The 256,144-nt window shown below is 42.1% G+C and overlaps 2 protein-coding genes and 1 long non-coding RNA gene across 19 annotated transcripts; 2 read left to right on the top strand and 1 right to left on the bottom strand.

Annotated features, from left to right (window-relative positions):
- Positions 1 to 29,213: 29,213 nt before the first annotated feature.
- ARNT2 (aryl hydrocarbon receptor nuclear translocator 2) lies at positions 29,214 to 229,440 on the bottom strand. Of its 12 annotated transcripts, none has more exons than XR_010590953.1 (22): positions 170,364 to 170,528; positions 136,049 to 136,160; positions 129,997 to 130,044; positions 121,847 to 122,060; positions 117,687 to 117,900; positions 91,077 to 91,179; positions 86,982 to 87,047; positions 86,470 to 86,555; positions 75,576 to 75,652; positions 73,520 to 73,654; positions 72,390 to 72,464; positions 66,214 to 66,365; positions 55,747 to 55,819; positions 55,446 to 55,569; positions 47,980 to 48,079; positions 45,049 to 45,075; positions 44,422 to 44,560; positions 41,726 to 41,891; positions 36,509 to 36,645; positions 33,568 to 34,046; positions 32,157 to 32,403; positions 29,214 to 30,741 (listed from the first exon to the last, which is right to left on the bottom strand). XR_010590953.1 is itself a non-coding variant. In XM_065559322.1 (21 exons), exons 1-21 carry the CDS (start codon positions 229,423 to 229,425, stop codon positions 33,948 to 33,950), a joined length of 2,211 nt encoding a protein of 736 aa, XP_065415394.1. In that variant the 5' UTR covers positions 229,426 to 229,440; the 3' UTR covers positions 29,214 to 33,947. The 12 variants fall into 12 exon arrangements, 5 of the variants coding, with proteins under 5 accessions (XP_065415394.1, XP_065415397.1, XP_065415395.1 ...); XR_010590959.1 differs by lacking the exon at positions 170,364 to 170,528 and adding an exon at positions 169,882 to 170,329 and having other exon boundaries at positions 33,898 to 34,046; XR_010590955.1 differs by lacking the exon at positions 32,157 to 32,403 and having other exon boundaries at positions 33,898 to 34,046; positions 170,364 to 170,652.
- LOC135973906 (uncharacterized) lies at positions 170,031 to 171,198 on the top strand. Its single transcript, XR_010590965.1, has 2 exons — positions 170,031 to 170,167; positions 171,132 to 171,198. It is a non-coding gene; the product is annotated as an uncharacterized LOC135973906 (long non-coding RNA).
- Positions 201,999 to 240,586, top strand: CTXND1 (cortexin domain containing 1). 6 transcript variants are annotated; one of them, XR_010590962.1, is made up of 6 exons: positions 202,154 to 202,312; positions 224,488 to 224,662; positions 228,160 to 228,302; positions 230,046 to 230,133; positions 236,140 to 236,213; positions 237,066 to 240,586. XR_010590962.1 is itself a non-coding variant. In XM_065559326.1 (4 exons), exon 4 carries the CDS (start codon positions 237,120 to 237,122, stop codon positions 237,297 to 237,299), a length of 180 nt encoding a protein of 59 aa, XP_065415398.1. In that variant the 5' UTR covers positions 228,166 to 228,302; positions 230,046 to 230,133; positions 236,137 to 236,213; positions 237,066 to 237,119; the 3' UTR covers positions 237,300 to 237,446. The 6 variants fall into 6 exon arrangements, 1 of the variants encoding a protein (XP_065415398.1); XR_010590964.1 differs by lacking the exons at positions 202,154 to 202,312; positions 228,160 to 228,302 and adding an exon at positions 201,999 to 202,147; XR_010590961.1 differs by lacking the exons at positions 202,154 to 202,312; positions 228,160 to 228,302 and adding an exon at positions 201,999 to 202,147 and having other exon boundaries at positions 236,137 to 236,213.
- Positions 240,587 to 256,144: the final 15,558 nt, after the last annotated feature.

The raw sequence follows: 256,144 nt of genomic DNA, 5'->3' as shown, positions 1-256,144 counted from the left end.
CATGCATGGCACAGCACATCATTTACAAGTCTCCTGGGGCAGTAGCTTCCTTCTGATGTTCATCAGGCCATTTATTAGAACACAGTGAGATCTTCCTTTCTTTTTCCACCCACTGAGTTAATGATCATTATTACTGTGTGGCATGATTATTTGGGGCCAAATATCGTTGTGAGATAAACCCATAGAAACCCAGAGTAACTCCATTCACTCTATTGGAATTAAGCTAATGTACACTGTTGTACCCAAAAGTAAAATTTGTCACTATACATACACTGTGGGCTACAAGTAAAAGACCACACAGTGTACAAACTCCTCCTGAAGATACACTTGTAAATTGGAGAACAATGTGTCTTATGATCCAGGATGTGAATTTTTTCCCAACAAACAAGGTCCACTGGGTGAAATGCTGGCCCCATTGAGGTGAACGGGAGTTTTGCCACTGTAGGAGGAATGTACAGGGCCAGCGCTTCCACTAGGTGACCCTAGGCAGTCGCCTAGGGCGGCAGGATTTGCGGGGCAGCATTTTGCAGTCCTCGGCGACAATTCGGCGGCGGGGGTCCTTCTGCTTCACGTCTTTGGGGCGCTTCGGTGGCGGGTCCTTCACTTGCTCTGGGACCCGCCGCTGAAGCGCCCCGAAGCCGCGGAGCGGAAGGACCCCCGCTGCCGAATGCTTTGAGGAGGAGCGCTGCCGCCTAGGGCTGCAAAAACCTTGGCGCCGCTCCTGGGAACGTATGCAATGATTTTGAGTGATGGAATTGGGATTTTTCAAAGGTTTTCTTATTTATTTTTCTACTAACTTGGTTGGTTTTTGTATAATTCTAAAAAGGCAGAGCGCACTTTTAACATCATGTTGCACATTTTTACTGCACTGCACATTTCTTGGCTCTGTTTCTGACATGGCTCCTTGTTTCTTTTGTTACTTATGATTATACACTAAGGTCTAGTAAACTGGCATCATTGCAGGCTTCTAATTTTACAGCCAAAGATCATGGCTCAAATGTTTTATTCTCAGCTTTGCAGTTGTAGCTCAGAGATAAAGAGCTCCGAAGCCGATCTTTATTTACCAGAACCCTTCCCAAGATCAATGACATTCAATGACATTTAGGCATTGGGGCAGATAGCCAGTATTGCCCGCAGTACACCACACTGTAACGGCACGCAGCTTAGTAAATTAGCAACTGCTGCCAAACAGTTTCTTTGTGTAAACTAGGCAAAAGGTCAGTGCATTGGCAAGCACACAGGCATGTCTCACTGATACAAGTGACGTGTAGGAGCTGGAAAATGTATCAGTCTCCCTGTGTAACTACAGTGAAAATGCAATCAGCATTTAATGCTTTGGCAGGTATTACAACTTTCTCTGCAAGTTTGCATAGGCCACCCAATATGGGCACCTGTTTATATGATCAAAGAGGGAATCCAGAGGAAGTTTGCAAATCTCTCGATTTTAATATTTTTTTTAATGTGGATATTTCATTATAAAAACATTGAAGAAACCCAACCCTATTTTTCTCCCCAACGAAATGACTCAATACAGCAGAAACATATTTGTAAAATAAATAGATGACTAATTGTTTGTGAGGAGTAAAATAAATAAAACATATTTTTGGATTGACAGCTGGTTTGGCTGGATCTCCCAACCCAGGCTCTTCTTTGTCTTACGTTTCTTTTCTCTGAGCCTCATCCTCTCCTCTGAACTTCCTCTTTCACTCTGACTGCTGCATTTTTTTAAGGTTGTTTAATTCAGGAAAACTAATCAATTGGTACAAAAAGTTCTGAAAGGGCTGTGGGGGGCTGCCTAGAATTTGATCAGTTTCAGCCCATCTCAGGATACAAGAAACTCCCATTGAGCTTGCATCCTCTGGAGGGAGAATAGGTCTCCGGGGTTTATATGCTCGGATAAACATGAATAGTTGCTATCATCTTCTACTACCCTTGTGAACATTGGCAACTGCTTTATAATATCCTTTAGGGAAAAAACCCCTATGAAGCGTATTGAGTGTTAAGTATTGTCCTTTCGTCAGCCATTCTGCAAATTTGTTCCTACGCCAACTAAGGGAAAGATTTCGCCACCTCACTCAAGTGAGTAGTGAAATAAATGGGCCAAGCCATCAGGTTCCTCTGTAATTTATACTATACTTGACATCCAGTGTGTGATGACTTTTGTAATGACTGTTACCAACAATCGCTCACTCATGAGTGAGAAATGGCTTGAGATCCAAAAGGGGCATCCACACTTTTTGGATTTTACCTGCTCTTTGCAAAACTAGACAGCTCCAATGCTACTGCAGCTTAAGATCAGGGCACGGTGCTGTCAGATGGTAATGAGGTCTGAGCAAAGTCTGAACGTTCAACTTTTCATGGAATTTATTTAATTTCCTTTCTGAAGTGCTTTCTTTCCTTCATGGGCCATGCCATTTTATCCATTCCCCCCACCCCCTTTCTTATGCAGTCAACACCTAGTTTCCTGAGGCTGAGACTGCAGATAGTAATCATTTCAATGAAATAAAACTTCATGGGTGTATTATTTTCTCTTAGGAACCACCAGCTCTCCTTCACTGCATCTAGGAAGTATCCAGATTGTACATGCTGCTCATATGCCTACCTGAGTTACAGGTACAGGTTGTAACCAATAAAATAAACAGACATCACCCACTCTTTACCTTAGAGAGATCAATCGGATTTGCTTTGATTTAGGTGAGAGATGGCCCCAAATCAAAATCCCAGAGCAAAATAAGCCTGAACTTCGGGGACATCCAGATCTGAAGCCAAATGTTACAGCTGTCCCTCACTTCCATAAAGAGCTGAACTGATGTCCTGGCTCTGAATACCTTTGGAATTTTGGAGATGTAAAGCCAGACCCGGAGCTGGATCTAAACATGGTGGCTTAGGACCATTTCTACCTCAGCTGGGTTAATAAATTCACATTTCCCCAGGGGAAATCCATTTTCAAACCATCCTGAGGTATTTGCTTTGTCAATATACGTTGGCTGATGCATGTGACTAGCTGACAGATTTCTTCATCAAATAGTCACCGATCCAAAAAGAGGTGATGCCATTTTAGATTTGGAATTAGTTAGTAGTGAGGACCTCACAGAAGAACTGGTTGTAGAAGACAACTTTGGTTCAAGTGATCATGAGCTAATTCAGTTTAAACTAAATGGACGGATAAACAAAAATAAGTCTGCAACTAGGGTTCTTGATTTCAAAAGGGCCAATGTTAAAAAATGAAGGGAATTAGTTAGGAAAGTGGACTGGACTGAAGAACTCAAGGATCTGAATGTGGGGGAGGCTTGGAATTACTTTAAGTCAAAGTTACAGAAACTATCTGAAGCCTGCATCCCAAGCAAGGGGAAAAAATTTGTAGGGAAGGACTTCAGGCCAGATTGGATGAGCAAGCATCTCAAACAGGTGGTTAAGAGAAAGCAGAAAGTCTGCAAGGAATGGAAGATGGGAAGGATCAGCAAGGCAAAGTCCCTGTTGGATGTCAGAAAGTGTAGGGATAAAGTGAGAACTGCCAAAAGCCAAGCAGAGTTGGACCTTGCAAAGGGAATTAAAACCAATAGTAAAAGATTCTACAGCCATATAAATAAATAAATAAATAAATAAAAAGAAATAAAAAGAAAACAAGGAAAGAAGAAGTGGGACACTAAGCACCAAGGATGGGGTACAGATTAAAGATAATGTCGGCATGGCCCAGCACACAGTTTTCAATACTTTGCCTCAGTTTTTAATAAGGCTAATGAAGAGCTTAGAGGTACTGGCAGGGTGGTTAATGGGAACAAAAATACGGAGGTAGAATTAATGACCACATCTGAGGTGGAAGTTAAACTCAAACAGTTTAATGGGACTAAATGGGGGCCCCGGATAATCTCCAACCAAGAATATTAAAGGAACTGGCACATGAAATTGCAAGCCCAATGGCAAGGATTTTTAAGTGAGGGTGTAAACTCATGAGTTGTACCATATGACTGAAGAATTGCTACTATAGTACCTATTTTTAAGAAAGGGGGGGAAAAGTTGATCCAGGAAACTACAGGCCTGTTAGTTTGACGTCAATTCTATGCAAGGTCTTGAAAAAAAATTTTGAAAGAGAAAGAAGGACATACAGGTGAATGGCAATTGGGATAACATACATACAACATGGTTTTGCCAGACCAACCTGATCTCCTTCTTTGAGAAGATAACTGATTTTTTAGACAAAAGAAATGCAGTAGAGCTAATCTACTTGGATTTCAGTAAGGCATTTGATACAGTCTTACATGGGAAATTATTAAATTGGAGAAAATGGGGCTTAATATGATAATTGAAAGGCAGATAAGAAACCAGTTAAAGGAGAGACTACAATGGGTCAGACGGAAAGGTGAAATGTCAGGCTGGAGCGAAGTTACACGTGAAGTTCCTCAGGGATCGGTTTTGGGACCAATCTTATTTCACATTTTTATTACTGACCTTGACACAAAAAGTGGGAGTGTGCTAATCAAATTTGTGGATGACACAAAGTTGGGAGGTATTGCCAATGAGGAGGACCAGAATATCATACAAAATGAGCAGGACGACCTTGTAAACTGGCGTAATAGAAATGGGATGCAATTTAATAATGCGAAGTGCCAGGTCATGCATTTAGGGACTACCAACAAGAATTTTTGCTGTAAGCTGGAGACATATCATTTGGAAGTGACAGAGGAGGAGAAAGACCTGAGTGTATTGGTTGATCACAGGATGACTATGAGCTGCCAATGTGATATGGCTACGAAAAAGGCTAATGCAGTTCTTGGATGCATCAGGTGAGGTATTTCCAGTAGAGATAGGGAAGTGTTGTTACCATTATACAAGGCATTGGTGAGACCTCATCTGGAATACTGTGTGCAGTTCTGGACTGCCATGTTTAAGAAAGATGAATTCAAACTGGAACAGGTGCAGAGAAGGGCTATTAGGATGATCTCAGGAATGGAAAACCTATCTTATGAGAAAAAACTCAAAGAGGTTGGCTTGTTTAGTCTAAAAACCAATAGAAGGCTGAAGGGAGATATGATTACTCTATATAAACACATCAGAAGGATAAATGCCAGGGAGGGAGAGGAGTTATTTAAGTTAAGCACCAATGTGGACCCCAGAATAAATGGATATAAACTGGCCATCAACAAGTTTAGGCTTGAAATTAGATGAAGGTTTCTAACTATCAGAGGAGTGAAGTTCTGAAACATCCTTCCCAGGGGAGCAGTGGGAGCAAAAAAAAAAAAAAAAAAAAAAAAAACCAAACAAACCCTAACTAGCTTCAAGACTGAGCTTGATAAATTTATGAAGGGGATGCTGTGATTAGATTGCCTACAATGGCATGTAGCTGATCTGTGACTGCTAGCAGCAAATATCTCCAATGGCTGGTGGTGGGACACTAGATGGGGAGGGCTGTGAGTTACTGCAGAGAATTCTCTCTCAGGTGTCTGGCTGGTGGGTCTTGCCATATGCTCAGGGTCTAACTGATTGCCATGTTGGGGTCAGGAAGGAGTTTTCTCCCACGTCAGATTGACAGAGACCCTGGCGGTTTTTTGCCTTCCTGTGAAGCATGGGGCATGGGTCACTTGCAGATTTAAACTAGTGTAAATGGTGGATTCTCTGTAACTTGAAGTCTTTAAATCATGATTTGAGGACTTAAGTAATGCAGCCAGGAGTTAGGGGTCTATTACAGGAGTGGGTGGGTGAGGTTCTGTGGCCTGCAATGTGCAGGAGGTCAGACTAGATACTCGTGAAGGTCCCTTCTGGCCTTAAAGTCTATGAGTCTATGACTAATTATGCTGAGGTCTCCCACCACTTGGCCTGCTAGTGGGGACTTGGCCACTGACCAAGAAGAAGGATGTGAGCTACACCACTCTTTGAGCATCCTCTGATAGATAAGGCAGTCTTTGGGGGCATCCAACATCTCCACATGGGACTAATGTGCTGTAGTTCACCCTGTTGACTGTCATTGTAGGTGAAGAGCTAAACATAGCAGAGGTAAACAGTAGTTCTAGGATGAAGAGGTCAGCAGTATCCTACTTTCAGATGAATAACAGGTGATAATAAATAAGGTGGTTCAGATCATATTATCAGAAAATCTCACAAGAATAAATTTCCCCCACCCCCTCCAGCTTCATGATAGTAGAGGGTCAGAAATTCTACCAGAGTAGCCACTCTCACGGAACTGAACCATTTATATTCCAGTCCCAACAGACACCAAGACACAGAGTGGCAGGTGCATGACAAGGAGAAAGTAAAAGAAAGTGCAAAGCCACCTATTTAAATTTCCAAAAGAAAAAAAAATGGTTTGAATTTTGAATGAAGGTTCCAGGTTGGTTCTTATATTTGAACCAATTGGCCCATCTCTAATTGTCTGTCTGGAGAAGGGCAACAAGGTGGATATTTTAGCCTCCCCTAATTAGAACTGAAGTGCTTTTGTACAAATATGTAATAAAAAAGGCTTAAATCTAGTGGCTCCCTGGTGTCTATGCAGGAGCGCCGCCAGCTTTTCTGCCACCCTAGGCAGCGGAAGGTCCTGCCCCGAAATGCCGCCCCCACAGAGGCAGCGGAAGGTCCCGCTGCCGAAATACCGCCGCGGTTGCCGCCCCCCAAATTGTAGTGCCCTAGGCAACCACCTAGGTCGCCTAATGGGTTGCGCTGGCCCTGTGTCTATGCATGTGGTTGTCCCAGCCGTATCACCGATGACAAGGATTGGCTCCACAGGACTCTATTCAAGGACTCTATTCAAAGCTGGAGAAAGCCTTAGAATATTTGCTACTGGCTTAACTGTGGAGGCTTCTTTTGAAGTCACTTTGAGTGGGTTCTGGCTAGAATCTATCCTGTGGTCCAAAAAGTCCAGCCTTAGGACTGGGAATTCCACTAACTGGTTTAATATGCTCATAGTAAGTTGCCACTGGTCTACAAAAATAATGAGGGATAGGGATAGAGGATGATTTATAGCCATTCAGTTTCTGTTTTTAATTAAGTCAAATGAGCCTTTAACATCACATCAGGGACTTTGTATTTGTTCACTTGTCTCCAGAACATGCACAGCCCACAGGCTGTGATACCACATGAAGGCAACAGATGGTCAAACTTGTCCTTCTTGGAACTCCATTGACTTGGCCCACAGTATTTTCTTGAAAGCTATAGAAAGACAATATTACCTATTACTGCTGATTATTATTTGTATTACAGAGGTGCCCCGAGGCCGCTCTAACTTGTACATGTTAGAATCATTCCATTGGCCCAAGATTACTGGAACACACACAGCACCCGGTAATCACCTCTTCATTTCCTGACTCGTTTCACCCTAGAAAGGACCATATGCCTGGGGTCCAGAAGAGGGTTGCCTGGGCTGTTCGGGGGGATACCAAGCTGGCTGTTCAAGCCCGCCTCTTGTCCCCTTTCTGCCACTGGATCTGGGCCAAGAATCAGGCCCTCAGTAGCATTTGTTGCTCTACTACAGTAGCCAAGTTTTAGTTTGGGAATTTTTTTTTTTTACGTCATGCTTTGAAAAAAGCACTGAGATTTTTTTAGTTTTCCCATCCCATGTAGTCCTTCAGGAAGGCACGTTTTCAAAACAAACACACACTGGAGGCATTGGGCCAAAGCCTCCTCATAGGCCCGAGTTCAATAAGTCAACTTCAATGGGACTTTAGCATTTACTTGCAGTTAAACACACACTAAGTTATTTCAGAGTGGTAGCCGTGTTAGTCTGTATCAGCAAAAACAATGAGGAGTCCTTGTGGCACCTTAGAGACTAACACATTTATTTGGGCATAAGCTTTCATGGGCTAGAACCAACTTCATTGGGAGTTGCTTTACCAAGCATACCATTGGCATTGTATGTCAATAGTGAAATAAACTGTAAAGAAATAATAGTGGATGGATTAGACAACACAGAGTCCGTCTGGGCAATACTCACAATGGGTAATAGGACTTCTAGAGCCTCTCCGGGGATAGTGCTTGGAGTGTGCTATAGACCGCCGGGATCGACCCAGGATATGGATAAGGAATTATTTAATGTGCTTAGAGAAGTAATTACTAATAGAAACTGTGTAATTATGGGGGACTTTAACTTCCCGGAAATAGATTGGGGAACAAACGCTAGTAGCAATAATAGGGCTCAGATGTTCCTAGATGTGCTTGCTGATCAATTCCTCCATCAAGTGGTAGCTGAACCGACGAGGGGGGAGGCCATTTTAGATTTGATTCTGGTAAGTAGTGAGGACCTCGTTGAGGAAGTGGTAGTAGGGGACAATTTGGGCTCCAGTGATCATGAGCTAATTCGGTTTAAAATACAGGGAAGGAGTAACAGAATTAAGTCAAAGACTAGGGTTTATAATTTTAAAAAGGCCAATTTTAACAAATTAAGGGGACTGGTAAGGGAAGTGGATTGGGCAAACGTATTAATGGATTTAAAGGCAGAAGAAGCCTGGGATTACTTTAAGTTAAAAATGCATGAGCTGTCGGAGGCCTGTATTCCCAAAAAGGGAAAAAGATTACCAAGCAAGAGATTTAGACCGAGCTGGATGAGCGACCGACTCAAAGGGGCGATTAGGAAAAAACAGAAAGCGTACAAAGAGTGGAAGAGGGGAGGGATCAGTAAGGAAATGTACCAAAGTGAAGTCAGAGAATGTAGAGAGAGAGTGAGAAAGGCCAAAGGCCGTGTAGAATTGGACCTAGCGAGGGGAATTAAAAGCAATAGTAAGAGGTTTTACAGCCACATAAACAGGAAGAAAGCAAAGAAAGAAGAAGTGGGACCGCTGAAGACTATTGCCGGAGAGGAGATTAAAGACAATCTAGGCATGGCGCAATATCTCAATGAATATTTTGCGTCGGTGTTTAATGAGGCCAATGAAGGGATTAGGGATACTAGCACCATTACAGAGGGGCGTTCGGGATGGGGGATTACCGTATCCGAGGTAGAAACAAAACTTGAACGCCTTAATGGGGCTAAGTCGGGAGGACCGGACGATCTTCATCCGAGAATATTGAAGGAATTGGCGCGGGAAATAGCGGGCCCGTTAGCGATGATATTTAATGAATCTGTAAACTCGGGGGTGGTCCCGTTAGACTGGAGAATAGTTAATGTGGTTCCTATTTTCAAAAAAGGGAAAAAAAGTGATCCGGGTAATTACAGGCCTGTTAGTTTAACATCTGTAGTGTGCAAGGTGTTAGAGAAAATTTTGAAGGAGAAACTAGTTGAGGACCTGGAGGGTAGTGGCAATTGCGATAATTTACAACATGGTTTTACGAAGGGCAGATCGTGCCAAACGAATCTGATCTCCTTCTTTGAGAAAGTAACGGATTTATTAGATAAGGGAAATGCGGTGGACCTAATATACCTGGATTTCAGTAAAGCGTTTGATACTGTACCCCATGAGGAATTATTGGTTAAAGTGAAAAACATGGGGATCGATTTGAAAATCCAGAGATGGATAAGGAATTGGTTAATGGGGAGAATGCAGCGGGTCGTATTGAAGGGTGAATTGTCAGGTTGGAGGGAGGTTACCAGTGGAGTTCCCCAAGGTTCGGTTTTGGGACCCATTTTATTTAATCTATTTATAACTGACCTCGGAACCGATTGCAGGAGTAGGCTGGTAAAGTTTGCGGATGATACGAAGGTGGGAGGCGTTGTAAATTCGGAAGAGGATAGGGATATCCTGCAGGGAGACTTGAATGAGCTTGTGAATTGGAGTGTCAGAAATAGGATGAAATTTAATAGTGAAAAGTGTAAGGTGATGCATTTGGGGATGACCAATAACAATTTTAGTTACAAGATGGGGACGCATTGGTTAGAAGTAACGGAAGAGGAGAAGGACCTAGGGGTCCTTGTAGACCGCAGGATGACTATGAGTCGACAGTGTGACGTGGCGGTGAAAAAAGCCAATGCTGTCTTGGGATGCATTAGGCGAGGTATATCTAGTAGGGATAAGGAGGTCCTGCTTCCGTTGTACAAGGCACTGGTGAGACCTCATTTGGAGTACTGTGTGCAGTTCTGGTCTCCCATGTTTAAAAAAGATGAACTCAAACTGGAACGGGTGCAGAGAAGGGCCACTAGGATGATCAGAGGAATGGAAAACCTGTCGTATGAAAGGAGACTGGAGGAGCTTGGGTTGTTTAGTCTGACAAAGCGAAGGCTGAGGGGGGATATGATTGCTATCTTTAAATATATTAGAGGGATTAATACAAGGGAGGGAGATGAATTATTCCAGCTTAGTACTAACGTGGATACGAGAACGAATGGATATAAACTGGCCGTGGGGAAGTTCAGGCTTGAAATTAGACGAAGGTTTCTGACCGTTAGAGGGGTGAAATATTGGAACGGCCTTCCGAGGGAAACGGTGGGGGCGAGGGACTTGTCTGGCTTTAAGATTAAGTTAGATAAGTTTATGGAGGGAATGGTTTAATGGTAAAACATAGTTGTCAAGGAAAACCAAGCAATGGTAGGTAAATAGCATAATGGCTAAAAGGGGTCAGGATGGAGACTCTTGCCTATATGCTCGGGGTCTTACTGATCGCCATATTTGGGGTCGGGAAGGAATTTTCCTCCAGGGCAGATTGGCTGAGCCTCTGGAGGTTTTTCGCCTTCCTCCGCAGCATGGGGCAGGGATCTCTAGCAGGAGGGTCTTTGCCGATTGAGGTCACTAATAACAGGATTGGGGACTTCAGCAGCAGAGTCCAGGGAAGGGGCGGGGACGGTTTTATGGCCTGCAGCGTGCAGGGGGTCAGACCAGATGATCATAATGGTCCCTTCTGACCTTAAAGTCTATGAGTCTGAGTAAAGTGGGAGGTCTGTCTAATGAGATAAGTTCTTTATTAAACAGGGGCCGGTCAAGGGGTCCACACACCTCAGGTGCACCTCCTTGTGCCAGGTCTGGAAATTAGGTTTCGCCTTAGCTGGCATCACCTTCCATCAGTTGTTGGCACTGTGGTCCCTCTCCCTCGCTCTCTCTGTGACTAAGGGTGCTCCCTCTTTGTGACTCTGCCCTCCAGTCACATCACTATGTTGTCCCCCCAGACAAACTGTCCAAATGCTGCCTCAGACGGTCTTTTGTTCCACATCTCCAGGTCCTATTCCACTTTCCCAGTGGCTAGTAGGAGTACCCAGGCCCTCCCTCTATACTGAGGGGCCCAGGGACCTTGTAACCAGCAGCTAAGATCTGCCCAGTCCCACTCATAGCTGCTGTTTCCCTGGGCTTCTTCCTAGCCTGCCTTCTCAGGCTTTCTCCCCCATAACTTCTCTGAGTTGACCCTTCTTTCAGGGCTAGGAGCCCAGAGCTCAGTTTCCCCCTCAAATGCCTTCCTTACCACCATTCTACTCCCAGAGTGTGACTGACAACTCCCTCTCTATAGCTTCTTCCTGGCTCATAATCCTAGCCTAGCTCCTCCCACAGGTGGGCTTCATCTGCCATTAGACGCTATCAAGTCCTGGTTCCCTCTAGGTGGCCATCTAAGGTTAATTGGCCCTTTCTGGCCCACATTAACCTGCTCATGGCTTGTGTGGGGTGGACACCCCATCACAGAGTTTCACAAAGTTACTCGGCTAACATCAGAGGACCAGCTCCTCAGCCAGCATAAATCAGCATAGCTCCAGCTGAAGATCTGGCCCAATGCACTTCCTCTGGATTTATACCAGTATAACTGAGAGCAGAATATTGGCTCTTATTTTGATTATTCAGATATAGCAAATGGAAAAAAAAAGTCCATACACTATGTCTAGGGCGGTTATATGCATGAGTGTCACTCCACAGCTAAAACCATTAATAAATATCCATTTGTTACCAAGTCATTTTGGGAATCAAACACTTTGCAATTTCCTTAGCCACCATCTGTGACTTCTACCTACTTCCCTCTACACTTGTGCAGTTCCCTTTCCTGTATCTATACCCGAGGGGCCCTATCCTACTTGCCTGACTCAGCTGAACAATCAGAAAAAGGGGCATGAGGGAGGTAAACCATGAGTAAGTGATAGGATGTCCTAAACAGGAAACCCAGATACAAAGTAATTAGCCACATGATTTCCCTTAACTGCGCCTTGCTTTGTGAGAAAACAACCTGCTCTCAGGTCTGGCACTTTTTATTTTTATTTTCACTATATTATACCCTCACGTGTTTCCCTTGAGCATCAGGTATTGCTGCTTTATTTACACACCTGCCATTTTGGACACCATTTATTTTATTATGAGTCAGCACTGTTTGCACTCTTGTGTTGCTTGGACTTAGCTCCTTTTTCACCTGGTTCTTTCTCTCGCTCTGACTGCAGTCTGAAAAAAATCCCCAATGGGCATTGGGAATCCCATGTTGACAAATACCAATCTGTTGTAAATGACTTATTTTTACCTTCCAATCAACAGCGTAGAAACTGAACACAAATGGAAACCAAGCCACTCATAAGTAGAGGGGGACCTCAACATCATATTTAGATGAACTGTGCTACATTGATAAACAACATAAAAAATAACATGACTGCTAGAAAACTCCAAAAGCTGAAATGTGCATTGGCAATCTGCTCCTGTGGATAATGTACTCACCTGTCTTAGAAGAGCCAGAATACACATAGCACAATCACTGAAACTCAGTTACTTGTTAACTGCATTAATAATATATCCTGAATCCCATACATTTAGTGATTATAAATTCTACTTAGTTGCAAGGCAGTAATACCTACTGGTAGGAGCAAAAGATGGTGACCTTGGTTCTAATTTGCAGTATGGCCAAGGGCAAGGCATTCAAAGGTGAACTAAGAACATCAGAACAGCCAGACTGGGTCAGATCAATGATCCATCTAGCCCAGTATCCTGTCTCTGAAGTGGCTAGTGCCAGGTGCTTCAGAGGGAATGAACAGGGCAATTTTGAGTGAGCCATCCCCTATTGCGCAGTCCCAGCTTCTGGCAATCAGAGGTTTATTGGACACCTGGAGCGTTGGATTGCATTCCTGACTATCTTGGCTAATAGTCATTGACAGACATATTCTCCATAAGTTTAATCTCTTTGGGCCCAGCTATACTTTTGAGCTTCACAACATCCCCTGGCAATGAGTTCCACAGGCTTACTGTGCTGTGCGAAGAAGTACTTCCTTTTGTTTGTTTTAAACCTGCTGCCTGTTAATTTCATCAGTTGACTCCTAGTTCTAGTGTTATGGAAAGGGCTAAATAACATTTCCCTATTCACTTTTTCCACACCATTTATGATTTTATACACCTCTATCATATCCCCCCTTAGTTGTCTCTTTTCTAAGCTGAACAGTCCCTGTCTTTTTAATCTCTCTTTGTATAGAAGCCGTTCCATACTCCTAGTAATTTGCACTGCCCTTCCCTGCGCCTTTCCCACTTCTAATATACCGTTTTTGAGCTCAAGCAACCAGAACTGCACACGGTATTCAAGGTGTGAGCATACCATGAATGTATATAGGGGCATTATGATATTTTCTGTTTATTATGTATACCTTTCCTAATGGTTCCTAACATTCTGTTAGGGTGGGTTTTGTTTTGTTTTGTTTTGTTTTTTTGACTGCCACTGCATATTGAGCCAATGTTTTCAGGGAACTATCCACAATGATTCCAAGATCTCTTACTTGAGTGGTAACACTTAGTTTAGCTCAGTGGTTCCAGACAACTGTACCCCTTTCAGGAGGCTGATTTGTCATGCATACCCCCAAGTTTCACCTCACTTAAAAACTACTTGCTTACAAAATCAGACATAAAAATACAAAGGTGTCACAGCCACACTATTACTGAAAAATTGCTGCCTTTCTCATTTTTACCATATAATTATAAAATAAATCAATTGGATCAAATAAATCAATTCTGTTTGCCAGAAGTTGGGAATGGGCGACAGCTGGATCATTTGATGCTTACCTGTTCTGTTCATTCCCTCTGGGGCACCTAGTATTGGCCACTGTCAGTAGACAGGACACTGGGCTAGATGGACCTTTGGTCTGACCCAGTATGGCTGTTCTTATGTCCTTAAATATTGTACTTACATTTCAGGATATAGTATATAGACCAGTATAAACAAATCATTGTATGAAATTTTGGTTTGCACTGACCTCTCTAGTGCTTTTTATGTAGCCTGTTGTAAAACTAGGCAAATATCTAGATGAGCTGATGTACCCCCCAGAAGACCTCTGCATACTCCCAGGGGTACATGTACCCCTGGTTGAGAACCACTGGTTTAGATCCCATCATTTTGTATGTATAGTTGGGATTATTCTTTCCAACATACATTACTTTGCATTTATCAACAATGAATTTCATCTGCCACTTTGACACCCAGTCACCCAGTTTTGTGAGAGCCCTTTATAAATCTTTGCAGTCAGCCTTGGGCTTAACTATCTTGAGTAATTTGTGTTGTCTGCAAATTTTGCCACCTCACTGTTCTCCCCTTTTTGCAGTTCATTTATGAATATATGGCACAGCACAGGTCCCTCTTTTTATGTCTCTCCATTGTGAAAACTGACCATTTATTCCTACCTTTTGTTTCCTATCTTTTAACCAGTTACTGAGCCATGAGAGGACCTTCCCTCTTATTCCATGACTGCTTACTTTGCTTAAGAAAGCAAAAGCTTTTTGAAAGTCCAAGTATACTGTATTGATCGGATTACCCTTGTCTGCCTGTTTGTTGACTCCCTCAAAGAATTCTCTTAGATTGGTGAGGCATGATTTTCCTTTACAAAAGTCATGTCAACTCTTCTCCAACATATCGTGTTCATCTCTGTGTCTGATAATTTTGTTCTTTACTACAGTTTCAACCAATAATTAGTATATAGTTAGTAGTTAGACTTCTAGCATTTGTACATAAGCACTTGTACATTTTGTCAACATGCACTTGCTTGCCTTCATGTATTATATTTTAATTTGAATTTATAGCAAAAATAATGCTGCTCTTTTCTTTGTTGCTTTTTAACCACTTAACATTAAGAACACGCTTAAATCTCATTGAAAACTTAAGCACATTCTTAAGAGGTATTTTGCTGAATAGGGATGGATTTAAGCATGTGCTGAAGTGCTTTGCTGAATCAACATGTTTTTGCTGTAACATGTTGCTAGGGCTCACTGTGCCTCTAGCCGAGCCATCTTTCTGATGCGTTTAAATTCATTGAGTTGGATTACTCACTGGGCTAGAAGAGAGAACATATCCAAAATAAGGAAAGTGGAGCCAGGAAGAAGAATAAATCTTGAGAAGGCACCCACAGGACACTGAGGTAAACCATAAATAGCTGTAAGTTTCTTTTTCATTTCTTATTGAAAAACCAATGCTTTTGGTACTCTTCTAATAGCCACAACCCACCCCAGAAGTGGCTGCATCTTGCTGGAGGATGAAATGGTCTCTCCCTATATATGAATAGTTTGAAATTGAGAAACGAGCTTTAATGCTCATAAAAGGCACCAAATAAAACAAGAAAACACCAAATTAAGAATATCAATATACATTTCTCCCCCATTAAATTATAATATGTAATGTGTGTACATTATAGCATTGTACTCCTGGCACTGGCTGTACTTCCTCTTGTTATTTTTACTACTTCTAGAAAACAGCAGCAATTCATTATAAAAACCATGTTGCAATAGTATTAGGGTCTGATTTAAATCAAGAATAGGAATACAATTCAAAACTAAAGCTCTGGCCTGAGTTTACCTCCCTGTGCTATGGTATTACTGTACATATGGGTTGGATTACACGCTATTATTGTCGTACATATGGAATGGATCACATGGTGCACATAAGATGACATGTTGTTTACAATGCATAGGCAGAACAAGGTGACTTAAGGGTACATCTACACTGCAAACAAACAACAAAAACAACAACCCAAGGCTTGTGGCAGCAAGTCTCAGAGCCTGGGTCAGCTGACTCAGTGTTGCGTTACATTACTAAAAAAGATCAAAGTAGACCTTCCTATTCGGGCTGAAGCCGGAGCTGTGAGACCCTCCCTGTTGCCTTCACTGGGTCTCAGAACAGGACCCTTCCCTGGTTTTGGAGGATTTGCCATATGGTGGATGTTCCAGAGTTTTGTATTTCTACAGTGTAAGCAAAGCACAAAAATAGGATATCAGGGTGGCTCAAATTTGACCATTATGTTGACGTTTAAAAAGCTTCCTAAAAAAGGTACTGCTTTAATTTTCATGGCGAGCCATTTTAAATGAATGGGATTTCTTTATTTGACCACGCCTGAACCCCTGTAAAGAAGTGGAAACAGAGGACTCTTAGACACTATAAAATAGAAAGGAAAAAATGGATTAGCCTCGAATTTTTTCCCCCCTGAAATGGAACCAATGACCCCTGATCACCACTGAATGAGTCAGTGAGTACAATTCTATTGAAGTCAACTAAGTTGTGTTTTCTCAACACCAACAGTGAATACGCCACAAAGCTTTGAGAAGACGGAGACAGTTGGTTTTTTCGAAGGCACTGCATTTCTGTATACGAGACTCCAGCAGCTGCCTTCCTAACATCAGTTCATCCATCACTGGAAAGAATCCATGAATATAAAGCCAGCCCAGAAAGTTCAGTCTGGCAGGACTGATGTGGATCACTGATGAAGGGAATTTAACTTGGGCAGGTCACTGTTAGCCCGGAATACCAGAGAGGTCTTGATTTTTTTCCCCCTTTCTTTACATCTCTACTCTGTTTTTAATTTTTGCCTGGGGTTTATTTGCTAAATTATCATTTAGGGGGGAGGAGAAGGGATTTTTGGCTAAAAATAAAACAGCCTGTGACTCATGTGAAGCAACCTTCACAGTGTTAGCAGTTTGGCATTCTAGTTTGTCTCTCAACATGTTTACACAGCTAGTTAGCTCCTGCTAAAACATAGTTTCTCATGAGCCCACAGGTAAGTCAAGAATATGGAGACCTGGGAGAAGGTTTGGAATTTGGGGGGGAGCATGGGCTGTTATAGCAGGGATAAAGGAGAGACAAGACAGAACTGGGGTGGGGGGGGGATCAAATCAATATCTTAGATGCCTGTATACTAATGCAAGAAGTATGGGGAATAAGCAGGGAGAACTCGAAATGCTAGTAAATAAACACATCTATGACATAGTTGGCATCACAGAGACCTGGTGGGATAATACACATGACTGGAATATTGGTAGAGAAGCTTGCTCAGGAAGGACCGGCAGGGAAAAAAGGGAGGAGGTGTTGCCTTATATATTAAAAATGTATACACCTGGACTGAGATTGAGATGGAAATAGGAGACAGACTTGTAGAAAGTCTCTGGGTAAAAGGGGTAAAAAACAAGGGTGATGCCATGGTAGGTGTCTACTACAGACCACCTAACTAGGAAGAAGAGGTGGATGAGGCTTTTTTTAAGCAGCTAACAAAATCATCCAAAGCACAGGATTTGGGGGTGATGGGGGACTTCAACTAGACCAGGGATTGGCAACCTTTCAGAAGTGATGTGCCGAGTCTTCATTTATTCACTCTAATTTAAGGTTTTGCGTGCCAGTAATACATTTTAACATTTTTAGAAGGTCTCTTTCTATAAGTCTAGAATATTTAACTAAACTATTGTTGTATGTAAAGTAAATAAGGTTTTTAAAATGTTAAGAAGTTTCATTTAAAATTAAATTAAAATGCAGAGCCTCCCGGACCAGTGGCCAGGACCCGGGCAGTGTGAGTGCCACTGAAAATCAGCTTGCGTGCTGCCTTCGGTACACATGCCATAGGTTGCCTACCCCTGAACTAGACAAATTAGAGCACTGGGCCAAAAGAAATCTGATGAGGTTCAACAAAGACAAGTCAGAGTCCTGCACTTAGGACGGAAGAATCCCATGCACTGCTACAGACTAGGGACCGAGTGGGTAGACAGCAGTTCTACAGAATAGGACCTAGGGGTTACAGTGGACGAGAAGCTGGATATGAGTCAACAGTTTGTCATTGTTGCCAAGAAGGCTAATGGCATTTTGGGCTATATAAGTATGAGCATTGCCAGCAGATCGAGGGACGTGATCATTCCCCTCTATTCGGCATTGGTGAGGCCTCATTTGGAGTATTGTGTCCAGTTTTGGGCCCCACACTACAGGAAGGATGTGGAAAAATTGGAAAGAGTCCAGCGGGGGGCAACAAAAATGATTAGGGAGCTGGAGCACATGACTTATGAGGAGAGGCTGAGGGAACTGGGATTGTTTAGTCTGCAGAAGAGAAGAATGAGGGGGGATTTGGTAGCTGCTTTCAACTACCTGAAAGGGGGTTCCAAAGAGGATGGATCTAGACTGTTCTCAGTGGTACCAGATGACAGAACAAGAGTAACGGTCTCAAGTTGCAGTGCGGGAGGTTTAGGTTGGATATTAGGAAAAACTTTTTCACTAGGAGGGTGGTGAAGCACTGGAATGGGTTACCTAGGGAGGTGGCGGAATCTCCTCCTTTAATGGTTTTTAAGGTCAGGCTTGACAAAGCCCTGGCTGGGATGATTTTGTTGGGGATTGGTCCTGCTTTGAGCAGGGGGTTGGACTAGATGACCTCCTTAGGTCCCTTCCAACCCTGATATTCTGTGATACCCAGACGTCTGTTGGGAAAATAACACAGCAGGGCACAGATTATCCAATAAGTTCTTGGAATGTATTGGAGACAATTTTGTATTTCAGAAGGTGGAGTCAGCTACCAGGGGAGAGTTCTAGATTTGAATTTGACAAATAGGGAGGAACTGGTTGAGAATTTGAAAGTGGAAGGCAGCTTGGGTGAAAGTGATCATGATAGATTTTATTATTCTAAGGAATGGTAGGAGGGAAAACAGCAAAATAAAGGCAGATTTTAGCAAACTCAGGGAGTTGGTAGGTAAGAGCCCATGGGAAGCAAGCCTAAAGGGAAAAAGAATAGAAGACACTTGGCAGTTTTTGAAAGAGACATTATTAAGGGCACAAGAGCAAACTATCCCACTGTGTAAGAAAGATAGCAAGTATGGCAAGAGACCATTGGCTTAGCCAGGAGATCTACAATGATCTAAAAATAAAAAAAAGAGTCTTACAAAAAGAAACTAGTTGAAATTACAAAGGATCAATATAAACAAATAACACAAGTATGTAGGGACAAAATTAGAAAGACCAAGGCACAAAATGAGATCAAACTAGCTAGAGACATAAAGGGTAACAAGAAAACATTCTACAAATACACTAGAAGCAAGAGGAAGACCAAGGACAGGGTAGGCCCATTACTCAATGAGCGGGAAAAATAATAACAGAAAATGTGGAAATGGCAGAAGTGCTTAACGAATTATTTGTTTCGGTTTTCATCAAGAAGGTTGGTGGTGAATGCCAGTGAAAATGAGGTAGGATCAGAAAAGGCTAAAATAGGGAAAGCTAAAATTACTTGGACAAATTAGATGTCTTCAAGTCACCAGGGCCTCATGAAATGCATCCTAGAATACTCAAGGAGCTGAGTGAGGAGATATCTGAGCCATTAGCAATTATCTTTGAGAAGTCATGGAAGACAGGAGAGATTCCAGAAGACTGGAAAAGGGCAAATATAATGCCAATCTATAAAAAGGGAAATAAGGACAACCCAAAGAATTACAGACTAGTCAGCTTAATTTCTCTACCCAGAAAGATAATGGAGCAAATAATTAAGCAATCAATTTGCAAACATCTAGAAGATAATAAGGTGATAAGTAACGGTCAGCATGGATTTTTCAAAAACAAATCGTGTCAAACCAACCTGATAGCTTTCTTTGACTGGGTAACACGCCTTGTGGATGGGGGAAGCGGGGGGGGGGAGAGGGGGAAGCAGTAAACATGGTATATCTTGATTTTATTAAAGCTTTTAATACTGTCCTGCATGACCTTCTCATAAATAAACTAGGGAAATGCAACCTAAATGGAGCTACTATAAGGTGGGTGCAAAACTGGTTGGAAAACCATTCCCAGAGAGTAGTTATCAGTGGTTCACAGTGATGCTGGAAGGGCATAATGAGTGGAGTCCCACAGGGATCCATTCTGGGTCTGGTTCTGTTCAATATCTTCATCAATGACTTAAATAATGGCATAGAGAGTACACTTATAAAGTTTATAGATGATTCCAAGCTAGGAGGGTTTGCAAGTGCTTTGGAGGATAGGATTATAATTCAAAATGATTGGGACAAACTGGAGAAATGGTCTGAAGTAGGTAAGATGAAATTCAATAAGGACAAATGCAAAGCAGTCTACTTAGGAAGGAACAATCAGTTGCACACGTACAAAATGGGAAATGACTGCGTAGGAAGGAGTACTGTGGAAAGGGATCTGGGGGTCACAGTGGATCACAAGCTAAATATGAGTCAACAGTGTAACACTGTTGCAAAAAAAGCGAACATCATTCTGGGAGGTACTAGCAGGAGTGTTGTAAGCCAGACACGAGAAGTAATTCTTCTGCTCTACTCAGTGCTGATTAGGCCTCAGCCAGAGTATTGTGGCCAGTTCTGGGCAACACATTTCAGGCAGGATGTGGACAAATTGGAGAGAGTCCAGAGAAGAGCGACAAAAATGATTAAAGGTCTAGAAAACATGACCTATGAGGGAAGATTGAAAAAATTGGGTTTGTTTAGTTTGGAAAAGAGAAGACAGAGGGGACACGATAACAGTTTTTAAGTACGTAAAAGGTTGTTACAAGAAGGAGGAAGAAAAATTGTTTTTCTTAACCTCTGAGGACAGGACAAGAAGTAACAGGATTAAATTGAAGCAAGGGGGGTTGTGGTTGGACATTAGGAAAAAAGTTCCTAACTATCAGGGTGGTTAAACTGCCTACGAAGGTTGTGGAATCTCCATCATTGGAGATTTTTAAGAGCAGGTTAGACAAACACCTGTCAGGAATGGTCTAGACAATTAGTCCTGCCATGAGTGCAGTGGACTGGACTAGATGACCTCTCAAGGTCCCTTCCAGTTCTATAATTCTCTGAGGCATTTGGTCTAGTGGAATGAATATAGATCTAAGATCAGGAACTCCCAAGTTGTAATTCCAGTCAGCCACTGATTTGTTTTGTAGCCTTGGCCAAGTTACTTATCCGGCTGCATGTCAATTTCCCTATCAGTAAAATAGGGTTAATGATACTTACCTACTTAGTTCACAGGGATGTTGTGAAGATTAATGTCTGTAATGTGCTTTGAAGATGCAAAGTGCTGTATAAATAGGGAACTTTCTGGAGTGGATTTACTTAGTGGGGCCCATGTGTGGTTCAGAGGGTAAGAAATACATCCCTAAATCTGTACAGTGAAGGACAGTAGTGGCTCCATTTCATTCTTTTCCACACCCACCTTTCCTAGGCTGGACTCAGCTGAACAGGGACTTTGAAAGAATGTATATATGACCAATCACAGCCAACCAACCCAGCCCAAATTTAAATAATTGATTGGACATTTGCCATAACATGCTTGCATTCCTCTTTACAGCAAAAGAATGTAAAAATCACTCCAGTTTTGCAAAGTTCTTGTGAACTGTAGAGCCAGCCCATTTCAGTGACAAAGTTTAGCCTAGAAATGCACATGATACAAAGAGAGAGAAAAAGGAACAGGGAAAAAAGCACCAATGCACACTAAGGTGCTAGAAATTTTAATTCTCAAGCTAGTGAACTCATCAGGCAATGGGAGTGCAGAAGCCACAGAGTGACTACAGATGTCTAGATGTCTACCTTGGACTGTTCCAACTCCGAGTTTTACCAAGTGTGATTCTCTTTATTCATTCCCGAGCTGTGCTCCCTGCAGAATGATTGTCTCTAGCAAGTATGTCAGATGCCCGGTGCATTGCTTACTCGGTAACTCTGAGTTGTGGTTATATTAAGCCCCATCTCATTTATAATTATGGCCCAGATTCAGAAAAACATTTAAACACATGCCTAAATCCTACTGAGGTCAATGGGATCTAAGCTTTGCTGAACTTGGCCTCTATAATGACATTGGCTGAGGTTGTATGCTCCCATCCTGACAGTGTTATTCTGAGTCTTGTAACTTTGAATCAGGTGTTCAATTTTGCATAGCACAGCATGGAGATTATTCATTAGGCTTAATTTCTGAGCCAGAAAGACAGTATTATATAACTGTGTGGAAACCGATCCATATAGCTTCTGAGTACAGCTTATTAACTAATCCAACTGTAGGAGGCGCTTGCTGGCAGCTAAAGTGTTCTCTAACCCACTAATCACCTTCATTGTTTGCTTCTTCTCCCTTTCTTGTTAGGGCTGGTAACTGCTGTACTTGTGTTTTAGTGTGCTGGAAAAATGATTTTATTTGATGGATTATTGGACAATACCCAGGAAAAATACTTGATTCAAGCTACAGCTGGTTTGTTTGTTTCTTCTTCATACATGTTCTCTTCTCTGGAAGAGTAATAAAAAAGCATAGCCACTCAAAACAGATTGGGGTGGATCGGCCTTGCCTGTTAAATACAAATCTGGATTAGAAACCCCCCTACAACTCCAGGGGATTTTGTTTGGGGCCATTTTAAGGATTTGGGGCCTGATCATCTACCCCCTGTAAGGTCACTTTGCTTCAGAGGATTGCCCTGCTGTGAGCGAGCACTTGGATGATATAAAGCCAGCATGGCCAGCCTTATGTTACCCATGCCCCAACTTCAGACTACCAGAAAAGTCAAAGGCACCTGGGCATGGGAAAGGGACATGCCAGGGACTAGAGGGAGCAGAACTGGAATGAGATGTGCTCAGCTGTTCCTTGCCCATCGGAACAGTCCTTTGGGGTCCATTCCAATCAGTGTGGCTGCTCTCACTTGCTCCAGGAGATGGCTCGGCCTCCTCACCTGGCTCAGGATCTGAGACTGTGTAAAATGATATGCTTACACTGTATTATAAACCCGGATCTATGGGACCAAGGTTATGTTTCCAAGCCTGAGCTTGAGCATCCACACTGCACGGCTTACAATTGCTGGACCTGGTCTCACAGCCATGCTAACGCATCCATACTGAACTGTGCAGCTCTCCTGACTTAGCTTTGACCTGTGTCCACACTGCAAAAACAACAGAGCTTGGACCTGAGTCACAGCAATACTTTGGCTTTGACCCACCCTCCTAGCAGGTCCTAGGACCCAGGTCTTGAGTGCTTGCTGACCCAGATCAGACCAATTTGTGGGTGGACAGAAGGGGGGCTTGGCGCTTAAACCTGAGACAGATTAGGTTCAGCATGCAGAGTAGGCATACCCAGAGTGGTTTAGTTTTGCCTCCACCACTCCTCAGCTGTGCTGATCAACAGCTCGACACACGTGGGAGTTAAGACCACAGGCCGGCCGTGAAATTAATACCTGGCTTTCAAATCCTCACCCCCTGCCCCCATTGCCCAAATGATGTGAGTGTTGTGGGGTTTTGGTTCAGCCCCATCTCTAGGTGTATACAAGAGGAAATAAGCTGATTTTGTTAGCTATGAACAAAGATTTTCTGAAACCTCACAAGTGGAGCTTTTGGTTCCTGTTCACTTATTTCAAAACAACAAGAAAACCCTGAAAAGCCTTTTACCACATTGTTTCTAGAGACACATTTTCTTCTGGGCTGTGGCTCTGAATGGCAAGGAAGTTTTAGCCTGAAGGGAATCTTTAGCCCAGTCTTAGAAACCCAGGAAAACAGGAGTTTTTAACGGATTTGTAGCTAGCTAGCTCCAGCTTCTTGAATGGCTCTGTAACATACAGTCTGGGAAGATGGGCAAGTAGAAAAAAAATTCTACGCTAGAGAAAGACAAAATAAGAATCTGGAATCTGTTACTTCCAGCTCTATTAAAAATGATCTGCCTTATGATGGCTGAGTCTTGATTTAACCATTTAAATATCTGACATTAAACATTAATGTGGCTCACTGTAATCTCAGGGATGATGACAATGCAGTAGAAATCAGCAAAATGTATGGCTTTAAAGCAGCCTTGCAAAATCATCATGACAGTTTACCAGCATAGCCACAAAATCTGCTCAGCTGCCCTTTACCATCACAACCATGAAGAAAAAATGAATGAAATTTTACATGCCCGTCAAAAGAAATTGCTTGCCTGAGCTTAGCGGCTATGCAGAATGTTGCAAGTCTGCTGTAAAAGTGTCATGCCTATATAGATAGATGAGACAAGGTGGGCGAGATCTCTTTCACTAGACTGACTGGTGAAAGAGACATGCTTTGAACTTACACAGAGCTCTTCTGCACAGCTATGGCACTCTATAACGGATAGTATCTCCTGTACACTGAATTAGGTTGTTCTTCTAGGTTTATTCCTATACATTATACTTGCTTCTGTAAGTTTACTGCTGTATTTCATTAGCCAAAAGATATATCCAGGTCAGATTTGGTAGGTCAGCACAGAACCCCAGTCCCTCAGCAGGATCTGCAAATTTTGGTCAACTAACATAATCTGATGCATATTTAGAACGAAAATAATTTGAAGCAACAATATCCATTAACTCCCAAATTAGGTCACTGACTTCAGACCACGAAGTCCACGAAGAATATGTTAAGAAGCTGAACAAATTCTATCTCCGTACCGCTTTAATTTAAGCACCTTCATGTAATCAATAGAATTATAATTTAATGGCATTGCACCATTTTGATCTTTTTTTTTTTAGATTCTCAGTAAATAAAGTTTTTTGCAGGAATTTCATCATTTTAAATGCGCCCTTAAGGCCATTTTTTAGAAGTTGAAAAATGTAATAAACGAAAGTGAAACAAAATAAATCCTTTATGAGAAACTTTCTTTGCAGACCCTTAATCCTCTAGCATTGGGGCTGTCTGGAATAAGAGCCAGCCCTGTTTCACTTGAACATTTTGGGCCTGAAATCCTTCAGCAAAAGGGGAAACTTTTTTCTTTTTCAGGCTAGGTGTGAATATTCAGGGGCTGAGTTTGATGATCAAGTGGTATTTATTAGAGGAAGCCACCTGGGATAAGTCCCAGCTGATTGGAAAGGCCAAACATTATGGCACCAGTGCTTGGGCATCAGTGAGAGAGAAGCTATCATTAGTTGGACCTTGTAAAGCAGGGTTTCTCAAACAGGGGTCGCCGCTTGTGTAGGGAAAGCCCCTGGCGGGCCAGGCCGGTTTGTTTACCTGCCGCGTCCGCAGGTCCGGCCGATCGTGGCTCCCACTGGCTGCGGATCGCTGCTCTGGGCCAATGGGAGTTGCTGGAAGTGGCGGCCAGTAAGTCCCTTGGCCCGTGCCGCTTCCAGCAGCTCCCATTGGCCTGGAGCAGCGATCCGCGGCCAGTGGGAGCCATGATCGGCCGGACCTGCGGACGGGACAGGTTAACAAACCGGCCCAGCCTGCCAGGGGCTTTCCCTACACAAGCGGCGACCCGTTTGAGAAACCCTGTTGTAAGGCATTGGGGGCAGTGCAGAGCCACACTGCCCCTGGGAGAGTTCAGGGAGGGATTGTGGCTGGCCTGCTCTGCAAGCTGGTGCAGGAGACCTCTTCTTCTAGCCACCCCCTTTGCAGCAATGTGTGCTCCACAGCACATATGGAGAGGGTCAGGCCCTTGTGAACCTGTGGAACTCCTTGCCAGAGGATGTTGTGACGGCCAAAACTATAACGGGGTTAAAAAAAGAACTAGATACTGTACATTCATGGAGGATAGTCCATCAATGGCTATTAGCCAGGATGGGCAGGGATGGTGTCCCTAGCCTCTGTTTGCTAGAAGCTGGGAAGGAGCGACAGGGAATGGATCACTTGATGATTACCTGTTCTGTTCATTCTCCTGGGGCACCTTGCATTGGCCATTGTCGGCAGACAGGATACCGGGCTAGATGGACCTTTGGTCTGACCCAGTATGGCCGATCTTATGTCCATGAGTGCAGAGGCTGCAATTGTGATTGGCTCTCAAGCCAGGTGTGCAAAGTGTGGGAAGCTCCTTATTATCCTGCCCTCACACACAAAGACCAATCACAAAATGGCCCTAAGGGCCTTCCACATCTTCACTCACTGAATCTCTCTCCATGTAGCTGGGGAGGAAGGCAGACAGCGAAGGGATGGTGTGAGATACCTCTGAAGCATCCCTCATTTCAAGGAACATCACTTAATATAGTCCACAAGTTCCACACAAACTTGGTGTCCACTGGCTTCTATGGTTTGAGAACTATTTACACCAGAAATAAAGAACGACGACACTAAGGCTACGTATACACTACTAGCCAAGGGGGTAATGTCCTAGCTAGTAGTGTAGATGTAGCCTGAGATGAGACAGAGCGAGCAACCATTTGACACTAAGGAAGGAATCCCACAACATTTAAGGTCTGTTGCCCTTGTAAATTTTTTGTATCCCTCAATTTGGGTCTTTGCCACACACTGTCCCACATTTAGGCCTAGGTAAGTTGAAAGGTACGTGAAGTGAGAGAGTTTTGAAGGAGGAGAGGTGGTCTGACTTTGGCATAAATTCCACTAATTCCTTTTCTAAGTATGTTTGGAAGTATGATGAGCCAATTTCTGCCCTCAGATACATGCTCTGAAGGCAATGTGGGTTGTGCCTATGTCGGTGGGAGACTTTGTCCTGTAAGTTTATTTTGCAAGCCAGTGGTCTCAGCCATTTGCTTGACCACACAAACACAGCAGTAGCAGAGGCCTTAGAAAGGTTTGTTCCTTAGAGATAATGCATCTCACTGTCTAGCCAGCAATTCCAGATTTAAGTGGAAAATACTACATTATGATTTTATTTTGAAGTCCAAAAGCTATCTGCCTGCTAGGCCATGCACAGAACTAACTGTTTTGGACCACGAGCAAGGAGAAGAGGGCAGTAGCAAGCAGGGATGGGCAACCCTGATGGGGTTAAAAATGCTGTGAACCGCTCACAATTTTGGGGGGATAGTCGGGTGCACCAAACGAATTCAACTTCTCCAAACTTTTCTCCTGTTATTTAAACCCATCTGGTTTTTGAGGGTGTTGCAGTTATTTAAAAGCTACATTCTTAGCTGAAAATGGGAATCTGTGGTAAGCACTAGGATAGAAGCACCTTCTACCTGCAAAAGCTAACTTGGGACAAGGGGGTTTCCTATACAAGATATGTATGTTGGGACACAGTTCTAAACAGCAGCTTTATTTTTTTATTTGCACATGCAAACCATGGCTGCAGTGTGCACACAATCAGATACTTAGACCGCTACATTTTGCTGCAGCAATAATGGTTATTGCCGTCCTGCATTTGTGCATTTTGTGTGTGTTTGCCTTTGATTGACAATTAAAAAAACTGGCACATTTTGTATTGTACCAGTGTTTAGTGTCAGTCCACAATTACATAGTAATTTTTCCATAGAATTAATGAAAGGATGCCCTATCAACCTCTGGGTTTGATCCAAAATCCATTGATACAGTTCAAATGATTCAATTTTATTTGACCTAGGAGAGAATCAGAGGCTTGTAGAAAGATGCTGCCACATAATTCCTACCAGGAAAGTGCTCAGACTACTGGTGCATACAGGATGGAGGAATTCACCCTTTATTTGTCTCCGTTACACCCAATTCGGAGAAGAGAATGAGGAACCTGACGGACTAGTATTTCCTGAAACATGACACCAATATTGATGGAACTGTGAAAATCAGGCCACTTGTATTTAGGTGTCTAAATATGAGTTTGGGAGTCAGGTTTGGAAGTTTTGGTAGTACTGTATTCTGACCAACTAAACCAACAAGAATGTGATTATATTACCCCTTCAAACGAATATCATTTAAAACCAAATCAGTGCTACTGCGGTACTATTGGAAAATCGAACCACACCAGACTCCACTTGCTTACCCATTCATTCCAAGTACTCCATTCATCACGCCTATGCTCGAAAATGATTAACAGTGGAATGTTCAAAAGCACTTAAGGGGCTTTGGGTTCCAACTCCCGTTGGTGCCTAATTCTCTTAGATGCTTTCAAAAATTCCACCCTAAATCCATTACTAACACTTCCTGAGCAAACATTCTGAACATGCATAAATAAAAGCCCTGCTGACCGAGGAAGCCAAGAATACAAGCAAAGAACTTCCACTATCAGGGATATTGCTGCAAATACCTTTTGCAAGTTTCCTTTCCAGGCACTTCTATTTGTTAAGAATTATGTAAACCCATTAAGAAATGACAGTAGGTGATGTAACGCACTGAGCAAACATTTTTTGATGTGTGAATTTCGCACTCGTGAAAGGTCCCCTATTGATGCTTCTTCCCCAGAACAGGTATAACACAGGCAGTGGCAATGCAAGCTTCCCCTTCTTTATGCTGACCCACCAACATGCCCCAGCACTAGCATGGGATGACCGCCCAAATAGTGAGAGGGTAATTCAGTCTGTATACACTTCTTGTTTTCTCTGGTGAACCAAAGGGCCAGGCAATGACAGTTGTGGTTGAGATGTTTGGACACTGGCCCATTGGGGATTGTACTGAGATCACCAAACTCATTTCACAAAGCCCGCTGAACAGCCATCTGATGGTCACAACTTTTGCTCATTATAATGCTGACCTGGACTGCTAGAGCACTAGTGCCTCAGAGGGTATGTCCAGACTACCCGCCGGATCGGCGGGTAGCAATCGATCTATCGGGGATCGATATATCACGTCTCATCTAGACGCGATATATCGATCCCCGAACGCGCTCCCGTCGACTCCGGAACTCCACCAGGGCAAGCGGCGGTAGTGGAGTCAACGGGGGAGCCACAGCCGTCGATCCCGCACCATGAGGACTGGCGGTAAGTCGAAATAAGAAACGTCGACTTCAGCTACGCTATTCCCGTAGCTGAAGTTGCGTATCTTACATCGACCGCCCCCAGTGCAGACCAGCTCAGAGATAGATATAAGTTTCTGTAACCCCCATTATCAATCTCTTGAGCCCTCTCATCCTCTTAGACAAAAAATGAGCATCAAATTATTTTCGAAAGGTTCATGACTATATTAACCCACTGCTCAGCTCCCTCGTGCACAAACAAACTCTGAGTCTTGCTTAACCAACCTGTTCATAAAGAAAGAGAATAGACAATGGGAGACTGAAGTATGTATAAGACACAAAGGGCTCGATTCATTTCACACTGGTGCTGGGTCCCTTGCAACAGAAAGTCCTCTATGAAGGTTGCAGCAGCTTAAATAGAACTGGTTGAAAAATGTAGTTTTTGGCCAATATTTATGTAAGGAAGACATGCTTAAGTCTTCTCGATCTAGGATTATGAAATGTGGAAATGTGTTTCTATACTGAGCATTACAAAACCAAGATCTGATTTGTAAGCATGAATATCAAAGCTCCGGATGTATCATAACCTTCTGTTTGTGCCAGCAGTGTATCACAATTACTTATATAATGACATGAATTAATAACAGCTCATGACGTTTTTATTTTAATGAAATTTAAAAAGTCAGTTATTAGATATACATACACACAACTGATTCTGTAACTGTTAGTCATAAATATAGAACATTCAGAAGTACAAAATACACTTTATCCACAGCACAATTTCACAGCAATATAAAGAGTTTAAACAGATAAGTAACCAAGTGCCTAACTTGACAACAGAAGCCTTTTTTTGGCATTTATTATCTTTAAAAAAAGATCATGACTCTAAGCAAATTGGTCCATATCCACGCAGCTGTCAACCCATGAAAACGTGCTCAAGTTAGGAGTAGGAGAGTGCCCCCATAAATGTCATGGTACGCCCCCCCTTTTCCCCCTCCTTTTCCCCATTTTGGAATACATTCCCCTTCCTCTCCACAATTGGCAACAGTGAAAACTGGGGCTACCGCACAATCACCTATATCCCAATTTGAGCACTGCTATGAATATGAAAATATCTGACCTAAAAATTAACCCACTGGATACCTTGCAAACCAACCAACCAAAGAGCAACAGCAGTATGACACCGATAAGGCATTAATGATTAAGTGGCTGTATTACTCTCGAAAAAGAGTACGCCTATGTATAAAAATATATGTTATAGCAATTGGGTAAATCCAACACTATATAACACTGTGCCAAAAGTAATTAGGAGTTAAAAAAGGCAGTACTGCAAAAAGTATTTACAGTTTCAGACTGGGCTTCATGAAAAAGAAGGCAACAAAGCTCGTTATGGACACATCTGGTTAAAGTATAATTGTAGGCACTGTCAGTGGTGCCTTTAACAAGTTACGCAATACAATCATTCCTGTAAAATACTTAATGTCAGGAAACAGGCTTGATTATATGAACGAATAAGTAAATGCCTCAGCATACGAAAATGGTCCCAGTCTATAAGCTTACTCGCTGAAGTAACTTACTCAGCGTGTTACATTATCATTTGTAGCTTCTTGCACACTTGATTTAAAAAGCTTCAGTTCTGTATTTCCGAAACCCTGTGTTTGCAATAAAATCTGATCAGAAAACACAAGTCTGCAGGTAGAAAAAAATCTGCATGTCAAATCTGCAAACTCTGCAAGCTGGCAGCTGACCTACCACAGGCGTTATGCTAACTGCACAAATAAAAAAAGGACAGTTTTAAAATGCACTTAGCAACTTCAGTCATTATACATGTAAGTTGTTTTATTACCATCAAGACACACAACGAAGAATATAGCTTCACTTATGCTAAAACAGCCTTTGCTGCCGCAAGAATTAGAATGAGAAAGATATTTCAGCAGAGCCAGCCAGTGGCATGGAGGCAGCACGTACTGTAGAGGAGTCCTAGTGAATGCTGGACTTGCCTATTCACTTGGTCTCAGGAATAAGGTTGCCAGCCATAATGCTCCTTAAGAACTCCCTTCTTGCTGGCGTGAAAGTAACAGCACCCTCAGAAAAGATCACCCACATCTTCCCTTCCAACACAGGGAAAACAATGTCAAGATACTGTGTGTGGGATCAGCTGGAGGGGAGCTAGGGAGAATGGAGAAACAGGGAGAAAGCGTTGGCCCAGGATAGCAGAATACAAACAGGGGCATACTGTGGCCCAAAGTGAAGTGGGTGAAAGCCTTGCACTCTTCTAGACTGGCCTTTAATACTACAGTAATTCCCTTTCGTGGCCACAAGGATGGGGAGGAAGAAGACAAGAAACAGACCTAGCACTGATGCCTTGGGCACACTGGCTTCAAACTAGTAATACTGTATTTTAAAAAAATAGACATGCTTGAATATCTTTTAACAAAGAACTTCGAACTGTACTACCAAATACTGACTGATAAGCCTACTTCTACACATTGATAGTATAAAAAGACAGTGATATGTAGAGAAACTTTTCTGGGCTGGAAAAACCAGTTTTCATAAACACATTATTTTAGACTGAATTCAGGAACAACAAGTAAAGTATACATACACGCAGAGCAACCTGTCAGGTAGACTGCAACATAGGAGCCCCATTTTCCAATCCATTTTTCACTTGACAGAAATCCTCATTTTTAAATTTTAAAAAATACTGACTGGATCATGTCCAGAGCATTATATAAAGAGCTATAAATTGCTGGGCCACTCCCTTCTTCCCCCATTGTTAGATCTGTCACAGAATCAGGATCATCTACTTCTCCTTTTACTATCATTTCCTATTGCAGATGTCTCACCTCACCCACACAGCCATGTGTAGAATACAGGCATCTTTTATGGGCGGGGGGTGGGTGGGTGGGTCAGTGAATTCAACGGATATACTCACTACAGGGAGCAGAGCTTTTCTAGTCTAACTCACTGATCAGTTCTTTGTCCCTGCAGTGTGTGTGAGATGGGAGTGAAGGGCGGCAGGGACAGCTTCAAGAGAATCAATATCCAGGTTTTAAAATAAATATAGTTTAAGTGCATGGTTTCCTCAGTTAGCTGAGTATTCCTCTCATCCCCTGGGGCAGAAGAGGTGCCCATTTTTAAAACAGGATGACTCTGCTGAGACAAGTACACTCCAGAGACCGGGGCCTCTGCAGTTCTTTATCTAGCTTTGAACTAGATTCAGTTTTCATTAAAAAACACAAGCAAAAAAGACACATACACAAACCATCCCTCCAGTGGCACACAGGGCTGGGGACTGGTCCTGGAGAATGAAGTGAAGAGGCAAACGGCAGGCAAAACTCTCACTGAACATTGAAGACCACTTACCCCACTATGTGACATGCCAGAAAGCAGAGTAGGGTGAGAAAAGCCCCAGTCACATGATTATTGTTGGGAGCAGCGTCTCTGTGGCCCGCTAGCTTTGGTCTGACAGCCTGCGGAAGTCTCTCTGGATGAGACCCATGTGGCCAGAGCAGGCCATGAGTTAGGGAGATGGCTGCTCTCCATGGCATCATCCACCCAAGGAACCCCCGGTGATTACGCACCTAAGACAATGCTGACACAGTGTATGCCAATAGTCGTCCCCGCTGGAAGACACCTCTGAATTCAGAGGTAGCTTCAAGTAGCCAGGCAATGGCAGCATGTGGGCTGGTAATGTGTGGAGACACCAGGCCTCTGGGTGGGTGGCCCTTGCTTCTTTTAGGTGTCCAGAGATTTGCGTGGATCTCAGGGCATCCACAGGTTTAGGCGGCTGGACCCTCTTCCCCTTTTTCAAGGGGGCTGGGCTACAACCTACAAAGAATTTCAAAGAAGCTCAGCAAGTGGGAATTTTGAGTTTCTTGTCCAGGGGTGATGTTTTCCCCCCAAGCAGGGGCTATTTGGCCCTAAATCTTCATTTTACATCAGATCTCTGTAACTCAACTGATGTGAGAAAATAAATAAAGGAACGGAAATTCTAGAAGTTTCTGATGGCTATGCCGGGCAGCAAGACTCAGAGCCATGGAAAAGCCTGCACCCTTCTGGATGGCCTGAGTCTCCAAAATGCCCAGTGAACTGAAACCCTCAGACACTGGGTTGAACAGAAGTAGGTGGATGCTCAGCAGTTTAGCATGCAAGTGAAAATTCAAGTTAACTCCCCAGTGTTTTGGGCAGACAATGGCTTGACTGGTTGGTTCCTATTACAAATTAGTTTTAACCACATTGTTTGGCACATGAAACAAACTAGCTCACTGCTCTCAGTAAATGAGCCTAGATGCCTCTATTGTAACAGGGCACCTCTTTTAACTGTTCAAATGTAATGTTGCACAAGAGATAAAGGGGTTCACAGACAGGAAATGCTGCTGGTGCTGAAACAGTCTTCTTGATATGTTGTACAGTAATTTTATAAAAGGATTTTTGGGGGGATGCAATAATAGAAGGCAAAAAATAAAATAAAACCAGGTAGTGAGAAAATTATAGAAATATAGGTCTCACTTAATAAATTCAGTGAAAAAAAGAACAACGGCTTGCATAAGTAACTATATGGCATAAATCAGAATTACCAGAATTAACCAATTAGTGTTATTTCTAAGTAAAGTGATGCAGAATCCTGCAATATCTAAGTTCTGCAATACATTGTCACCCCTTTCGGTATACTCTGAAACGGACCCATTTTATATGTATATATATAAAAAAAAAACCCTACCAATACAGGAAATCACATCATACAGCACAAGATATACATACAGTACTAAAATGTACACATATTCAAGTTTAACTGGGTTAAGAGAGGGGAAAAAAGGTGCTGAATTTTCTGGTCAGAGAGAACTATATTATGCTGTATAATCTCACATTCAAACTGATCTAAAAATCTCAAGAATCAAAGAAATCAGAATACTGAGTCTGTTTTCAGAGATTTAAGATCAAAGCAAGGCATTGAATCTGAACAATAGACCCTGTAACTGGACGTTACCTTACCTTTTCTCTGTTAGTCTTTGTTACTTCATTATCTATTTTAAATTTACCATTCAAAGGGAGCATTAGGAATTGTTCACATTCAAATATTTCGGACTCAGAGATTTTTCACAATCAAGCAAAGTTTTTCATCTCTGAGGTAGATGACAAGAAAATACAAAATGGATCTGTCAATGACCACCACCAAGTGGCGTAACTTCTTCATCAGCACTCACACACCGGAAGGGAGAGAGAGCAAACTCCTATATCACTATCCAAAATATGAGAAACATGACTTCTTGTTAGTAGATTCTACGGTAATGCAATACAGGAAAAGCAGAGCCAAAACCACACCGAAATTGTTTTGTTGAACTTCATTTCACAGGGTTTGTCTGTGTTGTAAATTACTCAGAAAATGGTGGAAACATGCCCAAATCAGCAAAATCTTCAATGTTGTAATTGCCAGTTCCCTGTGTTGGATCGCCCGGCATAGGCAGCATGTCCTGTATAAGGAAAATCAAAGTGAAGTGTCACTTTATATGCTATCGAGAGACAAACATTTTTTGTTCATCTTTTTAGCTTAAGACCAGAAAAAGCCAAAGACTGGAAAAATGAAGTGAAATTCACCCCATGCAGACGGCTAGCCTGAGCCCTCTGCACTGTTTAAGTCTCACTTACGTCCTCTTTCAAGGGCTGAAGCAGGACTTAAGCAGTGTGTAGGCTTTGTGCTGGCCTCTGCACAGGTCTGACTATCCCCCATACTGCACATTCTTCACGATCTAAACATACACCATTTGTTACAGAGGGTCGTTTGTGATAATATGCTAAAATACTGGATCAGCAACTGAGAGACAATCATAGCACCTACTGCAAGGATGCCATTTGGAGTAGCAGTTGCTTCCTGCTGGCTGTTGACAGCAACAAGTTAGACATTTCAAACCAAAACAAAGAGTACACACAAAGGCATGTGCTGCTTTGCCTTTCCTGGTGATGCTTCCCCAGCATGATCCCTTGATGAAACCAAGACATGAAGGGGTTTAACGTGTGTTTGTGGGTTCTGTCTACATGTCTCAGTTATTCTTCAGTGTGGCATGAAGAAAAATCAACTAAAGGCCTTTATGCAGAGGATGGGAATGCATGCTGTGGAACAGAAAGACTCGCTAGCATTCTGAGACCCTTCTGAGAAGAGCAGAGCACCCTCATCCCTCACTGAAGTCAATGGAAGTTGCAGAAGCTCAACACTGCTAAGGAGATGTTCAGCCTTCCAAAGGCTCATCATCTTCCCGCCCTTCACACAACCTAGACAGCCAAGGAAGTGATGAGCAAGCAGTGGCCATTAAACATCATGTGATTTGTGTGTCTCTTAATGTGACTGAGCCCCATTTGGATCATGCACCTTTTCTGACATGCTATGCTGGGCGCATTGGAGGGAGTCTCGCCATCAGCGTTCTGTTGTTATGTAGCTGGTACCAGGACACATTTGTGGAGGATTCTGTAAGCAGGGGTTAAGTTTATTCTGACTGCACTTCCGCTGAAGAATGCTGGAGGTCTTTCCTCCAGGTCAATGAGCCTCCTTGTATTTCAGAAAAGGGGGTGGAAGTCGATAGCATTTCTCTGGTATAAGAGGAGTTCATGGTAACTGCTCCCAAATCTCCTGAGTCACATGTGGTCCCTGCAGGAGGCATAGGGAGTACTGAACCTCCTTTTCCCAGTCAGGGACAAAGCCTGGGAAAGAGGTGTCCCCTGTTGGGAAAACGATCATGCTGTCCTTTCAGCTCTCACAATAACAAGCTCTGGCAGAACTTGACTTTGCAGCAAGAGAGGGACCATAATAATACAACATCTAAATAGCAAACAAGAAACATGATAACAAATTGGCTCAAAGTATCTGCCCTCAAGAGAATGAACTACCCTCATCTAAGAGCACCGTAATGAGGATTTACCCCAGGAGAGGGCAAGCTTTAAATCTAACTGTGGACTCGTTGGATCTCTTAGAGTGAGATAGATGATGGGATGGACTGAAGCATATTTCCCAGCTGCCTTGGCCAGCCCTGTGTTCCTGGCCAATGCTGCATATTTCTAATGCTGCACTTGCCACTTGTGGGGCTCTTTCATCCCCCACTGCCACCCAGAGAAGGGAAAGCTGAAGCTGCCTTGTGCTGCTGAAATCTCCATCTCCTTTGGGGAACTTCTGCTGTTGAGGCCCTGTGCCAGAGATTACACTGGTGAAGGCCTTGCAATGAATCTGGCCCTTTTTGTTTACATAGGTCTTTCCCTTTTCCCTTGCATACAACTATCCACCCTCCTCTTTTGTTGGTTTTGTTCTTGATCGAATTTAAATGATAAACAGATTATAAGGGGATAAAGGACCATATCAGCTTATTTGCTTGTAAAGTACCATGCTCATCTACCATGAATAGTTATAACAGTAATTAATACTGCAAAATATAACTGTAAAATGTAACTGAAGATGGTTATTTGCCACTCACATGGTTTCTCAATAGTTGGAGCATTTAAAAAATCTTTAGTCAGTATCTTCTCTGAAGAAACAGCCTACTCTCCTCTGACTTCTCAAGCGGAATTAGACCGAAGTTTAAGTGGCTGGATTTATAGATCTGGACCAGGGTATGAGGAGGGACTTCTAGTCAGGACTGTTTACCTACTGGTTTCTCCCTAAAATGCATAGTCCTTGTGCTGAGGAAGCAGGAAGAAGGAGAAAACATTTCAAAGCCCAGAAGTTCCTGTGCTCTGGCAGAAAAAGTGCTTTGAGTTCTAGCAAAGACTATCCTAATCCCAGCGAACATCACTATAAACCCCAGGGTAGCACATCTCAAACTGAAGGTTGGTGCTTGTCATGCACACTGTTTCTACACTGGCTCAGTTTGGCTAAGGTTGTTGTTTGGGTAAGAAGACCTTCACTTTCTTGTGACAACTGTAGACACAATGAACCTTTGACTCTACTCACTTGGAAGACTTCAGTCTGACTGGGCTGCTGGTGAGAATGCTGGTCACTGCTTTGCTGATTATGATGCTGGCTTTGCCACTGGGACCAGACCTCCGAAGGCCTCCCTTGGAATTGTCCACTGCTTTGGCCACTCTCAGCTGAAAGATTCAGATTTACACAGACAGTTTCTTTAAAAGGCACATGAAGGTTTTTTAAGAACTTCGATGTTCAGAAGTAAATTTTATAGCACAGATACTCAGCAAGGACCAGTTCCGGTGGGAGTGAAGTCAAGGGGAGTTTTAACACTGATCTCAAGGGAGCAAGATAATGACCAAAGAGAGCAAGGTGAATTACCGTGGCTGCACCAACACAACCGGGACAACAGGCTTACTAATAGTAAAGCACAAAGTGAAATAATGAAGAGTGTAATGAAACCTAATCTGGCCATGCCAGGGTTTTCCCCAGTCCTGCCTCTCTCTTTAATAGTGCGAGGAAGTACCGGACATTTCCCTTAAAAACAGAATGACAAGATAGGCATTTTAATGTACTTCCTCTTTAATAAACTCTTGGATCAAGAGCTGGACCAGAAGGAACACTGTCATCTGATGGATTACATAATTCAAAGGCAGCATGTCAGCACCCCATTTACAAAAATCTGTTGTTTCATGGCCATTTAAATAGTAAGATAAAAAGGTGCCGTCTTATTTAAGTGTAAAAGTCATGTGTTTAGAATGCTGGTTGGTGAGCTACTTTGTCCTCCATTATTATAGGTGTAAATCGGCTATTTAATTCATGCGGCTCTAGTCTCAGAACTGCAGAACTGCTCTGTTCATTTGCCATACAAAACATAGCTCACCTCCGGTTCAGTGATTCTCAGTACTCCTGCTCCCCTCACTTAGGCCCTGAGCCACGGTGAGTCCAGATACCCTCCTCACACACACCAAACACCCCACCTCCCCTTAGTTTTTTTCCCCCTATAGGGAAGTACAAAAAATACATAAACTTTTTTTTTCAATGCGGAGAACAGAATCAATGAATAAAACAATTCTACCCCTACAACTATGTCTCATGTCTGGCTCTCTCCTTTCCCTTCCTTTCCTCTAGACTTTTCTTTTTCTCTCCTTCTGTTGCCCACTGTCCTCTTTACACTGATTCTCATTCCTGTGTATTTCTCTTCCTTTTATTTTATTATCCCTTCCTCTCCTCAGTGCTCTCTCACTTTTCCTACCCAATTCCTGGCTTCCTCCATTTTTTGCCTCAATATTCTCTTCTATTACCCCGACCCCCATCTCTCCGTTTTTCCTCCTTGGCTCATGTTGGTCCCGACTCTCCCTCCCCTATATTGACTACTTGGTTCTTTTCTCCGTGGTCCTCACATCTTTCCCTCCCCTCCTATTTCTTTTTCCAGACCCCACTCTCTTTAGGATGGACTGGCCTCTATTCCAGTACCGTCTGGGACATGGGCGTGGGTTCTGTAGAATTACTACTCCCCTGCTGACATTACTATTACAAATAATTCAGCTGACTCAGAAATCCTGCAGTCACACTATTGGTCACAACAAAGTTCATTTAAGTTACCCCTTAAAAGAAAGCTGCATCAGCTTTGCTCAGTACGATATGCCAAAATGTACTCAGTGAGGCAAATGAGCTTTTTGCTCAGCAAGACAGAGGTTTATAATAATAATATATGGAGATATACCTATCTCACAGAACTGGAAGGGACCCTGAAAGGTCATTGAGTCCAGCCCCCGGCCTTCACTAGTAGGACCAAGTACTGATTTTGCCCCAGATCTCTAAGTGGCCCCCTCAAGGATTGAACTCTCAACCCTGGGTTTAGCAGGCCAATGCTCAAACCACTGAGCTATCCCTCTTCCAGCAGAAGGCTCAGGCTGCTCCTTTCAGTAATAACTGTATTTATTAATAGAATTCAAACTGATGGAGATCAGGAAATATTTCCCACCAGATGAATGGTCATTACCAAGTAGTTTGGGTCTCCAGTGCAGGTCTTATAAACAAACGTACAAAGCCCAATGGAATAAACTCAACGGGAAGTTAGCCATTTTGGTGTACACATCCTGCTGCGTTGCTGCTGAGTCCAGGCCAGGCAGCATAATGTTAGTGCCTGAGGCCTAAAGCGTGAAAAGGGCTTGAAATGAAACTGGTCTAATTTCATTCACAATGTTGAGTGAAAAGCAAAAAGTGAATAAACTAGCATTAAGAGCAAAAAGAAAAATTAGTGTTTTAACATTCAGATCTGTGGTAAGGGGAAAATGGCTACTCCTGGTTCCTGGCATATCTGCAAGGGGTAGACAATGTTAAGTTCAGTGCAATATGAGCCATTATTTTTATTTTGTTCCTCGAACAGTCAGAACACGGTGCTGAGGAAACAGGGTGGAACTTTCTTTAAACTCACTGCATTAAGGGCTTGATCCAAAGCCCACGGAGGTCAGTGGAGAGACCCCTTCACTGACTTCAGTAGGTTTTGGATCAGCTCCTAATGTAAACAAGGGACTGACTAGGATCACCATGTGATTTTAAATCTTTTGCTTAGTGTGTATATAAAACTTTATGTGACCTTGGCCAAGGATAGCTGAGTGCTCTTTCTTCACCTTTTGTTCCTGGCAGCCTACCTCACACTTCTGCAGCTGATTCACTGACTGTCCTGAACTACCAGCATGTCATGCTGGATTTAGGAATGTTGCTGTTACATTTGCTGGCTGTAGAATTCCTTAACTTAAGCCTCAGCATCCAACCAAATTTTATATTCTCTCTCATTTCCACAGCTGACTACATACATTCTTGTAGGCAGATTACTATAGAGGCCATTGTTTTAGAAGGTGTGTGTGCGTGCCTAGGTAGAGGGGAATAGGGAAGTGTTCGTCTTTCATTTTTTTTGCTCTTATTTCACTTACTGGTTTTTTTTTCCTGTTCAAGCGCTCCCTCAGGAACAGTCTGTACTAAAGGCATAACCTGAACACTTACTGAAGACACTGTGAACAGCACAATTATCCTTAACCATTCTACTTAATGATCTATGCAGTAATGTAAGCAGCTGTGGAGTTTCACAGACTCCAAGTATGATCATGAGGAGGCTCAAGTGAGGGCTTCCAGCTACCAATAACTACGTCTATAACATCGGGACTGAACCCGTGAACCTTGTGAAGGAAAGAGCATAAATGAATGAACAATAACATTGCTGGATAGCTCCCCAAAATATCAAGAAGTTGATTTTGCTGTGCTGTCGAGCAGTTCTAAAACACTAACGTTTTTCATGCTGTAAAGGTGTACAGGCGCTGGCCCTTTCAAAGACACTGCTAATGCTACTCATGGTCCTGAAGCAGGATGTACAATGTGCACTTGGATTTTTTCAGATTTAATTTTTTACAAAGTATAAAACACATGCAAGGCCTGATTGCCAGCATGCATTACCATCTTAAAATTACAGACATAGAGCCTTCCAGGCATTCTATAACAGGTAGCATATCGTACAACAATGTAGTGAGATTTGAGAAAGGATTTGCATTAATATCTTTACTCATTCTTTTTTATTTGTTTTTAAGACACCAATTCTGTCTTCCATCTGTGTCATGCAACTCCACTGACTGTATGTAAACATAGCTTTGATAGATGACCAAATGTACAATAAAGTGCTTCTAATTCTCCACGTACAGGATCATTCCATTATAATCAAAAATAATCAAACTGCAACAGGTACAGAGAAGGGCTAGTCGGATGATCAGGGGATTGGAGTCTCTCTCATGATAGGAGACTAAAGGAGCTGGGCTTGTTTAGCCTAGCAAAACGAAGACTGAGAGGAGATACAATTGCTTTCTATAAATACACTGGAATAAGCACCAAGCAGGGACAAGAGCTATCTCAGCTAAACAACAATGTTGGCACAAGAATAAAGAGGTCTACACTGGCCATAAGTGAATTTCGGTAGAAATTAGCAGGTTACTAACCATCAGAGTAGTGAGATTCTGGAACCATCTCCCAATAGGTGGGTGGAGGCAAGAAACCTAACTGGTTTTAATATGGAGCTTGATCAGTTTATGAACGGGTTATATAATGCAGCTGCCTGTGAGGGTAGGGGGCTAGACTTGATGACCGAGGAGACTGCTTCCAGTTCTATGTTCTTAATTAGTAATTAAAACAACAACACGAAATTGTTGTTATTGAAATAGGGAAGGCTGCAATAAAGAAAGGATACAAGTCCTTACCACACATTCTACACTATTTCATATTCTTGGACTAAATTCTAATCTTCTTCAATCACAGATTTTTTTTTTTAAATGAATCAATGTCTGTCTGATGATGATATAATCCTGCCCAGGCAGAATTCGAGGTGCCCTTGCTATATCTTTTCTCTAATACACATTCCAAAGCTATGGTCAGATCTTAGCTCCTGAACTTATCCCATAGGGCCAAATCCTAATGTGTCTAACTGAATTCTTACCCATGTCTTACTCAGAGGGGAAAGAAATCTACTGATTTAATTTGAAAGCTTGAAGTCAGTGGAGTGTTGCCTGGGTAAATAGAAGTAATGAGGAAAGACATTAGGATTTGACCTTTTATTGATTACTATCTCCTGCGACAATAAAAACAAGAAATGGACTATTGCCATGTTCTACTTTATACAGTTGCTGAGAAAATTCACATTAAAATTAGTCCTAGTGAATGTGAAGTGCTCTGCTCAGAAACACACTGAAACACACCCAACTGTTTAAAAAGGGAATTGTTTAACCTCACAGTAGGAATAGCAAAGGTAATTGTCTGCGTGTGACTGAGAGTGAGGGTGACAGAGGTTATCTGCACAGAATAAGCAATGATTAAGTATCCTGGGACAGGAGCAGTGACACGGCAGTGACAGGACACAATTGCACACATTCAGGTGGGTTTAAAAAAAGTTCCTGTTCTGGATTGTGCCATTTTGGGACTGTTCTGAACTAGAGTAGAGTGGAGCTGAGCCACCCAAAAGGAAGTTTGGGAGGGATTGTACCTCAGGAAGGGAGTGCAGCGTGGAGGGAGGGGTCCTTGAACTCAATCCATTGCGCAAAGTAGTAAGAAACTTTGCTTCCTCTCTTTTGCCTTCCTGGCAATCCCTACACACCCACACAAGGGCAGAGACAATCTCAACCTTGGCACACATTCAGAATAGAGGAGCAGGTCCGAAGATTTAAAATACAGTTAGCATTTCACTTCCATGTTCACTTGTGAGATACAGAATCTGAAACCTACCAAACCCTGCACCTCTGTTTGCTAGGCTCGAGTAGGCATTTCCACTTGGGGAAGAAGTGGCTGGGCTAGAGAGAGGGCTGTACGATGATGGATCAGCTGGATAGGTATGACTGGTTCCAATTCCAAAGGGTGATGATTGCGTCTTGCCAGATTGTGATGGGATTTGCTGAGGTGGGGGCGAGAAAAAGAAGAAGTTATTTTCATTGCTGGCATTACAGCGGAGCAGCATGATAGACCCAAGTTTTAACAGTGTAAAATCAACTGCTAAATAAACACTGCAGATGAGATTAGGCATATTATCCCTGTCTCAGCCATATTCAATTTCCATCAACGTGGACGTACAGCTATTTAAGTTTAATGAAAGCAACAGATAACTGAACATATAAATAGCTCTCCTGATGATTAATATCCTCCATGCATTCAGAAAGGGAATCAAATCACCATTGTTCGTTACCTGCTGTAAACTGTTTTTTCCCCACCGCTATTAGGGCATAGAGACTAGGAGCAAAGATTAAAGATGTACAAAAAATGAATCTTTATTTGCCAGATGCCCTGTTTTTATACTACCCCAGTTATCTGAATGCCTGATAGGATATACCTCGGACCTTAGGATAATCAGGATTTTCGATAATTGGGAGAGCTGGCACAAGAGGCTTCAAAGGGAATGTTCTGGATCTCCACACAGGTTGAAACGCCCGCTGGGTTTTCTCACCTGATTTTAGAGTATGCAAACCAGCTTGCCCAATGGATACCGGAAGCACAATGAATATGTTCTAGCTTGCCTTAGGCAAGCAGTCAGCAATTGCACAAGAGACTTGGTGCGGGTGCCCAGCACTACTAGCGCAGGGGAAAAATAACCAAACTTTGCTTAAAAGGGGTGGTTCAGTTAAATCAACAACAATAACACTTTACACTTCTATAATGACGTCAAAGGATCTCAAAGTAGGTTACAAATAATTAAATAGTACAACACCCCTGTGAGATGGGTAAAATGAGACAAGAAGCGGGGAAGTGTCTCGCTCAAAGTAACCAAATACATTAGCAGATAGCGCCAGTAATAAAACCCACTTACCAACAACGCATTCCCTTTTCCCCTATCAACCAGCCCAACAGCTCTACAGAAGACTGGTATTTAACAAGTTCTGCTGTTTGAAATTAAAAGCAGTAACATCTCTAGATACATTTAATGATGTGCATCTTATAGGCAATCAATGCACTGAAGTGCAGCTATTCTCTTGGGCAAAAGAGGGGGGAAAATAGATCCCAACAGGCAAACAACATGATGAAAATACAAGTCTTCAGTTTAGTTCCTAGCTAAGAAGTAACTTAGTTTTGAAGGTTCCCACGATGACAATGACAGCAATCTCCTGGAAGATTTTATTGATTTTCTCCTGAGTTCCCTAAATTTGTACTCTGGTGATGCAGACTTGACCATCTCCCCTTAACCTAAACCATACTTGTCTTTGATGGTTTAGGTTAAGGGGAGATGTCACATTTTTGATCAGTAATCATTAATGCCCTTTCTATCCAGTGTACAAATGAAAATATGTCAAAATATTATTTCAATTTGATTTCTTTAGGATATGGAATAGATATGGCAGAGTAATTGATGTAAACTGAGAACTGGTCAGCCTGTGTGAGAAACTAGGAAACGAATATAAAAATAATTAAGCTGCTGGTAAAATGATTGAATGAATACCTTAAAGTGTCTTTATAGACTATATAAGAAAATTGAATGCAAACAATTATTAAAGTAGTATTAATAATAGTCTTATTTAAATAGTTTAAAACAAGAGCATTTAATGATTGGGTTGCTACTCAGTCCTTAACACATGGGCTTCTGTGTAGTACTGAGAATGACAAGTGATCTGAATACAGTATGTACTACAGGTTTTGTATGGCAGAGTTGGGCACATTAGTATGTCTGTATTTTAACTGGGAGCCTCCCAGCCTGGGTAAACAGACTCAAATAGTAGTGTGGACTGTGGTTTGGGTGGCAGGTTGGGCTCTCAAGCTCACCTGGCCCCTGGGTCTGAGCTCAGGTGGCTAGCCTGAGTCTTCGTCTGAGTTGCAACGTCCACACTACTATTTTTAGTGTGCTAGCCTGAGCAAAGATAGCGAGAGTCTGTCTACCTGGGCTGGGAGGCTTGCTCCCAGTTGCAATGTAGACATACCCATTTAGGCCTCTGTTCAGCAAAAACTTAATGCCCAAACTTAACTGTGCATAGCCCTGTTGATTTCACTTAAAACACAGATCTATACAGGAATGAGGATTAAAGCGGGATTTCTGTGGGGATCCTGTATGTATACATACATACAAAAATATTTGATCAAATAACCCTATTTTTCCTTCAGAATTATGCAAAGGAGCATCCAACCTTGACCTTTTCTATTTTTACCAGATGAAATCAGTTCCTCCGTTTCTGATTTATTACCCCCCCCCCTTTTTTTTAAACAACATAAAAGTATCAGGAGATAGCCGTGTTAGTCTGTATCCACAAAAACAACAAGGAGTCTGGCGGCACCTTAAAGACTAACAGATAGAAAGCCTGTTAGTCTTTAAGATGCCACCAGAGTCCTTGTTGTTTTTATAAAAGGTACATTTTACCAAATTTTAACCAGGGAGTTTGATTTGTTCTTTTTGTAAAATCTGCTTCACTAGAGTGCCTTTAAAAACCCCTTAATCAAACACACACCTGTCCTGGAAATGGTGGACGACTCCCCGTCCAGGCAACCTGACTCTGATTTAACTGACGAGAGATCTGTGTCAAATTTTGGCCTGTTGAAGAAGAGGACTGGATATCGTTCACACCAGGCACATGTACCACGGATGAGCTAAAGGGGAAAGAACAGAAAATGGCTTGTAGGTGATAATACCATTTATGCGTCAGAAATATTGTATGCCAGATACTGAAATTTTGTTAATCATCCCATTAAGGCGAGTTTTCCAGATTGTCTGCATAAGGACTAAATGAAAATGACATGACTTCAGTATTAAAACTATGAGGCATTTTGAAATTCTAAAATATCAGACTGATTATGCAGACCCAGTGCCCCAAATTCTTCTTAGTTAGATCCATGCAATCTCATCCAAGGGCTTGCATCAGTACAACCAAGGGGAGGATTTTAGAAAGATGTGTAATTAAATTATTTTCCATATTGGTTTGGCCCCCAATTCAGGAAAGTAGCTCTCCTCAGGACCACACTTAAGTATGTACTTAACTTTAAACATGTGCTTAAAGTCAGTGGTACTTAAGCACATGCTTAAATGCTGTCCTGAATCGAGGCTTCTGAAAGGATGCTGTTCATAAATATTCTTTAACCTGTTTCTTGTCAGTGTTGCATTCTTTCTGTAAAAAGAAGAAAATATGTGTTATGTAACAAAGATGTATGTTTGATTAGCTGCTTTTAATTCTTGTTTTCGCCCATTGGTGCTAAAAGATATCACAGTTACAAATCAAGGTGAAAGAATGAAACATAAACTAGTGTTTTGAGCCTTGGAACAAAAAAAGCAGAGAAATACTAATAGGAAAAAAATGATTCCTAACAGAATTTGTGTAAGTTACAATTAATTGTTTCTCAGATCTTGAAATATTTTAACCTTATAATGAAAATTATACTTTTTTTTGTTCAGTGTTCTTTGTACAGAAATCTTTGGACCTAGTGACTATACTATCTATAAAACACATATTAATACATAAACTTAAATATACATCCATGAATCCCAATATTTTATCTGAAAGAACATATTTCAGTATATATATCAGTTCTCATGTACGGTCTGCACTTCATAAGTGATTTGTTGTTGGGTTTTGCCCAGGGGCGGAAAGGGGGAGCATCTGTAGTAATTTTTTTTCCTTGCCTCTACTCTTTCTGTGTTAATTATTGAATAACTTACAAAAACAGATAGATGGCTGTTATGGATTCATGTATGTCTGTATGAAACTACAACCTCCATTTTGCTTATGTGAATGCCATTTTGATTGTAAAACTGTTTTTTACCTCCATCTTGGACTGGAATTCCAAGAAGTGTTCGCAGAGGTCTAACAATACAGCGAAATCAAGGGTTGTTTCCTATTCACATGCAAGCACCTTGAGACAATGAGTTAGCTGCAGCCAAAGGAATCAGTTCAACTAGGTGAGCTGGTAACCACAGTCCCTGATAAGGGACTTGAAGTCACGGAGGAAAGTTACCTGACAAACAGGACTGCAGTTACTTTAGAGGGGGAAAGGGGGACAGGAAACAGACCAGGACCAGAAGCAGTCAAGGCTGAGCAGGATGAGGTGAGGAGGAATTCTGGATTCTCTGAAAAGACACTGACCAAACTATAAAGGGCTCTTTGAGTGGTAGAGAAACTGAGGCAGGGATTTGCATGCTGGGTTTTTTTTTTGGGTGTAGATCTGAATATTTCTTGTGCTATCTCAATGTAAAGTGTGTGTGCTTAGAAATCCCTTTGCAGCATCTGTATGACTTGCTTTCACTGTCACATAGTCCCTGAAGAGGGAAATAGGAAGCCAGAGGGTTCACAGCTTCAGTGGATCTATAGACGCATGCAACTATTTGGGAGTCTGGTGCTAGTTTCTGGGCCTAAGCAATTGGACGATGGGGTCCCCACTGCCAAGAGGGGTGTCAGGCATGGGATCCGCACCTGGAGTATGAGTGTATGGCTCTGGGCCTCTAGAGGCAGTGTGCCACAACTCTGCCCAGCCTCAAAAGGCCAAGAGCATGGGGGACATAAAAAAATAAGAATGGCCATACTGGGTCCGATCAATGGTCCACCTAGTCCAGTCTTCCAACAGTGGCCAATGCCAGGTGCCCCAGAGGGAATGAACAGAAGGCTAGGGACAACCAGACCATGAGGTTGCATCCTTGACCATATTAGGTAATAGCCATTGATGAACCTATCATCCATGAACTTATCTAATTCTTTTTTTGAACCCCATTATTGTTTTGACCTTCACAACATCCCCTGGCTACGAGTTTCACAGATTGACTGTGTGTTGTGTGAGAAAGTACTTCCTTTTGTTTCAAACTTGCTGCCTATTAATGTTTGTGTTATTTACTCCTTCACATAATTGGTCCTTATTCACTTTCTCCACACCATTCATGATTTTATAGATCTCTATCATATCTTCCCTTACTCATCTCTATTCCAAGCTGAAAAGTCGCAGTCTTTGAAATCTCTCCTCACATGGAAGCGGTTTCATACCCTTAATCATTTTTGTTGCCCTTCTCTGTACCTTTTCCAATTCAAATATATCTTTTTTGAGATGGGGCAACAGACTGCTATAAAGGATCCAAAGTTGGATGTCCTGGTTGGGGAGCTCATCAAGGATCGTAACAATGGCATTTGTCTTTGTGCCACTAGTTGATGGGGCACATTACAAGCCAAAATGAAGCTACAGTTAAATTTCCAAGAGACCCAACAAAACAAAAATAACAAAACATGCCAAACGTCAAGATGGCTACTGACAATTTACATGCTGAAATATCATATAAGATCTAATTAAAGAACACTTGTGAGATCATTGCCAATTACAAGGTTAAAAACACATTGATTTCTATAAAATTATTGCATGTATTTAATTTCTAATTCATAGACCTCCTAACCAACAGGTTACTGCATTTGAATGGTTGTTCCTTCATTTTCAAAACATTGGCTAGACCAGAAGTAGTAACTGAGTTTTCCCTTAGGTTAAAACAGCTACATGCATGAATAGCTTGTAATTTCATTAAATAGAGTTCATTGCAATATAGTTGCTCAAGACAGTTTCTCTTCGGTCATTTTAAACAACAGGAGGACAGAGAGGAACAGATTAGCCTTCAAGCAGACAGACTTCATTAACAGCTAGGCCATTCAGTGAACAGTCATAAATCTTCTTTACTAAAACAGGACTACTACTACTAATAAAGTAAATCTAACCACAATGGCTACAGAAATCTCAAGGGTGTGCCAATTCCTAAACTTCAAGTAGTTTGTCAAACCTTTAGTATCAGCTAGTAGACTCAAAAATATTTCAGAAGCTAGTAAAACACCCAAATTATACATGTTTGAAAATGACCTACTATAGGTCTTGCCTACAGACTGATTATTCCCAATGAACTTTTGTGTGGGAGCCAAGCTGACTCAAAGTAAGAATGATTCATGTTGTACAGGACATGTGTTAGCGTTACCCGTATTCTGCCTCCACAGAATCAAAATGGAATTCCCTTTTGTGTACGTAAGTTATTGGTGCTGGCGTGGGTACTGTACCTGAAAGCCTTTCCTGAATGTCCTGGCTGGAATGGGCTCCCCTGAGAATAAAGCTGTTGGTTTCCTGCTGGGGACGCAGAGGCCATCATTTTTTTATCTGCTATAAAAAACAATCAAAGAAAATCTTAGGAGAGGACGTAATAAATTAACAATTTGTTCACCAGAAAATAACAAGTATACAAACTACATGGTGCGAGTAACATTCTCCTTTTTAATCCCTTCTGGGAAGGTCCTATGGAACACAGTATGAATGAAACCAATAAGGCTGTATGGAAATTAAACAAGGGTCAAAAGGTGATTTCTATAGAATTTTTAAATCAATCCATAGGATGTAATAGTGAACTCTCTCTGCTACAGAATGCAATAGGGTGGCTTAAAAATTCTACAGAAAAATAACCATTTTCTATTAATTCTATAGGTCTTTTCCAGAAGAGACTGAATTCATGTTAATGGAGGTTACACATTTGCCTTAAGAAGAGACTATATCAGGGATCAGCAACCTTTGGCACATGGCCCGTCAGGGAAATCTGCTGGCGGGCTGGGCCGGTTTGTTTACCTGCAGTGTCCGCAGGTTCGGCCGATCGCAGCTCCCACTGGCCGCGGTCCGCCGTCCCAGGTCAATGGGGGCTGCGGGAAGCGGTGTGGGCTGAGGGATGTGCTGGCCACCCTTCCCGCAGCCCCCATTGGCCTGGAACGGCAAACCACGGCCAGTGGGAACTGCGATCGGCCGAACCTGCGGACACAGCAGGTAAACAAACCGGCCTGGCCTGCCGGGGCTTTCCCTGATAGGTTGTGTGCCAAAGGCTGCTGATCCCTGGACTATATCCTTCTGGATGTACAGAACAGATATTTCTTTGGTCTGAGGTTACATCAGCATTGAAAAGTCTGGTCCTATGTTGCAGAGCTAACAAATCTGTATTATCAGTGACTGGAGGCTTATTTCTTGCATGGGAGAACTATTTTTATTATTATTTTTTTTTAAAAAACAGCCTTCTAAAGAAAAGACTTCCTCAATTTTTTATAGCAGGGTGCACAGTATTGGGACAATCTGCCGGGTATGAGACAACACTACTATTGTTGTTAATACAGTATTACTTATTTGTATTGCTGAAGCAGCTAAGACTAACCTGTGTCCGGCACTGTACAAACAGAACAAAAACCTGTACCTTCCCCAAAGAGCTTACAATCTACTCCCCTCAGCAGTAGCGGGAGTTATAGTCCTGGTTCTTCCAGGCATGGTGGAATTTTGCTCACAAATCAGGCTAATCTGCAGCCCCTAAAATACAGACTAATCCCACTGTACTCAGTAGGAATTTTGTCTCTGTGAGGTCTGCAGATCAGCTATGTAAGCAGTAATTTAAGGTAAAACTGAATGTCTCTGGGACACAGTGAAGCTTACTTTCTTTACTCTGACCACAAACTGGCTTGAGCAGGCCATGAACTAGGCCAGGGGTAGGCAACCTATGGCATGCGTGCCAAAGGTGGCACGTGAGCTGATTTTCAGTGGCACTCACACTACCTGGGTCCTGGCCACCGGTCCGGGGGGGCTCTGCATTTTAATTTAATTTTAAATGAAGCTTCTTAAACATTTTAAAAACCTATTTACTTTACATACAACAATAGTTTAGTTATATATTATAGACCAGGGCTCGGCAATGTTCGGCACGCGGCTCACCAGGGTAAGCACCCTGGCGGGCCGGGCCAGTTTTATTTATCTGCTGACACGGCAGGTTCGGCCGATCGCGGCCCCCACTGGCCGCAGTTCGCCGTCCCGGGCCAATGAGGGAGGCGAGAAGCCGCGGCCAGCACATCGCTCGCTCACGCCGCTTCTCGCCGCCCCCATTGGCCCGGCGAACCGCGGCCAGTGGGATCCGCGATTGGCCGAACCTGCCGCGTCAGCAGGTAAATAAAACTGGCCTGGCCCGCCAGGATGCTTACCCTGACGAGCCACGTGCCGAACGTTGCCGACCCCTGTTATAGACTTATAGAAAGAGACCTTCTAAAAACGTTAAAATGTATTACTGGCACACAAAACTGTAAATCAAGTGTGAATAAATGAAGACTCTGCACATCACTTCTGAAAGGTTGCTGACCCCTGAACTAAGCTGTGTCCCAATGGAATTAGCATACAAAGGCACTGTAAATGAGACGCATACAAAGATGCCATTGACTTTTATATTCTGTTCTTACACTGTAATAAACACATTTACTCTTGTGATCAGTCTCCTCATTTGCTAAAACAATGCAGGGCAAACATGGCCATTCGTATTTTTAATAGGAAGTTCTCTCTTGTGTAATCTGACAGTTGACACAGCAGGGATTGAACCAGGGATCTCCAGAACTAAAGGCATGAGCTGCTACAGCTTGAGCTAAAAAATATCCTCCCATTGCAGGGAGATGTAACAACTCATATCCTCTGCAGGTCAACACAGAGGCAGCCCTCTAACATACACTCACCAGTAGATTTCTTAATAGTACCATGACTGGGATAAAGCATGAATCAACTTTGAATTTACATTTTGCTAACTATCTCGGCTGGTACTTTGAGACGGAATGGCAGGTCTCTGCTCTGAGAATCCACTAAGAGATCTGAAAATCTCAGTAAACTATAGAACCTCCCTTCTGCAATGCTTGTTTATACAGCTACAACTGCCAACGCTTCTGGCAACCCTCCATTCCCCTTTAACAACGTAAAGGCCCTGCTCCACCTTTCCTCTTCCACGTCCTATCTTCCCTCATCACCTTCAAGTTAAAAAAACTGCTGATCTCTTCATGACTCTTCTGCTGCCACACACCTCCAACAGCTCTATAAACCAGGCACACCCCTGCTTTTCCTCTGACTTCACTTGATCCTCCCTTGATCATCCTCTCCGTATTTAGAAAGAGTGGGTCAGATGGATCCCTGGAGACACTACAGCAGCTCTGCGACATGACTCTAGAACTGGCTGACCTCAGCCAACTGGAGGATTCTCTATCTGAAGGGGAATTCCTCAGGTGTCACAGAATTGCACAAGAGAGAATGGCACAGGGGATGGCCACGGTAGCCCTATGCTCCTGCTATCACCAGCTGCCAAAACAGCTTCTGCGGGCCACTGGCAGATGATGCAGTTAAAAGTAGCTTCCAGGTGCTGAGATACTGAGGACTGGGAGAGGTTTAAAAAGAAATTGCTCCCTCCTGAGCTCTGCTGAGTTCTCTAGTCACACCTCAGAATCCAGCCCTCCACTTCTTGCCTTTTTCCCCTCTGCCTCTCAGCTCTTCCCTGATAGCACAGCAATAAACACATCCTTGCTGTCCACTGGTATTTTACCAGGTGCCCTGAAGTCTGCTAGGCTCAAAATCCCCTACCTTCTATCCCAGGGGTGGGCAAACTTTTTGGCCCGAGGGCCACATCTGGGTATGGAAATTATATGGCGGGCCATGAATGCTCACAAAATTGGGGATTGGGGTGTGGGAGGGGCTGCGGGCTCCGGCTGGAGGTGCAGGTTCTAGGGTGGGGCCAGAAATGAGGAGTTCAGGATGCGGGAGGGGGCTCCGGGCTGGGGCAGGAGTGTGGAGGGTGGTGAGGGCTCTGGCTGGGGGTACAGGCTCCAGGGTGAGGCTGGGAATAAGGGGTTGCAGGGGAGGGTGCTCTGGGCTGGGACCGAGGGGTTTGGAGGGCAGGAGGGTGATCAGGGCAAGGGCAGGGGCTTGAGGTGTGGGAGGGGGTCAGGGGTCCAGGCAGCACTTATCTCAAGCAGCTCCCAGAAGCAACAGCATGTCCCCCCTCCGGCTCCTATGCAGAGGCGCAGCCAGGCAGCTCGGAACGCTGCCCCGTCCGCAGGTGCCGCCCCTGCAGCTCCCATTGGCCATGGTTCCCGGCCAATTGGAGCTGCGGAGCCCCTTGGCTGACCCTATGCATAGCAGCCGGAGGGGGGACATGCCGCTGCTTCCGGGAGCTGCGCAGAGCCACAGCACACGCGGAGTGGGGTAAGCCCTGGACCCCACTCCCCGGCAGGAGCTCGAGGGCTGGATTAAAATGTCTGAAGGCCGGATGTGGCCCCCGGGCCGTAGTTTTCCCACCCCTGTTCTATCCGCATACCCTCACTAGTTACTCATTTACTTTTCCCCAACCAGAACCAACATCCTCCTCTTTGACTCCTGCAATACCCAGACTGCCAGAGGCGTAGCACACAGCGGCAGGGCATTGGGGGCACTGCCCCACTAATGTAGGGAAGCCAACACATCTTGTTTGTTTAATATAGTGTGTGTGTGAGTGTGTGTGTGAGAGAGAGAGAGAGAGAGAGAGAGAGAGAAAGACTAAATCCAAATCACAAACACAGCAAATCTACGGCAGCCTGCTATAGATTTGTTCTGTTCGTAATGTAGATTTAGCAGCAGGGCATTTTTCTCCTTTGCCTCTGTGGCACATGTGCAGCCTGTGTAGTCAAGGTCTGGCAGGAGGTGAGGCAGCAGCAGTTTCCTCTGGGGTTTGTGGTGCTGGATTTACCACCCAGGCAACAAGGCAACCACAGAGTGCTCTGAAGTGCTGGGCTCTACCTGCGCCATATAGACCCTGCCGGTAAACTAGGTACCTTTTAGAGCACACCAGAAAGGTTTACATGGGGCAGTTGAGCGCAACACATTAGGGCACTCTACACCTCACACTTCTGGCCAACCATGGACACAGACTCCAGGGGCACAATGGATGGGGGGGAGGGGAGGGAGGCCCCCCCTTGGCCATAATGGGAGCAAAGGGAGAGAGGTCTCACCTAGTCCCAGCCTCTCCAGGGGGGTGGGGGGAGGAAGAGATCCTGCCATGACCCCTTACTCCTCCCACTGGAGAGGCCAGGATTGGCTGGGACCTCTTCCTCCCTTCCACTCCCCTCCTAGCAGAAATGGGATTTCTCCCTACCCCACCCCCCACTGGTGGGGGCGGCTCCGTGGCAGGCCAGCACAGAGGGAGCTGGGATGCTGCAACTGGGACTGGGCAGTGGAGAAAGGGCCAAAGCAGCTGGGAGTCTGGAGTAGAGTAGCCTGGACAGTGGAGCTTCCCACAGGAAGCAGGAGGGAAGCACAGGTAGAGGGAGGCAGGGACAGATGGGCTCCGGTGACTCTTCTTCCCCCCCACCCTCCCGTCCTCTCCCTGCTTCGCTCCACTGAGTGGGTAAATTGTCCAACTTGCCCCAAAGCTCACCAGTGACCAGTGGTGGTACTGCATTAAACTGTTCTGTATCTCAAAATGGCTGCTGCTCAAAAGGCATGGACGGGTAAAGCATGAGGTCTTTTATTTTAATAAAACATGCAGCTGATGGGTCCCCTGCATCAATCCTGTGTTTGTCAGCCCTAAACTATTTTTATAAGCCAAACTGGAGAAAGAGGCCTAGTATCAGTACAAAGCAAGTGTCTGCAAGCAGCATGCACATTTATCAATATTGTTTTTGGACACTTTAGCACATCTCTAACCGAGAACCATTCCTTTTTATCATTAAAAGAGTCCTTGATCACAGTTCCCATGAGATACTCACATAGGGAGCACACCCCCAAAAAAGCACAGCTTGTAAATTGATAAATATGAAAAGTGAAATGGCATTTCCAAGAACACAACTTCTTAGCTCACCTCACAGCTTGCTAGACCCTTAACCCTGACCTCGTCACAAAAACAGTTCAGAGCTGTTTGAATATTAGCCAATAAAGCAGCCAGAAAGCAAGATGTTCTCGCTTGGAAAACATTGTTCCAGTGTTTAGGGTTGGAGTCTTGCTACCTTCCAGCAGACCCCGTTATGGCCTCAGACATTGACTTCATTGTAAGAGTAAACAGACAAGGATGAACAGGAATAGCAGAAGTCTCAGCAACAAAGAGACAGAATATCAAGTCTATATTGACGTTACAGTGCCTTCACAGTTTGAAAAGGTCAAGCTGTACATAAGAAACCCATGCAGTGAGGTCATCTCCTTATACCCCTGTAGTTAAACACAATGGGTTATTTCCTCCCTCACTGCAAGACACTTGCCCGTTATGTTTGTTTTAAATAAATCAAAACTTCTTCACTCTGGGGGAAGTGGGGAAGGTTAAGAACAGCAAACAATTAAAAAATATTACACCTAACATCTACAAAAATAGATTTTTTTTTTAAACTGTAAGCCAATCTTACACAGTCTTGATAGCATTGCTACTCCAATCCGTCTCAATAAGCCACACTGACATATACTGTCTGAGAAAGAAAGTTACTTCCAACTTTAGAAGCTGGACAATCTATTAAATGTGTTTACATCCTATGAGTTGCACTGTAGAAGTGTGCCTCTGAAAAAAGGACAGCTACTGTTCAAAACTGCACAGGAAAGATGTGGCTACTAAGTGAGAACCGAAAGTGGCTTCTAAGTGGAGCTGGACAGCATATCAGCCTGTCCTCTAACCTTCTGAGTTTCATTCAGCTTCCTTTTCGGGGAAAATATCTATTTCCAACAAATTCTATGCATCGTTCTTTGAGACTCACTTGCCTACTGACTCCTCTGCCACAATGCCTTTTTTTTGTTCTTTCAAAACAGTTTCATATTATTAGGGTCCTTCATTTTCAGTTTTTATTTAATTTAATTTTCCCTGGGAATTTATCCGTGTTTATTACCACCACAACAAAAACAGGTGAAAATCAGTGCAAAAAACTGTTAATAATTTTTCTGGGTAAATGTCTGGATTTATTATTTTTGTGGATGGAAAGACAGGGAATTCTGTTCATCAATGTGGTTTTCTGCAGAACTAAAACAGAACTCAAAACACAATGCCACTCCGAGTTTAAGAAAACAATATATCTCTAATCTCCAAATAAAACTTTTCATTTGAATAAATAGTTTACTGCTGTAGACTTCGAACTATTCACCTATAAATATTTACATTTAATATTCGGGCTGCACCGTTCGTAGCGCATACACTTAGCTTCATCCTTTTCTCCTGCTTTTGTCTTTTTAAAACTTTTGAATACTTTGTGTTCTGAAATGGAGAGATTTGTGTTTTCTTCCCATTGTAGTGTGTCAAACCTTTAAACCGTTATCTGGTAAGAGCTTGGAATGTGTATGTGGTGGGCGTCAGATTCATCAGTATGTTCAGATGCACACGTACTTCAAAGCTTGCGTGCATGCCTGTTTGTTTATTGTGTGTATCTTGTAGACTAATACATAGCCTTCCTTTAACAGGCAGCTTTGCATATACACACACAGACTAATGTATTATTGTAATACATATATCTCATGCAATGGATTGTGTTTTCCTAATCAAACAACGTTTTTTTTAAAATATATTTAAATGATAGAAAAGTAGGGTGAAAAATCAGAAAAAACAGAAAAATACTTTTTGTAAATCCCGGGAATTTTTGGTATACATCGGTTTAAACTGAAAACAAAGGGGCTTGCATATTATGTAATAGCACTTAAGGACATGACTACAGCTTACAAAGACAGTATTAAAAATTAAATACCAGAGGCTCTCACTTACAAGCAGTTATTCCTGCAAACATCTCAGCAAACCTAGGATTCTGCTCCTGGGAGAAGATAGTGTCTGGCTTCTCCACTGGCTTTCCACCCTCATGAACGTTAGTTGGTATATTTGGAACAGGTACCTGTTGTTGACATACACAAAGAAAGCATGTAACTCCCCCATCCCATATTTGACAAAATGAGCTCAAGTATAGTCACAGGGTCTTTTTGTTTTGTTTAGATGCTTAATCACTTTGTGTTTAAAAGATCAGAGACACCAGTATAAAAAAAAAGCACTACCACCCATTCAGAGATATCACCTGAGATAAGTCATAGGAGGACAACCCATCTCTCTGATGTACTTCAAGCTCGGCTTGCTGTTGCTGAAGCTGTCTGCAAATACGAGAGGAAATGACTAGAGTTACAAAAAATGTAATTCAGAAACAAAAAGGAGGAGGCTTGGCTCGCTCCTTTAAATTCCCATAGCAAATGTAACCGCTTTCAGAGTCTTTGTTGACAAGCCATTTCCTACAAAGCCAAAATATTTTTAAAGATTTCTTACTGAGAAAACCTCAAAACACAGTACAGTTTTTGCTGAGCATAACAGGGTCAACAATGCCTTGCACACCAAAACTCACATTGATTTCCAAGGAGTTTTGGGCTGTATCCTGCATTCCTTGTGCATCTAACTTTTTCATAAATGTCATTTATTTTTAAAATGCCAATTAGACATCTTTGCAGATTAAAGAGCAATACGCAGGCCCTGTTCCTGCACTTGCTGAAGTCCATATTAAAGTGCCCATTGGCTTGAATGGATGCAGCATTGGGCCCATAGCAATCAACAGGTGGGAAAATTATTTCCTCGTTTTATAATCTTGTAGATTCCTGTGAAGATTATGGCAATATAATAATAAAATACTACTTCTACTTATATAACTCATAGTGGTTTTCAACAGCAGATTTTAAAGCATTTCACAATCTTTTAGTGTATTTATCCTCACAGCACCTTTAAACTGGGGAACAGAGAGGCTAAGTGACTTGCCCATGGACACACAGTAAGTCTGTGGCAGAGCACAGAACTGAACGCAGGTTTGCCAAGTCCTAGGCTGTTGCCTGAACCCCTGGACCGTGCTTCCTCTCTAAATAACCCCCCCCCCGAAGTTATTTAGATTGTCTGGTCATATATCATTGTATGTGTGTGTTGAGGGGAGAGAGAGTAGTGTATCAAAGCAGATACTTCCATATTACAGATGTGAAGAGTTTTTCAGGGAAATAATTTAAAGAAAGGAAAATGTATTGCATATAAAACCATTCTTAATAACCCACCCCATTCAGCATAATTTTGGTTCTACCCCCCTCTACATCACAATCCAGATTCTATTTATTTTCCCAAAGCTTTGTACAGCAGAGGAGCTCCAGAAATAAATTAGTTTTACATTTACTAGAAGACACTTTTTATAGAATCAATGTGTGGACAAATGCTGCAGAAGAAGAGTAATTTTAAACACGATAAAAACCAAAGGAAATAAGTAATTTAAATGAATAAGAATCGCTGCAGATATATTCAATAAAAATGAACGAAGAAGCACAATCTACCAAAAATTTCTGTGTAAATCCCTGAAACACAGTGTCAGGCACTGTTACTTAAGCACACCAAATTAGTGAAATACCAGCAGATATAGTTGAAAACTATAATTAATTTGACACATTTGTCTATAAAGCCTTGGAGGGACACTACTAATACAAAAATATATAATCTTATTAGCATTAACTAAGTGCAACTTACTTATGTACTAACATTTTACAAAATACATAATGTAGTTATAGAAATGCATAGATCTTTTATATTTTAAGTTAATATAGCCATTAATGTATTTTCTGCACCTTTATCTTCACCACTGTGTTTTTAAAAAGATATAAACCCCTAGGCACCTAAGTAATAACTTCACAAATATTTGAGCCAGCTACAGTAGCTAATACTTTATGACATCCAGAAATTCAGAAACCAGACCACTATAACGCAAAATGCCCTTGCAGTATCAGTTTTTCCTCATTAGGGCTAAAATCTGATTCTGCTAAAGACAACAGCAACATCCTCCCCCCCCCCACTCTCATAGAGTGGGATCAAGATTTTCCCTAAAATATATCCTACACAAACCTTTACTTTTAACTGTCTGCATCCACAAATAAGGTAGTTGAAAATCTTCTAAATTATTACATGGCACCCATGACCTGAGTAGGAGAATCTCCCAAGAATTAAGAAAGCAACATCAACACCTCTCTCTCTCTCTCTCTCTCTCTTCCTACCCAAAATATCAGAATAAATTGTATGGCTAGACTGTTGGAATTGTATGTGTGGTTTGTGTGTGAGGTGCTTACGGAGGGAAAGTCAATTTGAAGAGAAGTTTTGCAGTTAGTTCTGAACATGGTAAGGTTACTGGGCATTCTTCTCTTTCTGGATAAGGAATTCCATAACGTAGGCCCCACTGCCATAACATTCTTTCTACTATGCTCACAAGTCTAATAGTTGACAAGTTTATGATTCCAGTAGAATGTAGCTGTCATGGGCGGGTGTCAGTCATAGAGAGAGACATGATTCCCCACATAATTAGGGGCCAATCCCATGGTTGGCTTTGAGCACTAGGACAAAGACCACGAACTAGCTTCTGTATTTAATGAGGAGCCAGTCCGGAGATTGGAGCACTTGGATGGTGTTTTGTGTTTGTGCTTTGTACCAGTTAGAACTATTTCTAGGTGAATGGCTTCATTTCTAGTTATGAACTGCAATAACCAAGCCTGCAGGATATAAATGCATGCAATACCAGAGCCAGGGCTGTGACCATTAGAATGGGGACACAATCTTTAGGGGGCCAGCTGCAGGCAGACAGAAATGGGCATTTTTACTAACACAGCTATTCAGGCATTGATTAACACCAAACGGGAAGGAAGGTGGCAGACTGGCTTAAAAATCGGAGGGCATATGCCCTTGATGGGGGAGGATCGAGTTAGCCAGCCGATCTTCATCCAAGTACTGACTCTGGCTAGCGGCTGAGAAAGCTGGGAGAGAGTGCTGTTTATGCTGAACATAAAGGAGAGGCAGAGCTGGGCGTTGTCCGTGTGCTGCTGTCATTTCAGCCTGTGTTGTCTCAATGGCTCTGCTGACTGCTTTATGTAGATGCTGAATAATATAAGGAAGAAGATTGGGGGACTTCTCAGGTGAGGGCTTTGGAGGTGGAGGAACACTTCACTTGCTCATAACAAGTATTTGGGTTTGGTCTGAGGTGAAGGACCTGAGTAGTTTCAGGGCATTTCTGTTTAAACCTTTTGCCTCTTAAAGGCAGGAGAGGAACATTTGTCAATGACGCCAAATGTTGCAGGCTGCAAACCCTCCATAAAGTAATACGGTTTCTACAGAATATCAGCATTTATCTGATTTTTTTTTTTGGCTTAAGACAATTAGAGGCAAATTTGGCTTGTACTAGTTCTGCTAATGGTTCCTTTCCACCTCTTGGTCACATCTAGTGACGCTGTTTATGGCATGAGGGGCTCAAAGACAGTTGACCCATCCACTGTGGTCTGACCTGTACCCAGCCACCAGAGATATTTTTCACAGGAAGACAGACACCAAGGCTGTGAGATAGAGATGACAAGAAGACCAGAATTGGATTGATAGGAAAGTAGGCCACCTGTAAATAAGAACCAGTGTTTTGGTGGTAACATTCCCCTGGCCTCCTCCTGAAGAAGTACAAGACTTCATAGACAGGAATTGCAAACCATTGGGCCTTTCCCTCAAGCAGGAAGATATTACAGATGGATGGGTGGTAGTGGTGGAAAAAAAGGGGTTCCAGATACCAAGGAGATGGACCTCAACTATCTGGATAATTTGGGTAAGTTCCGGGCTATGACCCAAAAAGTTAGATCCTTATCAAAACCATATTTTAAAGCTGTCCATTACTATCAGGAACTTGAATCAGAGATTCAAATCCCAAACAGCTGGAGACATATAGTGTAGAATATAGAATCATTTTTGTATCATGTGGAGAAAACAGAAAACGTATTTCCCAAGTATTCCTTGGACCATGGATTTTCATTAATAGTTTATCAAATAGAAAATAAGTATGTCTTAAAAAACCCACTACTGTACACAAAGAGATTCTTTATTCAGTAAGCAAATACATGCTTTTCCAACAAAACTCCAGGCAGCAATTTAATCACTGAAAATATATGGGGAAGTTTTTCCAAACACCATTCTTTGGATGATAAACACCCAATAAAATGTGTTAACGTGAAAGCTAATTACATTGTTTCAATCTTTATATCTCTTCTATTAAGTACAAAGTGTGTTCTCTTGATTCAGCCATAGATATACAACCGAGTCAAACAAAATAACATACTTAATTAGCTCTGTTTGTTTGCCAGCACTTGTCTAACCTGGAACTCCTCAGTCTGTCTCTATTTGAAGATACTCATCAGTAGTACTTATTAACCTACAATACAAAATAAGTACCACGCTAGATCAATATTTCCTTACAAGGTAAACTGTACAAAATCCAACTAACTATAAAGAACAAATATTTAAATGCATCTTCTCTGCATTGCATTGTACTGTAAGCTACTCAGTTGTAATTTAATTTTAAAAGTGGGTTGGGTTTCTCATTTTTACTGCAAGTATTAATATCTCAAATGTGGTTTTAGCTCGTTAAGAAAATATGCAATGTTTCAGAGAACAGCCAAACTAGGCACAGTTGAATCTTGTTGCTGGGATTGGTTTAGATACTCCCTCACCGCCTGCCCTTTTGAATGGATGATTATTACATATAGATCCCTTCAGTCATTAGATTTCCAGATCAGATGTGTAACAATGGGACAAGCCAGGGTGGTTTTGGTTTTGGAAAAATTAAATCCTCTTGTTTTGGTTTGCAAGTGAAAGCCAAAATGGACCCTGCTTTTGATTTTAGGATTCATGGCTTATAGCAGATGTGGGCAAACCACGGCCCACGGGACTGTCCTGCCCGGCCCCATAGCTCCCGGCTGAGGACCCTAGTCCCCGGTCCCTCCCCCGCTGTGCAGTGTGGGGAGCACAGCTAGCTCTGGCCGGGTGTCACGGCTGCGAGCTCCTGCTGCTGATAAGGGGGCGGGGAGGGGGGCTGGGGAGCAGTCAGGGAGGAGGGGGCGGTTGGATGGGGCTGAGGTTCTGGCGGTCAGGGGATTGGGAACAGGGAGGGTTGGGAGTGGGAGTCCCGGGTGGGCCTGTCAGGGGGGCGGGGATGTGGATAGGGGTTGGGAGGGCAGTCAGGGAACAGGGGGCTAGGATAAAGGAGTGGGATTCCAGGGGGCAGTTAGGGGCGGGGGGTCCCGGGAGGGGATGGTCAGGGGATGAGGAGCAGAGGGCGGTTGGATAAGGGGTGGGAGTCCGGGGGGGCTGTCAGGGAGCGGGGGAATGGATAGGGGTCAGGGCAGTCAGGGGACAGGGAGCACGGGGGTTGGATGGGGGCAGGGGGTCCCGGGAGGGGGCGGTCAGGGGACAAGGAGCAGGGGGGGGTTGGATGGATTGAGAGTTCTGAGTGGGGCAGTCAGGGGGCGGGAAGTGGGAGGGGGCCAGGCTGTTTGGGGAGGCAGCCTTCCCTACCCGGCCCTCCATACAGCTGCGCAACCCCAATGTGGCCCTCGGGCCAAAAAGTTTGCCCACCCCTGGCTTAGAGGAAGCCACGAAAGATGAATTTTCTCATTCAAAAGATGATATCCTACATAGCAAGTGGAATATTGTCTTGGTCAACTGAGAATTCCCCAGGTAACTGCTGAAATTCCTGGCTCACGATGGAAGCCCCTGTGAAAACCTCTCACTGTGCTGAGGATGTTCTGTGAACCTGAAGGATTTAATTGCTAATACAGATTTATCTAAGCAAATACTGGAATAAAAGGCTCTGTACAAGTTTCCTTTTGAAACTGGAGATTTTCTAGTTGAATATCTGTGTGTCTCTGTATAAACTCTGGAATCACCAGCTTATTGTCCTGGCTTCAAAGTGGTCAAGAAGAATTCAAACTTTAGTGTATGCAGTTTTCTTGTTGGGGAGAAATGAGTGGCAGACTTCAGATATCACCCCTAGTCTATTTTTATTAGTAATAGATGTCCATAGTCCCAGTTACTACTTTGAAAGGAAGGTTTGTGATATCTTCACTATCATGGGCTAGACGCTCACTGAAACAGCTGATTTCACAAGTGGTTTACTTCACTACTGCACCTGAATCAGTCAGGAATCAACTATACCAGAGCTGACCACTGATTCAGCCAGAATTCCGCCTCTGGTAGCAACCTGCACCAGATCTTTCAGAGGACTGCAACTCTACCACTAAAATATTTCAAGACCAACAGAAGTCCAGGATTCATCAATACACACAATAATCCAATCAGGTTTATGAAAAATGAAAACATCAAAATCTCTAAAGGTCAGGAAACAATCCATTTCTGCTCTACGTGCATATAAAATTAAGAAACTGTTCATTCAGCTCAGGGTAGATGGGTTCATTCAAAGGCAGTTCAACCTGTGCGTAAAATAAATGTTAGTCAATTTTTTCTGGAACTCAAAGAGGAAGATGTGATGAGGTGACACGTAGAGGTCTCCTTTTCAGCTGAACACAGTACAAATGCTAAACATTAAATACTTCATTTCTGCAGGAAGTTTCTTTTGGATAATTACATCCAAAAGACACCAAGCTAACTTTTTTTTTTTTGGCACGGTACTAAATGAACACTTGAACCCAAAGTTTAATTATCCTTCCACACAGAAACTAAGCTGGGAAAGTCAACTGCTTCAAGTCCCAAAGCAATATTCTAAAAAACAACTTTATGACCAGCACTGCCCTCTACAGTCCTCTTGGAAAACAAACTGCATTCACTGGGCAACACAAGATGAAAACTTTTTATTAATAGAGAGCACTGGCAGGCAAAACAGACATATCTCTAAATTCAAATGATAGCTATTTATCTACATATATCTATATATCAAATCAAACGTATTAATATAGCATCAGCCTCAGGTCAGAGTGCCTATAAGATAAATACATGTTTTAAAACTAACACAGCTCAGTATAATGAATACAAATTTTAAAATGAAAAACATAAAAGAAAAAAAAGACAAAGCCCCACAAGATAAACCCTTCCTCCAAGATCTTTAAAATTATCACCCTAAAACAAATTCTAAAAATAAAACAACAAGGGTTAGAAATATATTATTTAACCTACGTCACACACTTTTTTTCTTGTTTTTGTGGCTGATCAGGCAAAGAAGGCCACAGCCCATACAATCCAAACATTTTCACGACATAACCAGTATTCTAGATTTTAAGCTGGTAAGGTAAAAGGCATCTTGAGCCAGGAATGGGGCTAACCACTTAATTTTCAGGTGATCACAGAGGTTTTAAGAAAGTAGAGCATGTGATAAATCTTCAATCTGGCCAGATCTACATAGACAAAGACAATTATGTCTCACAATACTCGCATATCTCCTTTCTAGGTAAGCCATCTGCATAGTTTGAAAATGCTGAGTTGTAAAGGCCCTTTTTAACATATTATTGTTCATCATTTCCAAATGTGGCTATTCTTTAAATGAGAAAGCCCAGGGGACATACTTGTTGTGTGAACAACTGCCATATCCAGTTGTTTGCAAACATTTTCTGCTCTAAGTTTGTGTAAAGATATAGACACAGACAGGCAGACATTGAAACTAGGGTTTTAAAAAGGATATTGTAGAAATATAGAATAGAATTAAACATATGTTTACCTGGTCCCTTGTCTCAAAGAAATAATTATGGCCCCATTTTTAAGCACTCTTGAGCCAATATACTATGGTGCTAGATGCATTATAAAATTTATAGACAAATCAAAGCCTGCTTCTGATTTTGCGCACACAGTTGACAGCATCTGTAAATGCACCCGTTGTGTCTTCAAGTAAATCAGCCTGTTGGGCCCAGTGTCCATATGCAAATTAGCCATCTGTGCACGCAAGAGATGCACCTCCACTGATTCCGTTACAATTAGACATGCAAAAAATGGGCACGCAAATCAGAGGCGAATTCTGAAAAGCTGCCCTTTATTCTGCCCCAAAGTATCCAGAAAATAACATATCCATACACAGGCGAAGCTAGTCAGCCATGACAGTAAGAATTGCATTGTGCATGTGTGTATGGAGGGCAGAGGAAATGGGGAAAAGAAAAAATAAGTCAGTTGAACATAGATAGATATGTTCTGTTCCTTCTAATCTAGAATTAAATTTACAAGCTTTTTTTTAAAAAAAAAATTAAATACCAAAACCAACAGATTTCTTTTATTGTGTCACAGCTCTCCAAAAAAAGGGAAGGCAAAACATATTTAGCAATGTCATTTTGTATAAGAGAATACATGGAAACATCATCTGTCGAACTAACAGCACCCAATCTCCTTATTAGGGCAACATCTCTGGTTTATTTTTAAAACCAAGTAAGGACAGATATGACAGGATCCAGATACTGGCACAATTTTATTAATCCCAGTCTGTGCTAGGGAGCCAAGGTATCTTGAAAAGGAAAGTATGGAACAATAGTCAACACTACTTAATCTATAGGTCAAAATTTAGATCTCCGGACCCTGGGAACAAAAGCCAATTATTTCAGTTGGCATCCAGTTATCAGCAATTGTCTCTAATTTTGCATGCCTGTTTTTATGTATGCAAATGATTATGTGCAAAAGTATGGGTGTGCATCTTCCCCCCCCATACATAAATATTTGGGCATGCAAATGAGGTAGCTGAATAACCAGCTCCCTGATTTCAATACACAAGATTTATTTGCTCCAAATCGGCAGTATGTCCTTTTTTTCCAGGCACAGTTGATGTGTTACCAACAAGGGTTTTAAGTTGGCAAGTAAAGAGACCTCAGAGCCAATTCTAACAATTTATTTTAAGTATTGTTAGGTCAGTGCATAACAGAACGGTGCATACATCAATCTGTAAAAAAAAAAAAAAAAACCTTTGCAGCCTGATCACAAACAACTTACACTGTTTGACATAGTTCTGAAGTTAGTTTACAATCTGGAACATTTATAGGGCTTTGTATATTTTCACTGTAACTTATGTTCTCTTTTTTCCACAGAGGAACTTCTTATTTTTAATAACATTATTTTTGCCCATAAATTTCCAGTACATTTGAACATCTGTTCATCTGTCTGGCACATCAGATTTTTGCTGACTTAAGCTAACATTATAGTTGTTTGTTAGGACACTACAAAAATAATATTCTTTGCTGAACAATTCTTGTAAAGGTTACATCTTTCTGGTAACTCTTAGCAAACTAGCATTTTTTCGTCTCAGCATGACTCCTAGGACACTTTGGGAGTTTAACTCATAACCAAGTTACAGGCCTTATAAACTCTGGTGCATAGGCTAACAGGTAGGATATGCAAAAATGGGCATATGAGGGTGAGGCTGGGTTACAAGTGGCCCTTAGTGTCCAAGTCTATGTCATTGTCAAAACGCTCTCCTAAGCAACAAGGTAGAATATAGGGTGATAGTTGAAACAGAGGAAGAACACTTACCATATTTATAAAATGCCAAGCCAGAGGAGAGTTTGTTGGGATAGTGAAATTATTAGTGCCCATCTACATTAGTTAAGTGCCTGTTTGAGATCTCCATTACACATTCTAACAGGTTTGTAACACAGATCTCAACTTTCCCTTTGAGTTTTAAACTTGTTAAAAAAACACCCAGTTTAGTCCAAAGCACATTTTAAAATATCAGATTATTATTTTATTGGGAAAAGATCCATAACAGAAGAAAACATCTCAGGTTAGCTTCTGCAGCTGCTGGCTCTGACAGTCTGTGTTATGAGGTTATGCGGTGAATTAGGCTGCACTGGATTCTTAGGGGAACTTCTTTGGAAGCAGCTCTACAATACCAGTTTGGGGATTAAACATCTTAAACCTCTCTCATGGGTGTAGTCACAGATTGTGCCCAGAATAATTTAGACTCACAGTGATTTGAGCACATGGCTCTAAAGGACTGGAGCAGCATTAGGCTGCCAACCTAACACAAGCTGCTGCTGTGACCCTGCCAATGAAAAGAATCAAAGGAGTTGTTCATCTTTGTAACCCCTACCCCAACTCCTGGTAAGTGCCAATCTTCTCCTACCATGGTCTGTTCAGGAGTTTCTCTAGCAAACTGCCACTGGCTGCAAGGTAGTAGGGATGAGTCAAGGAGAAGAGGACCAGGTCTAGGACATGTACACAGTTATAGCACACAAGAAGCAGGAAACTTGTTTACATGAGTTTGCCATTCCTTTAAGCAGCTCTGCAGCTTTCCCTTTGGGCTTATGAACTGGGCTAACTTTTCTGCAGCCTCACAACTGAACTGAACTGGATTTGGACTAGATACCATGAGGTGAAAATCGCCAACCCTTATTATTAATTCTCTAAGCTATCCTGCTCGGGGCAGATGTTGTGTTGCTGGAGGCCTTGTCCTAGCCTTCAATGCAGGCTGGATCAAGCCTGTTGGGCTTTTCTGATTTAATGAGTTATAGTTATTTGTTTTTAATCTGTGATGCACCCACATGCAGCCATATATGGTAAACAGAAACATTTATTTGTGAGAACTTGTAGTGTAGGCAACCCAACTATAGTTTGGGGTAAGTATAAATGAATGCAACTGGAAATAAGCCACCATGAGAACCCATGTAAAAACTCAAGTTCAGGTTTAACAGCATTTTTTTAGGTTAAATTCTTTTAAAAAAGCGTTTCAAGCTCCATGAAAAGCACATACTTAACGTTAGTGTTGGTGCAAATGATGTATTCAATCTCATCAGAATAAGGATTCTGAAAAGTGAAGCTGCTGGTCCTGATTAACATCCACTCCCGGTTTTTGGTACGAAAACGATACATCACAGATAGGACTTGGCCTTTCAGTTTAACAACCTGAAAAAGTTTTTGTAAAGGTTAGAGACAGCAGACTGATACCTGACGTAGAAACAAATAACACACCACCAATAACTAGTGGATTTCAGCCTGAAACTGTGCAAAGATACAGCTACAATTTGGATGTATTCTTTATACCAACCCAAGTCCACTCTGTGTTTGCAGTTAGCCCCATAAAAGTCTAAACCGACATATCCTGGATTACAAAATACCCTCTTCCAATTTACATATAAAGACCAATGGACTGTGTCTTTATCCCAATGGGAAGGCATTACAACAAGGATTTACCGTGGAACACATATAAAAATATACACCTCTACCTCGATATAACGCTGTCCTCGGGAGCCAAAAAATCCTACCGCATTATAGATGAAACCGTGTTATATTGAACTTGCTTTGATCCGCCGGAGTGCGCAATCCCGCCCCCCCGGAGCACTGCTTTACCGCATTATATCCGAATTCGTGTTATATCAGGTCGCGTTATATCAAGGTAGAGGTGTATTATGAGAGAAATAAAACCACAGCATCTTTTATCATACGAATATTTACACATAATCAGAAAACAAATTTTGCACAAGGTACAAAACAAATGCCAAGAGAAAACATTAATTTTCATGATGTTGTCTGGCTACTTACAATTCCACTTGGCTGCCTGGCTACCTGTTCTATTTGCATTGCACTGCTCACACTTTAGTATCATAGCTACGGAAAAGCTCTGAGGAAGGGATACTTAGGAAACGTACTTTGCTTTTCTTCAAACATGCTAGAAGTCAGACACGCTTCCATTGCAATGTTTAAAATTTTCTGTCAGACGTGGCATGCCAAAGCATCTGATTTTGAAGCACCTCTGTCTGAATGTGTGACTATAGCCATTTAAATTCCTGAACGTCTACCTCCCATATCCCCCTGGGTAACGTCTATCAATATATCCCTAGGCTACATCCATTCTCCTGGGATGTTTTTGAAAGATAGCACAGTCAAAGCAGATGGGTCTCATACAACTGTTCATTATAGTCATGTCTTTTGATGTCTGGACGGTCAAGACATATCTGCCCATCTTCTGGGTTGGAAGATTCTTTGTTCTCATGTAGTTCCTGTGTTCGGACACAATCTATCTATAGGCTCCAAACACATTATATTCTCCCTCTTGCGATACCCATGAACATCACCACACAAATATAAGGTTCTTCAAAAATCTATTCCCCCTCTCAAGAAGCGCCCATTCTTATCTCAACATGTGAGGAAGTCACATGCATAAATCCTTGAGCACGGAGACAGAGCACACCACAGGGACTTATGGACATGCAGCCACAGGGCCTTTGGTGAATTTTTAAGATGGAAAACCAACTGAAGTCAACTGAACTTTAGGGCATTTTTAAGTCTCTTTTGTTCTGCTCATTAGCTGGGGCCGAGGATCTGGCTCTGCTCCTGTATTCCTTGTATAGTCAAATCTTCCATTGGACTCCTCACTTGTTCTTAGCAGTGATAGTGAATGTTTTAAAATTTTGCCTATTTCTTTCCTGCATGTAGGTAGGCACAAAAATAATAGTTTATTTCAGGTTTTGTCTCCATTGTACCATCATTTTTACAAACAAATAAAAAAAAATGTGGCATAGAACAGCACTGAATTTATCCAGATGCTTTAAACTCCCATATAACATAACAATTCTCCAATAAATGATTAAGGGCTTTGAAGAAATCCCAAGGGGAAGAATTCTAACACTGATCTCATGAATAAGCACCGACAGGAAAATATTGGCCAGGATAAAGATGATGAAATTCCATAGTCACCCCACTAAACAGGTGAGACAATTGCCAGAGGGCAAAAAAAGAAACAAGAGAGATTTGAATGCAGAAATAAAAAGGACTGTTTAAACCTGTACAAAGTAATAGGAATAAACCTGGGAGAAGAAATCAGGAAGAACATTACAAAGTTTTACCAAGAAAACCCTTGAGTAAGAAAACCAGCACTAAGAACAAAAACTACAGAGGAAAAGGGTTAACTGAAGATCTAGAAAAAGACAGGAAGGACTTGACAGGGACAAGATAAATAATTACAGAAAAGTGAAAGGCAGAGACAAAAAACCACGAGGAGGCATAGGGTGAGCACACTGCCCCGACTGGTACTGCTGCGGGGGAAAAAGTCTGTGTCTCTGGTGTGCTAGGCATGAACACCTGAGAAGAACATATGTCTGCAACTGCTAGAAGAAGAAATATAGTTTCTTCGGGTTTTGGTATGACTTACATCTTATGATGAGACTTGGAAACAAACAAACAGGCAAAACAATAAATCAAGACCAAGGACATCTCTAAGACTGTGAATAATTAGCATGGCAATGTGCCAGCAATTTCACAAGGAGGAAGGGTGGAAGACAGGCCATGCTTATAGTGGAACGAACACCATGAATACATGCTCCATTATAATACAACGTAAGGCATTTGTGATGAAGACAGAGTAACAAGTTAACAGTTTGCTTGTTATCTAAACCAGAATTGGGATGTTTGGTAATACAGGACCAAAGTTCCACCCTTGGTTGCACAAGTTCCACTGAAGTCAATGGTAGTTGTGTGTGTGTGTGTAATAAAAGAAGAATGGAACCTCGTCCTACAGGGGAAACAATGAGGCTTTGATGACGAAACAACAGATGATCCCAGAATGGACCATGAGATCCCAAACCCCATGAACTCTCTCGAAAGCTTGGCTCTGGATCCAAATTGTGTGGCTTGGGCCCATCTCTCAATGTGACATACACAACTGACTTTAAAACAGAAATAAACTAAACAAATAAGGTCTAAAGCAGTGGTTCTCAACCAGTGGTCCAGGACCCCCGGGGGGGGGCCACGAGCAGGTTTCAGGGGGGCTGCCAAGCAGGGCTGGTGTTACACTCGTTAGGGCCCAGCGCAGAAAGTCAAAGCCCTGCCACGCAGGACTGCTGCTTGGGGCTCTGAGCCCCACCACCTGGGGCTGAAACCAAAGCCTGAGCGACTTAGCTTTGCGATGCCCCCTGTGGCATGGGGCCCTGGGCAATTGCCCTGTTTGCTACCCCTTAATGCCAGCCCTGACTTTTATATGCAGATTTGTGGCACAGCTGGGCCGTGGAATTTTTATAGCATGTGGTGGGGCTGGGGGGAGGCTCAGAAAGAAAAAGGTTGAGAACCCCTGGTCTAAAGAACCTTTCCTCTCATAGCTGCATTGTGATCATGTTATGTCTTGTCCATGATCTGACAGTCTGGGTCTAATTCAGAAGAAATGTTATGTTTCTTGAGATCTGGCTAAGCCATTCAGCTGACGCTTAGCTGGGCCACATGCAATTATTTTCTGCAGTTTTACAGCAGGGTAGGTCATGTAATGCCTCAGGAAGGAAGGAGGAGATTCTATGCAAATAAATGCTGCAGCCCATAGTGGAATCCTAATCCTCACCCATTAGGATTTGTTTGTTTATTACTAGTCTGTAGCCTGACTTTGCTAACAAGAGTTATCCTCAAAGAAATCTGGTGTTTACTCCATCTGGCTGCTGACAACCATTTGAGGCGGGAGAATTGCTCTAATCTGATTTTTTCAAAAAGTTCTATTTTAAATGGATCCACTGGATCCCTGGTTACATAGACAGAACACAAGGAAGAGAGACAAACTTCAGTAATGCCCAGGATAATAAAACCTATTCATCCTACTGACTATGTCCAGAACAATAAAACCTATTCATCCTACTGAAAGCTCAGGGTTAATGTTTTACTTAAAATAAATCCTTTTGTAGTTTCAATCCAATAAACCATATCCTTTTATCAACAAATGTTCTACCACCACACCCACTGTAAAGAATACAGAACTTGGTGTTGGTGTCCATTCTGAACGTTTTCCTACTAGATATTAGATAGCTGTCCTCTGGAACCTTTTGATACAGAACTCTATTTGTTGTTCTTGGCCTTGAGAACATATCATTTTGCCTTAATTTTCCCACCCCGATGAATGAATTTATCTTCTCTAGGAAGTAAAGGCTCTGAGATGGATGCTGGCAATCAACCAACAACTGTAAATCCCTCTCACTCTGCTATGCACCAACCTGCTTTTGACAGCATCAGCAATTTAAGAATGTCAACTTTAAAGAGGAGTTTTAAACAAAGGTTGCTGGAAATAATAGTCACCATTTGAATAAAAAAAAAATTCTTAAGGCTAAACTATCAATAACAAAACAAACTGTAACAATCTATTGCTCTGCAATCTGAAATAAGCAAACATTAACTTTGTAATAATATATAAAGCATGAAAGTCTTTGGTGGGAAAAACCTGAACTGTCTTAAAACAGTGCACACAAACACGATAACACAAGAGGATTCAAAGCTAATGTTTAACCTCTATTAAAAAACAAAAAAATCATCAGAAATGAAAACCATCTGGCGTTCGGTTAAATTGTTTAATTCAGTCTTTTAGTCACTGATGGAAATAGCCTGGATTGCATTGCTACTGTACTAAATATAAATATTCAAAGAAGGAATACTCCACCAAAATAGAGGCAAAATGATTTAGTGGATTGAACCTGGGATGCAAAGCCTGGAACTTTTACTCTCTGGCTCTTCCAACAGCTTGCTGCGTGACCCTGAACAAGACACTTAAGCCTTGATCCATCAAAATACTTAAAACTAATTCATGTGCTTATAGTTATTCATAATTCCAATGGAGTCAATGGCAGAACTCCCACGGACTTCAATGGTGCAGTATCAGGAGGCCCTTATGGCCTGATCTAACTCCCACTGAAGTCACTGAGTGCCTATTCATTAACTTCCATTGCAGCTAGGTTGGCCGTCTCGGGATATGTTTACACTGCAGTCAGGATGTGCGACTGTTTACAGTATATGTAGACATACCCAAGCTAGCTTTCATCTAGCTCGCTTGCTAAAAATAGCAGTGAAGCTGTGCCAACACAAGTGGCAGCATGGGCTTGCCATCCAAGAACGTACCCAGGGTCCTGGGCAGGCTTGTACTTAGGTGGCTAGCCTGTGATGCTGAAACTTCGCAGCTGTTTTTAACAAGCTCGCTAAATCAAAGCTAGTCCAGGTATATATCCACACATGCTGAAATCACACTCCTGATTGCAGCACAGACATAATCTCTGAGTTGCAGATTCACAGTCTATAAAATGGGAATAGTATTGTATGAATTATCTTCCTCATACAGCTTTTATGGGGTTTAGTTCTGTGCCATGCTTTAAATAGATAATTGTCGATATACATCCACTGCTAACCTGAATCCAGACTGAGAACCACTTCCATATGTTATGTGCCTTTTATTACTTTATTCTGTATTTCATTTCTTAAAATGATTTATACAGGGCCAAATTCATAGCTGGGTAAAACTGGGACTGCTCCACTGAAGTTTATGGAGTGGTGCCAATTTACACCAGCAGAGAATTTAGACCATAGGATCTATTACAGATGGGATTTTCAAAAGCACTCAGCCCTGGCCTGCGTGTATTCCCATAGAAGTCAATGGTAAAATTCCCATTGACATTATTGGGAGCGGAGTTAGGCCAGCCCTGAGTGTATCTGAAAATTCCTTTCTCTGGATGTATACGTGCCTGTATCTGTTTCTGATTTGCTGTTTTAGTACTTTCCTCTTAAATATTTGGTTTAAAAAAACATGGGAATGGAGCCAGTTTCAACTCAAAAAACCATATTCTTGCTGAAGACAACCAATCCCTTGTGGCTCCCATTGACTTCAGTGGGCTCTACGCAGGCATATCCGGAGCCACACTATGGCTCTAAATATGCCCTGAATATTCATTTATATTTTAGAAATAAGAATGAAAAGAACATTTAAAACAATGCGATTTTTCTGAAAATGTAGCCCCTTGAAGATGTGTGTATAATCCAGTTTAAACTACTGGATTTACAGAGATTAATATTAATAGGAATTAACCCATGCGATACACCCTCTACTCCTAGATATCAGAACTGACCCCTGGTATTGAGAAACGAACGTTAGGTTCTGCATAAAAACTAGAAAAAAACATAAATGTAGGACAGTACCTGTTGGAAACTCTCTCTCAAATGGCTTTGATCTTCCGGATGGCAGAATTCTAAAATGTCTTTTCCCAGAAGATCCTAGAAAAGCACAATATAAAACCGTAAAAATACAAACCTGTGTGCTGATCCTACAAGGCTTTAGTTTAGAGAGTAATCCTTGCTCACACACGTAGTCACATTACCTTCAATTGGACTACTCACCTGAGTGAGGGTTTGCAGGATTGATGCCCTACATTGCATTTGGGCTGTTGCAAAGACATATGTATTTCCTTTAAAAACAGTTTCAAGTGAATTTTTAATGCTTGTTAAAAGGTGCCAGGTTGATAGCTCTGAGGACACTGAAATCCTCTATGAATCCAATAACATTCACTTTAATATACTGTTTTGTTTGAAGAATTTACAGTAACGCTAATTCAAATCAATATGAAAGGGAAAGTAAAATGATCAGGTAAGGACAAAATGTCTTGCCTGCGAACTACAATTGTTTAGATATGGAAACTGTAGTTTTCTTTGAGATTAAAAGATAACATGCTGTTATCTATGAGAAAGCCATCACAGAGCTCATTTAGTATCCAATTATATTACCTTAAAATTTATTCAAAGGAGCAGACATGAGCCTCAAGGAAAATAAGCTTCATAATGGAAGTCTGCTTGTTGTTCGATAAACTGGTAGAGAAGTTAAAATCGACAAATGTAAATCTCTCAAAGCAGAATTTATATTGCTTTAATGTCTTAATTTGAAAGATATAATTTGAAAGCTGCCTGGGATTTGAACCAGTTCAGTGCTAAAAAAAAAACACTGAATCCAAAAAGGATACAATGATATCCCCTGTAATTCATAGAATCATAGAATATCAGGGTTGGAAGGGACCTCAGGAGGTCATCTAGTCCAACCTCCTGCTCAAAGCAGGACCAATCCCCAACTAAATCATCTGATAATAATTAAGGGGAAAGCTCTTAATTTTAACGATGTGTGAACAGTATGGCAAAATAAATAACATGAGAATACGAACAGCTGGAGATCAACTGAACTGTTGCATCTTTTGGAAGTTATGTTTTTATTTGCAAACACAGATAGAGAATTTCCTTAATTAGTTCTCACCAATCTCTCAGTTTTAAAACTAGGAACTGACCTGTGGTTGGTAGCCAATCACACTGATACATCTTGGATCAACAAATGTGATTATTCCATCAGAGTTGTGTCTAGACAAGAACTCGGTAGGAACAGACATTCCATTCATGTCCATGCACACAGGTGAGCTAGTTACCTAGGACAAACAATCAGATAAACATAATTTTGAAAAGGAACAGTCACCATAAGTAGAGGTTGCTTTTTCATTTGAAACAGCAAAATCTGTTAGTTTATTGACAACTATTTAAAGGGTTCATAAATAAAACAAGGACATGAATAAAATGAAACTGAAATGGCTTCAGTCTAGTCCACAGCACAAAAACATCGCTCCATTACACGCACCCTGGACTAACAGAACAATATGAAAACAAGCCTAAAAATGCCTCACAAAGAAGGTTCTAACAGCTAACTCAAGGAAGTTCCCAAAGAACCGTGACACAGTTCTCTCCCATTGGGCTCTTAAGGCATGTCTACACTGCAAGAGGTGTGATTATAGCACAGGTATGCCTCCCCGTGCTACAATCACACCTTCACTTGCAACACAGACCTAACGTTAAGGGCATAATGCTAACACAGCAGATATCACCGTTAAAAGAAAAACGGATTTTCTGTACATTTTCATCAAGGTTCTTCAGAAAGAATGAAGCATTTCCAGGTTCCTACTTCAGATCTATGCAGCCAGCCAAGTTAATCTACTTCTATCCATTTCTACGTGGGCTAAGAGCGAGAACTGTCTTTACTGTGACTTTCTCTTTCATCCTAAACAACCAGGTCTGTTAAAGAGGCACAAGCAATCTGTACAAAATTTCTTTTTGATCTCTGCTCTGTAGCACAATAGCATAAAAACGCCAGTTAATGGAGCAGGGAGGTGATTAGCTGTCACTTTATGGCTTACTATTTGGAGTGCACAGTTTTAAAATTTGTACACCTTGATTCCTTTGTGATTAAACTTGTCCACCGAGCCACTGCTTGCCTGCCCTTGCCTTCACTCACTGAGGGCCTGCTGGCTATTCTCTTATGGAACAGATGTTTTGACGCTCCACGAGTTATTAATGGGATTTCTGGGCAAGCGTCTATTTTGGCATCTGTAACATCTGCAAACTCCATAATTTCCTTCTGTCCACCACTTGAGTATTTTATCTTTGAATGCAAGTGTGATTAAGTGAAAAATGTCATAGCAATGCCACAAAAATATTGTATCGCACAGGAGACACTATCTGCAGAAGTGATAACATTTCCAGTATGATGCTCATCTGAACAGATATTGGTTTGGCAGCTACACTCCGATGACACTGTCATTCTGCCATTAAGAGGGAACAATGCCATCCTAACAGATGGGCATGAGTGAAGGCCAACAAAAACCATACATTAGGATCAAACGTTTTTACTAATGGCATGATTCCCAGACAGGAACATAAAAACGGCTTCCTTATTATGATTGAAAAGGTTCACCACTGCTGCTCCAGCTCCAAACTCTGATCCACTAGGACTCCATTAGCAAGGGACGAAGGGAGCGAAAATACAGGACACACAGATTGCCTCAAATTTGGATATACTGATCAAATGAGATCTAAAAACCTATTTACACTACTTGCAATGGACTTCTGTGCATGGATCTGCCATACAATATCTCAGCAATATTAAGTGATTATGTGTGTAGAATAAAGTTATGCTTTGAAAAGCATTTAACTACTTAGGGCCTCTTGACTGCATTAATTTTATTGTTTTCAAATGAGCTTTTGCAACTACAGGTTTTCCAGCCAGTTAATTACCCTTTTAAATCAGCAACTAGAGAAAATCTATTCACAACAGTTTCCACCCTCTGACGTTTCCCTTGTCAGGTACCCAGGAAACTTCCAGAAAGAATCATTTCTACAGTCCATCCAATTCCAAGTGAGTCACTTGGCTGGGCACAGACATCATAGTCTTGCGCTTTTTGTGGCATGGTACAGACACTAATCTTCTAACCAGAGCCTGTCAGAATCGTATATAAAACTGTACTACAACATTGACTAATGTTTTCAGCAGCAGTGGATGTAATAAAAGAGCGTTTTTACCTGAAGCCTCCCTATTGCCACAAGGCAATATTTGCTACCTTGTCCCACTTCTGCATCTTCTTCTGGTATAGTCATTCCTAAAATAAACAACACCACCACCACCATTGTTACTGCTAGGAAAGGTGAATAAACAGAATCACTTGCCTGTTTTTATAGATGCTTTCAATTTTACAAACTAGTCACTATCTTCTGGCTTCAATTAGACAAAGGGAAACACATACACAACGGTCACTAGACTCTGATGCTGGCAATAATATTTTGATTAATATTTCTTTTCAGATTGTTACTGCAAGATGTAATTTATGCATTTTTCTTTGGTATAGTATACACCAAATATCAGCTTTAAAAGAAAGGTACAATGTGGATTACACACCAACTTCAACATTTAGACTGGTTACCTGCCTTTGCATTAAATGGATTAGTTTCCTTTATTATAAAATATCCAGCATGCTTTGTTATGCTGAAAGGAAATAGCAGATTGAAAAACATGGGTATTTCATTAAACTCTATTTGTTTTCAGTTTTTCAATGGGATTAACTATTACAGACATGAATAATATCAAAGCACACGTGTAGGCTATTTTCCACTCGTGTTACACAAATAGAAATGCTCTTTACATGAGTGTTGTTTAGATATTATTTGGTTAAGCCTTTAGTAAGTAGATTGCTCAATCTAAGTTTTGAGTTATCCACTTCCTATGATACATTTAGGAAAAACTCTTCTATTGGTAACATTGTTGATTTATTTTAAGCTATTTCCAAGCTCTTTTCCCAACGTTTATTGGAATTAAGACACAACAGAGAATGAATCATTTTAAAAAGCAGCTTAATGTGTTAGTGAAGTTACCTGCAAAGTAAGCTACCAGTTATGAAGCAACAATCATGTTCAGAGATTATCCTCATGACATTTATACTTCCTAATACAAGTCAATCACACTGCATGCAACCTTGAACTGTTTTTAACATGATGCATATGAAAAAACCCTAAAAACACTGGTAATTTTAGTGATGAGGTTTCCCAGATAAACAGTTCATACCAATAAGCAGTGTTATTTGACCACACAGTTTCTGAACATTGGCACAGAAAGTATTTTCCACTTTCCCACAGTTATAGGACATAGTAAACTGTAAATGAATATGCAAGAAAATAATGAGTATTTTGTGCAATATACAGGGCCGGCTCCAGGCACCAGCCCACCAAGCATCTGCTTGGGGCGGCGCGGCGGGGCGCTCCGGCCCGAGAGTGGTGCCGCGACTGGGCTCACCGCCCTCCCCCCGGCGCTCCGGCCCGTCGGGGAGAGCGGGGCCCCGGCCGGGCTCGCCGCCCTCCCCCCGGCGCTCCGGCCGGTCGGGGAGAGCGGAGAGCCGCGGCGGGCTTGCCGCCCTCCCCCCAGCACTCTGGCCGCCGGGGGCTCTCGGCCCTCCCCCCGGCGCTCTGGCCGCCGGGGGCTCTCCACTCTCCCCCCGGCGCTCTGGCCGCCGGGGAGAGCGGAGAGCCCCGGCCGGGCTCGCCGCCCTGCTCCTGGCGCTCTGGCCGCCGAGGAGAGTGCAGAGCCCCGGCCGGGCTCGCCGCCCTGCTCCCGGCACTCTGGCCGCCGGTGAGAGCGGGGAACCGCGGCGGGCTCGCCGCCCTCCCCTCAGCACTCTGGCTGGTCGGGGATTGCGGGCCCGCGGCTGGGCTCGGCGCCCTCCCCTGCTGTGCTGGGGGGGTGGGGGGGGGGGCGGCGAGTGGCTTTTTTGCCTATGGCGGCAAAAAAGCCAGAGCCGGCCCTGGCAATATACTCAGTCACTTGTCATTTTGTTCATTGCTAATAGCGAAGAATACATTCTGAGGCCCACATTCTGACTCTCGGGTAATTATAATTAGCTCTGATTTCACCTGTAGATTTCAAAGGGACTTTACAATGGAGAAAAAGATTTATTGTCTTCCTTCTACAGATGGTGAATGTGAGGCACAAGTGATTTGCCCAAAGGTACACAAGCTAAAGAGACAAGGTGGGTGAGGTAATATTTTTTATTGGACCAACATCTGTTGGTGACAGGGAGAGCGTGAGAGAACTGTGTAGCTCAAAAGCTTGTCTCTCTCACCAGCAGGAATTGGTCCAATAAAAGACATGATCTTGTCCACCTTGTGGCTCTAATATCTCGGAACTGACATGGCTACAACACTACATACAAGAAGTTAAAAGCAGAGCTGGGAATAAAACCCGAGTCTCCTACCCAATGTGGCGCCCTTCCTCTTAATGCATTCACAGATCCTAATTTGGCCCTTAATGAGCTTCTTTACATTTAAAGCTCTTTGATGTTCCTGAATAAAAGCCATACACGTCCTTTGACCCATGCTCAGGAGTTCTATGCACAGACCAAGCTAGTATACGAACTTAAGGGAACACTTTAAAGGAATCACACATTAAATAGAGAGTTTTAAAACACATCGAGTTCCATTTGTCCATACTATTTTTCAAATGAAGAGTTTATTTTGCAGACTTGGAAAAGGCGGTCCCTGGATAATTCAGGATTTGATTCTCATTTTACTAAGGATCCTTACACAACTCTGGCAGGGTAAAGAACTCTTAACGTGAACATAAGTTACATTTACACCTACTTCAAGGCCCCTTTACACTCTCTTACTAACATTAAGACCCCTTTGAATCCCGAATCAGGCTCATACAACAGTTAAGTTAAAAAGTAATACCTTTAGCAGAACAAATAGGACTACAATCTATAACAAATATAATTACAATCTCTGTTCTATTACAACTACACATCCCACGCTGCCTGAAGAATATTTATCTCCATACATCAATGAAAGACATTAACACACGTCTGCACCAAGGATAAAATAAAGCACCAATATGAAAACAGAGCTACTGAGGCACGGTGTAGGGTTTTTGGTTTTGTTTTCACTGCTGTGTTTATGCACAGTGGAAGTCTTTCTCAAGTACTGAATTTAGTCGTCATCTGACGGCATAAAGCAGCTTAAAAACACACACCGGGACAAAGTCTGGCTACCTGTTATGAAAATGGAGGCAACTGTATCCTGAAAAAGAAGGACCAAGCACATGTACTTAAAGCTTTATACACTGACAAATACAATTCTGGAGTCAGGCTATTAGTAAAGGCCAGGGTCCAAAAACATATAAAAAAACTCTTTTGCATGGAAACACTATTTTCTCACAGAGGCCAAAAGTAGTCCTCCTGGGGATTGTGTGCAACCTGCAGGAGATGTTAAGCAGAATCCATTATCCCGTCCCCCTATAATGCTGTGAACAATAATCTGAAAATAGAATTGTATACAGGAAAAACAAATGTAAAAGTCACGATGGACAATGAAAGAAATAGAAATAGCAGGAGGAGCATATACATTGGTCTCAACGATTATTATTAATACAACAATATCACTTATTTTGAGCTGCACGTCCCCCCTCCCCCCCCGCCAATACTTTTAAAAATATGAGGCACCTCTGCCTTGAGATGTTTATGGGATTAATTTTCAGAGACGCTGAGGACCTGCTTTCCCCCACTGACTTCAATTTAAAGGTGTTTGGCTCCTCTGATATTTTTTGGCCTAAATATGTATTTAAGCTCTTAAATTTAGGCAGTCAGGTTGGATAATGTTGGCTGAAGACGCTCATTTTTAGAATGGTGTTTTCAATCTAAAAATAACATTTTTAAGGTATTTCCCCTCAGTTTCAATGAGCTTTCTTATAGTTTCCTTAAAGACACAGTATACCACGAAAGAAGGCAAAAGCTATGCAGCTGGATGGTTTCCATTTCTCATAATCTTTTTGCTGATGTGTTCAATAACACTTTCCCTTTTTTGGAACTTGGTTCACGTCCACGACTGCCCAAATAAACCCAAAGCAACATAAACAATCTCCAAAATTAAACCTAGCAAAGGAATGTCATTCCTGACTGAGCTCAGTGTTGGCAAGGGGAGCTGTTGTTCTAAAATTCACTTTCTTTTTTTTTGTTTGTTTGCGAGGTGGATTACATTAAGTCCATGCAACACAGTGAAAAATGTATTAGCTGGGTTATCCCACAAGACACACTATGCATAAAAATCTAGCTGCCTGGAATTAATCAGTTCATGACCCAGTGAATTGCTAACCCTTCCCAAAGCTTCTAGAGCAAAAAATATGCCAAAATGATTACCTGCTCGCCTGCTCAAAGTAATTTAGGTGCTATTATTGGTAGGATTCCATGCAGTATATTTTTGTTCTGGATGGAAATTGTTTTCCTTATTTCTTGCTGATGGTTATAAAGATGCTATTTTACACCGGTGTGAATGTGCGTAGGGGATCTGTACTTCCCCTATAATACATTCCTTATTAAATATACTCAGATTTCATAAGGATAGGTAAGCCAGATCTATGCACCGGTCCCATCACTACTTCATCTAACTCTTAACACAACGTGATTTGTTAGAATCTGCAGTTGCCTAAAAATTAGTAATTCCAAAAGCGTTCCAAAACTTTGTACCCAGGAGAAAGGCTATAAAACTGGCCTATTAATAACATCAACAGAATAAACACACATTATTCACATTCTTACATGTAGCCATTAGAAAACTTTATTTCTCAACACCAAAACACATGCTACTACTAATAAACAAATGTAGCACTACAATTGAACCAATTAACATCAACAACTTACAAAGCTAAACATGAAAATAAATCACAAATAGAACACTGTGCAACCAGAGGCTATGTTGAATTTAACAGTATCACTGTGTGCTAACAAGCAGTTTCCCATAAGGTAAAGGCATGTGTTTAAGCGGACATAAGGAAGTGGCTTTTTAAACAGTCCCTGATTAGTTTCCAACTTGGTCCTAACAACAGAATGCCATTATCTCCTGTCCTTCTGCAACCCCACAACCCTGTACTCCATGTGTCTGTATAGATGCAGAATAATGACTTGTGAATTTGTGATTTCACTATATCAGCGGTTCTCAAACTTCATTGCACCATGACCCCCTTCTGACAACAAAAATTACTACAGGACCCCAGGATGGGGGACCGAAGCCTGAGCCCGCCCAAGCCCCGCCACCCTGGGGGTGGGCAAAACCAAAGCCCTACCTCCCCAGGCCGGGGGGCCAAAGCCAAAGGGCTTCAGCCCCAGGCTGAGGGCCTGTAACCTGATCCCTGCTGCCTAGGGCTGAAGCCCTCGGGCTTGGGTTTTGGCCCTGGGCCTCAGCAAGTCTATACCAGCCCTAGTGACCCCATTAAAATGGGGTCGTGACCTACTTTGGGGTCCTGACCCACAGTTTGAGAATCGCTGCACTATATTAAACTGAAAAATAGATATTTTATGATTGTTCATAGCAGTGGAATTAAAACATACACAATATACCATTGCATGGCTACACATTATTTTATACCTCCATCATAATAATAACAACATTATTATTACCTGTACAGTACCATTCATGTGCATGGCACTTTAAAAGATAATATCTCTTAAATAGGTGTATGCAGGAATCTAAGTCCTCAAAAAATCAAAAAGGACCCACAAAAATTTCAGTGGGTCTTAACATTGTGGGGGATGGGGGAAAAGAGTACTTGTGAAAAATTCCGAAGACGAGTGAGTCATTTTTTAATAAGCATTAACAATTACAGTGCTGTAAAGAGTATTCAAACTATTTTTTGTTTTGTTTCGTTAAAAGGAACAGTTTTGCACAAACTTTTCAATTCAAGCCAAAACTTTAAAATAACCTAACTACTTTGGCATTTCGTGGCTAAGTAGTTACTGTAAGTCTGACTTGGAAGACTAGAAATGAATCAATAATTGCAAGACAAAAAGCTAAAGACAAAACCAAAACAACCTGCCCCAAAAAACATCACCCAAAAGAAATACAGAATTCTGTATTATTTGAAACTTTGTTTACTAGGATTTTCAATCTTTAAGCGCCCTAAGGTACCCATCTATCTGATCCTTCTGATGACAATTACTTCCCTGCAGTTTCCCTTTGGAAAAAACATTGGTCTTGGATTTGATTTATTCTTTACAAAACCAGTAACATGCTGACATACTGTAGTTTCTCTCAACTAAATATTTTCCATCCACTGCTATGTGATGAATAAAACGATTAGGAAAACATCACGTGGACTGCATAAAACTAATTTCCTTCCAGGAATATGATGCTTTAATTGAAAAAAGGCAAATGCTTGTTTTAAATTAAATTTAAAAATAATAGATTGGAAAAAAGTAGAATTGGTATATTTTGTACATTTGGTTATTGGTTACAACACTTCTCATGCAATCAGAAGCACAGGTTCTTATAGCCAGTTGGCAGCAGACAAAACAAATGTAGGATCAAAGTCTGGAATGGATACTCAGCTAGTTTCAAATAGTGAGTCTTTTCCCCATATTGAAAATATTTCAGAACTGTATTTCATTATTTAATAGAACGTACATCACATACAATAAGCAAATAATATAACTCCCTGGAAAAGAGAGTCTGGATTTTCCAAAACCAACTTTTTCATTTAGTTTTTGACAAATGAATAGTTTTGAGAAATTTACCCCCTGTGCAGACAGTCTGCACAAGACCAATATACCACTTGCTCCTAAAAACAGATCTACATTTCCCCTACAGTTACTTACCCAGAAACAAAGCCTGATGGCCAGGTTATGTACTTTGGGTGGTGGGGTGCTGCACTACCCATGGGGAGCCCTAGTTAGGCCTATCATGTACCCCCTACCCCCGGAGAGCATATGGAGTTTGCAAGCTGCCCCACACCTTGGGACTATACAGCTTGCATCTCCTAATGTGTCTGGCCACCTTTCCAAGAGAGGGTGAGTGTAGGGCCACAGCTTTGCCTTCTCCTGGAGGTGCCCACATGCAAGGACTACGGAAGTCCGCAGCTCTTGTGTGGGGTACTTCCTGTTCTCTCCCCACACCTATGTAAGGGCAAGGGACAGTCTGACCCTGAGAGAATATGGAAGTCTAACTGTTCTTTGAAAGTAAAAAAAAAAAAAAAAAAAAGATTTGGGGTCTGACCGACTATCTAGGCACAGGGGGAATTTTTATTATTATTTATATTTCATAATTATTATTATTATAATTATTTCATGTTGGCAATCAACACTTGGGGCTCAGTCCTGCAGTCCTTATTGAGATAAAGCACCCCATTAACTTGAGTGGCGAGTTTTGCTCGAATGAAGACTGAAGAACCAGGTCTCGGTGTTGGAGAACTTAGGAGTCAAAATGTGATTCTTTGTTCCATGCTTCACTCCCTAATAGCATAGTTCAATAGGGCGCAGGTGTACCAGTGGTGCAAGGGAAGACCTTTCATATTCTTTTAGGCTCTGACAGGTAATTAAATATTAGTTTCCCTTTCAATAAGTAAAGGTCTACATCATCATTTATATTCCGAGGACCAAATTCTCTGCTAGAAGTCAACAGAATTAAACCAGAAGAGAATTTCGTCCTGCATTTTTAATAGAGGGATCCACATCTAACACCCTCCCGCCATTCCCTACCAAATGTAGTCAAATTTAGCACTAATTAGCAATATCAGGGATATTCTCAGAAGGAGGACTGAATGAGCCTCGGAGGCTAAACTAACTGGTCCTCCAGGCCTAGGCTGAGGCACGTTAACTGGACAGCGCCAGAGAACCCTGTCCTACTGTTGCTCATGTTGTACTCATTGTGTGGCTAAAGAGAGTAGTAATGTGTTCATAGAATCATAGAATATCAGGGTTGGAAGGGACCTCAGGAGACCATCTAGTCCAACCTGCTGCTCAAAGCAGGACCAATCCCCAGACAGATTTTTGCCCCAGATCCCTAAATGGCCCCCTCAAGGATTGAACTTACAACGCTGGGTTTAGCAGGCCAATGCTCAAACCACTGAGCTCTCCCTCCCCCCATCAACTATCCCTCCCCCTGTTGCCAACATACTATCCAGGGATTTCTGAAAATAATAATGAATAATAATAATAATAATTTCTTTCCCCTTCTCCCGTGATAAACCCCAGGAGTGCAGGTATTTCCAGACAAGGGGGGTGAAAACCTTTCAATTATTTTCTCATTAAAACTAAAATGCTTTCTCATAACCAGAACCCAGAAGAGAGGCAATGCCAGTGGGCAAACAAATCTATATTAAGTATGTTTGCAAGAAATGTTGATATTTTGTTCCAGAAAATTCTACTTAAATTGACAGCATAGCTGAGAGTCGAGCTTATGAAATCTGAAAGGGGCGGAGGGGCCTTTATTAGAGTATCCATATGGTAATGTGTATGAAAATTGTCCTTTCCCCCACAATATTTTAAGAACACCTATCATTTGGCGCAAACTTGTTTATTCTAAAGGCTCAAGAAAGCATGCGACAGCTAGATGTTTGCTGCTCTCAAAATGTGGTTTTAACTCAAGTAATTTCTTTACAAGGTAGAGGAATTTTAACAAATTCAATTTCCTCTACATTTAAGTTACTAGCTTATTTTGTAAATTATAAAATTTCGAACGGTAATATGCTAATACATGTAGTTACATTGCCACGGACTACCCAAAACCTACCTAGGAGCCAAATTGTGCCCTCAGATACACCAAAAAGTCAACAAGTTTCATGATACCTTCCAGCACAAAAGAGTACAAGACAGGACACAGACTAAACATGCAAAATTTACCATGTGGAAAAGGAAACCCTATTGTGCACAGAATGACCTGAAAAAGACAACACAGCATATGCTGTTGGTCTGAGCAGTGGGAGTGTGGTTAAAAACAAGACTGTAAGATCACATAAAAGGCAACTGAAATCCCATTTAAAAATGTTAGAAGCCAACACATCTCCTAGATTACAGCACCTTGCTATTCTCCTCAAAGAGTGGTAACCAAATGTTGCATTGTTGTTAGGTTACCTTAACCCGTGTACGGCATTTGACTGTACTTTGCTCCACTGACCCTGCTTTCATTCCTCGTTATCACTGTGGTCCACTTCAATGCGTTTTTCACCAGTGTAGGGTCTGTAGCGATGGTGCCAATTAACCATCTTTACCACCCAAGTAACCAATGTATCCCATTAAGCATGACTAGGTGTACTTCTCTGGTTATCGATTTTGTATATGACCATTTAATTCACTTGCATTTGAAAGTATCAGGAGAAAAACCTCTAAAAACTGAACTTTTCTTAAAGCAAAAAAGGACATTTTGTTACAGGATTTAAGACTTCTGTTGACTCTGTCCGGAGATAAGAACGACTTTGAAACATTTTGACAGTCACGGTACACTAATTTACATTGTATGAGCTTTAGCAATCTTATTACCAGCAGTTGGGAATGCAAAGAGGGACTTTTACACTTCATTGTGGTTCCAAAGTACTGGCAGATGACATGTGGTCTGAATTATACTTGTCTGAAGGCTGATGAAATTCCAAAAGGATGCATCATTTTAATTTTTGTACATCTCTCTCTCTCTCTCTCTCTCTCTCTCTGTGAGAGAGTGAGATGATAATTATATAACCTTTGAACATATAAATCTGCACAGAATCAATAAGAAATATAAAGCTGCAAGTTAAAATCTACACAAACAATGTACAGATTTAGTGTAATGGGATTTTTGGCACTCCTAATCTCTGGAGTAGCCTGAATAATGTCTGCGGTATACTCAGCCTATAACCACAGAAGGGTAAGACCTCTTGTTCAACAGGAATTGACATATTAAAAAGAATATTAAAATATTCAACTTCTGCAAATGCTAAGGCCAGCCAAACTATCCCTTCATGATGTTGGACTGGTCTCCATTTAGTCTCCCTTTGTGTTCAGACTCTTCCCATCTGTAAATATTCTCATTTGTAATACTGAATTACAGTAGGTGAGTGGTTTTTTCATTGCTGTTCAAAGCAGCATGTAAAGACTTGTTTCCCAAAAACCCACATTCAAAACAAAATAACTTAATCAAGATGCGGAGATTGTAATATTCTCCATTCAGTAAATTACTTTTAAGTGAGTGTACACTTACCTAAACTGAAGCCAAAATTTTCAAACATGGGTGTCTAAAAATAGGCACTGGCTTTGGCCAGTTTTTCAGAGGTGCTGAGTACCTGCTGCTTCCACTGGCTTCAATGAGAACTGCAAGTGCTCAAAACCTCTGAAAATCAAGCAATTTTTATTTAAGTTTGAAAATCTTGGGCTATACTTCTGTAGTCATATGGTACCCTCATTCTGAGTGTGCAACTCTTATAGATGACAGTTGATACTCTGCCAGTGTACATCAATGGCGGTTGTATGTGGAGAACCAGGGCAGTATATTGAAAGGCTGTGGAGAATACGGATGTGCATTAACAATGACACTGACTGACTTTCTGATTTGCAGGAAAATGCTAGTGCTGCTTTCCAAACTGAGATGTACATGGACTAACCAGATGAAATCAGTCTGGTTCCATGTAACTGCTCTATGTTTTAAACTCTATTTAATTCAAACAGTGTGATCAGTTTTTCTGTACCCCTCAGCAATGCTAATTTTGGAATATCACAATACAACCTCATGCACCAGGGCATCGTCTGTAAACCACAGGGAGCAAATTTGGTCAGGTGTTTTATGGGTTCTTTCCACCTTCCTCTGAAACATCAAGTGTAGGAAACAGGATATTGATGGACCGTTGGCCAGATCCGGTATGCCAAATTGAACAAGTGTAGCAAATCAACTTGTTTGTGCAACTTTTAACACAATGAGCTACCTGGTTGAGATTATCGATTTATCAGACTGAGGCTGGGATTTTCAAAGGAGCCTATGAGAGATAGGTACATAAATCACACTGCACTTAGGCTCCTAACTCCCTTAGTCTCCTTTGAAAATCCAGCCACAGTGTCTAACTAGCAAGTTGGTCAATAGATTCTAGAGATCAGTTTGGTCTTGTACATAGTACTATCTATATTGCCCTTAATGCAACTTTTACCTGCTGGTGGCCAGGCCTTGATATATCCAGTGCAGTGGACTACTGCATACTGTGCTTCTCCTTCTTTTACTGGGCCTAGGCCATTCCTATATGAGAAGAAACAATAATATTAATAAAATATTTGATATCCAATAGAACTCGATACGAATACTAATTTTAATACAAATTTACCAATTACACTAATAATATTTAATACAGCTCTTACATAATGTTCAACAGCTCGAGTGCTGTATAAGCCATATCTAATTATAGGTAAGTATCATTTTACAGATGAGGTTAACTAAGGTACTCCCTAAGGAGTCAGTGACAGAGGCAGGATTAGAACTCAGTGGTGAGCTCCCAGTGCTGTGTTCACTCCATTCTGATGTAATCTCATGCTATTTGTGAAGCATGAGTCAGATTCTGATACACAAAGACTTGTTCAGGTAAAACTGGGAGATATAGTGCTAGTGAAATGGACAACTAGAAAAGTTCATTATGACATACTGTAGTGGCAACTGAAACAAACTTACCTGTATCTTTTTCGCATGGTGGTTATTCTGTTCAGAGGTAAATGATCCAAAGGGGCATTTCCACACCTAAAAACAAGCCAGCATTTGAAAGATAATATAAATGCCTGGGGGGAAAAATCCAATTTGAACCCCTTTTAAGGATATATATTCAAGTAATATTGCGTTTGTTTTTGATTGTGTGGCTTAGAAAAGTATTTTCTGAGGGCTTGTCTATACTTACCGGGGGATTGACGCACAGCAATCAATGCATCAGCAGTCAATTTAGCGGGTCTAGTGAAGACATGCAAAATTGACTGCAGATCGCTCTCCCATCGACTCCTGTACTCCACCTGAATGAAAAGTGCAAGGGGAATCGACGGGAGAGCAATCTGCAGTCAACATTGCATAGTGTGAACCCCGCGGTATTCACGTAACTGAAGTTGCATAACTTAGATCGATCTCCCCCAGTAACGTAGACAAGGCCTAAGAAGTTGTTATTACTTTAACCCTCATGTTGGTTTTTGTTTGTTTGTTTTACTTTTTAGTGCCCCAGCTATTTTCAAGATGTAAAGAATAAAAAAACGCTAAGAAAACTACTGGCTCACAAAAGAAAATCCTACAGTTAACATGAGGCTAAACAAGAAATACAAGAAGAGAAAACAGCCTGAAGCAGAGAATCCCAGGATTGGTTTAAGCAGAAATGGGCTTCAGCAGATCACAAACACTTCAAAAACAAGTACGAAAACTAGATAAACATACAATTTCGGCCCTCAGCTAAACCATCCAAAAATAATTTTCCAGATTCCAGAGGATTTATTAACACGAAGAATTCACATACTATATATTGGTGTATTCACCTATAATTCCAGCTTCCAGAGGATTAATTAGCATGAAGAATTCACATACTATATATTGGTGTATTCACCAATTACTTACGTATTAGACACTAGTCATTTGTATGTACACCCATATATATCAATGCTGCCTGACATGTGGTATAACCCTTTCTACTGGAATATAAGATAGGTACATCAAATACCTACAAACCCTAAACTACTTATGTATTATCCATGTAATGTCAAAGAAGTGTGTGTGTATATATTGGCCCAATATCTGACTACCTGCTACGTGTGCTCCAAACAGAACTAGCCAGAGAAAGATTCTCCCATCCCACAAAACTTTCTGAGATTTTGAAGTTTCTCCCTGTTCTGCATCAGAAGGAAACTTTTTTTTTTTTTTGAAAGACAATCTCAAAAATCGAAGAGACACCCACCTCCCTGCCAAGAATAGGCAATAGGCCAGTGGTTAGGTCACTCACCTTAAATGTGGGAGACCTCAGGACTTGAAGCTGGGTTTTACATGTGAATGTTTAGAATACTGGGCTAGTGTGTCAATCTTTTTCTCTGGCCCAATGAATTATTTCATTAGTGTAGAACAGCTCCAACATGAAAGACAGGAAGATCCAACTGCCCGTTGGTTAGGGCACTAACCTGGAATATGGGAGAGTCAGGTTCAAATCCCTGCTCCAAATCAGGCAGAGCAGGGTCGAGAATCTTGGCCTCCCACATCCCAGAGGAGTGTCCTAACTACTGGGATATTAGCTTTTCTGGTCTATGGCTCACTCTCTCTCACCCGCCCCCTAACATTCCATACTGGGCTTGAGGAATTTGACAGATGTTTTATCAAAACTAGCACATTCCTACAGAAAGTTTTGGTTTTGACAAACTGGCATTTTCCAATAAAAAATTTTTTGTCGGAAAACTCCTGACCATATCTAGTTCCAGCTGACTTGTACTAAAGTCAGCTTTGACTACCTAATACCTGGCTAGCCGCTATTCATGATGCCAAGTAACTTTCTGTTTACAATTTAGATCTGCATACCAGAGTATATTTATTTGTATTTCCAATTGTGTGTCTAACCGCACATTTAATTGTGTATCCACATGCAATTATCCCTTTGAAGCCAAATAGTTTTGTCTTTCAAACCATCTGAGTTTATTTTCATAAAAAAAAAGAAAAGAAAAAAAAAGAAAGAAGAAATCATGCAGCAAACATGGCAACCTCAAATAATTCACAATATTTGAGGATGTGGTGGGGTTCAGGTACAAAGACTCCCTCCCCACTAAGATATTTTACTAGTCACTGCCAGGAAGTAGGAAGAGAAATAAATAGTAAAAAAAGTTTAGAATTAGACACACAATGGGACTACACACGTGTGTAAGGTTACTCACGCACATTAGTGTTTGCAGGATCAGGGCCTTATAAGTAACTGTGATTTGGATGGCTGTTTCGAAAAGCTGGGGAACAATTGTAAACTGGATATTAGTTCTGGCTCCTGTCTGCTCAAAGACCTCATCACATGATCAGTAAACATGGGCCAGAGGATAAAGAGGTGCATCCTAAATGATGAACAGCAGATTGAATACTCTTACTGAGTCAATATTTGCCTGAATTAAATGAATTTTATATACAGTGGTTACAAATTAATAATAGAAGAAAATATTCTTAGAGTACATGAGAGGACACGTGTATGATACTGGTTCCATAATTCCGAAGCACAAATGTAATTCCTGTTTCTCAGCCCTATAACTATGGGGCTAAGTAGCAGCTTGGAGCATTGTGGAGAACTGGGAGAAGAACGTGGTATGACAGTGCCTTAAAGGAAACATGCAGGGGTTTTGCTATACTGAAAGGAATGCTGAAGCCTGCTCTTCCTTCTAGCTGAGCAGCCTCCTGTCCTATCACTCTGCTGCCATTTGCCCTTTGTTTGGACAGTGCTACCACCACAGCTAGAGTCTCCTTGTTGTGCTTCTCAATGCGAGTAGCCAAATTAGAGCTGCCGCCTGTGTAGATAAGCGGGGGTGGTAGAGTTTCTTCACTCCTCCACAGGACCCACATAGGGCCAGCCACAATATGGTCTATAGCAGGGTCGGCAACGTTTGGCACGCGGCTCGCCAGGGTAAGCACCCTGGCGGGCCGGGCCAGTTTATTTACCTGCTGACGCGGCAGATTTGGCCGATCACGGCCCCCACTGGCCGCGGTTCACCGTCCCGGGCCAACGGGGGCAGCGGGAAGCGGCACGGGAGAGGGACTGTTACATTTATACCACTACTTCTAGGACACTTCCAAAGCACCCTCAAATTGAAGGATCTCAAGGAGCTTCACACACCTGAATTGATTAGATTTAATAATTATATTTAATTAGGATGTGTTTCACTTTACATGTTCGAAACATTATGCACATACAAAGTAATCAAACAGGCTGGTCTTGGGCTTGATTTGACCTTCAAATCTTTTGGTTTGTTTGTGTTTTTGCATAATTTATTCTCAGCGTACAAATTGGAAACAGGCAGCAAATGCGATGGTGTGCTTGTTCCCCTCAAAGTCACACTGATGGACCTTTCACCACATTAGATCTACTTAATGTTGTTATTACAACTATTCATTTCTGTAACAGGGTCACAAAGAGGCCACATTCAGGATCAGGCTCCCTTGTGCAGGTGGCTCTTGTTAATCACTTTTTTGCGTGTTATTTGGCAAACAAACATCTGAACAGTCACAGAAACTTACCCGAAGTTTGAAAATTGTGAAATAACTCCCCCCTCAAGCCCCCCCCAGATCTAACGTTTACTCATGTATTTAGGATTAACTAGTTGATCATTGGTTAATTTTCACATAGCTGGCTAACTCAGTCAGTAACTAAATTCCTGCTCGTCTTCAACCTATTTTTAGGTATTACTGGTTTGTTGGGGAAAAAAACAAAAAACATGAACCCACAGAGCCAAGTTTCCAGTCTACTTTTGAAGGCTTCTTTCCAGAAGTATTGATTTAAATAAGCAAACTTTAAGAGACAATGGTTTACATGCCAGTGGTTAAGATGGTCTGAGGCTCTCTGGAAAAGCGCACAATATAGCACTCTAGTACAGATATGATTTAATGACCTACTTGTTAATTACAGGAATTACAGATTGCAAATTGACACTAGATATAAAATGTCTAATCAGCATATGACAGTACATCTCATATTTTTTAAACCAGGTCAAACCTGATAAAATGGACAAAAATCTTGAGGTCTGAGAAGGGATAAGAGTATTGAAGGAATAGAGAACTGTGTACCTCATTCTGCAAATGAAGGAACGTCTTGATCCCATGCACATCCTCATTGAGGACTGCTGACCTTCCTTCTTTACTGTTCCAGTCTTCAAGTCCAAAATTCGCCCTAGAAAAACCAAGGAGAGCAATTCATGATCTTGCCTTTTGCCTGCTAAGAACTGACACAAATTAATTTTACATGGGCCCCCAAACGGCCACACGATAGGTAAAAAATTCTGGAAATTATTAACACAATGTGGAAATGAACCAGCGATATGGATATGAAATGCTTCATACAGCATTAAGCAAGGCCCTCTTCCCTCTACGTTTTTTCAATGAGAACAGTATCTTTCACTAATACAGGTTATACAATTTTAATAGCAAGGCTATTTTTTTAAAAATCAACATTTTGTTTTGGTATAGTGTAGCAACAAACCTAGTAAGTGTAACAAAAGATGCAGCTCTGTTGGTATTAAAATGAACGGGAAACCTAGAATATAAAGAAGTCTCCCCATAAATACACAATGACTTAGTTTGGAAATAAGTTTATTCCCACATATTAAGCCCTGAAATTACTGTCAGATATTTAGATCTATAGAATTATTTTATTCCCACAGGGAATAGGAATTAATTGAAGACATGCACATCTGTGAATGGGAGGAAAATCTTTACAAAACACTTTAAAATTGAATATTTTAAAAACAGAACTAAGTAGCGAAGAGCATTCCCTATTGACTATCAAGGTACATTAAAGGTTTTTGGTGCTGTAGGAATGTTATTCTTACTAACCAAGAGCTGGATTGTGCCTTCACAGCCTGGAGCAAGGGGTAGTACATAAACCACACTAGCCCGGATGTAGTCCTGGGAGGCATTGTTATTTGGAGACACCCCTCTAAGGCACAATTCCCTCTCAGTTCCTGCAGGGTGCAGGAGAATGGTGGTCATTTGATGCAGGTCTGTGCTACCAGCAAGTTATGGCACCATCTCCCCCAGCTCAACTGTGCTGGCCAATGCGCTAGAGCAGTGGCTCTCAAACTTTTTTACTGGTGACCCCTTTCACATAGCAAGCCTCTGAGTGCAACCCCCCCTTAAATATATAAAAAAGTGTTTTTAATTTGTAACACCATTATAAATGCTGGAGGCAAAGCAGGATTTGGGGTGGAGGCTGACAGCTCGTGACCCCCAATGTAATAACCTTGCGAGCCCCCGTGGGGTCCCGACCTCCAGTTTGAGAACCCCTGTGCTAGAGGGACTGCGCCAAGGCTCATCCACTCTCCGCAGTCCAGGTAGCTTGCAGAGGGATTTAAGTGGGGAGAGTCACTCACTTCTCTATTCTTCCTGCACTGGCCTGTTTCCAAGCCACAGTCTAGCCTCCCAAATTAATAACTAAAGTTTAGAGGAAAAAAAATCACTAGACAAGCGTCAATTCACAGATAAAAGTAACAATACAAGAAAGCACAGATAATTAATTTTAGATACTGTAGAGAACGTGTGAATACGAGACCAATTTTCCATCCATTTGATCAGACAAATCAAATTAAGCAATTTTATGATTTTTTTGCCTTTATAGCAAATCACTTCCCTGTACATGGAAAGGAGGAGAAAAGTTGCTTTCAGGGAAAAAAAGATTTTTAAACTGAAATAGCCAATATAAATACCTGAAGTGAAGCTTTTCGTAAAAACCAGGAATAAAAATGCCTTTCAAAAAAGTAATAGAAATATTTCTGCTTTTATCACTAAGCAGCATGCCAAAAATATATAAGCACCCTCTACAGTATTAGATGGCTACTAAGTTTAAAATTGCCCATATGTGTTCCTTTGGCACTGAATGCTTTGACAAAGCATGTACCCGAAAGTCACAATTTTAAGAGTAGTGTTTCACTTTGTAATGTCTTATGAAGATGTGTCAGATAATATTTAATGGGCCAGAGCGTGCCCTGACTTACACTCCATGTAACATCAGTGACACGCATGGGGAGTGAGTCAGAAAATGATTTTGAGCAATAGATATTATGACACAGCTCTCAAGCAGCTTGTTTCAATTATCACTCAAATGTTTATTAGTCTTTGCATAGTTGGATCAATACAACTTGTTGTTTATTATTAGAGTTTATGAATAAACGTTTAATATTAAAATAAAGGGGAAGGGGGGGTGTTAATATTCATTAAACAGATAAAGGGCCAAGTTTTCAGCTGCCCTTCAACTAGTTTCCAAAATTGTGCTCATGAACATAGGCTCTCTGGGGCAAGAACGGTCTCCTACAGGACTGGGTCCTCTAGGGACTGCTGTAATACAAATAAAATCATCATCATTATAATGATGTTAGGGCTGCAGAGTATGCATGACTGTAAACTGGGCAGATGCCTCACTACCCAGCCTGCATGTACCAATGCATTTGTACACACAGGCAATGGTGGAGGAACATCTGTGGACACAAGTTTAGAGGCTAGTTTTAAAAACATGAACCATGTAGCATTTGGAGCCCCTGTGTACTATATATATTGACATTACTTCTCACACACCCCATTAGTACAACTATAAGAGGGAGGTCCTGATTTCTAATAGTGCCAATTAAGATACATGCATCTCAGATTGCCACTGATGTAAACCTAAGACTGTAAAAGAGGCTGTGAGACAGCATGACGTGTGGCAAAGCGTATTTTTCCAAGAGCACTAGGGGAAATAAAAACAGGCTTTCAGCCTTTATCCACACTCCTAATGAGGTCTGGAAAGACATAAAATCCTGATCTAATGCTGTAGCGCAATGTCTGTCATGATATTTTATCAGTGTGATGACACAGGACTGCATCAACACAACATGACCAGGTACCGATGCCACATTACAGGCTCATCCCCCTCTCTCACCACTCCATTCTTGACTACGTGGATTGCTCCATTCCTAACTTAATGGGGTTAAGAAATGAGGGTCCTGGCATTTTTTACCCTGATGGATCCTGTTGCTTGGCACTCCCCCACTTTGTCTGGCACACACTTATCAGGCAGTTTGGGCAGATCACCAGTCACTGTTGCTCCACCTGGGAGCAAGTACCTATCAGAAGTGTGAATCTCCTACAGTGTCACATGTAGGGCTTGGAAGATCTGCTCACGGCTCGCGGATCAGTGACACAGATGGCCATCTGCTTTATCATCTCCAGAACTACAATTTGTTACAGCTGCTCACGTGGTGGACCCCAGAGTATGCCAAATTACAATCAAGCACAGAGCAAATAAATCACAGCTGCATGCCATACGAGCAGCTAAGCTCTATATTCTGATGATAATTCTGTCATAAGATCATAAAATATTCATCCCTCTGTGTGCTTCTGCATCTGTTACACTAATACAGTTTCGCTGGTGATATATGCTCATTTAGGATCTCTCCACAGGAAACACATGTGCAAAACATATTTGATTCTGATGCCGGCAACAATATTCTGATTAATAAGGAAGTTTTGCGGAATAGTAATACAAATTACTGTAATATAATACTATACACATTATGTGCATCTTCTCTTTTTTTTCTAGTATATATTGTAGATCAGACTTAAGAGAAAAGGTCCAATATGGGTAACACATCAACGTTACCATCTGGATCACTAATCAGCTTTTGCAGTAAACTATTATTTTGTGTGTAGTTTATTTTAGTCTTAAACTAAATCCTTCCCCTGCTCCAGATCTAGCAAGCACAGTGCCCACCTTCCAGCCGCAACACTGCTCTGAATGACACTTGGGCCTCATCATCATTATAGTATTTGCAGAGCTTAAATTACACTGTAGTTTGGTTTGCAGAGAAAGAGTGAAAGAAAAATTGAGCAGAATTACACATAGAAGCCAACATATAAACTGCTTCGATTTGGACATAATTGATAACTTATTGAAAGTTCCCCATTACAGTTCAAATTCAAAATGCAGCACTGTTTAAACCAGTGTGAGGCAAACTTACAGCCAAACCAGGGCTGCTCACTTAGGATGCAGCTGCAACTTATCACCAAGCAGGGCCTGAGTCAGATGGCCCCAGGCTCAGGTATTTCAACAACCGCAGCACAATTGCAGATCAGTCTGAGCAACAGTGCTACCTGGCCAGGAACTCTCCTGCTGCCTCACAGGGCACCCGACTCCAGAGATTCCCAGCCTGCTCCTGCTTCCTCCCCAGCTTTGCCTGGGCCCAGCCTCAGTATTGTCTTTGCTCTGCATTAGCCTCGCTCCAGCCTTGTTACTGACCCGCTCCAGCCTTGCCTCCACCTCCTGATCCGCCCCAAACGCTTGGGCTCTGACTCTCCGGTTCTGACCTTCCGTGTATCTGGACTCTGGCTTTGGTATCAATTTAGCTTGTCTTTGGACTCTGACCATCTGCCTTCGACCTCTGGCCGGCAGCTGGACTCTGGCTAGTTCTGATTCTGGTTTGACTACAGACTCTGAACTCGGGTATTGACCCTGGCCCGTCCCTGGATCTTAATTCCAGGACCAACCCTACGCCTAGCTGCGACCCACGCTCCAAACACTAGGCCTGATTATCAGAGGCCTTGCCTGACACCCAACAATACACCATATGTCCCCTGAAAGGTGAACCACAATACAACCCAGGCTCCTGATGTCAGTTACTATTGCTGTTAGGTGCTGCCAAAGTCAATAAGCGTCATGAGAGACAGGGTTCAGAAGATGAATTATCTGTGTAAAATTAGAAAGAGCCATGCAAGGATCTCACCACTAATAAGAACGGCAAGTAACCAATCCAAAGCAGTGATGATACAGGCCACAGATGCTCCGATACTGTGACAAATTTTCAAACAGGTTCTAAAAATGTTCCCATAATGATCACAGGTGCATCTGTACACAAATACAAAACCCTGACCCTTGCATGTGCAAATGGGTATTTGTGTATGTACTAGCCCATTTGCCATTTTGATACTCAAATCCTTTTTTCATAACAGAATATTTGAGATGGACCTATGCCACAAAGTTCAGACCCAAGTCTGGAGTTTCTCAATGTTCGTGGGGTTTCCAAGCTGGGATTTTGGCTCAAGCCTATCTTTATGCAATAGCTGCAGACCGTTCAAAAATTTGGCCATCTGTGTTTAAACATTGCATGCTAAATTTTATAAGTGGATAATCAGACAGAGCCTAGGCTTTCTTACTTTTTTCCCATTCTTTCTTTGGTGGATTTGATTCCCACTAGAGAGAGAGGCAAGGTGGTTGAGGTAATATATTTTATTAGACCAACTTTTGTTTAAGAGAGATAAGATTCCCACTAGACAGCTAAACCTAATTTCTAATTCTATAGCAAGCTTTTTTTCTCTGTTTGATTCCTAGATCCTACAGTGTCTCTTCCTACAGGCAGTAATTTAAGGACAAAAAAGCATGGTATGGCAAGGTAGAAGGTTACAGCTTTACTTCTTCAGGAATCCTCCCTACAGAGCGTCCTTCAAGTCCAGTTTCCTTCCAAATTCCCTTCTTCCCAAAGATAAAATTATCACCATCAGACAACATTATTTTCACAATGACAGGTGAGGGATTGGGGTCTGCTGCATGGCAGTGTAATACTCCTCTTGAGAAACAAAAGACCATCTCTTCTCTAAGCCTGGAGAGATTTCTCTTCTCTCAGTCCCCAGCAATGTACAATTGGCAAGGTGCATAATGGGACTTTCTACCTAACTCTGGCATCAGCCTATCCCTGATGTTTCAGAGGCAGAATCTTGGACTTCATAGAACAATGGTCTGATCTGGTATAGTAAATCTTACATTCCCTTAGACATCATCACTAACAGCAAATATCAAGCTTCACGTAGTAGCCCACAGAGTCTCATTTTTAAAGGACAAAGTTAGCTTTTTTACAATTAATCTCAACCCCTTTATTTTCTAAATATTCTTTTTTCCCCCTGTAAAGATAAAATAAATGACAAAATTAAAAGTTTGGTTTGGCCAACATATCAAAAGATGACTTTGTGCTCCTTGAAAATACTCCACATGCTGATCAGGGAAGCCAAATAGAACACAGGAACACTGCACCAAAAGAATCCTTATGAAAACCAAAAACATCTTTATTGTGGTATAATAAAAAAGGAGCAAACCAGGATAGGGATACAGGAAAACGAGAGGAAATGATTAACAATGAAAGCAAACTAATGGTCAAGTGACTGATGCTATCTGATGTGGTTCCAAATATAAACTGACCGCTGAATTTAAGGGTCACTGGACAAAAGACTATTCTACAATGGTGCGAGTTACTAGAATTTTAATACTTTTAAAAGGTAACAGAGCCAATCTTAAAGATTATGTGCATGGAGAGTAATTTCAAATAAAACTGCTAGCTGCAACTCTACCATACTAAACAGCAATGGTCAGAAATGAATGATTGATTATTAATTATATTTGTATTGCAGCAGCACACTGGGCCCCAATCGTGGAGAAGGGCCTCGTTGTGCTAGGCATTGTACAAATGATGCTCCCTGCTCCAAAGAGCTTACAATCTAAGGATACGTCCACACTACCCGCCGGATCGGCGGGTAGCGATCGATCTATCAGGGATCGATTTATTGCGTCTCATCTAGACGCGATATATCGATCCCCGAACGCACTCCCCGTCGACTCCGGAACTCCACCAGAGCGAGAGGCAGAAGCGGAGTCAACAGGGGAGCCGCAGCCATCGATCCCGTACCGTGAGGACGGGAGGTAAGTTGATCTAAGATACGTCGACTTCAGCTACGTTATTCTCATAGCTGAAGTTGCGTATCTTAGATCGATCCCCCCCTTTGCCCCCCCAGTGTAGACCAGCCCTAAGTAAATTCTTGGGAGAATTTCAAGAGCATGATACAAAATGAAGTGCACTTTACAAAGTTATTTCTATTATGGTAGCTCAATCAAAGAACATGAAAGGTTTGGATGGAGATAATGTGATAGAAGAACTGCTCCTGTTCCACTGAAATCCATGGGGAGCAGGATCAGACCTGTAACATGAGAATTACTCATTCTTGCTTCTGAATAAGTGATCAAATAAGTTTCCAGAAAGCTGAATTTTTGCAGCATTGATGAGCAATCAGAACAGATGATTTTCTTTTAGTTGACTCTATGCCAGTATGGAGAAATGTGACAGACATCAGAATTTAGATTTCAGCAATTTTAATTTGATCTTTGGTCACTTCATCCAAACTGTATTGAGAAACTCTGATATACACCAGTTAAGTTTATTTCTTCATTGATGTATTTCATCACCAGCTTACTTTTCAATTGTCATTCTATCCGCATGCACCGACTGGTATTAAATATTAAGGGTCATATCTCAGCAAGTGTAAATTGAGATAGCTCCATTGAAATCAACAGAGCCAGTGGACCATATGGCCTGAAATGCATAAATAACAGTGTTTCAAACGGGTAGATCAAATTGTCTAAACCTGATCGATCCAGCTACAGCTGCATTTACCATCGGACATTAAGAAGCTAATTCTGACTTATCGTCATTGTTTTACTGCATTAATACAAAAATCAAAAGGAAAAAAAATGGGTGTTTACATTTTTATGCTCTTAAAATCATTAGTAAAGACCACTGCACATTTAAGGCAGCTCAGACAGGGCTTTAAACTATATTAAGTTACTACAACAGGATATATTTACATCTTCCCCATGGATCCTCGGTGTTTCCAAATTGGCCTAAGACTAATATGTTCCTAAGGTAAACGGGAACACAAACGCAATACTCTGAGACTCTCCTTCCTCCCTGGAACCCGTTTTTTTTTAAACGTATACACAGCCACAAGCACATGAAATAGGATGGTCCATTCGAAAAATGTCACCTTCGCATCAGTTGTGCTCCTAAAATTAGTATGTTATTTAAGATTTGTATGCAGGTAATATTCACCATATGCTAGGTACTGTCTGCGCACATGCACAAGGACACAGGCTCTACCCTAGCTTACAGTCTAAGGCCCCAATCCTGCAGGTGACAGTGCTCAGGCTGACTGCTGCACTCACAAGATGCTCCATGGACTTAAATGGGGTTTGCTGTGGATTCAGCACAGAATCTGCATGCTGTCCATTGCAGGATAGGCCCTCGGAAGATCAACAAGAAAGCAAGCAAGCTCGCTCTTAAATATCCGAATATGCAAGTTATACAAATATCAACAGTACACCTTGTAATATTACAATGATAAAAAAAACAATAAATTAATCAAATAAATCCAAGAAAAATGTTCATCTCTGGTCCTCATTGAGGAAGAAAAGACACATAACACTCTACAATTAAGAAGAGCAACAGCATTTTTACTCCAGGCTACGCATTCAAAGATTGGGGTGAGTTTTAGACTAGCCCAAGTTTTACATAGCCACACAATTGTCTGTATTGTACACAAATACCAATGTCACGGTGTAGATCTCTCAGGCAGAGCCTTGCTAATCTTCTGTTCATTATACCACCACCCCTTTGTGCTCCCTCTTTAGCTGGTATCCCCTTTTCTCTCTTTAATCTGTGACAAAACTACATGAATTCTTGATTATGTTTAAAATACATGGGGGAGGGAAGCATGAAAAACATGCCACTTCAACACACACTGGAATATGACAAGCTGAAGAGATCGAGAGCGCGCACGCTAAGCTTTCATGCTTGACTTCCTCACTGCAAACCTCTGCCAAACACAACTGCAAGATGAGAGTGGCATTCTTTGAAATATCCACTTTCCATTGCTTTAGACATACCATGTACATGATGTAGCACCGCTAGTGTTCTGTGCATCACGTAATTAATATATCATGCAGAACAGATGGGCTTGATGGTTTTTGCATATTTAAAATATATAGAATATTTATTTTGTATAAAATTTTTTAAAAATATTCACATTTTTAATTCAGAGGAAAAAAAAGAGGTTCTGGGTAGCACAATGGGTGCCAGTTCAAATTCTAGCTTAGATTATGAGTAAAATGAGTTTGATGGGAAAGCCTCATTCCATGTTTGCATTTGGCCACCATAACTAGCATGAATAAAATCCCTGCTTCAGAAAGGACCAGAAATTGAACAGTGAAGGTGGTGAGGTGAGAGAGGGATGGGTTGATTTAGGTCAGCCCGGAAGTGTACCTGCGGGAGGGGAGGGGGGGGAGAGAGCTTGACTGGCGTAATGCCTGACTCATGCCAATGCTATTAGTTTCTCATTTTCCTGAGGATGAAATAAGTACACAAATGAAAAAAGAAGATGAAAAGTTATAGCTAGTGAAAAGTGTAAGGTGCAAGGACCATAGGATTGTGTGTTTAACATAAAAATGCTCATCCCAATAAATAGAAATGCAAAATTAATCAACTTTCTTCAGATTGTAACAAATCCGTGACCATTTATGACTGCACAGTTGTCACAGTACTGCAAGCCATGGCAACTCAGAACTACATGGGGGCAGCACAGATAGAGCTCAGATCCTTCTGCTTCAAAATCAGAGGTTCCTACTACATAAGTGAGAATCTTCTTCAGCTGTGAGCAGTATAGGGCCTATGAAACAGCTGAATAGTTCTAGTTCTGTCCAGCAGAGAGCAGTGACAGAGGTGCACACAGTACATTAATGAGAACTTATGATTATGTACACAGTGAGTTTCTATGCCTACAGATAATAGTTCCCAATAGCCTAACATATTATGATTTACAAAATGTCCTGATGAATTATAGCCAGATCTGTACACAAATAGCACCAGTAAGAAATATACATGCTCACTACTTGATATATAAAGAATACAGGCTGTACGGTTGATTTATTTTTCTTCACAACTATGGATATGATATCTTAATGAATAAGTGGAGCTACTGTAATCTGTTAGCTCCAAATAAGTGAAAAGAAATCTCACCTTATCAAACTATTAAATATGCTATTTAGAATGAGTATATATTCTATACTGTGATTTTCAAACTGTGGGTTGCAACCCAGCACTGGGTCATGGAATGTAAGGCACTGGGTCACAGAGGCTCTGGTCAGCACCGCCGACTGGGCCGTTAAAAGTCCTGTCGGGGGTGCTGCCCAGCTAAGGCAGGTTAATCCCTATCTGTTCTGACACTGCGCTGCATCCCAGAAGCGGCCAGCAGCAGGTCCAACCCCTAGGCAGGGGGGCCCTGGGGCTCAATGCGCTGCCTCCGCCCCGAGCACTGGCTCCACACAATTCCCAGCCAATGGGAGCTAGGGGGGCAGTGCCTGCGTGCCTCCGCCTAGAAGATGGACCTGCTGCTGGCCACTTCTGGGGCGCACCATGGTCCGTGGTGCCAGGACAGGCAGGAAGCCTGCCTCTGCACCCCAGCTGCACCACTGACCCGGAGCTGCCAGAGGTAAGCCCGCACCCCAGCCCAGTGCCCCAGCCCTGAGCTCCCTCCCACACACTGAACTCCTCATTCCCAGCCCCACCCCTAAGCCCTCACCCCCACACCCCAACCCTCTGCCTCAGCCCTGAGCCCCTCCCACACCCTCATCCCCTGCTCCACTGGGTCGCGGGCATCAACAATTTTCTTTAACGGGGTTGCCAGAAAAAAAAAGTTTGAAAACCACTGTTCTAGACTGCACATGTTTCCTCTGTATTAATTAAAAATTCCTCAACTATCAATCACTTCATGATGGACAATGTAAATGCAAGCCAGCAAAAGCTGGCTCTCTTCACTGGCTCAGTTCTCAGTGGAATTATTTTAAGCTCCGTATTGGTGTTAATGTTTACTGCATTAAACTGTGACAGATGTTGTATAAGCATTAATGTCATGCTATGACATTTTTACAATAGAATGAAGTGTGGATTCATATCAACAGCAATTAAAAGCAAAATAAATAAATAAATAAAAAGGAATATGACTGAAATGTAGCGGTTTTTCTAAATTTTTCTTTCCTCTATTGGCAAGAGGAAGAGCTGAGCTGTGGCAAGGGAATTGTAAGGATTTTTTAAAATGAAGTAAAACAGCCCATATTGCAGATGTTTTCCTCATTTAACTTCTTACAAAGCTCATAAGGCCAAAAGGTCTCCATTATGTCTGCCCTCATATTTGACTAATCAGTCTGCATCACGTAATTCTCCACAACACAGGGCAAACGTGTATCATCACAATGAAATTCAAAAGGAAACTATGTGGGCTTTTTGAGTCTTGCAACTGGGTTATTTTTAAAAGGCTAGTTTTACATATCACATGTGAGCTTCACTGAAGATAAAGCCTGCCAAAACTGAAAAGGCAACAAGTAAATGATTCAAATCACATTTAAAGCGAATTAGGTTTAAAAAATAACAAAAAGGAGAATAAAGACGTATTCTCAAAACTCCCACTTATGTAATGATCATATTATTTATGTAGGAAGAACAAAAACTATGCTAAGCAGTATATTGGTGTGACCTTGAACAACTCATTTAAACTCTCCAAGGCTCCATTTGTAAAAACGGGATAATAATCCTTCCTTTTCCTTCTCTTTGTCTGTCGTGGCTATTTAACCTGTAAACTCTTTGGGTCATGAACTGAATCTTACTAAAGGTTTGTACAGTGCTTAGCAAAATGATCTCAGTAGATATCTCTAGGTCAGTGGTGGGCAACCTGCAGCCCATCAGGCTAATCCGCCGGCGGGCCGTGAGACAGTTTGTTTACATTGATTGTCCACAGGCACAGCCACCCGCAGCTCCCAGTGGCCGCGGTTCGCCATTCCTGGCCCGTGGGAGCTGGGGAAAACAGCACGGGCCCAGGGACATGCTGGCCACCGCTTCCCACAGCTCCCATTGGCCGGGAATGGTGAACCGTGGTCACTGGGAGCTGCGGGCGGCTGTGCCAAAGTAAACAAACTGTCTCACGGCCTGCCAGCGGATTACCCTGACGGGCCACGCAGGTTTCCCACCACTGCTCTAGGTGCTACCATAATACAAATAAATAATAATAGGGGTTAATAATTCCATCTCCCCTATACAAAATGAGGTGGGCAGTTGTACTGTGTGTTCTGTTACAGCTTCCAGAAGGTGAATTTCAAGGAAAGCCCAAGTAGGAGAAAATTACAACAGCCCAGTCTGTAGGTGAGCAAGGCACGAATGACTGTAGGTCCACATTAGAGAGAAGGCAGACTTTTCAGAGCTGGAGATGGAAACAGCTACTCCAAAATGTTTTCTCAACACGGAATTCCATGCTGGGAGAACACTCCAAAATAACTTTATAAAAATACTGTAACTCACAGATTAAAGTGAAATATATTAAAACCTAAACCAAAGAACAAGATGTGAACCACATTCAGTTTTATGAACTGCATGGGCATTCCTACACTAACAAAATAAAATAAACAATAATAGTTTAATATGAATGCTACCTACCTCCATTAAAATTATCTGCCTGCTTAAAGGTTTTTTGAGACATACCACTGCTAAATGAGCTCGTTTCCTGATGCTGCTTTTATTAGGTCATCAAGATCATGTCACAAGTAATTTCCCTGGCTGCAGGGTTTTCACAGTATTTTATTTAATAGAATTAAAACAAATAAAGTATAATCTTGTACCAGAATTTATCTGTGGTTTCTCTGTCAACATGAGCCAAGTTTAGATTTAACACCCGCTAATGATTTCCAAACTAATTGCTGGGGGACACCAAGCCACAACCAGGGAGTGACCACGCTAGGAGGTTTTACTGTACAGTGGCATTCATTTTCCATCAAAAAAATTCAGAACAAGTTAAGTCTGACAGAGCTGACAGTGGTAGAGGATGGTGAGAGGAGAATCTGCCATGAATGCTCACTGTTCTTTTAGTCGTGCCTTTGGCAGCTAGGAAATAATTACTAGTAAAGGAGAGTTTCCACAAGAACCAATGCTACACCAGCTCCATGCATAGAATTCCCTTTAAAGTGCATGTAAAGCAACTGTAGCACGAGGCCCTGCAGCATCAGACCCATACAGGATGTTATTTCTGTTGTTTCCATTTAACTAATGTAAACTTCAGTTTGCCCTTTCTATTGCAAATCTCTATTTAAAATGCCTCTGCATTACTGAAGTGTTATTACTCCCACTTTATCTGAAGGTTGATCTTACACGTGGTGAAAGATCGGACAGCTATAGTTAACTTTTCAGATGTGAAGTCGGTGGCAAATTTAAGTGGACACTTAAGACAAAATGTTTTGGCTCTGATTCTCCTCTCACTTATACTGTAACTCAACTGATGTCAGTGAAATTACACTGGCGCAAGAGGAGAATCAGGCTCTATTTTTTATGTTATTCTTTCCTCATGAATCAGAGTTTAGAAGCTTTTTTTTTTTTTTTTTTTTTTTAACTAATCCACAGAAAGTGTAAGGTGACAGCGTCTCCCCTTCAGTCTTACTATCTGCCATTTGTTGTCATGATGTAATGCTTCTAACTTGTGTTTCATTCTTGTGAGGGTGGTCTCACCCTGTGCACTACAAGAGAGCTGAGTGGGTGGAATTTAGAAAGGGACTCCATTTCTTATGCATCTTCTATTAAACTTAGTTTGAAATAATCTCCCTTAATTAAAACACTGCTTGTTTTTCTAGTCTGCCACTGGATAATTTTTATACTTTACATAGCATCATAGAAAGGTGGGGCAGGAAGGAATCTCGAGAGGTCACCTAGTCTAGCCCCCTGAGCTGAGGCAGGACCAAGTACAGCTAAACCATCCCTGGCAGGCGTTTGTCTAACTTGTTCTTAAAAACACATCAATCACGGGGATTCTATAACCTCCCTTCGAAGCCTATTCCAGAGTTTAACTACCCTTATAGGTAGAAAATGTTTCCTAAAATCTAACCTAAGTCTCCCTTGAAGTAGAGTAAACTGATTACTTCTTATTCTCCATGTCCACTGATGGTAGGACAACAGATACCGTTCTCTTTATAAAAGCCCTTAACATAGTTGAAGACTTATCACATCCCCACTCAGACTTCTTTATTCAAGACTAAACATGCCTAATTCTTTCAACCCTTCCTCCTAGGTCAGGTTTTCTAAACCTTTTATCTTTGTTTGTTTGTTTGTTTGTTTTTTGCTCTCCTCTGCTTGTCCACATATTTCTTAAAGTGTGGCATGCAAAACTGGACACAGTACTCCAGCTGACGCCTCACCAGTGCCAAATAGAGCCGTTACATACGATATGCCTGTTAACATAACCCAGAATTACATAGCCTTTTTCAAAACTGCATCGCATTATTGGCTCATATTCAATTTGTGATCCACGATAACCCCATTAGATACAACCTCCCAGTTTGATAGCAGATCATTGATAACTACTCTCTGGGTACAAAGAGAACAGAAGTACTTGTGGCACCTTAGAGACTAACAAATGGGTACAGTTTTTCAACCAGTGGTGCAACCACCTTATAGTAATTTCATCTAGACCACATTTCCCTAGTTTGCCTATGAGGATGTCACATGGGAATGTGTCAAAAGCCTTACTTATATCAAGATATATCATGTCTACAGCTCTCCCCCTCCCCCATCCACTAGGCCAGTAACCCTGTTGAAGAAAGAATAAGGTTGGTTTTGCATGATTTGTTCTTGATAAATCCATGTTGGCTACTATTTATCACCCTATTATCCAGCAGGAACAAAGGAAAATATATAGATCTTGGAAGCCTGACATTGGGCTACACTTTGACTTGGCTTACCTGCCTGTGAAGGCACATGAGGGTGAGGCAGAACTCTCCCCACCATGTGCCACTGTGCAGGGATCCCATGTAGGAGTAAATGGGTGTTATGTGCCTGCTATTTCCAGACCCCAAGCAGGTATGTGGGAGTTTAGGGGAAAGGAGGGAAGTGGATGGAGCCCTGCCTCTCCTACCCCAGCATACCGGCCAGTGGGGAGATAGGTAGTGGCAGGGACCAGCAGCAAATAACTACTTCTCTGGAACAAGAGGAGAGTAGGATGGAAAGATGCCACACTGAGGCACCATTCCTTTGTGGGGCTCCTCCTGGGTCAGTGCACCAATGAGTCACCCCACACACAGAGCTTGTAGCATAATCAACATCGCGAAGGTACCAAAAACTGAAGTTAGTCTGAGAGAAAATTCCCCATTCCCCAGGAAAGATCTCGAGTCCAACATTCCACTTTCCCAATATCTGAGGAACACCCCCGGAGAGCAGTGAGCATACAGGGATTACAGAGGATTGAAGGTGAGTTCTGCCATAAGGAGCTGAGAGGAGAACATTGACTGCTTTATCTGCAATGTGTGAATGAACAGTGAACTCAGACAGACATTTCTATTGAGTATTCCTGAAACATTAGAAGTTTATAAAGGAGGAAAAAGCTTGCTGAACTGTATATATTTCATCATGCCATGAACACAGTAAAGCAAAACAAAGCAGTCTGAGTAAATATTTAACAGCAAAAGCTGAAATTGATCCTTTTAAACATCTGTGATAACAGACAAATAGATTGCAGTTTCCAAGTAGGAAATTCATTGTGAATGTTACCAAGAAATAACAACCACACGATCCTTATGTAAAAGCAGCAATTTGATAGCTGCTTTTACAGATACAGACTAGCACGGCTACCCCTTTGATACGATCCTTATGTTCACTTTTATATGAATACCCCCAACACCTTCTGAAAAACCATATTAAATGCATTTGCTGGACACCTAGAATTATTAAACTGCAATGCGGCTCTCTCTGAGGACTCAGTTAAAGCTACTTCATCTAGCAACCTTTACATCCAAATGTCAGAATTAGCAAAGTGATTGTGAAAATACAACTGATCATCATTTTTCCTCTCAGACTTGTAGCCCAATAGTGATATCACCTTGAACTGAAACCCATAGCAATGGGGATGACCACTACGTTTGTGTAGGAGTTATTTAATGAACAGATTTATCCACAGCTAATTTGTTCCAACACTTGGAATTTTATTTTTCCAGCAACAGCCCCAGAGACCAGAGCAATACAAAATTCTCTTCAAACAAATTAATGAGATCAAACAGTTCCTTGTTCCATATATTTAAATTACAATCATTTGAAAAGCCAATTATTGTGGGGTCTCTTATCTCTTGGAGACCAGACTAGCTTTTTCGACATGGCAGTGATAACATAGAACATCCTATTGGGTTACAAGGAAATTAGAAACCTTTCCTTTTAGACATTTAAGTCTTCTTTCCTATACAGCCAACACACAAAGCCAAATTCTATCCTGAGTTTCATCTCTGCAAGTTCATTGAGGTCAATGAGGCTAAAGGACAGTAACTGAAGACAGAATTTGGTTTACAGTGTGCATGTTAGACGGGACATATGGACAACTTACAATTTGAGGCACAGAATATTTAAAAGCTTTCTTGTACTGCTTGTTGCACCCTAGTCTAATCATAAAATGGGGCAGGTCTCACCTCTTAACTCTGCTGCTTGGACACCTGGGACAGCAAGCTGCTCTGAACAGCACCTGAAAATATTTAGTTTTGAGCTTCATTTTGCTAATGGTTTCTGAAGAGATATCCAAGAGCACAGACTTCTTGTTCTATGCGCTTGCCTAACCATACACAATCTGCTGTTCTCATTCATCTGCTTGAGATCACCATGGAAAGTGACAATGCCTCGTTTCTCTAGCCTAAACTTGAAAGCCTACCACTGACCATAGTGAATCTGGAAGACACTAACTCTGATACCTGAAACTAACCAAAGATGCAAATTCAAAGGCTATCTGCACCATAGCAACTTTCCTGCTACAAGAACAAATAGTTTACAAAGCCGTAGGCAATTTTTTCACTGGAACAGCAGCAATGGCAACTGGCGGGTGTGAATGGAAACTGTTGCTTTTAACATTCCTTTATTTATACAATATACCACAAGGACCATAAAACCCACAAGTTTGCTGAAAAACAGGTATCACATGCTGATTTGGTAGTGTCGCTAGAATGAGCCAAATCTCCCCCAGATTTCAGAGTTATAAATCGGATAAAACGTCTTGCCAGGATTGGACACTTCTACAGCAAAACCAGGCTGAAATATGACTCCTCAGTGTTCACAGTAATCACTTTTGTAATTGCCCTCTGAGAGAATGTGGCGACTGTGCATTCCAACATAGTCCACATCCTGACCAAGAGGGGATGACTTAGTGTGTTAGCTTCTGCTCTTAAATATCTCAGTTCCCTGGAATCACAGGCTGGAATCCTGGCATGGCTGGCTCATCCCTTCATCTTTTCAAACAAGATAAACTGAGTATCTACAAGCATGGGGGTGTTTTGAATGAGAACTTAAGAGTTGAGGTTCTGACTGCTCTGCTTGGACATGAAAGATTTCATGAAACTTTTCATAAGGAGAGTGCTTTTCTTTATGTAAGTTTCCCCTCCTCCTCCTTTTGGGTAGCATGCAATTAACCATTTAGCTGCCAGCATCCACTGCAGAGGTGGCTGCGGTTCACTGGTATGGCATAAAAATAGTTTATGAAGAATGATGGCTTTACTTCAGGGTAAAAAGCATTATGTAAATGTAAAATACTGTAACTTCCAATTTGCGATTAGTTACTGACAAAGTCAAGCTCTCCCTATCTGCCCACTGGCCAATTAGGTCGGGCCAGCCACCTTGCGATAAGGATCTATGATCCAAGTAGAGAGATCTGGATTTGATTCAACTCTCCATCACTTCCCAGGCTGCAAAGCCTGGGAACCTTTCAAAGGTACATGGAGCCTCCGAGTTTCACAGAACACATAAAACAGTTCACAGGATCAAAAAGGGAAATAAGCCATTGCCCCTAGAAACAAGATTACACACTGCCAGCACTATACCACCTCTCTGGTATGGAACCAGCCCTGATAAACATGTACTCCACGGTACCAAATGCTACAGAAGAGATTCTCAAAGCAGCTTCACTACCGCTTTTGATTTAGCTGATTGTCTTACAATCTCTACAATAGCATGTTTATCTGAACAGAACAGAACTTGGTTCCTTTAAGGCGTTTCCCTAACATGAATATGACACTTAAAAGCAGAAGGAAAGCTAGAAAAGCTTTATCTTTGGCCACACCAGATAAAACCCATAAGGGAGTCCATCTCTGGAGCCACTTCTGATTCCCATAACAACATTCAAAGAAGACATTCAAGGGCACCTACCATATTGCACTTTCTAGTGGAAAACTTTTTGCTTCCTCTGAATTTCAGGCACTGGAGTTTCTTTTTAGCAGGCTAGTTTGTATTGCCAAAGAATCTGAGCCAATTCTAAATTACCACTGGACCAAGAGAAGATCCCTTCCAGTTATGGTAGAAAACATCCTGTAAATTAAACTTTTTAAATTTTGTTTTCAGTGGATGTGTTTACTGACTTTCATTTTCATTCATCAATCATTTTTGGCATGGTACCATGAGAGGGTAGACAAAATGGGATTTTCCAGCATGAAATTTTCAAACAGCTTCAAGGGGGCCTCCAAATGTACAACCCCACTCTTCCATGGGCAACTGAATAAGGTCCCACCCAACCCCCCTTTAAGTAAGTAGGAGTCTCTCCACTGACATCAGTGGGAATTGGATCAAGTCAGAGTCTACAAACGTGAGCATGCACAACATCCACCTCTGCATTCACACATTGTTGTTTGTGGAAAGGAAAGTAGGTGTGCGAAGTCAGAGGACAGAGCAGGAAAGAAGACACGAAGTAGAAAAAGGAGCTGACACACAGTCCTGACACAAGTTTTCAGAAAAAAACTTATTTGTTCTAAAGGAGAATATGGAGCCATGACGGTCCCCGTATATTTAGAGACACAAGGTGGGTGAGGTAATATAACTTAAAGCTTAAACTTAAAAGCTAAATAATGGCAAAAATCAACAGAAGAATACTGTTTGCCAAAAAGCCAACAGAGAGGAGGTAAGGTAAAGCTTAAACTTTACAGAAGTTGATCTATAAAAGATATTACCTCACCACCTTGTCTCTCCAAAAGAGAATACTTATTCCTGAATTTCTCTCTCAGATTGTGTTATTTACTGTCTGTTGAGCACTGACCATGGGTTCAGTACGGTACAAAGCATCTTCCTTACCACCTCTCTGTTGGCCTTCTAGCAAACAGTATTCGTCTACTGATTCTGCCGCTATTAAGCTTCTTTATTTTCACAGCCAATCGGACTCTGTGTACAAACACCAGGACTGCGTGCACATGCGCATGCAAACCAGTAACAGAATCCTTTGCAACTGGACTTGAAATTGAATATGAATGCCTCTACGGAAGCCATCATCATATGGCAAATTTGCCATTTCAGAATTGGTAAGGCAGGTTCCCCAAGCCATACGTCCATCCCCCAAATAAACTTCCACAATACTACAGAAATATTTTTGTGAAAAGCTGACAGAGAAAATATTTTCTTTAATTCTATAAAGGCATCTATTAGGTCAAGTATAGCTAAAGGGTCTGTCATTGTTTCCATTATGAAGCCCTACTTCTAGTTATAAAACCTAGCTATAAAAATTTGTGCCAAGATTAAACTTGGCACATGAGTTCTCTGAGCAGAAGTTAAGTTAAAGTTAGCAACCAAATTCACTTAATCACCGTTAAATCACATGAGTGCAAAAGTTTCTGGTGTTGATAGTTTGTTTTCCTGCAACTCAAATCAATCATTCCTAAAATGAAATATTTCAACCATGAGCTTGATTTTGATCTCACTTTCAGAAGGTTTTACAGCAATATAACTCCACTGACCTTAACAGAGTTCTACTCCTGATTTACACTAGTGAGAGATCAGAGTTAGGCCCCATTCATTCAGAATGAGGCTTACTCAGTTTTGGTGTATTCTACCACCCACCCACCCCATCCCCCTTTTAAATCAAAGCATTAGATCATCCTAATATTTAATTCTAGCTTCTGATGAGATAGTATAATTTTTCTCTGTAGAACTGATATGTGCAAGATTGGATACGCATCTGGTATATGAAGCCAATTCAGGTGCTCGTGATGAGAGTATGCTCAATTTTATAGGTGTAGTTTTGCACACAAATATGGGAGACATTGACTTTTAGACAGGCTGTAAATTTAGCTCTAAAACAATTAAGTAGGATCACAGACTGCCCTTGATTCACTTTGAGACCACCTGGAAGTTATACGCTAACCTGATACTGCAACAAAGGGAGCTGCAAGTGTCGACAGAGAGCAGAATTCTTCCTTTAGTTTTTCTTGGAAAAGAAGTTACTGAACATGAATAGCTACTTTGCATCAAAACTTTTCTATGTACCAAACTGAGTGCTGATGAGGGAGTTACTTGGATTGAAAAGGATCATTCCAAACCTCCTTTTAAGTTAAAACCAAGTGGAGGGTATATTAAAGTCTTGGCAGAACACTGGGACCCAGTTTATTTTAAAATAAGTCTTGAATATTTTGTAAAGGGGAACTGCCTCTTTTGTGAAACGTAACACATAGTTCAGCATCTGATCTCCTAAAGTTAAAAACACCCAAACTTTAGACACACAAATTTTATTTTTCAAAAGCAAAATGCCATTATTAGTATTTTTCTGATTTTCTCTCCCCTTCTTCTCTCCCAAGTTTGGAGCCAAATTTAAGAATAGAAATAGGTGGCCAGGCTCCTCAGTCTACTCACCCATACTCCCTCCAGCTATCCCCGGGAATCTAATATTGGAAGAGCTGTGAGGCACAAACTTCAGTGCTCATTCTGCGAAGCCAATGCACTTAACGTATCAGTTTGCATCCCTTTCAGGCCAAAATGCCCACCTTGGCACATTTTGCTTAAGAGACCAACAAGTGGTATATGGTTCGAGAAATTCCTCTCTGTTAAATTGCCCCCAAAGAGGCAGTAATCTTTTGTCTCCATACAGATATTTTTAGATAGTAATCCCCCTAGCATTCAAGGACTTCAACGTGGCTTCTAGAGCAGGGGTGGGCAAACTATGGCCCGTGGGCTACTTCCAGCCTGTCAGATGTTTTTAGCTGGCCCTCAAGCTCCCGCCGGGGAGTGGGGTCGGGGGCTTACCCTGTTCCACCCGCCCTGCACTCCCCAGCCCCCGACTCACACTTCCCTTGATGAGCACCATCTTCCGGCACACAGAGCCACACTGCGCAGGCGCGCCTTCACTGCTCTGTTTCCAGGATCGGAACCCCACCCCTATGTGGCAGCTGTCCCCCCCACACACAATGCAGCAGCAAGCCCAATCCCCTCCTGATCTCCTATGGCCCCACCCTCGAAAGCCTCAAAACCGCCCAGGGGCTGCACCGGTCCCAGCTAGGGTGGGACTCCCTCCCCACACCACACCCCATGAATCTCCCCTCCCCGGTAACATCCCTGATAGAGTCCTCAGAATGTACTCGCTCATCTAGCACACGTAAACGCCTTCTTTAGGAGCATTGTTTGTCACTATCACATTTCAGTCCTCGCCTTTTCTAGCTCATCGTGAGCTATACTTTCTTGGTGCTACAATGTGTTCTCAATTACCCTACAATAAACACACAGACAACTGTTCCATCCCCAGACCCAAAAAAAAAAAAAATTCCATGGGTATGAAACAACACAGAAATCAACCATTTTCCCTTTAGCCAAAAATAGATATAGCGCTCAACTAACTCTCGAGGAAAATGAAGGGCAAGAGGAAGATGAACCTCTTTACCCCGGCACTTATTTTTGCCTATTTAATTAGACACATCTATGATGCCCATTGCTACAACATCTGTAGCAGCTCTAATACCATTACATTAATGAGCCTTTGCATATAGTTATGTGCCTACATGATCAACGACAAGCCTGCTGCCCTCCCATGGTTTGAAGACTGTAAAATACTACTACTGACCTGACAAAGTGAATCAAGGCAAGTTTGTGTTTCTAGTCACACCCTAGATAACGAATTACACTTATCTCTTCCATATCTGCCATCTCAGTCACTGGGAAGGAGTCACTAGTCATCTAAAACAGTGCTTCTCAAAGCAGGTCCGCTGCTTGTTCAGGGAAAGCCCCTGGCGGCCCGGGCCGGTTTGTTTACCTGCCGCATCCGCAGGTTCAGCCGATTGCGGCTCCCACTGGCCACAGTTTGCCGCTCCAGGCCAATGGGGACTGCGGGAAGCGGCGCGGGCCAAGGGATGTGGAAAGTCGCCACTGTTCTCTGCAACTTCATGCCTTTAAACTGCTGCAGGATCTAATTTAAACCAGGTTAAAAATTCAACACTACAAAAATCTCGTATCCTCTCTGTTTCCCCCAGTGACTCCTAACAAGATATTTGCTAGTCACACTTACTGCTAACAGTACAGACTCCATGATGCACATGAGGGAGGGATAGGCACACAAGGATGAGGCTGCGCTTGCCCTCACAGCAATGGAGAGAAGATACAGCTGGGCACATTGGGTCCTGGTTTCAGAGTCCCTTTCTGCTGGAAGGCACTTTCTGGCCAGGGACCAGGCTGATGTCCCAGATGTGAAGCCCAGCATAGCTTGGTTTGGGCCTTGGTTTTCTCCTCAGACTGTCACGGAGTCTTATGCGGAGTCTTCTTGTGTCGTAAACAGTAGGACAACTTTTTTGTGTCACATTCACCTTCCTTCAGTGAAATCACTTAACATTTCTCCTCTTCGCATGGGATCGGGATGGAAGAGCCTTTCACTATCTTTGGGCAGACAGCATCAATAGGTTAGGTCCATGGGACTATGCATCCATGTCCCAGTCTCACCCTCATTTATTTCATCTTTGGGTGCAGAAATGTGAGAAAGAGCTTACTCTCTCACTGTCTGTACATCACACTTGCCAATGGCAGACCCAGAAATGCTCACAACGTGCAGTAGCCTCTCTATGTCCAGGGATCACTAACAGTAGGGGCTAACTGGGAAAGTCAGAGCAATGTAATAATAATACTGAGCATTCATATCCTGGTGCCATGCACATACCAGAGGCTACTGCATGTGATCTGATACAGGACAATAAAAGTTGCTTCTGTGGAATGCTATTGTGTCTGTTCCCAAACCTCAACAGGTGAAAAGGGTATTTACAGGGATGAGGAAATGTACACTTAGAAGGGGGGAGACTATTAAAAATCTTAACTTTTCTAAACTAAACATTCACCTGAAAATCCCCTTGTTTCCCTGTGTGGCCCCTCTGCTCAACAGCTGGTGACCATGGAAGGATGTGGGATTTTACTGCTGCCTGTGGTGAACTGCACTTTTAGCAGGAAAAAAATAAAATAAAATCAAACAAGCAGCTGGCTGGCTTGCAGTTTGCTTCTCTTTCAAGCCTTGCATTGCCCTTTGTTCTGTATAAAACAGTAATCTTGGAAAACAGAGCGAGGCTTGGGGACTGCCCAAATGGTTCAATAAATACTAGCTTGAGGCAAACACTTCTCTGTGTGTTGCTTTTAAAAAAATATTTAATTAATTCATTTACTTACATTATTTCATTACACTGATGTAGACGTTACAACCTGCTGCTGAATTCAGCCTGGCTCATGCTGGCGAAAGGGTGGTGTCTTACTGTGTAGATAGGTGTAAGTGCACTTTGGAATATATATGGCCACACTACTCAGAGAATGAGAGAGATCAAGGGGCAATAAGATGGCTCTTGGAGTACCGTAGCATGCCATCTTATAAATGGATTGAAGCTGATCTGACAGTCCGAAAGGACTATAGCTAATTTTAGTTTATGGTAGTCTGCAGAATCAAACTACTTAACTTTAAAACTGAATTTCAAGAGTTTGTTTGTTGTTTCTGTACTAACACAACCGTATATAAATTTCACTGCTGGGGTCTTGTTTTAAAAAGAAAGACCAAAACTGCAGCATAAGAATATTTGACAAGGATTGGCACTTACTTTAGACCAGGGGTCGCCAATGTTCGGCACGCAGCTCGCCAGGGTAAGCATCCTCGGCCAGTTTTATTTACCTGCTGACGCGGCAGGTTCGGCCGATCGTGGCCCCCACTGGCCGCGGTTCGCCGTCCCGGGCCAATGGGGGCGTCGAGAAGCGGCGTGGGCAAGCGATGTGCTGGCCGCGGCTTCTCGCAGCCCCCATTGGCCTGGGACGGCGAACCGCGGCCAGTGGGGGCCGGCATTCGGCCGAACCTGCCTCGTCAGCAGGTAAATAAAACTGGCCCGGCCCGCCAGGGTGCTTACCCTGGCGAGCCGCGTGACAAACGTTGCCGACCCCTGCTTTAGACTATTAGCAGTGGCATGAATTCTTTGTATTATCAGAGCACCAAGGAACCGCAATCATGGACCAGGACCTGCCCCAAAGAGCTTATAATCTAAGTATGTGACAAGAGACAGCAGATGGATACAGACAGATGAGAATACAAGAAAACAATTAGACTAGTGTTATACAAACTCTAGTTAAGATCTCAGAAACACCCTAAAAGTTTGGTTCTTTCTGTGATGCACATAAATGGCATGATGTGTGTGATAGTATATGTCTAATGTGTATATGCAATTCCCAGTACTGAACATAAAAATCAGGCTGCTGAATGTGTTTATGGCTGGAGAGATATTTAATTGGCCCTTTGAAGGCTGAAGTACTGGCTCTATATATGCAATTGTGATAACTCTACATAGAAACCAGGTTCACAACATCTAGACCAGGGGTTCTCACACTGGGGGTCGGGACCCCTCAGGGGGTCGCAAAGTTATTACATGGGGGGTCGTGAGCTGTCAGCCTCCACCCCAAACCCTGCTTCACCTCCAGCATTTACAATGGTGTTTAATATGTGAAAAGGTGTTTTTAATATATATGGGGGGTCGCCCTCAGAGGCTTGCTTTGTGAAAGGGGTCACCGGTACAGAAGTCTGAGAACCCCTGGTCTAGACAAACTTGCTCCCATGCACTGCTCTTGTCTGCACCAGGTTGTAATGGCTCTAGACCCGGCCCCTTTAGCACCTTCCCATGCCCAGCACGGCCCCTACACCACGGGCTGAGGCAGGAGGGGCTGGCATAGGGACAACTATTCAGATTTTATATCAGCTGAAAATTTCCTTGGATTTGGGGAATCCTCAGCTGTCCATTTAGGGCAGATTTAAATCCCTTTGTGCTGATCTAGTAGCTCAAAGGGACTTTTTCAGGGAGAGGATTTGACCCCAACTGTGTTCAGTTTTTGAATGTTTTTTTCTCCATGCAAAGGCAGGTTCAACGAAAAAGCAGCACAAGTTTAAAAATGCATGAATATATTAAGAGTTGGCTTTTCAAAAGTGCTCAGCATTGATCTAACCTTGCTCCTGTCTGAACAGAGCTAAGCGCTTTTGAAGATCCACCCCTAAGCATTAAGTGAGTCTCTGGGATAATTGCTTCTTAAAAAGGGAATGCTCTGTATTAAGTGCTATATGCAATGGGAACGTGTATGCTTTTTTTTTTTTTTCACTAAACAAAGCACAAAGTTTTAGAGCTATGTGGATCTCAGCAGTCTGCACAGGTTCCTGTCAACATTCTCTTGGTTTTGATCCATATGGATTTCCACAGTTGAATTTTGCTTTGAGTTTATATGGTTTGAATAAAGCAAATCTTTGCCAAAACCACACGACTCCAAAACCCCATGGAACCCTGAATTTGGCACTTTTTTTATATGGAAGTTGTAAATTTTGCCCAGGTTCACTTGAAACTGGGCCACAGGCCTTTCAGTTATGAAACACAGCAAAACTTCCAGCAAACAAGGTCAGAAGTTTGAGTTCCTAAGGAAGTGAAAACCATGTAAGTTTTGCCTTGTTTGGAGTTTTGTTGTGAACATTTTGCACAGCTCTAGTATTTTTCTTTAGCCTGAGGATTCCTCAGATATACACATACTGCACGGCTAGACAAAAGGAACAAGCCTACGCATTCTTTAAGTAATTCTGGTTTTCTACTTTACAAGTTTCAGTGAAAATGGGATTTAGCTCCATCTTGCTAGTTCTAACACAGCCTATGCCAGGGATTCTCAGACTTTTGTACTGGTGACCCCTTTTACAAAGCAAGCCTCTGAGGGCGACCCCCCTTATATATTAAAAATACCTTTTTATATATTTAACACCATTATAAATGCTGTAGGTGAAGCATTTGGGGTGGAGGTTGACAGCTCACGACCCCCCATGTAATAACTTTGTTACCCCCTCAGGGGTCCCGACCCCCAGTTTGAGAACCCCTGGCCTATGCCTTAGTAATGAAGGTCACATCTACGATTGGTGGTACTCAGTCTTGATGGCTTTACATGCCACAATTACAAAGATAAAGCTATGCATGTTTTAATTCAAAAGTAGAAAACCACAAAGTACGTTCTAAATCAAACACTAGCTAAGAGCAGCAAATGTCTTGTTAAAAAACCACATGTGATTTTGAGCTGCCAAGCATTAAATCTTTTGAATATGGTTCTTCTTAACAGACCACATGAAACTTTTAGAAAAGAGAAAAGTGTGAAAAATCATTTCAGGTTTCAAAATAGACACAGGCATAAAGAAAACATATATTTGTGAAGAAGCTAAAAAGATCAGAGAGTAAGGAAGGAAATCAGTGCAGAATCCACACCTGGGCAAGCCAGAGATGTGAAGGTACAGCTAAATTAAGGGGAGGGGGGAGGGGCAGTGTCTACAACCCAAACCTGAAGCCAAGTAAGTGGGGAGCAGATTCTAACAACACACATAAATTAATAAGCTCACCAGCATCATCGCACTGCCAGCAAGACAACAGCAGCCTAATCTCATTGAATTGAATTGCCGTTATTCATAGATAAAAAAGGCTAAACTGACCTAGGCTTTAATTGGGATTTTGAACTTCAGCTGAGCTCAGAAGGGAACCATAATACAACGAAGCACATATCAGATATATCTGACCTGTCATAGAGTTTTCAGATGTACACAGTTGCTCTCTCAGCTTTTCCACATCATCTGGATGAACCTGCTCATAGAGTGTGCTGCCAAACCACTCTGACTGTGGCTGGTTCAGCACTGGAGTAACGGAATCCGATACGTAGATGACTCTCCCGGTCTCAGCTGCAACTACAAACAGGAACCCATCTGCAGCCTCAAGGATAAGATGTTTCAGTTCCTTGCAAAGACAGGATTTAATTAGAAGGCCAGCAAGAAGAGAGAATTAAAGAATACATCTGTCACCCTCAACTCACAACACTTGTTTGTGATTTGAATGACTGGTCAAATAGTAAGTGACCCACATTTTCAATGTGTACTGATATAACAATGCATCCAATTTTGTAATGAAACAAAAATTGTTAATCTTAGTAACTACAACAACATCTTTTATCTGATGAGCTCAATGCAGTTTAGAAAAATTAACTAAGCCTCATAGCTCCCCTCTGAAGTGGGTATCATAAAGAAAGGCACAGACAGGAAAAATGACATGCTAAAGATAATACAGCAATTCCATCCTTATTGAAATGTTCTGTTGATTTAATCTCTGTTAAATTCTATAGGATTCTTTTGACGTATAATATGATCTTTTAGATATTATTCAAACTCTGTAAAATCTCATAAGGAACGATATATTTTTAATAGTTTTTTTTTTAAACTTTCCAATAGAAATCTTATAGCAGACATAATAAAAAAAATACTGAAAGATTATTAATCTCTATCAAATTCTGTAGAACTTTTCTACATAGGAAAGGAGGGTCACTACTGACCTTTTTCATTCCCTGAATTATTTGAATGCTAAGGGCCAGTTTTCAAACAGCCTCTTTTTATGCACAGAACTCAGTGTTCCTGTTAAAGAGTACCTACCTTTTTTGTGTGCATAATGTTCACTGTTGCATGCACAAACTGGGCAGTTAGTCACCCAAGAGCTTGACCTGTGCGCGCGATATGTTCTTTACACGTATTAAAAAAAAAATGTATAGCAACTTTGGTGGAAGCAATCAGTTGTGCAAAAATGGTTGATGAGGAGTGAAAGACATAGTCCTATTTTTTATTTCTGTTTACTCAGACTCCCTTCTTAACACCCACCCAAATCTGTTGCAACTGAAACTTGTATAGCAACAAACAAGGTTTCTCAAGCTGTCTTTTTCATTGTCCACTTTATTGTTTTGATTAAATAATTTAGTCTCTTAAATAAGGGTCTCTGAGTGCTGCTGCTTCAGACTTTTGCGACTGTTACTATGGTGGAGACAGGGTGCCTAAACAATGCACGTCTGTGCTAGACCCTACTGCCCACCACTGTACGTCTCACATTTAATCTCACACATTGACCTACAATGGAGCTTAGAGAGCAAGACAGAGTTTATGGAAATTCCAAGCTCCACTGTGGGTTGGAGTGCACAAAATTGGACAGAAGGTAGATGGTATTGGGTGATAAGGAAGAGATCTTAGTCTGGTAAACTGATACCATTGTCTTAAAGAGCTGTCACAGCTATCAGAAATACTGCTAATAAATTACTTGCTTCTGCTGAAATGTATCTTATTTTTCACCACAGTGTCAGTATATCAATTTCTGAAACACCAACTAAAAACAAGATGATTTTGTTAAAGTGGACCAGCCCCCTCTATATTAGCTGCAACTTGAGGATTTATGACCCCATTTTAAATCCATTATTAACACAGTTGGAAATAGAAAAAATGTGTGTGCCATTCTGTAAGCCTCAAAAAAAAAAAAATACAATGAAAAGTGACTTGTCTGCCCTAAAGAAGAGTAACAAGGTGGGTGATATGATATATTTTATTGGACCAACTTCCGTTGGTGAGAGACAGGCTTTCAAGCTTACACAGAGGTAAGAAGGTGAGTCAAGTGACAATATTTGCGGTCCCCCAGAAGCAAATTTAGAGAGACCCAAGATAAAAGTGTTACGTTTCACTCCATATTCTTTAAGAAAATATGCTTACAATATGAATATGACATATCTGAGATGTACTTCATGCAAGATGGGTCTTGTAAGGTATCATTGGAAACGGGGCCGGCTTAGGCACCATGGGGCCCGATTCAAAGGAGCTGCCGCCAAAGTCCCGCCACTGTCTTTAGCGGCAGCTCAACCGCTGCTGCGGAGGAAGGACCCTCCGCCGAAATGCCGCCGAAGACAGTGGCAATGATTGAGCTGCCGACAATGACAGTGCCGGGACTTCGGCGGCAGCTCAATCATCTGCCGGTGCCTTCAGTGGCACTTCGGCGGAGGGACCTTCCTCCGCGGCAGCGATTGAGCTGCTGCCGAAGACAGTGGCGGGACTTCGGTGGCAGCTCCTTTGGGACGTTGAGGGGCCCGATTCCAGGGATTCGGCTGAATCGCCCTAAAGCCGGCCCTGATTGGAAAGGTTATAGTTTACTGAATGTGATTATCCAATGTGTATGCCTGTATCATTTCTGTATCTGAAGTTAGGAATATTGACTATTTCAACTATGCTACTTTGGCAGTGACGCCCACTGTTAATACTTCAGTACAACAATGGAAAAGCCAGACCGGGTGGACAACTGTGAAAGGCTTGGCTTTCCTGCAAGGCTCCATATTGCCACTGACTCATGGATGCTGTGATACTACAGAGTCTTGTAGGTGGTCTTGTCACCTGATACTAAACATTACCTGGAACTTCTTGTAACTTTCCACTGGAAGGGAAGGGGGTCAAGTTTGGGAAACAAACGATTCCTGCCTTATGAAAATCCTATTTAAGGGTGGGGAGGAAAGAAAACGGGATTCCTTCTCTCCATGGCCTGTCTGCCCAAGAAGAAAGACTGCTAAAACCACCTGAAGGGAAGGCAAGGGGTGGGGGGGAGTCCAGACTGAGTCAGGAATCCAGTCTGAAAAGAAATATAATGAACTCTGAACCACAGAAACTTTGCAACCTGCCAAAAATAATATTTAGGGTGAGAATTTACATTTTGTAACCTGTTTCTTAAATATATTGAGCTTAGCTTGCGTATTTTGCTTTATTTGGTCAGTAATCTGCTTTGTTCTGTCTGTTACCTCTTATAGTCACTTAAAAAGGAGGGATAGCTCAGTGGTTTGAGCACTGGCCTGCTAGACCCAAGGTTGAGAGTTCAATCCTTGAGGGGGCCATTTAGGGACTTGGGGATTTAGTGGGGGATTGGTCCTGCTTTGAGCAGGGGGTTGGACTAGATGACCTCCTGAGGTCCCTTTCAACTCTAAGAATCTATGTTTCCAGTCCAAAATTCACCTTTTGTAGTTAATAAACTTATTGTTTGTTTATAATATAACCCAGTTTATGTAATTTCTAACGGGGGAGGGAGGACGGCAAGAAGTTGTGCATATCTCCCTCCACATTGAGGGAGGGGGCAAATGTCATAAAACCTTTGGGTTTGTACCCCTTAAAGAGAGTGGGCACCAGAGTGTTGGGGCAAGCCCCTAAGGCTGAATCTTTCCAGAGCAGGTCTCTGTCTCTCTGTGCAGCTGGTGTAGCCCTGCCTGTGTGCTTGGCTGGAAGAGACTTGTGAGCCTAACCCAGCAAGGCCAGGTAAAGGGGACCCAGGCTGGCAGAACAGGCTGACTCAGTGGCACCCCAGCACATCAGGTGACACCCCAAAAGGGCCAAACCTATCACAAAAAGTACATAGAGATATGAGCATTGAAACCTCAGCAGCTGCTGGTATTTGTCTAACAGAAATATGTATTGCTTCAAGCCATTCTTTACATATGTAAGAACTTTACAGTTAAGAGCAAAAGTGTGTAAGTTACAGCCCTCTGGGTTCAAAAGTACTAGCAGGCATGAGGACTTTCCAGTGGATAAGGCTGAACCTGGGCTCCCTTGAAATACCAGTTACATAATCTTCCCTATAGCCAGAAGGAAACTAGAGAGGAGTTTTGTAAGTTCAGATCCAAGCTCTCCAGTTCTGAGTTTTTACAGATGGGGGCTAGCCATATAGTTCAGATCCAAATCTGAATTTTCTCCAAATCTGTCTGTGCTCACATCTGGGATTGTGTGCCTCTCACTAAATGAAGCAAGGAAAAAATAATGTGAAGAACCTACTGACCTTTCTACCCCATCTCTCAAAATAACAGGATTATTCAGCCCGGAAGAAATAACATTTATGAAGCAACTACCTGTTCCGTTAGGAAAGAAGGCTTATATGCCCCATCAGTAGATTTATTTCCGGTGCCCCTCATAGACTTCATGTGCGAAACAGCCATACGCAGAATTGTCAGCTTGTCAGGTTTACGGGCCAATGCACTGCAGGTGGGCACCATGTCCGACAGCTCAGTGATATACTGTGTCATCTTATTTCTCCTGCGTCTTTCAATTTCACTATGATTCTCCCTAAACATTTAAAGAAAGATCAAGCAAACAGACAAAGCAAGACAAGATCAGTATAGGAATTTCCATTTGGTATTATAAATAATAACAATACTTTGCACTTGTGTAGCATCTTTCATCCAAGGAGATCAAAGCGCTTTACAAAGGTAAGCATTATTATTCCCCTTTTTACAGGTGGGGAAACTGAGGCACATGACAGTTAAATATGACTTGCCCAAGGTCACACAGTAAGTCAGTGGCAGAGCAGAGAAAAGAATCCAGATTTCTGAACTGCCAGTTCCTGGCTCTAACCCCTTAGCATTTATATCTCACTTGGTTTAGAGCAGCAGACAGCAAAAGGAATGTGAGGTGCTGAGGGCTGTCAACTCCGGGGGAAGTCCCACTTTTCAAGAGATGCTCTGTGCCTCCTAGCGTAAGGGCCTTAGTGAGGTGTTGCTTGTATTAATATTGAACCTGATCCAGCTTCTGATTAAATCAATGGGAGTCCCTCTATGGACTTCAGGTCCACAGTAAGCAACAGCTCTGACTAAAATTTTGTAATTGTGATATAGACCCAATCCTGTAATCCTATGCAGCAGACCTCAACCTCTATGCTTCTCCTCCCCAAGACTTCAGGGATCAGATTGCAAGATTGGGACTATATTTTGTATAATAAGTAAACACAATATCTGAACCAAATATTAAAGGTAAAGTAGGTCCTGACTTGCCAGACACTGAACAGGTAATTATATAAGAGAACAACTAACTATAGTAATAAAATAACTATGACAATATTCAACACTAATATAGTGCTTTTTATCTTCAATGAGAACTACACAGATACCTAGAGCATCTTCACAATAACCCTGTTTCACAGAGTTTAAATAACTTGACTATAGCTACAAAGGAAGTCTGAGGAAGCTAAAGAAAGCTAGAGCTGGGATTAGGAGGTGGTGTTGGTATTCAGGAACTCCTGAATTCCTGAGTGTTGGGGTATTTCAGGAGTATTTCAGGAACTCCTGAATACCAATACTGTGCTCAAAAAATATTCAAAAGAAAACATTATCAGAAGCTTTGGTTTTACTTTGTCTTCCATGAGTGACAACATTTATAATGAAAGTCTTTACTCAGTCAAAACTATCATTAAAGTCCATGGGAATTTTACCTGATAAATAATAGAGTTAAAAATTGTGTAAAGACTTCAGGATTTAGGGTGTGATTTTCAAAGAGGTCTAACAGAGTTAGATGTATAATTTCCATTCTTTGAAAACCCCAGCCTTAGCGTACAGACATTAATTTTCATGGCAAAACACAGCTCTCAGTCCACCTATCAAATTAATATCAAATTATGAAAAACAGTATTCAGTAAACTAAGGGTTTTTTTCCCCTCCACCTCACACTTCCCAATACCCTACAACAAGGAGGATCACTGACTCATTTAAATTTTATTTCCAAAGTTCTCAGCACATAACAATAAATATATTACTGAGTTGGCCAGTTGCATTTCAGGGTTTTTCGATTATCAGCTGTCAATATTGCATATAAATTAGGATGTGTGGGCCAGATCCTCAGCTAGTGTAAATCAAAATCAATGGAGTTGAACCAATTTACATCAGCTGAGGAACTGACCTACTGAACCTAGAAAACTACACTGCATCAGAGAGGTGCATTTCTTTATTTTCTGACATGGCACCAGCATACTGTACCTGTAAAGCGGTAGCTACCTACAAGCATACCAAGGACATGCCACTTCTGATGTCAAAGCAGCTTCTTCCACTGATTTCAATGAGCTGTATGGAGTTTTTTTGTGAGATTACTGACTGATCCAACAAGATGTGAAATTGCAGATTACCACATGGAGAATCCAGTAACACTGATTGGTACAACATGCAGTATTGGAAGAGATTAATTTATTCTGATTTAGCATAACTCAGGGCTGAATAATTAGGGAGTGACTCATGGAAGAGGACTAAGCAAAGTACAGAATACTTTTCAGCCACTTTTCATAACTAAGCTTTTTTTAAAATTTAGGGTCTGTATCCCAGTTGCAATATGTTTCCCTTTGAAATACTTTAGTAAATAAGCAAGATCATAGAACACCTAGAAGAGTTGGAATGCATTGGCTTGTGTTGCTTTGGAAGATGCATCATATGTGCAGGTATTACATGTCACTGTAACAGAATCAACACATTTTAGAGTTCTGTTTCCACATTCACAATTCCCACTGATATCAATAAGGACCTTATGAATAAGCCTACGTTTCAGTCACGGGTATTCTTAGTAAAAGTCATGGACAGGTCACAGGCAGTAAACAAAAATTCACGACCCGTGATCTGTCCATGACTTGTACTATATACCCCTAACTAAAATGTGGGCCTGGGGGCCGTGGGTTCTTTGGTGGGGGGGTGGCCCCGGATCCCTGCTGGTGCTGCAGGGGGAGACGGGTAGCAGCAAGCGACCCAGGACCCCGCTACTGTTGGGGAGAGGTGGGGGGAAAAGTGTTGGCGGGGTTCCCTACCCAGCTCCGCATGTCCCTGCAGCTCCTAGAGGGAGGGGTGGCTTGGGGGGTTCTGTGCGCTGCTCCTGCCACAAGCGCCAGCTCCACAGCTCCCATTGGCCGGGAACCGCAGCCAATGGGAGCTTTGGGGGAAGCACCTGCGGGCACTGGCAGCACACAGAGCTCTCTAGTCACTCCGCCTAGGAGCTGCAGGGACATGCTGGTGGGAGCTGGAGGACTCTCATCACCACCACCCAGGTAAGCACCGCCCCGCACCTCCTGCCACAGCCCCCTCCCAAACACCCAAACTGCAGCTGCTGGCCTGAGCTACTGGCCACTGCAGAAGTCACGGAATCTGTGAGTTCCGTGACAAACATGCAGCCTTACTTAGGAGTAAAGCATCAACTAGTATACAATTCAAACAAGTGTATTGCAATGTCAGCCCTTAATGGTTCAATAAATTACAACTTCTCTCTTTTGTTAAGGTTACCGTATACTTTGTTTATCACATTCTTCCTAACGAAGGACCTGTTTCAGATTCTCAGCTATCTGTGAATGAGATGGTGTAGCCGTGTCGATCCCAGGATACTAGAGAGAGATTAGATATGAGAGTTCTGTGTAAGCTTGAAAGCTTGTCTCTCTCACCAATAGAAGTCGGTCCAATAAAAGATATTACCTCACCCACCTTGTCTTTCTAATATCCTGGGATCGACATTGTTTTTAACTATGCAGTGTGGCTGTAGCAATCAGTATCATACAGAGTAACCAATGGACAACAGGACCCACTGCATGGAAACAGTGACAAAATCCAACATTCCATGGTATTTATTATTTTAAAACTTTAAAACTATTACATTAATCCATAGGTCAGTAAAGGGCCTGACCAAACAAATAAATCGGACATTGACCTGAAAAGTTGAGCTTAGTAGATAGCAAGAGGGAACATAGACCCTTTTATAAAAGGGTCTGATCCTGGAAATTTACATTCATGGACAGGTTTAGAAGATGGAGTCCTGGATTTATAATTCCTAACTGGTTTTTAAAGAATGTTTTTGAGAGTATTAAATCTGGCCTTAAGGGGCTGATCCAAAGTCCGCAAAGTCAACAGTAGGTGGGAAATCTCCTATTGACTTTAATGGGCTTTGGATCAGGCTCTAGATAAGTGAACCTTACTGATTGTGATCAGTTGTAATGTTATCATGTAAAATAAAAGGGGCAAAACGTATGTGATTTTCCTTGTTCCTACCTGGCCATCCTCTCTGCATCAGCAGTACTTTGATCATCTTCCCACCTAGAAACAAAATAACCAGCTCTCTAAGCTAAGGCGCACAGACTGAGAAATTCTGGATACGACTGTCCCCCTTCTTTTCTCTCAGCAGAGGATCTCTACAGAACACGCCTACCTTGCAAATTTTTCATTATCACCTGAGATTTGATCACCATCATACCTGTAAACAAAATATGGTAAGTAAATTTAAAAGGCTTATGCAAAACTAGAAAGTCAATACAAAGTAGAAGGCGAAGACAACACTTGCAATTGGAAACTACTATAAATTACACCAAGAGAAGCATGATATTATGGGAATGATGGAACGGAAAGGAAAAGGGGACTCTGGTGAAACTTTTTGAATGACCAGGAACCAGCTGTTAAAAACTCTCTCTTTTTGTGTATTAATAGGGAAAAGGTCAAAATATGACCCACTAGTTTCACTTAAAATATTAGAGCTTTTTTGTTTATTGCTTGAGAAAGTTGTACAAAGCACTATTAGTCTGTTACTAATAGTAACCCCATGAAATATTCCTGGTTGCACAGCCGTAGTAGGGATATCTTCAGCAGGCTGCATCCACTACCCATGGCACTCAGTAGAGGGCAGTGATGACACATACAAATTGTGGAAAGACAAGAGACATCCAAACACAATTCATTATTTTATGGACACCTTTGTAAACAGCTTTAATACGGACACTGTACACTAAGTATTCTTTATGATCCTGGGCCAGATCGTCTGCTGGCGTAAGTCAGTATAGCTCCACTCAAGCCAATGGAGATATACTGATTTACACCAGATGACCATCCGCCTCTCTGTATTAGAAATAACATACTGCGTTTGATGCAAGTGTCTGTCATTTCACAAGGCATAGATATCACCAATGACCTCTTCTGGATTGAATCTCAGACCTACTTCCTTGTGTATAGATTTCAGAAGGCTAAATATTATTACACCTGAGCCGATACTAACCTCCCTAGAGTGTGTATAATTGTTGCATTCTAGTGGTTGCAGCCAACAGAGGATAGAAGCCTAAAATCTACTATTCGAGTATTCGTGGGTTACTACCAGTGATTAATCAATCATACTTAAATAGGCATCTTTTCTGTTTATTGCCTGAGCAATTTAAAAGCACAAATCTTCTTTTCCCTTAATCCTATTCAAAGCTTATTATATAAAAAGAGAATATTTCACTAATAAAAAGCTGTTAATATGCTACAACTAAAATGCTCTGTACACTTGCAAAGTTAACTTTCTACATAGACCCAAATATGTACATGCCAAAAATAAAGTTATAAGAAAGAAAAAGAACAGTTTAAAATGGGTTGCATAAGATATCCTCCCAACTCCCATAGTCCTTTTAATTTTCTAGGCCAATGAAGGCGTTAACACACATGTCGGTGCACATCTATGTGCTTTCTATTCTGTTCCAGGTGTAGCAAAGTTGCCTTCCACATCTGATGCCCTCCAACAAAGTGGAATTCTGCTTTTGCATCGGAAGTAATAGCAAAAAAGTGTAGTGTCCTTCTGCATAGACGTAGTGTTTAATTACAGGTTTCATGTGTGTAGCTATGATCCCTTGCTAAGAACACTAGAAACTCCCCGCCTCCCGAAATCTGGTTATACTCATGAGTTATACACACAGGGCCAGCTCTTCAGTTGGTGTAAATGCACCAGTTTTACGTACAGTGCCTATTTTTTTTTAAAAAGATCTAGACAGATAAACAGAGTTGTATAGAGAAATAAAGCATAACTGTATAGACGCCTACTAGGTGTGAGAGTTCTTGAGACAAGTATAGAGTTATGCTCAAGTGTCAAATACAGGAAATAAAACTTCTTATTTTCTCTTATATTAAAGGACTGAAATATGGTCAATCAGGTAGCAGGAATTTATAATAAATTATATCATGTTATGTATTATAAATTATAAATTAAATTAGACTAAATATTTTGAGTGAAATCCCAATGCAACTGAAGTCAATGGAAGTTTCACCTCTGTCTTAAATGTAGCTAGGACGTTATCCTTTTTGTAGTGTTCTCCAAAAGGCAGTCAGGAGCATAAGACATTACTTATGTCACCTTTTTTCCTTTCTCTCTTTTCTAAATATATATTCATCATTTGGAATCAGTATTTCCTAATGTGGACAAGAAATAAAACAATATCTAAAAGAAGATCCTGCTGTTGGAAATAAATCAAAATACCTGGTCCCAATGAATATTTATTTTTTGAAAAGTTGAGACAAATAAACCAAAAACGATGGGTTGTCAAGAACGCAATAATAGCGCTAAATGCTTTTCTGAAAATAAAGAGCATTAGTTCTCAAGAAAAGCCAATCTGATTTTCTATATTATAATTGTCACTTTGCCATGATAAATACAAAGGCACCACACCTTAATTTATTAGTATCTTTAATCCTTTAAAGCTTTCATGGGAAGTAGAGTATAAACAACAACTTTTTTTTTTTTTTTTTTGGAAAACTTAAAGGGTCACCATTAACTTTAAGTGTAGACTATTTTTTTTTTAAAGTGAGTTAAAAGTACTTGTAGATACTAAATTTTCTCATGCGCCCTCCAGCCAGTTTTTTTCAGCCTTACAGTCACATTTCCTTTTTCATTGAGTCATATGTAAATCCTCAAAATAGAGCTCAAGTAGGACTGAAGTGGTGCATTTTGCCTTAAGGTTTCATCCTGTAGTCGCCATTCATGCCAATAATCTCAGGATCAGGCCCTTATTTTGTACTGACTACAAGATAAAATGCCACTTCCTCTATTTTACTTTGCTTTCTGGGATGTGGTCATGCCCTGAAAACATAAAGGAAAAGGATAGGCTCAATGGAGAGTGCCTGCATCTCTAAATAGCGTATGCTATTAGATGGAAACAAAATAAAGTGTTGCACTTTCCCAAAAAGAGTACAGAGTTAAGGTGCTGAAGCACTAAAAGCCATTAAGCACCAAATTCTGTCTTCAGATACATAAGCACCTGAATTTAACGTTAGATAAGAATTTGGCTTCAACAAAAATAAAAACAGGACCCACAGGGTCAAATTTTCAAAGGCTCTGGCAACGAGTGGTGTCATGCAAAGTACATATGCACCACTATGCCCACAAAACCCTACATTTTCGCACGCGAACAGATATCTGCATGCACAAATCAGCTCAGTATAATAATATTTTACTTCTGTAGCGCTGCCGGAGGCACTTAAAGTCTGTGAAGTTCTTTAACACTCACATGCTTAAAATACCACTCAAAAAGGTGGATTTGGATATCCATTGAGAACAGCACTAGCTAAACAGAGCTACTGTTGACCTTACTAGGTAAGTCATGACACGGTTTTAGAATTTGGTTCTAATACAATACCACTGTCAATATTAGGCAGGAAAACTGTTCTAGAACCCTATTAATGACAACTGTGATTAAACATGGCTGTTATCATGGTTCCAACTGCAATGTGAGTAATAGTGGTGGGCTTCTGACTACACACGGTGTGTCCCATATTTTTCTAATGGGAAAGTGCAAACAGTGTAACCAAAAGTGAAATGAAAGGTGAAGGATGGCAATGTCACTTAACTTTCGTTTCAACTTTATTGGAATATTATATTACTGCTCAAGACACACACACAATATTTAAAGTAGGATCTGGCAGAATATTTTAATCGTCAATTTAAAAATTACAACTATCATAAGCAATATAAAACTCATTCAAATCAACAGGAAACTTATTTTCAGTGACAGAAAGACAAATTCAGCAACCAAGAATAATGAGCGCTCATCTCTCAAAGTTGGAATATTGTAACTAAAAGTCACAAATTTCCTCATCTGAAATTGTTTCCGTGATATATGTAACATTTCATGTGATAAAGCAGAGTGCATTCTGAGTGCCGTGAGGCGACAACTAAAGTAAGCAGATTCATCTGAAAAAATTTGCTCATTAAATAGTTCCTGCAGGGTTTGACACTCTGTGGGCTGAGGTGGATATCAACCTACTTACTGGCTATTATGTGCCAGAATGTAGTATGCCTAATTTGCCGACACAGAAGATGTTGCCTATGAAGTTCAAGCCAATCCGTTAGCACTGGGAGACACCAAACACATTTCAGCCTATCTGACTGTAGTTTTGTCAATATTAGTAGTTTGCTAGTTGTCTTCCTGCATCGTAAAAGCCAATCACTTAGCCACGTACTTATAAAAGCTCACCTTGAAAATTTGCTGGGACCTTCCCCATCTTCATCATCAAACTCCATTCTGAAAAAGCAAAATTTTTGAATAAGTAATCATTATTTAAGAAGCCAAGAGTTAAATTAACATTCTGTCAACAAAAATCTGCATTGCTGTTATTTTCTTCTTAATTTTAAGTGAAATGTAGTTCTTTTGAATGTGCTGGATTAGCAGCCCTCAGGCCTGACCCAAAGCCCACTAAAATCAATAGGAGTCTTTCCATGTATTTCAGTGGGCTTCTTTGGGTCAGGCCGATACATAATGAAGTTCTCTGTTATCCACATAATACAGAAGAGGGCAACAGTCATACAGACTTCCCCGCACTGTCCCGCTCACATGCTTTCGCCCAGGTCTGGAGAGTTCACATGTAACAGTGAGAGGGAGCAGTAGGTCAATGTCTACATCTAATAGTTTCTTGGCCTCTGCTAAAACTGGCTGCCAATTAGTCCCAACTGATTGTAACTGTGGTGGTTTTTGGACTTGTCCGTTAGAAACCAAGATCACCAACTCATTTCACACTGGTCATCAGGGAGCCCTTAGATGCTGATGACTTTCAATCACTACAGACCTAGATTAAATGAATTAGTGACTTTTAGCCACTACAAAGTCATGTAATAACAACACTATTACTTAAAACAGAAAGTATTTTTACATCTCTATGTTTCTCTTCTTTATAAAGGTTGGCAAGCATTGCTATACCAGCTTTACCGATGGGGAACACAGGATTAAAAAAAAAAAAAAAACCTTTTTGTTAGGCAACACAAATACTTCTAAGTTTTCTAAAATTTCCGACTGCAATAAGACTTAAGGAAATTCTGGATTCCATATGCCCTCAAGTTTTTTATGATAATAAATGCGATAAGTTATAGCTATGGCAAAAGGAAACTGCAAAGACTATTTAGGTCTTCATATTAAAAAATGGTTCACTTAAATAAAAAAAAAATATTTTTTAAATTAAAAGTTATATTAAAGAATAGAGTACAACACTGAGTTCTGGGCATAGAATAACTTCTTTGAAACTAAGAAACAAAATACAAATGATGAACTACACAATGTAAATGACCAGATGCCCTCTAAAAGATTTCTTTGGATGGCAGTAATCTATATACAAATAGAACAAAAACAAAAAATAATCACAAGAACTGAAAATCTCATTAGAAAAGACACATTAATACTTCCAGATGGCAAGAGTGATTGTTCATTTCTAAAGGAAGTGGTCAGGAAACCACTTTCCAAAAAGGTCTCATAGAAAAAAAAAAATGTGGTTTTTGTATATAGGTTGGTTGAAGTCTGAAGTCTGATTTCATCATCGATATTTCCACTGAAAATTATGTTGCGCTCTTCTGATCATTACCAAGTTCTGTTTCAGAATCACTTCTATATAATGAATGGCCTTTCAGTTGTATTTTTGTGGAGCAACAGTGACCTCCAGTGGCCAGCGAGGCTAGTTGTACAGAGATATTGTTTACAGCTAATTCATGGCCAATCTGGTATTCCATAACAATGCTGCCTTCAGTAGGGGGCTCTCCAAATATTCTGAATTTGCTCAGACCAGCTGCATGGGAGATATTCCTAATAACGTACATGTTACCTCGTTGAAATTATCCTGTGATCCTTGTCCCTGCAATTGATTTGGACCCTTTCACCTATGTTGGTGCCACTGAAGTCAAAAGAGTTCTTTACGGGCACAGGGGTCACTCTATGAAGATTCAACTGCAGGACCCTTGTCTATAAAGCAAATCCTTCCCTAACCTCACTGGCAAATGAAGCACGAGAGAGTCAAAAGTTTACTGCGGGTGCTACACATCCCTTGACCTGGAGGAAAAAAGCTGGGGAGACATGGGTCAGAGCTGGAGGATGCTTCACTGTGTAGCGCTTCCAATCCTTTCCCTTGTGGAGAGGTATTAAAGGGGCTCTTACCTTGGTGGAGTTTTTCCAGAACCCAGCCAAAACACACTCGGGGAGGGAGGGAGTGTTGAGAGCTGGATCTTCCCATGAGCATAACATCCCAGCTTTATTATGTTTGGTCCAGTTTATTATTATTGGAATATGCAAAGCTTGATAACAGTGTATTTAGGGCCTGGTCTTTCAGCCCTTACTCCTGGGACTCATCCCAATGGAATAAGTGAAACTAGTCATGCAAGTATTTATCCAGCTAGATAGAGCTGAGTTTCTTAAACTGAAAACTCTTTGGAGTTAAGACTGCCAGTCAGTCATATGTATAGACAGCACCTACCACATTGTGTGGATGACTGGAATGCAAACAGAAAATAAATCTAGGCATTTATACCGTGCTTATCACTGTAGTATCTAAGTGCCTAGAGCTGTGGTATCAGGCTTTAACATACTAGTTTTTAATATATACATATCGCTTTGTTAGGCTACAATATAATTGCGTTTTTATTCCAAATGTAAAACAATGCTTATTTTAAAAAATAAGCAATTAAACTAACTTAATAGAACACTTGTAAAAATGCTGCACAAAATTAACGTCAACTCTGGTCTTTGTTTTTAAAATGAAAAATGTAGAAGTGGCAATCAGAGATATGTTAATTATATGACAGGGAAAAACTCAGATCATCTTGAAAAAACACTGGGTTTAAAAGTAAGAGATGCTAACTGGTTGCCTTACACTAATATGTATTGTTTAGAATGAGGCAGAACCCAGAAGGATAATGAATCAGTTTTAACCTTTAGCATAACACAGCACAGCATGTAAAAAATATTCCAACAAACTCACCTTACCCCAACAGATAAGATCCTCTATTCAGAAAGAGTAAATTGCATATCAGCAATACAGCAGAAGTAACTTCCCAGAAGACAAATGACATCATTTCAGAAACAATACCTTTTGTCTACATTTAAAACTCCCATTTAAAAAAAAGAGACTAAAAATATGCTATCCTGGGCTCTCATACTGAAGAGACAAGAATAAATCTTGTTTTCTTCTTTAACATACTATTGAGCTGTTGTGAAAAGGCCAGATAGTAATAATTATATTTATAAAGTGCCCCATGCAAAAGCTTTCTTGGGTGCCATAAATAATACAAGAATTATAAAATATAGTAACATTTTAAGTTAAAAACACGTTCAAGCAAGAAACACAAAAGGCAGGTTGAGTGGGGAAGATGGGAGAAAATGAATTTTAGGTAATGTTTAAAAATTGGGAGAGATGGTTTGAGGTAGCTATCCTTGAGGGTGCGGGCAGAAAACAAGTTTCACACCCTAGGGCTCATCATAGCAAAGGCAAAATCACCTGCTGACCTAAGGCCAAAAATCAACGGAGCCCTAAAAGAAATAGATACCCAGCCAAAAATAAAACAACCCAGAAGAAAGAGGCCTGAAATATAGCCAGTGCCTGCACTGAGAAGGGCTTTAGAAATCAGCATAAGCAAATGAAATAAACTGAAATAAGTCTACGTACTCTAACTGCCCTCATCAATGGAAATCTTATGCATTTCTACCTTTTTTTCTTCCCCACAAAACGTTTGGCATAATCCACAGACAGGAAAAACATATTTCCTAGCTGTCAATGGAATGGAATCCTTACCTTGCAGAAACACCTTCTGGACAGACAATGAGCTTAAACTGGCATATAGTCAAGCCTGTACAACAATTATTTTGCCAGAGTGCATCAGCAATTATAAACAAAAAACAATTTTCAAAAAGACACCAAAGTTTGGAAAGAAGGCCATGTCGCTGGCTGCATTCCTTTGCGTTTGATCTGAAGCATTCATTTCTAAAGTGCCCAAGGAGTTAGGTGTACAAAGATACATCACCAGGGGAGTAAGGAAAGGACTAAATGCTTGTTACAGCTTTGTTCAAAGAGAAAGTACAATGCATTAGACACAGCAGGCAGACCTACCAGGCATTCTTTCCCTGGAGGTCTGAATACATAGACTGAATAAAATGCTTTCTCTCTACCACCTTAGGGAGGGCCTTCTAATCTAGAACGAAGATGCACTGATACAAAATTGCCTTCTGTACAGCAGCAAACCTACAATATCTAATTCAGAGAATTTTTATATTAAATACATTTTTAAATAACTCACTTTTACCTTTTTCCCCCATCCCATTCTCCTGCATATAAAAGATGATACTTACAATGGTATATTTAAAACTCAGGACCACGACCTTTTGATTTACCTTTCAAATCAGTATTTTGTATAACCAGCAGACTTCACATTTAGCAACATCAATCCTTGGCAGTCAGTACTTAGTAATTAGCATTAGTAGCTGACCTGCCTGCTGCTCAGCGGTGAGATCATTTGTCTGGTCACGTAAGAGTCCAAGACAGTTAAAGTTAGACTCTTCGTAAAGTAGCCATTAAAAAGATGTTAAAGCTTTCTCTTTTTTCCATAGATTCCAAGGTCAGAAGTGACCATTGTGATTATCTACTCTGACCTCCTGTATTCACAGGCCATATGGAACATCCCCAAAATAAGTTCTAAGAGCAGATCCTTTAGAAAAATATGCAATCTTAATTTTAAATGTGTTTGTTTTTCAGCATAAGCTTGAAAACGCTTTTGCGTTCAACGGTTTTAACACTAAATGTAGCTTTTTCAAAAGGGATAGTTCATGATTTAATAAGATCAGCTGCATACAGTTAGCTCAGCATGTGGAAGCCCACTTCACAGGTAAGGCAGATCAAAGGAACATATCACACCAGTGCTCCACATGCCTCATCTGGCTGCCAATTTAATTCCAGATCTAAGACATGGTCCAGATCCTCCTGTTTTTATTCACATATGGATTGGGACCAGCTGTCCTAGCTACTGTCTCTTGTATTCCCCTAGAAGACCATTAAAATTGACAGAACACTTTGGCTGACAATCACAAGAGGAGAACTCACAGGAATTGCATCAAGGTTCTCTCACTGGATGCCCCTCAGTTGAAGGATCTTTACTCTTGATGAGCCCTGTCATGGCCATATTTAGGGGGCAAACATAGGACAGACGTGTGTATGCCTTTCCCTAATAGAATAGTGAAATCTCCAGGAAAATGATCTCCTGACCGCCATCTGGATTTCATCTGCCTGGGAAAGTAGAAGAAAGCGCTTTTCCCCTGTGAAACCCCTCTACTCCATGTTGAGGGCACTCAGATATTACAATGAGAGGAGCCACTGAACTACGTGATTAAAAAAAAAAAAAAAACCACCACCACAAAATATTGTCCTGCTTAGGGACACAACATTAGGAATGAGCAAAAATGGTTTGGATAAAATAAGAATTTCCTCTTCCCCAGCAAAACCTCCAGCCATGTTAAGAAAGGAACTTGAACCAAACCTCTCTCAGATACTGAGACATTTTAACTTCTGGTTTCCAATCAGGCCCAGGATATGACAAGCCAAAATACCTTAAGAGAGACTGTAGTTGTGGTTTCTGCACCTACGGCAGAAAATGGAAATACTGTATTGGAAATTTAGGTAGAAAATATGTAGTTGGGAGATTCCAAGCCCAATTTTCAGACCGAGTAGGTTTGGATAAATTTACATAGGCAACTAGAATCACATCTTGCTCCACTTATTTGCATGAGATATCTCATTGAGACCAATGGGATTACTCATCTGAGCAAGTATAACGTGCTTAATGGCTTCAGGACCACATCCCTGATGGATACTTAGCCAATCCATAACACCATAACCTTCTGCTGAGTTTTAAGCTCAGTGGTTTGAGCATTGGCCTACTAAACCTAGGGTTGTGAGTTCAATCCTTGAGGGGGCCATTTAGGGAACTGGAGTAAAAATCTGTCTGGGGATTGGTCCTGCTTTGAGCAGGGGGTTGGACTAGATGACCTCCTCAGGTCCCTTCCAACCCTGATATTCCATGATTCTGATTCTTTTGAGGCTTGCCCATCACTAAACAAAATACACACACATCAGCAAGTTCAATCTTACAACAACAACATACATGGTGAAAAGAAAACCAAAACATACTAGCCAGTGTTGTGACGCATATTAGTACATGTATGCATTTGATTTATGAATGCACATAGTTTTCAGTTTCACCACTGATAAAATGAAATAACTTACCCAGAACGCCTCTTTCCTCCTCTAGCAGGCATGGATCCTGCCATTCTCACCTGTCCTGTTGCCATAGGTGCAACCGGCAATGTCACTGATCCAGGAATATCTGAAGCCATTTCTGTAATACAGAATGAAAATCATGTTATCCACTATGAAAGGAGCAGCCAGTGATAAGGACATAAGAAGGCTCTTTTAAAAACCAGTCAGTGTGGAATGATCTTTCCTTTTATTTCTAAATGAAGACAAATCTATTCTTTGTGGTTTAAAGGACTGTACAAATGATGGCAAATTCATTACACTCTTGCAATAGCTTCAGTTTTGTCAATAGACATCCTGAGTGCAATTGAGAGAGACACAATCATGGCATACACAGGAAGCTGTGTATTTCACTTACCTATTAACTCACTGTACTTTTGTTCCCTACTGCACAGGAGCTGCCAATGAAGCCTAGCACTCTCTCACAACACCTAAGCTTCCTCACAGGGAATTTTTTGTCAATACAAAACTACTGAAATGAAATAAGTGACGGGGCATAATTTATCCAGATTAGGCAAAATTTTAAAATATATTCAAATTCAATATTTAAAAGTATGACAAACCCTATAGGCTGGTAATTGTGGGAGGCAATGAGGTCTAGTGGTTAGAGCAGGAGATGGGGCCTCAGGAGATGTTATTTACGTCCTAGTAGCATTTAGAGACCCTGATCAGAATTAATGTCCCAAAATGCAAGGCGCTATAAAAAATACAGGAAGGCAGACACTTCCTGGAAGAACTCTAGGTTCTTATTCATATCTCTATCAGTGCCTTTGTGTGCGACATTGGGCTAATTCGATCTCCATGCCATGCTTTTCAATCTGTAAAATGGGGATATCAACACTCACCTTAGTAAAGTATGTTGAGATCACAGAATTTAAAGGCATTTTTATTATCCAAAGACAGCAATTGGATGGGAAACATTTTATTATACTTCAGAATGAAATACACTATAGCAGTGTTTCCCAAACTTGGGACGCCGCTTGTGTAGGGAAAGCCCCTGGCGGGTCGGGCCGGTTTGTTTACCTGCCGCGTCCGCAGGTCCGGCCGAGCGCAGCTCCCACTGGCCACGGTTCGCTGCTCCAGGCCAATGGGAACTGCTGGAAGTGGCGGCCAGTACGTCCCTCGGCTTGCACTGCTTCCAGCAGCTCCCATTGGCCTGGAGCAGTGAACCGCGGCCAGTAGGAGCCGCGATCGGCCGGACCTGCGGACGAGGCAGGTAAACAAACCGGCCCGGCCCGCCAGGGGCTTTCCCTACACAAGTGGCGTCCCAAGTTTGGGAAACATTGCACTATAGGAAAACAGAACAATGTAGTTCTTTCCCTTCTTTCTATCCCATAGATTAAGTATATGTATGGACTCTGTGGAATCATTATAAAATAATTTAAATGAAAATTCTCTCTCCCTCTAAAGCACAGAGATTTCACAGACTATTTGCTCTAGCATGCGGAGGAGATACTACCAACCAAAGGTCACAATGTCTAGCAGTCACAAAACAAAAACCCAAAAATGTTTTGTTAAACTGTACAAGGATTGTGCAAACTGGATGTATTTTATTACTATTCCCTTCCCCCAAAACAGCTGGTAGGCTGGAGCTTGCAGAAGGATGGAGAGGAATCTACTGAGAGTGAGCACACATCAAGAGGAGAAAGAGACTGGATGATAAAAAAAAAAAAATGTTCTCCTTCACATACAGCACCTCATTACTCCCTGCCCCTCAAAATGCATTCTACTGCAAACTTCAATCCTAAATACTAATTCCAATATTTTAAAACGTTGTGGGTTTTTTTAAATATAATTTAGAACCACACATCTCAGGGTTGGCAAAGGCATTTTTGGTCATCTGGTCATCCCTGGTTGAAAATGTTGCTACGTCTTCAGTGGAAGTTTATTGATTTGGGGAGCAGGGATTGAGGGTTCTCTTTTTTCATTACTCAGTGCCATAGCCACGATGTTTCGTAACAGAGCGAAAAACAAGACAGCAACTCTAGGGGTGGGGAGGTAAAATCCTATAACAAGGGGCTTCTAAGAAAGGTCAAAGCTGTAGTGTTGCCTCCACTCCACAAATGGACCCCATTAGACCGACCAGCCTACACCAGCTTTAGGGACGTGCCATAAACCAACCCTAAAAACAGAGAAGAATCTGGGCCTATGAAAGTTTATTAACAGAAAGCAAATTATTCGAGAAATCCTGTTATTTTTCTCAACATACTAACACAAAAAACCAACTGTGACGGGGAAGCAGAAACCCACTCTTTTTAAACAGCATTTTCTTTCATGTTTGGAGAGCACTTCATTCCTGACATATTTTATTCAAATCCATTATTCAATAATGTACATTTTCAGTCTCATTGTTTCTGTTCATTGCTGTTCGGAATTTCTTCTAGCACATTTATTTTATTTGCTGCACTTCTTTTCGACCAAGAAGCAACAGAGCAGGGAACTTAAAATAATATGCTTCAAAAAATGCAGTCAAGGATTTAAAAAAAAAAAAATGATGTGTCTCCAGTACCATAAGAAAGACATAGTACAGTTACATAAAGGCACTAAAACATAAAAGCTAAACTACTATTTCTGAAAATAAGTTATCTATGAAATATACTGACAATCACCTCACATTTGAGACATATAGCTGATGGTCATCTTCAATTGCTCTGCTGATTCATTTGTTAAAGCAGATTTTAAAACCCTAATAAGTACGCTCTTACAGTGTGTTTCTCACTAAGAGAAACACTGAAATACACACCACTAAGAGGACTGCTCTTTTAACCAGCTTGCAGCTCTAGAGCAAAAAGGGATATTTTAACACAATTTCAAATAAATCCCAAAACATCCTTTATTAGTTTTTAATACCAGAAAAGAAACGTGAACACTGATTTGTGATGAGGCATTTGTACAGCACTATTTTCCTTCGATACAAAATAAAGCACATACAGTACCTTGAAATGACATGTTGAGGGTAAGAGGGTCAGAATGGACTCAGCACATTAGACCCCAAAAGAGTCTAAAAATCTATAGAATAAGTAGCATCTAATTATTGGTCTTTTTACTAACAAGAAATGCGGTTGCCACTGCTCCAACAGTACATTCCACCCTTGACAGCATTCCAACCAGCTCACCTTGCTTATTCAAGGAGTCCTGCTGAATTTAACGTACTACACATGTGAATAAAATCGGCAGTAATTGCCCCTCGTGAGTTGTTCCAAGCATTAACTTCACTGCTGAAGCGTCTCAGGATGCAAAGAGAAGGGCATTCAGCTTCACAGCTAAGAAGGTAAAATAATTCACTAGGAATTTAGTTTGTTAGAGACCTTCTTTTTCTCCCATCCTAGGAAAGACTGTATGCAATCAGCATTACAGTGCTTTCTACCAAGCAACAAAGACTAGTGGAAGACAGAAGATACAGAAGGGTAGATTCCTCAGCCCTTCAGTTATTTTTAAATCTGACAACTCTCAACCCAAAAAGGATCCCTCAGAATACAAAGGGGGAGGGGGTGACATAAGATGTGAGAGAAGGAAAATAGTGCTTGTCACTTTTCACTGTCCTCTCCATCCAGCAGAAGTTTCCAAACAATCAGCAGATGTAGCGAGCAGACCCTAAGAGGAAGTGGACCTCGCTAAGAAGCAACTTGGATAACTTTGCCTCTTCTGCCTATGACCACACAGGAATGCATTCAGAACTGTGAGGCAAGGACTATCTACATGGTCTTGAAGTTTCCAGCATGGTGAACTTGTTACACTCAGCTCAGGTGGTAGAAATTCATCAAGCAGTATGGCTTTTTGCTGGCATCTTGATCATCTGTTAATAATACATGATTTTAACCAAATGACTTAAGGCATGGTAGGTAGAGACCTTTGTTTCAGGTCTTTGAAATGAACATCTATTTGTCCTTCTAAAGAGCTATGTACAATGGAGATTAACCCTAGCGGCTACCTGTTCATCCAAATATTGAATCCTTTCCACGAAAAACAAACAAACAAACAAACAAACAAACAAAAAGGAGAGATTTGGTTAGAAGTTAGGCACAATCATGGACTCGTTCATAAAGAGGAATTCCTCAAGCACCTGAAACTCTCATCCATCCAGGAAAAACAGTAAGAACGGAGCCTTGCTCACTAGGAAGCTTAAATCTCCAACAAGTCACACCAAAGAGCTACTTCCAGAGTCAACAGATTTCATGTAATTTTTCATGCATGTCCTCAAGGAACTATAAGCATGGAAAGCAAAAGCCCATCAAACCCCAGAAAGTCAATATACCAAAACTGAAAACACAGAGGGAAGTTTCAGGCCATTCATAAAAACAACTCAAATAAACCCGCTGTGGGGAACAGCTTGTGGACGTGATATGCTTGCATGCATATCAATACAGCACTATATACACCAGGGGTCGGCAACATTCGGTAAGCACCCTGGCGGGCCGGGCCAGTTTTATTTACCTGCTGACGCGGCAGGTTCGGCCGATTGCGGCCCCCACTGGCCGCGGTTCGCCGTCCTGGGCCAATGGGGGCAGCGAGAAGCGGTGCGGGCGAGGGATGTGCTGGCTGCGGCTTCTCGCCACCTCCATTGGCCCGGGATGGTGAACCGCGGCCAGTGGGGGCCGCAATCGGCCGAACCTGCCGCGTCAGCAGGTAAATAAAACTGGCCCGGCCCGCCAGGGTGCTTATCCTGGCGAGCTGCGTGCCGAACGTTGCCGACCCCTGATATACACACACAAAACATTGTGACCGTGACCACTATGGACTTCACAATGGCTCTAGAATGCAGGATGCATCATGGCTTAAAGCAGCTCGTTGTCAATATAATTTCTCCTTCACATGCTAGAAAGCAGATCCTAGGGCTCCATGGGGAGCAGGGTGATTAGAAGTTGGATGGATCAGAGAAGCAAAGAGGACAGGAACATGCAGCCTCAAAAAATGAGGTACTTGTCTGTGGAAGCTACAGCCACAAGGAAAATGTGACTGGACAGCCAGTTTTCTCTGAGGCTGGACCTGCTGACACTGAAGGACACCAGAGATGAAGCTAACAAGCTTGGAGAGGTCTACATGGTACTGTACTAAGCGAAACCTACTGACAGAATAGAAGTGATGTGGCAAGCAGGCCACAAGAAGTACTGCTGCAGGGAGCCCTCCGCTGTATGGAAGAGGGAGTGCAGCAGAAAAAAAGGACACCAGAAAATCAGAAGGGGATACCCGCCAGTGATCTAAATTACATCAGTATAAACCTGGAGTAGCTCCATGGGGGTAAACTGAGCTATTGTGGTGTAATAGAACCAAAGTCCGAAAGTGCACGGGCAGTTACAGCGTTGGTTGTTTGGGTGTGAAAAAAAAACCAAAAACAAACAGTTACTCACCTTTTTGGAACTGTTATTCTTTGAGCTGTGTTGTTCATGTCCATTCCATTCTAGGGAGCTGGCATTCTTCATAGACATGAAGCCATTCCATAAGTCAATGCAGTTGTTCGTTGCAGTGGCAGACAGGATGAAAGGTCATCCAGTGTCTGCTCAGAGAATTTCGTCCTGGATTATGGCCTGCATCCGCTACTTCTATGAGCTGAGAAAGGTGCCCCCGCAGGCAACCGTGATGACGCACTCAGCTAGGGCACAGGTGTCATTGGCAGCCTTCCTGGCACAGGTGCCGACCCAAGAGATCTGTCGGGCCGCTACCTGCTTGTCTGTCCACATGTTCACGTCGCATTGCGCGCTGACTTAGCAAGCTCAAGAAGACGACGCTGGCTTTGGCAGAAAGCAGACACTGGACGATCTTTCATCCTGTCTGCCACCGCAACGAACTGTGCTGACTTACAGAATGGCTTTGTTCAATCTTTGTAGAATACCAGCGCCCGAGAATGGAATTAACATGAGCAAGCACCCGAAAAAGAATGGAAGCGCTTGATGTGTGGTACTTGTCAATAAAGTGCCAGAAAGATACAGCTCTCAGGCTCATACACAGTTGCTACTGTTAACTCAAACAGAAGTATTTCCTCAGCCCTGTGTATTAAGAAATGAGCTGGGCTCTTTCCTAGGTTGGGAAGACTCTTCTTTTGCGAACAAAAATAAGGGCATATCTAGCATACATATCCCGTATTTAAAAGGTGTGAGGGAGTAATGGTCAAAGTGAAATATGTACATGGAGTTTGACCATGAATGTTGCCTAACACTGCGGACCCAGGAGAGTGAAAAATATCTGTGCAAATACTTTAAATAGCTTTACAAAAACAAAAAAAAAGTCTCTCAGTTGTAAACTGTTTTTAAAGGTAAGACATTTGCTTTTGCATTGCAAATCACAGGATTTCAAAAATGGAGGAACAGGCCTACACCCAGTAAAGAGCAATGGTGGTATTCAGACCCATCTGAGTTAGCAGCAAAACCAGAGAATAGTTTATTGACACAGAGAGCAATTATATGACTTCAACAGAAATCTGGACCCAGTTTCTGAATACATTTGAATGCTGAGACAGCTCAAATAATCTCAGACTTTCATTCCACTTGACCTCTCCACTTTTTCCCTCCCTCTTCCCACCCCCTTCAATCCCCTTCTTTCCTTATCCCCACCTTTCTTTTTTAAATTGTTACCCCATCTTACCATGTTATGTCCATGTAATATTGTCTGATTTTGTACTGTCTGGTCCTGCAGCTGTAAAGTTGTGTAACTACACAATTTTATTGGATAGCCTGTCAAATGTGTGGTTTTTGGTAACATAGACAAACTGTGAATCATTTACCTGTTTGTATTTTTTTACTGTTTATTTCTTTATGAAAATTAATCACAAAAAGGAGAAAATTCACAGGGTATTTATTTCATTATCAGGGTACAAAAAGTAAAGTAATCCAAAATTCATCCAAATAGTATCCAAATGCCTTAAAATTAGGATTCAAGAAAACACTCATTTAGTAGGGAATAATCTCCAATGACAGATTAGACTTCTCTTCTATCTCCGTCATCCACAGGTCTGATCCCGCCACCTGTACTCATGTTGACTTGTACATCAGTCCATGAGTAGTCCCATGAATTCAAGAAGAACGGTACTACTCAATGTGAGCAAGAGTGACAGAATCGGCCTTGTGAGTCTGTGTCTAGAATTATATTCATGGCTATAGACCTCTTTGCTGCCACTTCCACACTTACGGAATATGGCTGTATTTCATTGGTGTTGCATGTAGGTCATGCCAAAGTGCTTTGGGATCTTTTGAAATGAAGGACCTTTTACAAATGTACATTTAAAAAAAAGTACATTTTTTTAAATGTACATTATACAAATTCCAGCTCCAAATAAAAGATGTTTTGTATTTGTTCTGGCATTTATTATAAAGTTTTAGGTCTATGTTACTTATAAAAGTTACACTTACTCCACAAAGTGAAACACAAAATCAGGTAAAATTTGGTCTGAAGGTTTATTTTAAATAGATTTGTAAATATATGTATGTGATTTTTACAACAACCTGTTTCAATTCTTTGTACTGCTGAGAATGAACTAGTGTGCTATCCTCCAACACAACAATTGAGGGTCTAAGCCTCAGCAATCTTAGTGCAGCAAGATCACTGGATTGGATTTTAGGGGGAAACTATTGACTTTATTTTATTTTTAGTTGAATGTTACTTACCAGAGATTGGCCCCTAAGCCAAAATCTCACATTCAAAACACCTCCCAAGCTTCTGAGTATTCAACCTCCAGATCTGGATTTGAATTTTGACGCTTTAGCTCAGCTCTAGTACAGTACATGCTTACGGCTTTTAGACAGACAGAGATTTCAGAGGAGCAAAGCTGACCAGTTGCACATCTTTACAATTTGTATCATCTAGCCGAGGAGGAGATTCTGCTACTGCAATCAGAAACCTCTGCTTCTTGTGAAGCTCTGAAATTCCCAAAGGAACACTCTCTCTCCCATCTAGAACGGCCATTACCCAACATTACTTTCAGTCAGTGTATTACACAGTCTTTGCTTCAGACCAAGACATGCATGATCTGCATAGGCAACGCTGGCCCTAACCCAAAAGCCCACTGAAATCAATGGCAATCCTTCCACTGACTTCAATGGGCTCCGAAACACTTCAACTTCCAAATCTTGTGACAAGTGCAATATTTGCTACTAACTATTAGGGGACCATTGAGGATGCTCTTTCCAGTGTTCTTTAATCCTTTACAATTCATTGTAATATGATAGGTTACATTAGAACTAAATATCAGTGCATGACTAAACCTGAGAGCAGAGGTGCTGGAACAATTTGTATAGTGGGGGTGCTGAGAGCCAGTGAACCAAACTATAAACCCTGTATATAATGGAAACCACTTCAAGCCAGGGGATGCGGCAGCACCCCCCGTTGCAGCACCTAAGCCTTAGAGATGCCAGTTATATAAATATAAATGTTACAGATTTGACTGCCAGTCCACAAACTGACTGAAATGTCAATCACCTCAGAGTAAATCTTAGTCTAAGGTTAACACATGTGCCCTGTCCCTTGAACAGAAACCGATAAAAAATGTTTTAGATGTTCTACAAAGGCAAAGTCTAAAAACTTCTTTAGGTAATGGACAAATACAGTTTTCAAAATCATGAAGATATACAACCACTAACAGATCACAAAAGGTTTTACCATGTAGTATAGGCACATTTAAGAGGAACAAAATAAAAATCACATTTGTGAATTCAGAACTTGCTAGGTGAAAACATAGCCACCATGAAGAATATTTCAGAACACCTACAGTAAAATCTAATTGTAAATTTAGTCACATCACTTTAGCATGTTAATTACAGAGAAAGAAAAACCCAGAGAAATTCCACACAGCAGTACAAATTTAAAATACAATTAATTTTACAACTTTATTAATATTATTATACATACATACCATTAACAGGTAGGTTAAATAGACAACAGGTCAGAAAAATTTACCATTACATATGATATGCAAAAGAAGCAATAACCTTTAAATGCTCTTAACTCAGCACAATTATCCTATCAAATAAGTAATAAATATAATACATCCCACCTCTACAGAAGAATTTCTTTCCTGTGACCAAAGCCTTCTTGAAATAAATTTTATCCGCATATGAAAAACATCAGAAACCTCTGGGAAGAAATACAACTGCATTGGTATTCTGCTCAGAAAATGTCATCACAGATCTGTTTACCTTAACTGTGGTCCATGATTCAGCCAGCAACAACCATCTTGCATACTGATCAATTTACTTGCAGCAAAATTACTAACATTTTCTACATTAACCACATAGATTCTGGAAAATAGTTAATTAAAAAAAATCGAAGTATATAATACGGACACTATTTTGTCACATTTTTCATTCCAGCAAGATGCATTGTATTTTATGAAGCGTCTCCTGTTACCCTATTGTGCATAATATGACATTCTATTATATACAATTATTAAAGGGACATTTGGGGGAAGTTTAAAGTAAGAGCTTTATCATCTTTAGGATTCACAGGTGAATGTTAATTGCATATGAAAAATGTTAAACCATGCAACTAAGTATGTGATTCTTAACGGATCTGTTTTTATAGCACGTTTGGCAGTATGTGCAGTCCTGGAACTTTAATAAGAGTGCAGGAGAGCTGGAGTTAGTGTAGTTCAGCAGCATCAGGAAACCCCAAAGAGTCCCTGCCCCCAAAGAACTTTGGGCTATTTTTGGGGGGTACATCAATTTTTGTGTATTCAACTTGAGACATCTCAATGGGGCCTGATTTTCAGAGGGTGGGTGGGTGCTCTGAAAATCAGGGCCCTGGAAGGTGTCTCAAGCTGGGCACCCAAAAATGGTGGTACCCAAAAATAACTAATCACTTGTGAAAAATCTTGGCCATAACTGTAACTTATGAAGTGAAAGAATACTCCATTCTTGAGGCATGGATATGAAATACTACCTTAAAAACAAAACCCATATTATCGGGGCATGAAGCTATTTATGTGGCAATTTCTGACCTTGGATAGGAACGTGCTATTCCAACTGACTTCAGTAAGTTTTATGGATATGTATCCAAGGGCAGAACCTGGCCCAATAAAAGTTTACTAGTCTAGAATATTCTACGATACCAAATAAACAGTGTATCAGAGCCAAGCTCTACAATGGGAAACACAAACTTCACTTATGAAACAGCAATTTTAGATAAGAAACTGCTTTAATTGCTTCATAAAAGGACAGAGGAAGTTATAAATTTTATTATTCTACAACTATTACAGCAGACTGCCAAAAATCATAAAAAAATAATTATCTAACACTTAAAGTGTACATGAAGTAACTGTCCCAAAGGAAATTAATTATTTTAGTGCGTTTTTAGAAAAGATGTTTGTAGATGTAAACTGGGAAATTAGGTGCCAAATTTTTAAATAAAATGGGTCCATGCGCAATTCTACACTTAACACTAGCTCACACAATTTCCACAGTTGCATGTACATTTTTATATGCAGCCTGAGGCCTCATTTTCCCCACATTTGGCCCTAAAAATGCATCCTTTGTCTATGCAACAGTGACCTGTGCTCATAAATGTGCATATTGTAGGTTTCTCTGAGTGTATTACTTCTGCTTCCTGTGTAAGTCGTAGCACACTGTACTAAAAGCCATTCACAACTCTAAATAGTTCTCTTTTCTAAACTGAAAATATTTCTAATTTTTGTTTTAATTATATTAATTGTCCAGAGTTTTCAAAACTGCATAATTCAAGGCCAGGTCAATACCAGAAACTTTTATCAATATAGTAACATTGGTTAAATGTGTGATTTTTTGTGACATTTCTATAGCAGCAAAAGCCCTACTGCAGACACAGTTGGACCGGCATAAAAGTGTCTCTTAACAATGTAGCTTATTTCACTTGGGAACCTGGCTTATACTGCCAAACATGCTCTAGTGCAGACCTGGCCAAAAAAAACCCCCACATTTTGCAGTGACAGTTTGATTCAGCCCACGGTAACAGCCATCAGTGCTGGTGACTATGTGAAATGAGAGGGTGGTTTCTTTTCCCAGTTGATGAGTGAGAAACACCTGAGTAAACTGGAGAAGTTGCCAACCACAGAAGCTGAACAGTATTGCCAATGCCAGGAGTCAGAACCCCCTCATCCACCTCCCACCAAAATAAATATGATATTGTCCTAAAACTCATAGAATTTTTCAAAAGAATAAATCATGGTTTTGGGGGGCCATGATTTTTTTAAACTCTCTCTGTTCATCCCCAACATATCTGTGACGATTAAAGGCTGAAAATTCCACCTTATTGCACACAAATATATAGGCACTAGCTTCTATGTGCTCCTGCTCCCTGACTCCTTCTCACCTCCATAGCGAATGGTTCATCACTAATTCACCTTCATCTCTTATTCCCATCCTTTTCTCCTCATTCCTGTTTTTTTCATCCCTCTCTTCTTAGCATACTAACAGCTTCCGGCTTGGGAAAGGCGGCACTTCTTGCATCACTCTCCAGCAGATACGTACAATGGCATTGCCGACAACTTCCAGCGAGCTACCCTCCGGGTTAAAAGAGAATTTGCTTGGACTTCAATTATTCAAAGGAGCAAAGGATAAAGAAGGATCCTTAGTGCTCTATTAACTTCAGCTGAGCTGTGACACTTAACTCAAGTGGAGGGTCTGGCCCCTGTTGTTTAAAAGATTCCATCAATTCCAGGGACAGATTTTCAAAGCCGATTTTGCGACCTCTGCAAATTGGCCAGTGGTAAGAACCATGGGGTATGCCCCCAGAAGTCCCAGACATGGAGGAGTGCAGCATCAGTGAGGAGACAGTAACTCGAGTAGAACTACTCTCACCTGGGCTAGGCTAACCCAAGTGCTCAGACCCTCCTGATGCTGATCGCCCAAGATAACTCTGCATACCCTCAGTCTTCATTCTGAATTTTGTTTTGTTTTCTGGAGAATGGGAGCAGTCCTCCCAAAAGCAGCGCAAAATGTGGATCACAGTTTTTGTATGTGGATTGGAGCATAATTAAGGTCAACACTCGAATAAGAACCCAGATTAGCTCTGCACTGAAGACATACCCTGAGTGTCAAATATTCAGGCACAGTTACACTCATAAATGGACAACTGCATGTGTAAATTGGGTAGTCACATAGCTAACGACCCAATCTGCATTCTCAAAAGTGAGGATTTCATGTGAAGTTCATTGGCCAATCTGCAGAGGCTTCAAAGTTGACATTGAAAATCTGTCCATGGAATTGATGGAATATCTAAACAACAGGGGACAGACCCTCAACTTGTGCAAAGTGTCATAGCTCAGCTGAAGTGAATAGAGCTATGACAATTTTCACCAGCTGAGGATCTAGGCCTAGGCCAGGGGTTCTCACAACAAAATTTTTGGTGACCTCAAAGTGCAGCCACCAACTCTTGCTGGTGGCCGCGCTGACAATTTTTCCTAAAATACTTAACTTACTTTAGGAAAAACATATATATGCACATACATATGGCCAAATCATTGTAATTTATTGAATCTTTTTGCAGACTCAATAATAAAAATTACGTACAGTTGTCTCTCTTAGGACCTAAACAAAACAGAAACACAAATAAGGTGCTCTGCAGGTTCTTGTTTTGTTGTTGTTGTTGCTTCTTCTCCTTTTTTTGGTTGCTTTTTTAAAAAGACTTGCTAGCTAGTAAATCTGCTGCTGTGAAAAGTGATTAACAAACATAAAAATGTCATTTTTCACAGCAGCAGACTTACTCAGTCCTGGCAAGACCAGGGACAAATTAAGCCTTGGATGGAGAGGTTGGTAGAGGGGAAGTGGGGGACAGGGAGGAATGCATGACGGGTCGGCAGAGGCAGCGGAGGCCAGGGACAATGGGGGGTGAGCCCCGCAGCTGGGGGTTGGAGCCCCGTGGCCAGAGCCTGCTGCCCGCCACTCCAGGGCTCTAGCCCAACCCTACATCCCCAGGAAGGTGGGGGACTCACTAGCTGCCTCCTCCACCAGCATTTGTGCCTCCAGATGGGGCAGGGTCCAACTCCTGCTGGTGGTCCTCGGGGAGGGACCACTGCTTTGTCCCCCCCCCCCCCCCCATCACTGCCCAGAAGGCTGTGGCCGCAAGAAAAGCCCCTGGTGGCTGCATTTGAGAAACGCTGGCCTAGGCCCTGATATAGCACAGAATATATTGCCATACAGAGGTACAGAGGGAATCTTTAGGGATGCATATTTTAATTTGTCCTCGTTTTGTTGTTTAGACATTCAAGATCAGTTGATCAATTTCCCCCCATTTAATAAGTATTAATCAAATGGCCACGGTTCGCTGCTCCAGGCCAATGGGAGCTGCTGGAAGCAGCGGCCAGTACGTCCCTCGACCCACGCCGCTTCCAGCAGCTCCCATTGGCCTGGAGCAGCGAACCACGGCCAGTGGGAGCCGCGATCGGCTGGACCTGCGGACGCGGCAGGTAAACAAACCGGCCTGGCCCGCCAAGGGCTTTCCCTACACAAGCGGCGTCCCAAGTTTGGGAAACACTGACTTAGTAGATGACATACAGCAAAACACCAGGAGGTAAAGTGGAAGTTGTAACACAAGAATATGTGAAGACTACACATAATAATATTGCATTAGATTTAAAAAAAAAATCACACACACACACACACAGAGTCCAAAGGCCATCATTATTTATTACTTGAAAATGATGGGTGAGATTCTTGTCTCTGTTCCACCAGTACACAAACAGCCTCCATGGAGTTACTCTGGATTTATACTTGTATAATAGAGTTCAGAGTCTGTCTCAGTGTGAGCAAAAAAATTATCTTACTGTACTTTGCTGAGATCCAGACTGTGCCCAAATCCTATTGCATTTTCCTCCACAACATTTCTAAGATCTGACATTTTCTGTCTAGATAGAGCACCTAGATGAGAATTTTGCTATCTCCAGTCTTGCCTGCTGTAATTACTTGTTCTCCTTCCCCAAATCCCACCTTACTATCTTGTTACATCCCTCCACCCTATTATATCATGTTTGAGATGACCTGCAGACTCTTCTGGGAAATTGTCTCTTTTTATCCATTTGGGAGGATGCCTAGCAAACTTTTGGGTTTTGTGACAAATAAGTAATTATAACTGTTCAACACTTTATTATTCACTATTTTTTAATCCACCCATCTTTAAATTATTTATTAAAAATCAATACTTCACTATTAATTTCAGTGCCACCATCATCAATATCTGGCCTTTAACTTTTCATCTTGGTCAGTATTAATTACTTTGGTCAACTGAAGTGGATTTAGATCTCTACCAAAAGTCTATTTTTGATCATTAAAATCCAGAGCTATATTGTTCATACAAAATCAATTTCCAATAATTATTTTACAGTTGCCTTTAGAATATTTATGGTGCTATATTAAGAAAAAAATAAGCCAGATCAATATTATTCAGCGCTGTTCCAAAGTTTAAATCATAGCAAGATGACAAAACATCCCATTCTGAGAGGTGCTGAGTGCCCTCAATTTCTATTAACTTCATAAAGCATAGTGAATAGTAGTAAATAGACAATGAATTAAAGTTAATGGATAGTAAAGCTACTTAAAATGTTGACTGGGATTGATTTTAACCAACGGCAGCAAGACACCAGTAACTCAGCCTTCCTGGGAAGCCAAACCTTTTCATTGCTCCCCCACAAGCTGTTATCTCCAACCACAAAAATACCAAAGTCATATGAAAGTTTTATTACATGATTTGAAATGCATTAGGTTCATGATCCCTGTCCATACTTTCTGTTAAGCCAACTACAATACAAACTTGTTGCCAAAACATCTTGAGTGTGGGAGTTGGAACAATTTTTCTAATTTTAACTTTCAGCTAAAGAATACTGTCAGCAGATTGCTGCTAATAATTATTTGAGTTTTTCAATGAATTTTCTTTCATCGTTCCTAGACTCCAATTATAATTGCTTTGCATAAGAATCCTTGCAGTCCAGTTTTACTGGCATGAATATTCACAGAAAGTCATGTGCACAAGTATAGCAGACACAAAATTTTAAATTTTGCTCAATCACTAATTCATTCTGAGAACCAAAAGATATCATGTGACTTACTTCATCAAACATAAGAGTACAAATACTGAATACCAAATGTCAAATACTTGGAAATACTGGTAATCCATAAAGCTAAACCATTTTCAAAATTTCATCAAATAACTGAACATATAGTTTTGATGAAATCATAATCAACTTGCAACTGATCAAGCAAAAAATTAAATAATTTTACCACTTAAATTATTCACTGCAAATAGCTTACTTGCATCTTTCAAATGATTTTGTAACTTATTAATTGTATCTGCATAATAAAAAATTATGTTGCAGTAGAGATGTATAACTTTTAAAGTTTCATTCAGAATACCATGCTGGGTCTATCAAATACTTATCAGTATATTTAGGGTATCACTGGGCATGCTTCGTTAACCAATGTCTATTGTATTAAAAAATTACTGAATCATTAAACAATATTTTAGTGACCGCTCTAGTGTCTGCAATCCTGCTTGGTCAGCAAGTAAGGGATATTTATTTAATGTTATGATACTGAACTGACCTTTTATGTGTTTCCAAATCCCTATTCATCATCATAAGTCAAACTGAAGAGAAAATTAAAGTACAGTTGCCAGAAAAATCACTCAGTAAAAATGACAATATGAGGATTACTTATTGAATCTCTCTCCCAGATTTCCAGTTTGAGGTTTCTTAGTCTACAAAGATTTCCCACCCTCTCTCCCCCACTTTAAACTCCAGTTCTGCAAACTCAGCCTGGGTTCAAGACATTAAGTTGTGTCCTTTTGCACCCTGCATCACCACCAGTAAATAAAGACCCTCTGATTAGTATTTAGCCGGCATTTTTTTCTATTAATGAAGCAGAAAAAAATCCAGCATTGAAAAAATGCTTTAAAATAAACATTAATACTATCCATTGAATTTATATAAACATTGAATTCTACCAAGCCTAGATAAAGTCTAGTCTACAGGCTGCAGGAAAGGGCAGGGAATCATGGGTTCCGATGTGACTGATCCTTGGACAAGTCACCTAAAAAGGGTATTTCATTATTGTCCCCAAATTGCAGTTTCTGGCATTTAGCAGTGGATTCTTTCAGACAGATATCTAAATGGAGATTCCCAAACACTCCATTCTACAAAATTAAGTGCCCTACCATCTCATGTATTGACTCTTTTCAGAGTCTGTCAGTCGTTGGAAATTATCTCAAAAAGGTCGAAGTTTTTTGCAGTTGAAAAGATTTGGCCACAGGAAGATTATGATTTTTCTGCCCTTAACAGCATAATAAATGTCACTGGAGCAGTGAAGAATGCTAGTCTCGCTCCCTTGCTGTCTGAGTATTACACCCTTTATGTCTGTGAGTAAAGAAGGAACAAATAAAAACCCATCCGTTTTTGGAAGTTCAGAAGGTAATTGCAGGGGTGGGGTGGGTTTTTTTATTAGATTGTAAAATCTTTCATTCCAACTGGTGCCCCAAAGAGAACACTCTCAGAATACAGGTTTCAAAGTAGCAGCCGTGTTAGTCTGTATCCACAAAAAGAACAGGAGTACTTGTGGCACCTTAGAGACTAACAAATTTATTTCAGCATAAGCTTTCGTGGGCTACAGCTCACTTCTTCAGATGCATAGAGTGAAACACACAGACAGAAGATATTTATACATACAGAGAACATGAAAAGGTGGAAGTACGCATACCAATTGTAAGAGGCCAATCAATTGGGATGAGCTATCAGTAGCAGCAGAAGAAAAAACTTTGAAGTGATAATCGAGATGACCCATAGAAGGTGTGAGGAGAACTTAACATGGGGGGGAAAAAATTCAGTTGGTGTAATGACCCAACCATTCCCAGTCTCTGTTTAGACCTAAGTTAATTGTGACTAATTTTCATATTAATTCGAGTTCAGCAGTCTCTCTTTGGAGTCTGTTTTTGAAGTTTTTTTGTTGCAAAACTGACACCTTCAAATCTGTCACTGAGTGATTAGAGAGGTTGAAGTGTTCTCCCACTGGTTTTTGAATGTTATGATTCCTGACGTCAGATTTGTGTCCATTTATTCTTTTGCGTAGAGACTGTCCAGTTTGGCCAATGTACATGGCAGAGGGGCATTGCTGGCACATGATGGCATATATCACGTCGGTAGATGTGCAGGTGAACGAGCCCCCAATGGTGTGGCTGATGTGGTTAGGTCCTATGATGGTGTCACTTGAACAGATATGTGGACAGGGCTGGCATCGGGCTTTGTTGCAAGGATAGGTTCCTGGGTTAGTGTTTTTGTTGTATGGTGTGCGGTTGCTGGTGAGTATTTGCTCAAGGTTGGGAGGCTGTCTGTAAGCGAGGACTGGTCTGTCTCCCAAGATCTGTGAGAGTGAGGGATCATCTTTCAGGATAGGTTGTAGATCTCTGATGATGCGCTGGAGAGGTTTCAGTTGGGGGCGGAAGGTGGCGGCTAGTGGCGTTCTGTTATTTTCTTTGTTGGGCCTGTCCTGTAGTAGGTGGCTTCTGGGTACTCTTCTGGCTCTGTCAATCTGTTTTTTCACTTCAGCAGGTGGGTATTGTAGTTTTAAGAATGCCTGATAGAGATCTTGTAGGTGTTTATCTCTGTCTGAGGGATTGGAGCAAATGCGGTTGTATCTTAGAGCTTGGCTGTAGACAATGGATCGTGTGGTGTGTCCTGGATAGAAGCTGGAGGCATGTAGGTAAGTATAACGGTCAGTGGGTTTCTGGTATAGGGTGGTGTTGATGTGACCATCAGAATAAGACATGAGGGAGAGCTTTATAAATAAATACACAACTCAGCCAGCCTTGTTACAGGAGAATCTCCGGGGAAATATTAGTTTTACCATACTCCCAAGAGTTTGCCACAAATGTTGAGAATCTCAAGTCCTGCTTAACTTCATCACAAAGAACTGTTTTCTGAACATTAAAGCTTACAGTTTGCTTTAGTCAGAGTTACCGTGATCTAAATTAAATTAAAAGTAAGCTTTCCTATGTTTTCAGAAGGAAGTTGTTACCCTTAGAGACCACTATTACTGCATTTTCCAGAATTACAATCACGGGGTTTCACTAGCAATTTACCGTCAGAACCACTAAGCAGACATTCTTTCCCTGGCTTTTTAAACAATTGAAGATCTAAAGTAATGGAAGATTGTTCCTCCTTCCATGCTCCCTTATTCAGATTAAACATTACCTCACATTCACTAGAAGCCGCTTGTTCCCAGAAGTATACAGACAGTCTGTAGATGCTTTGAACATGGAAGCGAAGAATTGTTATTGAATAAAATTCTCTACAAACAAGTGGGATGTTTACACAAAATCCTTTACAGAATTGAATTGTTCACATTTCTATCTGGAAGAGCAGCAAGACAGACTTTACATATGTAAACACAAAGGAAACATGAAATCACACCAAATGTCAGATTTGGCAATCACATTCTAGCTAATAGCAGAATTCTGCATAACTACATACCAAAGGACCTGTAGTTGTCCGCTATATTTTATAAGAAAGACCCTTTTCAGTGTTCATTTTATTTATTTGTAAAGATAGACTAAATAGCCTATTTCAAGGAGCAGTCTTCTACAGTTTATACACCACACAACCACACCAAACAGCGTGTTTTTCCTTCCTCTAGCAAGCCAACGCATGCTTTCCACAATAAACATGAACAAACGCTTGAAAGACGTGCATGTCATTTTTCGGCTTTTTAAGTGTGCATGAAGTAAGTATTATTGAACCATTTGGTAATGTTGTGGGTGTGTTGAATATTTCACCCTCACTTTTAAATACAATTGTAACAATCCAATAACAGGTTAGAAGGCTTCCAAAAGCAGCGAGCAGCTGATGGAATGAGTAGGCAGAGAGCAAGTTGCAAAACACATATTAAAACTAGAAAAGACATGGGAGCTGTAGCAGTTTAGTAGTGAAGGATAAAAGGTGGTGTTCCCAGGCCTAGGTGTATATTTTGTTAAGACAATTAAAGGATATGTGTTTTGCCTTATCACTAACATATCTAGCATACTGAGTGATAAATGTTAATATGCTAGATGTAATAACTAACGTCCCTGGAATGAAGGATACTTCGTGGTTCCAGAGTAGCAGCTTTTAGTTTTATACCTACATCTTTTCTCCCTAACCTCCAGCAAAAAACTGATAACCAATGAAAGATACAATTGGTGTCATGCTTCCACAGTTGTGATTCAAATATCAATCCTGCAACTGAGCTATTAGGTAATTGTAAGTAGTTAGAGAAGGAAAACTTGAAGGACTTAATAACATACATAGAAGGCTAGCAAAGAATAGTTCAAAACGGACATGGATGGCTGAGTTTTGTTTGTGCCCTGAGCAACATTTCATGGCCTGGGAAGGATTCAGATGAGTTCACATGTGGAAAGCGACACTGGTTTCCACATAAGAAAGATTCTAATCACTCTAAATATTAGCATGCTGTGGAACAGGCTTCTTCACATTATTGCTGAATATGGTAGAAACTATAAATAATTTTTATATCATCAATAATTTTGTTCTATCACTTTGGGGAAAAAATGGATACACTGTTTGTTCCAGGTCCAGACTCTCTGACATCTCTCCCTTAAAAGTGAATTTTAGCTTTGAAACTTCTCTTACTAAGGCTACGTCTACACTACCACTTATGTCAGTATAATTTATGTCACTCAGGGGTGTGAATAAGCCAACCCCCTGTATGATATAATTTATACCTCAGCTCTACCTCGATATAACGCTGTCCTCGGGAGCCAAAAAAATCTTACCGCATTATAGGTGAAACCGCGTTATATCGAACTTGCTTTGATTCGCCGGAGTGCGCAGCCCCCTCCACCCCCCGGAGCACTGCTTTACTGCTTTATATCCGAATTTGTGTTATATCAGGTCACATTATTTTGGGGTAGAGGTGTACCAACTTAAGTGCTGGTGTGGACAGCACTGTCAGTGGGAAAGCTTCTCCTGCCATAGCTGCCGCCACTCACTGAAGATGGATTATTTAAGTCAACAGGAGAGCTCTCTCCCATTGGCTTAGAGTGGCTACACAAGAGAGCTTACAGTGGCACAGCTGCACCGTGGTAAGCTCTTACTGTAGCCATAGCCTTAGACTATTATTTGTATTACTGTCATACCTAAAAGCCCCAACCAAAACAGGGCCCCACTGGGCTAAACTCTGTACCAATGTAATGAGTTTGGAGAAGGCAATATGTTAACATCAGGTATAGGATTTCTTTCCCTTTTCTGTACCTCAGCTTACCTTTCTGCTGTGGTAGAGCCCAGAGCTAGGTCTGTTCAGGACTTCTATATAATGCAGAGTTAATCTGATAAAAGGAGAGTGGCACATAATCTCTAAAGGAAAAGGTTCACTAAAATCTATCTATCTATATGAATACACTATAATTTATGACCCTTGAAACAACTGAATACTTTCAATAACAACTCTTTCAGTATTTCCCTCTCTCCTCAAACTATTAATACTTGTTACGATCAAGTTCAAATGCCAAATATAATTCTGCACATGCATACATACATTCCCCCAGGACTCTTCTCTGGGAGGATTTACCCTTCTCCATCTTGGGTGGAATGGGGTCCTAACTCTCTGTAGGGCATGCAAACTCCTCAATGTCTGGGAAATTCAGATCCAACAACATCCTTTGAAATTTTCAAAACTACAGTATGTTTTCTCCACCATCACAAAACTGCGGCAATTTCAAAATCATTTCCGCTTTTCATATGCCAGTTGCATAAGACTTAAAGGAGAGAACTATATTTCTTGACCCTAAGGCAGGGATCGGCAAGTTTTGGCCTGTGGCCCGCCAGGATAAGCACCTTGGTGGGCCGGGACAGTTTGTTTACCTGCCGCGTCCGCAGGTTCGGCTGATCGCGGCTCCCACTGGCCGCGGTTCACCGCTCCAGGCCAATGGGGGCTGTGGGAAGAGGCGCGGGCCAAGGGATAAAACAAAGACAGAGGAAGTTAATTGATACTCATTATTAAAGCAAACTGATATATCACTCAGAGTTCTCATAGCGATACATTTTATATTCATCATTACCATCACCACCACATGAGCAGTTGGGGGAGAGGGGAGACAGAAGGCACTGAGGGTGAAGAAAAGCAGTTCTGTTTTACTCCTACCTAGCACCTTTAACTTTGCCCATGTTTAGTTAGTGACATTTGTACCCAGGACCTACCATTAAAAGCATGCACCTCTACTATTTAAGCTAAAGGAGAAAAACTCAACAGCTGGTAGCAACAATAGGCTATTCTACTCTATGTCAGGGGTTCTCAAACTGGGGGTCGCAAGGTTATTACATGGGGGGTCACGAGCTGTCAACCTGACACTCTATACCAGGGGTCGGCAACTTTGGCACGCGGCTCGTCAGGGTAAGCACCCTGGTGGGACAGGCCAGTTTTATTTACCTGCTGACGCGGCAGGTTCGGCCGATCGCGGCCCCCACTGGCCGCGGTTCGCCGTCCCGGGCCAATGGGGGCGGTGGGAAGCCGCAGCCAGCACATCCCTTGCCCGTGCCGCTTCTCGACGCCCCCATTGGCCCGTGGGGGCCGCGATCAGCCAAACCTGCCGCGTCAGCAAGTAAATAATCTGGCCCGGCCAGCCAGGGTGCTTACCCTGGCAAGCCGCGTGCCAAACGTTGCCGACCCCTGCTCTATACTAACTTAGAATACAAGTTCTGTTACTGTAACACTTAACATTTTTAATAGCTCCTCCAAAAGTGCTGAACAGGTGTCCCCTATACAGAGAAGCTAGAACTCTATATTAGTAATTACTGTACATTGCACAACAGACATCTCTTTATTACAAAGTGTTAGAGTATTCAAACAATTGGGTAAATTAACTGAACAGTGCTAATTTGGTGCACAGTCTCACCAAAGTTAGTGTAAGTTTGGGGTACAGAATCTAGCTTTCTATTGTCCATCTCAATAGTTGCCATAGAACATTTTCAAGGTGACACAGTGCTTGAAATTTCTTGACCGACTATCTCAAAGGTGCTCTCAAAAGTGAATTTTGTAAAACAGCGTCTTGGTGTCCATGTTTACTGACTCTGAGCAGCACTCATCAGACTGAAATTTATTTCCTAGCCAGTCATAGGGGTCAGCATCCACTGACTTCTGTGGTTACTGTTACATGTGTTACAGCTTAGTGTTTAGGAACTTAGACATTTTCCATTTCAAAACAAGATTTTTCTAGCTGACAGCACTTTAAGGTCAACCTGCTTTCTGACAATTAAGCAGTGTTCTCACATTACCACCAGTAACGAAGATCCTGAGCTAGCAATTTTGTTGATCATGCATGAAATAAAACAAAATCCAGCTCTTATTTCCACAGCTGTATTGGCTCTGCAGTGCTGAGAGAAGTAAAACTTGTTTTTGTCAATAAACAAAACAAATGTGACTCAGAGGACACAAAGGGGACAGTTACAAGCAGTAGCTCAGGGGTAAGCAACCTATGGCACATGTGCCGAAGGCGGCACGCGAGCTGATTTTCAGTGGCACTCACTCTGCCCAGGTCCTGGCCACCGGTCCGGGGGGCTCTGCATTTTAATTTAATTTTAAATTAAGCTTCTTAAACATTTTTAAAACCTTATTTACTTTACATACAACAATAGTTTAGTTATATATTATAGACTTATAGAAAGAGATCTTCTAAAAATGTTACAATGTATTACTGGCACGCGAACCCTTAAATCAGAGTGAATAAATGAAGACTCGGCACACCACTTCTGAAAGGTTGCCGATCCCTGAAGTAGCTAAATGCCATTTTTATAGCTACTTTTATGACTGTAACCACTTTCCAGTGGCTACCGTTACATGCAGCAGCTAGTCAGCAGATTATATTGACCTCTGCCGTGTGACAAGGGTAGGAGCTTTTTTAATCTTGACCCATGTCAGGTGATTGGGGATAGAAAACAAAATACCAGTCTCTTACCTGCCTTCCTGTGTGCCACGACTTTATTACACTGTCCCTCTTCGGGATGGGAGGTGTTTGACTGTGTGATCCAGTATATGATGTTTCACCCAGTTACTATTTCTTACTATTTTATATTGCCATAATATCTAGAAGCCCCACTCACAACTGACATATGATCCAATCATGAGAAGTTACTTTACTTCTCCCTGCATCCTGAAACAATTTGACCCTAATTTTTACATATGGCCAGACCTCAGCCTGATTTTGCTCCCAGATATAACAGTGGGTGAAACTTTACAAGCACACAGCACTGCAAGTGCACTTTACTGCACTCAGACAGCTACCCATCTACCTAGACAGTAATAGGTAGACGGAGAAGGGTAAATCCTCCCAGAGAAGAGTCCTGGGGGAATGTATGTATGCATGTGCATAATTATAAGTGGTATAAAATGCACATGCAATTATTTGTGCCCCAAAATTGTGTTCCTAATTATTTCTGGGAACAAAATTGGAGGCCATTTTTCATCAACAGATTTTTCATTTATTGTATATCCAATAGAAAGTGATTTTGGTTTTTTATCCTCAGTAATACAACAATGCAGTATTTTAGGTCTTTGCAGCATCAGTCATTTGTTGGTATGTCTCTTCCCATAAAATATTTTCATGTAACTGACAAACTCTACAGATACATTTTGAGTCTGCCAGTAAGCAAATACTACCGTTAAAGTGTAAAGGAACATTTAAACAAGCATCTGTACCAGTTGCAAAGAAAAACAGACAAATTATAGTGTAATTAACATATGAATGACAATCCAGTTGTTAATTACTATCTGTTTCAGGCGTTCTGTATGAGCTTAAAAGCCTTACAGACTGTATGCTAGTAGAGTCAGCAGTTAAACACTTCAACCCTCCACTAGCTTTATTAGAGAAAGATGACAACTTTTGCATATGATTTGATTTGTCAGATGTGTTTGAAATGTAGCTGAGGGAAGGACTGGCAGCACAAATCTTTAATTTAAAGTGCAAAATTGTGACCTGTCCTTGAGCAAAACAGCAAAATGTCTGCGTTAATGGAGTGCACATCTAACTTAACAGATGTTCCCAATCTTGAGCCAACTAATAATAATACTCTGCACTTAAACAGTGCTTTCCATGGAAGGCAGCGTGATTAGTGGTTAGAACAAGAAAGCCTCAACTTCCCTTAGGTTTCCCCACCTATTGAATAGCAATGGAACTTTCTTAAATGCTGTCTTAGCACTTGAGAGAAGCAACAGTACAAAATCAGCATTTGTTTAAATAACAGTCATTGAGAAGCAAGAACACTGCTGAGCCTAGCGCCAGAGTTAACTCTGACAGAGTGGCTGTACCAGATGGAAAGGAAATTGAGTAGTGAGGAGGAAAGTGAGACGAGAAGGAGAGTGGTCTGAACAAAAATGCAAGGGGAACAAAAAAGAAAAGGAAAAAGCAGACAAAAGAGAAGGAAGATGGCATTACAGAAACAGGTTAATAAAAGGAGGCCTTCCTATACCTCCGGAATATGAAAACGTTTCAGCAGTACTATACCTAGACCTACTTACAATGCAAAGGATTTTCCCTTGTGCGCACTATGAAGGCCTCCTTTCCCAAAGAAACACTGGTATCTCCTGGATTCAAAAAGGAGCTCATAGATTCCTGGAGATTATCTTTTAATGTATAATCCGGATACTGGCTGCCTTCAGCAATCCACACAGCTAGGAAACCCCTTCAGAATGATACTGTAATAGGCAGATCCTCTCCTGGTGTAATTTACCCCAATTTGCACTGAGTATCTGGCCTTACAAGTCCCTGTTGATATTTAGAAGCAGACATTCCATTTGTTATGGATTGCTATTCTGCTAGCTTTTTCAATGTAATTTGTTGCACTTACATTTATTATTAGGAAAAGGGAAACAATTCCAAACTGCATAAGCAACACTACACTGGGGACAAGGAGAACATAACAGATATAGTGAGAGACAGGACCAGCACCACAGAGCATACAATCTAAATAAAAATTTAAAAAGATGGACAAAGAGGGAGAGAAAAGGAGTCATTTTACAGAGGCACAGAAATGTTAACTGACTTGCCTAGGGTCAGACAGAAAATCTTCCACAGAGCCAGGAACTAAACCCAGATCACCCAAGTCCCAGTCCAGTGACTTAAATACAAGATCATCCTTTCTCACCTTACTAGTATTGATTTTATTAGCATGCTAATTTTCATAAGTTAGTGTTGAATTAATGTATTTACTGTGCTCTTCACTTTGTAATTATTTAAATCTAAAAAGTTACCCTGTACCCCACACACCTTATCTTCACAAACCATTAAAGTCAGAGAGTTGAATTTGTCTTCCTAATGACAAATAATGTCAGATCTGTCTTCCTAGCAACTGGCTACATCAATAACCTTATTTTGCATGTGACTGTTTTAGAACTTCGTCGTTTTTCCTTGTCTACCCAAACCTTACAATACTTTTCTTACTGAAATGAAAAATCAGCAATATCATCTCTACAGCAAAACAGTCTTTTTTATTAAGAAGTGCAGTGAAACATTAAAGCTTGAAGCATCATTTGAAACTAACCATACTATTTTTAATTTGCATATTCAAACATTCCAAGATCAAAATTATATTCTGAAATTCATCTCTGATTTTAATTTAGAAATATCAGGAAAATATATGCTTTTAATACAAGTTATTGCTTTGCAGATAGTTTTAAAATTAAACTGCATCACAGAATTGAGTCAAGAGGCACTGAAATAAGACATTGTACTATGACTGAATTAAGGACCAATTCAGTAGTAGGAAAGCTATGAACATCACAGGAGAAAAAGATCTTCAGTTTAACTAAGCCTGATATTAGCTAATGCATGCTCAGTTATAAGGATCTCTGTTTTAACATTATCTTGGACACAATTCTTTGCATCCCACATACTTCTAAAGCCTATTACAGGTCTCCATCATTATAACACTCAGTTTATCCCCAAGGATGTTGTTAAATTGCTTTTGGAGTTTACTGACTAGTCTACACTACAGTCAGAGCAAAGGTGTTACTACTGTAGCAATGAAGTAGAGAAGTTCCAGGACTTAAATTCAAATATATCCAATTATATAGTCTCAAAGATTTCTGAAGCCTAATATACTGGAGTAGGTTAAAAAAAAATTCAAGACTTTTTAAAGGCAAAATTAATGCTCATAAAAGATGCCAGATTGACAGCTTTAAAAAAAAAAAAAAAAAAACAGCCTCTGTACATCTACAGAACAGGCAACAGCAGTACCTCAAAATCTAATGGATAATTAGGAGGACTAATAATGATATAGGGAAGTATTAATTTATCTCCATTTTATAGAGTAGGAATCGGAGTGTAAACAGCCAAATGTCACACACAATAAGCTATTGACAGGAACAGAACCCAGATCTCCTGAAACCCAGTCCAGTGCTTTCATCACAAGTCCAGTCTTCCTCACTTTCAACACAGAACAGGTGAAACCACGTCCGTGGGTGACATAATACTTTATTCACCACAGTTTCAGTCCTTGGCCTCTCTGCTGAGAATTCCAACAACAGAGCTGGAGGGCTTGTCTAGACAAAGAGCATGCAGCTCTGGGATGTCCATCTACTCAGTACTAGCCTGCCATGCACTAACTGAAGTGGACCGGGCTGCCCTGCACTAAAAGCTCCCAAGTGTGCTTTGATCTACCCCATTTTCAGCACCCAAGTACACACAAAGTTTTAGTGCTGAAAATCTACATGGACAGCACAGTCAGGGGGAGGGATGACCCCCGGCACCCTGGCTACTCCCCCTCCTTGAAGTGCAGGCTCTTGGTCCCCACTCTGCTCTCTCCCACCCCCACATCCTCCAGGGGCTGCGTGTGCAAGGACCCCCAGGCTGTGTGCACTGTCAGGGCGATGAGTGGGAGCCAGCCTTAAAACTTCCCCATGGCCTCCTGGGGATCCCTTGTCCCTGTCTCCCAGGGTGCAGCGGGGGCAGGGATAAGGGATCCCTGGGAAGTGCTGAAGCACACTGCACCCCAAGCCCTGGGGATGCACTTCCCTGCTCCACAGCCAGCAGCAGCAGCTAGGCGTGTGTGTTTCCTCTGATACCTTCATTTTTTTGTCAAACTTCAAAACAAACAGACAAAAAATAAATAAAAACCCAACCAAACCAAAACACCTTCATTGAACATCCTGTTTTAAATATTAAGAATTGCAAAGTTTCGTTTTAATAGTTTGACAGCCCTGGATCCTGATGTCCTAATTATCCTCAGAACAGGCACACGTGGACATTTTCCTGCCACCGTGACTCAGCCCAGATGTGGAGACCCCAATTCTCCGATTAGATGATAATTCAGTATAAAGCCCTCTCAAACTACAGTCATTCTAAGGAGAGAGCCACCAAAGGAGCTAATTAATTGGTTTATGTACTCACATGCTCCTTATGGCACCCAGGTCCCATCAAGAGCACCGCCACAGTTAGGAAACAAGGTGGGCAGTAGAGTTTTCCCACAGTGCACCACATTCCTAGGGCTAGAGTGTTGACATGAGAGAGGGGGTGCTTTAGGCACTTTGAGATGCGTTTACTTTGACTCAGATCTGTGCAGTGCAGTGAGGACACCAGAGACCTAGGTTCAAGCACAGGTCAGAAAATTCTTAACTTGGGTTAAAATGCAATGTAGATGCTCAAGTCCAAGTTTCCCCAACGCGGGTCATCTGACTCGAGTCCCATTAACCCTACGCTTACATTGCTGTGTAGACATACTCTTAGTTCATTGCAGGCTAGTGCAAGGTAGATTTACACCCCAGCTTGCCATGCACGAACCTTCTGTCTACACAAGCCCTTAGTGTTGCCAACTCACACAATTTTAATCACGAGTCTCATGGTATTTGATGTTTTACTTGGAGCCCCAGCTCCTGGAAACAAGGGATTACATGAGAAACTGAACTTTTTTAAAAAAATAAATCATATTTAAGGTTCTAGCCCTCATGGCTGCAGAAAAATTCAAAACACAACTCAAGTGCACCCTAAAGGATCAAAAACCAGAAGGCAAATAAAAACCTCACATTATTATGTATTTATTTTTAATTTTATGATTTTAAGTCTATCTCGTGATAGGGGGGGAACCTGACTCATGAAGTTTTGAATATTTATAACTGGTAATACTGTGGTGCTAGCCTTCGTGGTGGTTTTGTACCGTGGACATTTAGGGTCAGATCCTCAAAAGGTATTGATTTCAAGCCACTAGGAATTGGCTTACTCAACACATTTCACATAGGCTGACAAACAGGTTACAACTTTAAGTCTCTACCAAACTGAGCCAGACTGGAACTGGAAATGAAATCTCCTGAGCGATCCAGGCCTCAACTCCATCTCCAGAAAAAGCAAACATTTATTTCATTAGATAATTTACATTTTCACAGTATCTTGACTAACAGCAAACATCAGAAGAACAGGAATTTAACTTGGTTAATGAGCAAAATTTTATTTGAAAGAAACAATGTGGACAAGCCAGGATACCAAAAACATATACATTAAAAAAAAAACAAAAAAAACACCCAACAGATGCAGCACTAAGTGCAAACGGCACAGCAAGCACCATTTTATGAAAACCCTGCTTCACTGCCACAATTTTTCGTTCTTAGGTCCCATTTGGCTTGTCTTTGTTTAATATGTCAATCATATTTTAGGAGGAAGTAAATTATCTTTGATTCTTCGTGACAATGCAGATGAGCTTCCCACACACCTGCAGCCTGGTTCACAGCTTTAGATACTTCGGTTAGTCATCCAGATCATGACAAGCCAACAAAATACCTATAAGCTAGGGGCAGTTTGCCCTCTCCCATGCAGGAGGGAGGAAAAAAACAGAGGATTCCCTAATGGAGTTTCCCCCACATTGTTCTGTTAGTGGGGTGTATAATTACACACAGAAATACAGATAGCAGAAAGAACTGCAGGTCTGGCTCCCAAGCTTCACAGGGTATGTCTACACTGCAATTAGACAGCCACAGCTGGCCTGTGTCAGCTGACTTGGGCTCATGGGGCTCCAGCTGCAGGGCTGCTTAACTGCAGTGTAACTCGCAGGGTCCTAGAGTCTGAGCTCTAGCCCGAGCCCGGACATCTACACTGAAATTAAGCAGCCCCAGCCCAAGTCAGCTGGCATGGTCCAGCTATGGGTTTTTAATTGCATTGTAGACATACCCACAGAGCCTAGGGAATCCATGCAGAGACCTGTGTCCATGGACAGTATAGTCCCATTCGAACTATAATCAAGGTTTCTTGGCCGCTACTAATCCCAGCTGTGATGCTGACAGGCCAGCTCAGGTTAGAGCAATAGGCAAACTCACTTGTGTGTGAATATCAAAGAAATGTTAAGCGTACTAATTTAGTTCAAAGGAAACGTGACTCATATTGTCTTCACTTATCTATAACCTGTTGAATGCTGTCACGCTACATTATGTATATCCATGTACTTAATTAACCGTAGCTCAAACGTGTATGTTAGTATTAAGATGTGTAAACTTCATGAAAACTAATGGAATGTTACTTGTATTGTTCTCACTGATCTGTTCCTCTTAATGACAGGCATTTGCATGATGTATATCCTTGTAACTAAATAACCCATTAAATGCAGATGAAGACTTGGGAGAGGAAGAAAGGGCTAGCTTCAAAGCAAGTGGTCATTGGTGTAATAATTGAACGTCAAAGATTCAAGATGCATTCCTCACTCACCGTCAACAAAGGAAACCCACACATGGGTAAAAGCACTGACAGCTTGCTTTCTGTGTGGAAAAACTAAAAATATGGATTCAGGGAATGATCCTGCATCCTGTTGTTTGGATACTCACAGGGAAGCGTTCCAGATGCAAGACAGAGATTTCCAAAGTTATTTTGGGTAACCCTGAGAGATTTATGGAAAACTAGCAGATTACCACATCTCTGCTATTATTTTGGACTTACAATACTTAATATATTTTACTTGCTTTAACCTCTCCATAACTCATTAGCTAATAAACCATTAGTTAATTAGAGAAACTGGCTGCCTGCATTGTCTTTGGTGTGAGACTGAGAGTATCCATTGAGCTGGAGCAAGTGACTGACCCTTTGGGGCTGGGAGTAACCTAATGCAATGTGATATTTGGTATAGCCACCAGTATCACAAAGTCCAGTTTGTCAGGGAAGGTAGCCTAAGGGGACTGTTTGTGACTCCATGGTAAGACTAATATAGCGATCCAGGAGGACACATTTGTTACTGGCTTGGTGAAATCTAATTACTGACTATACCACCAGTTTGGATGTCTGTCCTATTTTCTGACAGTCTGACTTGAGATTGGCATTCACAGTTGTGAGCCACTCCAGACAGCGTGACACCAGCACCTTCCTTAAGGGGGTTCCCCACTACAAAAAAAAAGAGTAGGCCACAGAAAAGCAAATATAGCAGCAGGCTGTATTTCCTTTCCCAGATAACATCTATGGAAGAAGATTACACTCTGTGTGGACACAAGGTTCTGTGCTATTAGATCCCAATGTAGGTTCATGGGAAGATCACATTTAAAAAGCAGATGCATCTACTATTACAGAACACCAAGTGTTTCCTTTTCTGATGTTATATTCCCCATATCATGGTAATTTTCTTCCATTAACCTAGAATTTGACCAATCTACAGCTACCATGTAATACGTGTGGTGTAATGTCCTGCCTAAATTATCAGCTTTTATGAGAATAAAAAGCTATTCAAATTAGAAATAATTATTAAAGGCTCTTAAGTTAATGACAGGTTTCAGAATAGCAGCCGTGTTAGTCTGTATCCGCAAAAAGAAGAACAGGAGTACTTGTGGCACCTTAGAGACTAACAAATTTATTAGAGCATAAGCTTTCGTGGACTACAGCCCACTTCTTCGGATGCATCCGAAGAAGTGGGCTGTAGTCCACGAAAGCTTATGCTCTAATAAATTTGTTAGTCTCTAAGGTGCCACAAGTACTCCTGTTCTTCTTAAGTTAATGGCTCTATTGTCCTTCTGTAACACAATGGGCCAGGTCATCAACTGGTATATACTGGCACAGCTATCACTGAAGTCAATGGAGCTACCACCAATTTACACCACCTAAGGATCTGTCTCCAAACAAATACAGCCATAAAATCCTACTACTAAGGCTACCACAACACACTGCCAAATTTGCAATGGCTTTCATTTCAGTTTGTCTGCACTGCTTGGCAGTATATCTAAACACATGTTTATTCTCTGTGGCTTGTATAATGTTAAGACTACAATGGAAACCTTGGTAGTTCAAACATGGTGCTCTCTATCTTTGTGCCTCAAAAAAGACTTACTAGTCACAACAATAACTTTCACACACTGAGAATTCAGGGGTGTAGTTTACAACTGGTGGTTGGTAAATTTGCCTTTCAGCTCAGGAGGTCTGTGCTTAGCTCATGAGTGAAAAGAGGTCTGTCATCTCAGTACCATCAGTGGGGCATATTGGTTCATATCACAAAACCAGCACACCATTCCTCACACTTCAGGATGGCTGGCAGCCTCTGCTTAGGCAAATTAAGTGTGATAGGTATTTGTAAACCTTCCTGGGAACTAAGCACTGTACACCCTCATTATGTTTGCCTCCTGCCTGTCTCATTCCTAATCATTAAATCCAGAATGTGTCCCAAAATGAACAAAGTATATTTAAAATTCCTATAAATAATCATCAGTCACAGCATGGAGGTACAACACAAGGATCTCTACACCTATTACGGCCTTCGTTGTGGCTACATAGGGTATGTATGTTAAGACAGGGCACCCTCTCAGGCCTGACTCCACATCTAGATGCCACAGGAATCTTTGTGACAGTCACAGATAGGTCAGCATGGACAGTATTGAAGAGGGAGGGGCCAAATATGCATTAGCCCCGGCAAATGGTACAAGTAGCACTGAGAAGCTGTGTCCCCTATTATACTATGTAGCCTGATACAGTGGCTAGGAGGCAGGATGCAATCTTGCATCCTTGACCCTAAATTGGGGAAGGTGGATTTCAATTGCTCATTCTACTTCATTCCACATGCGCTAAAGCTCATTTACTCTGACTCTGTGTGGGTGAAGTGAATTTCACCTTTAACACATATGATATTGTAGGTTGGGAACTAAATAATATTCACTTAATGACCTGTCATCAAATATTGATTTTCACTGAATATTTGGAATTTTGAAATTAAAAATTTATCTTAAGGGTAAGGGCCTGAGCCTACTCTACTAACACATGAAGCCAAACACTCACTGTGCCAAATTCATTGCTCACATAATTCCACTGACTTCAGTGTAAATACACACATGAGTAAGAAGAACAGCATTCAGTCCCAAGAATATGGGCCAAATTCTGCCATCCTTAATCAAGCAGAACTCTTATTGCTTCCAACGAGCGCTTAACTAGACCACATTGAAGATGCAAGAATTTGGCCATATATTATTAAACTATCAAAAACTAGAATCACAACCATTGTATATTTTTGTAAGCCTACCACTCATTTGCTTGGAGCCCAACAGAATTTCAACTGCCCCATTACAATTTAGTTAAAGATTTTTTTAATTAAGCAAAGCGCACTTTTATAATATGCACATGGACAATTTGCTCAAGATTGCTTTACTACATGATGCATTCATTTAAACAATAGCAGGCATTGTATCTAATGGTGACAGAATATATTTATATTTCATAGAATTTTCATTTGACTGCATCTACAGCAGGGATTGGCAACCTTTGGCAGCAGCCCACCAGGGAAAGCCGCTGGCGGGCCTGGACGGTTTGTTTACCTGCAGCGTCTGCAGGTTCGGCCGATCGCAGCTCCCACTGGCCGTGGTTTGCCGTCCCAGGCCAATGGGGGCTGTGGGAAGGGCGGCCAGCACATCCCTCGGCCCGCATGTTTGCCGCAGCCCCCATTGGCCTGGGACGGTGAACCGCGGCCAGTGGGAGCTGCGATCGGCCGAACCTGCACACGCTGCAGGTAAACAAACCGTCCAGGCCCGCCAGCGGCTTTCCCTGATCAACAGTAATGCTCCTAATAATGAGCGCCACAAAAATCCAACACAGGAGATGTTTCTGAGTTACTTCTATTGATAAAAATGGTTAAGAAATGTATTGCTACACTTGCACAGGAAAAAAAAGAAAAAAGAAAAAGAAAAAAATACACCCTCACACAAAAACCACCCACCACACACATTGCCAAAATGTATGTCTTCAATATTTTGACTCAAAGCAAATGTTTTAGAGCTCAGTTATACCACCTCCCCCCCCATATATATTAGTGTTAACAGTAGAAATTCTTTGATATCCTTAGCTATAGCATGGCTAAGGAAGGGCTATTCAACAACACACAGTATTGCTCTTACATTGCATCACATATGAAATTCACTCGTTTTGTATTACTCAAACGTATTTTCTGCTTATAACCCCATATTTTCTCTTTTCCCCCCCAATTTGATTGTTCATGTTTATGCAGAATTTTAATTGTCACCATTTACCCAAGAAAGTCACTGTAAACATTCTGAGTTAGCTCTAGGTACATGGGCTACTGGAAACTGACAATATTTTCGTTAGAGGTACACAGTGTTGTATAGGAACCTTTATTTTTGAACCCCTAAAACATTTCAAATGGAGGCAAGGACCCCATTTCAAATGGAGGTCTGGGGACCTCCCGGGGTCCACCGGTTGAGAACCACTGGTCTAGGAAACACTCTGGCTCCATATTATTTTAGGATCAAAATTAAAGGGGTGAAAATAGCTCTGTGCCTGAAACAGGCTCTGTTACATCCCCGAACTTTCCACCATTGTTATCCACCAACAGCGAGCTCCTTTACAATTCTAGAGAGAGAAATGATCTTTCTCCATCCAGGTGAGTGGCCTTGGAAGCATACAGAACTCTGGAAACTCACAGCCAAATGTGTCCCTGGTGTTATTCCAATTAAGTGACTGGAGATACACCCAGCGGGGAATGGGGTCCAAGATGCCCACACGGGATCACACAGAAAACTGGCCCTGAGCTGTTGGATCCCAGGCGAGAAGGGGGCGTGGGAGAGATGCTGAACTTCGGGACCTGGGATTCGCCCCTGCCGGTGGCTGGTTAGTGGTTACTCCTCCCCAGATGACAATACGCCGATCTCTTCCCTACCCCTGCTCGGCCGCTGCCCTCCAGGCGAACAACCCGCCCACCTCTCCCTAGTAAGGCAAGGGGGGCACCGCGCCTCTGTAGCGGTCGGGGTCGGGGACAGCGGCCAGGCTCGCCTCCTTCCCCCGGGTCCCTCATTCATCCCGGCCCCGGCCACCCTGCCCCGCGAGGAGGCGCTGGCGGAGGGGCCGCAGGGGGTGGCGCCGATGTCCCACAGGGCAGGGAGCGGCAGCCGCCGCCGCTACTCACCGGGAGGATTTACAGCCGCCGGCGTTGCCATCTTGTCTCGGAGGCGAATTAAGATAAATGCGGGGGGAGTGGGGGGCGATGCTCTGCGCAGCCCGGGCCGGCGGGGGAGGAGGAGCGAGCCCCGAGGCTGCCAGCCACACAAAGGGCCGGGCGCGCAGGGCGCAGCGCAGCGCCCTGGAGGGGGAAGGAAGGGGGGCGGTGGCGGCTCCTTGTTGCCTTGGCGCTCGGGCTCCCTGCGCAAAGCGGCCCAAGATGTCTGATGCGCCCGCTTCGCTTCTGCTCATGCTCCAACGCCCCGGGCGGCTCTAGCGAGCATGTGCCGGGCGCCCGCACATGTGCGTTGGGACGGGGAAGCCGCTGCCCTCTGCCTGGCCCCCCGAGCCCGGCTCGTTCCAGTGCAGCGAGGCTCCAGCACGCCCGGCTCCACAGCTGTGGCCCAGGGGGGAAGAGACACCAGGCTGGGCCGCTAGCCTCTGGCCCAGGCGGTAGGGTGACCAGGCAGCAGATGAGAAAAATGAAGATGAGGGTGGGGGTAATAGGAGCCTATATAAGAAAAAGATCCCCCCAAATCAGGACTGTCCCTATAAAATCGGGGCATCTGGTCACCCTAGCGGGCGGGAATCAGCTGGCCGGCTTGGGGCTGCTTCCCCGGGCCATGGGTGCCCACCCCTGACAAAGCAGCAAGTCGCTGTGCAGCCTCAGTCTGTCTTTCCTTCTCTCCCTGCATGGAAAAGGCTGGGATGATTTGTCTTCTCCCTCCGGTTTCAGATTTTGGAACAGAAAAAATCAATTATGGTGCCTGTGGATAGAGCTCTGAAAACATCTGCGCAATGTGCACGGCCCTCAAAAAAAGCTAACACTGTGCAGAACCATCCGAAGCAAAAGAGACTCTGACAGAAAATATCATAATCTTACATAACACCATGGTACCTCTCCCCCCCTTGCCAACTCTCCAGGATTGTCCTGAAGTCTCCAGGAATTAAAGATTAATCTTTAATTAAAGCATTATGTCATGATAAAACCTCCAGGAATACTGTCAACCAGAATTGGCAACCTTACCCCCACCTTGAATACTGCGTGCAGTTCTGGTTGGCCCAACTCAAAAAAAGATGCATTAGAATTGGAAATGGTATAGTGAAGGGCACCAAAAAGGATCGGGGGAATGGAACAGCTTCCATATAAGGCGGATTAAAGAGACTTGGAATTTTCAGCTATGAAAAGAGACGACTAAGACGGCATATGATAGAGACCTATAAAATCATGACTGCTATGGAGAAAATGAATAAGGAAGTGTTATTGACTCCTTCACATAACACAAGAACCAAGGTTTCAGAGTAGCAGCCGTGTTAGTCTGTATCCGCAAAAAGAACAGGAGTACTTGTGGCACCTTAGAGACTAAAAAATTTATTAGAGCGGAAGTGGGCTGTAGTCCACGAAAGCTTATGCTCTAATAAATTTGTTAGTCTCTAAGGTGCCACAAGTACTCCTGTTCTTTTTACAAGAACCAAGGGTCATCCAATGAAATTAAGGGGCAGCAGGTTTAAAGCAAACTAAAGGCAGTACGTCTTCATATAGTTCACTTGTGGAACTCGTTGCCAGGGGATGATATGAAGGCCAAAATTATAATAGCGTTCAAATAGGAATTAGAAAAGTTTATGGAGGATAGGTCCCTCAATATCTCCAGAGATGGAATCTCCATCTCTGGAGATATTTAAGAGTAGGTTAGATAAATGTCTATCAGGGATGGTCTAGACAGTATTTGGTCCTGCCATGCAGGCAGGGGACTAGACTCGATGACCTCTCGAGGTCCCTTCCAGTCCTAGAATCTATGAATCTATGGCCATTAGCCAAGATGGTCAGGGATACAACCCCATGCTCTGGTTGGCCCTGGCCTCTGACTTCCAGAATCTAGGAGTAGACAACAGGGGATGGATCACTCAATAATTGCCTTTTCATTCCTTCTGAAGCACCTGGCATCATAGGCACCAACTCTGTGGGTGCTCCGGGGCTGGAGCACCCACGGGGAAAAATTAGTGGGTGCTCTGCACCCACCGGCAGCCAAGCTCCCCCCGCCCCTCCTCCTCCCCCCCTGAATGCGCCACATCCCCGCTCCTCCGCCTATCTCCCAAGCGTTTCCCGCCCGGCTGCCACCAAACAGCTGTTTGGCAGCGTTAGCATGCTCCGGGGGGGGGGAGGAGCGGGAATGTAGCGCACTCAGGGAAGGAGGCGGGGCCAAGGCGAGGATTTGGGGAAGGAGTTGGAATATTGGCAGGGAGGGGGCAGAGTTGGGGTGTGGACTGTGGGGAAGGGGTTGGAATGGGGGCAGGGAAGGGGTGGGAAGAGATGGGAAAGGGGTGGGGCCAGAAACCGAGAGGGGGCGGGTCGAGCACCCACGGGAAAGAGGGGAAGTCAGTGCCTATGCCTGGCATTGGTCACTGTCGGAAGACAGGATATGGACTAGAACTAGATGGACTATTGGTCTGAAGCAGTATGGCTGTTCTTATATAAAGTGCCTTAGTCTTTCCTTTCTCTCACTGATTGCGTACTTACTCTTCTTCGAGTTTGCAATGCACAGAGCACCTTTCAATCTCCACCTCTGGTTATGGTCCCTTAACATATTAGGAAAAAGTCTGTATTAGCTTTGCACATTTCAAAGCAGTGACGGAGCGTAATAGTGTGATAATTCTGTGCAGAGAGCTGTAGCGGTCTATCTTGTTCTTTTAGATTTGGCCATTCCAGACACTTATACAGTGGTGTTAGGAGTTGCTATAATGTCTTAAGCATTTTTCAATTTGGGAGAGGGGTGTTTGCACCTATCTCCAGGAAACTAACGTTGCTGACCCCTGCAAGTGATAATATTAGATCTAAGAGTAAATCATTGGTTTAGAGCAGGGGTCGGCAACGTTCGGCACGCCAGGGTAAGCACCCTGGCGGGCCGGGCCAGTTTTATTTACCTGCTGATGCGGCAGGTTTGGCCAATCGCGGCCCCCACTGGCCGCGGTTCGCCGTCCCGGGCCAATGGGGGCGGCGAGAAGCTGCAGCCAGCACATCACTTGTCTGCGCCGCTTCTCGCCGCCCCCATTGGCCCGGGAAGGCGAACCGCGGCCAGGAGGCCGCGATCGGCCGAACCTGCTGTGTCAGCAGGTAAATAAAACTGGCCCGGCCCGCCAGGGTGCTTACCCTGGCGAGCTGCGTGCCGAACGTTGCTGACCCCTGGTTTAGAGCAACCCCATTTTTTTGTGAATTGGTTACTATTTCTCAAGGAAGTGTCCAGATTTGAGGACGAAGGGGGATGTATTCACTGACACAATGGGGGGTAGTTTCCCCTTTCCCCCGCCCCCATAAGATTTAAACTTCTCAAGTGGAGAGAAGGCAGATGTAGTTTTTATTTTGAGGCAGGTAGACTCGGTCAGCACTAATCCCCCACCCTCCCATGCCCATGATTGACCACACCTAGTTTACCTAGTACAACTAGAGTGCCTTGTCTCCACTGTGTTTTTACAGTAGGATAGCTTTTGCATGTTATTTATCCCATGGTAAAAAACACTATTTTTGTTAGTAAAGACATAGCCCATGTGCTTGAATAACTTTAAAAGGTTAGCATAACTTTATGTATTATTCAGTATGTTATCTGAGCCACATGATTTTCCTGATTCTTGAAAGCATCCCTTTGCTTCCTGTGTTATTCTAGTTCTGCTCTCTTAAATGCCATAGTGCTGACTGAAAAAATGAGAGGTATGGAAGAGGGAAGTGAGGGGAGGTGTGCAGAGGAGGTGTTTGGGGCTGTGGGGAAAGAGAGATGGTATCTAACTTGTGCAAGAGATGCTGGCTGGCCTGTGTAAAACAGAGAGAAAGATTCTCAGTGGCCTGTATGAGAGTGAAAGGCAGAGATGGGGAAGGTGGTGGTGTTTTTGTTTTTAAATGAGGAAGATTTTTATTGTCTCATTAAAATATACACTTCAAAATCCTTCTGCAAAAAGAGGGTGATGGTTTTAAAAGTTTCCCTAACTGGAGGTATTACCCCATAAAGATACATCTCCACTAGCCTTTTTCACTGTGTGTGTGGGGGGGGGGGGTGAGAAGGAGGATCTATATTTAGTTTTAGTTTACTGCAAAGTAAAGAAGCAGGAGTTGTTTTTGGCTTCATTTCTTTAACACATATCTAAAGGTTTCTTTAATCCCAGGTTCAAGCTTTCTGTTTCAATAATTTACAGGATTTAATAGTGAGATATAAGTAGGTTTGTTTTAAATGTTCAATACATAGAGTTTAAAAGGAGCAATATACCTTGTAAAGAGGTACTCTAAAAGCAATAGCATTGCTTCCAGGTGCTAGCTACATTATTTTGATTTTGTGGATTAAGGTGGAGGAGACGGTGCCTTGAATGGAAATAGATAAAATTCAAAAATCTGCCTTAAAAGTAACTTTAAGGATCATATTTAAACCCACAATAGCTTTAGGGATTCAGAAGCTGAGTCTGCCATTCCGTAGTCTAAACAGAACATTCACAGCAATTATATACTACTCTGCCAGAACCAGTCTTACACACTACCCACATTCTCAAGCATAAATAGGTGGTTCCAGGAACATTAGACAGCCTTAGCTCTTATTTTCTTTGATCTTGTGCATTTAACTATCATTCAGCATATTGATGTATCGCAATTTCCTTTGTTGTTTTTCAAGTTTTAAAAGGTGCCATAACATCTGTTATCCTATAGCCTATGTCAAACATTTGCATAACAAAGGATATATCTAGTAAAACTGCCAAAATGTGCTTAGCACTCTTAATAAGCAAAATCACATTAAAATAATTGGTTCAGAGGTTCTAGCAAGATTGTAGCTTTCTGTACCTTACAGAGTACAACGCATGCATGCCTAATATCCAAAACACATCTGTGATTTCCTCAGTAATGTTCAAATTTATAACTGTTTCTACTATCATGGTTCATCATTCAAGAAGATTGGCATATATTATATTTGTTCCTATTGATAGTAATCAGAGTAAGAAGCTTGTATGCAGTTGAAGGGTTGTTTTTCAGATTGTTAATTTTCCTCTGTGTTTTCAGTTTTAAAATCAGCTGTATGGTCAGAGGCTGAAATGTGACCCTTTTGCTGGATTTTTATTTTTAATCAGACCTATTGTCTCCAGGGTTGTACAGCAGTTCAAATATTTCTTGGTTTAATCTTAAACACAGAAAGCCAGTCAGAACGGAAGGGAAATGAACAAAGAAAATGGAGGTTCGGTAGCGCATGCTTAAAAAAATGGATAAGAACCTTTTGCCAAAAACTGAAACAAACAGTCACAAGGACTCAAATACAAATTTAGTTTTAAAAAGTTGGCAAGTATCCCTGCAATTTTAAAAAATGTATTTAATATTATTGCAAGATAAAGCAGGAGTATATTCAGACCCTGTTGTGAACATATAAGCCCACAAAAGCAAAGAAGTTAAGAGTAGACACCAAAACTCAGGCTTTAACTCATTCTGTTGTGCTTATGGAATGTGCAATATCCAGGTACAATGGGATGAGTTTTGTCCAAGAATTTCAAAAGTGAGTAGTGATTTTGGGCCCCCACCTTGAGATGCCTTAGAGCAGCCTGGTTTTCACAGAGTGGTGTCTCAAATTGGGCACTCAAAAAATGAGGCATCCAAATCCATTAGTCACTTTCGAAAATCTTGGCCAGTCTTTGCTTTTATTCTTCCCATAGTATGAGTTTTATTGTGTAGAACAAAGAAATTCTTGACTTTTCAAGAAAAGAATATGATGGAAAAGCAATAAAATCCAACACATAAAGGTAGCCTACACCATTTTTTCTAGTTCCATAGTCTGACACAGTTTTATTTTCACATTTGTTCCTTGTACAACCTGTAAGAACTGCTGATCCTATTAGTGGTGTACATCCTCCCCCGTGCAGTTCTAAATGAGTTTTTAAGGTGATCACTAAAGGCTCAGTTCTTTCTGCTGTTGTTACTAGTGGAGTAATTAGCAACGCATGAAATAATAATTCTATCAAAGAGTCTTTAAACCAGCCTTCCAGTCCCCAAAAGTGATTTAAACTCCTTCAAATCGCAACATTCAGTTGTCACAACTACACTAGCTTCAGGCCCTTACTCATGGGAGCAGTCCTGTTGACTGGAACTACTCACAATCAAAGGCTGCAGGATCAGTCCTTTGCTGAGTGAGTAGTCTGAAACAGTTCAGCCATTAAGATGCAAATTGGCATAAAGACGAGAAGGCATGGAGACTATGTTTCCTCATTTCCTGTAGATAGTTTTGTCAGGGAGACATTAAAATGTTCCAGCCTGAGAAAGAGCTTCCAGTAGAAATTTCAGTCTACTGATGGTTTATTAAGATTTTACTTGAGAGGTTTTTTTTTAAAAAATATTGCCTTATACAGTGGATGTCACTTCCTGCCATAGAGCTAAGGTTGCACTGCAGAAATTCCTAAGTTGTAAATGTCTCACTCCACTGAAAGTAAAGATGAACTGGATTTAATTTACTTAAATTCAAAAATGGTGGGTTTTTTTTTGCTAATTAGTATAGTGAATTATGTGATGATGGCTTATCTTCATACAGCTTAATTATGGGGAATGATAGAAAAATATTTAGTTGCAGCTTTAGAGCATCTTGATTGCAGGACTTCTAAAACCATATCTTAGTGGGAACCTAGTTCTGTTTAAGGAAATTAGGCACCCAATTCTCTCATTAGATTTGTTTTCTCCTCCCTCCACCCCCGCCTTAAAGGGTAGCATCAATGGAAATATTTTTTCATCAGTTTGTGTGTGTATAGTGAAATTGACCATAACGGCATTGGCACCCGCCTCTCTGGCCAATATGTGCCTGCAATCATTCCGTTTTAAACAGCGGCAGCACCCACCTCTTGTAGGTGCTCCCTCACCGGCCAATGGTTGTTTGGCAGGTCTTTAGCGACTCCGCCCTCCAGCCGAGTCTCTCACACTGTCCCCCCTTCCAGGTATACAGTTTCTAGTTCCTTCTCATGGCCCTGGCATGGGGCCGTAGCATCAAGGCTTCCCTCCTGGAGACACTGCCTTCTTTAACAACCCAACAGGGGCCCATCTGGGTACCCTCAGTTAGTGAGTGTCCTTTCGTTAGCCCTCCCTGGGTTCAGTCTTCAGCCAGACCAGCAGGCCCATCACCGTACCCTCACTCAGTCTGGTTAGGTTCTGGGCTCAGGCAGCCTGCACTGACCTGTCCATGGTTCTGCTGCTCTTCTAGTCAGTCAGACACCCAGTCCTCCCTCCTCAAGCTCCAGGCAGCAACTGATTGCTCTGCCTCTGCCACTTGTAGCCAATTGCATAGTAAATTACCTAAGGATTTATTAACTAAGAAGAGAAGAAATGAGAGTGATTACAAGGTTAAAGCAGGCAAACAGACTAACTCATTTGTGGTTTCAAAAGGTGACAGAGTTGTAGTAATCTGTTAGCTCTGAATGTCTTTTAGGGCTAACCCAGGTTGACCCAGGGGATCAATCCTTTCATTTCATAGCTATAGCCCTATGAGAGTCCAAACTGCAAAAAGATAAAAATAGCTGATGAAAAATTTTCATTTCCTTCTTCCAGAATTCAAGCTGATGGGATGAGCCCTTTTGCATGTAGCCTCTTCATGGATGTGAAGGGACAATTAAAGTCTTTGTATTGTGATGTCCCACAATGGCCCATTTAGTTTGATAGGCCTTCGTGATAGGCAGGAGATGATCCCTCCTGACTAGGTTCATGGCAGGGGTCGGCAACGTTTGACACGCGGCTCACTAGGGTAAGCACCCTGGCGGGCCGGGCCAGTTTATTTAACTGCCGATGTGGCAGGTTCGGCCGATCGTGGCCCCCACTGGCCGCGGTTCACCGTCCCTGGCCAATGGGGGAGGCGAGAAGCGGCGCAGGCAAGCGATGTGCCGCCAGGGTGCTTACCCTGGCGAGCTGCATGCTGAACATTGCCGACCCCTGGTTCATGGTCTCAGAACAAACTTTTTACAATTACAGAGCAAAAATGTGATAAAGATATAAGTGAAATTAATGTATGCAGCAACTTACAAGTAATTCTAAACACTAAAACATGTTGTAAGTCCAATACCCATCTTAACCTTCTTAACACACAAGTGAAACAGACTGGTTTGCAGCAATGAGTTTGTGCTCGTCTGAAGGCTGAAGCCTTGGCAAGAGCTGGCACCAGTTCTGCCGGTGTCATGTCTGCTTTTTCGCAGACTGTGACTATAGCAAAATGTAAAGATTTACATACTTGTAACATCTCCACATCTTGAGAAAACTATTTTATTTACTAGTTCTTGTTTTCTTGGCTTACAAGAATATTTCCGTAAGTCGATCTGTCTGTAACCCACAAAAAGCTGATTTTTATTTGACATAATAAAACTAACCAGAGACTGGAACAATTTTACATTTATGGCATTGCCATTTGAAAAGCAATATTTTATTATGATAGATTTTAAAAATACCTCTGCCACGGTACAGAAGGATTTTGCTCTGTTGAAATGAGAATTTATGAAGAACATTTTAATAAATTTTATAGACAACATTTTCTTTCCTTTGCATAGTTTTCTTTATCTCTTCAGAGAGATTTGCTGGGGATCATAACTGCAATAAGACTAAAATGATTGAAAATCTCTTGGATTTAAATGTACTGAAACAACCACAATCCTAGGTGATGTGAAAGGAAATTCTCTCTTTAAAAAGGGAAGAAGTTATGATGATTCTGAGTCATGCTACACCATTCAGTTAAACACAGAGCAGATGATAGAAGAGCAAGTATGGAAAGAAAGTGGCTGTCTGATAAATATGTGCACTCTTTCTTTTTTTAAAACAGACAGTTCCACAAGGTAATGATTTCAAAAGAATCCTAAAACAGAACAGAACACATCCACTTGATTGTCTAATAATTGTTGATAAGTTTGGGGTTGATTCTACAGGCAATGATTAAAAGGCTATGCAGATTCTTAGCAGACCCTTACATTTATGAGCTTGCACACAATATTTTAATTGCTTCTTTGCCAGTTTTATTTCTGAAGTTGACAAAATGTGCACATGCAACCATGGCTTAATGACCATATAGTACATGTTTAATTATGTTCAAAAATATAATCTCTAAATGTGGAATTTCATTTCATAATTTGTTTCGATGTGCTTTAAAAACAATGGACTATCTCCAGTCATATGTTTTATGGTTTTTTCATCTCCATTTACAAAATAAGAACCACCATCTTGAATATTTTAATAGCTGGACACATGGTCATAGATAATTTTTTCTTCTTTCTTTAGATCTCCAGATAGCCTCCAGACAATTTTTTTTCATTTGTATACATGGCCATGTACACAAATAGTGTTAGCTAAGTTCAACGCTAAAACCTTCTCTGTATTAGTCCAATCTCACACTAATTAAACTTTAACTTTGACCTATATTAGATCATGCATTGCTCTTACTGGAATGCACAACTCAGCATAATGATTTTAAAGCTCTTAGTGTGTTGATTGACAATCTCTCTAGAGTATGCTGGTTTGTACCATTACCTTTGGGAATAAGAGAAAGATCCCATGAATGACATATTAGAATGAATCTACATGACAGAGAAAGGGTGAGAAATCACTACAAAAAATGCCCTGCTCTCAGAAAGTTATCCAAGGCCATTCTGGTGATTTAGAAATGGAATTTGATTCGCCACGTTCACACATTTTGAATGTGCTTGTTGAGAGCGTTCATAGATACAAAAGGTTTGTTCATACAGATCTGTGTAAAAAGAATATGAGGCCCATAGGCAAAATTATGTGACCAAATTTGTTTTGAGTGGAAGTGGAAGTAGTAGTAATAGGCTTCTCTCTTTTCCCCTCCAAAAGACTGTTGCTTCTTTGCACAGATGATTACTATGGTCTGCTACCATAAGTAAAGTATTGCCAGGTGGTGATGAGTGACAATGAAGCTGTGCAGTTTAGTGCTCTCCCTTGCTGTCTATTGGCACATGGGACAAGTAGAGTCTTTTTGGATGATCCCACTCTTCCTCCACTGCTGCATCTCTTCCTCACTGTGAGTGAAAACCACCTCTGAGCAGGGAGCCCGTAGAAGGCCTATTTGCTGTTTAAGTCCCAATTAAACCCTCAAGTTGGGATTTGAGTAGTGCATAGGCTTTTTGTAGAACCTCTTCACAGCAATGCATTTCACCCTTTGTGTGTTGATGACTGGTGAAAGCAGCTACAAAAAGAACAGTAGAAAAGTGGTGCATAATTCCCCGGGCCAAAGCCATGAAAGGAGACAGCTATGAGGATTCAGTTGTGCTCCTCCCAGCCTGGAAAACATGTGCATTTCTGTCACAATTGCCATGTATCAGTTGACATGCTGAATGGTGTGAGAGAGAAAATTGGAGCCCAGTATTCTGGCTAGGCAACTGAGCCCTTCTGCACTAGAACAGTGTGACGTGAAGAAGCGCTCTGTGTAAGCTTGTATCGTTCACCAATAGAAGTTGGTCCAATAAAAGATGTTACCTCACCCACCTTGTCTCATATACTCCATGACTCTTTTCTGGGTTACCTGAGGTGTCCAGGATGAATCATTCTTTAGCACAAGGCAGTAGACAGTCTTATAGTAAATTCAAATTGAAGATTATTAAAACAGAGCTTGAGATAGAGATTCAAATACAAGCAAGTATAAGGGTTTGGAAATATAAGGTTACAGATAAAAGAAAAACAAGACACAAACTACAGTCTATACTTATTAACAAGTTACTTTCCTGTCTAATAAGGTATCTCTCACCAAAAGATTCTTTCTTGAAGCAGTTGTCTAAACCAAAGAGCAGGGATCCACTTAGGGTGACCAGACAGCAAGTGTGAAAAATCGGGATAGGGGGTGGTGGTGGTGGGGGTAATAGGAGCCTATATAAGAAAACGATCGAAAAATCGGGACTGTCCCTATAAAATTGAGACATCTGGTCACCCAAGATCCACTTTTCATGAGACCTCCCCACCCCCACTGGTGGAGAGTCTCCTCCTGTAATGAACAACAACATGAGCCATTTCTTCTGCTTTTAAAACAACAAGCTATTGTTGTTTTCGTTCAGGGGCCCCGCTCCTTCAGAGAACCCTCCTGGGGTTTGTGTGTCTTTTTAAAGCTCAACCTGGACTGACAGTAAACAAAGTGCTGTCTCCATGGATGTCCATTGTTCTCAGCATTGATGGTTAGCCCTGAAACCCCACCTCGCCTCAGGTGACAAGTCTCATTTCAACAGCTTTGCAACCTAATATTCTTTCATAAACTATTGCTCAGACAAACATCTCAAAATGACCATTTCAATGAGCAGAGCCCACACATGACCCCCTTCGGTATAATATTGAGAAAATGGTCGGACAAGATGTAATATACCTGCCAGAGAGCAAACCTGTGTCACGTACTCCCGTGCTGGAATTACAGCCCTAGTATTTGTGCCAACGACCGCTGTCTGTCAATGGAGACAGGTGATGAAAGATTGCAGACTGCAGGATTGGATAAATGCCACTAGGAGATGCATGAAATATTGCCATGCAGTGCTTAAACAACAGCACAGCACCACAGAGAAGTTTCTGAAATGGTTCTATACGCACTTCATCCCTTTCTACACTTGCAGTTAAAATCACATCCAGCTCTAGTTTAGGGCATCCGTTGTTGACACCTCTTGTCTGCAACAGGTAGTGTCCCCAGAGAAGACAAGGATTTTACAATTTTGCTTGATTTTTTTAACTAAAATTATAATTGTTCCAGATTGAAAAGTTCATGAAATCTTTCAGACAAGCCTGGACACACCTTTGGGTTTGTAATGCAACCTGAAAACCATCAAGTTTCCACATAGTTTCAGCTTTCGTCACAAAAAATTCACATAGCTCTAAAATTCACAGGCAATGGCAGAAGCACCAGAGGGGCACTAAACCATCCAGAAAAGTATTTTATTAGGGTCTCTTCCCAATTCTGCCACTGGCTTGCTGGGTGACTTTGAGTAAGTCACTTCACCTCTTTACCTTGGTTTCCCCATCTCTAAAATGGGACTAATGATACTTGACTGTATTTGTAATGTGCTTTGAGATCGACTGATAAAAAAATGCTCTATTAGAGCTAGGTATTACTATTATAGTCAGCACTGCTATAATAACCAGTGTACCCTTCTCATTCCCACTACGCCAAGGGTTCCCAAATTATGGGTCACAACCCCAAGTGGAGTTGCACCATCAAGGAGGGGTTGTGGCAATACAAAGCATGTGGAGGATGCCTTTTACAAAATCGTGCACTCCAAACAGCATGACCTCATACATGGTGCATGCAAAGTCATGCTGTGCAGAGGATGCCATTTTGTAGAGCAAAATGGTGTATTCCATGCAGTGTGACCTCCCATGTATGGTACATGTGAGACCGTGCTATGCGTAGGACGCCATTTTAAAATAGCATCCTTCATGCTGTCTGGGGTTGCAGGAAGCAATAAATCAGAAAATGGGGACAGGCAGGCAAAAGGTTTGGGAACTACTGTACTAAACACAACCACTGGGATTCTCCCAGGGGAATACAGGAGTTAGGTACTTAACTCATTGAAAATCCCATCCTGAAATGAGAGTTGGGCAGCTAACAAATGCCACTGCACAATACATTTCCCCAGTGAATCAGTGAAGAAAAATGAACACCCCTAGAAATCTTTTGATAGGCCAATCGCTTCCCTTCCCCAGAGCAGCCCTGGTTACAGGGTAACAAAGACCATTCAGAAGATTAATGTCTGGCGGGGCGGGGGGGGGGGGGGGGGAGGAAGTTTTCCATTACCATATTTTCAAGAAAAATATTTTGACACAATAAGAGATGTCATCTATGGTCAGCATTAAATATTAAGAAGGGCTGGTGAGAATATGGTCCTGTATTAATATGATATGAATTCAGAGACATACGCTAGTGAAATACCAAATGGGAGGCAACTTACCCTTATCTTCTTCTACCCAAAATAAAAGCAGAATAGCCACTATCTGTGCAATTACCAGCCTGTTGATGACACAACTCACAGTCATATTGTTTGGGTCAGGTCAATCATTGCCTGGCACCATACGGCCAGATGCAAAACCGTACACCAACAATCCCCGCAGCAGGTAAAACTACCATTAGACTATTATTTAAAAAATAATAATAAACATGCATTTCTTGAAGTACCAATGTTATCTCTAGAGCAGGGGTCGGCAACGTTCGGCACGCGGCTCGCCAGGGTCAGCACCCTAGCGGGCCGGGCCAGTTTATTTACCTGCTGACGCGGCAGGTTCGGCTGATCGCGAACCCTGACTATATATAGCACTTCCCATTTCCAAGCTTTGGACCAGTCATCCAGTCTTTACACTTGTAATGCCCCAACTGAAATCAACAGGCAATTTCCCTGAATAAGGAATGTAGCAGTGAATCCTTAAAAAGCATATGGCAAAATGTTATCATCCAAGTCCCTTTTGTCCAGTCTGTTTTTTAAGAGTATATGAATATCTTTAAAAAGCTTTTTATGTATTCTGGTTGTTAGCCGCAATTTTTTATGGGATTTTTATCTCGTTTCAGCTGTTTCTTTGGTTGTATGTTTTAATGTTTTCTGGTTTTAATGTTGTTGTTTGTGCAGTGACTGGAACAACAGGGCAGATAGGGATCATTAAAATAACATTTATTATTCTCTTATTTTGTTACTGTTATTTTTGGAAGATATCTAGCCCTCTTTTATGCACTCTCTTTGAATAGAAATAAACAACAGTGTTTTCCTGGGAAAGTTAGATCTTTTGTTTTAAAACAGCATTAACGGCCTGTTTGGTTCTTATAAAGTTCCTGATCTTGAACATTAGTTTTTCAGTTTCCAAAGAGAGTATGCTACTTAGGACCATGTAATTAAAAGCAGCACATTACATATGGCACCTTATCAGAAAGGTCCATTTTCACAAGAAAAATGGTTTCTCTAAAAGAGTACACTCCAGCTTTCATTTGGCATAATTAAAACATAAATGCCATTGTTCGATTATTCTTTAAATTACGTTTATTAAACTGTATGCCACAGTGTGGGAGCCAATTTTCTTTAATGTCACAAGGAATAAATTTGATATAATTTTATTTAATATTTTAGTGGATGGTACGGAGGCTGAGGTTAGGCAAGCTTGTTGTAAATTAAAAATCTAAGTTGAACTCAATGAATCAACCTGTTCTGGCAAGAATCATTCCTTCTGTGTTTTATATTCTTTTTTATCTTAATTACATTTCAAAATGCTGCTCTCTAATTCCAGGGGTTAGTTTCAGTTTTTAAATCCATGCCCTACAACAATGCAGAGCAATAAAATGTGAATAATCCATTTGATCCTGTGGCTTTCATTCATCAAAAACAGGAGGTGATCTTATGGAACTCATTGTCTATGTATAGTTTATGGGCAGGATCACTTTTGTACATAATTACACAGACAGCAGTATTCAGACTAGGGGCATTGGAAGTTAGTTTAATCATAAATTACAGACATACAGTGAGCCAGATTCTGCCACCATTACTCATTCTGAGTTGTAATTTACTCTGAGCTGACCCACTGAAATCAACTACTCAGGAAGAAAGATTCTACTCAACATCTATCAGAATCTGACCCACAGAATCTAGAGTGCATCATTAAATACTATTTCAAGAGTATTTGGTAAAAAATTCTATTAAAAATAAAATGCAAAGGGGTGTGATGTGCCAAATTATAGCATTGCTACCTGAGGACTGTCACTCACAGATTTCACACCACAGTATAAAAATCAAATAAACAAACAAACCTAGGCAAACGTATAGAGCCCAAACCCCTTCTTCACGTGAAATCAATAAGACTGCTCATACAAGAAAGGGCTACAGGATCAACAGAAGTTCTCAGAAAACCAAAGTGGGGTCTCTGTCCTCTAAATCATCAAGGAATTGCATGATCCTTCCTACTCCAGAGGCATATCCTACTGCCGGTGCAGAGCCCACAACACCAGATTACTTTGTGGATTTGTATATCAAAAGAGGGAGCAATGAAAGGACAGGGCATCAGACAGCCCGTTTCATTCTCTGTTTTTTGTTCATTTTTGCTGACAGCTCTTGCCTCAGGAATTCAACAGGCCAGAGTCCACTTTCTTGCATCATCTTACCTGGGTGTTTGGAGGTGACTGGCATAGAGAGGATGTAATCTTTTAATTATGCAAGTAGTCTGTACTCATGTGAGTAGTCCCATTCATTGTAATGGGATTATTTCTGTGAATAAGGATGACTCACTAGTAAAGGTTGCAGGATCAGACACAATTTGCTTTTAGACTTCCATGGCAGGGCAGCATTTCTGTACCATAAGTCAGCCTGAGGCAGAACCTATCAATGGTTGCAGCCAACCAGAGACTGCATGACTTGAAAAGCGTTGTGTGCTTTTGACTGGAGAGTGCCCGTATGCTTTAAACCAGGGTTTCTCAAAACAGGGGTCGCCGCTTATGTAGGGAAAGCCCCTGGTGGGCCGGGCCAGTTTATTGATCTGCCCCATCCGCAGGTCCAGCTGATCGCGGCTCCCACTGGCCGCAGATCGCTGCTCCGGGCCAATGGGAGCTGCTGGAAGTGGTGTGGGCCGAGGGACTTACTGGCCGCTGCTTCCCGGAGCAGAGATCCGCGGCCAGTGGGAGCCGCGATCAGCCGGACCTGCGGATGGGGCAGGTAAACAAACCTGCCCGGCCCACCAGGGGCTTTCCCTACACAAGATGCAACCCCTGTTTGAGAAACCCTGCTTTAAACACTACCAGGTCATTGAATTAAAATATGCAGTGACCGAGTCCCAGGGGGAAATTTGTTGCCTACAAAAGTCAATGGCAAACTTCCACTCACTACAATGAGGCCAGGGTTTCACCCCTAGCGGGTCAGTGCATTTAGTGATGGGAAGATGAGGGCAGCTGCATGTCCACCTGCTATACTCCTACCTCTCAGCAGGTAGGCCCAAGCTCTTGACAAGAATGAAAGATGATTTAAGTTGCAGTCTTGGACAAATTACCTTGAAACATCCAAATATATGGCAATGCATTCTGTGTATCTAGGCAAAGAATAGACCGAAGAATGCAGAGAGTAGCAAACAGACATTAAATTGTCTGTGAAAAACATACTGATATGCTAGAACAGCAATAATAATAGGAAGATAATATTTTCATTCCTTGAAAATCCTGTTGCTCCTTTTTCAGTTTCAGGCACTAACCTTTTCAACGCGGTGATTTTAAAGGACAAATGAATTATAAGTGTCTAACATACATAGGGTGGCGCTCCAATTCATTCTGAAAACTGCCATTTTGGTTTCTATTCTGAAAGGAGGGATATGGTTTGCACTTCTTATAATAAATGCTTGGTGTGGTTCATGATTAGGGTGACCAGATAGCAAATGTGAAAAATCGGGATGGGGGTGGGGGGTAATAGGAACCTATATAAGAAAAAGACCCCAAAATCGGGACTGTCCCTATAAAATCAGGACATCTGGTCACCCTATTCATGATAATACTATGTGGGGAAAAAAGGAAAGTCTGTATTTCCTGAACAGTGAGCAAGTGCTAAGACTTTCAGAATTATGATTTTGAAGCAAATCCTCCATAGGAGGAATAAGTATGAATTTAATGAAAATTAGAATTAGCATACTGAAATATAAATTAAAACACAGGGAATGACTAAATATTGTATAACCTACGGATATAAGTGCCAAAATAGCAAGGGGAGTTGAACCAAAAGAAATACCAACACTGCTACTACACTGTGTAAAATCTGTTCCTTCCTTAAATATATTTTCATCTTAATAATAATAATTAATGGAGATATCCCATCTCCTAGAACTGGAAGAGACCTTGAAAGGTCATTGAGTCCAGTCCCCTGCCTTCACTAGCAGGACCAAGTACTGATTTTGCCTCAGATCCCTAAGTGGCCCCCTCAAGGATTGAACTCACAACCCTGGGTTTAGCAGGCCAATGCTTAAACCACTGAGCTATCCCTCCCCCTTACTTCCCATATCATCAGCATTCCTATTTTGATAGGTGCTTAAATGGTCATGCAGTACTCTAGTCATCAGTGAAGTCCTATTATTTCAATGCATATTGAGGTCCTCCTCATTGAAAATGAAATGAGGATGAACTAGGGGCCTGATCCTGAAACTATTACTTGCACGAGTAATTCTTAGTTTTGTGAATAGTCCCATCAGCTTCAATGGGATTTCTCACATGAGTACGGCTGCAGAATCAGCCCCTAGAGAGTTTTACCTTACATCGAGTGGGAGGGTGGGTGGTCAAGTGCTGGGGCACTAGCGATGGATTTGAGAGACCAACATTCTAGTCCTGGTTCTGCCACGGACCAGTCATGTGACCTGGGGCAGGTCACTTCACCTTCCGCCTCCCTTATATAGAATCATAGGCCAGGGGTAGGCAACCTATGGCATGTGTGCCGAAGGCAGCACACGAGCTGATTTTCAGTGGCACTCACACTGCCTGGGTCCTGGCCACCAGTCCGGGGGGCTCTGCATTTTAATTTCAAATGAAGCATCTTAAGCATTTTAAAAACCTTATTTACTTTACATACAACAATAGTTTAGTTATATATTATAGACTTATAAAAAGAGGCCTTCTAAAAATGTTAAAATGTATGACTGGCACCTGAAACCTTAAATTAGACTGAATAAATGAAGACTCGGCACACCACTTCTGAAAGTCTGTGACAGGGGTCGACAACCTATCAGAGTTGGAAGGGACTTCAGGAGGTCATCTAGTCCAACCCCCTGCTCCATGCAGGACCAATCCCCTACCCAGGGCCGGCTCCAGCATTTCTGCCACCCCAAGCAACAAACAACAACAACAAAAGCCGCGATCGGCGGCGGCAGTTCAGCGGCAGGTCCTTCGCTCCTAGAGGGAGTGAGGGACCTGCCGCCCCCGAATTGCCGCCCCTCTCCCTTGGCCGCCCCAAGCACCTGCTTGTTAAGCTGGTACCTGGAGCCGGCCCTGCCCCTACCATCTTTGTGTTGTCTATTTAGAGCTTACACTTCAGGGAAGGGGACTCTCTCAGAGATACACACACACACTCCTAAGCACTACATTCATACAATAAATTAATAATACTCATTTTCTTTTGAAGCCTGTTCTATTTATTACTAAAGAGTGGGCTTCTTATAGGCCTTAAGTTATCAGAAAAAAAATGCAGCATGCTGTATAGCATAAGATACAGATTGATTAGTAGTAATTATAGAATATTTGACATCTTTCACCCAGAGAGATCCCAAAGTGTACATCTGAAAATGTATATAGATACTATGAAGAAGGATTTCTTCATTCATCAGGGAAATGCAACACCCTCTCGAGTGAAATAGTTACTGATGTAGGTAGTTTGAAATGAAAAAAAGCAATAATTGCATGACTTATCAGGAACATACTTAGGCCCATATTACACAATCTATCAATGCAACTCTCACTGAAATCAAAGGCAAGTTGTGTCCATGGACTGAGGGCAGTATTTGATACTACTTGTATATGATAAAGACTTTCAAGAACAGACTGTTAAACTGGGGTCTTGGAAAGAGCCCCAAAACAGGTCACACAACTGAACATATTTCAGGAACAAATTTTCTATAAAGGATCTGAACATCAATTTGGAGATCAATCCTATGGGGCGAATTCAGCTCTGGTGAAAAGCAGGTGCAAATCATTAAAGTTACACCACAGCTAAATTTGATGGTGTTGATAGAGTTTATTTAATTTAAAATGTATTGCAGTGAAATGTGAAAGAAAGAACCTCCAAACAATCAGCATCTAGAGTACAATTAAATCTTGAGTTTTGGCTTTGTCATCCATATCCAAACACTTACAGTGGATAAATAATGAAGTTTGTTATGAAGAATTTTGTAAGCCAGAGCTCCCCAAGTATGAGGAATGCAAAGACAGTGGAAACGTTATATTATTGTATTTGGCAAAAATAGAACATATCTGCTTAGACAAGAATTTGGCTTGGATGTAGGGATATTTGTTGACTTTGTACTGCTCTTTGAGGCCAGTGGAATTATATCTGATCAGAATTTCCAGAAATGCCATTAAAAAAAAAAACAAAACTAATAAACTCAGTGGGTTATGAAATAATGCTGGATGGCAGAAGCAAAACACAAAGATAAAATATATATCTTATTTATTTTATTAGACCAGGTACGATTCAGATGTTACTGTAGGGTTACATGTTTGGAGACAAGAAAACAATGAAAGAAGACACAGACATTGTTTTCCTTTCCTGGGGGTTATTAGAGAGGTTGGGATAAGTAAAATGAGAGTCTGGATTATGAAAATGCTGCAAGCAGCTGGAATTGATTTCTCCCGCTATGGGTCACATTTTTAAGGGGTGTCAGTAGCAGTACAAAATACATTTAGGGTTTGTTATTCAGACGGTGCTGGCAGTAAGAGCTAGGTCTGGTAAAAAGACATTTTCAAAGAATTACAGGAGATCAACAAATATATATAGCTGTTTTAGCCTCAGCAATAGTTGGATACTAAAAGTTATGGGCCAAAACTGGAAACTTTCATAAATCCTCCCCATATTTTGTAAGAATTGGGGTTCCAGGTACGATCAATGATATTTTGCAAGATCAAAACCATAGGCTACCTCTGCTGAATCCTCTGACAGTGGAGAGTATCATCCCTACTGAATAAACTTCATTTCCTAGGTGGGTAGGGCATCTTAAATACCATCTGGTGGGGCGGAGGTGTGAAATTCACTGTACCCGATAAATCTATTTAACTATCTATCAGTCCATCCAACCAGGTACTTCTATAGCCCACATCACTTTATGATCTGAATATTTCTAAGATTGTTTAAATATCACTGATAGTGAAAACATGGCAAACTACGTATTTTACTCACATACTTATTTGACTGGCCGCGGGCTGGATGCAACTCCCAAGGGAGTCAATGCAAAGACTCCCTTTGACTTCAGTGAGTTGAGCCTTTGTTGAAAATGTTGAATGTGTTTATTTTTAGTTGCTTGTTTCCTCGGGAGATCGTTTGAGCCCACCACAAAAGAAACTATTCATTAGGTTTGAAAACCAAAACCTATGCACCGTTCTGTGACATGGAGAATAAACAGAAGGAGAAAAACAAAGAAATCATGAGACGGGTCAAAAACCAAGACAACAGGAAACTTAAAAGTCACAAATGAAGGAGTATGGATTAGCTTTATCAGAACAAATCACAGTGCTCTTAAGATCTCACCCCTTTCAACTGGTATACACTAGTGCTGCAAAACCAGTATTAATTCTGTGGTCTGGCTGGTATGATCCATACACAGCCCCTCCATCCTCTATGCAGATTATTTTTTCCCCGGAGCAGACATTTCCAAGGTATAGTGGTATTTAGGACTATGGTTGGGTCAGCGAATTAAAGCACTAAAACACAAAGATCGTGATCCAGTCTCCAATCCCTACCCACACACTGAACATATGTAAAGGGCTTTCAGAGCAGCCCCTCAGGGGGTATTGTGCAGTGCCAAGATCACTAATTTCATCTTTCACATCCCCCTTGAAGACTCACTTCTTCCAAGAAGTCCACAAATCACTGCCAGTAAGGATGTCATCATTACTTGGAATTGGCATCAGAGCTCTAAGATCTAACCTCTGGGTCTCTCAGTGCAGTCACAGTGTCTGATCTGTGCTGTCTGTTTAGATTGTAAACTCCTTCGGGCAGGGATTGGGTTTTCCTCTGTTCTGCGCAGGGCTAAGAATGTTGCTGGCACTTAAAGAATCAGAGAACCGCATCAGTGATGTTAAACTTGAAGTGGAAAAAGGGTATATATCATTTTGAAATTTACCATTGCTGGGGGGTGGGGGGGAGGAGAAGAAGAAAAGAGGCTCTGCTGGAATTTTTAAACCTCTATTGCATCCATTTGCCAACATGTCTGATACACAAATCTATAAATTACACTGGTGCTTAGAGGTATGTTTAATATATACCCATACACAGAGCATAATCAGACAGTTTCCTGTATTATAATGGGGGGGGGGGGGGGAGTTACTGATTGTCATGTTGGGTGATACGCAAAGTTAAAATGAATTTGAGAATGGATTTGGATGGTTGGAACGTGAGTTGATACAGACTAGGGCTGAGAGTATGCCCACAGTACAGTAAGCACACATTCATTTTGATGAGGAGAGTGGGAAAGGATTCAACTACAAGATAAGAGTCTAATAGCTAATGCTCAGCAAACTGAATTACAATAAACGTCCCTTGGGAGAACTCAAGGCATCCATACAAATGTCATTTTTATTCCAATGTTCTCCAAATATTCCATTTGGGGTGATGACCTTTTGCCACGTGTTAAACTAGAGAACCATATTTAGAGCATATTGTTCCACCTATACAGAATCCAATGCTAAAGTGTCTTTTGAATTACCTCTGTTCTGCCTTATGCATTGAGGAGGGTGTTTCCTTTCAGAAAACTTTACATTTTCCTGAAAATGGGTTAGAAATGCAAAACTCCAAAAGCAATAATTGACTGCTCAACTCAGTCCCATTTGATAAGGTTATTGTTATTAACATTTATATAGCACCGAGAGGCCAACTAGCTGGCGCACCGTGCTGGGCACTGTACAAATGGTCCCCGTCCCGAAGACCTTACAGACAGATGAGACAAACAAGGGGAACAGGGTGGAAAGTGGGGTAGCAAAAATAGGACATGTGCAATTCTTAGTTAATCAGGAGAGTAGGTTCCAAAATGCTTATTTATAAAAGGGTTTTGCTGCTTCAAAGATACATGCATCACTCCAAACAAACTGTCACCCTACATACTATGTGCCTGTACTTACTGCTAGTGTCTCAGTAAGATGAAGTCTTAACTAGAAAATTGTATCACATTTGAACATGATTATGAAGAGCTGAGATAGCTGACATGATGCTAACTGCAACTGACCAAGCAGTGTGGTGTGGCTGTCCGTCGTATCAGATTATGACTGTTCTTCCTTGGGGTAAGAGAAGGCAAGCTCTGATCCCCTAACTTCTTGAAAAATGAATAGGAAACTGATTGGATCCTCTGTCCCTTATGCTGGAATAGCCATTGACTTCAGCAGGAGCAGGCCCAGGCCTCTTAGATGGTAAGCTCGCGGAGGCAGGGGGCTGGGTTCCCCCCCATGTTTTTAGAACACTGAGCAGTGTTAAATAAATGACAACATTAACACCACGTTTTGCTTTCCATGAAAGGCAGTTTTGGGTTATAGTACAAATGAGATCTTAAATAGCTGCATTTATTAACAGTTACATGATGACATGTCTGAAGCCTAGTGGGAACTTGTGTGTGTTTTCCATCTGTGGCAAGGCTTTTAAAGTGATTTTTAAAAAAATGACTCTGACAGATGAATCCTCATGAATAAAAATTAATAAAGATTAGTTCAATGCTGGACCAGTCTTGATCACTTGGGAATATAACAACATAAACAACTAGTCATCCTAAAATGTTATTCTTCTCTAGGGAATGGAGCTTTTTGTTTGTTGTAATGAAGTGTTATAATTGAACTCAGCTTTGCTGGTGTGTAACTTTTCTAGAGATGAGAAATCAAAATTTATTATGAGGCTTAGTATTTGAGAAATCTTCATACCATGTGGCAAATGACTGTGACAACCCAAGATTCTTCTCTTTGGAAAATATACATTCTGTTACTCTTTTCAATCCCTTCTCTTCCTTAAAAGTCCATTCAATGATTTTCATTAACAAAATGTATTGGGCATATGGATTTTTTTTGCAGTTGTAATGTGATGAGTTCTCTACCTATATGTACTGGCGCTTCTGATCTTCGCCTATTACGTGATGATTTCCTTGGGAGCAATGGATATGTTGGCAGAAATGTTTAGTTATGGTGGATGCCTTAAGTTGATTTACTTTATCTCTAGGCAGAAGTGATCTTATTAAGATCTAGAAATGGAAATAGGTCTTGACATTTTCCTACATCTATAAAATCAGTATCTGTGAAATCCTGATGGGCAATAAACTGGGCAGTCTCCTGTAGGACTGCGTTGTCTATGTTTTTCTCCCTCTGTCACCTGTTATGTTTAAGTGATTTTGATGTTTATAAGTGAGAAGCTATTTGCACTGGGTAAATCCAGGCATAGGTTGGTATCTGTGCCAGCGCTCCTCAGTCTAGTTCTATCAGAGACGGTCAATCATGCCACATTGTGCATTGATTTCACGGCACAAACAAATAGGGACCCAAAAGAAACCAAAAAACACCCTATTCACAATTTGATCCTAGGGCTAATGAGGTTTGTGAAGTGCTCAGATACCAAGGAAATTGGAGCAATTTAAGTATCTAGACAGATAGAGGCTTGTAGAGATAACAGGTTCTGGGCTAGATCAAAAAGAACAGGAGTACTTGTGGCACCTTAGAGACTAACAAATTTATTAGAGCATAAGCTTTCGTGGTCTACAGCCCACTTCTTCGGATGCATCCAAAGAAGTGAGCTGTAGTCCATGAAAGCTTATGCTCTAATAAATTTGTTAATCTCTAAGGTGCCACGAGTACTCCTGTTCTTTTTGCGGATACAGACTAACACGGCTGCTACTCTGAAACCTGGGCTAGATCAGGGCATCACCTACTCTCCTTTGATATCTACTGGAAATCTTGGAGGACAATCTTTGTAAATGATTGATATCTAAAGGAATTCTTTTAATTATGCTTAGGGCTCCATGTTTGTCATGGAGGTTGTGGAAGTCACAGATTCCATGACTTTCCCCGACCTCCGTGACTTCTGGAGGGCCCAGTGTGGCTGACCCCAGAGCTGTTCAAGCAGCAGTCTCAGGGGTCAGCTGCTCAGGTGGTCCCCAGCTGGCCAACCGGAGCAGCCGCAGTCAACGGCCCCTGGAAGCTGGTGGAGCTGGCCCTGGGTGCCCCCCTCCAGCAGCAGCCCTCCCATGCCCTCCCCCACCCCAAGATTTAATCATAGGTATTTTTAGTAAAGGTCATGGACAGGTCATGGGGCGTGAATTTTTGTTTATTGCCCGTGACCTGTCCATGACTTTTACTAAAAATACCTGTGGCTAAATTGTAGACATAATTATGGTGTATTATATATATTTTATTTAAAGCTAATGTTAAAAATGTATGTAATACATAGGTTGAGAAAAGAGTGTCTGTACATCTGGATATAGTGCTTAGATTACCCACTAATACAGAGTTTGTTTTTAAAAGTCATAAGATATAGGTAGTGCATAATCAGCAATAAATTTATTCACCTTAATTTGGGTTAACAACACAGTTTAGATATTAGAATCCAAATACTCAGGTACATCACTCATGAAAAGCTATACAGGGAGTTGGTTGTAGAAAGCAAATATAGCAATGAGAGCAGATTGTCCCTCAGTAATTGAGCATTTAGGGTAGATTGTCCATTTGGAAAATACAATCCATGAGGAAAGTATTTTAGTTACTTTCCCGACAGCGCTTCTCATCAGCACTTCAACTCATCCCTCATGGTATTGCCAATGTCCAGTGATGTGTTGTATGTAGCTGTCCCTCACCACCTGATGGCGTCTGACACCATGAGTTGCCGCATCAGCCAAGGGTAGTGCTGATCAATTCTGCATTCTCTCAACACTCGCTTGTCACCATATTGCAATGCCACTTAGTGCCAGCTTGCATAGGAAGAAGACACCTGTGAAGTAACAAGTGTTGTGGAGTCCAATCCAAAGCCCAAGGCTTATTGGCTCAAAGCAGAGGTGAAAGTAAGCCGGCACGGCCCGGTACGGCGAACCGGCAAGAGCCAGTACGCCATGCCGGACTGGACCGGCTTCCATGGTGGTGATTTAAAGGGCCAAGGGCTCCAGCTGCTGCGGGGAGCCCCGGGCCCTTTAAATCCTCACCAGCGCTCCGGCAGCTGGGCTCCCGCGGTGAGTTAAAGGGCCCGGATCTCCGCAGTGGCCGGAGCCCCGGGCCCTTTAATTCACCCCAGGGCTCCCAGCCGCCTCTGCAGCTGGTAGTTCCGGGGTGATTTAAAGGCCCCGCCTCTTCCAGTTGAGGCCCCGCCTCTTCTGGTTGAGACCACACCCCCACTCAGGACTCTGGCGTACCGGTAAGTCCTTTAAGTTACTTTCACCCCTGGCTCAAAGTAAGGATCAGTTCCCCAGCTCAAATTCAAGTCCACTGAAACTAGAACCTCCCCCATAGTCTAGAATGGCTAGAAGATCATTGTACTTATTTTTTCTCTTTTCCTCTAAATCCCAGACTGAATGCACCTGTGGTGCCTGCCCAGGTAATTATCTCAAGGAGGATCATGAGACATCAGTCCTCATTTTCATTTGCACTAGGCTCCTTTACATCAGTCTAGCAGCTGTTTAGATAGATTTTAGTGCAAATTAGATTCAGACCCTCTTTCACCAAGTATTCCCAGCCTATCTAGTTTCCTTCATGCCGAACTAAACTAAACTAAAATGAGAATAAATAAAAGCCCACCTGTTATCCTATTTATAGCCACTTTACACCATCCCTTGCTCCAAAGGACATAGCTACCCTCTTTATACAACAGGAAAGGCTGAAACGAACGTATCCTTTAAAGCTATTTTTCCTTCATTATCTGGATTACAAACAGTGCATCTGCCTCCTATACAGAAATCCAGGAGCATCCAGGGAACTAAGGCAACATGTGTCCTCCACAATAAACCCTCCCATCTGGCATGATGGCCCAATTCACATTCCAGGCCCACAGTTCTCATCTTGGTTTTCCCCAGTCATAAAGTGTCTTGTGACACTGAGTAACAAACAATCTGGAGGTTATACACAGATGAGCCAGTTTAAAACCGCTATCCCTCATTCCAAGAGTTACACGTACCACAAGTTATGCACTCTTACTTGAGCGGTGTTCCAAGGAACACAGTGGCATGTTTTGAAGCAAGCATGTTTTTTAAACCATGCTCACCCATTAGCCACTTTTTTTATGATCCTTCCTGGGATGGGGTCAAATCCAGATCTTAATAAATTCTGGCTAATTTGTTCTGTTTCCTTATCTGATCTTGTTTCCTAGCCATCTTGAAACAAAAAACTTTCTAGCTACTTATTTAACTTGCAGTATTAAAACCCTAATCACATCTAGCCAGTAACTCCGTGATGTATTCTGACATCAGCTGATAAATAACAGCCAGACCTCCTAACGGGTAGAAACAGAAGTCAACAAGCTTTGATCTCCTCTGAGAGCACATTAGAAATAAAGGAAAGATCCTCCTTTCTTCTCCACTTCTAACTAGAACTTTGTGCAATTGCCAGAGCCACCGACCTTCCAGAAAATGACCGACTTCCTCTTGAGCGTGACAATGCTACTGCTAAATTGACTACATGGGTTGTTGCATAGCAACAAGAGGCATTTCCTCCCTTGAGAGCTGAATTTGACTTTTGTGTATTGCTCTCTGCCCCAGCCATTTTGGAATGATAAAGACCAGAATCAAACCAGTTGTCTCCTGTAGCAACACGGAGACATCAAGATAAGCCCACCAGGGTTATTTTTAAGTACCTGATAGCAGATTTTCCAAGGCATCCTTAGCACAAAACTACCATCACAACCATCGGCTACAGTATCAGTCTTGGCAGAGAACGAATGGGGCATGAAAGCTGAACTCCCCACTCATACGTAGAGGTGGGTGGTTGGTTTCAGAGGGGTAGCCGTGTTAGTCTGTATCAGCAAAAACAACAAGGAGTCTTTGTGGCACTTTAGAGACTAACATTTATTTGAGTCTAAGCTTTCAGATGCATAGAGTGGAAACTACAGTAGGCAGGTATAAATATACAGCACATGAAAAGATGGGAGTTGCCTTACCAAGTGGGGGGTCAGTGCTAACGAGGCCAATTCAATTAGGGTGGATGTGGCCCATTTCCAACAGTTGTCAAGAAGGGGTGAATATTTTTTTTTTTGCCAGCAATGCCCCTCTGCCATCCATGTACATTGGCCAAACTGGACAGTCTACGCAAAAGAATAAATGGACACAAATCAGACATCAAGAATTGTAACATTCAAAAAACCAGTAGGAGAGCACTTCAGTTTCCCTGTATACTCAATAACAGACTTAAAAGTGGCCTTTCTTCAACAAAAAAACTTCAAAACCAGATTTCAGCGAGAAACTACAGAACTGGAATTAATTTGCAAACTTGACACCATCAAATTCGACCTGAATAAAGACTGGAAGTGGCGGGGTCACTATAAAAAATAATTTTCTCTGTTGATACTCATACTTGCTTGTCAACTGTTGGGAATGGGACTCATCCACCATGATTGAATTGGCTTCGTTAGCACTACAAAAAGCAGGGCTGCCCGCGGGGGGGTGGGGGGGGGAGGCAAGTGGGGCAATTTGCCCCAGGCCCTGGGCCCCACAGGGGCCCCCATGAGAATATAGTATTCTATCGTATTGCAACTTTTTTTATGGAAGGGGCCCCCAAAATTGCTTTGCCCCAGGCCCTCTGAATCCTCTGGGCATCCCTGACAAAAAGTAATTTCCCCTCTGTTGTCCTTTGTATCCAGGTTCAAGAACTCAGAAAGTCATGTAGCCTGTATCAAAGGAAAGGCCTAATGCTCCTGGTCTATTATAACTTGGCTTAGGGCTGGTGAGGACCTGAATCACCCGACTCAGTCAACCCACGCCTAAGTCAGCTGTTACAGTATCATTCCAGTACAACACTCACTAAAAAAAAAAAAAAAAAAGGCCGTCAACACTTTGATCCACCCATGCACTCCCCCGTCCATTCCGATGGTTTTAATTTGTTTTGCTTTCCCCTTGTAGTCAGACTCAGTGTTTTGAAGCACACAGATGTTATTTTAATCAGAAAACAAAAAATGCAAATGGCAATTCACATCAGTTTCTTGGCCCAGACGTGAATCTTTGGTCTGCAGCCAACGTTTCCCCGAGTAATTCCTCTTCAGGATTGGGTTTTCAGACTGCTAACTGTTGCATTTTGCACACATGCAAATCTGATCACACACAAAGGGGAGAATACTTCATTTCTGTAGTAGGCTTCCCTTTGGGACACAGTGACACAGATTTTTTAGGAATTAGGAGCCTTTCATAAAACACACACTAAAGAATTTCTTTTCCAACACAGGTTTTCTAAATGGCTAAGAGAAGAACGGACTGCAGCCCCAGTTGAAAGTTATAGTCAAACAGGAGTACTTTCATATTTCATGGCTGGAGTCACTTATAGCCCGGTCCTGCTTCCCTGACATCCAGGTTAAAATTAAAATTAAAATTAAAATAAATAAATAAATAAATAAAACCCTTTTGTTGCAGTTTGCAAATACAAATGAGCTGGAATGTATATTGCAAGAGATCTTCAACTAAATCACCATGGACAATGTTGCTCCTTAGGGACTCTGGTAATTCCCTACCTGGCAATGCTGCACTCAGTCAAGTGTTTAATCTGTAATACAATAAATATCACATTTTGGGACAGATCAATAATTTATTTTTCACTGTCCCAGTCATGAATATTTTGGGGGAGGAGGAAGTTGTCCTTTTAAGCTTAAAACATCTTTTAAAAAAAGACTGAATAAAAACTGCTTCTTCTGCCCCCTTTCCCCAGTATGTACACTACCCAGTTATTCAGGGATTTGTTTTATTTCCTGGGCAAAATGTACCATTTTTAATGCAATACAACCTGATGTGTTAGCTCAATGACGTATCGTGCCCCATTATGTTGAGGCAGGAGCCCAGAAAATTAAGGAAAAGGGGTCTGCTGAAATCTGTAGTCCCCCTGCCCTTAATAGGCTTAGATTACTACTTGTTAAAATACCTGCATATCTACCTCTGGATAATGTCACTGCCTGCCATAGGAACATGCATATCCAGAGGGTCACATCACACCCCACTTCTTTGAGACTATCCAGCATTCCACCAAAGTCCACTCTCACCTAACTCTTGGCCCGGGGATGTGGAGGGGAAGCGGGGTGGGGGGCTGCAGGGACATGGATGTGATGCAAAGAAGTGGCTGGGGGAGCTGGAATGGAATCTGAACATCTTTGCAAATAGTCCTGAAAGACCTGGCATTGGCTTTTAGTAATGGGTTATTTTCACCACCAAAACCCAAAGATACCCCCAGCCAGGATATCAGTATCTCATTGAGATTAGACCATCTGGTCAACTGTTTTGCTTGTCTAACCTCCAGTGAAGCGTGCCAGTTTGGGTATTATGTTCACCTAGGTGTGTTTGAGGGCTTTGAGTGTGGATTAGAGGAAGGGTTGGGCAAAGGCACACAGCATAACCTGCAGCGAGCCAGCACTGTAGGTATACCCTCTCGCAGGATGATGGTCCCTTTATGAGGGAGCAGGGGCCAGCACACCTGGACTGATTCCTTACTGCATGGTCTTAAGGGGAGGTGCCTGGGCCTTATAAAAGCAGGAATCAGGCAAAGGGCAGACAGCTGTTTCCTGTGGACCCCTCTCTCTGCCCAGAGAAATAAGGGAAAGGATTATCTAAGGAGTTGCTGAAAGAGTCCCGAAGGAAGTAGCTAGAAGATCTGCCATGAGCAGGATTTACTTACATCTCCTACAAGGACCTTGACCAGGGAAGGTCTTTGAGCCTGAAAACCAGGGAAAATAGACTCCAGGGAAGACTCAAGCCAGGAAGGGCTGAGAGTGGAGCCTGCCAAGGCAGAGAAGAGTTGCAGGGATGAGACTGACAGGGAGACTGAGCATTGTGATGCGTTTTGGGTCAATGAGAGAGAGACTGGGACAAGGGACATGATTAGACAAAATCAAAGCCTGTGTGGAGTTTAAAGGAGCCTCATGAAAGGGGAGATACAGGCTGGGCTGCTGCAGAACCACACCTGGCCAACAGGGGCCACTATAGGGTAGCGTGTCCACCTACATGCTTAACACAACTCTATTAAATAAACTTAAAAGTTTCAGGTAAGGGCCCAGTGTTGATACTTCTCTGCATACAGCTCAAAAGATACACTTTTCTGTGATGTTTCACATACCCCATCCAACCATTTGAGTGCAGAAAAAAAATAGTCCCCCATCCCACACTAGGGTAGTGTCACATCATAATTTTATAAAGACCCAATAACAATGACAAATATACCATATGCAGAATTTCCTCATCTAAAATGCCTGAGTGTGCAAATTAGTATACTGGGGTGGTTCTGATGTAGAAGATGATGACTCAATCTTTAGTATTTACATAGGTGAGAATGCAAAGAATTGTAAACAATATTTTAAAAATCTCAAAGCGTTTGAGAAGGATGCAAAGCTACATTCCAGGTACAGTGCCTCAAAAATCCCCCAGGAGGACAGAAAAAAGCTTAAGTGCCACTGATTGACATACTGTGACACTACCTTACAGACAGACTGTGCTGCTGCTAAATGCCTGTCCTTGACTGCCCTTTAAGGATTCTGTTAATAGACCTGTAAAGTTTATTAATCCTCTTGGTTTTAGTGGGTGGGTTTTTCTGGTGCTAACTGAATGGATGCTCACCTCCGGGAATTCTCTGACAGCAATGAGACGGTTAAAACCGAGACTCGACAATTTACAGTCATTACTGTTTTTGAAGGGGTCTTAGTGCTACAGTCACTTCTTGAGCAACTCTCCAACATCCACAGAACTCTGAATAATGATTGGAAATAATAAGGGATTCCTTTTAACAGGTTTATTCTTAAACCATCACTGCTATTAAATATTGGGACAGCTAAGTGGACAAAGCATCCCACTTTCACCACAAGGACTACAATTTGTGGTCACAAAATTACCACAAGCAGTTAGGAACAATTAGCTCAAGCAGGTCCCAAGAGGCCCTGCTAATGAGCAGAGCAGAGATGAAATGGGTTCGAGCAGAGCAGAGATGAAATGGGTTCTTTATCCCTAAGGGGTTCCCTCAAAGGTCAGAGTTGAAGTTGCTGGCAGAACAATGCAAGGAAAAATGATACAGAGTCCACAATTTTTGCTGCAGTTAGCTAGGGAGATGAACAGTTGCACTGCCCTCATGATGCTCCCCAAACATTTCATAGCCACATTTTTCTCACTGGAAGGAAATCAAGACTGCCTTAAGGACAGGCTTTTTGAGGCTAGCACCTGTTCACTTCTCCAGCTTATTAATTATTGTAGAACATCCCACCCCCACTCAAAGATCAGATCCAACTGCTCTAGGCACTGTTCAGGCAAGTAAAATTATGTCTGAAAGTTTAATTTGGGATGTTAATCCCAGAAGTTTTAAATTCCTGCTTCCCTGCCCCCCAAATATCCCATTCCCATATACAGATATTATAAAGTGTCAAATCTAGGAATCCCCTGGGCTTGTACTTCCCAGTAATAAAAAGGTTGGAATGAAATAACTTAATGCTCACTCAAAATCCTACACAACTGGGCTAATATATTTTAAATGTAAACCCCAAATCTCTGAAACATTGTGTTATGTTCCTTTATGCCTTCTATGGTGACACAGGATGCATACAAATTGCTCTGTAAAGGACAACAAGACAGCATGAAGGCTGCCACAGCCCCTTTTGCCTTTAAAATTATATGGCTGCAGTGGGTTATGATACAAAACGCTCTTTATCTGGTCTCGAAAGCTGTGCCTCTTCCTTCTTTCATTATGAAGACCCAGTGGATTGCTTACTTAGCATACACCAGAGGCTATAGATAGGGTGAGCAGTCACTGCAGCCAGAAAGCCCCAGTACAGAACGAATGCAATTACCCTCAATATGCAGCTACTTTGGAGCTGAATGGTGCCGGAGAGAGAAACCCTCCAGGTGAGAAAACCATGCGTGACTGGGAAGAACAGCCACTGCCACTCAGCTGAAAAAGCAATGCAGTAAGTGACTCTGATATTGCAGCAGGCACGGATGGTTTCCTCCGATTAGTTAGGAATTGAAGATTCACAGCTTTTTTGTGAGCGAGTCTCTACAGTCCAGGAGCAGCGGCAGAGTCCTGTGAATGTCTCATAGTTCTCTTGATTCACAAACCAAGACGACCAAATGTAACTGATACGCACTGATGCCACTGCATACATCTCACATTGTGCGTGTGTGTGTATTGCAGAGGAGGAGTGTTTGCTGTATGGTTCTGTGCTGAACTAGTATTGTTGTGTTTGTCATGCTTTTCTATAGTCATTTTTAACAGTGATTAATGGAGGGATGTCACTTAATAGGATGGTGCACACCTCTATATTACATTTTAATTAGACATTGTAATTTATGTGCTGGGGTACAGGTTATTTTCCATGCTATGACTTTAATGTTTAGATTTAGAGGGACTTTGTCTGGCAAGTGTTAAGCTGTTTGTTGCAACTATCAATATGAATGGACACATACCTTGCTAAACAATTTTAACTTGAGTGGATAGGTCTAGTTTGTGATAAAATACTTAAGATATTTTTGTTGGTAAATACTTGCAAGCAGTACTTAGTCATACTGTATCTTTGTTTTTATAAATTCAGATGTTCTTCTGAGCCCACATTCTGCAGTAAGACTGTATAATTTATAACGTGTAGCTGAGTAACAGCATGATTTGAAGTTTAGTTTATGAGACAGAAGGTGTCTCTCATTTTGCACGTATTCGAGGAAGAGGAGTTTGGGTTATAATCACAGGCCTTCACTAGAAACTCAGTTAATAGAGGCAGATTCAACTGCACATCTTTAAATGTGTTAATTTAGGGCTAATTCTGAGCTGCATTTTTCTTGATACAGATTTGTTCTGTATTTTGTGGGGTTCTGGATTTCGATACATTTGAATCTAGCTATTGTGGTCATCACTGCCATTTTGGGTTGTGAAAAAAAAAGTTTAAAAAATATAAAAAGGCATTATTTTAAAGAGTTAAAGTGTTACCAATAAAGTTAGAGATTCTCCCAACCATTGAGTCAAATGTTAACATTAAGCAGCTGTGAGGTCTTGTTAAAAAAGCCACTACATTTAAACACTCAACTTTGGTCTAAGAGTTATTGTCTGAACTATTGGAAAATGAAGTTCCTCACGTTATAAAAGAGAAAGATATCTGGTTCATTTACTTCATCATGTTAGTTCTGTACAAATTTCAGTGTAAACCAATGTTTACTGGGAATTATAGTGTTCCAATGACATGATTGAAGTAAAGTTTTTTGTTGAAATATTTTGTGCATGGATATTGTTTTAAGCATAGATGTTTTAGCCTTAGGCAAAAATGAAGAAACTGAGAAATACATTGAAATTACAATTGAAGGGTGGGTATAAGGCCTTTCTTCTCAGATGTAATGTACATAAATCTTACTGGTTTCCCCCCCCCCCCCCCACTTAAGTAGACATACAGCTGGTTTTTAGATCTGCTCCCTCCGAGAAAGCAATCTGGAGAATTTTCTCCTTCCAGTCTAGGCGGCCTGTGACATATGGTACAGTCAGGCTAAAGTCATTAAGATGAATAATTAATAAGTTAAAGTTATTCCTCAGTAACAGTACAATGAATTGTCAAGAGGGACAAATCTGCAATTAGAAGGGACTGCATCTAAAGCTACATCCCCACTTCCCTGCCCTTTTCTGCTTACAGAACTTGACAGTGCTTCCAGCCCCTCTTGTCTAAGGCCCTGATTCAAAGCCCACCAGTGTCTTTTGACTAATGTGTTTTGGATCAGGGCCTTTGTTATTTTCTATAAGAGGATCTCCAAGCGAGTCCATAATCTCTGCTTAGTTGCCCAGCAATGAATTTGGAGCATAAGAGGGTTAAATATCCAAAGGCCTTGAATGTGTCTTATAAAAGCTTAGTATCGGTTAACTATCCTGAAGAAAAGTAGTTATTTCATTTGTAGTGAGAATGCATTTAAGTACTGCCAGCCTTGACACTGCCACCAGACTCATTCTGAGGTGAACTTTGCTGAAAGTGAGACAGTTTTCCAAATGTTTTCCCTAAAAACAAAATTTGGGAGTGGGAAGGCAAGAAAATGCAAATAAGAGTTGGTATTGGGAAGATACTATATTTGTAGTGAGAGTCACAGGAGGACATTGGATTCAAGTGACAATTACATGGAAGCATAAAGACTCAGCAGTTTTCAAGTGTCTTGAACTGTGACTTTATAATAGTTTTTCAGCTGTGATTGTTCAAAGTGAAAATAAATGAATTGACATGTTAAATGTGAAATCCAATTCATCTGCCGTGTAGAATAAGTATATTAAGTGAGTGTAAGTGCTTTAACTTCTGCTTTACATCCTTTAAGCAAAAACTTTAAGGGCAAACTTAACTCGCCCTATGAGTCAGTGCTTTTGCTAAGTTTATTCCATTTGCAACTTTTACATTGGAGAAAGATACAAAGGAATGTTTCCCAGGTTTAACTTTTATGAAAGTTAGTTGGAGTAATTGATCAGCATCATTTAAATCACTAATCATTGTCATTCAAGGTAATCAAGTCACAATAACTTTGAAGGGTATTTTCCTATAGCTATATCCCTTTACCACTTGTTTCATTTGCAGATGCACTGAAATAGATGCTCACATACAACATGAAATGTGACAGCACCATTCTATGGTTGGTGAACCAAATACCTGAACCAAAACCTCTGCTACAAAACAAAACAAAAAAACCAAAGAGCATACAGCAGTTGGATCTATATACTCAATTTCAAACTGCAATTTAAAGGAGACATTGCAACAGAAGCCAATGGCACAGAAAATGCAATAAAATATATAATAGCATATTGTAAAGGGACATACTTGACTATATTCTAACCATTTTTCATAGCATTTTTAGTAGAGCTGTCATTCTTCATTCCTGCAAGGATAAAAATATTTGACAATAACATGCCCTAAAACATAGCACACATTTTCCAACAAAGTAAAAGAAGGTGACAGATTCCCCCCATTCTGTTATTCAAAGCTTCTGGATCATTTAACTATCTAGATACTCTTAAATAGGTATAATTATTCTCATTTATGAAAGCAGATGACTTGGAACCTTCATTATTCTAGACTGCTGTGATCCAGGGGTGGTTTCAATCAGAGCCCTCCAGTGTATTTTGCAAAACATCTTCAAATAATGGAGCTAGTGCTTCAAGCATCATTTAGGAAGAAATATAATTAAATATCAAAGGCAATTGTTTGATACTTCACATTAGCTACTGTTCACAACAGATGTGCTCCTCTCCCCCACATTGATGGGCAATACTTTTTAGACAGCTGAAATGCTGGACTTGCCACACACAAAAAAAGTCCCCAGACCTACAGTGCATGAAGAGCAGTGCACTATGTTTGAGGAGGTTAAAGGGGTAAGATAGCAGCATTTAGGAAGGGAACTGACTGAGCTGGTTTGTGGAGTGTTTTGGTTTTTTAAAAACAAATTTACTCCTCCTTCCTAATTCAAGCATTAACATGGCTATAATGTAATGTATATACTGTACATTGAGCTATTTCAAATTACCTCATTGTCATGCAGGTGCAATTTAATTAACCTTCAGGGTTACAGAAGAACTAACCTATACTTCCTCAGTCTTAGTTCCCTGTTCTCTAAAGGTTTATAAATATTTTAAGGCAGGAATTTAGTGTCAGGTTAACATGGGTAAATAAAGCTGTGAAAACATGGATTTCAATACATTTGGGGGATCAGTGTGCTATAGTGCACCCCAAGTACCTGATCTTTCCAGTGACATCTGGAGGAAACCCTAAGTGCTGCATATTCAATAATGAATCTTCAATTATTTTTTCCCCATCCCCTTTGAACTCAACCAGAAGATAAAACTTGTGCACGGAACATGAGCCTACTGAAACAGTGGACATTGATATTCTCTCTTGGCATTATATTATATTAGATATTTAAATTTCAAATCCACTCCATGCAGCTTTGCCAAGATTCAAAACCTTTTGGTGCCCAGTCTGCAAGCCAGTGGAATTAATACTAGAAAGAGGGAAATATTAGAAGAAAGAGTATTATAGCCCCACCTCCAGCCACCACTCAGTTTCCTCATCCTTTGCCCTGAACAAAAGGACAGTACCTAAAATGCAAATGCTCACATTTCTCTGGCTAGAGGCAGAACCCTTTTATTTCAAAAGATAGATTTCTCTTAATTATTCTAATCTTTTCCTATTTTTAGGAAGAGCTTCGGTCCAGGGCTGATAAAAACTAGGCTTGGCTGAGAGAGTACGAACCAAATACGTTTGCAGGAATGAGTTTCATCACTGCAGATCGCCTGGTTATGGGAGAATTTGTCTGCTGAGTAACACAGGTTCAGATATTATAAGAATCACGAGGGGGCTGATTCCACTAATCTCTCTCCCTTGCTCCTCACAGTTTCTGCCACCATTTCATTCTTCTTTCAAATCCTGGCTCCCATTCAGTCCCATAGATTCTCCCCCTCCCCCCCCCCACACACACACCCGCTCCCGTTACGGTCACCCACATCTATCTAGATTACCTACCAAAAATATCCTTGTGATAAAAGCACTCTAGTCATAGGGCCAAGTAATTCTGCTCAGAGTTCAACAACCCAACAAGGTCTGTGCAGGGCTGAAATCCTGCTTACACCCAGCCTTGAGGATCCTCAGGCTTTATTACCCCTCTGCAAAAGGTGAATTTCATCCTGGCATAAGTCAGGATCCACCACACCTACTTCAGTGAAATTGCTCTGGGTTTTCACTAGTGTAGTTTTAGCCCCTGTATGAGGGCAGCCCTGCTGAGAGAGCGTGACAGGTACTATGTATATTAGGAGATTGACTTCTCAGCTCATTTTGAAGCATTACACTGGATCCTGCCCTGGCAGGGGCCAACATCTATCAGTTTCTACATCCCCAGAACAAAAGAAAAAGGATGTGAGGGAAATAACATATGGAGTCAGCAGGGTGCAGAGGTCCACGCCCCTTAGTGGTCTCTGTGGAGCACTCAAGAATTAGCTGATGTCTGCTTCTTGACTCCAGGTATACAAGCTCTGGGGTGCCTGAAGAAGCAGCTGTTAAGTAGGAGGCAGCAAAAGCCCTGCATCCTCCACTAGGGGCACTGCAAGAGAAAAGGAGCCTGGGGGAGAGGAACCTTAGCTGTCAACTGGAAGTGAGTCAAATGATACTAGCAGGACCAGAGTCAGGATCTTCCCCAATGATGTACTCTGGAGCAACCAGGGCAGAGGAAACTAAACTACTAGATCAGAGGCATATTGGAGAAAGGAAACCATTTTGACTGCAGTCCTTTTCAACTAACTTGTACATGTTTGCCAAGTGACAATTGCCACAGGGATAGTGTGGAATCAAACAGGTTAATAATTTTTGGGTTGGGAAAGGAGCTGATCTCATGTAGTGAAAAAGTTACAGAATTGCAAACCCCAAGCATTCAAACTCAAATCAGATTGTCTCAATCTCATGATTTTTAAAAAGCTGTTGCATTTTTTATTTGCCTTCTGGTTTTTGAACCTGTAGGCTTTGTTTTCAAGCTTTTCTCCACAGCCAGGAAATCTAGAAATTTTTTTTAATTTAATCAAATTATCTAACATGACTCCAGAAGCTAGGGCTTTAAGAAAGCCACCAACTATCACAAGACTCATAATAAAATTATGAAAGCTGGAAATGTGAATTGTTTAATATGGGGATCATCCTACTCTACATTTACAAAAGTTTAAAGAGTCTCTCTTTTGCAGCTTTGCCTCCAAGTCCTTTAGCAATGCAAGAGTCTCCTGTGAGAAGAAACTATAGAATTTTCCTCTCTGCTTCTCTTGAGCCATCAGCTAATACTGTTTTCAGGATCAGTATTGGAGTCAGCTATTGAGTTCACCTGATCAAAAGTTGTAATGACCTGCTCAACAAAGAGCAGATAGTGGTGGTATTTGGTCCTTATCTAAAAATCTATTTTGTTACAGGATTCTTTTGTTACTTTTGAAAAGGTCTCTTTCCTCTCCTCCCTTCCCCAACCACTAAGGTTTTTCCTTCAGTGTGCTGACCAGACATTATCACCAGCTGTTTGGCTTACCTCTGCATTATGTTATCTACTCAAGCCACTTGCCCTCTATCACAGGGGTCAGCAACATTTGGCACGCAGCTCGCCAGGGTAAGCACCCTGGCGGGCCGGGCCAGTTTATTTACCTGCTGACGCATCCCGGGCCAATGGGAAGCCGCGGCCAGCACATCCCTCGCCTGTGCCGCTTCCCGCCGCCCCCATTGGCCCGGGACCGCAAACCGCGGGCAGTGGGGGCCACGATCAGCCGAACCTGACGCATCAGCAGGTAAATAAACTGGCCTGGCCCACCAGGGCGCTTACCCTGGTGAGCCGCGTGCCAAACGTTGCCGACCCCTGATCATACATATTACAGCATTAATGATGAGAGAGACAAGGAGGGTGAGGTAGTTCTTTTATTGGACCAACTTCTGTTGGTGATATGAAATAAAATGAAGATTACCTCACCCATTTTGTCTCTCTAGTACCCAGTGACAGTCATTAATCTAGTGTAGTTGTAGCTGCGTCAGTCCCAGGGTATGACAGTGTCTATAGATTTTGGGAAGAAGCAGATTCTCATTTGCAAAGAGCACCTGCCTTCAAATCATGGTCTCAATGCTGAAATTTGTGTAGCAAGTTTTTTAAAGAATAAAAAAAAAAAAAAAAAAAAATGTCCGGAGAACAGCAACAGATTAATAAGCACAGTCCTGCGGTTAAGAAGTTTCTTACTAATTGCTGCTATAAAGGAGTTTATTCTCAGCATTGTGCGACCATAGGGCTTGTTCCAAAGTCCACTGAAGGCAATGGAGAGATTCCCATTAAGGTCAGAGTATATTGAGAACTTAAGCAACTAGGAGCCATTTTCATCTGCAGAAATTATGCCGATTGTGGCTTGAGCCAGTTGGGAAGCCAGAGGTGGTATAGAATCTGGTACAGAATTTGAGCTTGCAGACCCTTACAGATAGGAGTAGTCCTTATTCACAAGTATCTCTGTTGACATGGGTGGCCCTATTTGCAAGACAATGCAACATTTGCAGAATACAGGTCATAGTGGGCAAAGATGTTGTGTGGCATCCTAAATTTCCAGTGTTATTAGTACTATCAATGTCTCAATTTAAGCCTACTAAAGAAAAGCCATAGTACAAGCTCAGGACATTCTGTTAAAGTTCTTAATTTTTAAATTGATCTAACATAGGACTTGAAATGTTCTGTCTCTGGACATTTTGTGTACCACTGCTGCACAGTTAGGGACTTCAAATGAACTGTCCTCCAGACATCCTTAGCTCTCTCACATTACAGGCCACTGAAATCAGCCAGCAAGGGCATCTTTCTTTTATTAGCAAAATCTCAGTGTTTAATGTTTGAGGGAGAGGGATAGCTCAGTGGTTTGAGCATTAACCTGCTAAACCTCGGGTTGTGAGTTCAATCCTGGAAGGGGCCATTTAGGGAACTGGGGTAAAAAGCTCTCTGGGGATTGGTCCTGCTTTGAGCAGGGTTAGGCTAGATGGCCTCCTGAGGTCCCTTCTAACCCAGATAGTCTATGAATCAATGTTTTGAAAGGAAATAAAGCTGCATGTGTTTTTTTTTTAAATCCTTTGTTTCTTTTCAGTAAGGAAGTGCCAAAAGGCAATTACTACTTTAAAAAAGAAAAAGCAACGTCACCTTAATGGATTCCAGTTGGATGTGTTTGTCTCTCATGAAGAAAGCAGCTGACCATTACAGCAGGCAGGTCAGGAGAAGAGGGACATTTATACACCACTTCATTCTAAGTCTCCATGGCAAAACACAGAAAGTAGTCAGAGGAAAGGAGGATACCCCAGTACCATTTGTTGCCTTTCTGGCCTCCAATGTTTCAGGGCCTAGGGCGGTCTTGCTCTACTCTCACTGAATGTGTTGAAACATGGCTGTGAGGTGGTGTTCTGTATAAAGCCCACAGGGAATATGACCACCATGAAAATCCATCCACAAAAACGAGAGCTAGAAATGACAACATCTTGCACTTTCTTCATCTTAATCTTTCCTGCAGTTAATCCTTGAACTAGAAATGAGCCAGGATTAATCCTCAGCATTTCCTCTGGCCGTACCGCTAAAAAGCTATGCTACGGGGACAGCTAAGGATTCCTCCTGATCCAAGGTAACCGTCAAGTTATGCAAAGCTAGTGTTACTGGCTCTACACCAGCCATTCCCTCGTCCACAAAATATCAGGGGGCTATCAGGCATGCAAGGGGGCAGAGTAAGATACACAAAGCTCTTCTAGATCCTTGGCAGGTGGCTTGCCTGCCTGCAGCTAGGGCAACTTTCAGCAGCCCCCCCAAGCAGCTTTATATTCCCCTAGGGCTGTTGCAGGATTGGGGAGACAGAGTGGCTTAGAGCCACTTTTCCTCACGTCTTCTCAGCTGTGCAGAGGGAAAATTCCTTGTAGGGGGAAAAAGTGCGGGGGGGGGGGGAGGGGGAGAGAATAATCAAGCCCCTGGATGAAATCTGGCTCCACTGAAGACAACGGAAGAGCTGGTTAGAACAAAGTGAGCAGTTGTCTATTAAAAACGCAGCTTTTGCAATGACAAAGTTTGTTTTGGAGGGGAAAAAAGTTCAGACAATGTTGAAACATCCTGTTTTGACTTGTCATTCAAAGTGACTTTCAAGATTGTTACAATTCAAAATTGTATGATCTATTAAAAAAGTCAAAATGAAACAAAATTTCAGGGGGTGATTTTCTTTCCTGAAGAATTTTTTGGGGGTTTCATTCCAAATCAGAAAAAGCTAGTTCTGAAATCTTGTGTAAAAATTCGTCCTCCATACCACTCCAATCAAGAGAAAAACTTCCATTGATTTCAATGGAGTCAGGATTCTATGCCATGTGTTGATGTTATGCTTTCAGATTACATTTAATTGGGTGGCCACCAGCTCAGTGTGAAGACACTTGACCTAACTAAGACTTTTTCCCTAGCTTTCCTTATAGCGTTCCTTATTCCATTGTATATTTACCATAAAGGGTTAAATTCTGCCCTCGGATATACAGGTACAATTCCGACTTAATTTACTGGGGCAAGCTTCTGTCCAGAGTTAAAATCAAGGGGATTGGCTTAACTGGATTTGCAACTGCACAACTGAGGGCAGAGTTTGACCTTCTGTTGTCCTTAGACAGACGAAATACACAAGCTGTCTTTTGTTCTTTGGTCCTGAGATGCACATTGCTAGATACGGACAGTTCAGTGAATTTTGTGGCCTGCATAAAATAAATCCATCAACATGGTTAATTTCTTTGTTCTTATGCCAGGCCCTGCAGACCAGGCAATTCCTTCTTCAGCTGGAGTTAACTATCGCACATTTTCCACTCCTCCCCTTGTATATTTGAAAAAGCTGCAGTGCATTGACCCTTTTCCAGTGTTGTTCCAGTCTTGAAAGAAATTCAGATTCTCTCTTCCTCCTGGCCTTACCCCAGACTGAGTTCCAATGGAATCGGAAATTATCACCACATCTTTCTCTTTTCCCGTTAACAGGTATAGCTCACTCTTTTGTTTGCTTGTACCTCTTTGAGGTTAATAGTTTCCTATTAGATTTACAAAAAACATGGCATTAATGAAAGTGGATTCCAAGACTATGGTATTTCTGTGTTTGAAATATCTGGATCTGTCACAGGTGCATAGGCCAAAGTCTGGTTGCCCTATTTACCACCTTTAACAACCTAACTGTGAGCCTCTCTATGTAGATAGAAAGGGGAGCTACGTGACCTATGGGTACACATTGTTATGTCACTCCAGTGCTCTGGGCTCAGAATATATCAGAGGGCAGGATTGGGCTTCATTTGACTTCAAATGCATGTTGGTTACGGGTTAAAATCAACAGCCAAATAGAGGAAAGGCTTCCTCCTCTCCTCCCCCCGCCACCCTCCCCCCACAAAAAAAATTTGTGCATGAGATCTTCCTGCACTGACAGTGACTACATATCTTATTCTGGGGGAAAACTTTCCTTCACATCCACAAATACATTATTGTGGTTATGCATTATGTGTATCTTTATCTACTCTGTACAATAGATGGAAATACTTACCTTTGCCCTAAATCACTCTAACAAGGCTCTATTGGCCACTTTGTGTGCTGAATGAGATACCAAGCCCAGCTTTGTAATGCACCTTCCAATGAAGCTGGGGCCTCCTAGTACACTTTGAAGCCTTGGCTTACTCTCCAGGAAGCTGCTGCAGAATCTATTCATATTCTGGCAGTAGCAAAGCAATTTAAACAAGCAGATTTGGCAGCTAAAGGGGAAGTTTTTGTTGTGTCAACACCTTGCTAAAATTGAAGATTGACAGAGATATGGCAAGGCTTACGAAGAAGTAATCTTAAATCTCCTAGCTCCCACAGCCAACCTAGCTTAAAGAATTCTTTGAAAGGTTCCCCACACTCAGAAGATGCATGGGTAGATGAGTAACTCATAGCATTGCCTTTGATCTAAGTTACCGCATGATGCTATCTCTATATTTGTAGACAGTTTATTGAACCATAATTTTTTTTGTTGCTTTGTGACTGATTTCCGTATTCCCCACTACCACCCAACAAAGCTAATGAAACTTCAAACAACATAGCGTACAGAAAGTTAATATGGGTAGCTTTGGAGGTGTTGAAAAGGAAGCAACTATGCCTGCTATTAGGTTATGCAAATTAAAACAGTTTAAAAAGGGAATTGTTCTGGAATAATACTAGCCATCATACCTCAGAATGTAGCCTCAGGATGTTGGAAGTGCACTATTGTTTTGCTAATATTTTTGATATATTTGTAGGTGAATTTTCCCAGCAGATTTCCACCTTGCACCAAGGAAAATTGCCTCAGGTTTACAGATACTCTTATGTATACATGGACATCAATTTGTAATTTAAGCAAGCAAGCATCAGCAAAGCGTGAATGCCCAATGCTGCTCACAATTAACTGCAGAGAAGCAAATTACATTAGCACTGTAGGCAAGATTGTAATTCGGTAACAATGGGATATTCAGGGAAATTAAAACTGTATAGTTAAAGTCACGTTTGCTTATTTGCTCAGGGATTAGCATTTCTTCCTTCTTTGGCTTCACTTTCTCCTGGCAGTTTGGTGGTGTAATCTAATCATATTCATGTTTGGACACGTGGGGCCAAATTCAGAGGTCACTTAATTGACAGCATAGCTGCATGTTGGTAAGAAGGGCAGAAGGAGGTGTAATAAGATAAGCAAAAAAACCAAGAAGTTAGTAGATCCCCTCAGCTTACTTATTATCTTACATTCTCCCTATTATTGCTACATCCACTTCCTGCACTCAATATACAAGTTATACATATTTACACTGACTTATTAATGTCTACAGAAATTTATGCCACCATTTACATCACTTCTGAATTAGGGGAGTGTCGATTTAAGATATGCAAATTCAGCTACGCGAATAGTGTAGCTGAATTCGATGTATCGGAGCCGACTTACCCCGCTGTGAGGATGGCAGCAAAAAATCAACCGCCGCGGCTCACCGTTGATGGCGCTTACTCCCACCTCCGCTGGTGGAGTAAGCACGTCAATTCGGGGATCGATTGACGTGTCCCGACGAGACACGATAATTCGATCCCCGAGAAATCGATTTCTACCTGCCGATTCAGGCGGGTAGTGTAGAGCTAGCCTCAGTTTTTCTTCAGCAATAGTCACATACAAGTCTTTCTATAGGCACCAAAATAGCTAGGGATGGCCCTGGTTACCCAACTACCTGCTCCGGGTACACAAATGAGTTTTGCAATTGTAGAACATCTGCATAGTGACTTTTGCACATACAGACAATTGTTGGAGGAAAAATGAAGGCCAGGACTGAAAATCTGATCTGAAATGATGTATCCTCTAAAGGCACCGTATGATAACATTGCTGGAGGTCAGTCTGCTTCACATGCTGTGCGTTGCAAGCTCCTGGGGGCTCTGCTATTAAAAGAGCTTAAACTCTGTACCCACATCTGCGCCTGATTTGTTTCCACATGACCCTAAAAGTGACTCATCTATTCAAGACCCAGAGTAAAGCACCTAATTTTGCTTGAATATTTTAAAGGTTTGTCTATACTGCAGAGTTAACGCGAGTATTGCTCTAGCTCAAATCTCATTCACACCCCAAAACCTTTAACTGAAGCGTATTGGTGTTTTTAATTCCAATTGGCTGGCCTGTTAGATGATATAGGCCAAGGGTTCTCAACCTTTGGCTTTCCGAGGCCTTTCCCAACATACTATCAAAACTCCACGGCCGAGCTGTGCCACAACTGTTTTTCTGCATATAAAAGGCAGGGCCAGCGTTAAGGGGTAGCAAGCAGGGCAGTTGCCCAAGGCCCCACGCCACGGGGAGACCACAAAGCTAAGTTGCTCAGGCTTTGGCTTCAGTCCTGGGTGGTGGGGCACAGGGCCCCTGGCTGCAGTACTGCGCAGCGGGGCTTTGGCTTTCTGACCTGGGCCCTAGCAAGTCTAACACCGGCCATGCTTGGAGGACCCCCTGAAGCCCAGACCCCTGGTTGAGAACCACTGATATAGGCTACAGCTCAAGTCAGCACAACTCATCAACTGCTAAGACTACTCTGTGTAGCTAGAGTGTTATGCCTCAGTGTGCTCGCTCATTCAAGCTAGGCTAACTTAATGTGTTATTAAAGATCAATTTGTTGGTAGGAAAATATGGGATTGGGGTTCATTGGATGTCAGTGGGAAATGTAATGCAAATATAAGCATGAAATACTCAGGAGGAGTTGGAAAGTTTCAAGTAAAAGATGACCAAGTTTTATTTCTGGGTTTTTATAGCCTGTCATGTCTGTTTTTTTGTTTGTTTGTTTTTTTAATTAGATACGGGGGAAGGGATTTACAGAAGGAAACTGATCAGAGTTTCTTTACCATCTATAATGTCCAAACATACTTTGGAAGGATTCCATCCTCAAACAATTACAACTAATAATCAAACAATGATATTGATGGGGATAGGGGGAAGACCCTAGTGATTCATGTATCTGGTCAATTAACGCTCAACATTATTCAAAAAATAAGGATTAGGATAAGACACCACATTTTAGAAGTTAGCATAAAGAAGGTTATAATGCAAGGGAAGACCAAAGCTGATCATCATGAAATAGAGAGAGAGAGAGAGAGACATATAAATGGTATCAAGCTAGTGCTTGTCCCAGAACTGTAGCCTGTGTAATTTAGAGATTTTTCAAAAGGGTTTATGAAGTTTTATCACTGATGAAGGGGCAGGGAAAGGGAAATATTAGACCTCCAGCTTTTAAATGCACAATATTGTACATGCTTACCCTGTAGGGACTGGGCTATAGCCAGAAACTTCCCCCCCCCCTCCTTTTTTTTTTTTTTTTAAGAATTGTTGCCTTTTAAATTGGTACAGTTGGTTACTCAAGGACTTCTGGGTTTTCCTTTAGGCAGATCATTAGGTTCTGGAGGCCCCGTATTAGTGCATCAAATTAATTAAAACTAAGGCAAGAAACATTTTAACACAGACTTACAAAATGTGTTTGTTTTTTTTTTAAATGACCCAATCCTGTTTTGAAACTGTAATACAAAAATAATTCATAGTGAAAGGCTTACAGGAGTCTAGCTGGGATAGCTATTGATTGGATACATTTGAAGAACTTCTTTGTAACTCAGTCCATTGGTTTTATATTCATAGATTCTAAGGCCAGAAGGGACCACTGCAGTCATCTGGTCTGACCTCCGGTATAACACAGGCCATGGGACATTCCTGAATTAATTCCTGTTTGAACTAGAGTAAATCTTAGAAAAAAGATCCAATCTTGATTTAAAAGTTGCCAGTGGCAGATTCTCTCCCAATATTTGGAAAGTTGTTCCAATTGTTAATTACTCGTGCTGTTAAAAATTTACACTTTTCTCCAAACTGATTTTTTTATTCTAATTCTATGATCCTAACACAAAGGAAACCAGACTAATAAGGCAACTAAAAAGAGAAACTCACAGTTTGGGCTGGACCTTATCTAGACAGACAATCAGTGGGGTTTTCCCCCAGAAGTAAAGGGCTTTTTGTACATAAGACATGTCAATGCTCATTCAGGTGAAGAGCCCTTTGCTCCCTGTGCATTATTTACGTGAAAGTGCATCATCTTGGCTAATAGTCTATCAACCAGCTATTGTCTATGCTCTGTATAGAACTGGTAGCTGCTGTGCCAAAACAAACCTTTTTACAAACTGAACATGAACAGTGTTCTGACAGTTTTGATTCCCAATGGTGCATTGACAAGCTACTAATCTACTTGAAGACAGAATGTAATTACACAATTAATCTTTTTAATCAAGCACCACATTTTCAATAGTCTGCTGAAGTAACAAAGAAAAAATCTGACAGTCTGAAACAGGTCTGGAATCAAAGCTCCTTTCAGCAGTCTTAAACAGTAGATCTAACTGCACATTTTATATAGAATCAAGGTGCTTACAGCATAATCCTCATATGAGATGACTGAATATCTGTACATGTTCACAGAGTACATCAGCAGCAAGAAAACAACTTGCAAGTGTGGACAAGAGTCCAGGCCCTGTTGCCATTGGTGCAGAGTGGAGGGGGGAAAAAAAAAAAAAAAAAAAAAAGAGTGGTGTTAACCCTTCTTTGTGCCCATCCCACCCAGCACAAATGCCAGGGGCTGGGCTGGCAGCTATTAGAGAAGTTTGAGGCTGCTTGTCTTCACTCCAACTTGCCACCCCCCCCCCCCCCACACACACCCAGGCTGTTTTAGCAGCCAGGGATCTTAGAGAGAGATGTCCCAGCCATTCCTCCTTTCTCCCAAGCTATGCCCCACACACTAGGGGCAGGAAGGGGGAGTGGTGCAGAAGTCAATATGGTGACTCAATGCCAACCGTAGATTCCTTAATGCCTGGGGAATCTGCAAGGTGCTTAATCTGCCCCTACAGAAAGCAATCAAAGAATTGACTTAAGGCCAGATCTTAGCCCTTGCTCTGGTGGCACAAAGCAATGTTTTATTGCTTGGGCAGTTTTCATAGGAAATTCTTGATTGCTCTCCATCAGTTGACTAGTTACAAGACATAGTCAGTGTCCTCTGAAAGGCAGCAGCACATCCTAGAAATAGTAGTACAATGCCACCAGATTAACATTTGCAATGCTATAGTATAGTGGTTTTCAACTTCCCTTTGGGAATCTTAGGTATATCCTGCAGACCTTCAAGAGTCCACATACCACAGGCTGAAAACCATTGCTATAGTATAATCACTTTATATTATATATGAATGAGAGAGAGAGAGAGAGAGAATTTGGCTTCTATTCTTTTTGGCATAGTAATGTGATCTTGCACTTTAACACTGTTCATCAATTTTTTGGGGAGGGTGAGAAATCGCACATTAATCAAAACAGTCTCTCTGTGACTAGATTAATAGCAGCAGCATCCCATCTTATAGCTGGGGAAATGGAGGCAGACAGAGATGAAAGTACTGGTCCAAGGTACACAGGAAATTTGTGGCAGAGCTGGTAATAGAATCCAGATCCTCTGCCTCCTAATCCCGTTCTTTCACCCCCAAGGCTGCCTTCTCCCATGCCCATGTTGTCATTACCTAAAGGACTGACATGGAAAAATGATGTTGCTCCAGGGAGTTGTACCCATAGCTTTCCTTTTAAACTCATGCCACATTTTAAATCAGTCACAGTGGAAGATTTCAGAGATTGAGCTGAAGTTATTTTTCTGGTCCTTATACATAAAGCACAGTCATCCAATACAAATCTATGGCATCAAAGCTCATTTCACACTATGCATTTGTGACTGCAGATCTGCATGCCTACCTTGCACAGTGTGTGACTGCACACGGCCAGGTGCTTTTACACAATGCTTTTCATCAGTAAATCTCCAAACACTTTAGAAAGTGACCCAGTAAGACGGGTAGTTGTCATTACTGTAAATTACTGCAGTTGTGGCAGCATTACATGCTTCCTTAAAAAAAACAAACCCCACACACCACTTGCCTTTCCAAAAGCTTGGCCCTCACTCCTTTATTACTCTTTTTGACATTGCCCCGTGGAGCTGGGTTTGTGGTTTGGTTTTGTGGGGGAGAGATGGTGGTTTTGAGTATCCTGACTAGCCCGAGATTTCCTTTTGGAGATTGTGTGGCTAGGAACACTGCTATTATTTAGTACAGCAAGGCTTTAACGTATAGATTTAACAGATGGGAAACAGACAAAAAGGTTAGGAATGTAACTGTTGAAAGAAAAAAAGATCACAAGTCTACACAACCCCAGGACCCTTCTTGACTCAGCCCTCTAACCATTAGCTCATACAGTCTTTCACCAGATCTTTCTTAACATGCAAGACAGAATATTTGCAATCTGATGTGTTACACACCTGCAGAGTCAGAGGCCAGAGGGGTCATTTATTCTCAAATACTTATCAGGTTCCTTCACCCCAGCCAGCACCGTCAAGTAAATGCAATGCATTTCCCTTTTGCTACAAATGGACCAAAGCCTGTCAAAGTCATCTGGCTTCTCTCTGAAGGAGAATGCAATCCATCCCACTGGGAGACAGTTGAAAATATGGTTTATCCAGATACCAACTGGATCCTCATCAACAGGATGCTTTTGTGCAGCAGTCTGTATGGGACTGTATAGACGGGATGTCTGGAAACCACGTGGCCTAATTTTCTGTGGTGCTGAGCACTTGGGCAGGTCCCCCGACTGCATGTCTGAAACAGAGCATCTCAGACCATAGTCATTATCATGACAACTTAAAGTGTGTTTGCCTGAACAGACACCAGACAAGAACTAGTAATGAAATTCTTATGTCTCTCACTGCCAAAGCACCATCAGACTTAGCTAACAAACAGCTAAGAGATGACCACCCAATATAAGAGGGGACAAAGAACAGCTAGACGATTCTCTAGGGGATTTTGCATGATGCAATATATCTGCTCTCTATTACCTTCCTAAAATAGCCATTTATGTCAGATAGCCCATTGCAAGCCATTTTGGGGGACCCTTGCTTCTGTTTCTACTCTGCAATGCCCCCTTTCTCATTCTTTAGACCAGTGGAGTATTTATACCTTTGACTAATAGATTGTTTTGCCTGATGTTTGGCCCTTGTGCCAAGTTTGTAGCACTTGTCTGTGTAACTGGGCTTCTTGGCTATTCTTTTGTACTGGAATTTTTGCACAGTGCTTAGATACTGGTTCTGGGTGGCATATAGTTTACATTGATTAAATGTATAGTATTGCCCTGATTCTCAAGCATGCCCGTATTGAAATATAGTATGGTATTAATGCTTATGTATCTTAGATGGTCAGCCACCACAAAGCCATAGTGACTTTGCACTGTGAAATCCTTGCAGCTTTGTTCCAGATTAAGAGCATTATATACATATACTTCCTTAAAAAGCTACATTTATGTAAAAATACAACACATTTGCCTCCTGTGAGAAAAGCACTGTGTGTCAGAATTTGGGCTTTCATCCACCCAGACAGATTTTTCACAGGAAGAAAAAGAGTGCTCTGCCTAGAAAACATACCTTGCATTTCTGTAAAAATATTTGAAGCGTGAGAGGAAAAACACATCTTGCTTTTTTTTTCCCCCTTCTCCTTTTACAGCTTTGCCTGCAGTGAGAAATTTCCACATAGTTCTGCTTACACTGATTAATTGGTGTAAGTTCTCCTAACACTGATTAATTGGTAAAACGTCACAAAATGAGGACAACCAATACTTGCCTCACTCTGTAAAGTTTAAATAGCATGGAGCAGTGGTTTTCAGCCTCATTGGCAGACACCTGCTTGGGTTCACATAATAGCCACATAGCATTTACAAGCCTTGGTTTAAAGGCCAAATCCATTTATTTCTCTAGGACTTTCTATATTGCCACTCAATATGTTTAAAAGCTAAGTGTACATTGAAGGTTATCAGCCGTCCTTTCCTGAAAATACCGTATGTACTCTGCATTAAGGGTTGTCTAGACATCATTAGAGGATAGCTATTCAAATCCATCTAATCTCTAGGCATCACTTCTATGACTTTGCATTTTGATAGTGCCACACAAGAGGATCTCAAAGCCCTTTACAAACACACAGGAGTTAAGCCCTACACTTATTAACATTAAAAAAAAAAAGCCACCAGCAATAGCCAATATCGCTGCAGAAACACCTTGTCACATTCATGCTGGAAAGAGATACACTGCATGGTCCCCCAGTCTGACCTATGCAGGAGACTAGTCTTTTCTTCCTTGGGCTGGGAGGGACTGGTGTGTCTAGCATTGATCATCAATGAGCCCTTTGGCCACTTCAGGACAATCTAAAGATTCCATGCCAGCCCTCCTCAGCTGGAAGGACAGTGATGTTAAGGGAATTAAGTTGAAAAACTGAAATATTTAGGGATCCCTTATAAGTGTAGGGCACCCTGAGAAAATTTTTTTTGAAACTCAGTCTCTGCTTGCTCTGTCTTTGTCCCTCTAAATGCACATTACAACCTCCCGCCCCCCCCCTTACCAACATACCTTCCAAATTGTCTTTTGGGGGAGAGGGTAAATCATGAGTGCTCATATCCTACGCCATACATTACTGCTGAACCATGATTTTCATTATTCATTTGCTTTACTTGGTGAGGCTTCTAGACATTTTCAGGCTCACCATGAAGCAGAAGTTTCACCAGGAGTTATCTAGTAGTGAAAGAAAGCTCGGAAGATGGGAGAGGCTTGTTCTCCAGAGTTTGAGATTCCAGCAATCAGCTCTAATCAGTAGATCTTCCAAACTCAGCAACATTTGAGTAGTTTGAGATCTAATGTAATTACCAGTAACTCCTGGAATCTTTGCTCTGTTGTTGGGCTAAGCATTTCGCTAACAATGTCAAGTGCTTCATAAGTGAATGAAAAAGGATCAGCTATTTGATCCATTTAAGGGAGGAAGGCGGGTACTCACTAAATTGCAACAACCAAGTTATTTTTAAAATATTATCTTGAATCATCTTCCAAATAAAGATTATTATGTGACCCAAGTTGCTCATTAAAAGTCAGAGAAACACATTGATACAATACAAGCCTTAAATGCTTTCTCCAGACTGATTTGTGTGTTCTTCCACTTTTTGGGCAACCACAAATGATCTCTTTAATCTTCAAAGGAACTATCAACAGCTAGTAATTTATTACATAGATTTATTAAAACAAATGTACTGAGGAACATTTATCTTTTGTTCATATACAAATGATTTCAAGAGCAGATAAATTTTCATGAGTTAGTTTACTCAAAGTGATCTTAAGCCTTTTGAAGTACCAGTGTATGAATTAGTTTTGACTAGAGCAATGGATGAAAAATTAAGTATAAGATTTAAAAAAAAAAACCTGACACCTTACTTTATGCTACAGGTAGATAACAGTAATCAGGATCACAGGGTGTTTGTGCTACTAAAATAGAGTATTGATTGCCTCCTGAAAGAATTTTAAGCATAAAAGGACAATTGGGTTTTTTTAAACGGAGTCCGCGATTAAAGAATTGCTTTCTAGTAGGGCTGTCGATTAATCGCAGTTAACTCACATGATTAACTCAAAAAATTAATCACGATTAATTGCACTGGTAACAATAGAATATCAATTGAAATTTATTACATATTTTTGGATGTTTTCTACATTTTCAAATATATCTTTCAATTACAACATAGAAAACAAAGTGTACAGCGCTCACTCATTTTTTATTACAAATATTTGTACTGTAAAAATGATAAAGTATTTTTCAATTCACCCCATACAGGTACTGTAGTGCAATCTCTTGATCATGAAAATGCAACTTACAAATGTAGTTTGTGTTACATAACTGCACGCAAAAACAAAACAATGTAAAACTTTAGAGCCTACAAGTCCACTCAGTCCTACTTCTTGTTCAGCCAATCGCTAAGAGAAACAAGTTTGTTTATATTTATGGGAGATAATGCTGCCCACTTCTTAATTACAATGTCACCTGAAAATGAGAACAGGCGTTTCCATGGCACCGTTGTAGCTGGTGTCGCAAGATATTTGCGTGCCAGATACGCTAAAGATTCATATGCCTCTTCATACTTCGACCATCGTTCCAGAGGACAAACTTCCATGCTGATAATGCTCATTTAAAAAAAAAAAAAAAAAAGTGTTAATTAAATTTGTGACTGAACTCCCTGGGGGGAGAATTCTATGTCTCCTGCTCTGTTTTACCTGCATTCTGCCATATATTTAATGTTATAGCAGTCTCTGATGGTGACCCAGCACATATTGTTGTTCGTTTTAAGAACACTCACTGCAAATTTGACAAAATGCAAAGAAGGTACAGATGTGATATTTGTAAAGATAGCTACAGCACTCGACCCAAGATTTAAGAATCTGAAGTGCCTTCCAAAATCTCAGAAGTCTTAAAAGAGCAACACTCTGATGAGGAAACTACAGAACCCAAACCACCAAAAAAGAAAGTCTACCTTCTACTGGTGGCATCTGACTCAGATGGTGAAAACGAACATGCGTCGATCTGCACCGCTTTAGATCATTATCAATCAGAACCCGTAATCAGCATGGACTGGAATGGTGGTTGAAGCATAAAGGGACATATGAATCTTTAACGCATCTGGCACATAAATATCTTGCAACACCAGCTACAACAGTTCCATGCAAATGCTTGTTTTCACTTTCAGGTGACGTAAACAAGAAGCAGGCAGCATTATCTTCTGCAAATGTAAACAAACTTGATTGGCTGAACAAGAAGTAGGACTGAGTGAACTTGTAGGCTCTAAAGTTTTACATTGTTTTAAATGCAGGGGTTTTTTTGTACACAATTCTACATTTGTAAGTTCAACTTTCATGATAAAGATATTGCACTACAGTACTTGTATTAGGTGAATTTAAAAATATTTCTTTAGTTTTTTACAGTGCAAATACTTGTAATCAAATAAATAAAGTGAGCACTGTACACTTTGTATTCTGTGTTTAATTGAAATCAATATACAGTATTTGAAAATGTAGAAAACATCCAAAACTATTTAAATTATATTGTATTATTGTTTAACAGTGCAATTAATTGCATGATTAATCACAATTTATTTTTTTAATCGTTTGACAGCCCTACTTTCTAGACACAGAAAAGTTAATCTGTCTGGATCCAACCACAGTATTTCACTTTCATTAAATACTTTCTATTTCTGATTATAAAGTTGCCTTATTAGGAATATTATGGTATGATTAAGGTTCCAGACTCCTATTTTATAGATCTGAAGTTTAAATTTGTGTTCAATTCATTTGACGTGCATCTGGGGACAAAACTGGGAAAAGAGATCAACTATTTGAGCAACTTTTATATTAGCTGATGAGATTAGTTACTTAAAAAGTTCAGGGTCAGGACTGGCCCTGTGGTTTAGCATCATCTGAGAATCTGAATTTGAGTGTTAAGTCCAGCCTCTAATTCTATGGCCCAGTAGAGGTTAGAAGCATTAAAGGAGGCAACACACTGAGTTCCTAGCCACAGGAGCAAATTGTGATACATATGAGAAACCCCTTTGAGTGGACGGTGGCATTGATGCACTCTGGAGGAGCTGTATCTAATCCTCTTTGGTTGATATCATGGGATCCTTGAGGGGGAAAATTAATAGAGATGGGGAAAAAAACATTTCCTGAACTGGGACAAAGTCAAAAACCTCAATTTTCACAAAATAAAAAGTCTGAAAAAAAAAATCAATTCAGATCAAAATGGTTTAAAAAATGTCAACATCCTATTTTGACTGTAATTGGCTTCAATTTTGAAACAGTTATTTCAAACCAGAGAACTGGAACTTTTTGTTTAGAGAAAACATTGAAATGAAACATGAACAATTTCAAACTTCTTTTTAAAATATGGAGCCAAAATATATGGAAACTGACCTTTTTCTGCAAAGAAATTCATTTTCAACAAACTGGTGTTTTCCAATGAAAAATGTTTTGTTGAAAAGAAAAAACAAACAAACAATCCCCCCCCCCCCCCCCCCAAGATTTCCAGCCAGCTCTAGAAGCCAGCTGAGGAAACGGGGAAGATTTCAGAGACCCAGTTAACTCATAACTTAATTATCTTTCACTATGGATGAGATATTGTTTACAAAAATACATCAAGAATTTTGTATTTAAATAAAATCCCCATTTTTGTACCAGGGATGTTCTTTTGGGGAAAAGTTGGATATGAATAAAAATTGAGTTTCTCCTCTAAATCAGGGGGATCCAGACCGAATGTCCCCTCAGTCTCTTGCTACAGTCTCTGCAGTTTAATGGAAATCGGTAACATTCACTGTGCATGTGCAAAGGAGATTTTTTTTTTTTTTGGCAGGTGACCTAGGTGACAATAGAACTGCTTCCAGGTCTGTGTGGAAGTGAATCTGATTAGCATCTGTATGCAGGTAAAGCCACTGAGCACCAATGAAACTTTAGGTACAGTCACAACTGGGACTTAGACCTACATTACTGGAATGCTAACATATGACTGAAAGCCTCACATCTGGAAGGTATGGATGCAATGGTATTTATGGAATCCAATGTGGTTTCTCTGTCCTCCCCTCCCTGTATGCTGCCTATATTTTATTACGAGAAATGGGAGAAAATTTTCTGTTAAACAGGAAAGGAGTTCTGTGTACAAAGGCTAGTTAGTCCATCAGACAAATTCCTAATGACACCGGGGAGCTTAGGGGAGGTGCATGCACACACTAGGGCAGATTGCTTCTGTTGCTTGGGGATTGTTGCAAACCGGGTCTTTCCCCAGACCTGAATTTGATTTGCATGTAATTGGGCATTCCGTTAAGCAGTTACTTCTCATCAAAAGTCTGTGTAAGTGACACAGCCCATTTCCAGCTGAGGGCTGAGCAAACCATCTTGGATAAAATTAAGAACGGCCCTTAATCTTCATCAAAAACCAGAAACAAGCCATTCTGAAGTACCAATGTTTTCATACACTCTTGGATGTTTTGGTAGATCTGTTTTGGATGAAGCCAAATTAAGGGCTCCAAAAGCTCTCCAAGGAAGACAGGGAGACTCACATACGGTTACCCGTCATGTAAATATAGAATCTTAGGTTAATATACTGTGGGTCTCATTCCCCTCACTGAGGCCAGCATGTATTCAGAGTAACTCCACTGGAGTCAGTAAAGTTACACACCAGAGTAAGAGCAGTAGAGAGAGAGAAGATAAACTGACCTTGTCTCTAGTCTCAACCTTTATCTTTTGCTTGACTCCTGTCACCCATCCCTTCTCCTTGCTTCATTAGAATATAGGTGTTTTATGTGCTTGGTGACTGCCCGGAAAGATACAGCTACAGCCCCAAGCATCTGTTCTGGCGATGCCACAGTCCAGATATCTCCGAGCCTAAACATGGAAGTTATCCACCCAAATTGCTCTCACAGCAGACTCGCCAGCCAGCTCTCAGCAGTGAGCAGAGTCTAGAAGAAAACGGAGGCAGACCTAGGAAGAATTCTATATACACACACCTCACTTGACGTGAGGGTGAGGCAAGCCCAGCGGGCAGCCAGATGAAAATGGAAGATTTCTTCCTTGCTGCTATTTAAGAGCCATTTAATAAATGAAAGAAATTAAGAATAAAAATAAAACAGCTGAAAGAAACCCATAATAGCTCATTGGGAGTTGAGAAATCTCACACACGCAGTGCTTCCAGCTGCCAACAAGATGGGAATTCAAGTTTAGATTTATATGAAAACACTAATTAACCACAGTAGGCACTGTTAATGTTTATGCAATCCACCTGTAATGCATTCTTATTGGGGTAGGTCGTTACCATATCAACTTTATTAGGTCTCAAGCAGCGCTTATTTTGAATGATTAATTTTTCTTGCCTGGATGAGAATGAGCATCGTCCGGATGCAACTCTCGCTGCACTGTGGGGGTGAGGCTGTTTAAATGCGGATAGAGAAATTTCTTTAATACTGTTTCCTCTGTGTGTTTGTCTGTAAGGCATTAGGTCAGTATGCAAAAAATGCCATCTCAATTGTGGCAGTCCTCGAAGGAAGAGCAAGCTGGGGAGTATCTTGCCTTCAATGAAAATAAAGGCAAAACTAAGCAGTTTTGGCCAGATTCTCACCTGGTGTAAGTCAGCATTGCTCCCAACATCTTGCTCCTACCGCCAAACCCTTTGACAACAATTTCATTTGACCAGATGATTTCTGTGACTCCTTGTTTTGCCTGACACAGCAGCATGACAATTGCTTAGTGTTGCACCTTGAAAAGGTACTGCACAGAACTTGCAGCCTGAAGCCACCATCACCTGCCCAGGTCCAGGCTGCAATAGGCAAGAGCTGTGCCCTCCCCATTCAGGGCTGCTCTCTCCAACCCCTGGCATAACAGACAGGGCCTTGGCACAGTCAAAGCTGGGGACCTGTCTGCAAATCTCATCTATCCTCAGGTTTGAGGGCAGGTCTCTTTGTATGGGGTGAGGAGTTCCATTGGAATTTGATTCCTAAGGAACCAAGTATCAGAGGGGTAGCCGTGTTAGTCTGAATCTGTAAAAAGCAACAGAGGGTCCTGTGGCACCTTTAAGACTAACAGAAATATTGGGAGCATAAGCTTTCTTGGGTAAGAACCTCACTTCTTCAGATGCAAGTAATGGAAATCTCCAGAGGCAGGTATAAATCAGTATGGAGATAACGAGGTTAGTTCAATCAGGGAGGGTGAGGTGCTCTGCTAGCAGTTGAGGTGTGAACACCAAGGGAGGAGAAACTGCTTCTGTAGTTGGAAAGCCATTCACAGTCTTTGTTTAATCCTGATCTGATGGTGTCAAATTTGCAAATGAACTGGAGCTCAGCAGTTTCTCTTTGGAGTCTGGTCCTGAAGTTTTTTTGCTGTAAGATGGCTACCTTTACATCTGCTATTGTGTGGCCAGGGAGGTTGAAGTGTTCTCCTACAGGTTTTTCTATATTGCCATTCCTGATATCTGACTTGTGTCCATTTATCCTCTGTTCCATTCCTAAGGAAGTCATTTGTTCTCCAGATTTCCCTTTCATTTGTTTGGTGTTTTCAGCTAATCTGAAGAAATAAATACATACCCATTATTAAACAGTCAGACAATGACTGACTATGGATAGTCATTTACTGAAATTTAAAGGCTAGTGTATCATAGAAGTGCAGACTGTTTTACTGATTCCCCCCCACCCGCACACTGTTAGACGATTGGCTGTATCACTAAATTAGAGCCAATCTGATTGTCTAACACTGGTTCAATTTGTATACTGTCCGCAGAGAGTGGAAAGGACTAGTCTCAATATCAGTGAGTTTGCCTGACAGATTTCAGAGGGCCAGACTGGGGCCCATAAGGTATCCCTGTATCACCTGCAGTATGGGTAGCCAGCACAGGGAACAGTGTAGAGAAAAGAAAGAACAGCCTCCATGGGGCTGCTACATCCCTTTCCATGCATGTAGCGGTTGGGACATTCTCCCCACAGACCTATGCGCTGGGGAAAGGTAGTCTATCATATATAGGGCTGTTACAAGGATCTTCCCCCTGGAGCAGAGGGAAATCAAGAAGCAGATTGTCTCAAGTGCACAAAACCATGACTGGCCCCAAATTTGAACCAATCCAAGTTCGTACATTTCTGAATTCCCAAATCGCATTAACTGTTACTCCCAGCCTATGGCGTGTTCTGTTTTGAAACTGGAGAGTTATATTCTCTGGGGTTGAAAGTCACCCCAGTGCAATGAGCCCACACCAAGCCCCATTCATCACTGAAGCCCTCAATCAAGGCTCTCTACACTACAGTGTAGTTAATCTTTAAAAATCCAGCTGTTTAGAAGCAATTAATTTTACACTAGGTTAATTGTATCCTACACTCTGGTGTTTACATTTGTATACCAAACACTTTGAAGTTGATCTATTCCCTCTAGTTGTTCGCTTATCTTCCAGTTTTTAAGATACTCTGCTGTTCATGAATTAGGAGACTGCTGAGTTTTCATTTGCCTTTTTTTTATTAAGTTTTGTTCTGTCCTTTTCTTCCTGGCATAGCTCACACGCAGATCCATTTTGCTGCTATAATTGAAAGCACAGCCTGTGAAGTCTACCCTAAGCAAGCCAAGACCTCCTCTCCTGGATTAATACACTAGCCATAGTCTTTGGATTGGCATCAAACGCAGTCCCAAGGAAGCTCAGTGAGTTTAGTTACACTTCTGCCATTTTACTACAGCATGATTATGGGGTGTTTCACTTTGGACATGAGTTGACCCACATGAAGAACCCAGAAAATATGTTTAGTTCACTAAAGTCTCAGTTAATCCTGTACATATACAGGATCTGCAACAACAGACTCCTTGACTGATCCCTGCAATGGTTATTAGGCCCCAATTCAGAAAAGTATTTAAACACGGGCTGAAGTGCTTTGCTGAATTGGGATTAATGGAAGGGCTGATGCCACTGCTCTCTCCTCCCCACCAGGCTATGAAGATGGCCGTTAGGGTGTATTATAAATTGGCCGTCTGATTCAAATATGAAAAAGCAGTGGCAGCAGCAGGATACCAATAGCAGCAAGGATAAGTCTGATGTCTCCACATCAGCACAGAGCTCAACCAAGGGAATTGAATTCAAAGAACTGAACATTTGTAGGATTTCAATGAACTATCTGCAGAATGCTTTGAACGGTGGAGTCAGTGAAATACATTGGTCATGAGACTTTGCTTTTTCCAGGTTTGTATTATAGAATAAGAATCTATTAACTGATATCAGAGAAATAAAAAACATCAAACAGTCATATAAAGCTTAGTTTCCTGCTAAGGAACAGTAGGAGACAAGACTGATTTTATGGACTATACAGTTCATCAGTACCAGGTCAGCCATAGAAGACAGGCAAGTGAGAGATGGTAGAACAAACGAGCTTATTAAGGCCCTGATCCTGCAACAATATTGCCAATGCAAAGAAATCACTAAACATTAGTCAGGCCCCATAACCCATGAGACTGGCAGAACAGCAGGAGACTAAAAAACCCCAAAATGCTTTTTTTTTTTAATTTGCCTTCTGGTTTTTGTACCTTTAGGATGCATTCAGGGCAGTTTCAAGCTTTTCTCTGCAACTCCGAGGGCTAGAAGTTTTTGTTTGTTTGTTTGTTTTTAAATAAAAGGGAAGCTGGATTTCTGACAGAGGATTCCAAGGGCTGGTGTATTAAACACAACCCCCCACCCCACCCACACACAAACCTCCAAATATCATGAGACTGGTGATAACATTGTGAGGACTGGCAACTGCAACAGGGTTCACTTACCACCAGGGCACCTTCTCATGGCTGCTCTGGGGAATTAGCTCCTTCCAGGTCTGATACCCTCTTCTGCTGCTCATTCACAAGCCCTGTAACCTCTGTCTGCAACAGGGTGCTCCCTCTTGATAACTCAGCTACTCTCTCTCCATGGCTTAGTGCTCCAGCCAGGTCATTATGTGTCTTCCCCCCCCCCCAGGGTACCAAAGGATCTCTGAATCAACTGTGCAGTTACCTTTCTAGGTTATCCTATAGCTGAAGACTATTGCCACTTTCCTCCATGGCAGATAGGAGGACCCAGGCCTGCCCACTACTCTGGGTTCCAACACAGGGACCCTCTCTTCAGCAGCCACAGTCTGCACATTCCCAGACTCTGTTGTTATTTTCTTATGTTCTTTCCTACTCTTCCCCTCTAGCTCCCTGTGGCTAGTTCACCGCACTCGGGTTCTTGCCAGGGTCATATGCTCACCTGGGGAGTGACTACAGAACACATCCCCTGCACTCCCTTGCTGGCTTTGTAGTAGCCCAACCTACACTGGCTCATCTGAACTTCATCTTCTATTAGGGCTCACCTAGCCAGCCTAATTCTCCTACGGGTGCAGCTTATTAGCTGGGAAGGGGCTAATTAACCTATTTTAACCCTTTCAGGTGAAGTGCGGAGTGAACACCCCCACCCCATCCCAGCAACACTGAGAATGTAAATCGGGGGCTATATTTAAAGCGGGCAACCAAGTCTGTGAGTAACCTCTTTTTTAAGCATAGCAACAACTGAAGACTCTGGTTCAAAATTGTGAGCTGTAGTATATATTGCACGTCCAAATTTCCACCTTAATAGCAATTCTTACCATAACTATCACTGTCCATTATACTGAAGTGCTGCATGAAAATATATCCTGTCCTTCGATATCATTGCAGTTTGTCTTTTCATCTCGGCAGGATATTTGGATTACTTCTGCTCATCCCTTAACTTCATCTGAATTTTGCCATGTCCTAAAATAGACACTTTGTTTAGCTTATTGCTATACTTGCATCAGGTCTTAGGGACATATCCCATGTGGAATAAGAGCATAATATGCTCCTTAATTCTCAACCCCCCCAAATCCTAAAATAATTTTCTCATTTCCCCCATACCTCCTGGAATACAAGCCTTAGATCTCCAGTGCTAGCATTGTATTGTGTCATAGATCTTCCAGTAGAAATGGATGGTTGTCTTGTCACAATACCAGATATAATAATACACCAAAAATAGGCGGTGATAATCCAGCCATTAGGGGAGTGAATGGTACTGGCCTGTGTGCTAGTTACTCAATAACTAGCAATACACGGGGGATGGAATAGCTCAGTGGTTTGCACATTGGCCTGCTAAACCCAGGGTTGTGAGTTCAATCCTTGAGGGGGCCACTTAGGGATCTGGGGCAAAATCAGTACTTGGTCCTGCTAGTGAAGGCAGAGGGCTGGACTCAATGACCTTTCAAGGTCCCTTCCCTATCTAGGAGATAGGATATCTCCATTAAAAAAAAATGGTATTGCACATGCTACTTGTACTGTTTAGTCTTGATCACATGAATATTTAGCAGTGTTTCATGCTTGAGAACCATGGCACAAATCTTTCTCATCAGCACTTGACAACATCAATATCATTGAGTATTTCATGCCCTGGTCTTAGACCTGCCCATATTTGCAATTGTACTCATCAGCTCCAATGTACATTTTATTTCATGCTGCTGAGTTAACCCTTCTGTTCTGTTCAGATGCAAAGAGTGTTTATATGTAAGGGCAGGTGGGGGGGGGAGGGGTCCTGTTGTATCTGGATCCTTCAGCTGTTTACTTTCATTGGCCCCATTTGGGTCACTTCCTCTCTGATTATGGTGACCGTCACAATTATGATTATGGCAGCAATATCTTAGCTAAATCCATGGCCATGGTGTTCAGAAGGGGTATTTACTGTGTGTTACTAGATGAAGAAATCAGTCAACTGTCCTTGTACAGCAGCTATGTAATGGTCCTGTCTTGTCAATAACTCCTTTCATACACACTACGGCACCCTTTTAGATAGAATGTGTCTTTTATAAAAGATCAACATTTTCTGTGTAATCTTTATACTTTTTATGAGAAGTTTCATTTAGTAAAAAAACAATTTTCTGTCAAAAAAACAGTTTCAATGGATAATTTTCCACCAGCACTAGCTGAGAATCTGTATGTGGGAATCTGTAACAGGATGACAACATTGGAGAGAAAAATCAAGCCCAAGCTAGCTGTTCACTTAAACCTCCGATTCCAGACAGCTTCCCCATTCGGGACAGCTCTTAACTTTACCTGCTTGAAGTCAAAGGGTTGTCAACTTGAGCTTAAGTGCTTTTCCGAATTGGGCCCTTAATCCCAATTCAATTGCTCTCGATTCTGATGCCTTTGGATGTTAGCTCAAGAGCAGAGCCAGGCTCAGCTATCTTCTATCACAGTGTTTTCCAAGCTTGGGATGCCGCTTGTGTAGGGAAAGCCTGTGGCGGGCCAGGCCGGTTTGTTTACTTGCTGCGTCCACAGGTCCGGCCGATCACGGCTCCCACTGGCCGCGGTTCGCTGCTCCAGGCCAATGGGAGTTGCTGTAAGCGGCGCGGGCCAAGGGACATACTGACTGCCACTTCCAGCAGCTCTAGCAGCGGTCGCGGCAGGTAAACAAACCAGCTCGGCCCGCCAGGGGCTTTCCCTACATAAGCGGCGTCCCAAGTTTGGGAAACACTGGTCTATCACCACCAATACGGCCTTGGAAAGTCTGAATAGCACAGCTCTGGAACTACTGTCCTACTCCAGATTTCTGGAGCATGAAGGTGATAAGGCTCCATATCTCAGAACATTTCACTGTGGCTTGGTCTACATTAGAAAGTTTTACCAGTAAAATGTTACTGCTATCGCCACAGGCTTGCCTGCATCCACACTCAGATTTGAGTCCTGTGAACAAATGCCTGAACTTTTGCTGGCAAAATTAAACCAGTCTTCAGACGGTATGATTCTACTGGCAGGATGCCTGTGTGGACGCAGAAGTACCTGTACGGACAAATACAGTCCTCCAGCAACAAACCCACAATGCAACAGTCCCTGCAGCAATGACCTCTCTGGTCAAAGTTTTTAACTCTGCTGCCGCGGGGTCACAGTGACTGAAATTTTCCCCCCCTGTAAAGCATGTTCTGGAAATACCTCTTTACCCGCCTGCCATCTTTACAATCACAGCTGTACAAGCATGGCTCCAGCTGAATCGCGTGCTGCTGCCCGGTCCAGCAAAGAGGTGCTAGCGTTCCTTGGCCTGTCAGGGGAAAGTGCTGTGAAGGCACAGCTGTGGAATTCCTACAGGAACAAAGATCTAGCTCTTGATATTGCAAAGAAGATGCAGAAGCTGGGTTACAACATGGACAAGAACCAACGCTGGGCAAAGGGGAAGAAGCTGTAGCAGGTTTACCAGGAGCAAAGGAGGACAACAGAAAGTCTAGCACTGCTCCCAACAGCTGCCACTATTATAAGGGGTTCAATGCCACACTGAATCGGGATTGCACCCTGGAACTGCAGGCTGAGGAGAAGCGGAATGAGGAGAGGGATGTGGAATATGCAGGCCCAACCAAGAACCAGTGGCTCTTGGAGACCCAGCTGAACCCAAAGAGAGAACTCAACACTGGGAAAGGGGCATAAGGTAGGTGTAATTCACTGCCCCCCCCAGTAATGCACAACATACGTTCTTCAGAGCTCTTAAAACTTCAATCTCCTCCCTTTTTCCTCTCCCTCTCTCAAAATGGCAGTGGACTCTGCAGGGAACAAAGGAATTCTGTTTTCAAGTAGCTGGTTTATTTTAAGAGCATGAACTGGCAGTAACAGGCAAAACTGACAGAAAACAGGAAAAAAGACATACTTTTGCCAGTACTTTTGCTGCCATTCAAAGTACACTTCTGCAGGCAATGCTTGCCGGTAACCAAATCATATGCACTGCAATAGAAAAAAAACCTCCGCTTGCATTGATTGTAAGCTACATGCAAACCAATAAGTGACAATTCAAATGACATGATTTTGAAGAAAATGCTTTGTAAACTGATTGGGTGCAGGTTTTCAAGTCCAGAACACATTACCTGCAGGCTGTGATTAGATGCAGGAAAGTGGTAGAAATAGTGTATGGTTAACTGGTGGGGAGCTGGCTTGGACTGGCTCACATTGCTATCTGGCAGTCATAGGCAGGGGTGAAAGTAACTTAAAGGACTTACCGGTACTCCAGAGTCCTTAGGAGGGGGAGGAGCCTCAACCAGAAGAGGCGTGGCCTCTATCGGAAGAGGCGGGGGCCTTTAAATCCCTGGGCACTTTAAATCAGGATTTAAAGGGGCCGGGGCTGGGACTGTGGTAGCAGCAGCTGGGAGCCCCGGACCCTTTAAATCACCCCTGGAGCTACCAGCTACAGAGGCGGCTGGGAGCCCCGGGAGTGATTTAAAGGGCTACCGCAGCGGAGCCCTGGACCCTTTAAATCACCATCGGACGGGGCCCCGGCCTCTGGTGGAGCTTTAAAGGGCCCGGGGCTCCGCTGCAGTAGCCACAGCTGGGAGCCCCAGGCCCTTTAAATCACCGCCAGAGCCCCGCCGCCGCTGCTACCCCAGGGATCCAGCAGCAGGGCTTGGGTGGCCATTTAAAGGGCCCCAGAGGGTAGTGGCAGTGGAAGCCCCGAGCCCTTTAAATGGCCACCCGAGCCACGCTGCCGGAGCCCCAGAGTAGCAGCAGCAGCCAGGGCCTCAGGCAATGATTTAAAGGGCCCGGGGCTCCAGCTGCCACTACCACCCCGGGCCCTTTAAATCGTCCCTGGAGCCCTGCTGCCGGAGCCCTGGGGTGGCAGTGGCGGGGCTCTGGCGGCAAGTTAAAGGGCCTGGGGCGGTAGCAGTGGCCAAGCCCCTGGCCCTTTAAATCACCACCGGAGCCCCGCCGCCACTACCCCAGGGCTCTGGCAGGCTCCGGGGACGATTTAAAGGGCCTGGGGCGGTAGCGGGCGGGGCCCCGGATTCTTTAAATAGTCCCTAGAGCCCTGCTGCCAGAGCCCTGGGGAGGCGGCGGTGGGTCTCCAGCAGCTATTTTAAGGGCTGGGATGGTAGTGGCTGCCGCAGCCCTGGATCCTTTAAATAGCCGCTGAAGCCACACCGGCAGGGCTCCAGAGATGATTTAAAGGGTCCGGGGCGGTAGCTGCGTACCGGCTCTTGCGGGTACGGTGTACCGGCTTACTTTCACCTCTGGTCATAGGGGCCTTCTGCCACTTGTGGAGGTGCCCGTTTAGCTGTGCCCGCACAGCTTTCTGGCCCTCTGGGACAATTTCACTGAACTTTTCATGCAAGGAGAATGTGATCTTTGCTCAGACATTTCAAGGCAGAACAGCCTAGTTAAGGGGTCGGTAGGAGAAACCTGCCAGGAGTTCTCCTGCCAGGTAGGAGAAACCTTCCCCACCACTCTGTACAGACCTCTTAGGGGATCATTGCTGTAGTAAGATGAAGCCCTGAAACATAAACCCTTATCAGGGGCCCAGTATGAGGCCTAAGGCCTGAACTAAAGTAATGGTCAAGACTTTGCTAACATAAAGCAAAGTTAAGCTGTGAGCCAGAGGCAGGCCCTGCTCACAGAAGCTGGCAAGGAAAGGGCTGATGCTGCAAAAAGAGACATACCTAAAAGGTACTGGACACCAGATATCAGAACATTCACATACTTGTACACTCCACACAGATAACAAGGAACAAGCTGACCCATCCCAATGACAGGGCCAAAGGGTAATATGATAGATAGAGTTGTTTTGTTTGAACCAACATGTACAAGGTGAGAGGCGGCACCTTGCTACGTAGAGGGGTTGTACCTTGTTACGTAGAGGGGTTGCACCTCAATACATCAGGAATGATGTGTAACTTGGTTGTACCTGTGTATAAGAATACATCCCTGGGGCGGTGTCTTGGTCCAGCCTAGGGGGCAGTGGAAAGTCCCGCCACTGACTGAGCTGAGTCCATTGTCAGGGAGCACATAAGTACTGGCTAGCCGCACATTAGCAGCACCTTGGACTTCATTTGCCAGGGAGCTGGAGACTGTGTTTCTCTTCGACAATAAACCTGGGCAACGTGCCTTCGTACCTTACTAGAGTCTGTGGTCATTGGGGGTTCTCTCGGGGTCTGCTGTGTTAGCTATCTGCGCAGAGCTGGGGCAGCACACAGAGGAAACACACGCACGCAGCCAATTGATATCAACATTAAACAGAGCAGAGCACCACACCGGTAGCGTCTGACAACAATTGCTACAAAGAAGCTGTCAGTACGAAGAGCCCCAGGCAACCATGTCCCTTTCATTCAGAGCCAACGGACAATATGGAGGACTGCTTTGAATACACCTACACTGACCCGCACCTTGCATCCAAAGCACCTTGTACTTTCTTTTTTAACAGCAGCCAAATGTGAATGCACTCTGCCAAAATAGCTGTGTTGGCAGGAGTATTCTGGCAGAACTTTCGGCGGTAAAACTTTTGAATGTAAGCAGGGCCTGTTTGTAGGCATACTTCACTGCATTAGTGCCTGGTTCCCACCCAACCCCCCCTTTGATGTCGCTTATTCTAGCCCCAATTTCTTTCCCCCAGTAGAAGTGTGTTTGAATGTTATTGAACAATAAGGAACTGTTTATGCCTAATTGATGACTAGCTCTGAAGTTGCAGAAGATGTTTAAAGAATGAATCAGTGTTCTTGTTCTTTTCCAGCAGAGGCCCTCACCTCCTTCACCCACCAGCCTGACCAAGGGTGGATGTCAAGGGAAATCTCTCCCACCGCTCATTCTGTAAGTCGAGTCAGTTTCCCTCCTTTAGGGTCCCAATATAATTAATTGTGTTAAGAGCTAAAGAATTTGCAGGCTACAGAAACTGGCCAGCAAACACTGTTCTGTGCTCAAGCCCACTTTCCTCACAAATGTAGCTAATGGGGGCGGAGAGTCTCTTAGATGAGAGAGTGCGTCAACCCTGCACTAATCACACCGTTCTGAGCAGCGTGGCTGGTGATGCACCTTGAGTTTAAAAGTCACACTGCCCCCCTGGAAAGTATGAACTGGCACTACTGCCATCACTGCCAGTAACTCCTAAAATTGCTGCAGCGGAAAGAGAAATGTATAGGAAAAAATGTTTGTTTTTTTACTATTTTTCCCTTTGTTTGCTTTGCGCGAGTGACAGCACTGTGACTATAGACGGTTTCCCTAACATTTGTCTGGGTCTTCTACAGAGTAACAGTGAAGAATAAACTATTTTAAAAACAGGAGGCTGTAGGGGCAGGTGTGGCAATTGGATTTTTATTTTTTTAACAGCAAACAATGGATTAGATTTCACGTTGATGGTGCCCCTTTAACACTGTTTTCCTTGTAAAACAATAAAAACAGCCCCTCTTTACTAGCCTCTCAGGAACAAACAGTAATGAGCTAAATTAACAAACATGGGCATCGCCACAGAAGAGCCAGACCTGGGTTCTATCTCCCTCTTTGCCTGCTGTCCCATAACATTTCCAGCCTCGCTTACCCACCAGGTTGCAATCCTGCCCATTGAAGTCAATGGGAGTTTTGCCGTTGACAACAAAATGCTATTTTCCCCATGCTTCGTGATGCATCTCAATGGTCCTGCTGTTTGATAGCATGGTTGTTTTGCAGGTGGACGATGATGGTAGCAGTAAGCACAAACCCGGATGAGGAGAGACACAAACAATGGAGGCACCAACACCAGAGCCTGTGTATGTTGATGTGGACAAAGGACTAACATTAGCATGTTTCGTCTTCCTTTGCCTTTTCTTGATCGTGATGATTATTCGCTGTGCAAAAGTCATCATGGACCCTTACAGTGCCATCCCAACTTCCACATGGGAGGAGCAGCACCTGGATGACTGAATGGGACACTGCGGGAAGCTTTCACACACAACCTGGAAGGCCTTTTCATTCAGAGAAGGTGAATGTATATTAAACCGAGATACAGAGGGGTGCAAATACAGCATATTGGTTAAATTTTCTTGCATAGCAGGTTGTAGACATCATTGTGTCCCTATCTGATGGTACAGCCTATTTCTGTTATAACCTTCACATATTAACAAGAGAAATTATGATTGTAACTTGAATAGCACAAAAGCTTTCTAGGCAATAAGGCTCCCTTAAAGCTTCTAATATAAACCTCAACCTGGCATTCTTTTTCCTTAAGGAATATTGTCTATATTGTTTCCAATAAATAAGGGGATGGATAGCTATCAGTACTTGGAAAAGCAATAAGGGCATTTGATCTTTCTTTGACAATGGGTTGCTTACAATATGTTTGTCAGTTATTTTTGTGTGGTTCTTAAGGCTATGAAAATGCCACACCTTATAGGTGTGCAAACTCTAAGGCTATGAAAAATGCCACACCTTATTGGTGTGCAAAGTCTCCTGGGAGTTTCTGCCCCTGGGATGGCAGTGAATGTAAGTACTAAAAAGGCACATACGGTGGAGTAGAGAGGTGTGCACAAACTTATTCTTGGCTAACTGAGTTCTAGGCACACGCTTTCCCCTGCAGTATTTTGGAAATGTACTTCCAAGGGTCAGGATTATGAAATACACAAAACTTGTGATGATTTTCAAATGAGCAGATGTACAATTGCTCCCCTCTTTTATTTACAGTTAAGAGTCAGCCTTGCTCCTACCCATCTGGGTTGCACAAGATTAAAGGAAAAGGCAAGAGAAGAAGAGACGTAACTCAGAACTAGCTACTCTAGATAAGATGGGGTTATATTTTTCTACTGGTCAGTAAGAAAGAAGAGTATTTAGCAACAACTTATAACATGCATTCTGCTGTGGCGAAATTAAGTACCTTTAATAGAAGAACTTTTCACAACATTGTAATATAAATATCTTCCCAATTTCCCCCCTTAACCATTCACTAATTATTTCAGATAAGGAGGAGAAAGGGATTCAAAGAGCACCCAGACTATAGTGTGCAGCTTTGAGGTTTGGAGGGAAAGGAATTCCCTCTGAAAAATAAAGCCCAGGTTCTTTATTCCCTGAAGACTTTCAATTCTGTCTCTGTTGCAAAAATTCACCCACAGCTGCCTTCCTGAAGTGACGACAGGTTTTGCTCAAGGAAGTCCAAGGAACTACTGGAGTAATAAGGAGTTTACCCTACAGGAGTCATGCTGCAGATGCTAGGTTTCAACTAGAGCTGTCATGGGTGCATCCGTGAGGAACCAGTTTCCACCAAACTTAGAGGTATCCACACACAGAGGGGGGTATTTAGCTATTTGCCCCCTATATTTCCAACTCCGTTACCATGCTGCTAGGTGCCTTTCCCTGATAAGGTTGTGGTAGGGTGCATTGTATAGGAAGGGAATATCCAATGGTTGGAGCAAGGAATTAGGAATCAAGGTTCCTTGGTTTCTAGTCTCAGCTCTGTCGCAGATGTGTTACATGACCAGACAAGTTGCTTCATTTCTCTATGCCTCACTTTACTCATCTGTAAACTGAGCCACAGTAATATTTGCCTGCCTCCCACTGTGCTCTGAAGCTTAATCAAGATCAGCAAAGCACTTGGAGAGCCGTAAATAAGAAGCACTACATAGAGATACAAAGTATTGTGAAGTTGGAATAAAGGCAGTGGTGGAGACTCATTATAGGGTAGGTTAAATTCCCCCCATTTCAGAGGAACCCCAGAAGGTACTCTGCACCATTTAGCCCCTGCCTTAAGGACCAGATTCTGCTGTTCTTACTCCTGGTTGTTAGCACCTTGCTCCATTAATCATCCCATTGGTTTCAGAGGGATTCTTTGTGGAGTAAGATGCTATTCCACATGATTAAGGGCATCCAAATCTGGCTCTAAGAGGTGTGGAGAGCATTGTGAAGAACTTCTGCACAGAGATGAATTTCACCCTCAGTTCATTTCTGGTGTTCGTTTGGGAGAAAGGAGTTTACTATAAATACTAGGACCTACCTGGATAGTGCAGCTCTCTGCCCAGCTACCTGACCTGGTTGAATTACCCATTGCCAGTAATTTAGCTGACAAGTTAGCTCTTGTTTCTGTTGGCCAGTTATCCTCAAACTGGTTGTGGATTTTTACAATGGGAACGTTATTCAACATAGTGTGTGCAAACAAATGGTCGTCTATTTTGTTCCTGGCTAGGGAACTATGAGTATCTCTTTACACTATATGAATTATTGCCTAGGTCACACGGTATTGTTTCTGCTCCCTGACTGGGTGGCTCAATTTTGTCAGCTGTAGTCACGTTGAATAGTATCTTACATTGAGTTTACTGGGACTACTTGCAGAGTCCAACAGGAGTAAGGGGAACAGAATCAGTCCCATGATTGGCAAGAGTCACTTTTTTGTTCGCGAGTCATCTGCGCAAAACTGCTCGGCCAATCGACAGTGCAAATGAGGCTTGCGATAGCCATTTTCAGTGTGAACACACTGGTGAATGTTTATCTGCACCCATGACACTTCGGCTTACTGTAGGGTCACCAATAGGACCCCAATCCAGCAAAACACGTAACCACCTTAGAGTTGCTGTTTGGGAATTCAATACAAGGGAAGCTACCTATGGGTATTTCTATTTTCTACTAATAATGCATTTCTGTTTCAGCTGTAACCTCACTTGATTCATCCTTCTGTTGGTAAAAGGAGAATTCCTCATGCTCATGAGGATTTCCATCAGCATCTACCCAGTCATCTAAGACCTTTCCATTTGAAGTTCATATCTACACATGACTATTTCATTTCTTCATTGACCATGCAAACAAGACCTGATTTCTGCATCCCAGTCTGCTGCCACCTCACTCGCATAACCCCCCAGGTTTCTTTGGGGCTATCAGTAAAAGGCAATTCTAACTTCTGTGCCAAAAGCAAAAACACTCCTTATTTCTTGCCTTCTGAGTGTCCACTTGGCAATTTCTCTCCTGTCCTTTAATCAGCACCCATTACTGTCTTGCACACATAATCCTGATCCTGCAATCCCAACATCATGGAACTTCCCTTGAAGTCAATGGAAGTTTTGTGTTAGAAACAGCTGCAGCGTTGAGCATAGATAACAATTTAAACTGCATGTAACAAGTGCCTCGGCTACTTCATTGTATTTTAAATAATTATTCTCTACTTACAATCAGAAAACCTACTCATCTTGTAGTGAATGTGTTTATCTAATACAATAAATGGCCTCAACACAGAACTTGTTTTTGTTGTTTTTTTAAAAATAAGGCAGTTCTGGTTCTCTTCTGGTCTTCACAATCCATTCTGCTGGTCTCTACTGTCTGAATTGTTCATTGGGCTATAAAGGACTAGATTGTAACTTTATCCTCTACCCTGAGTAAGAGGTGGCAAGTAGACCAGAGACTGAGTCACAATTCCCTGCCTCTTTGGTCCAAGAGAAGAGTAGGTTACTTCACGCCTTTCATGGAGCAACTTCACTTCCCACAGCTACTATGTCTGGCAAATGGGAGCCCCTCCCACTGTCCCCGCAGTTGTCTACATCCTTCTCTTCCAGCTTGCTCACAGCCCAGTGTGTCAGACAAGTAGCCAGTGCTCTCCTCACCATTCTGGAGTCACAATCTGAGCAGGGCCAAGCTAGGGGAGTCAGAGGGAACTAATTCCCCTGTAACCCCTGTACTTGTGAGTAAGGGCTGTGACAATCTAGCCCAAAGAGAGGTGTCCCCATGGTAGAATTATGGGGGCAATTTCCAAGGGACATGGTATTTTGTGGGCCAGATTTTCAAAGCTGGGGTGAACTGGGGCACAGTTGTTCTCACTGCCCCTGCAAAATCCACCTTTGTGCATGTAGCTCGCCCATGTAAGCACCTTGTCTGCACTAACAAGTGGCCAGTTGCATGCACGTGCTTGTCCTAGTGCAACTGCTGCACCCATCTTTGAAGATCTGGCCCTTTGTACCTTGATCCTTTGCAATTTTAACCCTATTGCATAAGGGGGGAGGTATGTGGACAAGGATGCTAGGCCAGTGCAACTCAGTTAATGTATCATCTAAAATAATTTCATGGTACAAAGAGATTCTTTTTTGTTCCCCTAGTTTCATTTAGCAAAATCAATTTGGCACCAATGAAACCTGCAGCTATGACCACTTTGTTTTACACTAGCAGGATTACGGCGGCAGGACTTCTAGAATTCCCTGAGTAAATCTGTCTGCTCTTTAATAACTGTAAAAGAAACAGAAGCTTCACAGCACATAACGGGCAGCTACAAATCCTTGCCTCTGAAATGGTCCCACCGAGAATGTGTGAAGTCCTGAAAGCTTTGGTAAAAAAAAATTAATATTTGCACGATGGTCTGGCTTCACAGGCTTAACAAGGGGAGAAGATCAGGGAACCCATTCCAATGGTGGGCCTTTAACGTTTCAACGCGCAAGAGCAATTGAATAAAACAATATGTTTGTGAGCTGTGGAACCACTGGCATTTCTAAGCCTACCTGCCTTTCTCAAACAACAGCAGTGATGGGGTTCGATCATCATTTTATACAACCACTTCCAGATGGCCTGTTCACCAGATACGTAGAGGAGATCTCACAGATAATGGGCTCTAAGTGTTCATAAGTATGGGCTGGAGTGTTCCTGCATAAAGGGACATGGAAGGCCGCAGCTGTAGGCAGAGCTGCTCCTCCTCCCTATGCTGGGGTGGGAGTAATTAGTACCATCCCCCTTTCCCTAGACAATATAGGGGTTCACACACAAGGAGCAGTGGAGGGGGGGATTGGAGTTAGAGCAGGGGAGTGGCCACTCGCTGTTCCCTGTAGACCCTCTCTGGAAATCATGAGGGAGCTAATTCTGTCCCAAGAGGTCCTATGACCGCTAAGTTTGGAGGCCAACCTTTGCCAGGCAGCCATTTTGATGTCCCTTCCCTGGTCAGCTGTGTAAGAGGGGTGCTGAGCTTAACCATTGGCTCGCAGGGCACTATGTAATGTAGCCTGTCCTAATGACACTGCAGCACTATGGTATAGATGCCTAAGCCCCTGCAATTGTTTACTTTGGACTGAATTTGTAGTGAGTAACATTTGAAAACAAGGAACATTTGGGGAGGAAAAATATTGATACACATTTAAAATCCACTGAAACACATCGGCTTGAGCCGGTATGTGCTGCATGCGACCTGCCCAATAACAGGATTTCATGGTATTTTCACCCAGGAGAGGAAACCCTTGGAAAGTACTTTCTTGCAGCTTGGTGACAAACGGCTAAATTCTTTCCTGTTGTAAATGAACCCTATTCCGAAAGAGTCAGTGGAATTATACTTGCTTATACCAGCAGTGAATCTGCAGGGAATTGGAGTGGGAAATATGTGGCTGAGTTTGCAACAAAGACTCTTAGGCTTGGTCTACACTAAACCCCCAAATCGAACTAAGGTACGCAACTTCAGCTATGTGAATAACGTAGCTGAAGTTCGAAGTACCTTAGTTCGAACTTATCTCGATCCACACGCGGCAGGCAGGCTCCCCCGTCGACTCCGCGGTACTCCTCTCGCCGAGCTGGAGTACCGCAGTCGACGGCGAGCACTTCCGGGTTCGACTTATCGCGTCCAGACAAGACGCGATAAGTCGAACCCAGAAGTTCGATTTCCAGCTGCCAAACTAGCGGCTGGGTATAGACGTACCCTTAAAGAGAAAAACCAGTAAGATTTATAACCATATTCTAGCAACAAACAGCCTTGAATCCTCCGAGTTCTCCTAGCAGGCTCAAGCTCTGCTCTTTAGCTCAGCGCTATAGAGTGAACAACCTGAGTCACTCTAAATGCATTTATGAGAGAAGTAATTAACCCTGAATGTACAGGACCGAGACCATGTCCAATGCTAGCTGACAGATTGTCCTGAAAGAAACAGAGGGATGTGCATGATGCCAGCTAGAAAACTGCAACAGCAGCACAGCCAGAAATGTCATTCCTGCTGATTCACTGGGGGTCTGAGAGGGTAACTCGGTCCCCCACTGCTTGAGGCCAACGAGCAAGGCTAGCGCAGGAGTTGCAAGCCTTGGTGAGAAGCTATATGTGCTTACGCTCTGGCCACCCGGATGCCATAAGAGAATCTTGATTTGTGCACATTTGTGGCCTGCGTAGGTTGGAGTCTCTATCGTCCTGACAAAGGGAGATGAAGCAGGTGGCATCGAAGCATCTGGCTACCTGTATTACATATGACATAAATGCAAGGGGAGGAGAGGAGCTGTCCAGTTGCATCTCACATCGGTCTGACTTTTAACATGAACATGGTAAATGGACTTTGCAAGCGCTGCAGAGCCAGGACAACATATTTAATCTGTTTAGTGGCCTCTGATGCCCATTAAAAATGGTGGGGCTGCAAGAGGGGTGGAGGGCACCAGTGATCATGCAAGACAGCCCTAGCTTTAGTTTTAAGAGACAGATAAGTTTATGAGCAGGATTATCTGATGGGGTTGCCTAGGGTTACCATTCGTCCGGATTTACCCGGACATGTCCTCCTTTTTGTACTAAAAATAGCGTCCGGGGGGAATTTGTAAAGCACTCACAATGTCCGGGATTTCCCCCACAGGCAGAGCAGACCGAGCGGCTGGGAGGGCTGCAGGGAAGTCCCGGGCTGGACTCCGGAGCAGCTGTAGAGGAGCCGGATCCGCCCTGCATTCTGAGCAAGTGTATCAGCACAAAGTGCAGCCCTCCCCTTTTGCAACTGGGAGCGGTTTCTGCCATGCAGTGTAGCAAAACGGGAGCGAGAGCACTTTGTGCTGATACAAGGGCAGCTCTCCCCTGCAGTCCGGTCCAGGCCAGGGACCGGGTTTTGTTGTGCAGGGCCAGGGACCCGGTTTTGTTGTGCTGGGGAGCTCAGCCACGTGTCCGGCTGGCACAGAGCCCAACACCCTGTTCTGAGCAGCAGGGTAAGGGGGCCAGGGGGCAGGAAGGTTCTGGAGGTGGCAGTCAAGAAACGGGGGGGGGGGCTTTTTGGGGGTAGTGGAGAAAGTTTTGGGCAGTCAGGGTACAGGTAGGGGGTAGGGTCCTGGGGGGCAGTTGGGGGGGGGTCTTAGGAGGGGGCAGTTAGGGGACAAGGAACAGGGAATCTTAGGTAGGGGGTGGGGTTCTGGAGGGCAGTTAGGAGCAGGGGTCCCAGGAGGGGGCAGTCAGGGGACAAGGAGCGGGGGGGTGGGGGGCTGAGAGTTCTGGGGGGGAGCTGTCAGGGGGCAGGAGTGGGGAGAGGGATCGGAGCAGTCAGGGGACAGGGAGCAGAGGGGTTTAGATGGGTTGGGAGTTCTGGGGGGGGGCTGTCAGGGGGCAGGAGTGCAGAGAGGGATCGGAGCAGTCAGGGGACAGGGAGCAGAGGGGTTTAGATGGGTTGGGAGTTCTGGGGGGGGCTGTCAGGGGGCAGGAGTGGGGAGAGGGATCGGAGCAGTCAGGAGACAGGGAGCAGAGGGGTTTAGATGGGTTGGGAGTTCTGGGGGGGGGCTGTCAGGGGGTGGGGAGTGGTTGGATGGGGCGTGGGAGTCCCAGGGGTCTGTCTGGGGGTGGGGGTGTGGATAAGGGTTGGGGCAGTCAGGGGACAAGAGGCAGGGAGGCTTAGATAGGGAGTGGAGTCCTGGGGGGCAGTTAGGGGCAGGGGTCCCAGGAGGGGGCAGTCAGGGGACAAGGAACGGGGGGAGGGTTGGGGGTTCTGGGGGGGCGGGAAGTGGGAGGGGCTAGGGCGGGGCTCCTCCCGTCCTCTTTTTTGCTTGCTGAAATATGGTAACCCTAGGGTTGCCTGCGATAGCAGGGGACTGGAGTCAATGGCCCAGGAGGTCCCTTCCAGTCCTAGGTAACCCTCTACTTTGCCTTTGTGGAGCAGAACTGAAATAGCTCCACAGAAGCCTGTATTCCTGGCTCTGAGCCACCTCCCTCTGACGCCTGCAGTTCATATGTCATCAATCAGTTGTAGCACAGCTTCCAGCAGCAGGAGCAGCTCCACCAGGCGCTCTCCAGAGGCAGCAGGCTGTACTGCACCCTGCAATACATCAGCCATGCTACATGGATGTGACGTGACTGGCGGGGCTTAGCCCCATTGTCCCGGAAGGATTGGCTGCCCCTACAGCTTTGCGCTCGAGCTGATCACACATAGATTAAACCTCACACACCTTTTCACAGCTCTGTCCTGCTTCCTTGGAGGCGCTAGGCCCAATTCTGACATCACCTACACCAGTTTTACACTGGCATAATTTCACGGACTTGAATTCAATTCACTCCTGATTTAGCAATGCATTGAATCAAAATCAAGCTGGCTACCTATACAAAAAGCCCTATTTCAGCTGATTTCTGGAGAGTTCTCTCTGGTATGGAGATCCTGGTCACATACCCTTTGGAATTTAAATCAATCCTATTTTTCTGTCACTCAGTCTGGAGTGGATCACAACTGTGAGTGCCGACCTCAGGGCAGACTGTCAAAACAGCAGGGCAGATACCCCAAACTGGTGGTATGTTCTATAATTAGATTTCACCAACCCTGTAACAAATGTGAACTCCTGGGTCACTGTAACAGTCTTACGATGGAGTCACACACAGTCCTCTTGGGCATTCCAGTCTATCTTGCCACCCAGGCAAGCTGGATTTAGTGATAGTTGGTTGCTGTATTACACCAAAGAACATAAGAGGTTCAGGTTGCTTCCAGACCCAAGAGACCAGTCACTTACCCCAGGTCAATTTGAACCTCACATTTCACCCCACAGACAATGCTGGTAGCCAATCCTATAGTAAACTAACTAAGGATTTATTAACTAGGATAAAGTAAAGAGAGTTATTTACAGGTTACAGCAGACAAACATATCCACACATGAGTTATAGTCTATGGTTCCGAAAGGTGACAGAGTTGTAGCAATCTGTCAGCACTCAATGGCTTTTGGGGCTATCCCAGGTTGACCCTGGGGATCTCTGCTTCTGTTACATAGCTCCAGCCCTGTGAGAGTCCAAACAGCCAGAAAGAGAGATCCAGTTTCTCCTTGTCTGGGATTATTATCCCTTCCACCCCAGAGTCCAAACTGATGGGATGAGTGTGACACTGCACCCCATATTCTTAATAGTGATATTATTATATATGATCTGATTATAGCACACTTATGATGTATTTTATGCAAGACAGGTCATGTGAGGTGTCATTGGACAAGTTATGATTTTTTGAATATGATTATCCTATTTGTATTCAGGTATCATTTTTGTATCTAAAGTTAGGAATATTGACTATGTAGCTGTATTTCACTTGTGCTTACTCTGGGTGACACCCACAACTAGTACAACAATGAAGAAGCCAGACAGTGCTGACAGCCCATCAGCAAAGACAACGGATCCTGGAAGAACTTAATTTTCCTGTGAACATTCCAGACAGCCTGTAAATAATGGCTGCTATGACTCTACAAGGCCATGTGACCAGGCCACCTGATTCTGGACTCCATCATGGGATGTCAGTATTTTTCCACAAACCGGTCTGGGAACCAAGTTTTGAAACAAAGGGTTCCTGCCATATGCTAAAGCTATATAAGGCAGGGAGTGACATTATCTGTTGTTCTTCACTCCCCACAGAAGAAGATGCCTGGAAACACCTGAGGAACAAAGACTGAACTGGGGGAAGTGCTGGAGCCAGGCTAAGGGATCTCTAGCCTGTGAATGAAAGACCTGGGGATTCCAAGCTGCAAAGCAAATGTAACTTGTGCCTTAAGAATCTACAAGTCTGCCTGTACCATCAGTCTGGATATGAATAGCAGATTCTTACCCTATCTCGTATATTAAGCTTAGCTTGCATTTTTGTTTATTTGTTAGGTAATCTGCTTTGATCTGTTTGCTATCACTTAAAATCTGTCTTTTGTAGTTAATAAATTTATTTTATGTTTTAATCTAAACCAGTGAGTTTGGAGTGAAGTGCGTGGGAATCTTAGCTCTGAGAGGCTGTTGCATATTCCTCTCCACATTGAGGGGGAAGAGAACTGGATAATAAATTCATACTGGTTGGGGTTTGGACCAGAGCAGGATGGTACCGCTCTGGAGTCCTAGGCTGGAAATCGGGGGGTTATTTTGGCTGTAGCCTCTCTATTGTTGGTTCACATGTAGTAACTGGCAAGAGCACCTGCATGTACCTGCAGTTGGGTGTGTCCCTACCTGCGTGTATGCTGGTGGAAATGTAAGACCGGGAGCGTGTCTGCAGCTTTTCACAGCAGCACAATGTGAGTGGGAGCCCAGGCTGGTGGGTCAGAGGGCTCAGTGGTACCCCAGTTCCAGGTGGCACCTCAGGGGGAACCCGTCACAATGAGTTCACACATAGATCTCTCCTTCCTGGAGGGAGTTGGGAATGCAATCAGCAGGGCATCTGACCTTTGATGCTACACAGTTCCTCATCTGGCCATCTTGTATGCAGGATGAGCACTTTACCTTAATTAATGCTTCTTGCCCTGTTTGGTGAGTTACACAATTACAGAGGTTTACAGTGCAAACACTCAAACTATAACATGATATCATGGGCTATAGTGGTTAAAAGTGAGATCAACACAGGCAACATCTTACAAGCATTTCATAAAGTCTAAACCAGGGGTCGGCAACCTACGGCACGCGTGCCAAAGGCGGCATGCGAGCTGACTTTGCCTGGCCAGGGTCCCGGCCGCTGGCCCCGCTCAGCCCGCTGCCTGCTGAGTGAACGGAACCCCAGGCCAGCAGGAGACTGAGTGGGGCCAGCAGCCAGAACCCCAGACCAGTGGCAGGCGCGCCCCCTGGCTCCCCCCTCACTGCGCTCAGGTTCTGTGGCTCCCGGGAGTCTGAGCCACTGCTGCCGCTCCCCCTCCTGGAGCTCCCCCCTCCCGCTGCCCCAGCACTCTGTCAGAGGGCGGGGAATGGTTGGATGTGGCGTGGGAGTCCTGGGGGTCTGTCTGGGGCTGGGGGTGTGAATAAGGGTTGGGGCAGTCAGGGGACAGGTAGGGAGTAGGGTCCTTGGGGGGCAGTTAGGGTGGGGGGTTCTCAGGAGGGGGCAGTCAGGGGACAAGGAACAGGGAGGCTCTCTTAATGGCTCTCCATGCATCTCTGGACCCTCTCAGCTGTCGGGCTTGGACGGAAACATTGCCTGAGGGTAGTGAGAGAATGGGTTATCGGTGAGGTGGGGGTGGGCGTGAGCCCGGTCAATAGGGGCAACCCCTACCAAGATCTGAGCCTTTTCTCACACGCCCGTTAGAGCTCGACATTATGCTGTTTGGGACCCCTCTTTGAGGAAAGCCTCTGGATTGCAAGTCCAACCGCTACCTCCTCGTGGTGAGAGTCGGTAACTGGCTTGGATAGCCAGGCGGATTGCGGAGGACGAACCCACATCCCACATTCAGTGGGGTGTGGGACGGGGTTGGGCAGCCCCATATGGTGCCACATGGATGCCCCCCTGGTAAGGGTAGCCTCCCCCAGGTACGGGTTGACTCCCCCTGGTAAGGGTTAGATTCCCCCTGGTAAGGGTAGTCTCCCCCAGGCACGGGTTAGTTTCCCCCTGGAAAGGGTAAGTTTCCCCCAGGTACGGGTTAGTTTCCCCCTGGAAAGGGTTAGTTTCCCCCTGAGAAGGGTAAATCTTTTAGCTATGGAAAAAAGTAATTTATATTTTTATACCGGATTGGCGCTGGACCGGGTTAATAACGCCCCCGCTGTTGGCTTTGATGCCCCGGCTGACAGTGTTAAATATATTAGGGGTGTGATCAGGGTCGCTGGACCAATGGATAAAATGGTGTGGACTATAATGAAGTCTCATGAGAATGAGAGTGAGAATCAAGTCCTCCCAGTGGAGCATGGAGAGGAGGTAGAGGAGAATGTTTGTGATGATCATGGTGAGGAGATTTTATCTATCTTACCGATGGTTTTTACAAGGGACACTTTTAATGATTTAACTATGGACAGTTTTAATCCAGATTTTAAGTATTTAAGTACATTTGATGATCCATATGTTAGGGAATCAAGTACTGATTTTAATAGGGATCGTAATAAGGATCTTAACAGTATTGGTAGTAATATAAATATATTAGAAAGTAGTTCGTGGAAGGATGGGGTTTTTTATTTAGAGTATCCCGTTGATAGTTTTAATTGTCCAATATGTCCCCAGATATTACCAACATTTGGTAAATGGGCCAAACACATTAATGTGGTTCATAAAAGTAAAGCCATACGAGTTGTATGTAGTAAATGTGGAAAATCTTCTCAATATCATAATATAGCTTGCCACTACCCCAAGTGCATACCCAAGAAGGCGGATACCCCAATGAAGAGCCATACGTGCTCGGTCTGTGGGCTTGGTTTTCATACTAGATCTGGATTGAGCCAACACTGTAGACATAGACACCCTGCTGTGAGGAATGAGCAAAGAAAAGAAGATATGGCTGCTAAAAGTAAGATCAAAGAGGGATCGACTAGATCTCGTATATGGACTAAAGATGAGGTTGCGCAGCTTATACAGTTGGAAAGGAAATATATTGGGAAAAGGAATATAAATAAATGTATTGAGAGCGAGATGAGGACCAAAACGAATAAACAAATATCAGATAAAAGACGAGAATTAGCAAAGAAGAAGTTAGTGGTAACAGGAGATAGGGAGGAAGTGACTGAGGTAGAGGACATTAGAGTAAATATATTAGAAATTCCGCCCCCAAGAGAGAGGATTTTCCCACTAAAAGGACATCCAGAAGTGGATTTAGTGGAGAAAATATGTAAACGGGGAAAACAAAGTAGGGAGGGAAGAGAAATAATAAATAGTTTAGGGGAAATTGAAGGATTATTAAAGGAGGATTTAACAAAAGCTCTCGGATGGGCAATGTTGGAAAAATTATGTTATTCATTAGTAGAGGGACAGGACCCTAGAAATGAAAGTCAAATAGAGTTGAGGAATAAAGGAAAAGGGAAGATTAGAAAGGAGGGGAGAAGGAAGCAATTTAATGCAATTAGGAGATATGCTACAAAGAAAGCTAAGTATAAATTCTATCAACAATTAATTGATAAGGATAGAAGAAGATTGACTCGCATTATAATGGGAGAGTCAGATAAGGCTAAGTGTGCTATCCCTATGAAAGAAATTGAGGAATACTATGTAAATATTTTGGGAACAATTGGACATGGTAATATGATAGGGTGGCCATCATCCACAGAGAATGCGGATAATGATATATTAATGAGTCCGATCTTTGTGGATGAGATTAGAATAGCTTTAACAGAAATAAGAAAAGATAGTGCTCCTGGCCCAGATAAAGTAAAAGTGAGCAATTTGTGGGATATTTTTAATTTAGACTCCTTAATACTTACAAAAATTTTTAATATATGGTTTCTAAATAGACAGGTACCAGATGAATTTAAGAAAAATAGAACGATTTTAATACCAAAGACACAAGATGAGGAGGAAATGAAGAAGTTAACATCTTGGAGACCATTGACAATTGGGTCAGTTTGGATTAGAATCTATACCAAAATATTAGCAAAAAGACTGGTGGAAACAGTTAAGATATGTAGTAGACAAAAAGGGTTTATATCCGCCCCTGGGTGTGAGGAAAATATTGCTATATTAGATAATTTGATTAAAGGGGCTAAACGAAATGGGAATGAAATTGCAATAGTGTTCGTAGATCTGGCTAAAGCATTTGATTCTGTGGGACACGGACATATAATAGCCGGGTTGAGAAGATTTGGTATAGATGAACATTTTATAGATATTATTAGGGACCTTTATGATAATTGCACAACTAGGGTATGGGTGGGTGATGAAGCTACTGAGTCTATTTTAATTAGGAGGGGGGTCAAGCAGGGTGACCCGTTGTCCCCAATTTTGTTTAATATTGCTATGGATCCCCTTTTAACTAGATTAGAAGTAGAAGGAAGTGGTTTTTATGTTAAGGGTAATAGTGTCACGTCATTGGCTTTTGCCGATGATGTGGCAATTTTAAGTAGCTCATATAAAGGAATGATCAAAAATTTGGGTATCTTAGAGGAGTTTTGTAAAAATACTAATCTCTCTGTTAATGTGAAGAAAACGAAAGGCTTTCATATTTTAACTAAACATAAAACCTATGTAGTTAATCCTAAGGATAATTGGCAGATAGGGTCAGAGAAGATTGAATATGTTCAACCAGGGGATTTTGAAAAATATTTAGGGGCTAGAATAGATCCCTGGATAGGTGTAGGGGGACCGGTACTTAAAGAAAAATTGAAAGATTGGAGTGAGAATTTAATTAAGGCCCCATTAAAACCGGCCCAAAAAATATTAATTTTACAGACATACATCTTACCGAAGCTATTTTATAATCTTCTTTTAACAGAACCCCCTTTTAATCTTTTAGACGATCTTGATGTGTTAGTTAGAAAAATAGTTAAAGAGATTTTACATTTACCTCAGTGTACCACAGATGGGATATTTTATTCTAGAGGTAGGGATGGTGGTTTAGCTCTCACTAAGTTTAGTGTGCAAATCCCAAATATGTTAATTCGTAAATGGAGGAGACATATTGTCTCGAGAGATGATTGGATGGACCTATCTTATCTATATGCAGGAGAAAATCTTGTGGATAAAATATTGTCATTTAGTGCAGTAACATCTCATCCCAAGAAAGGGAGGGAAGAGGAATTTTTAAGAACTGAGATGTCAGGGAATAGGGATAAAATATTTTAAAAATGATTTAATTAGTAATTCGATTTTTAGAAACTCTAGTAAAGTTAAATCGTCAGCGTATATCGCAGCATTGCAGCTTAGGGCAAATATTTATCCTACTAGGGAGACATTAGCAAGAGGAAGAGGAGGTGTGAATGCTCTTTGTAGATGGTGCGGTAAAGTGCGGGAGACTGTTCCCCATATCTCAGGACAATGTTATAAGACTAAGAATGCTAGGATAAAAAGGCATAATAGAGTAGTGTCTGCAGTTGTAGATAAGGTTGGTAAATTAGAGTGGAAGGCAATGATAGAGCCCCATTTGAGAAATAGTAAGGGTGAGTTAAGAAAGCCGGATATTATATTTATAAAAGGAGATACAGCAGTGGTGGTTGATGTTACAGTGCGATGGGAGGATAATGCCGGAAGTTTGGAACAAGCCCACAGTGAGAAGGTGGCTTATTATCTTGAGTTAGAGGAAGAAATTAAAAACTTAACGGGAGGTAAAAATATCCACTTCTTTGGTTTTGTGCTTGGGGCGCGTGGCAAGTGGAGTGAAGGTAATAATGATTTGTTACAATTATTGGGAATGGACAGAAGTAAAAATTTTAAGGAGAGTATATGTAGACTTGTTTTATATTCCACTATTGGTATGATGGCTATATTCAGTGACAGGTAAAGATCCCGGAGTTTCCATTCCGTGTATCTTGCCAAAACTAAATTTTAGCTATTTTGGTTTCCATGCTCTAAATTTTCAAATTTTTAATATTGTTTTGAACATTAACATATTTAGTGTTATTTAATATCTGCCCTTCAATAGAATGGTTTTAACTATATAATAAATACTTATTAATGGATGAAATTCCAATTTAAATTATTAGTTTATTTATTTATTTATTTTAACTACTGGATGTGGATGCGGACTGGCCGCGTATAGTAACCAGGAAAGGGCAGGTAGTCACGCCTGTACATAAATAGGGGGTGGGGTTCTGGGGGGCAGTCAGGGGACAAGGAGCAGGGGGGGTTGGGAGTTCTGAGGGGGGCAGTCAGGGGGTGGGAAGTGGGAGGGAGTGGATGGGGGTTCTCCCCCCCATCCTCTCTTTTGATTGTTGAAATATGATAACCCTAGGCGAGGGGGGAGCTGGGGGGCGCATGGGGGCTGGCACCCGCATGCATCCACTGCAGCCTGCAGGAGCCCCTGGGGGGGATCGCCGGGCCGCAGTCTGGGCAGGAGGGGCAAGGGGGGGCGTGGCTGCTCCCCGCTAGCGGCGTCGCCGCCTTTGCAGTGCTGCTGCCCCCCTGCACCGCGCTGGCTCCTCCATGGCTAGGGCTTGCTGCCGCCGCAAGCGGAACGCTCTGGCTCTCCGGTGCCTCCGGAAGGTGGCTTCTCCCTGCCGAGCTGCTGCAGTGGCCCAAGCCCGGCAAAACCAGTGAGTGGACTCGGGGTGGGGGCCACCGGGGTGGGGAGGGGAGGACTCGCGGGGGCGCTGTGCACCCTTCAGGGGAGTTCAGGGGGCAGGGAGGGGGCAACCTGGTCTGGGCAGCAGCCCCTGGGCACGGCTGGCCCTGGGCAGGCTGGCCCCTGGGGTCTATAAAGGCTCGTTGGGATTTGCCCCTCAATGAACCAATGTGCAAGGGCTGGGGAAGGAGGTGGAAGTTTCGCCTAGGGCCCAAAATATCCTTGCACCGGCCCTGCCCCAGGGGGTGCATGCACCCCAGGTTAAGAACCACTGCACTAAACTGATAAGATCTGCATTTTAATTTAATTTTAAATGAAGCTTCTTAAACATTTAAAAAAACTTGTTTACTTTACAGACAACAATAGTTTATAGACTTATAGAGAGAGACCTAAAAACGTTAAAATGTATTACTGGCATGCAAAACCTTAAATTAGAGTGAATAAATGAAGACTCGGCACAGCACTTCTGAAAGGTTGCCGACCCCTGGTCTAAACACTAAAGACATTCTTATCAATTTAACATCTAATAGCTATTTTGATAATGCTAACATTCTAGGGTTGCCAATTTTGGTTGGATGTATTCCTGGAGGTTTCATCTCATGACATAATTAATTATTCCTGGAGATTCCAGGACAATCCTGGAGGGCAGGCAACCCTATAACACACAGCTAAGCAAGACTGGTTTCCAGCTACACATTTGTGAGTGTTTGGTGAGGGCCTTGGTATGAGCTGGCACCTGGTCTGCCAGCATCACAGGAACGTCTGTGACCTCGCTAGCTCCATTTTGAAGCCATGCTCCCAACTACTTCTCTCTGCTCCCTCTAGATTTTGCTCCTCTGCTCTGTTAGAGCTCCTGACACCATCAGCTGAGCACCACCAGCAGCCGTGAATGTGTTTCTCCTATAATCAGCATGGCCAAGTCCTCAAAGGGATTTAGGAGCCCAGCTCCCACTGAAATCAGGATCTGAGCTCACATAATATACTAAAGGACTAGCTCATATTGTTTGTTCTTGGCAAAGCATTTTACTTATACAGCAAATCAATTACTATGAAGTGCATGACAGAGGCAGAAATAGAAGGAAGAGGACTGCATTTCCATTCCCAAAATGTGCTGATAACTGAAAATCGAGAATCTGGTTGACTGGGGACAGTTGGAATGGAACAAGTCATGACAGCGTACTTCATCATCATCTCCTTTCTAAGGAAGCCATGTGATCTTAGGCAACATCAGAATGGCAAAATGTAGCTCTATTTTAATCAATAAGCATCAGCTTGTGGCTGGGTATCTCCAGAGAGCTTATTCATCAATTAATTGCATGGTGCTACTTGGATATGTACAGAGGCATTTGAGAAAGCACGTTCACACACACATTCCTAAACTAGCATCAGTTGTTATGTAAGATTTAAGCTAAAATAATGGGGGAGGAGAACCGTCTCTTCTGTAGATTACCAGAGCAGTCCATTTCCCCAAGCTGTCAGTCTGGTTTGAGGCCTTCCAGGAAGGCTAGGGACCAGATAGGCAGGGAGTAGCACTAAGGTATCGTGGGTTATTGGGATTTGAAGAACTCCAGTTTTTGTTAAAGGGGGAAGTTAAATTTATTGGCTATGAGATGGACAAAAAATGAACCAGGCAGGAAACTTAAAATGTGGAGAGGCTCATTTCTTTCACCTAAGTAACTCTTCCTAGAGTGGTACCTTCATAGTTCTTTGTTTCTGATGTAATTACATCTCAGCATTAAAAGTAGACAGGAAACCAAAACTGTGTTGAACTCAGACTAAAATGAGTGATGTCCCTCGAAAGGAGGAGCAGCTGAGTGGTATGCATGGATTATATCCAATCTGTCATTTAAAGTAATGGTAGGGCAGCCCAGAGCCCAGCACGAGCACTCTTAAGTTAACTTTAAACCATTATGTATTTCTTGGTGAAACTACAAAATATATTCTCCCTTCCCACCAAGCAGCAATGCAGCTAACATCCTAAACAGAACAATTAGGCTAAACTAACATATATACTTCTGGCTTGGAATTGAAAGCCAGGGTCAATGTAAATTTCTCCTGAAGTTCCATTTAATGAGGTCACTAATTCTGCTCTGAACAATTATTGAAAACCATTTTATGACTAGACATTGTGGGCTCGGCTAATTAAGGAGTTATGAGCTACATGCATAAGTTTTATGGAGGTGTTTGCAGGGTGAGCCCTGGAAAGAGAGACCCTGGCCATACATAAGCAAACAAAGAAAGCAAATCTAACTTATTTCTCCAGAGTTCAGCAATGATTTACGTGCTTCTGTGCTCATGGATTCAGCAGAAATCCATATTTAACCTCTCAGACCTTTAATGTATGAACTGCCAATACGCACATCAGAGTTCTGTCATGATCTTGACAACCACGAGCATCCAAGGCCTGGAAGCATAGACCTCATCAAGTTCTAAAAGCCGGACTGTGAAGCATAAAGCAGCTCAGGGTAGAAATTAAGACTGAGGATTTATCTTCCTGATGCATGTTTCCTTTACATCTTTTCCTCACTGGTCCACAAAGCATTTTCTCTCTCTCTTGTCGCTCACCTCTTACACCTAATAAATAAGAACACCCAGGTATTTTGCCAGAGAATAAGGACACATTTCTGGGCTTTTGGGGATCCAGGAAAAGATAAAGGATTCTCAGGGAGCATTTCCTCCCCTTGGAGTTATAATTCCTTTCTGTG

Source organism: Chrysemys picta, chromosome 10 (assembly GCF_011386835.1).
Source record: "Chrysemys picta bellii isolate R12L10 chromosome 10, ASM1138683v2, whole genome shotgun sequence".
Taxonomy (NCBI): domain Eukaryota; kingdom Metazoa; phylum Chordata; order Testudines; family Emydidae; genus Chrysemys; species Chrysemys picta.
This window is presented reverse-complemented; position numbering and strand designations above follow the sequence as displayed.

Coding starts and splice junctions, on each gene's coding strand:
- ARNT2 (XM_065559325.1), bottom strand. CDS start 170,394: ATGGCAACGCCGGCGGCTGTAAATCCTCCCG. Junction 136,161..170,363: donor GGCGGCTGTAAATCCTCCCG/GTGAGTAGCGGC, acceptor TCTGTATTACAG/AAATGGCTTCAGATATTCCT. Junction 125,982..129,996: donor GGTCCCAGCAAATTTTCAAG/GTGAGCTTTTAT, acceptor TTTTGTTTACAG/GTATGATGGTGATCAAATCT.
- CTXND1 (XM_065559326.1), top strand. CDS start 237,120: ATGGAGGCACCAACACCAGAGCCTGTGTATGTTGATGTGGACAAAGGA.